General features: G+C 37.9%; 3 protein-coding genes across 7 annotated transcripts; 2 read left to right on the top strand and 1 right to left on the bottom strand.

Annotated features, from left to right (window-relative positions):
* Positions 1-20,490: 20,490 nt before the first annotated feature.
* On the top strand, positions 20,491-148,816 carry MCPH1 (microcephalin 1). Of its 2 annotated transcripts, XM_035543084.1 has the most exons (14): positions 20,491-20,811; positions 22,795-22,886; positions 25,262-25,380; positions 29,626-29,701; positions 30,281-30,401; positions 30,691-30,831; positions 32,682-32,774; positions 34,158-35,174; positions 41,000-41,112; positions 54,039-54,076; positions 56,983-57,145; positions 63,704-63,781; positions 144,402-144,639; positions 148,563-148,816. In XM_035543084.1, the coding sequence occupies exons 1-14, from the start codon at positions 20,562-20,564 to the stop codon at positions 148,616-148,618; spliced, it is 2,595 nt and encodes an 864-aa protein (XP_035398977.1). In that variant the 5' UTR covers positions 20,491-20,561; the 3' UTR covers positions 148,619-148,816. The 2 variants fall into 2 exon arrangements, with proteins under 2 accessions (XP_035398977.1, XP_050565434.1); XM_050709477.1 differs by lacking the exons at positions 144,402-144,639; positions 148,563-148,816 and adding an exon at positions 96,903-97,140 and having other exon boundaries at positions 20,697-20,811.
* ANGPT2 (angiopoietin 2) lies at positions 67,647-111,949 on the bottom strand. Of its 4 annotated transcripts, none has more exons than XM_035543085.2 (9): positions 110,957-111,949; positions 88,381-88,536; positions 86,139-86,260; positions 84,134-84,366; positions 81,767-81,897; positions 74,000-74,101; positions 73,297-73,463; positions 69,686-69,816; positions 67,647-68,239 (listed from the first exon to the last, which is right to left on the bottom strand). In XM_035543085.2, the coding sequence occupies exons 1-9, from the start codon at positions 111,239-111,241 to the stop codon at positions 68,079-68,081; spliced, it is 1,488 nt and encodes a 495-aa protein (XP_035398978.1). In that variant the 5' UTR covers positions 111,242-111,949; the 3' UTR covers positions 67,647-68,078. The 4 variants fall into 4 exon arrangements, with proteins under 4 accessions (XP_035398978.1, XP_035398979.1, XP_035398980.1 ...); XM_035543086.2 differs by having other exon boundaries at positions 81,767-81,894; positions 110,957-111,829; XM_035543087.2 differs by lacking the exon at positions 88,381-88,536 and having other exon boundaries at positions 110,957-111,866.
* A 29,547-nt stretch (positions 148,817-178,363) lies between the features above and the next one.
* AGPAT5 (1-acylglycerol-3-phosphate O-acyltransferase 5) lies at positions 178,364-239,136 on the top strand. The gene is made up of 8 exons (XM_035543089.2): positions 178,364-178,816; positions 196,521-196,590; positions 196,798-196,913; positions 202,716-202,805; positions 211,162-211,252; positions 220,579-220,740; positions 234,745-234,868; positions 236,575-239,136. The coding sequence occupies exons 1-8, from the start codon at positions 178,598-178,600 to the stop codon at positions 236,798-236,800; spliced, it is 1,098 nt and encodes a 365-aa protein (XP_035398982.1). The 5' UTR covers positions 178,364-178,597; the 3' UTR covers positions 236,801-239,136.
* Positions 239,137-273,574: the final 34,438 nt, after the last annotated feature.

The following is a 273,574-nucleotide window of genomic DNA, read 5'->3' on the forward strand; positions in this document are numbered from 1 at the left end:
AATGTGCACAGAATGAAAACAACCCATGCACACAGAAGCCAAAGAAACCCTGTCTGATCTTCCACTCATTTAGAGCCTGTTTTGATAGATGAGGTGGGATTTGAGTGGGTGTTGAAATTTGGTGCATATCCTTTCCTGATGTCTACGCTAAAAGTGCAGTTACTCTAGTTCTCCTGGGCAGGTACAAACACCATTTTCAAAGACTGCAAGGTAATGATATCGTGCCAGGAGACGTGTCACAAATAAACACTGAATTGAAGGCGTATTTGTAGTGCCTCGGTAAATCAAGCACCGATCCAAGTTCTTTTCACACTTCAAAAGTTTAATCCTGAACTGTACGCATTTTCAGAATTTAAAACTTTGGAAGGGATAAATCCCCCATTGACAATCGCCTTATTCAAAACCTCGGACTTCTCCAAGGATAAATACATCTTTGTGTGTGTCAACATGAAGAGTGATAGCACAGTTTACAAATCCCTCGCTAAAACAGAGATTCTGTTCTTACTATGGATTTCCAATGTTTTACGTGTCTTTAAATATTCTGCACCATAGCGTTAATCTCTTTGCGGGCATGTGTGTGCTTATGTAACTGTCGCTGCATCAGGCCCCATATGGTTGCCTTACTGCATGGGAGCATGAATGTGCTATTTTAATTCTCTCTTTACTGCTTTCATCTAAAAAAACATCTTCCCCGTCTGGTCCATGACTAGATACATAATGAGGGTTACTATAACCTGAAGAGAAGTGAAAGCCAGAGGGAAAGTGAGAATGCATCCAGAAGAAAACATGGTGGAGGGTTCTTGCACTTCACTGCTAAGTGTGGAGTGAGTGGTGGCCTCTGTCAAGTGCCTGTTCACAAATGGATGCAGTGAGGGACATGAACAAGAGGAATCAGAAGTTCTTGTGTATCTGCAAAGAAATAATCTCACAGGGATACAGAAATGTGGTGGGATAGCTAACATGACTGAAGTGTTGCAATGGCTTTACATCCATTTTTTTTACAGCCACCCATACTTCTTGGGAAAGCCAGGCTGGAAAAGCAAAGAGGAACAGTGTTGCTCTGTGTAAAGGAGGGGCTCAAATACACAGAGGTTTGCCTGGAAGCAAGCCATGAGCCAGTCAAAATCTTATTGGTAAGGATCAGAGGACAGACCAACATGTGTGACATTGTGGCATGTAACTGCTTAAGTTACCTGATTAAGAGTACAAGGAAGATGCAACCTTCTTTAGACACATCATTTTCACAGGCCCTGGTGCCTTGGGCTTACATGACAACGTTTTGGTAGCAGGGGGGCTGCAGGGGTGGCCTCTCTGAGAAGAAATCAAGACTTTAAGCACAAGAACATTATTTCTCTAGGTTTGTTGTATATAATAACGGGAGAACATTTTCTCCAGAGGGCAGTAACTAGACTTCTACTTTGACGTATTTCACAGAGACCTATATAATCTCTACCAAATACTGAGGAAGCCTATGGAAATGAGCCTCCTGTGCCTGAAGTTAGTCTTTGTCCATACCCCCTGATGTTCTGCTTTATACCATGTCCTTATATAAAAGTAGATCAAATAACTGGATTGTCATAAAAATATAGCAAAGGTACTTGTACAGACAGGGAAGGCTTTTTTGATGAAAATTTCTATTCTGAACTTCAGGAGATGCATGATGATATTAAATTATATCACAAGCATCCCTATGGTTGCGAAGACATAGATAAAAGCAGAGTATGGACTTATTCTGCCTTCATTTCTCTCTCTTTGACCACCTAATCTAATGAGAAAATGAAAAAAAAAAGAAAGTATTTAAATATTAACACTTCCTACCTTTAAAAAAGTAGTCTTTTTTTTTTTTAACCTTTATTTACCAATTAATCATTCCATTTTTGTAGGGAACATTTCGACTCTCATCCTAGGATGCTTATGAAGACAGGTAATGTACATTTAAAATTTGCTTGGGTACAAACACAAGATTGGATTCTTTGTGAGTCAGAAGTGAAAGCAGAAAAAAATAATTTTCTGCTAGACCATAAGACAAGTTAGTCAAATGTCCAATGAAACTTGTTTACACAGCACTGTAATAAATAAAAAGATGTTATATATGTGCATCCTAATCACATCGCCAGTCTAAAACATTTTATATCACCCTGAAGATGCTTTAGACAAGAGTTTAAAGCTAATTTTTTGCTTACCCAGGTGCTTTTTTCTTCTATTTACATACCTTGAATATGCACAAGGTTAACTTTGAAAGAGGTGATGCATTCCCTCTGTGCTTTCCATATTGGGAAAGATATTTTGGATATGTATCTGTTTTATCTTTATTTAAAAGGACTTCACAAATAAATTGTTTCATACTTCTCTTCATGATCAAAAGAGAAAAAGACCTCAGTAAGCCATGATCAAAAGAAATTTAAAAACAATCCTATACTAATTCATTTTAGCAAAAACAAATAAATGCAAGTCAGAGAAGACTGAACAGACAGATGGCAAATAAAAATCATAAATAAATAACAATAAAGTTCTGACTGTGCATAAGGCCTTTCATGCAGTACAAAGATTCTACAGAGACAAAATCAGCTGCAAATAATGTTTTTACTCTTTTTGTGTAAAACAAAACTTTCTGCTTAGGACTGAAAAAATGTTTACTACAGATACCTTGTTTCTACACTTTAGCATGGATATTTTTGCCTCATTGTGCTAGATATGCACAATTTTTACAAAGGAGAACCATTGGAACAACCAGCATGAATGTTGGATGAGAATGTCCTTGGATTTGAAAAGAAAAGGGAAAAAAAAGGAGATGTTGAAATGCCAGTATCCGTAGTGCAACATTTGTTATAAAACCGTTGAAATTAAACTATTGGTAAGTATTTAAGTTCAGCAATTGATTCAGTCTTGAACACTATTTCAAAGGTTGTGCCTTTCTCTTTAGAAAGTATGAAAGTGCAGTAGATTACAAGCCTACAAAGATTTAGGGATACTTTGCTCAGTGAGTAATAGTACTGATTTCCATGGATTTATCAGGGTAGCAAAGTTTATTATGTTCATTATGTGTGCTCTACGGCAATTACAATGCTGTAAATATTCAGTAATTTATCTGTGTGGCAGACCAATAATGAAGTCTATCAACTAGAGGTAACAAACTCACTGTCCAGTATTTACTTGCTATTTTAAATAAACTCTAATATGCCTGAGATGATCACTATCTTCACTATCTTATTACACAGAATTCACTCAACAGCAAACAGGGGATAACTGACTTATATAGGTGATGAATTTAAAAGCTTTGTGAGAAAAATCTCTGTGGGTTCTTTCTAAAATCAATGAGGAAAAGTTCTCCAAGATAAAAACCAGAGCAGCTTAATTAGGGTCCAGCTCTGAACCACCTTTTGCAGGACACTTTCAATTAGCTATAAAGAAAACCTAGGGAAAGATAAGTTTTATGAAGACCCTCCTTTGACAGTATAAAATTGGAGCCCTGGCTGCTGGAATGGTTATTATAGTGCAGAACCTTAAGTTAATTACCATTACATCTGAAAAAGAGGAAAAGAAAAACTAAGATATACCCAAATGGATTAAAATAGAATGGACAATAAACAGTTACACCTTCTAGTCCTAAACTTCAAAATAATGACTTGGGAATAAATTTTATAGGATGTCCAAAGTGATTTACAGATTTATCATTCTCCTCCAGTATTAGTATTACCATTGGACCCTGAGGCCACTGTCAGACTTTTCAACAGTTACTGTTCATACATCTTCAACAGTTTAAAGTCTAGGAAGACAAGTGACATTAGAGAGGAGGACAGAAGCCTAAACTCATATACACATAAGCAACATATATGCTATATTACTTACCTACATCTAGCAATGTCTTGCATTTTATAGATAAGATTGGTGGGATAGCATGTTATTTAGGTTGCTTGACATTTCCTATTACAGTATTCTGCACTTAGCTGCATATAATCTTGAAAAAATGTATTAGCTTCAATTGAAACACTTTTTCATTCTGAGGCCAGACTTTGGGAGTATCTGTGTCAGGCTGATTCTCCTCTCCCTGAGGTTAACTATAGGGTGAGGTAGATTGTAACTCATGTAAAAGGTACTCTGAGGGCTATTTGCCCTGTAAAAATTTGGTAATCAAATACTTTGAATTAAGGCTTCTAAGACTTGCCTTATCTAATTCCATGTAAATACATCTAAAATTATCCAGGCTGGAAAACTTACAGTGTTGCCATTTACACATGTTCTTTAGAAACTTCTGATCTTTGGCTTGGTGTAGATGCTTTCTTTGTTTGGTGAGCCTGCTGAAGCCAATGCAGAGTAATACCTCCTATGCAGATACTAGTTTGGATGGCTGTGAGCCAGGAGGAATCCAGCAGCAAAATCTGTACATAGATTGCGAGTGCTCTGCTCAGTGTTCAGTGAGCACTGAAAAACTGTAGACCTGCAAAACTAAAAAAGACACAAGTTGATCCTAAATGGGTTGGAAAAGACACAGCCTGCCAGAGAGAAAAAAAAAAAAAAAAAAAAAAAAAAAAGAGCCGGGGACCCGGAAGGAAACCTGGCAAAAAGTACAAAGAAATGACCAGAGTGTCCAGGGAGCCAAACTAGCTGGCAAGGTATCAGGGTAAAGAAACTGTAGAAAAGACAGGGTACGGCTGGACAAGAAGTTCAGAGACAGGTATAGATTACGGCAGATGTCTGGAGTGAGAGGAGCTGTTGGAAAATGCCCTGCTGCATCCTGTAACCATGGAAAAGGCAGAGGAGGACTCCTGGACAAAGCCTACTTCATCAGCTGAATAGTCTCCTAGTTATTCAATTAATTTCTTAATAAAGGATTGACAGATAATGCTGTCACGTGGACAGGGAAGAAATAGCTGTTATTTATGTGTTAATTTCAGAACTCATATTATCTCAGATTCTCAACTTGTAAAATATGCTGGAAGAGAACCTCAGTGCCAAGACAGGAGGTCTGTAAGATTCAAATCCCCTTTAGTCTCAAGATCTCTAGTGACAAATGACCAGTATAGCAAGAAAACCCTAATGCGGTACTTTATCACAAATTACTATAAACTGATACAAAACAAGGCAATATAAATTTGAGTTTGATCAATCTATGAACGTGATTATTTGACATGGCATCAGTAAAACTAAGTGACCTTAGCTTAAAAAATTCTGTATTTCTGTCTTCTGCTTTTAGTAAAATTACACAGAGCTACACTTTCCCCTTGGAAAATAACACACTTCTGAGCACATGCAGCAATATAGTAGCAATTTCTCATTTTCCTGTTTTATACTGGGGCTGTATTTATCTTTCAGTATGATAAATAACAAATTCTACAGACCTCTGCAGGTTAAACGATGCCAGAATATAGAAGTGGCAATGCTGTTCCATATTACAAGAAAAATAGATAAAATGTAAGATACTTCAAAGTATTTTCAGAAACTTTAGATTTTGTTATTGATATGTAAATGAGTGATAAAACATGACAATGATAAGGTAGTTTTCAGTGCTATAAAATTTATACAGAGCAAATTATTTTCACATATATGTGAGTGAAAGGAAAAAGGGGCAATACCTCCCAGATCAAACAACATTACCATAAGTTTCTACAAGCCTTGAAATACCTACACTGACACAGCAACTCTGTTCAAAACATTTCAGCTTTCTGACAAAACAGTTGAGAAACACATTCTGAATTGCTCTTTAGCAATTTCTTTCTAACCCTCCAAAAAGACTTTATTATTCTATTATGTAAGAAATAAGTGTTTTGAGCATTACCAAGACAATAACATGAACCTCTGGCCCTGTCTGCTGCCTTTCATCAGTCTCTTTGAATACTCTTGCCTACAGGTTCAACTCGGCTTTTCATGTTGCTGCTAAATACCATACCTAGCAAAATCGAAGAAAGTGAGCGCACACCCCCAGCACCACAAGAAGTGACAAACATATAATCACGTTTCCTATAACATATAATCAGGAGCACGTAGTAAATGATCAGAAAAATCTATTCTCTCATCTTAAAATCGTCTAGCATATTAGGAGTTACTTGCTTTTACAGAATTTTAAATTGAAACCGTGATTGTCAAGCTAATGGTGTACTTTTGAATTTGTTATTCTACTTAGCGATTGTTTAGGCTTTGGGATTCATTCTGATGTTGTCCCCGATGCAGGTTTTTTCCCCAGTTTCTATCTGTCACTGCAACGAGACTTGCTTTTTAATAAAGTCACATAGTTAATTTGCTAAAACCTCTTAGAGTAAATCCTTTTAAACACATTTTCAATGAATTTTTAAAAGGCATGCTACATAATATTATACTTACATATATGTGAGATAATTACCATGCTAAGCACCCAATTTACAATATGTAAAGGCTGTAATGTTTTGCAAAGCAATTGTTCTATCTTTGCTAAATTACAACCTTAATTGTAACTCCGCAAATGTTTCTAGGCATCTGTAACAAACATTATGAACAGGATGGTTCTGATTATGCACTTTTTTTTCCCACAGATTACATCTTCCTTATCTAGTTTACCTGTCTTGCAGCTCTGACAAATTTCAAAGCAGAGGAGCACCATCTAGTTGTTTCTACACCAAAGCTGCTGCCCTTTTCCTTAAAAGTATGTACTGCTTTTGACAGTATTCTTTTCAGAGGTTATTATTAACAATAAGATGGTAAAGAATCACAATGGTATATTAATGTATAGTTAGGCATGAACTCCCTTTGTATTAATATCTATTTCTACGTGAATATAAGAAGATATTCAAGCAAAGAACTCAGCCTATTAGAATTTGCTTGGTTCTGTTGCTTGTGTTACAAGCCAAATTTGGTCTAGATAGAGAATATCTCAGCGTCATACATCTGCAGGAATGACCTCAGGAATTCCCTTGTCCTGTTCTCAGGGGTGTGAGCGTGACCTGCTCGCACATGCTGCCTCTGGCAGATTCCTCAGCAGCAGATGTATAACATACAGCTTGCTAATGTGGGGTGCGTCCCCTCCATGGCTCTTCAGCCTTTCCTAAAGTAAACACCTACCAGTCAGGTGGGTTTATTTTTTTTCCACTTTTAAATTTAACTAGGAAAAACGTACAGTGTTTGGAGCAACACAATCAGGATTTTTACTCCTAATTTTAGCAGCATTCTCCTTATTGAATACAGCATAGGTATTTTATGCAGGTTGCAGAAAAGTGCAGTCAGGATCTTTGTAATCATCTCACCCACAAACCAATACTGCAGACTATCCACTAAAAAAAATTAAGAAGGATAATTTTACCTATGAATTCTATAATTTGTCAGCATGCTTCCATGTGGTATTTGCATTAGTACCAGGAGAAAAGAAGTGCTTGGCAAAAACGTATTACCTAAAGAGACCTATATAACTCTGCCTATAAAAGAATCTGGCAGGAGAACTAAGAAGGTCATTGTATCATTTTTACAGTTTCCCAAGTGAAAATTATCTTCATCCTGAAAAACTTCCTAAGGCTGCATATCAGAAGGCACCTGGAGACCTACACTATATTCTAGACATTAATTTAAGAAATCCAAAAAGACTGTAATACAAAGAAGAAAAATCGTCTTATCACAGGCATATTTCTTTGCCCTTGACTGTTAAAAAAAAAAATAAAATCCAAGTTACAAACTAAACAGGCTGAATCATTGGACTGGGACAAATAAAATCAGCTATGTATTGACCTATTCTCAGAGACAGCAAGTAAACCGAAGGTGGAGAATTATGCACAAACCTATAGACTTAATTAGGGAGTTGCTACGGGACAGCAAGAAAAAGCAGAAAGCCCACTTATGCATGTCTTCTGTATTACAGTAGAGCTTGTAAATAATTATTATTTGACTGAAGAAATAATGAGCTTGAGAAAAAACACTCCAAGCCATTCAAGGTAGAAGCTTGTCTTAACCAGTTACACAACACACTTCATGAAAGTTGATACCCTGAGAAACAGACGGATGCCACAAATGCAATTCTTTGAAGCAGACTTTCGTGACTCCTAGAGAGGTCAGGGTTTAATACAAAATGAGCTGAAACATTCTAATATTGGAAAAGAACATTTAAAGTTAAAATTACCAAAATGTTTTTTCATGAACTGGTGCTAATGGTAGGAATGTTCTTCTCTGGGTTTGTTTCTCTAGGAACTGCTAAACTAGAGACTGTAGGGACTGAAAGGAAAAATCCTTTAAAACAGCAGATGCCATCTCATTTTCTATTAGGAACCTGGGACTCTGCTGACCTTTCGTAATGTGGATCCTGAAAATTATCCTGACCAGTCATATAAAATAGAAAATAGAAATAAACAAACAAACCCAATAACAATAAACACAAATATTAAAGACCAGGTAATTTTATATTTATAAATTTACTCAATACATTTTATAGAACTTTATTAAGACCGTTATACTAGCACCTACTATGCTTCTTAAATCAAAGCCTGGTAACCCTGAACTAGTTAAAGGGAGCCAGAAAAATCAACAGAGGAAATAATTCAATATGGACATCAGTCAGCTACCCCCAGTGGAAGTAGAACAGCGTGTCAGAATATTAAAACAAAGTCACTGGCAAATCTCCAAGACAACAGCTGTACCATACACAGCAAAGTGATATATCATAACAAACAATCTCTGTAGGAACAGAGACTATCTAAATAAAGTCCAAAATGTTTCCAATTCTGTGCTTCTTGGGAAGATCTATGATAGCCAAGGATGCTTTTGATGATCAGCCCCAGATCACTATGTGCTTTCTGCATCCATGCAGCAAGTCCTTCAAACATCTTTCCTAAATCCCAAGGAGTGGGGTGTCCTTGTATGAGTTAACCCTTCCACAGTTCTTTGTCAGATGCAGCAAGGCCTTCCTATTGCTGTGTCAACCTCTGTTTGCCTAAACTACACAAATCCATTGCTCCACCTCACTGTTGCCGACGCTACTGCCTTTCACCAAGTACACTGAACCACAACGTGGTACAGCATTAAAAAAAAAAAAAAAAAAAAAAAAAAAAAAAGGTTATGCCTGAGACTGGGGAAAGCCTAGAAAGAGCAGGAGCCCTGCCAGAGCTGTATCTAGACAGAAGCAAAATCCAGCTCGGTAATATCCCTTTTTATCCCCAGCCTTTATTCACAATTAAAGGTATGAATTGTCCCGCACATCTCCAGTGGGTCGTTAATTCCTCATCTGCTCTGAGCTGAGGAACGAATACCAACCTTGCTGAGAAGTGCAACCTTGGCAAGAGAAGTGCAGATGCCTCAAGCACTCAGAAATATCACCCATACTAAAAAATTTCAAGCCCGCTTTAGGGTCAGCAGGTTTATACTGTGAGACCAGGACTGTAGTTATTTTTGGGAAGGGGAGCTGTCACTCTCCATGAGAGAACAGTAAGAGCCTAGGGTTAAGCTGTGCGTAGGACTCCAATTTTCCACCTGAGCTATGAGTACACCCACCACAAGTGCCTACCTTTTCATTCACATAACACAGACTGCTGCAAGCTGCCATTTATTCTCGGGTCCTCAGAAGCAGCCTGGAAGAGGAATGCTCTAGACCTGACCTCCCTCCTACACCTTCCTCTTCCGATGCCCCGGTGAGCTGCTGGCTGAGAACCAGGGGGTAGGGAGCTGCAGAGGAACCAGCGCTGCTGCAGCTGCTGCGCTTGGTCCAAAATGAAGTTTCCGGGCTTTTTGTTTGTTTGTTTGTTTTTCAAGAGGGAAAAGGCAGGACAATGGCAAGGTCAAAAGAGCAGCACGGGAGACGTTATAACAGAGTGTCAAAGGAAAGTGCATTAAGCACTCTGGCAGTGGGGGATAGACAGCTCTAATCCATTAGGGAGTAGTACTAATTATTATTTTATTTTTTAATGGTCTGTAAAACTATTGGTTCGCTCAGCTTACTGCTACAGTATTTGTTTAAGGAAAGACTCAGTTTAGATAGTTAGCAGCCACTCCAGTGAGCAGAGACTGACCCCTTCCAGGTGGCGGAGAGAAGTGCTGTGCTGGTGGGCACGCGGATGGTGGTGCTGTGCAATATTAGCACAGGAAATTTTACACTATGCATTTCTGCTACTGAGGAAGGTCCTTTCTTCTCTTCTTTGCGTATTTAGAAGAGAACCCATACAGGCATTAAGTAGTGTTTTTGTTTTGTGAGTGCAGTTGGCCAACTTAGTAAGTATATTACAAGGCTGATGATTCCCCCTATAATTTCATGACTTTTTTTTTCCCGTGATGATTTTTTTCTTTTTTTATATATATTTTTTTTAGTGTTTGTGAACAAGCGTGTAGCCAACAGTCATTGCCAAAGACTTGCTTCCTTACTAACAATCTTCCCTGGACCTCAGCCACGTCCCTTCCCTGCTACCCTCTCACTTTTCCAAACCCCTCTTGCTCTCTCTGCTTCCTCTTTCTGTATTGCGAATACTGTTGATGGGAGAGGAAAGCTCTCTCTCCTTAAAGAATATGTACTACTCCATCCTGTTTACTTCACGTTCAGAATGACCTCCTGGTCAAAACAGCAGAGCAGCACCATTTTATCACAATGAATTACAGCCCCTTGAAACAATGAAACTGGAGTTGAAATGTTTCTGCTGAGTGTAACAGGACATAATGGCACCCAGAAAAGAAAAAGCAATGAACAAACATTAACTAATTAATTCTTACAACATTCCTATGCTACAGGGAAGTAGGAATGATTAAATCAGACTGATAAAACAGATGCATCTCCTTACACCTTGAGAATACATTATTGCAGGTTTCTCACATTAAAAAGTAAAAGTGTTTACATTAATTCCCCACCACCACCTTGTTGGTACCTGTTTATATGCAGCAATGAAATCCTTCAGTCATTATCCGTGAATCACTTTGGTTACCCTTAAATTTAGTAAATAAGATTTTTATCTCTGTTGGTCAGATAGCCTACTTTCAGAACAGGACAGCAAGAGCACTCCTATGATGTAAAATAAAACTGTTGCAAAAATTGCTAGCTGTGTTTCTTTCTTTGTTTCTAGGTGACTTGTGAAATTCAATTGGGACTGAAAAGTTATATAAGAATAGTTTTTTAAATTGAAGAAACTGCTTTCCCTGAAGCATTTCAGATTAATGATGCTCCTGATTTTCTCTTTGTCACCAGAAGCATTGATCAGCTTTGATTCATGTAAAGACCATCTTCTGTGTGCTTCTTTCTTGTAATTTGATGGATATAATTTAATTTTCTAAAACTGAATATGCTTGTTTTATTAGCAGAAGGGTTTTTTTCTTGATTTTTGCTTTCCACTCCCCACTCCCACCCCTCTTACCCCCAAATTATGTACATTTCCCATCTTCTACAATCAAATATAACTTTTGCAGCACTACATGTTATATTCTGTCTTCATAATCCAGGCAAACTGATCCTGATGTTACGATCACAGACAGGTCTGGAACAAGGATGTGATTTTCCTTTTTCTCTCTGACACCAGATATGAATAAAGATCTGTTGTTTTGTTTTGTCTGGTTTGTGCTTTTTTTTTTTTTTCTCATACAACATAGGGTTACAGTCTGGAAAAGCATGGATCACCACTAAATAATGCAAAGACCAGAGGCCATGTTTAACACTGCTGTCAAAAATGAAGCTGTAGTTGATAATATGCTGTCTTTGACAGTGAAGCGCACTTAACGAAGTTTCTCATCTGCAACACCTCCTTCTGGCCCCTTCAACTCGCTCTAAATCAGATCATTAAAGTTACGCTCTCAAAAATGAGTCTTGGAGGAGAAGACAGTACCTTTAACCCACATGCAGGCTACAACGTGTCATGAAAATTGAACAGCTTGCTGCCACTAAGAGATAGCATCAAACAATAATGGAATGGAATTAATGTGTATGAATGGAAGGTGTAATTTCTTTGGTCTGTTTCACCCCCAAAGATATTTGGTCATGGATGTACTGCACCACAAAATCATACGCCCAGCTATTCAAGGTCTCTGCATCTGAAACAGGAGGAAGCAAATGTTATCCTTGGTGTTGTCATGACATTCAGAAATGCCCCTGACATTTATCATACCGAGAACTATGATGAGCCTAATTTGTAGTAGAGCTGTCAAACTGCATAAAGCATACATCATCCTAGTAGTATTTTCACTGTGCTTCTAATCAGACATATTGTATCCAAAGTTCTCCCTTTATAGGGGCTTCCTTTATTGTTGACCTCACCAAAAAGACATAGACCTCACTCATCCTGTTGTTTCTCCTTAGCTTTGCTGCTCCTGGATTTTCTCTCTGTAATAACACTTTGTCTTTTCCTCAGCCTCGAGAGACATTCAAATCCTTTTTATAACCCAATATATTGCCAGTAAGAACTCCTTGTTCCAACAGGAAAGCAAAGCAGATGAATTCTACATCTCTGAGTATGTTCCTAGAGCAGGAATCCTTTTACAATCTCATTTGAGGCTTTATATACTACTTTTTATTTGAGCAAGTACGGTGACGTGACTTTTTCATAATAATATACTCACTTGCTTTTTGACTCATGCAATTTTTCTGCTGTCTGCAGGTCCTACATGAGAGCGTGTAATAAACTATGTCTTTGCTTCAACATTCTGCCTTCCTTTAAAATGTCCGTTTAGACCTGATTTTTCCAAACCAATTAACAGTTTTAGGTGCTCAATCCAAACATCTCTAAATATCTTGTTTCAGAGGAAGGTAGACAATATTTTCTAAGACAATCTGTAACTTAGCAAGATAAAAGAACTTAACAAAGGGCATGAACATGCAATGAATTTGTTGTTCCACTGTAACAATGTGTGTACGTACTTTGCCTCTTACAAACAATGCTATCTCACTAGTCACTAAGAAAGGGTAATCATTCATTTGCTTCTAGGTAAGAGGAGTTACTTTTGGGAAGCCATTAGACAAAGCTTTTGTGCTGTAAAGGAAGAGTGGACTTCCATAATGACTTCTCTATAGGCCTGTATCTTCAGAACAAGATGTTCTATACAGTAACCACACCAAAACATAGATGCCCAAAGTTACCATAAAAAGTCAAATCACAGGCCTGTAGCCTACTACTTATGCCCAAACTGTTTTTACTGTGAGCCTTATCCTTAATACCTTCAGCATATGAGTGTTGGGCCTTCCTTTCTCACCTACCAAAACCAAGGTGAACACTTCAACTGGATGAATAGAAATCGGTTTCGAAAATGTTACGTAGCTCTGCTGGGCTACATGAAAGAAAAACTTTTTAACTTTTCCAACTTTACATATGGTAATATAACATAAGTGTGATAAATTAACATGATACAGCAAGAACAAAGTAATCTTGTAGTTCACATGTTTTAGCGTTTAGCTTTGTGTTACACAATATATCAGAACCACATTTTGTGAAAGAATACAGGAACTGAAGTTGCTAGATAGTCAAAATAATCTTACTCCTGGACTTTGTCCAAAATAAACTTTGTTTTAAAACCTTCGATACCTTCTATCTATAAGTCAAATTCCAGTCCTGCTACCAATCTGTGGCTTTCAATATTTTCTAATCTGTGGATTTCTGAAGTTTTTATAGTACATATGCATGTTATTTTATATTTTCTTATCCATGGATTATTGCATAACAAATAATGTTCATATTGCAAAACCCTTAGAAGTGATCTATGTATCTGTAGCTCACAGGGTATAAACACTGACATAATAAATACAATTCACAAAGTGTTCTGCAAGCATACATAATGGCACTGACCATTCCTAACTGGGGAGCACTCTTTTACCTTGTTTCATATGTTTTGAATAGCCTTACAAACTTGCTTACTTTTGTGATAGGTTTTGTTGTATTATGATGATCCAACTATATTCCCTCTGTGCCCCACTGAAAAGGGAATTTGAATTGAACTTCAAAAAGCTGAAAAGCAAATGGGTTAATCTTTAGCACTGTCAAGTCTCCAATCTGCCATTTACCGTCTTCCCTATAATCCATTTCTGAATTTTCTTCCATATTGGATGGGTCATGTTCATTACTGGCTTCACTAGAATTACATAAAGGATTAGTTTGACCCCTGATGTCTAAAAATATATGATGAGCAATGGAAACAATCAAAATGGTAAATGGTTGTTTATCTAACATTTGTCTCTTGTTCTGGAACAGTAAATTTTGCTGTTAGCCTATAATCTGCTTGCATATGTAACAGTATTGAGAGTTATACTTAATTCTGTTGTGTTTCTTCCATCCACTTACTCTGATAATGGATAAAACTAACTAAGCAGAGCTAGAGGTATGTAAAAACATTTTGCAGCTTATTCCTGATACTGTATGACATATTTGAATAGGACGGGGAAACAGAAAAGAAGAGTGAAATATATATATATATAGAGAGAGAGAGAGAGACCAGCTATTTTATTAAGATATAAAGCATAAAAAGGCATTAGGCAATGGGAACTCAAGTTGACTCTATCTATACTGTTTATAAATACTTACTGCACTAAAAACTAAGTGCTCCCTAACATTCTGGAAGACAGCATTCTTAATGATGATCTGTTCTTCTCTAAAAATATTGGGTTGCAAGGGGTGAAGGCTAGAAAAATATTTTCACTGGCCTCATCTACAGCATAAGGTAAAAGATGTCATGGACTGCTGTGAGCATGCAGTTCCACAGCATCTTAAATTGTTCCAAGTCTGATGTTTTTCAGCCCCTTCCTTAAACATGTCACCCCATCCCCTGCTTCACACCGACATTGTTTCTCAGAAGTCATGTGGTGATCTAGTTCAGGGAGGTGATCCTGAAAATTCAAAGGTTAAAGAATAAGTTTGTTTGGAAGGGATTTGGGGAATTTGTCTAGTCAGGAACAATGCTGAACTGAGAACATGTTTGCTTGGGTATTTCTGCACTTGGCTCTTGAAAACTCCCAAGAAATGATATTCCACAACCTCCCAGGGCAACCTGCTGTGTTGCTTGCTGTCCAGCTGTCTCAGCCTTTTCCCCAGAGGACAAGTCACCCTGATGGCCCTTCTCTGAATTTGCTCCAGTTTACCCATGTCTTCCTCCTACAGGAAGACCCAAAACTGGACTGTATTACTGCCAGAGATCCTTCCTACCCAGGTGTAGGACTTTGGATACATGCCTGATGAATTTAATGAGGTCTCCATTGGCCTATTCATGTCGCTCTAGTTGGGGACATTCACAGACATAATGGATTCTTTTCTTACATCATTAAGGCTCTCACATACTTGAAGTTAAGAAACATATGCCTGTATTCTGGGTCAGAGTTTACTTAACCCAGTAATCTCTTTCAGATAGACTCTCAACCTATCTATGGCTTCAGGATTTCCTAAACTAACCATAGTTGTGATACATTTAGTAGCCTTGGTATGTTTTCCTTCCAGTATCCATTTGAATTCTGTGTCCACTTTTGGAACCCACAACACCTGTCTGCCAGGAGTTCTTCATTTCAAGTTCCTCTTCTGTGGAACAAAAAGGCACTTTTCTTGTTTGTTCTGCATTTGCTTTCTGCTAATTTCTTTTTTCTAATTTCTTTCCTGTCCTTTATTTGGAAAAGCAAGTGAACAGCCACTCTCCCCAGCTGCACTCTTCAGGCCACTCATCTTTCTATAGGCCCCTATTATATCTCCCCTCAGTTGACTATTTTCCAGGCCATTTCTAGGCCAATTCAATCATACAGAATCTATTCCATACCTTTGATCATGCTAGTCACTTAACTTAGGAGACAAGATCTGCCGACGGTATGCAGGCAAAGCATAGTTACATGAATAATAGTGCTTCTTGTTTAGCTGTCTATTCCTGAAGAAACAGTAACAGTGTGTTCTTATGTGTACCACTTCAACCATAAGACGCTTCCAAAGCTCTGACTGGCAAGTAAAGCACTTCAGATGCCTTCAAATGAGCTTTGGTCATTCATGTCAGAGAGATATAAGAAGTTTACACTTACCATTGTTCTCTTTCCTCTATGTATTGCTTCAGGAGCTGAGTCAGCAGCAGCCAAGGTGAATCAGCACCTTTCCTGCCTCAATTCACAGCCTGAACTCCAAATTTACCCTACCATTACTTTTCCTGAGACTCATATAAACTGTGGAGCTTGCAGCAGGAGGTGGAAACTTCTTAAATCGCTCTCACATGTATCACCAAGACAGGCCTGAACATACACAAAAGGATAGTGTTTTTAAATGGTATCTTTGGGGCTGCTTTACCAAGTGAGAACAGTGAAATATTCTTGTGAAGTATTTTCGGTACCCTTCCTTAATGCCTTAATGTCTTCCATAGTCCACATCTGCATCTCCTCAAAGAACTGGATGAAAAGTAAGCAGTTTTTGGTCAGTAGTCCAGTTCTTCATTGCTTGGGAATATCATAAACCTTCACCGTAGAATTTTAGTACTGAGGTCAGATAAACTGGCTTTTCTTCCCCTTTACAGCTGCTGTCATAGCCTGAACCACAGGCAATAAAAGCTGTTTGGAGGGCGGATGCATAAGCCTTCTACACCAGCAAGAACAACACGGACACCTGCTTATTAGCATGTTGTCAATTCATGCTCTCAGTTATATGATGGGCTGTTATTTTTCAGCATGGTGCTGTGTTTTTCTTCTGTGATAGGCCTTTAGGGTCATAGTATGTCAAAGACATTGTCTCACTGGGTGAGTTAAAACTTACAAGGGTAGGTCTCTGTGCTATTATCAGCCTTTCACAAACCCAAAATAAATCTAATGCCGTGTCAGCAGATTAGCTGTGGTTCTAAAAGGAGTGATTTCTTAAATTGCAGGGTGGAAAGAGACAATAAAATAAAATAAAATAAAATAAAATAAGACAATAAAATTTGTGTCATTGCCTCAGCTAAAAGAAAAGAAAACAAAACTGCTTTTTCCTTTTCTGAAGGCCTTATACTTAGCACATGTAATTTTCTTGATCATGAATATCAGCATTGAAAATGAACAAAGTCATGTCATTGATGAGAACATTTAACAATTTTGTAAGGCTACATGATCCCTAATATTACACTTCCTTGGGACAATAAATAAATATCCCTCATATTTTTTTCCACCTACTGTCAAACACAAGTAAGGAGCAAGACTATCAGTAAAGGTTTTTGACAATGATAAATACACATCTATTTGATAAGCTTATATAACATTCTTTTTATAATATTGCACACAAAGATCCTTTGACTATTGAAAAAATATATATATTTGCTTCCTTGTTTTATTACTATAAACTAATACTCTACATAATACATACTAAAAGAAACAGTAGAAATATAAGAATTTCTTTTTGTCTGTTTAGACTGAACTACTTTGCAAAACAGAACTTTCACTATTCTGTGGAATAGAAGTACAAAACTAAAACACATCTTTTTAAGCATCAGTCAAACGAGGAAAACAGGAAAACAAAAAAGCCACTGTTGGCACTCTCAGGAGGCATTCTGCTTGTGGAGAAGCAATGAGACTAGAATGCCACTGAGACTACTGAGGCGTGACTCCTATATGTATTTACAACAGTGTCAATACAAACTACTGACAGCATGAGTGTCAGATTACTATTCAGTATGGAAAATGGCAGTGTCACAGTATCATTTCAACAGTATAGCCGCAATTTTGAGCTATATTAGCATCACTTTGGTCTTGTTTCCTGGTCTGTAATTCCACTGTGTGTCATCAAAATTCACTTCTAACCAGCTGGAGCTGGCCACACCTGGGCTCAAAGACATCTTCCTGGCACAAACTGGTCAGGAATGATTTTGCTGACTTTTATAACAAGTAGGAGAAGAGAAACAAAAAGGAATATAGGGGGCAACATATAGCACAGGGAAGGAAAAGACTAAAATTGTCAATGACATAAATTCAGATTCCAGAAAACACACTACCATACTACCTTTTTTTTTCCTAAGAAAATTATTTTCTGGACAAAGGCAAAAAAGATTGAATCTACTTTACTGTTTCATTTGATATAAAATAAGTTACTACCTCACATGAAGAAATGGTGGTGTTCAAGACGTCCTAAGTAAGGAAGGGAGATAGGGGTAAGGTGGATCACACTGGAGGGAGAACTAAAGAAGATTCTAATGGTGATCCTGAATGAGCAGTTAAGATGCAGTCTTAGTTCCAGTTAAGTCTTAGATCCAGTTAAGATCCAATCTTAGTTGCTATTTTCATTATAAGCTTGGAAATAAAGTGTGTGCTAATGAAATTTGCAGATGGTTTGAACAGAGGCCTTATTAAAACCGGAATATAGAAACAATTGGATGAGCTCACATACTGGAATGCAGTGAAATTAGAAACTAATAAACAGGCAGCTGCAATGACAGACCTCATCAGCTAGAAATATTAGTCTATCACAGAATAATTAAGTGGCCCTGAGAAAACAAACATGTGATCCTAGGATAGATCACATAAAGTATATCTAGAAGTTCAGTATTAACATCATGGTACATGGCAACTGAAACACTACAATTTTGTATGCTACTTAAGAGAGTCACATTCAAACTGGAAAAGGTACTGACAAGAACTGTTACAGTTACTGAGAAAATGAGGAGCATACCTTGACTGAAGACTCTATGATGGTTGAAGATGACGATCAGAGATGCTTTCTGGCGCTTTCTCCATGCAGGCAACGTGCGCATTTGCAGCTTCTCCAAGCATTTCTTCCCACATCTGCACCTACAATGGCTAAGAAGCATTTGACAGAAGACATCTCCAAATATGTTCTGATATACAAGCACACAAGTGCTAAATAAACAGATTGACTCACTGGGATTTGCGACTTTTGGGGGAAGTAATGCAGCTCAAATTTTTCAGTTTAACTGGGATTCATAGTTCACACCATGAACTGTTTTGATGCCTAGGAAGCATTTATAAATTCATGGAACACTTATTTCTTTGGAACACGAGCTATTCTTTGTGATTAGGATGTCAAGTGAAATGCAACTTTTACTGGTCCTTCCTTTTCAGACATAATATAACCTGGAAAACTCTTTCTTCACAGTGCAGCATTTTGTAACTTCTATATCATAGTAAGTACTGATTGTACAGAAACCATGTCTTGTAAAGCCTGAAACAACCATGAAGTCAAGACCATTTCAGAGAAAACTCAGTAAATTCATTGGATACTTTCAGTACGGTACTTACTTGCCTCTGTAATAAAAAGGTGGAAATCCGAAGCCCAATGTTCTTTGAGTAGTCCTTTGCTCTGATAACAAGATATAACAACTTCTTGTAGCCATTAAACTTCACTCTCTATGACTGGAGAATCAGAATATACAGCTCTAATTGTACATTTCAGCATATCCCCCTTTAAAGTCTATTTAGAGCTACTATAAAACCCGCTACTACTTTTCAGTTAAAGGCTCAGACACATCCCGTGTTTTTTGTTTGTTTGTTTGTTTTTTTACTGAAGGTCTTCTAGACTTGCATCCTAGATTAAGTATTATGCTTGGATACATGTACAAATTGATGCATTTTTTAATTATGCTGAAATTTCCCTCAGTCTGGATTTTATTATTTATTTTTTTTTAAAGTTTTATTAGAATCGCTGGCTCTAGGATCTTGATGTTTCTGTCAGCTTTGGTTGTGTGGATTGAGTGGATTTATACCACTGACACACCTAGAAACTATTTACCAAAAAACTGTAGTTTTCACAAGTATTTTGAAGCTAGTACCACCATTTTCTTAGTAGTTTTCTTATGTCATAGTTTCAAATCCCACACAAATCCAAAGAGACCGTGTGGATGTATCCTATTTTGAAATAACGTTACTCATACATGCTGTACAGAATTTGATGTGCTTGCTAATTTCCTGAACATCCCAGTTCCATTACATGTTTTTAAACTCCACTGACAGCTCACAGCTATTTACTAATTCTACCCATAATCATTAATTTAGCAATGGTTCTGAATCTAAGGAAGCACTAACATGTGCAGTAACTTTGTTTTGCACCTCTATTGCTTCTTAATTTCTGCTCCATCATTTTTCAGATGAAGAGGATTGCACGTTGAAGGTTTCAGAACAGCATCGGTTTATGTAACACTACAGCAATGCCAGTGCTTCTGAGTTGTGTACACCACGTAATGAAGTTGCACATCACCATTTTATTTTCAAAAAGGTGTGCTCCTTCTTTCTCATTGTATATGTCCTTATGCTCACTAATGTCATTATTATTTTGCACTAGGGAAGACATCAGGCTTTCTGTATCTTAATTCCCTCTGTCATCACATTTGCTACACTCCAGCTTTCTATCACAGAGGCCATTTTCCATAAGGATGGGCTCACTGTCCTCAGTAGCACAGTTGCCCTCATTTTGGACACTTGAACAAACACCGCCTGGTCACTCCTGTTTGTTAATCCCCATTTTGTTGACTTGCTCAGTACTTTTTCCTCTGAACACACCGGGTTCAGAGGGTGCTGATTTTCTGACACACCTCTCTACCGAATAAAACTCTTCTGAGAAGCCTCCTGAAGAGAGCACACCACGAACGTGGCCACAAAAACCTCATGCGCTGCTTTGCCATAGCTTCCTCTTTTTCAAAACCGCTTTACAGAACACTCTGCTGGCTCCCCCAGCACTACATTCAGCCGGAGCTGCTGGGACAGAGCCCTTACTTTACTCATGCACGGCCTTATCTTTAAAGTTTCACCCCCAGAGCCTCCCATCAGGCTCCGAAAGGCGCTGCCCCACAGTACCCGGTCCCCAGGCCGGCCCCCGGCCGCCATTTCCCGGCCGGCACGCAGGCGCGGCGGGACGCTGTGCAGGGCGCAGGCCCGGCGGAGCGGCGCGGAGGCGGGTTTGAACGGTGGCGGCTACCGGAGCCTGCGGGGCTGGTGCTGTGCCCGGCTGCTGATGGAGCCCGTCCTGAAAGGTACTGGCTCAGCCGCCCTGAGGGGAGCCCCCGGGATGGGGAGGGAGGGAGGGAGGGAGGGAGGAGGCGGCGGCCTGCGGCCGGGGGCTGGGGCTGGGGCTGGGGCTGGTAGCCGCCTCGGAGAGGGCAGAGAGCCACCGGCCGCGGCCGTCCCTGCCCGAGCCCTGTGGCCTGTCTCGGTTTCTCCAGCTTCTTTCTAAGTTTCTGCCTCGCTAGGTTGCCCTCCATGACTTTCATTTTGCTGCCACTTTTGAGATCTTGTAGCATGAGTGGCCTTCTCCAAGAACGCAGCTCTTAGAGCTCTTCTAGTTCAAAGCACCTCCAAACACTTCCTGATTTTCCTTGCTTTCTACAGTAGAAAAACTACAAAGTGTTTTGTCTCCTGTTGGAGTATAGTAGCTCAAATTGGCTAATTATTGTACACCATACCTTTGATCCTGCTGCAGGTACACGCTGAAGTAGAGCTCCCCTATAAGGTCCTAGTTTGACCCTCACTGGTAGGCTCCAACCTGTTTTTCTTGCAGAATTGTAGCTGTGAAGGTTATGAAGTATTTGATGCAAGAGGAAGACTTTGTTTTGTGGTGTTTTTTTTTTTGAACATGAGTGCAATGTTTTTCACAACAGAGCAACCAAGCAAAAAAAAGTAACTGGCAAAAAGTTGTCCTGGTACTCAACCAAAGCAAACGTGGGTAAAAACAGTGAATTGGAGTAGACCTGACTTAAGGTCCCATAGATATCTGATATTATATTACTGATCATCATTTTCTTGCTTCTGGTTTCACTAAGGAGGTGTTTTAAGTTTCATAATTCTCTTACACAGTAAAATAAATAAATAAATAAAAATCTAGCAATTACAAACACATTAATCTTTATAAAATACTACAGTTAGAGCATTTTGGTGTTATACTTAAAAAGAAGACATGATACTATATCATAATGATTTGGAAGGGCATCCCTAGTAACCAAAATAGTTAAACAGTGTTTGCTAAGGATGAACTTTTTAAATTTAAATTGATGCTTTCAAATTTATTCATGAGTTCTGAGAACTGTCTGGCCTGCAGTTTGTTTAAAGTTGGTTTTGGTGAACTGGCATTCTTCCAGTTTTCAGGAATTCTCCTGATCCACTATTCCCAAGGGGAAATTGGTATGGCCAATCCAGCTATAGGTCATCCTAAGTCATACTAACGAAGGAATTATTACAAGTTTCATTTGCTTATCCCTCCATGTCATCTGGGATTGTGACTTTTTTTTTTTTTAGACTTTCTCACTCCAGGCTGATTTCATTCCTCGAAGAGATTCTTAATCTGGTTGATAGAGTAAGCCGCTTAAATGTGATATTCCTGACGTTCCATAAAGCAGCTGACATGAAACTTTATTAGCCCCTGTGATAAGTACTTAATTTCAGGGTGATTCAGTAGCAATAAGGTGGAATTTTAAGTCAGTTGGAAATTGTTAAATGATGTTTCTGCTGAGTTTTATGGAGGTTTGCCGAAAGAATAATTCCATGGCTTTTATTTCATTATGTTTGGTCGCCTGTGTTACAGCAACTATTTTTAACATTTTTGGTTACCCTGAAGATTAGCAATGGTTTAATCACATGGGTAACCAGTCATGTAAAGATACTGCTTTGCTTGTTAAGCTGGTAATGTATTTTAAAAAGTGAAAAGTTGTGTAAGAACTGTCAAACTTCTTAGTTTGTTACATTTCAACTAACTTAAAGGACAGCAATACTCTAAACAAAAAACAACAGTTGCTAGCATGCGATGCTCAGTTTATTAAAAGCTATACTTCACAGAACCATAGAATCGTTAGGGTTGGAAAAGACCTCCAAGATCATCTGGTCCAACCATCACCCTACCACCAATGTCACCTACTTGCTACTGAATGCAGTGTGTATTAAAGCAAATTTTTGTTGGAAAGGCAGTTTAACTAGTTTTACCTTCGTGAACTTAAATAGCTGTTGTTTTTCCTCTTCTGATCCAGGTATTTGTGCATTTGTAGAAGTTTGGTCATCTAACAGAACAGAAAATTATTCGAAAGCCTTTGAGAAGCAACTTCTTGACATGGGAGCAAAAGTAAGGAAACTTTTTTTGAAGTAAACAGAATATGAAAACTCTTGCTCAGAAACTAGCTTATTTGTTCTGCTTGTTTATTTCTTTGTGGTAGGAGTTTTTAAAGGGCAGGAAAAAAAAATCACAAATTCAAATAGATGAGCATGCTGTAAAATTCTTATTAGTGGCAGATGGGAAATCCATTTAAAGCCTATCTATTTAACAACCTCTTTGCATGTTAATACTCTAGCAATATATCTCATTAAGTATTATATATACTATACAGGGGACAAACCAAATCTAGGGGTAGAAAACCTAAGTTATTTACAAGTTTTGTTTTCTTTAACTTCTAGGCAGCTGGTCTGTTGTTACCATGTTTTCTAACCTATGTACTGTTACATTTTATTCTTCTACTCACTCTCCTACAAATGTGGTTCGCTTCCAGAAAGTACTAGTAAAAATACATCTAAGATGTGTCAGTGATTTTTCCATATCAAATATACTTGAGCTGTAGGTGCAAAATGTGTTTAACTGCCAGCTGTAAAATTTCAGCTAGACACCGAAGTCAAACTAGCATCTTGCCTTCTTGCACATTATTACTGGTTAATGGAGATTTTTACAACCCACATTATGCTCTAAATAACGCTTGTGTGAACTCCCAGTGCTTTTTAATTGTGCATATGTAGGTGTATCTCACTGTCATTTAGGAAGTTTTGCTAACATCTCCAAAGTCTCTCTCACTGTATGAATTCAGCTGAGGTAGCGTGCCAGAACAATAGAAGAACTGTTTTTATTATAAAAGGAAATAAAACTCACAATAAGTACCTGGAGTAATAAAAATCTCTTGTTCTTTTGGGCTGTGCTGTGAGATCTGTTGAATTTTGTTCTAATGGCTTCAGGTTTTTCTTGTGGAAAATATGATAAGGCTTCAAAATTCTGTAAGTGCTTTGAGTTGATCTTAAAGTAGCTGGGTGTGGTGAAAGGTACAGACGAATGGTACAGATGTGTCTGTTCAGCAGATCACTTTGAAAAGGGGTGGTCCTTCTCCATCATTATTTCGTTCCTGGCCAACACTTCCTTCCCATCTATTGGGCTGAGCACATGATAAGAAACTGGCATGGCTCACTCTGTCAGGAAAGAAATTTCTAATTTTGTTTTCTACTAGAGTGTTGGTTCAGTCACACCAAGTTAAGGTCAGCTTATCAACACAGGACCCCCAGGGTAAGGGATGAGACAAGAGAGGGGACTGCTGCATGTGACAATACCTTGACTGATTCACTGAGAGGGAGGCCTAAGGTGGTGCTGCTCCATAATTTGGAGGCAAAGCCATGTCAAGCATCCCGTCTCCTTAGGCTGTGGGCTGTGAGCGTGATACTAGCATAAGTGACTGTGTTTGTATCTGCAGTCATAACATAATCTGAAAGAGACTCATTGGTCCTGTATACCTAGATACATAAATCTCTTGCTTTTTGTCTTCTGAGGAGCAATAAATCAGCTTGCCATCAAAAATATTTGGAAAAGCTAAATAGTTTTCTTAAAGCCAAAAGTAGATCCAACATGTTTGGAGGCAAATATAGTGGCTCAATTGAGAATGCAACAGAAATCTACACAACTACTTCCATTTGGCTGTGTTGAGGAGGTGCTGCTGTAAGATATGAATTATTAATGTGATGACGTCAGTACAATCACAACTGATCAAATAGTTTTATGTTTAGTTACAATGAAGTGAAATTTTGGTTGTAAAGAATGGATTTCTAGAACTAAAATGGTTATCATTTAGTTATCAGTAAAGGTTGGTAGCTGAAGATTTGTAGCACAGTGAAAATGTCAGTTGTGACCCTAGCTGTACTGACTTAAGTTTTCTGTATTTCTCACTCTTTTTAAAGTGTTCCCATATGATTAATTTTCTTAGCAGCATCAACCTCCCTTCCCCCAGAACTGAAAGTGATCACTGTTGTTGAGAATTAGTGTAAACGATGAGGTTAGCTGTAATCTAAGTCTGTGAGTTCTTTACTAAGTTAAAGATATAATTGGCATTTTTCTGGATAGTAACAGCTAATTTCTGTACTGGGTGTTACATAGGAAATCATGTTGGGCTACTTAAATTAAAATGTAAGATTAGTGATACAGCTAGGGTAGGCACATGAAAATGGTAATCTAGAAAAAGAAGTTAGAAAATAAAAGGCTACTCTAGCCCTCTAGCTTGTCTTGTGTTGGTTTGACTAATCAGACTTGGGCTTTGATTGCTTCAGCCTTCTTTGTAAAGATGGGAAAGATCAAACAACTCCTTAACATAATGTTTTTATGCTATTGTTTTATCCAGAAAAACAGGCTTTCTAGTTTCATTAATCTTTTCTGATTTTCAGACTCAAAAATCTGCTGTCTGTTTGCTTCTGCAGGTTTCAAAAACTTTCAACAAGCATGTGACTCACGTGGTCTTCAAAGAAGGACGTTCGGCTACATGGAGAAAAGCACAGAAGGCTGGTGTAAAAATAGTTTCTGTATTATGGGTGGAGAAGTGAGTACTACTGAGTATAATGAATGTCACCTGTTCCAGAGAATAGATTCTGGTATTATTATTAAAAAACTTAAAGTACACTACCCATTTTTTTTGATGTACTTGAAACAGTGATAAGTCTATGAGTAATTGATTACTTTCCTATGACACTATTTCTATAATAAAAATACCTTTCTTCCACAGAAAGGTACCATGTTATCTATTGAAAAATGAATGTGTTGAAGTAGTTGCATGGTATATTTTTTAACCATGTAGTGTTCTACTCCTTTGCTCTCAGATAGCATACATAGGCAGTGAAGATCAGATATTTACGTTGAATAGAATTCTTCCATTTCCACATGAAAAAGCACACTTCTCCAGGAACAAAAATGAAGGAGGTAATCGTACCAGTTCTGTAATTATTTCCCATTGAGAGAGTATCTCATAGCAAGAAAAAAAAAAAGATTCATATCTGGCTTTTAAGACATTTGGCAGGTTCAGCATGGCACCGCTTGAAGATTCTCAGCTACCACAAGGAAAAAGTTAAACTAAAAACAAACAAAAAAAAAAAATGAAATTTCAGCTTTGCAGCCATCCGTGAGAAAATTTGTTTGTAGTCCATGGCATCTCCTCCGAGTTTAAGTTTTGTGAGGCCTAACTTAGATTTCAGACAAAGTATATAAAAAAAAAAAAAACTACTAGTTTTTAAGAATATGCATGTTATACTTGAACACTCCTTTTGTTTATTTTTGTAAATTACTGTGATGAAAGACCATGTCCTATATCAGTTAGATATCACATGCATAGAGAATTAGCAGTTTGCTAAGTGCCGGGGGGGGGGGCGGGGGGCAACACTGAGCTCTGCAGCCAATTAATTGTAGGCCAGTACAACTGCAAAGCTTGCAATGCAAGTCTGTGAGCCAAAAAAGAAATTCATGCAGTTATGCTGAGGCAGAATTTTCCTGTTTATATATCAGATATAGAAGCTGTAACTTTACAATCCAGCACTAATGAAGAAATCTTGTAAGTTCTCAAAAATGCACTAGGGATGCAAAATGTTATTTATGTGACTGTTTCCTTCTGTGACCTCCAGCTATCTGAGTACACGTAAGAATGATGGTCATTCCAGTGGGATATTTGGTTATATTTTAAATATGCTCCTGAGATAGATATGTGTATAAAAATGAAATCTGAAACTGTAGTCACAGGAACTATTAACTCTTCAAGGACATGCAGGTGTTATAGTAAAAAGAATCCCAGAAAAGTCCAGGTGAGTAGCATCTGCAGTAGCAGCAGCAGCAGAATAAAAGAAGCTCACAGAGGATAGACCAGGATGTGTTACACAGAAATGTGATCTCTGTTACAGCAATTCCACCACAAGAGTCTCCTCAGCAGTACTGGAAGATGTTGGGTCGGTGAAACCTTTAGAAATGTTTCCCTAGTATTATTACCTAAGTGGTTGTCAAAAAATAAATGAAATAGAGCATAAAATTTTATGTAGTGGGATGACATTATTTTATCATAGAATTGTAGAATGGCTTGGGTTGGAAGAGGCCTCCAGATGATCATCTAGTTCCAACCCCGCTGCCATGGGCCATCTGTGTGGTTGAAATCCTCCACCAGAATGAGAGCCTGCAAGCGTGACGCTTCATGTAGCTGAAGCAAGAAGGCCATGGTTATGTTCAGAATATTGCCTGAAACAGCAGCAAGCATGACAAAGTATAAAATAGTTTTATCACAAGATGTAATTGAAGAGACAAGAATTCTTCAGCCTCAAAAAGAAGTGAGAGTGGAGGCGGGATAGACTCCTGTGAAAACAAAGGTTCATAAAGAGAGACTGAGTAGGGAATTAATTTATATTAGCCTTTCCCCAGTGGAAGAATTGGAGAGTATCACATGAATCTGGCTGGAGGTAGATGCAGAGAAGGTAGTAAATGATGAGTTTTAGCAAAGCATAGTTAGGCTGTAACTCCTTGTTGGAGAATCAGTATAGACTGCAAAGATTTACATGGGTTTTACGAAACACTGAAGCAATTAAACACTTAATACTATGTTTATTTTTTGATAAAATTGTCTCAGGCCATCCCTAAACCATAAATCTGTTGAACATAGCAAAGTAAACTGTGAGTGTTTTGCTGTGTTTTCATGTTCTTACATGCTCCTGGGCATCTTGATATTGGAAACAGGATGCTGGAGTATATTCTATTTAATCTGGACCCTACGCTTTGATGTTTGAGCTCTGAAATCAGCAGACAAGGGAACAAGTCATAAACAATTACTCTAGCATTTCCTTACTCTTCAGCTTTGTGCCAAATATTTTCCCACTTAACAGCTAGTGGGCCCCTACTTCCAAAAAGTTCTGCATGTACACAGTGTAATGTTCTCCTGAGCAGTACTTACGCCTTTCATAGGAACTTGCCCAATGATTTGAAAAACTATAGTGTTTGCTTTTCTCCATGGGAAAAAAAAAAAAATATATATATATATATATAAGACTGTCAGGGTCTGTGTGAATGTTGCTTCAATTTATTTTGAGTGCTGTTTCCAGTGATTTGTCTGAGATTTTATTGGAAGCTTCTGCTTTGTAGTATGAGCATCTGTTTGAATCTAAATAGAATGAAGTTCCATAGTTTAACAGGAAGTAATTTTATATAGAAGAAAACTTTAAGATGACAATTGAAATTTCAAAATATTTTAAAATAAACCTGTTTCCTTTTTTTTTTAATTTTCTAAGAATGATTGTTATATCTAGCTTTAAAAATAGCGCATAAAATTGTGGACTTGCTGTAAGATTCATTTAAATGTATTATAAGTTTAATGCAAAATGTGTGATGCTTTTGGGATCACTGAGGTGTTTTTTTAGTGCCACTTCAACTCAAAGGACTTAATAAGCAGTCTTAAAAAAAAATAATAAATCTTTAGATAAAATAGAATTGCTAAAATCTGTGTCCAAAGTAAGAACGCTTAGTCCAAATCTAAACATGATTGTGAAACTCTATTTGTCTGTTCTCAGTAAGGCTACTTAGTCATGTCACAAATAAGATAGACCAAATCACTTAAACTCAGATTTGTCTGCAAAGCTTAAAAAAATTATAAGATCTTTAATGCTCAACCCTTTTTCTGTTTAGCTTCTCTGAATTAACTAAATTAATTATCTGATCTAATTTAAATTTTAATGTATTCTACATCTGTGCTGATCATTATCTAGAATTTAATAATAGCCACTGAAGTCAACCAGGTTGAATATCTAATTGATACTCCAGAGAACTCTGGAGATAGTTATCTGTCAGATAGTTTGACAAATATTTGTAGTAGTTTGGCTCTCTTTTTTTTCTTCTCAAAACAGTGAAGCAATTAGATTGCAATTCAATGAATACAAACTTTAAAGCAGTGTGACACTAGGTGTCGCTAGCATCACAGTTTTGAATGACTGATGGAGGAATTCTAGTAGTCCGCTAAGTCTTCTGTAATCTTTCATGTAACTAGTTGTATTATTTAGTGAAAACATTATTCAAGAATGAAATGTTACAAATTTTGACTAAAATAACTTCATTTAATGCATTGATAACCAAGTTCTTGCCTCAATATTATCCATGATGTACACACATATGACATTCCAAGATTACGTGAGTCCTACCAATCTAAAGTCAGTCTTTGAATACGAAAAGATAGGGGCAATCTAGGGGTAAGTTATCAGATTTTTTTTTAATTATTTAACAAATATAGATCCTTCCACAGTAAGGGTCTGTTTTAAGCATTGTCTACGCAAAGAGAAGGCAAAAAAACAAAACTAATGGGTAAGAAGTAAAAGCCAGGTCCAGATGAAGCCTACCTTCTCACTTGCCAGAATAGGAGCTTTGGATTCTTTTTTCTTGTTTTTCATAACATTCTGTAGATTAGTGTCTTACTAGCTAGTGAAAGAAGAAAACCTACAGTCTGCACAAAAGTCAGTGCCAGATTTCAGGTTCATATGAATCTGGCCAGAAGGACTTAATACAGTGGTTTTTGAATGTGTGGGGGAATAACATATGAGCTGGAATCTTTGACTTTCAGAGCATTGAAGCAGCAATTTAGAGGACATCATTAGGACAATATTATCATGTCTTCTGTTTGTTTTAATGTATAGTTTATTTAGCATTACAGTAGTTATGCTAAGGATATGCAATTGGGAAGGGTCTAATTATTACAGGGCTGATTTATTTTTTTTTTGCAACAAAGATTCTCATTCTTAAAAATTAAAGATTGCATCTGTAATTTATTTTACAGGTGTCGAGAAACTGGAATACGTGTTGATGAATCTTTATTTCCTGCAGTATACAATAATGAAGGATTACTGCTAAAAGTAAGTAAAGTTTGAATTTCCTGACCGTAGGCATTGGAGCTGTTTATTTTCAGAACTTTCTGTAAACTCTGTCCATCTGAATAAGTTTTTAAAGGTAGACTATGGCTGTGATATTTGACATCTTAAGGACAGATAATAAAAATTGAGTTTTTATATTGGTGAATAAAAAATCAAGATTTAAATTAAGATTACATAATGATTGACTTATCCAAACCAAATGACTGCAGTGTGCCCTGTGTTTCATTGAGTTGTGATTAATGCAGAAATCCTGATTTTTGCAAAAATAAAAAAAAAATTAAAAAGATCTGCTGAGCTTTAGCTTTTCTGCAAGCAAAAAAAAATTAATGGATTGGATGGCTTTTAATCTAAAGTATCTGTTTAACCTTTCTGTCTTCATATTACAGTTCATTTCGGAAAATGTTAACTTCTGCAATTGCCCGTGATTCTTAAAGAGGTGATTATAAATAGCATAGTGCTAAACATTGATAATTAATACTGTGATAAAAGTAGGCAAGTAGGAAGTCTAGTTACTTTTGGCCAATTTTTACCACATACTTAAGCTTTTTACGTATCCTCTAGCACAAATGTATGCAGCCAAAAGACTTTGTAGAAAAATCTCCAGAAAATGATAGAAAGCTGCAGAGAAGACTGGACAAGATGGCTAAAGAATTAGCTAAACAAAAGATAGGAATTAATGCAGGTAAGTATTCCTTTGGACTAATCTTCAGATATTTTGAAGTTATTTCTTTAAAGCACTTAAAGGTAGAGTTTTTTAATTTTATTTTTACACTTTTATGTATCTCACCATAACAAATAAAGTTGTTTTACTTTTTATAAAGCTGTTTGCAAGTTTGTGGTATTAAGGTACCTGTAGTGGTTAGGTACGAGGAACTTGATTTTTTTTTTTTATTTTTTTAAGAAAATAGAACTCATTCTGAAGCTGTTGTAGCATGTAAATATTAATGCACAAATGCAATTTCTTTGTGTAGAAACTGATACGCCAGTTTTATTATTTGAAGATGATGGTTCACTTGTGTATAGCCCTGTTAATAAAATAAGAAATCAAAGCAGTGCAGCGGAAAGAAGAATAAAGGAGATTAAGGAAAAAAGAGAAAATCTTTCTCCTACTGGTAAGAAGTTAAATTTTATTTATTCATGAACATGTACAAATAGCTGCCATCTTTATTGCTATATTTCTTCCACGCTTTTCTTGCTTTGTCCCTCAGAATTATTTGCATACCTTACTTTTCTTGAAACATTTCCTTACCTAGACTCAAAATGAAAATGTTTGATTAGAAATATATAAATATTTAAACTAGACATAAGTTGTGATTCAAAATACTTTATGGGGATGTGATCTGACCATTGGAATCAGGCAGCATTAGTCATCATGTGGATAGCATTTCTCAAAACATCAGTCCACAACTCACTTGAAATGAAGACTTGACATTTGAGCTTTGAATTCCACTGACCTGGGTAACATTAAGGGATGCTGATCTAAATGATGCACACAGAAAGGGTGGTGCTTGTTTCTTCCTGCAGTCTGGTGTCAGAACTGTGGCTATGCCTATTTGCCTGTGTTTTGCACCTGTTGCTATGTTATAATTTGACCTGAGTTCCTTTTAAGTGTGATGACTGGACCCGAAAGCTGAGTATAAATTTTCTTCTATGTCATTCGGATTTGAACTGAACCTAGAATCTGTGAGCTCTCAAAGCTCATGTCTTGTGTAGATTGTGTCTCTGACAACAATATCTGAAGGGAGACTGGATGTACTCCCTTCTTCCCATGTTTTGAGTTGGTAGGAATGCTTCCTGGTGTTTAGTTTCCATATTGAACGGGATATACGTAGTCATGGAAGACAATTTTTGCAAAAATGAATTTCTTAATCATAGAATCATAGAATGAATTGGGTTGGCAGGGACCTTAAAGATCATCTAGTTCCTCACCTCACAGAGGTAAGGTTCACCAGTCTGTAGTTTGCTGGGGAACACAAGACTTCTTGGGAATACTGATAATTAAAATAGACTTTCTAAGTTTGTGAATTGATATTATACCTTGGTTGAACTTTACAACAAGATTCTAAATCTTATTTCCTGTTAAATTCTAATATTAATACTATAATTGACAAAGATTGTAATGTTACTACTTCCGGGCAACAGTTTAAAAAGGAGTTCAAAATTGATAAGGTTCTGAAGAATGACATTAATAAAAAAAAAAAAAAAAAACTAACTGAATAAAACGAGTTGACTTCAAAATGCAGATCCTAGTGAATTAAATCTAGACTTCAGTTTTCAAGTCATTTGTTAGAGCTTACCTTACTGTGCAAGTACTAATGACGCCTAACTCATTAGATTTTTGTTAATTAGTATAAAAACTGTTGAAATGTGGAACATCTTTTGTAGGGGGAAAAAAAGTCTGTAGTGACTGACATTTTAAGAAGTCTGTGTCAACTGAACTGTCACTTTATCCCTCTAAACATAATTGTGGAAGGAAAGTATAGAACCAGTGACACATCAATTAAAAAATTAAATATCTTTTATTTTAGTATGGCTTGTATCTGTTTTCCACTTGAAGTTTTAAGGTAAAACTTCCAAAGGTTTTGAAAAGCATTTCTGCTATAACAAAGCATTGCTACTAGTTGCAAAATTTATCAGATTCTTTACTTAAAACATCTCAACTGGCTTAGAAATGTCCGTAATATTTCATGAAAGGTTTGCCATAATTCTTTGGTTTCTGAGTGCTGAGTTTTCTAGAAGAAATTTGATTCAGTTTGTAAAATCTAATAGCTTTTTTGTTAGTATGTAAATTTGAGTCTAAAGATCATTAAGCAGTCTTTAGAATTAATTACATGGTTATAATTAGTTGTCAAAGCAACCACTTATCTCTTAAAATTGAGCTGTTTTGAAATATGAATAGATGCTGTGGAAATGTGTGTGTTTGCACATAGGGCTAACTAATTTATTATTTACAAACTCCTAGCTTCACCAATGTCTCAAACACCTCCACGTAGTTTACCAGGAGACTGCCCGCTGTCCACCTGTTTAACAAATGCAGAAGATGCATCGTTACAAGGTAACTGTCACAACCTTACTTAGATATTACAAAATTTAAACATAGTACATGGGTTGTATATCTTATTTTGAATGGTGAAAGATTTGTACACTGAAAAAGGAACTTTGTATGTTTCCTCTACCATTTATATTTAAAGTTGAATTATTTTAGTTTTGTTTATTGGTGAAATATATAGAAGTAAGAATACAAGGAACTGGAGCATGAGAAGTCACATTGGGTAAACTCTCTGCCCTACTGCTGTGCTGCTGTTGTCATTTCCTCTTCTTTGCACTGTTCCCCCTTAACGTTGTCTTGTTCTGGCATGCTGTCAGTTTACTGATACAGTGATCTTGTATAGAACACAGAGTACATGTTAAACAGTGTGATGTGGAAATAAAAAAGAGAAGTGAATGAGAGAGAGAACTCAGAACTGAAGTGTCCTCCAAATTTTCAATGGAAAAACCTGAATTCAAGAGAGAACCTAACGCATTCTCCGACTTGATTATTCAGGGAGTGAAGACAACAGCAGAAATAAAAAGAGTAAATATAAATCAGCTTTTAAAATGTTTTATGGTTGCAGTTGAATTCAAGTGGTTAAGGTTCTTATGCTCAGAATGCTAGGCTTTAGTTCCTGTGTTTTGGCATTGTAGCAGGACATAAGGAAGAGGTTTATTGTGAAGGCTGTTGAGCTATGTCAGTGGGTATCTTAACAGCATTAATGAATAATGTATGCCGTGAGTAATGTACATCAGATCTCATGTCTTCTGTCAGTCATGTGAGCAAAAAGCTAAGTTGGATTTCAGTAGAAAAGTAATGAGAAGAAAGCTTTTAGAATTCATAATGAGGACCACTTGAGTGCACTGCCTACTCCATTCTACTCCGACAGTAAACTATATCTCACTTTTTTTAAAGTAGTATACTGACATCATACAGAAAATCTATCATTATTGATGTATACATTATGATACCATGATGTATTTCATTTCATCTTAACTCTGGGAAAACTACAAGGTGGTGGGTAATGCTGTGGTAGTAAGAATGACTAAGGTAGTTGAAAACTAAATAATCAATGTAAAATTGTGCTGCTTTTCTTCACGTATTAGAGTGGAGAAAAAAGCTTCTCTGCTTTGTTTCAAGAAAGCAGAACAGGATTTGGGGATGCTTATTACCACTTAAGAAGACATGATAGTTAAAACTAGCATAGCTTCTCGTCAACATAGAATGTGCTTTGTTTCTAAATTGATTTTCTGTTTTTTTTTTTTACTGACTTCACCACCTAATATTCAGATAAGTGGTTAAATCCTAGTTGTCTTCTTTCAGAAATTTCGTATGTATTTTACTAAGAAATTTTGTACTGTTTCTGTTTTGTTAAATGTTTATATTGCTGCTTTTCATATTTTGCAGAAGAACAAATGGAAGTCTGCTTAAACTCAAGTGTTGATGATCTCTGGGGAACTGATAAATCAAAGAGACAGAAAAAAGAGATAGCAGAACCCACCTGTGATACTCAGACTCATATTCATGTTTCCAGAAGTGCATCAGTGAATTCTCCCTCATGTAGCTATGACCAGAAGAGCTTAATCCCAAAACAACCTAACAGAAGAAGCCTAAGTAAAAAAAAGATTTTGCAGCGTACTTTCAATGATAATTTAGAAAAAGATCTAGAAAAGTTTCCAGAGAAAAATCAGAAGGATGAAAATACCATGACTACTTCAGTTGCAAACAAAAATTCTCCTCTCCAAATCAAGGACTTGGGTTCTTTTACTCCTTCCCGAAAAACAGCCAAGTTAAATACTGTTCCTGCTTTGATTCACAGTCTCTCTAATTCACCTGTGAGCAGCGGAGACTTAAATACATGTTCATGTGATAGAAGTTTCCCTGTTGACAGAAGTGATTGTCTTCTGGAACACAAAAAGAGGAAGAAACTACAAACAGTGGTTAGCGTGAAACTGTCCTCTTCTGAACTGCGTGCATCAGGGTCTAAAAATGAGTTCTTGCAAGGAGTTAATACTTACAGCAACGATTGGTGCACTGAAGATGCTTCTTATGAAGACTTCTTTTCCTCATATAATTTGAATAAAAATGAAGTACAGGTACAAGTCCCACAAGAATCACAGAATCCTTCTGATCTTTCTTGCAAAGAGTCTTTAAGAAGCATGGACTCAATTGATATGGGTTCCTGTAAGCCACGTACTGCTTCTGAGAAAAGCAGAAAGAAGTCTATTCAAGCAAACGATCTTTCAGTAAAGAAAACATTCAAACCAGCTGAACATACAGAAAGTGTGTCATTGAATTGCATGTCTGATGGTGAAAAAGCTGAGATTGCAGAAGCTCTAGATTCAGATCTTGTGAATAAACGGCCTCAGCATGCTCATGAAAAATCCTATGGAACTGATATAAATTACTGTACTCGTGCTACTGGTAAGTCTGTACATAGAGCTGGAAAATGAAAAGATACCATACTGCAGTAGAAATTCTTATGCAACTAAGTTGCATTCTCAAGGGATTCCGGGATTCTCACTGTAATTCCGCTGTTCAGAATTACACCAAAAGAAAAAAATGCTGCAGTACTGACTTTTTTACTTAAAAAATAAATGAGTACATAGGAGCCAGAGGAACACACATTTGTATTCCCATATGTTACAAACATAAAGAAGTCACCAAGAGATAAGGAAACTGTGCTCAAAATGTAACAAAAGTATGTGAGCTGTCTTTTTTCATAATGCTTGGTATTCTGTAAACTATGCTGCTATTGAAGACCTGAAGAAAACAAGGCTTTCATGTTTACAGTGTTATGGTACTCATGTAAACTTTTTATAAGTAGCTACTAGTCATAGCATAACCAAAATTATTCTTATTTCACAAGTTAAAATTGCTATTTCAAATTGCAGGTAAAACACAAATTCTGTAATGGAAAAAAATTCTTCCAGTTAGCAATTTCTAACTTTTGCTGTAATGAAGATAGAAGTAGACATTTGAGAGCACAGAGGAACATAGAATATCCTGAGTTGGAAGGGGCCCCTCAAGGTTGTTGAGTCCAACTTCACACAGGGAAACCAAAAGAGGTGCAAAGTAAGCATCTCTTTCAATTAAGGCTTGTTTATATGGAACTCATCTTAGTTTTTAATAATTTAAGAATACTTTTTTATACCTGAGCATTCTCTAGTTTAGCATAAGTTATTTCAATGTAAATGTACACTAGAATATTGAATTTCAGAAACTTGGGAAAATTCTGAAACTACGTTAATAAATTATGTAAAATTTATTATTTAAAGGACTGAACAAAGTCTTGGTTTCAGACTTATGAAGTCATCCACTGGAAACGTTGAAAGGTGACTGTGTACATATCTGTGAGAATTAATTAACTGTGAGCTGCTATTTTGGGTTCCTTACATCGATGTTTTAACACCTGGAGTACCTCACTATATCACATTAAAAAAAAAATATATATGTGGGTGTATGTTATGCAAGTATAAATGTACAACCATAAATGTGCATGTTTTATGCCACGTAGCGATATACTAGAAGATGATCCTTGATTGTTGCATTTCTTAATGTCAAAGAACAATTTGCTTTTTCATTTAAAAAAAAAAAGGGGGGGGGGGAGGAGAAAATGTTTACTACTTTTAAAGTTTGGTATGATAGTTAATTTGAGAGTTAATTGTAAATGACAAATTCTAGTGATCAAATTGTCATCAATGTTCTAATATGTTATACTTTTATTTCTGGACAACTTGTTTAAGCTCCCAGGAGGAGAGGCTAAACAAACAGTATTCAGCAAACAAAAGTTACCAGATGTTTATACTTTTTATCCTTCCTGGTTAGTTAGGAACTTCTGTAAGCTTCACTTAGTCTTTGTAGTGATTTTAATGATTTGTGATTTATCAGTGATGACCATTTTCCTAAGTATGTATTTTTTTAAGCTTTGTGCATCTGTTGTGTAGTCAAGTAGAACCTCAAGTCTGACAGCTCAAATGAGCTCACTTGAAAATGGAAGGGAACGGTAATGAAAAATGAGTCGCGTTTTCCCTATTAATATGAGTTCTGTGGAAGAAAAATTAAAATCATGTTTTAAGCTTTCTTACTGTGACACTGTAATATGGAATCATGCATTTTTATTAAATACAGGTTTAATGTTTTCTAATTTTTGTTTTGCTCAAGTAAGTTATTTGTTGTCCATGTTAATTAGTAAATAAATAGTAAATTGCCCTGTTCTCTGTATGTTTTACATGATTTGAAAACTGGGAAATAGTGTACTATTCTTAAAAGCTAAAGAATTATTTTAAATATATAGTTTAGAGGTTATCTCTATATATTTAAATATCTAACGTTGTTCTTCCCTAGTTTTACACTGCATTTTTAAGTTAGTGGCACTCTTATACAGTGTTTTTAATGACAAGAAGTAAGATTTGATAGGTATTCTCTGTATTGACTACTTGGAATCTTTGAGTTTCAAGTAAAAATGTAATACATAGGCTAACTAGAGGCTAACCTGGCAAATGGTAATGTTTATATTGTAGCAAACTTCAAGCTCATTTGTAGAGTACATTCAAGGCTGTCCATTTGTTCTGCTGAACAGCACTGGCATAACTACTTATTTTCATCTTACTCCAAGTTATAAATCATGTAGAGAACTGTCACAGATAAAAGGTGTGAAATTAATTAAGAGTTATAAGAACATTAAAAGACACCTATTCCAAATCACTTTTTCTTTCTCGTTTGTTTCTAGAGATTAAATAAAAATTTTTATAGTTCTGATTTACAGCAGGCATACATGACAAATTTCAGTGTTCTGTAATCAGTAAGTTCTGGGTTTTGCATGTCAGTACCTAAATGTCTAGGAGTTACAAGATAAGCAACATGCTAGCTTTTCTCTATCATAAATATAAGTTTATGGGCATGCAATAATGCTATCTTTTGGGAAAATTAATGATCTACATTACTAGGAAAGTCGAAGATCTTCCTTGTCATTCATATTGTAAATTGGTTTACTTTGTAATCCATTCCATCTGCTTACTTTTAGTAGGGCTGATGCTGACATTTGAACTATACAGTTTAGAAGAGTAATACTTAGATTTGATGAACTGCTATGACTTAATCTCAAAGCTACCACAATAAATAATAATGGGCAAGGTGTGCAAGATTATGCTTTTTTTTTTTTTTTTCGGTCATCCTATAATCAGTTAGAGGTTGAACTGAGACTTAGATTTTTTTCAATCCCAACAAAAAAAAACTTAAGGTTTAGCTGACTGAATTTTAGATATTGATAGTGAATGTGGGAAGCAATCTTAGTTGGCTAAGAGACATAAACTAAGATCAATTATAGTGTAATGGATGTAGCCCAAGATAAAGATGGGGAATCAGGAATATCATTCCATTATTTGGTGCCAAAATGAACAAATTTAATTTAGATGAATGAGTTTTTACCTGAAGTTCTAGGTCCAGAATGCCAAGTTGGGTGCTTAATACAGCTAAAATACTGTCTGTCTTTAAAAACACACATTTAAAAACTTGCTTAGATTTCATCTGCCTTTCATCTTTTTTCAATTTTGGAAAAAGATCAACTTTAAAAGTAGGAACTAATTTGTAACTAATTATTAATACAAAAAGGGCAAATATTTCAAAATAGAGGACTATTTTGATGTCAAATTTACGAAGTCTGATGACGTTTGTCCTAGAGTATGTAACAAACTAGATAAATTTGTTTCAGTACAATTCTCTCTAAGAATATGGTGGGCACATAAGCTTTCAGAAAACTTAAAGAAATTGCCTTCTGAATAACAAAAACTTGACATTTGCCCACCCTGAAAAAATTAGGGTGACTAACTCTGGATAAGTACAGAATAGATGTGGTATAGCTTAATTGCAGTGACACTTAAAGATATTCTCAAAGTAGAATGCCATAGATAAAATTTATGTTAAATAGGCATGATTTGACTGAATGAAAACTAGCCCATGGTAGCTAATCATTACTTTGATTACTTTGACTCAAAGAAAATGGAAATTCTGAAGAAAATATTCTGGTTCAAAACTTCTCACTGGTGATAAATAATCATGAATGATGAGAAGCTTAAATTGTAATTTAAAGCCAGTCTAATATGTTATAGTGCTTCGGAGGGCTCTCAAGGTTGATTTTGATCCAACTCAATGAACAATGATTTTGGATGAGGATTTGGAGGACCTAATCACAACGTCGTGAGTTTGCTGAGTATTTGGGCTAAATTTAGGGATAACAGTGGATGGAATTGCTTCAAAAACTTCTGTTTCATCAGAAATACCCTAGGAAAAGCTACTAAAGATGAAAACTTGTGACTGAGCATCTGCTTTTGTAAATAGAAGGAACTAGCAGAAAAACAGGCAATAGACAGTGAAGCTTTAGACCTACAGGATGGAAAAGCTGGAGAAATCCTGATAGTCAGGAGAGGGGTAATAGGAATTGGATTGCAAAGAATAATCCTTACTTGTGTAAGGTCCCTGAGTTGGTGATCAGAAGAGAGGATGGACCTTGTCTCCTGTTCCTGCTGTCCTGTAAACACAGAAAACCAGTGAGAGTGAACCCTAATGGGGAAGAGGTCCAAGCGTCCAGGTCTTTGGGCTTTAATCCCAAGCAGGGCAAGAGTTGAAGTGATTGAGCATTCAGTTCAAGAGAATCAGAAGGAGTATTTCATCATTTCACACTGTTTCCTTCCTCCCCCTCCCCCCAAAAAACAACAACACTTCCTATTCACTGAGAGGGTGGTCGCACACTGGAACAGGCTCCCCAGGGAAGTAGTCACTGCACCAAGCCTGTTGGAGTTTAAGAAGCGCTTGGACTGTGCGCTTAGTCACATGGTCTAAAATTTTGGGTAGACCTGTGTGGTGCCAGGAGTTGGACTCGATCCTTATGGGTCCCTTCCAACTCGGGATATTCTATGGTTCTATGTGTTGCCTTAGTGCAATGCCAAACAAAGCCAACTTAGTTAAGTGATTCATTCTCCCTTTGATAAATGCAACTTTGTAAATACTGGGTTTAATGTAATAATTGTACCTGAAAGCCTGGTTTTCTTTTATTACACAAAAATTACTGTAGCGCTGTGTAAACTGGTGTGAAACTTGCAACTTTAGTGTGAAACAGTGATGAAATTTTGACTTAGTTTAAAGGCTGGCATTTTAAAGTAAATCAGCAGTAACAGAAAATGTTTATCGTTTGCTGTGTAGTCTTTTTTTTTTTTTTGTATTCTGTTGTATCAAGAATTAAGAATTTAAGTAGCTGACAGACGGAAAATGTGATTGTGTGTTGTACATGCAGTTAGACTTGTAAGTGTGTATTGCACTTTTCAGTATTCCCCAAAAGTAGTCAGAAGTTTATTTGGGATGAGCTGAATTTAGGCCACTTCAATCACTATTTATTAAACTTTCTTTAACTGATCTAATCCTTACTTTGAAATGAAAAAATAACGAATGTCCTAAAATAGACTCAGTTGAATTAAATTTGGGAAAATGATTTACTTAAATCTTCAGTAGTTAAAACTCCATTGATCAAAAGATGGAAAAAAGTTTTTTCATCTTATGCCAGCAGGTTAATTTCTCAAATGAATCCAGAAGTTTATTATTTAGTATTTATAAAATTAATCCTGGCAGTGTTGAAGAATTAAATATGTTAATTCACAAAATAAGTGATGAAAAATACTGTTTCTTGGTAGACACAGTAGAGCACCTTCTTATGAATGGTGCCTTTTTCTAAATAACTGGTATGCCTACTATATGTGCAGGCAATCCTTACCTGCTAACGGCTTGCTAGATTTGCTTACAAACTGTTGTTTGAAAACATGTTTCAGACCTTCAGGTTATTTCAGATAAACACAATGTGTCCTGAAAGCGCCCATGTTTCAAAAAGAAATGAAAAATGTAGCAAATGGTGCTTCAAACTCTGAAATATTTCTTTGTGTATTCATACACAAATTGCAAATTTTGAAATAAAAAACTATTTAGCTGATTATCCATTTGAGGTTAATATATATTATTCAAAATATTGGAAATTTGGAGTTTTACAATTAGTTTATTCACAAGATGAGAAACTGAAAGATAGAGTCAAATCTTTGAGTGTCATTCGTTCTTCCATAACTGAAACAGACTGGAAAAATAACTGGTGCAAACTATTAATTTAGTTATTTTAATTGTACTTAGCTCTACCTATGTACTATGATAAAATAAGGGTTGACATTTTCATTTCAAGTTTCTAAATTTGTAATACGCTTTGTTTCTAGGTGATGAAACTGAAGTTTCAGAGTGTGATGTTACTGATGGCTCTTGCAAAGCTTTTAATGAACAAAAGAATAAGCACAATGGGGGGGTGAGAAAAACTAGAAGACTCCAAAAGGTCAGTTTAACTGGTCATATTGTTTGTTAAGCTCATTCTTGAAAAATCCAAGTGCCTTTGTACATGCAAATAGAACTTGCATGCTTTATTCACTATCCATTTTAACTTTTCTGACTCTTACTTTCCTTGAAATGTTATGTGGGTGGTGTTCAGATACGATGTCTATAACCCTGGAACTTAACTTTCTGGAAACTTGTGGCAGTCATGCCAAGATGACATTGTATAGGTCAGTAAGCCAGCTTTTATGGCGAGAAGTCTCTGAACTAACCTGAAAAGATGACTATCATTTTCGGATAAGTTACTAAATGGAATAGCTTTTATGTTTTTATATATGTATGTATATGTATGTATAGTGGATCATCCCCAATGGATGTATATGCAGAAGAAAGATTTATGCAATAGTTGCTTCTAGATTCAGGGTAAAGCTAAATTTATGATTTGAACTCAGTTTGCATGGGAACAAATGAAGTGAGACGACTGGGTCAGCACCGGATATTTTTTAGGTCATTTTCCCTTGCAAAAGTTTTGTTCTAATTACATATTTTCCTGTTGATCAGATCTATAAATAGAATCTCTTTTCATCAGTAGTGTAGCAGCAAGTCATACAATTAAAACAAGCACTGAATTGATCCAAGAATGGGAAGTCCTATAGCACTGAAAGATGTCTGATGTAATGATATGAAACAAATTAGATGTTTCGATAGTAGCTATTGGTGGAGTCTCAAAGAGTTTGATCAAAGTTTTTTAATGCCTTTCTTTCTGTAAAAGTTTCAAGCAGATACAATTACCAGACTGTTCAACCTTTTAAACAGCTTCAAAATAGAATATTATTCTCCATGGCTCAGTGATCTGCTCTGGGTTAAAATTACAATTTGACTTCCTGCCTGCATCTTATTGCTTGTAACTTTTCTTAATTATCTCTTCACCTTCTTTTCCTAAACATATACAGACATATTATTTGTATAACTAATAACTGTATTATATAGAATGTATATACCAAATTCACTCTAGATCTATGTCCTAGTAGAAACATTTTAAGACTGCTTACTTTTTAAGCTAAAGCACCTGTCCAGAACAGTTTCATTTCCCGTAACAGGAATCTTACTAAAGCTGCTAAGTATACATTTATACATCCACAGTCAGCGGCTCTTTGTAAGGCGATCTGCAGAAACAGTGTTTGGAGATTTGTCAGATATGTTGGTACTCATTCCTTCTCCTGAGTAATTACACGTTATATAGTAGTGCTAGATTTGATTTTATTGCTCTTAACAAAAGATCCCAACATAACCCTTACACAACAAAGAAAACCAAAAGGCAGTATCATTCCTATTTTTCAAAGCAGGAACCAAACTTTGGCCTTACAGACAGAGGTGGAATATTTAAATATTTCTCCTTGGTGTCTGCTAAACTGTCTCTGATGTAAAGCACACTCTTTGAGATGTTTAATAGTAACAAGAAATGGAGTAGTAGCTGGAGAAAATTCATATTCAATGTTTTGAGATAGCTTCTTGGATGTGAATGGATGTGAATCCATCCATTTCAGCAAGGTGATAATAAAATTTGATTCAAATGTGTGTAACATAGCATGTGCTCTGCGTCATGTTATGAATGTGATTTTGTAATTTTAAATGTATCTCGTTGCAGCTTGTGCAAATTCATATTGAGACAGTGTTCTCTTTTTTTAATTGAAACATAAGAAAGAACCGTACAAAAAGATTTTATGATGTTTAACTAGCCAATTGGCTGTTGCACTGAAAAAAAAATTACATCTTATTTTCTCTTCTTCCAGCAATTGTCTGTTAGTATGTATTAAATGTTTATGAATATATTTGTTTAGGATCTCTTAATAATATTTGAGATCTCTATAAATTTAAGATCTCTTAAATAATATATTTATTTAAGATCTCATACCTGTTATTTGAATGCATACATATGTGCAAACTTTGTAAAGGCAGTGTTGGAGATCCCTAGGAAATTTAAATAGTATATTATTTTGGATTAAATTAGACCAAGTATCTAAGTTTTTGTAAAGAATTAAGTTGCAAAGCTTTTCTGGTACCAGTTGCAATGCTTTCATGAAGCTTTTAAATAAATAAATATATAAACAGGACTTTTTTTTTTTAAATAAGTATAAACACTTTTTTAATGGCTGCAGTTTAATCACTACAATATTTTGCATGTTTGACAAGGTGAAAATGATGTTGTTAGAAAATATGAGTTTGTTTCCTTCACCTGAAGCACAAAGTATATGAGAGGAATAGCACAAATATGTATATTTAATGGGATTTTATTGAATCATAGTATTATGAAGGATTTTCTGATATTTATATAACTCTTAAAGTTTATCTTAAAATACAAGTACCAAAAAAAAAAAAGTAGCTTCCTAGCTATTTTTATTGAATGATAATTGAATTGAATTGTGTGTGTATCCCTGGACCTTTTCTGTCTTAAACAAACAAAAAACACGTAATATTTTACAATATATTAATTCCAGAGTGTATGCAGTTGTACTAAGTTGTTCCAATATAAGGCTTGAGGTCATGCTGCTGGTGTCCTGGGAACCCATTGTGAAGTGTAGTCTGTTAAATTTGTTATTAAGCTGTAAGTGTCTTAATTTGCAAAGCGATGTAAATTGCAGTTGTGTTTTTTTTTCCTAGAAACAGAGTTTGCAATCTAATCTCTTTAAGAGCTCTCTGGATGAGTGCAACTTGTAGACAATGTCCAACCTGAGACTTTTTGCAGTGCTATGCTACAGTTAGCACTACAATTGTAATTGTATGTGAATGCGTTTCAGTAGGCATTTGGAGTTTCCTGTGTGATAGTAAATTAAAAAAAAAATCTGTTGGAAATAGGCAAGGCATAAATGTTGCATTGTTTAGTTTCATGTTTATTTCACTTTGTCATTTGTAGTTTCTTTAATCTACTATAAATCAAAAGCTGTAGATTCTGTATATGTCTGCTATGCTATTGTGTTATGCATTTGTTTTCCTTGAACTCTTATGCAGGTTGAGTTTCTTTTGTTTTTTAGGTGAAGTCAAAATTTATAATGACTTTAAGTACTTTTATGTCACAATTTTAGATTACAACTCATATTTCCTTTTGTATATATACTATTTATATAGATGTCTTTATTGTACTCTTAACGTGGAAGACTTCTAATCATAGTTATTTAAAGGTGTATTATAAACTAACAAAAGCCATGAAGACAGAGCAGTTTATAACGGCAACTGTAGGCATGTTGGGGGAAGATGGGTAAGACTTTCAGGAATCTTTAATGGCATCAGGAACAAGCTGTTTTGATTTAAAAAAAAAAAAAATGGTGTGATGTATACATCAAAGTCTCTAAAGGTAGATCTAAAAAAAAGGGTGGGGTTGGGGGGGCCGTCTATGAGTAGTTCCTATAAAACTTACTAGTTTTGAGATACAGCAGCCCATACCTGAAGGCAGTTCATGCTGAGTTGTTGTGGATAGACACTGTGGATTAATGCCTATGAATGTCAGCAGGTGGCTTCCCTGCTCTAGAAATCTAAGCTAATGATTCTGGATTGCAGTGATAGAATAAAACGTTCACATATTGTGGTGCATTTTTCAATGATTCCGTGTAACTAAATATATGGCTCTTTGGTGCTTTGCATATAGAAGAAAAAGTGAAATACTTGTAAAGCCAAAAATATTCAAACCTTTGTTACAGTGGTGTTAATCTGTTGGTATGAGGGTTAAGTATTCATTTCGTTGCTTAGTGTCAGAAGATGTTTACATTTGTCACAACATTTGTCACATGTCACAAATGTAAACACTTTGCAGTTTAAACATATGGGAGAAAGCAATTCGTTATGCATAACAAATCAACTGCCGATTTTTTTCAAATAAAAAGTTGTTTCTTTTTTTTTTTAGAGGGATATGAGATAGTTATAGTTATCTTTCAAAGGACCTAACAGTGTCGCATCACCAGAAATGCAATTGCAGTAAATTTACACTCCAAAAAAAGACTCAAAATCCCGTCTTTTGAGTGAGTAGAACAAGCTCTTTAACCAAGTGGGGGAAAAAAAAAAAGTATCTTGAGGGATAATTAAAACCATATTTTGTCAGAGATGATAGCATGGACTTAACTGAATTCCCTTAAGTTTTGTTTGTAAACAGATACATCTTGGCTTGCATTTCCGTAGTTCTTGGATTTGGGTGAAGGTAAAGTTGTTAACACAGAACTTAGGAGATTTTTGAGAGAAGGAAAATTTTTACAAGAATTTAGGCTCATGCTGTAGAGAAATTGTGTGAAACAGGCCATCTTTAGATCCTGTTATCAAAATCCTTCTTTTTGGAAATATTTTATTCACGGCAAAACAAATTTAACATCCTGAAAAATCTGCAACTATAAAATGTGAAGCATCTGGCCAGAAATTCAAGAAAGCAGCTTTATGTCTATGTTCAAAATATGCATTTGACTGACTTAAACAGATTGTATATCTTTATGTTTTCCTTACAACTTTGATTTAAGCTGCTTTAAATAGGTACATATTTTAAACACTGATACTAGAAACGTTTCTTCAAGTTGTAATGTAAGTGAATATTAAACCAGCGTGAATTGTACGAGGTGGAAGCATACAAAAGCTCATTTACAGTTATCAGTGAAGAAACTGGATCTACACATTTCTGGTCTGAGGAAAATGCTTGATGTAGTGGGGACAGTGGACGGTTGCCCATTGAAAGTTATTGATTGCTTTGGGCTGTAGAGATGAGAAGAGTGAATATAGCTGCCAGTAATGAGTGCTTGCATGACACCATCAGGAAACTTTGATGATACTGACCAAACAAATGTCTGTTGGTGTGACTTTATGCATATCTGATTTGATCCCAGAATGTTTCATGAAGTAATCCTGAACGCGCCTGACCAACTCTACCTGATGACAAGTGAATAGTTGATTTTTGTTTACCTGTGGTTGTCTAGCTGACTCAACATAAAGATGAAGAAGGTGGGAAACAAGGTTTTGAGCAGACAGCATTATGAGACAACTTTGAAAGTAGTAGAAGGATTTAATGTTATACATCCCTGTAGAAAATTAGCTTCATTGGAGTGTCTGAAAGTTCTTTCCAGGAGATAGCTCAGTAAACGGTACCTTTGTATCTCATGATTTGAGAATGTTTTGTGTGTCTCATTTATATGTTTAATCTCATGAGTACTTCCATCCAACCTTTGCAATGCAGTTCTGGTTCTGTGCTTTGTCTCTCTAGTGAATTTGATCCCCACAGATCTCCCACATCTAGCTGAGGGCTTCCAGAACAGAAGCTGTACTGCAGGCATCTGCTACTGCACATTAGAGTGAGTGCTTTGTGCCATGCCCTGATGGCAACTGCTTCGTATCACCATTTAGGGACGCTACCATTCCTGCCAGGAAAATCTGTAGATTAACCTGGCGGCCTGATCTTATAATTAAGGCCTTGTGCCCTTAGAAATCATTCTCTTTATGACGGGTTTCATGCTAGCTTTTCTGGTCTACCTCGTGAAATCTTACAATCTACTTCTTAATTTGAAAAAAAAAAAAAAAAAAAAAAAGGCATATTTTTAAGTCACTCCCTTTCTGTGGCAAAAGGTTCAAACTCATCTCAACCCAACCCAAGTTAAGAGTGTTTCCTGTTCCCACAGGGACACTTGCAGCTGCTGTTCTCACCCTTGTAGGTTTTGCTGTTTGGAACACTGGAAACATGTACCAAGACAGTGATATAGGTCATGGTTGATTTTGCAATCATGGTGATTAATATCCAAGAGCTGAATTCACCCAACTTCTTATACAAAGTTCTCACTAACTTTCTTTCGTGTCAACAGATTTGTGTATTGGATCCTTTTCAGAACTTTACTCAAGAAATAAGGGGAAAAAACTTCTTTGTGTTTCTTCAATTCAGAAGATTGAGGGGTATGATGATTTTTGGACCAGAGAATATTAATAAAGCCTTACATAAAGTCAGAACATACTCTTAGGCAACTAGGAAATTGTTCTAGGGCCTCCTCTAGAACAAAAGAGGAAAAAAATAAGGGTACTCATTGAGAAGAAAATCCTGGAGTCCCAAGTCGTTTGAAATATGTCTATGGCATTCTTGAATTTGTTGGTGGAAGGGAGGCTTAGGTGCAAGAAACAGAACTCCTTTTCTCACTCAAATCATGAGGGAAACAGCGCATAAACATTGTGTAAGTAATGAGACCGCACACTCTCTGCTTCAGTGCTTGAGACATGCATACCTCACTGCTGAAGATGTGTGTGCTTGGTGTGACTTAACTCTAGTTACTGATAAATCACGGGTCTTTTCTGGTTTTGGAGTATACTGTTACATTTAACACTGAGGTCATAACAGTCATGCCAGAAAACCAAACAACACACTGGACTGCAGCTGATTTGGCAAAGATTGAGCCAAAGATTTCCTCCTTGGTACAGGGAGGAAAAGCAACCAATTAGATTTTTTTTTTTATTTTTTTTTAGTAAACTTAACTCTTGGAAAAATGAATATCCTGAATAAACTTACTGGTATCTGGTATAACTGTATAGGCTGGCAATGCTTTAGTTGATGGAACTGAAAATTATCATAAAACAATCTGAACAAAATACTTCCTAAACTCCCATTTCATCCGCATTTTACATATTGTCAGTATTTTTTTAGTGGATTAACATATACTACCATTCTTTTCTTCATCAAAAGTAAGCTATACATGGATTACTGGTGTCATCTTTGTAGAACTAAGAATGAGCTCACAAAGAAGTCTGCATGGTATAATAATATTTGTATGCAATCAGTTATAAATAGAAAAAATCTTGCACCACATTACTCCTTAATAGATGTACTTTGTGCTAGTAGAATCAGAAATGCTGAAATCAGCGGCCGTTCACTGTAATAATAAATAGTTCCATCCCTACATCCCAACTGCAATGGGACTGGTTTTCTTTGTGCCTTGGTGGCTAGAAGATGGTGGGTAGAAGGTGGCTAACAGATGGCTGATGAGGGCTTACAAATCACACCATGATTTTCACTGAAGCTGTTCTATTGTTGCCCGCTGCCTTTGGAATTTGTTTTTTAATCTCAGTTAGGGCACAGCTGAAGCTTTATGAAGTTCTTTTAGTCAGTCATAATTCAAGTGTCTGAAGAAAGTGTTCACTTCATCAGATCCAGCTATGAAAGCATAACCAGCTTTGATGTCTGAACAGATGAAACAGGTTCACTTTTACACCATGCTTAAATTTTTGTTGAAATTGTTCACAGAAGGGCACAAACTATTTTTGTGAATCTTAAAGGGGTGCCTTTGGGGTGCTTAAAAATTTCAACAGAAGAAAATTAACTGTGCCTGACTTTCTCACAGATCATTTGGAAAAGTGAGTACACATTTGAAATTATTTGCTGTTAATGATCAAATATATTTATGCTTTAGTGTAGTCTTTAAAATATTTCTGCTTGGATGTATGAGTTTTCTCTTTAACACTGTTTTGCCTCATATTTCTCTTTCTTTTGCCTTGTAATTTCTTTGGTTTCCTTCCTTTGCCATAATTTTAATTTTCTGTTAGCTACATTTTAGCTTAGATTGTTTCTCCTCATTTTAGCATCCACTTATTGAACTTCATGTCTGTCCCATTAGCAGTCTCTGCCTCTCCGTGTTTTCTCAAGTTTCATGCTATGTGGTCTAGAGGCAAAACTTTACTAGTAAAGACATTTGAGAACTGGGCTGCTGCTTTTCGTGAGCAATGCCAAGCAGGGAGCCAAACCTTAACTTTTACCTGTTGGAAAAACTTGGGCTTCCCATCAGAATGGGAAGCACTCCTGTTTGTGCTTTCTGGGAACCACTACAGAAAAGCTAATCTTGCTTGTTGGCTTTTTTTCATGTCATGTTGATTAACTATGAAATTTCTGGTTCAGAGATCTTGGCTTCCCACTTTGTTTCAGTCAAAGGAGTGGGACGGAACATCTTTGTTATGCTGCTCTTTTTTTCTCTGCTCTCCTGGAGGTATTCAGAGGATGTGTAGATACAGTGCTTAGGGACATGGTTTAGTGGTAGACTTGGCAGTGCTTGGTTAATGGTTGGACTTGATGATCTTGGAGGGCTTTTCCAACCTAAATGATTCTATGATTCCCTTACCCTTTGACTGTCCTACCAGAAAAAGTCAGCCACCGCCTTTGCTTGTGATCATAGTCAAATGAACCTGCTCCTTGAAATGCAGAATTGTCCCTTGAATTGCTGTGATATCTCTCCCTTGCTGCAGAACTCTGTGTGCCCCAGGGTTTTGTTTGTTTGCTTGCTCGGTTTTCATTTTGTTTTGTTTTAAATATGGGTGTTAGCTGTTATGGATGCATGTAAAAAACTGAAAATGTCTATTAGTTGTAAAGTGGCAGCACTAGTCTGAAAAGTCTCAAGCTATTGACCATCCTTAATCTTGCCATCAGAAGTTCTGGGGGTTCCCATGTCTGTGATTACAGGCTTTGTCATTTTTTTTCTGATATTTGGCATTGAGGGAAACCTGATTCCCAGGCACCTGTCACATCATTTTATTTTTCTGCTTTGTTATAGCCTGCTGTGGTGGTGGTGGTGGTGGGTGGTTTTTTTTTTTTCCATCTTTCCCCATAGTATTATTGATTTGGCTAGGATGGGTGCATTTTTCACATCTCTTTAGGACAAAAGCAGAAGTCTTGGTTTTGGTCAAGAGATTACAGTTGAAACTCAGTTTGCAGCTAAAGGAAACTGGAAAAATATCATTATCAAGGACTGATAAGTGGAGGAAGGCCAGCCAGAAAGTAGATTATAGCTTTGAATAATTGCTGTTTAAAACTACTGAATAGAAATCATTCACTACAATTACCAATTATTCTCAGCTCTGAGCCACAGCTACACGAATAGAATAAATTAATGTAGAACAATATAGAGAGCGTTTCTAAAAGCAGGTTTAAAGTTTTGGATCCTCTCATTACAACATTCCTAGATAAAAACAGAGTGAAATTAACCTAATTCTTGAATATTCCCATGCTACATGTGGCTCTGGTTTTTAGCTCATGTACTAGTAGGACTGAAGAATGTGACACCTGGAATACAGCTGTAAAAAATCAAGAACATGTCTAGGAGTTCTGAACCTATTTCAGAACCATCTGATGGAGCTACAATAGCCAAAGAAAAAAGGGCTTGGAAGAGTACAAACCAGATTGCATAATGCTCTTGTACTCTCTCTTGTACTTTATTTGCATATGAATGTACTTCTTCCCCCTGCCTCCCATTCAAAAAAAAAAAAAAAAAGTCCTTTATTGCTAGCATATTGGCCAAACCACACAAAGAAAGTATTTTGTTGACTCCTGAAGGTGAAAGTCTTTTCTTTCCACCACATCGTAGTATTCTCCTGAGTTTGAGAGTATGCTGAAGCTCCTTTCTTTCAGAACTTGTCAACTTTAAGGCATAAGACAAAGTGGTATTTATTGCTTGATATCCTTTCTTGGAAAAAAAAAAATGAGGTCTGGATCCTTGACCCAGAGACAAAATGAGATCTATTTTACTTAGGCTGGAGTTACTTGTAACAGTCACAAATGTAAAACTAATCCTATCAAGTAAATTCTTACCTTGAATGCACTTTCTTCTTAAGAATTGGCCAGGAAAACATATATTTAATGTCCATTTGCCATTTATGGCAAGCATCTTGTGACATTCTTAAAGAAATGAAATTTGAATTCACTTTTTTGAGAAGCAGGTTGCACAAAACAGGGGTTTTCTCTTTCTGTCCTGCAGCTCCAAGAAGCACCTGCTTAAACTTAAAAGCAAGAAAACTCATTTTGAGGTTGGTTGCCTCTTTTGTGGTGTAAGCCAGTTAACATGCAGGAAGTATCACATTGGGTTATATGTATCAGAATGATTAACAAATACTGCTTTCTTTGAGGTCCATGCTTCATATTTAAGAGGACTTGGAAAAATCTTGTTGGCAGATCCTAAAAAGAAATGCTTGATGCAACTGTATTCCTAAGAAACATATAAAGGAGAGCTGAAGCATGTAACTGTTCTATAGGTTTCTATTTCATAATACAGCCAGCATTCCAGACCTAAAAAATAATTCAGAAAGAAATGTGTTCTGATTTAGAGTACAGATATGCAATTTCTCTAGATTCAGAGACTAATGATAAATAAAAAGGGCCTGTTAACTTAATACCATCTTTTCCAATGTTTTATTAATAATAATCCTGCTTCAAATGTGCATTAGAATTCATAATGATGCTCACCAGATGTCTTTTTGCTAGTCAGAAAAGACAATGCTAACTCAAAAAACATTTTGCAATAAAAGCAAAATGTAAAATAAAACAGACACAAATAACATAGAAGAAAAATTGCATAGCAAGGGAGGGGAAAAAGCAATTAATTTGAAAAATGTACAACTAAAAATTAAAACATAGTTTGGCGAAGTTTTCTGTTTGGTAACTGTATTAAAGAGGACTGCTTGTCTTATTGAAGCAATAAAACAAAATGTTGTCTGCTTAGAAAATGACCTCTAACCTGCAGAAATATGTAGTTCTAGATGAAGATGAAATAATAGTTTGGAAGGAATTAAATTTATTCCAATTTCTACCTTCTGTATACATTTTTTTCTGCATTCTTGAGTCTTTGAATTGCATTGAGGTGCACTGACAAAACATTCAATTCACTATACCAGAATATTCACTATACCATCTTGTTTAATGCATGGTGTAGCATAAAAGCTATGATTCAAAAGCAGACTTTTCAGGGTAGTGCCAGGACAAGCTGCAGGTTTCTCAGTATGTGTGGACACAGTATTCTCACTTCTCTGAGATAAGGTTTTAAGGAACTGTTAACAAGCATCTCTGCCCTGAAGCTGAAAAAGCAGCCGTAGCATATCAAGGTGCTCTTGCCTTGGTTTATAGAAACTCTTTTAACACAACTTTGGCAATATCAGTGATCTGATTAGTAATGTTTCCATGATGTTTCACTTATTAAAAGCTATGAGGACAGGTATTTTTGTGCATGTTCTGAACAAGCACATCAGGATCTCTAAGGAACCTTCTTTTTCTCTAGGGAACCTGCTTTGGCAGGGGCGTTGGACCCGATGATCTCTTGAGGTCCCTTCCAACCCCTACAATTCTGTGATTGTGTGATCTCACTTTGGAGCTGGTACTATACAAGGGCTCCAATAACCTAGTGCAGTTGTTTGGTGTGGATTTAACTCCAGAGCTCTAGCCAAAGAGCTTCATTCAGATGGTAGTGAGGCTTGGCTTAAAATACTGAAGGAGAACATTATGGTCATGCTGAAGCATACCTACACTGAAGCATGCATATTTGACATAGATGAGGTTTTCAGCCCAGAAAGATTGGAGAAGAGTAAAATCTTGTTTTGAAGCCATGTTTTGTGCCTTGTGTTGTATTCCAGAATCCCATAAAGTAAATTCAACAACATGTATTAAGACTCCTGTAAATTGTGGCCCCACCTCTGACTTCAATCATATATCCTAACATGTTCTGTACCATGCCCAATACTGCAGTCTTTCTACCACAAGAACCCTTACTTGTTCATGAAATTTCAGTGTTTAAACTCAGTTCTGGGATTTATATCATTATGATTGAAAGTTTAATACTAATATTGTTACTATAATGCTATATTTCTATATTGTTGCAATACTGTATTATTTTTTGCTCTATCTCTGATTGAGAAATGTAATTGAAGGTCTGAAGCTCTGAATTCTTTAGCAGGGACATTGGGAGCTTACATCTTGTGGTTGTGGTAATATATTAGGGTGGGATTAGAAATGGGAACGATAATTTCTTATGGAGTGGTAGATGTCTAGAGAAATAATATTAAATTCATAGATTGATTTTGAAAATTAGGTAGAGTTGTTTTGAAATTATACGAAAGTCAATCGAACTTTTTCTACAAAATTAAAATGCTTATGTATACATACTTGTGCATGTTTATGTAGTTAAATAGCTTACCTAGTCGCATAATTGCATTCATAGTTACGTAGGTCTTAGCCACGATTTCAAAACCTCCTCTTACAGGATTATGTTGTTGACCATGTTATGTTTTGATGATCATCTTATGTTCAGTTATGCATGTCTCCAATACTGCTAAACTTAATGTTCTGTCCTACCTTTGTGCATGCTAAAGACTTTCATATTTATTACTGACAACTGAAGGATACCTCTTTTTCTTCTGACTTCTTTAATTCTAACTCATAAAATGCTTATTTAAAATGTATGAGGCAAACACTCCTTACACACAAGCTAGGGGAATCTGTTGGGAGGATACTTCTTAAGGTGTCTGTTTTAAGGATTGCTGTAATCTTTGAGTATACCTTGTTATACTATTATTTGGTTAACTTTCATTCATTAGGCTTGATTTGTGAGTATATTAGTATACTAGTAATAGTATAAATAAATAATATAAATTATAATATAAATAAATAAAAATATAGTATATTAGAATTATACTTTAAAATAAATATAATCTTGCTTCTTCAGCATCTCAGACAGTTTCTGCCAGTCTTTTGGAAGAAACCAGAATCATTTTAAGTTACAGGGTTTCTTTGTCAAAGTTCAGCTGCCTTTTCATTTCCAACTGATCAAGAGAAAGAAAAGGCAGAAGACAAATACTAACCTTTTCTTTTTTCTCTGTAGCACGCTAGACTGGAAATCCCTCACTTTTTTTTTTTAATGATTAAAAATTCCATTCTTTTTTTCTGCTACTGGATGCTTTGATACCAGATGTGATGAAGAGGTTTCCCTTTTTTTCTGTCTCCTTAAAGTTTAATGTTTTTAATATATGTGTTGATTAGTACAGCCTCTTCCACACATTGTACTGTAATTATGAACTTTAATCCTTTTAATGGGAAAGTTTCTAATTTAAGTGTTTTTTCCAAAGGAGAAATCTTTTCACATTTTTGATGTTTTCCTGTTTCTTTTATATCTTTAGCCAACAAGAACACTAGTTATGACGAGTATGTCTTCTGAGTAAGTATTAAACATTTTGACTCTTTAGTCAGCATGCAGTTAAACTTAAATGTTGATAATCTTTTCATGCCTATAAAAATGAAATTAATCTTTTGGCCATGTGTTAAAATTTTATTCTGTTATTCTGGCTAGAAACACGTGCATACCTGTGTGTGTCATTGCTATTTACATTGCGTAGGGACATACCTGTGTTTGTGTTCTTATGGTGCAGACTGAATTGTTCCATAGGTGAGCTCAATAGGGTTTCAGAGGAATAAAATCATAATATTAACCAAGTTTTGACTTTTTCTGAAACATAAGAGTTAGTTTTATGTAGTGAAGGATTCAGACTTCCAGCCCAAGACTTAGCCTTTTCCCCATATCCTCTGTTTCTCTAAAAAAATAAATCTTTTATTTTTATTTTTTTTTGAAACATCGGTTTAAAATGTTTTCTTTCATATAAATAGTTGCTGAAGAAATATCAGTTCTAGGCTTTTTAGCCACTTAGTTTCAAAATATTAGAAGCAGCTGCCACTGCATATTTGGGAAGAGTTAATATTTTTCTGGCATGCTCTTATCATTCTCTTAAAACTCTTAAAGCATAAAGACATCCAAGAAAAACACAATTCCATATTTTATACTATATTTGCTTACAGTTTTTAAAATTGTTTTTTGAAACTCAGGATATTTCTACTACCCTCAAATCTGTTTCAGTATTGAAGTAATTATGACAGTTGCATAGCGAGCACTCAGAAACAGCACTTAGTGGCTGTACTTTTAGAAATTCTTTGTAAATAGTTGTCAATAGCAATTAACAAATATACTACTATGTAGGTCAGAAAGGCAAAATGGTAGTAGTATTTTCCTTGTATTTAATGTGAGCGGATGCAAATAACACCAAGACTGTAAACATATTTTGCTAGTCATGCAGTACAGGATCACTGCGAGGGAGGGAAAAATAATAGCTACAGTGCAGATAAGGGTAGTGGAAAACAGACGTTGTGATGTGCCTAAAAGAAGAGAACAGATCCTGGCAGCTGGGGAGAAAAGTTCTTTTGTTGAAAGAGGTCATTAATGTTATTTATTTTATGTTAACATATGTTGAATTTTCTAAAAAAAAAAAAAAAAAAAAATACTATTTCATAAAATAAAAGTATCTGGTGATTAAAAATTGCTGTTCTTCAGAACTTCTTCATTAAGATTGTGCTTTTGGTTGTCTACAGTTGTAGGGATTCATCAACCTGTAAGCAGGTGGAGGGAAGGACATTCTTTCTGAAAAAACTAAAAGCAGAAAATTGTCTTCCAAAGGGCAACCCAGTGGCCAAAATCCCATTCTACTACTCAGTAGCTACAGCTACAAAAGTAACTCCTTTTGAAATTAAATGTCAAGATGCATGAATTCAGTAGTTTCATGGCATTGGGTTTTGTGATGATATTAAATGCTGCTCACAGATTCACAGCCAGTAGCTACCTATTTTTCTCAATCTCAAATTCAGTGAAATTTTGCTGTAAATTTGCATCCAGTTGGTTTTTGTTATTGTTGTAAATTTGTATCTGGAAGCTTTTTTTCAGCTGACCAAAGTATAAACTGGTGAGTTGTCAGTGTAACTTAAAAGATATTATACACATAGTCAAGGCCAGAGTTCACAGTAACCAGTGGCAGTATTTAGGCTGTTAAGTTAGTGGTTCAATTTCTAAGTGTGTCCACATACACTATCAACTTTTGACTTGTATGAAGATAATTTGCTATCCTGTTTGTTTTTACTATTCCTTTATTTGTTTGAAATTTCTTGGGAAAAAAAAATAATAACAGAACAGATTGCTGCCTTCTTTGTGAAGAATGTTTCACAGGTTTTGTTAGAATTCCTCTAAGTAGTATTTGCTTTAGCTGGGATATTTGGGGAGTTACAATTGTTACTCCACTTTCTGTGGAGTGAAATGTAGTGAGAACGAAGCAATCCCAGAGGCCTCAGGAGATGTTCTGACTGCTTGCATTATGTCAGTGATTAATTTCAATGCTTTACCTTAGAAGATCATCGCTGTGATATATATGACTTCATTCAAGGTTGTGCTTACTGTTTTTTGTCTTACGTAGCATGCCATAGACATTTCCGAGAAGGCACTGGAACCAGGCTTTCCTCTGCAGATCTTTGCTGTTCAGTTATAATAATGATCACTAATGAGAACAGGAGAACAGTAAATTGTTCTTATGCAACAGCTTTTCTGTACAGATACCAAGATCTCACTGTTTTCATGATGATGTATTTATGTGCTTCAGTGTAACTATGTAGAGAACTCAACTTAAAATTCCAGTTGTAGGTGGCCATTCTGTATTTTATACGCAGTCCATAAGGTGGTAGTTTTATTTAAGGGTAACTGAATTTTTAATTGAAATATTGACTCAGATGTAAAGGTAGCAAGAGAGAACTTTGACTTCTCTCTAAATTTAAACACAGCATTTTATTCAGATGATGAAAATCAGATACTTCCTAATGACATCCTCTGAAGAGTGCTGTGTCTGTTTAATTTCTTACTAATACTTTTTTGATAGTACTACAGAAGCAACCGAGAACAAAGCTCTGTTGTACTAGGCATTGTACACAAACAGTATGTTAGATAATTCCTAACTCAAAAAGCTTTTATTTAAACAAACAAGATAGATGTGGGGTACAAAAGAGCTTTGATATGCAAGTAGATATGATTGTGTGCTGACAGAAAAAGGTCTGTTTGGACTCTGTGGAAAGGCTAATAAATTTTGGGTTAGCAAATGGGTAGAGGCTGAGAGAGAAAAGGATAAGAAATGATTGGTGAGGAAAGAAGAGAGGTGGAAAAGTAAGAAAACTTGAGTTAATTTGTGTTGTGTATATATGCTTTTATAATCCTACATATCAATTCAACATATCATTTTTTCCTTTTGTTCTTTTTAGGGAGCAAAATACAGTAATTCAGGTGGTGAATAAACTTGGAGACTTCTTGTTCTCAAATGTTGTATGTGAAACAACAAGTCACGTAGTTACGGGGAGTCCTCGTCGTACCTTGAATGTTATGTTGGGAATTGCTCGTGGGTGTTGGATTGTTTCTTATGAATGGGTAAGAAATGTATTTTTTAGTACAAAATAAGTTTAATTTATTTTGTATAGCTGAAATATCAACCATGTTTATGTCCATGCTATATGCGATGCTGAGATACTCGAGCTTACATAAAGAGTTCACTCAATTAGAGTTAACATGTCTGTTTGAAGCTCTGCGTTACACTGAATACTGTCTTTCAGTACTTAATCTAACCAATGTATTCCTGTACTGCACCTCAGTGTATATTTTAGAAATGCTTGAAGACTCTTCGTCTCATGACAAATGCATTATTTTTGGACAGATTAGAGGATAAACAAAGCATTTCTGCTCAATGTTAGCCAAGTTATTTTATTCAGTTTGAATTTTTTGTGTACTTTTTTAATACATTTCTATTTTGTCCTTAAATATGTATTGTGTTCAGAATTGGTTAATAAAAATAAGAGGAAGTTATTAGATATTTTGCTGCATTGTGGGAAAACTGTTAAAAAAAGAAAAAAAAGGAAACCTTGTAGATGAGTAATTTGGACATTTTGTAATTTACAGAAATAATTCCCAGATGTCCAGATCAAATAAACGTTGTATTTCCTCAAAATTTCTTGTGGACCACCACATAAAGTTACCAGACTGTTACCATAAAGAGAAGATAATCATGAATTGCTGTACTGGGTTTAGCTGGGGTGGAATTACGTAATTTTCCTCATAGCAGCCCATGTGGTGTTGTGTTTTAGACTGGTGACCAAGGCAGTATTGGTAACACAACAGTGTTTTGACTGAACAGTGCTTGCACAGCATTAAGGCCTTCTCTGTTTTTTCAGTTATCCCCACCAACATGTAGTTTGGGAGGGGACACAGCCAAGAAAGCTGACCCAGCCTGACCAAACAGATATTCCATGCCATATAATGTCATGCTCAGCTGGGGGGAGGTTTTCCCAAAGTAGACATTGCTCGAAGACTGTCTGGGCATCAACCTGCTCATGCATCACTTGTACTTTTGCGATGCTTGTTTTTGATTTTTTTACTTTTTTTTTTTTTCCTTCACTTACTAAACAGTCTTCATCTTGACTCACGAGGTTTTTTTCTTGCATTTGCCCTTCTGATTCTCTCCCTCATCTTGCTGGGGTCTGGAGACTGAGCAGCAACTGGATGGGGGCTTACATGCCAGTCAGGATCAAACCACCTCAGTTGCTCACTATGATTATAGAGATCAACTGCAAGCCAGTTAATCTGGCATAACAGATGGCAAGTCTTCACCTTTCCTCATGTTTCCAGATCTGTAAAACATTAACGTTGGAATTTATATGGAAGTATAAATTCATCTACAGTAAAGAGTTGTAGAATAACGTATTTATTATTTTTCTTCTTTTTCTTTTTCTAATAAATTCTTTAAAATTTAGTTGTTGGGCTGAAAACAAAATAAACTGTTGCCTTTTTGTTTTCAAGATGTCTGGCACTTACCCATGTTAAAAAAAAAAAAGCTTCTCCTATGTATTATATATATTAAAGAAGCTGTTATGATATCCTTTGAAGTTTTAAGAAGTTGAAGATTTTGATAATTAATTTTCCCTGGAATAAAGGGTATTGTATCTTAGGTCATCCTAATGAGCCAGCAATGTGTCTTTGTGGGGGGAAAAAAAGACAAAAAAGGACCAAAAAGACCATCTTTGGCTGCGTTAAGAACAAACTTGAGCAAAGGGGTGTAACTAGACAATCTGGTTAAAAATATGTCTTATGACATATGAGAATTCTTGTCTTATTTCTAATTATGTTTGCATAGCTTTTCCATCTTTTTACCCAGAGTAGTTGACTGAATACTTTATTCAAAGGAACCATGAGGAATTCTGCAGAAAACAAGTCAGGGGAATTCCATTTAAGCAAAATATTTTTTTCCTTTTTATAATACTAAAACATTTGATCCTTTAAATGCCTTTCTATACTGTAGCTAATCCTACCATAAGTACTCTCATTGGTAAAATACTTCAGATGGGATTCTTAAAATAATCAGTCTGTTTGGAGAAATCATTAGTACTTTTAAAACAAGACATTTTTTTTCAACAGTGGTAATTGTCTTGCAGAAGATCTTCCTTAACATTTAAAGTAACTGATTTTTTTTTTTTGCCATTGCCTTTTGACTTGTAACATGGAGGGGGAATTTAGGCAATTTAGCCTGCTTTTTCTTTTTTTTTTCCCTGAAAAATCTTAAAATGGTCTTTTTAAAGACAGTTGTTGGAGAGCTATCAAATTTACCATTAGCATTTAATCTTTTTAGCACTTCCTTTACGTATATTTCAAGATGAATTATTCAAGTATATATGATGATTCAGTGTGCTAGTGGGAGGCCTTAAATAATGACTAGTCAAACACTGTTTTCAGACACTTAAGAACTTAATGTTTGACATAAATTTTCCTATATGGTGTGGATAAGAGAACAACCTGATTTGCCGAGGAAAACTTGGGACCAATGCTGACCTTATAGCTCTAAAACCTGCAGGACACTTCATGGTGTTCCATGCCATGCAAGTTGCCTGCTACTGAATTAAATAAAAGGTGATAGAAGATTGGATTCCAGACTCTTTTTAATCAAAGTAAAGGGAAACATTTTTTAAGACTATAAGAAGTCCACAGAATAAACCATGCCTTTCCACTTTCTTCTTCCCTCATTTCCTCCTTTCTTGTGTTCTCTGTAATCAGCAAGACTGCGTTCTACTAGCATTGAAATTAAGTATGTGTCAGATGTTATCACTTATTCTTTCCTAACTTTCAGTATTCCTATATCCAGCACAGTTTGATATATGCTGTGCTGCTTTACCATAACTTTTGAAGTTAAATTTTCTTTTGTAACTGTGCATTAGAAAACTTCTAGACAGCTCTTTCTTCTCAATATATACACTTATATTTTTTAAGTATTACAGCTTTTCTTAATTCCTTTCTACTACTGAAGGAACAGTTGAATAAGAACACATTATGGTTTAACAATAAAAAGTAGTTTACTCGAGAATAATATTATAAATCATCACTTGTTTTTGCCCTACATGAATTTGAAGCTTTTTTTTTTTTTTCTGTTGCAATGAAAATAAAGTGGTTGAAAATTGGTCTTTGCTGCAGTCAAAAACAAACTTTTAGCAACTTAAAATGGAGAGTTCTCGCTTTTGTGTCACTGAAAACTGAATATTGTAGTGAGCGGTGACTTAATTATTTACTGCAGGACCTGTTCATGAACCCTGTATCTAATTTACTTTTTATCTAGGAAAGTAGATATGATGCCTTTGTACTCAATTCCAGAGTCATGATAGACAAGCATTAATCCATCTTCTGTTAAGATAAACAAAATTCAATTCTAAACAAAATTCTGTAAATACTACAAGGATTGATAGAGGTTATTACTGTAAAATTGGCCTGAAAAATGAAATAGGATTACTTAATCATAACTAATCTTTTGGGTTTATGTTTTAATCTATTTGTTTTTTGTTTTTTTTTGCCAATTACTCTTGGTACAAACATCATTTTGGTGCTATATGGACATGATGTACATGTTATAGAACATGATACATCTGTCTTGGCTCAAGATTATTTGTGAAGATATTATTTTCATGCAGCACATCTCTAAGAATTGTATTAAAAATTGCAGTTTTCTTGATTCAGTTAAAGTTGATTTATATTGTCATTAAAAGAAATGGCTTGGATTAATAGGTTTATTTTCAATAAATGTATACAGCTCTAAGAATACAGCTAACAGATTTCAATAATGTCATTGTAAATTGTAAACAAGTAATTGTAAAAGTATACAAAAGTATCACCTTAAAATTTATAACTTAAAATCTTAAGTGGCAGTCTTAATTGAATGGTTTAGTAAGTCGCTGTACTTTGCTTGGCTAAACACAGCAATGCATTATGTTTAGAATTATTTTTAAGTTGATTGACTTATTAATGTACTTAACTGATGTTTAGGCTTGGTATGCTATAATAGCTATATAGAAATTATTTTCGCTGTACAGCTGTTGCATTTTCAAATAATTAGTTTTATGTTTTACAAAAGTAAACATAATATCCTTTTGCTTTTGTAATAATGAAGTTCAACACTAAGTATGAAGATATGCCACTTTTCATTATCAACAAAAAATTGCTGTCCACTAACAACAGCCCACAAAAATGAACACCTCTGCTCCTCACACAAGTAAAACACTATTTTCTATATCACACAAAGCACCAGCTTTTGCAGCAGTTTTTATAAGAGATTTCTGGTTCCCCTGAAAGTTGTCAAGCATAAGCTACTTCAGACAACAGACTATAGAATTTGTTTCTGATAATGATAAGATTGCTTTCTAAATTGTTTGCATTTTGCTTCCAGTAGCACAAGAATTTGGGTAAAAGAACTCTTTCTAGAAAGTTAAGAGATGGACTAATTATATGTGGGAAAATAAGATTTACATTAGTAGCTTATTATCAGTCTGTTTAGTTTATAATCTTGTTTCATTTTATGATCTGTAACATGGTAAAGGATAAATATATCATGCTTAATATGTATTATGCCAATTTTTGTCCAAGGGAACATCTCACAATACTGCTTATGAAATTTTATGAATAAAGTAATTTAAATGAAAACTAATAATATATGGATTTATATAACAACTTTATCCAAAATAATGTTTTAACAAACAAACAAAAAAATCAGTTAGCTGTGAATCAAGCATGACGGTAATTTCATGTACCAGTGAAATTCAGATTGTTGTAAGGTGAATAATGGCAACAGTTTAATGGTGCATGGCTACGCTAACAGTAAGAAACAGACATAATATATTTGAAAAGTCTGGAGAACCATATAGGCAAAATGTGATTGCAAGAGGTAAATGATCCTAAACATAGGGATTTACTTTCTAACAAAATCCATGTATCCCATTTTGGGGAGTGTATATATATACCTTTTGTTAACTTAATACTACCTGTTGCTATAGGAGCAGCAGGGTATTGGGTGCATATGTTTTTAAGGTTGAGTGTATGAACTGTGTTGTCTGTCACTGGTGGGTAATGATGCTTTTTTGACTTGTAATTAAGTCTTGCCAAATGATAACTACAGGAAGTACCTTGCAATGTTCAAATATCTGTAAAAGGAGAAAGTTATTGAATTGTGTGATAGTGGACAACTTGGCAAAGAACTTACCAGTCTTTTACATATATGGGAAACTATATGGCTCAGCTCACGCTCATGAAGTCAATGAGGAAAATAAACTCTCTGTTCATCAACATGTCCTTCAGAATTTAAACTATCTAGAAAATAGTAGGAAAATGACTTTATATGACTTACGGGTAGCCTCATGGTAGGAACTTTGGTGCCATAAGGATGATGCATTTACCAGTTGAGAGAGTCTCTGAACCCTCCTTATGAGGATTTAAAATTATAGATAGTCTACTGGCTGCAACTTATAATGATGATTTTTTTTTTCAAGAATGGCGTAGAAAATCAACCTAGAAAAAGTGCTGGATGGAATATTTTTAGAATTTTTTTTGAAAAATACCTTTCAGAAGTTGAAAATATACCTATTTTTGAAGTAGTATATAAAAGACAGAGTAAGATCGTAGTTCAAATACTGTGTTCATTTGCTCATCATAACAATAGAAAATCATTTCTGTGACAGGCGGAGGAAATATTTAAATGTAATCTCAGTTTTCAATGTGTAAAAATGAGGAGTCCCTATGTAGGCAAAGATATCCCTGAACATTTGAAGTACTCTTTGTTTATCCATTTTGTGATGGCCCTGATGGGAAGAGAAGTCTGAAAGTTGTCCAGAGTGTCAGGATCACAAGTCTGCAAGGATCATGTCCGTCCAGGATTTTGGAGCTCAGCTGAACACAAATGATCATGTAGTTTCTAGACAGTCAGTACTCTGCTCTGTTAGCAACCTTTTTTGTGATCTATAATGTACAGTTGGCGGAGGAGGATACCTAACAGAATGAATCAGAGCTTTTCATCTTTGCAGGCTGACATGTATTATATATAATAGTTTCATAATCCCAGCCAGTTGTAGGAGTTGATAATCAGTCCAGTATTGTTCAAAATCTTCATTTATGATCTGGCTGATGGGACAGAGGGCAGCCTCAACAAACTTCCAGATAATACAAAATTGGGAGAAGTGTTTAATACACCCGATGGGCATACCCATTCAGAGGGATCTTGACAGGCTGGAAAAATGAAGTTCAATAATGAACTGAATCAAGAGAACAGAACTGATATAATATGGCAATTGTTGACTTTCTCCCCTTTTGACTGCCTGTTTAAAAATTTTATTCTGGTATCACAATGCAAAAAGCTGACTCTTCTAATATCCTTGTAAGATTTTGAAAATGAATGTGGCCATGCATAGAAATATGACTGGTATTTTAATGGTTTGTTTTATTTGTAAAATTTGTACTTTTCAGATTGCTTGATTTTTTTTTATTTTTTTTTTTAGGGAATCATTTGGTTTGGGTAAATGAAATATCAAACCAAATATTGTAACTGCACTGTTGGTTCTAATTGCACATTCAAATATTTTGCTATTTTAGAAATTATAGAAGTTCTGCTTATGGTTTAATTTATTTTAGGTTCTGTGGTCTTTGGAAGTTGGCCATTGGATCTCAGAGGAACCATATGAACTTTCATCCGACTTCCCTGCAGCTCCTGTAAGTTTGATTGCCCTTTAAACGTGTAAACGCTCTTTTATTTCTCTGAAAAATTATTGGCCCTATACAAAGGTATTGCGAGCAACAATGCTATGAAGAAAAAACATATTTGTTAAAGAATATATTATAAGGAGTTATTTTCTCCTTCATCTACTACTTTTTGAAGTGTGTATAACAACTAACTTCTGAAGCTTATGCAAAACCTTAAACAGAAGGTGCAAAAGATCAATTCACCAATTAACAATGGAATAAACTAACATCTTACCTAAATATAAATGTACTTTAATTTACTTGTGGCATATCTAATTTCTACCCACACATATATATACTGGAAAGGCATGTTACTGCCTAGTGAGAATGTGTCAGGTCACAGTGTCAGTATTTTCAGTCTGAAAATAGCTTTCAGAATGTAAAATTACTGTGGACTTCTAAAACTATTTAGTAGGTAAAGCATTTTTCCCTTCTTTAATGCTCATTACTGAGCTCAAGTACTGAGCTGTAAACTAATGCAAAAGTGTGTTTGTGGTGGCACAGTGTATCTGTGCAGATCTAAATGTCTGCACTCCTTGTGTTGTAACTGATTAAACACTAATTTCATTTTGGATTTAAAATACTCTAGCAGGTTGCTGGTTGATCACTAACAGTTTTGCGAAAAAGGTTTCACAATTTCTCTTACACTGCAGCTAGATAAATATTTATCTGCTACTTGTTTCTCAAAGTTTCTTACAGGTTTTGAGGACAGAACATTTAATGGAGGTTGAACTTTATTTTTACCATAGTTGTATTGACTGTTAAGAAGTCATTTTTAACCTTCCTTCTAAATCCCTGATTTATGTAAATTGACTCGTTCAAGATGAAGACTTTACTCCATGATTTTAAGTTATAAGTTCTCAAAGTGAAGACAAGCTTTTTTTTTTCTGAAATAAGCCTCAAGAAATTAATCATTCATTATAACGTAGTACTTCTTCCCTAAAAGGAGGAAGCAAATTTTTAATATAGCAAATACTTTAATGGCAATGATTCAGGTGAAAAATAAATAAGCATGTTAAATAAGCATGTTCTTTTTTTCTGCATTTGTACCCCCCAAAAAAAAAATCACCACAGTACTTCAGATCAAGCTGCTTTGAGTTTTCTGTTTCTTCTCAGACCACCTTGTCTAATAACCAAGTATGCTATCAGTAACAACTTACATAGCATTCTTTGGAAGTGATTCCTGCTGGTGTTGTTTTTTAGACTCTGTTTACAGTTTTTGTTCCTAATGCAGAACTAGGAGGAGTGGAGAGATGATGAGGAGATAAAATGGAGGGAGGCACGGTTGTGCTGAGAAACTTGTTTGCAGGGTTCTTCTTCAGCAGAGGAACAAAGTCAGTGTTGAAAGTGATATTTCTGTCGCCTTTCCCTTATTGGGTCATACTTGTGTTTTACTGTAGTAGATACATCATATTTAAAGATACAATTTTTGTTTGAGTATGAATGGAGTTTACATTTCCTTTCTTTTCTTGTTATTTCTTCTCTGCTTCGTAACGAGCATTAGAGAAAATGGAAGGGCATTCTACTTTTATGTACTGGTTGTTTTTTGATTACAGGAAGGAATTAAAAGAAGGGAGTTATATTATCACTGTGTTTTAATTATTTGTATCAAACCAAACAAGTGGTTGCAGCCTTCTTTTTCCTGTTGCATTCAGTCTGAAATGCTCTCCTCTCACTTCACTTTGCTGTTTGCAGCTTAATCCATGCAGTCTCATTTAGATAATGGGATCACTTAAAACATATTCATTTTATAATTTTACATTCATGTTGATGAATAACTACTCCACGTTAAAAAAAAATCATTTAACAATTGATCTGTTAAATGTCTATCACAGTAGCATTAATCATCTTCCTGGAATAGTCATCAGAAAGAGCCTTTTGCTTTATAAAAACTTCTTTTTTTTTCCAGCAAATTGAAAGTAGCCATGCAGTATTTAATTATTCTTGTTCTATAGTGTTTTCTTATTAAAACAGTGAAAGTTATTATCAAACAGAAGTTAGCACTATTTTTCTTTGCTAGGTCAAGTATTTGTATTGTACAAGATTCAATCACAATTTTTAAGAAGCTTTTTTCAGATTATTGGACTGGATATACTTATTATCAGAAATATTGGGAGTATTTTATTTATCTGATTAAATGAGATGAAGGAGGAAATACGCTATTTCTATTCAATTTCATGGAATCATAAAATATCAGATACTTATCAGAAAGTACCTGTGAAGGTTTAGTTCAATGCCCTGCTTAAAGCAGATCTAAATAGATCAGGATACTAAGGGACTTTTCAGGTCCACCCTCATGCTAATAAATAAAAATCCAACTATCTAAGTGGAATTTCCCAAATTCCAATTTGTGTTCATTGCTTATTGTTCCACTGCAGCACACCTCCAAGTAGGGTCTGCCTCTGTCTTCTGTGTCAAACTGTTGTAAACAACAGTAAGGTCTCCCTTTCTTCTTGTCTTGTCCAGGCTAAAACAAAAAGACCTTCTCTCCCAAGCTCTCTTTGTACATCGTGTGCTTCAAACCCTTTACTATCTTGGCAGTCTTCTACCAGACTAAAGACATGTAGAAATTCATGAAAGTAATTTTGTGAGGTATTTTTTAATTTGGTATATCTTTACAAGTTTTCTATGAGAAAAAATAAATTACTTAGAGTAATCTTAAATATATTGAAATTGTAGTGTACAACTCTTCAGATGACGACTTAATTTACATTCATTGGGTTTATTTAAAATCAGGTCATGAAGTAATATTTAGAAGTATTTTTTGGCTCTAATACTCTTCAGTGATGCTGACATACTTTCAGTGAAGAATGGTGGTGTTGTAAATGGTAGGGTACTCCAGCAGAGTTTTAATGACTGCTAGTATGAAATGAAGAGTTTACCTCCATCTTTCTCAAAATCATTTACTGTTTTTAAGATACAATGCCTTTTATTATGTAAGCCTTCAGAAATGTTATGTCCGGGCTTTTTGCTTTGTTTTGGTATGAGGTATGTTAGCTAATGGTTTGAGGTCTTGTAGCTAATTCAGTTAGCTGCTGAAATTAAAAATTTATAAAATTATTACTTTAACGCAAAGACTAAGCATGAAAATTAAATTATGTAATTAAAAAAAAAAGTCAAAAATTACCTGGTAGAGTCATTTATTCACATTGTGTCATACATTAAGGGCCTACCTTCTTCATGAAAAATTTTGAGGGAGAAATCCTAACCTTGCTGAAAAACAAGCAAACAAAAAAACCTACAGTATGACCTTTGGTAACTTTCAGATTTTTTTTTCCTTTTTTTCAAATGTAGTAATTTCTTTCTTAAGTCACAGGCATAAATTGAATTTCATCAAATAACATGCATATGTTTTTTAAGATAGGTTATTTTTACAAAATATTTAGATGGACTACAGCGCCATGACTGATTGTCATAGACAACTAGACATCTGGTGTTAATGCTGTTGTCTCAGTTTATAAAATACTGGTCAGTTATTTTACAGGTAAATGACAAGGTAATAAAAAAGTGCAATTTTCATAACAATGTAAAGAAACACTATAATTTGCAGGGATTTTTGTAACTTAAAGGTAGTGACTGTAATAAGTGCAAACTGAAAGCAATGGTGTTTTTTGTACATGGTATTTCTCAAGAATAAATGCAAAGTACTTAAATGCTATTTGTCCTCTGTTAAATAAAGTAATACAGGCTGTTGGGGAAAAAAAACTGAATAAGTGTAAGAAATTGTTTAGGAGATTATGGGGGAATGTAATAACTACAGTATTGAGCTAATTACAGAAGAGTATAATTTCTATGTACATAACGGCAAACAGACACACAGATAAATAGTTCTAGACCTAGTTAAGTGTTTTATATTAGGGTAATGTTTGAAGTTCAGTGATGAGGCAAAATACATATTGCTAAAACTATTTTAGATATTTTTCACAGTTCCAGTTATTTACTAACACATACATAACATAAATGATTGGTAAAAGACAGTCCTTCAGTTGTCTGACAGTTTCTTGGATATTCTTTTTATTCGGTCATTTGGCCAAATAACTGTTATATCATGTTGATGCTTTAGACTTTGTGTCTAGTTGAATAATATGAGCTTTAGCGGATCAAGGCTATTGCAATTCAAGGATTGGAATGAACTGATCCCTTCAGAACATTAGCGCATGTTTTCTGGGCTTGAAAATGAGACAAGTTGCAGATGTGTTTATATGCTTGGCAAATGAAGTCTTTGAAGACTATACAATACATAATTCACATAAGAATGCAAAAGCATTTAAAAATCTGCTGGTCGAATCATCATAGTCGTGGCTTTGAGAGAGTATCCTGAGCCTTTCCAGTAGTACCACTTAATACCGTTGAACTTGTTGTTGTTCTGTCGTAATGGGTAATACATTCCATTGAGGTTAGAAGGACCACATGCATCAAACCACCACCCTGCAAGATCAGAAAACAAAGGAATATGTCAGCAGATGAAAAATATCTGCACAAATAATTTTCAAAATAGTATATATGAAGATTTTAAACTCTTTTTTGTCCCAAAATGAGAAACAAATCTAAAACGAGTTTCTCGTTCCTGTGATTTGGAAGTGTCAATATAAAATATTTGCCTCCAACCCAGTAAGGAAAGGTATTTGGGTATTAACTACATGTTCTGAAAGCTTATGTAATCCTTTGGAGTTTAAAGTTGCATAGGGAAGGCGTTGAAGCTATGTTAATTAATTATCAATATCAAACTATTGTTGACAATCTGAGGGCAAAACTTTATTTAAAGTGTAATGATATTGAGTTGTCTTTGCTTTTCATCTGCTCTTTTGTAAATTCCTGTCCTTTGCAGATTTAAATTCCCTTTTCAGTTGTTTTTAGAGGATTAATTCAGTTATCTGTTTCAGTTCTGTGTGCAGATAAGTTCAAAACAACTGTGTTGATACTTGGTAAGAAGGAGGAAAAAGCAGCCCAAACTTATATTGTAACCTTGTGGTCCTGACCTGTTAGTGGGTCATAAGGAAAAATTATTTTTATTAATAAGATAATATTTTTATACTTTTGTTATGATGGCGATAATATGCATGTTCTGTTTAACAGGGCAGAAATCCAATTATCCTTTTAGATAAGCAGAAACTCTTTTTGTGCTATAGGGAAACAAACCATTTCTTAAGAGATTGCAGGAAGAGAAGTCAAATTTACAAAAGCAGTTGTTTACATTTCAGAATATAGAATTCTAGATTGACAAATTATAGAATGACTTATGTGGTTCAAGGTCAAAACATTACCTAGAACTCCAATAAATAGTGAACAATAATTAAAAAAGTGTACATGCCTCTGATGTGATTTATCTTAAATGCATCTATTGACATTTCATGATCATATTGAAATATGGAATTAAATACTTGTACCGTTCCATAGCATATATGTCATATGGCAGGTTCAGGGGGTTTCTTCTCTTTTGGATAGTTAAGAAATGTGTTTGTGTCTAAAAAAAATCAGGAGCCATTTCACTGACCAATTGAATCTCTAAAATAAATTTTGAAGGGCTTTAGGTGTTTTAATCTCCAGGACTGTTAACTCATTCCTTGGAAGAAGAATCTGGTGTCACTCTTGTTAGTTCTGTAATCACAGACTTTCTTGTACCCCAGCTTGAGGGACTGGTGTGTGTGTGTTTGTTCGTTTGTTTGTTTTCCCAGTTTTAACTTCTCTTGTTTTATATTAACTTTTGTCAAATGGTAAAATATTTCATTTGGAGTTACCACTCTAGCATTTCGGTCAGTTTGGGGTTTCTTCAGTAGTCAAAATTTAGTAAGTCAAAATTATCACTGTTTATCTCATAGACAATTTCTGTGCCAATAAAAATAGGAAGACTGAGAAAGAAAAAAACATTCCTACCTCCTGTTAGCATTTGTGAACATTTGCAAATACATTTGTCATTGTCTGCATCCTTTGTGCTAAAATCATTTCCTGGTTGGCTTATACTGCTTATTTTGCCTGCTGTCCCCGTAAGTCCTTTAAGGTGGATCCTGCAGAAGAGAGGAATGGAAAAACAAATATTTTGTGGAAGTTAATGACAGTTGATCTACACAATAATGATGAAATAATTTGCAGTAAGCATCCTGTTCAAAGAGTTCAGTTCTCTTCTAGCTAATGCACTGTTGTACTGAGCGGAAATGGTCAGCACAATATCCTAATGAACAGTGTCCACGTTAGTAGAGATGGCTGTTTTGTTCATGCCATATTAGAAGAAAATGACAGCAGGTAGATAATAATTTTTTCATATATAATTTCTTAATTAGGCTTTCTTCTGTAAGTAGTTGTGTGCAATTTATTTTTTTTTAAATCAAGTTAAAAAGCTTAACCAAAACTTTTTTTGGTTCCTGTTTCGCTATTACCACAATATGGCAATGTAGCATTACAACTTGGCATCTATGAGAGATAAGAACGTTACTTGGACTCTCAATCACCAACTAGTAACTGATACTAAGGATTTTCTAAATATTTCCTTTTCCATTTTCCAAATTCCTTCTCCTGTTAAGTTTGTTTCACTTCCCTAGCAAGTTAAACTTTCAGTGAGGCTGCTCCTGTTTAGATCTCCTTATGCAGGTACAGACACAGTGAGAAGAGATACTGGAGCACTGACCTGGGGAGGCAGTTACACAGCTATGACTATGTTATGCAATTCAAAGTGCATGTCTTGAACTGGGTGAACTTAAACCCTCTGCTCCCACAGTGACTCTTTGCTGATTGCATTTCTGTATCAGTAGCTTGCCTTTCTCAGAGCTATTCTCTTTGTTTAAGGAGTAGAACTGACTCTGAGAACTAGCTTCTCCCCAGATAGGTCTTGATTTTGCATGTAATTCTCTGCTTATGATAGAAGTTTTCCTCGGTAATTTAATAGTTAGGAAATATAAAATGGGTTATAATAACTTATGTAAAAATATTATGAATGAATGAATTTGTATTTATTCAGATTTCAAAAGATTAGCTCATTACAAATTTCCTCAAAAATCTCAAAGTTAAATATTCTGTTTTTTCTTGAGGCAAGTTTAAAACTTTCTATTGAAACACTGACCCCTGTAAGCCAGTTTCTAACATATTACTAAAGGTTCTGAGAACAGTTTGAGCCTAGACTTGATTTGCAAATATCATTTGAAGTTTAATATAAAGCAGAGTTTCATACGACTGAAGCATGTTTTAAAAGTATGGCTTATAACAGAAGATGATAGTCAGTGGATGTAAATTGAAATGAGATTCTGATCTCATCACTAGATGTCAGGAAATCTTCACTGTGCAGACAAGCAATGGAAGAGGTTGTACAGTCTCCATCTTTGGATGTTATGAAGACCAAAGTGGATAAAGCCCTGAGGCACATAGTCTGACCTCATAGCTTTGAGATCAGGAAGTTGGACTCAGCTAGAGCCCATTCCGATCTCAATTTTTTATATTATTCTATGAAACATCAGTTTTATGAACCAACTGCATTCAGCTGTTTTAATGTTTTTAATATAATGAAAGTTGCTCTTGCTTGAATAATCTCGTTTTTTCATTTTTTATAATTTTAAATATGTTCTTTAAACTGCTGCATTCTATGATGCAGTCCATGTTTGGTTGTATTTTAAAATAAAGTATCTATTTACAGATAACCAACTTAGTTTTCAGTAATTATTTTTTAATCACGTAAATGGACAAGGGGTAATGACCCATATTGCAAAGGTTGTCTTACCAAGTATTTTAATGCATTACTTAAAAAATAAAAATAAAAAAAAATCTCTGCTGTTGATTCTAACTGTTCCCAGATGAAAAAATATTTGCTTTGGAGATGAGACAACTGTATACTACTAAGGCATTAAGATCTAACATTCTGGGAGAGGGAGATGCTGATAGTGTTAGATTGCTTTGCATACAAGACCTGAGTTGAAGTAACAACTTCATTTCTCTTGGGTGTCAGATTGACTTTGTTTACATCAAATAGTTGTTAGTGATCTTGGAGAAATTGACCTAAAATTATGTATTTTTCTCTGTCCAGTCAGGTAAAGCTCAATGAATCTGTAAGGTTCATATAAAGAAATGTTTCCCAGACCATGTAGTAGGAAAACATCTGTGATACTGCAGAGTCTTGAGTTCTTCTCTACACTATCATACAATATCTACTGCATTGACAAAGAGCCTGTCAGAGTATGAACTGCCCATATAATTCAGTTGTGGCTGATACTATGTTAAAATGCTATAATAATATTGAAAGTTTTTTTTCATTTTTTTAAACAAATATGTAAGAAAAAACTGTGAAGCTTTATATTTTACTGATTGATCGAAGCATAAATAATATGTCCATTAAAATTCTTGTTAAAAGTAGATGGTTTGTAGGGGTTGAGATGTTATTTGGTCCTAGCTTTATTTTCATAGGTAGGAACATTATTCTTCAAGAATCCAAGAAAATGGTTAAAGGAATGAGAGGGTAGCATTAGCTCTGTATGCAGTGAACTTCTGGTGAAAGATTGAAATGGAAAATCTCCTTGCAGCATTGTCTATCTGTCATTCACAGTCCAGAAATTAATTTATTCCCTGGAATCATGATGTGATAGTCTCTTGCCATTCATAGTCTTTGATAGACTTTGATAGTCTTAAAGCCATTTGCACTGTTGATCCAGCAAATAGTTCCTTTTTTGTTGTTTTTTTTTGTTGTTTTTTTTGTTTTTTTGTTTATTCAAATAACGAAAGGTGAATGTTGGTTTAAAACTTAGGAATTGTTACAATTGTATTTTGGTAAAGAAACATTTAACTGATAGTCTAAACCATACTGTTTAAAGACAAGGTAACTCATTAACAGATTTTAGGATTTCTTTCTTTAAAATGTCAATTACAGTTACCCAGCTGCAAGATACAAAATTTTGTTGAGAGAAGAAGAAAAGCAAATCTAGAAGTTAAATTTGTCTAAAAGTTCTCTTTGACAAAGTTGCCTGTGATGTGAAAAAAAAATATATAATAATAATCAAAAACCCATTTTCCCCCACATACCTTTCTACTACGGAGCTTTGAGAGTTACCCCATGTGTACATTTGAACATGGCAGATGGCAGTTGTTTTTCTGTGTAAAGAGGACACTTGGATGAATCTACATGCTTAGAGCAGAAGATGGATGTACAATCGCATTTTATGCCCCTCTTTCCTCTGCAACTGCAGACTTGTTCTTATTGACCTGAAAATTGCGCACTGCCATCTGCTGTATTAGTATGTGTATCCTATACTATGCCATACTATCTCTTCATCTTGTACATCTGGTTTGTTACACACAGTGTGCACTAGCAAAATGTACACTGTCTCCTTTGGAAAAAAAGAATTTAAAATGTTTTAGGGAACAGGTGAAAAACAAGACAAGCACTACTTTCTGAGTGAATTGAAAAAAATGTACATAATTTGTAGGAAACGAGATAATGCATCTACACAGTTTAGAATAATTTTTTTCAGGTCATTTTTTTTTTATTCAGACCACATTTTCCTGCTTACCTGTATTTTTGTTCTTCATTTGCTAGATAGAATTGGTCATACAAAGAATATGCTTCATTTCCTTCCCAGTCTTTCAGGAGTATTTTAAGAACGTAACGCTTCTGATTAGTCAGTTGAGAAACAAACTCATTTCCTAGCCAGTACTCTCCAGCAGGATCACCAAATCCCTGTAATTCAAGTTGTATATTTAAATAATTGTGTTTTCTGTGTTGTTTTTTTAATTATTATTTGTGTTTGAAGTCATCACTTGATCAGTTTTAACAGTCTGTTAACTCATAATTTTAGTCTGTGAATGTTCTAGATGTTTAATATTTCAAGAAGTTGATTTCAGCAACGACAACTTTAGGAATCTGAAATAGTGAATCAATAGATTATTTGGAGCAAGTTGCCACTAGCAACACAAATATAAATAACTCAAAAATGTGGACATATCATGGAATAGTTATTAATGAAAAGTGAAGTCACTCTTTAAAAACAAATACCACACTTGCAAGACTGCTTCAGAAAACAATTTATACTACTCTGACATTTTTTTAATGAACATCTAAAGATAAAGGCAACTTATAAAATCTTCATAATTTCTAAGGATGCTATTAGCATTACTTTATTATATCAGATTTCAGATTACAATACTAAGTTATTAGTATTACTAAGTATTAGTAATTAGTATTAGTAATGCTAAGCCTCAGAAAATATTGTTTACCATCTTGTAGTCTTTCCATGTCCGGTGAAAATCCACGCTGCCATCTTCACGTCTTTGCATAATTGTCCAACCTCCTCCATTAGTTTCCATGTCACAGTAGGCCTATCAGAGTAAGTATGTAACAGTCTAAGTGCATACAGTCTTGTGGAAAAAAAAAAAAAACACAGAGCATATACTTTGCATAATTCTCTATAGTGGCAAGTTTTAAAGTGTACAATGTGTATTAACCTAGAAATGTTGATTTTCATAACCTTCATAAAATAATTTGTGTTGTCCACAAATAACTCACTATGCATCGTGTTTATCAGAATACAAACAGCACCTTAAAAACAGCCGATGGCTAGTGTTAAATGGGTCATCAACTTAAGATCTAGACTATTAAATGAAAAAATGAATGTAGCTTCTGACTCTGTACTCTCTTGCATTTACATTTTTTCCTGATGAAATATTTCTCCTGAAAGATGCTTTTACTTCTTCAGCTTTTTTTTTTTGAGAGAGAGAGTCATTCAAATTCCCCATGGTTTGCCAGAGTATACACACTGTTAAATTCAAACAGTGAACAATCTGAAAAATGTTTTTATTTCCACTGTCATTGTTCAATATGTTTGCAGATTATCTGTCCCCCAGACATGAATCTAGGTGTAGAATTGTTAGCTGAAAAGTTAAATCTTGAAGCCATGATGTTATTCAGACTGCAACAAATGATCTATATTCTAGATATTCTAGAACTAAAATGTAACTACTATACTATGAAGTTTCCAAATATTCATAGATCATATCTGACTTTACCAAGTTATTGCTGTACATTTGAAAGGATTGACATGTAGCAGGCAGTTTACTGAACTCTGTATTAAAATACACTATAAATGCATTCCCAGCACAGCATAGTTCAAATTTATAGGTGACTTGTTCAGTTGATCTCTTTCTAAAATAAAATAGGAAATGACTGGTATATACTCACTGAACTATAACAGATAAAAGGTTCAACTGGGAAGATGCTGATAGAAAGAAAATCTTTTGAAAATTTGGAGGTAATTTTTGAGTCATGTTTGAGAAAAATAGGGAATAAATTAACAGGAAGAATTTGTGAATACTTAGGATCTTTTTTTTTTGATTAAAGATTTAAAATTATTACATCTAATTCTGCTTTTCTGAAACTAGCAAAACTTAAAAAGGGATGTGTGAAGTCAATGGAAAAGGACTGGTGTAAAACAGTATAATTGAAAGTCATATTGAAATCAGTATCTGCATATATTGGATGTCAGTACAGATACTCAGAAAAATCTTAAAGTTCTTGTACAAGTATTTCTGTTTGGAGAGTTCATACTTTAATGTTCTAGGTGCTCTTATTTGGAAGTTTGTGTGTGTGTGTGTGTGGTTTTTAGCACTTTTTGTCAGATATTGAAGTTCTGAGACTTCTTCAGAATCATTTCAAGTTTGAAAAGTTTTGAAATCATAGTTTCAGTGTTAAGCTACATTAAATTTTAATCTGTAGGCTAGCTATTTAGCTATATCATTAAATAAGCAAAATTTAATCTTCCCATCTATGGTAGTGGTGCCAAGACTTGACTTCTTAGGCTTGGTTAGAATATTTCATCTTTTAAGATTAATTAAAATAAAATTTAAAAATAAAATTTAAAAATAAAATAAAAAACAAACACAGAATCACAGAATAATAGAATGGCTTGGGTTGGAAGGGACCTCATAGATCATGTAGTTCCACGCCAACTAGACCAGGTTGCTCAGGGCCTCATCCAACCTGGTCTTGAACACCTCCAGGGACGGGGCATCCACAACCTCTCTGGGCAACCTGTACCTCACCGCCATCTGAGTGAAAAATTTCCTCCTAATCTCTAATCTAAATCTCCCCTCTTTTAATTTAAAACCATTCCCCCTTGTCCTGTCATTATCTGACTGAGCAAAGAGTCGCTCTCCAATACGTGAGCATCTAATACATGAGCATCTCATCATTAATTTGAGATTTCTCCTTTATTTAAAATAAATAAATAAATCGCTTGGTGGTATTTATTCTTGCATAACTCATTACTGCTGCTTGTGACAATGTGCCTAATCATGACTGACTGGCGCTGAAGCTGTATGTCTTTCTCATCCCCATTTACAGCAGATGGTCTTTTTGGTGTTAGTAGTTTTTAGTTCTTTGAGCTGGTAGACATGTAGGAAAGGTTTCTGAAAGGAAGGCAAGCCCTTAGAGCTGCTAATATTAAACATATTAGTGTTTCAGTAGGCTACAATACATAGGAAATCTAAAGCAGGTGCTGTATTTTAAGGTTGTGTCTAGACTCTTTGTTCAACATCAGAGAATAGTGAGACATTCAACTGGAAATTTTAGGAAAGACAAAAGAAGGAAGAAAGTGAGTTGAATTAGGGACCGGTTAAAGTATGTCATATGAATAGAATTTAATTGAAAGCAGCAACTTTATTTTGTACTGCTGCATGCAGTTCCTTATACCTCAAAGCCTGGGGTTCCTTTGCTTATTTGTTTTGTTTTTAACTAACATCTTTATTTAATGATTGGTAATGATTTGGTAATAGTATATAAATTGAACTTAGTAGAAATAAAAATTGCCTTGAAAAGGAAAGCGTAACATTCTAAAGTATTATACAAAGAGATTGATCTGTTTTTAAAAAGCTAATTTGTGGTATATTGTGCATATGTGAAAACTGATTGCCACAAAAGGCTATGAAGAGGGTTACTAAGGATGGGCTAAAGCTGATTCAGATACTTTTATTAAGTGTCTCTGTAAGATAAAATGCTGATTAAAAAAAGTGGTCAAATATCATTGGTTGTAGAGAAAGTTGTTGATTTTGAAGATTCATCCCACTGAAAAGACTGTATAATAAGCCAGATTTAGAACAGAACTGGTTCAGCCTTCTGTGAAATGTGTAGTTTTTAACTGCTTATAGAGAGAGGCCAGGTATTAATTTACATGGTCCAGTCTGATATTGCTATTGTAGATGTTAATTGATGTTTTAAATGTTACATACAAATTCCTTGGGGCCTATCATCTAAATTTCAAATGGAATTATTAATAGATAATAGATACTGGCTATAACACAAATATTTTACATGTGAATGGCGAGACAACTGCCTTTATAGACACAATAGTCTCTTTGTGATAAATGCTGTAGTACTGAAAATTTTTTCCCAAAGGGGAAGCAATTTAGTAAGAACTGAAATACCTAATGAGAAATTCAAGAAGAGACATCCATAAAAATCTCCTGTAGATTTTCCAATAATGATTTTATAAATTTTAGGTAAATTTCATAGTATATTTTTTCCACACCAAATAAAATCATGTTAGTCATCTGTAACTGCTTCTAAAAGCTGACAGTTATATGGTGTTCGAAATGGAAATCCTTTCCTTTATTATGTGGAAAGTGTGGCACAGCAAAAGGGCATGTATTGGTTTACATCATCTCCTTTTAGTGTCGTAATAGCTGTTGTAAAAGATGACAAGATTATTGTTGATTGAGATTTCAGTGTATGGTTTCTAACTGTTGTACTTTGTGGTTGTACACTTGCCCCCTTGAACTAGCTAAAATGTTAATACTATTTTTACTTTAAGTAAGCATCACACTGTGAAACTTCTTGCTTTCAGGCTTGACTGGCAATCTGCAACCCTCTCTCACAAGCCCTCACCTATTTAGTTTTGCTCATAAAATCATTCCTTTGCTCTCCGGATCATTTTGCTAGAATAATTTATATTAAAATATTTACTGTGAAACTAGGAACTTCAAATTTACATTCACTCTTGGTTTCTTATTTGGAAAGGTATACAGTAAATGAAGAAATATTACAGCAAAGATTGCATAAAGAAAAATAATTATGTAAGTTGATTTGTTACTTTTTACTAAAAATACTTAAGTTAATTTTATATATTCGGAAGTATTTTTAAGCATGGAGATAGGCTATTCGGTACGTTGAAGATTAAGGGAAAGATTGGCTTAGTTTAAAACAAACACAATAAATTGCTGTGTCAGCCCACAGAGGGAAAAAAATCTTAATGATGTATGTGAAAGATGCAGGGAGAGGAAGTATTTATTTGGACTATAGATTTTTCTTTAAAAAAATAAAAATCTTCAGTCTCCAGTAAAATGATATGCATAGGAGGATTTCTTTCACTCTTGTAACTAAAACACAACTCTTCTGACCTTTCAGCCTAGCTGAGGTTTATGTTCAAAAGGAAGAAATGTAACATTTCATAGAACTAGCAAAAATAGATACCAAGATTAGACAGGCAGCAGGAGTCTTCAAACAGATGCCAAAAAGAATAAAGAGATTAACATCTCAAATTACAACAAATTGGCAGAGAGTATATTTGATTTATCTTGTAAACTACCTCAGTACTTACAGTTCTGGCAGCTGTAGCACCAAGACAGCTAAGGTCAGCTGCTTTTCACCTTCAGTTGAGGATCAGTGCTCAATTTTTGAAAATATTGTAAGGCATGATATATAACCAGAAATAGTCCCCATTCCAAAGATACAAGTGTTTTCAGGCCTACTTTCTGAATGGTAAGACTCTGGCTGGGTTATCAGGATGAATAACCACTACAGTTTTTATACCAAAGTAGCTGTAATTGCTACATCTGTGCAGTTTCCCTTTGCATTACTTCTGGCTGCTGTCTGAACACTTCTGAGTCATGATGCTCTCAAATAGCTTTTGATGCTCAATGATTTTGTGCTCTGCTGTCTCTAGCTCCTAGAGGTATGACTAGGTAAGAATGGCAGCCTTAGTTTCATTGTTCTGGAAAAAAAAAGAAAGCTAAATGCATAGTTTATACTACTATAGTATGCTATTATAATTAAATATACATATATTATATATACTATGCTATTATATAGATTATATATATATATATATATATATATAATTTCACCTAATGCCTATTACCCACTAAAAGGCGAGCAAGATGATGAGACTTTCAAATCTCAGAAAAAGCCCCCTCATCTGTTTTGTATTGGAGAAGCTACACATATGACTTTGTTAATGCTTGGGGTTGGAAACACTTTGCGTATGTGTATTTTAGATCTACTGTTTGTGGGATGGACCCCTTTGGAGTGACTAGCTAGTTGTCTATATGATCACTGGTTAGGAAAAATATGCAAACCCATTTTTGTTGGTAACTTCAAACTTGCCTGTATTACTTTTCTGCAAGAAAGTTTTGGTTAAAACAAAGGTCTTGGCTTGGAAAGTGTGTGAGTTCTGGGATGGAAGCTCTGCCCAGAGGGGGTGGGAATGAGAAACAGCTCAGCCACTGATTTAAGGTTTGGGATACTATGTTGGTAATAGTTACGGTAACGGTTAAGGTTAACATATTGGGGTCGCCCAGGTTCAGACAGTCTGTCTAATTAACAGAAGGAGGTTAACTGGTTCAGGTAACTGCTGTAAACATGAAGCTATTGACTTTTGTGGGTTTGCCTCTGCCATTTTTCCTTGTGTCAGCAGTCTCCTAATGCTTTTCCTCCTTGTTTTTAAAAGGACTTAGCTTTTGTCCTGCTGCAGAACAGGAAAGCTTAAAAGCTCGAAAATATTAATGGAATGAAATAATTGTTCTCCTTTCAGCTCATACTCAATTATTTGGTTTTGTATTGTGATGGGAGACAAATTAGTAGAATGGGATCAGTTACACAGATTACACAGAAGTTGTTTATAAGCTTGTTGAGAGGTCAGAAGGTGTTACAGGAGGAAAAGATGAAAACATAAACAGCAGTGCAGCACTTTTGGCAAATAAAAAAGGTCATTCTGTTTCCTGGTCTGAGTGGCCATAAACAGTTGAAAATGGTGTAACGTGTTGATTATCCCTAAACCTTCACTTCCCTTGACAACACCACTTATGCATTTGTATTTGTATAAAACTCTACATCAGATTAGAGCTTTATAGTCTCTTAATTTTCACTTCAAATAGCAAGGAAAGTTTTCCCTTTCTTTTTAATTGTCTTTTTTGTTCTATACAAAGTGGGCAGAATAATATTAAAATAATTTAATGTTATTAAATTATGCATTTATTTAAATTATTAAGTTTAAACTATTTTTAACCTAGTGAATCACCCTACTGTCAAAATGTTGGGAGCTGGGGTTGGCTAAATGTTTTAGGCCTCTATATTCAAATGTGAAGTTTTTAATATTGTACAGTCTCGGAAATTTGCAATTGCACTTTTGTTTCAGAGATAGAGTATTTTAGGTTTTAGTTTTGTAGAAATGTGAATTGCTGTAAGTTCTCAGATCATATAAATTGCTTAAAAATTTATGGCTTTGCAAGCACATTAAATTCCATAAAATACCTACTTTTTTATAAGGAAATGTCTACAATATAAAATAATAAAATAAAAACATTATGAAACTTAGTGTTTGACTAATACATTAAGCATTTTTTTTATATTCAGATATTCCTTTCCCTCCTCAGCCTACTTTATCTGACAAGTTGGAAACAAACATTCATCATCTGATCCCCAGACTTCAACATGCTTATTGTAGCTTTGGTTCTTTATCCTCACAATCCACCTGGGACTTCTCTGCCTTCTAGGTTTTATTTTCTACTGAATTATACTATCCAAAACTTTATCATTTTATTTGACTCTAGCAGATGGAGCATTCAATCTCTGTCAGGCAACCAGTGTATCATCCAGTCGCTGCCCTTTTTTACTCAGGTGTCTGCTATGGCATTGATTTAACTGATGGTGCATTGATTTAAGTTAAATTGACAATGAAGTTAATTTCAATTAAGCACTGAAAAATGCTTTTTTTTTTTCAAAAATAAATAAGTAAAAGCATCCGAAGAGGATTTTAAACTGATCTATAGTGAAAACACTGCAAAATCTCACCTTTTATTTAAATCATGGCAGTGTTTTCCAGGATAGGTGTCTCTGTTACCCTGTTTCTGTTGTTCTAATCTAATTGTTACACAACTGCCCATAAAACACCATAACAAACAACTGGATCCCATACATGGGTCCAGTACTAGTAGTGTGCTTACATGAGTATACATCCCTGAGTGCTCTTTTTCTGAAGTCTGATTTTACCTCCTTTCGCCACCTGGAGGCGGTTGGGCATGTGAAGGAGCTAAGAACAGTAGTGGAGATTGCTGGCCCTCCTGGCTGCCTCAAGTGCTAGCTTTGGCTTTCCTTTAAGGACAGGTATTGTGGCATTGAGGTTGAGAAAACTGCAAAGGAAGAGCTAGTTCAATGTGGTACCTGATGGAAAACTATATTCTTTTAACATCCAACAATAAACTAGCTGTTATGGTACAGTCAATGGGTGTCATGGCTATAAAATACTCACAACTGGTATACATTAGTGTCTCGGTCATGGGACAGGAATATCTTCCAAGGAAAGGTCCATTTTATTTGAGGACTTTCGTGCATTTTAGGCAGTCAATGTGATCTGTCCCACTGATTGCGTAGGACAATTGTGTTGGAGTTAGAGATTTGATAAAGAAATAAGAAACTATATTGATTTTATCATGCTAACCACGTGGAAACTATGTGGAAAAGAATGAAATTCTGGCATGCTGAAGTGAACAACAGCAATACTTGTTCATTTCAGCTGAGCCAAGATTTCACCTGAACCACTTTTATCTTCCTTTGAGATACTCAGATCTATGTCATGAACTGCCCATTAAAAAACAAACAAACAAAATCTAAGTAATAAAGTTCACTATTACCTTGGCTTTAAAATAGTATATTTACTAGATCAAATAACTTCTTAACACATACTGTGCCCAGGTAGCACTTTAGAGCCATCCTACCTTCTTTTCCTGTGCAGTGTTAGGAACTGTTAAGGTGTAGATTCCACTTGTTGTGAGTCCAGATTTGAAAGCTTCAGCACAGTCTTTGAAGCTGATTTGCTCCTCTTTAGCTATGAAGTTGTTCTTAGCTGCTAAAAATGCAACAGAAATGGAAGGCGTTAAGAGGAGATGAATAAAAGTTACTAAGAAGTGATTACTGATGTAATCAATTTATAGCTTTGCAGTCCCAAAAAATATACCTAGTCCTGAAAGAAATGTCAAATTAAGGTATTAGTTGTGTGTTACTTTAGAAACATTACTCCAATGCAAGCACGACTGCTTGACAGGTTGAAAAGTGATGACACCTATTAATATTAAGAAAACTTAGGATATATCTTTGAGTTTAGCAATGCCTGCTTCCATTGCCTTTAGATTGCATGACAACCTCTACCTGCATTAACTATTACAAACATATCTAACTAGCAACTGATTGTATTAAAATTGACCAGTACTCCAAAATTGTGAAATATAACAGAAGAGTTATTCTGTCTTTTGTAATTCAGCTGACTGGAGTAACTACGAAGTTTTAGCTAGGTTTTTGCCCCATGCTGAGCAGGAACAACTCTGCATGGATCAAGCTGAAGCTTGGCAGTTCAGGCCAACTCACTAAGGAAACATCCCTTCTGGAATTCATTTCTGTAAAAAATACATTTTAATATGCCTAAGCCTTCTTGTTTTACAGAACAATCTAAGGCTCATCTTTTTGCCTCAGTTCTTTATTAACTATGGAGGTTGGAATTTCCTGGCATTTAGCCTGCTGACTGATATTTCATATTTGACCCTTCTGGGGTTGGTTCTGTGTATTTTCCCTTTTAATCTAAGAAACACAGTCAGTTTGTAAAAAGTTTTAGGTGCTATATAAATACATGCATGTATTATTGTTGCTTAATGTTATGTTCTCTTTAGCTCGTTTATTCATTACTTACCTGTTTTCATGTTTTGCCTTAAATACAAAAATAACACATTCAGTGTTTTAATTGCTTTTCCACACTCTATTGTTTGTAAACTGTCTTAGAAGGTTTCCCTGCTAATTTTGTCTTTTTGGCAAACATTCATTATTTTTTCCACTCTGGCTTTAATGGTGTTGTAGCCAACACGACTTTGACTTGTTTACTTATTTGTGCACTAGCATAGCAGATAACATCAGCAGGAACATGTACAGCCTTGCTAATGGTAATTATTTAAGGGGATAGTGCCAGTTACTAACACAAAAAAACTTGAGATTTCACTTTGTTTAGAAAAATCTACAGCATTATATTATTTAGGACACTATCAGAAGTGAGTGCTTCTGAACACCCATTTCCTTTTTTGTGAGCTAACTAGAGTAATGCAGTATAGTCCATCTATATTGTCTTTTATGTTGTAATAGTAACCATTGTGAAATTTTCTTGGTATTTAATTTTAAATCCTTTTTTAGGGGTTCTATATTCTTGTGGATTTCTAGTTCAGATTACAGGCAAACATGATAGATTAAGATAGATTAAGATAGTTAGATAGAACTCTTTTATGTAGCACATCTTTAACTTCTAAATTTGTCAAAATTTGATATCAGACATGAAGTTTAAGATAAAAAAATTTGTTCACGTGTTTAACTTACATTTATCCATAACCTTCAGCTTATGGTCTATGTGCTTTTCTATGGAGCATGTGAACCCACATAAAAGTGGAAGCTTATGCTTTGATGCTGGGCTGCCAAGCATATTAGGGATGAAGCTATTGCCTACAAAAGTTGTTAGGCTGACTGATTTTAAGGATGAATAGGGAAGTTTCAGTGAAAGACTGGAGAACCTGCTGTCCTGGGCTGGTTCTTTCTGTGGTCTGGGGCATACATAGGTGCTAAAATCTGGGCCAGTGTTGATGATTTAGCCTTTAACAGCCACTACATATTGTCCTTTCTTTGATCAGCTCTGCGTAGGTTGAACAATGCGAGGTGGCAGAAGCAATAGTTGTGAGCAGGAATAAAAGCTAGAGTCTTATTTTATGTAGTCTAGCCTAGAGCTGTGGCTAAGGGAGAGTGCGCTGCCAGGTGAATGAATGCCATGCTGGATGAATACTTGGCATCACTGTATTTTGTTGAACTACTGGAGAACTGCGTAGGCAAGCCAATGTAATTCACAGAAGATGAGCAAAATAATGAAAATAAACCACATAAATATTTTTCCCCTAGAAAAATAGGTCAGTAAGCTCAGATGCAGAATTTAAGGAAAAAAATACATTTTTTGAGATGCACAAGTGTGGAAAAAAATGGTTGTTAAGCTTTAGAGGTAGTAATGTGTGCAATTTGGGGAATGTAACTTAAATTATATAAGCATGTATTCTTTTACTTACAGTTTGGTGTCGATATCATAGTAAGCAAGTTATGAACAGTCTCCATCAAATCATGTTGCTGTTTTTGCAGAACAGAGTTGTTTACCGTGGCTGTAACTAACTGCTTTTCTAGTTCTTCTATAATGGAATTCTGTCTGGCTACTAAGACCTGAAGCTGATCTTTTTCATCTTTTATTGACTTCAGCTGAAGTGTGTGCTTGTCTTCCATCTCAAGAACTCTTTTTTCTAGAAAGCTAAATAAAAAAAACTACAATTAGGCTCTTAGGAAACAATTCTGAGTTGATGTAAAGAGTATTAAGCCTGTTGCATATATGCTTTATTTTATTATAGAACGAATTGGTACATAAATAATATCTGATATAGTCTGTATGACAAGCTTTTGAGGTATAGCAATTGGGTCCTGATTTGACATTATGAAAGGAAAGATATAATTTAGTCCTGAAAAGAGGATGGTAGTGCTAGAAGTACAGGGAGAATCAGTATAAAACATATGTAGACCCAAAGTAACCATTACTTATGACTATGCCATTACTTATTACTTATGCCTTGAATATCATTCCCTCAGAAGTTAAGCATATTAGTGAAGGTTTTCATGTTTTTTACCCTATGAAATGAAAAAAAAAAAAATCTTCTAAAGATGAACCTTTGAACTTTTCATGTGTCTTGTGTTATAATAAATATATAATTATATAGAAGTATATTATATTTATATGGGACAGTATATATTATTTATAATATATTCTAGCCTTTAGAAATGGAAATGTGCAAATAGTTCCTTGAAGACGTGTTACCTATCTCCAGTTCTGGAGCTGGTATGAGTAGGTGATTGGCAGGAACGTTATTGCAGTGGTTCTGCTGCATACCATGAGAGGTAATGTTAAAAAATGCATGACCAGGAGGGAGAAGTTAGCCTAAAATCCATTACTGGTATTGAAAAAACTCTTGAACCTTTTAATTACGTTTCAAGGAGATGAAATCGATGTCAGATCATCTTTTATTAGGTGAGAATAATGCATTTGTGTTTACATTTAAAAATAATAATGATTTAAAAAAAAACACTTGGTCGTATGGTTCTCATTGAAACACGTTGTCTCTGAAGGAGAAAACTTACCATTATTTCTGTGTTTGGATTTCACTATAAACTGTTCATTGCCAAAAGTAAAGTACAGAAATGGATAGCAGAAGTAGTTGGCTTTTGGTCTGTATTTCATAAGACTGACTACTTCTGAAGCTTGTATACGAGTAGTAGTTGACTCTTCTCACCACGTTAGAAAAAGATTGTGACCATGACAATAGAATGCATTTCTCTGGTAATAAGATATTAAAGTTTTAGGGCAGCTACAATCTGTTTTTCTCTTCACTTCTTCATCTTCACAGCAGAGGTGTTTGAGGCCAGAAATTAAACTGACTCAGGGAATTGATATGATTGAAAATTAATCTGTTTGTTTTAGGGTAATCTTCAGTACCATCCTTCAGTGCCAAACCCAGTACAAGTAGTCCTGGTATTTAGATCAACTTCTGTTGTCACAGAGTTAGGGTTTTCAGTTCTAAAAAAAAAAATCTTAAACTCTGATACATTTGTCCCTTAGTGAACCAAGCAATTTTTTTTCCCCTACATGGAATATAACCACAAATTTTCTCTTCAAGGAAAATTAAAAATTCTCTTCAAGAACTTTGCATAAAAGTAGAATTTAACCAAAACAAAAAAAAAATATTACTAAAATTAATGATCCTACCATAACAGAAAGTTGATGCTGCTGTAAAGAGTATCTATAAAAATAAGAATTTACTATGGTGGTTATAACTGAGGAATGAGAATCTACAAATTTTATCAGAATTTTGCAATTGCTAAAAATGAAAAAATTGAAAAATGTTAGTAACAATTTCAGTATAAACAGTTTAAATATCCACACTGAAGTTAAAAAAAAAAAAAAAATGCAACTCTAAAGCCATTAGGAGGGCACTTTAGGGAATAATATTTTATCAAATTGATATGCCAACTTACCTGTTTTTTTCTTGTAATTTAGTTATCTCATTGGTCTGATCTGAAATCTGTCTTTCTAATTTATTTGTTGAAAGAGAGTGTTCCAAAAGCTGAAGTTCAAGTCTGGTTGTCTGGTTTAATACCTAAATAAAATTTATAAAAATATTTGCAGATCAAGATACATCTTTTAAACCAATTGTAATATCTTTATACTGTGAAGTCATGCAAATCTCTATGTAAGTCTCTAATTCAAAAGTTTTCTTTGAACACATTTGGGCACAAATGCTCAAAAATTAGAATGAAGTACAATACACAGGGTTGCATGAATTTTGTTGTTCCACTACCATTTATCATTGGGAGTTCTTCAATGTTATGCTATGACTTTAGTTACTATGACTTTAGTTTTGCTGTCATGCCTTGCCCTCTGTTGTAATCTTCTTATTTCATTACTGGCACTATTATGGTTGTTAATCAGAGAATAATTTGAGTTGTTTTCTCAACCTAGTGTAGGAAGAAATCACTTTGCATTTCTCTCACTGGTTGAAATCTTGGCCCAGTCCTCTGAATTCAGTGGTTCCCTTTTAGCAATTTTCCTTAATCCCAAATTACATTTTAAAGTGTTTATTATGTGACAACACTTTTGTTGACTCATTCCTTACATTATAATTTTACCTTTTTTTGTATGTATTCTCTACTATCTAAATTTATTTGCATCTTTAAATGAAGAAATTGGGAAACACAGAACGTGCTTTTTGTTTGGTATTGGATTGTATTACTTTGAGACATGTTTTCTAGAAATATTTATTCATTGTTTTAGAACAGCTTTTTTTAATTCAGTAGAATTTGGCTTTCGTTGGCAGGAAGAATTGATTACTCATGTCCTTCATGTTAAACAGTCATTCAGGACATGATTTCACACTTAACTGTAATTGAAAATTATTGCCAAAAAGTAAGTGTCCTTGAGAGAGCAATTGTTTGGTTAATTTCCTTATGTTGTTAATTAAGACCTTAACCCAGCCACCACTAATTTCAAGCAGAGAAGGAAAGTTGCGGTCATGGTTTTCTTCCTGTAAGCAGAAAATAACTGAATAATTTCCATAAAATCATTACTGTCAATGAATAAATACATTTTCTCAGCATGTTCAAAATACTGGCTCCTTAATAATAAAGTCAGAAAGTTGAATTCAGCAAATTTGTGAACTGTGAACTATCAGTTTATCAAAAAATGCACAAAGGCTTATTTTAAGTTAAAAAATATATCATTGGATGAATTATAAAGATATAAAAATGCCTAGCAAGGATTTTAGGTTGTGTGCACTATTTATAAAATATAAAATGTAATGTGCTACATACTATTTTCACTACTTGTCTGGGAATTATATATCTGAACTTTTCTACCATCTTAGCAAAACTACAAATACACACCATTCTACATTCATTGAACTTGTCCTTAACTTAAGTAGAAGAACATCTTAAAAATCTGCATTTTATTTCACGGGATGCCATATTTTAGCTAATACTTTTCAATTAAAGCAATAATTAAAGATATATCTTTTAATATTTTTGCTTGAAATTATTTAGAGAATAACAATTCTCTAACAGTAGGCAAGTTTACTTCTGTGTGAATGTACATTTCCAGTAGCTACCTACTAACTCTTTTTTTCTTGATTCATCTCTAGTTGGTTTGTTCATCCCTCTGTTAAATAAGAATAATAAAATGCATTGTGGTGGCAATGAACTGTTACTCCACTTACAGCATCTATGAAAAAAGTCTTTAAAAAGACAATTTTTTTTGATAAGAATGTTTAAAAATTCAAAAGAAAATTCAAGCAAAAAAAAATAAAAAGGTTAGCTTAGCAAATGGAACAAAGACTGAGTGGGAAGGAACTCTGTTAGCTAAGATCTGGTGGCAAGAGGTGAATAATGAACAGAGATATACAACAGGGATTGCATAAAAGCATACTCTTACCTAAGTGTGTGCTTGGACATACACTAATATTTTCACGTACATTATCTTTAAACATAGTTCTCTAGACATACTTCAAATCCTTCCATAATGGAAGTCTTTCAAGTGATAACAGTAAGCTTGAGATGGACCTATAAGTTGTCAAATATTACTGTTCTCTTAATCTGGGGTAGAGCTGTTGATGGTATTGGTTAACTTTTAATTGTTGAACTGCAGATTGTAACACTAGACTGTGTTAAGTGTAATTATAGGTATTTGGGAAGCAGAAGCATTTTTAGTTTGAAATACTTTACTTACTTGTGCTTCAACATCTGTTAATTTGCGGGTCTGTTCAGCTGTTTGATTTAGTAAGTTTGTGCCTATTTCAATCATTACTGCAGTCTGGTTCTGCACTGCAGTTTGCTGGATCTCTACCATTTCTTTCTTCATACTGTCTTGGATGTAATTCTCAAGCTACATGGGAAAGGAAAGAGAGAAGAAGATAGTTGCATTCTTTAAATGTTGGAAGGGGGGTGGTAGTACAGTAAGCCTGCCGACTGCCTTGCTAAACAAATTTGCTTTTTTTCCTTGTCTGTTATCCATTTATGTGAAGCTTCCCAACATTAAGCTCTGTCAGAGGAAGGGCAAATATGACAAGGAATGCGTGGCCACCCATTTTCTAAAGGCAAGAACACAGATATGCTGGAGGTAGATAGAAGGCACAGCGGTGAGAATGCTTGCAGACACTGGGAACCTCTTCTGTGTTAGTGCTCCCACCATTGTAACCACCAGAGGAGCTTCACTAGCTTTGGCAGTGATGGGAATTTTTTTAGAAGACAAAAGCTTAGGAGTTTAGTCATCTTCCTGTATCTAGACTCAAATATTTTCAAAAGCATTTTTCATCACATGACTAGGAGTCAGAGAGGAGGTCAGATGTCATTTAACACTGTTATGTGTGTATTTTTATCAGAATTCAACTAAAGACATGAAACAGTAGGAAAACCCATAAATACTTTAAATTCTTATTATTTCAAAATGTAAAAACTCTTTTAAATACTTGATTCCAAAGTCATTTTTTGTGGCTAAACCAATGAGGCTTTTTCGGTAGTTATTTCATAAAAGAATACACTACTTTCAAGGAAACCGAGGAGAAAATTCCATTAGCCTGTCATGAAGTCCTTCTTTCCATGTATCTGGATTATCCAAAACAGTCTGATTTTTCTCAATGCTTCTTTAAAATCATGTTCTGTATAACTCTGTAAATATTTCATTTTACTTGCATTTGCAGATGTTTGAACTCTTTTAAAAATCCAGGCCACGTAATTGTTGTTGTTGATATGGGAGATTTCTAGAATCAAGTTTCTACTTCAAATATCAGTGATGTAATATACCAGCAGAAATATGACTTTCAAATTTTAGTCTCACTGATGCCTGCAAAATTATGTGTATACTCAGTTTTTCAAGTGTACTAATAAATTGTTACTTAAAATGGTTCCAGAAAATGTTAAGCATTGAAGAAAAATAGCCTTGAGGAACCTTAAGTCAAGTTACAGTAATATGAATCTGACCCTTTCTGATCATGTCTTTCTAGTTAGATTATACATTAAAACAGCTCCACTTCTAGGGTAGGGTTCTATGGATTCAATGGTTTTGCCTTAGAATCCAGTGTTTGTTTCTTTCTTAGTGTTGGGAAGTCAGAATCTACATACATATGCCTATACCTGAAGTCAGATCCTTCTTTAATAAAAAATGAACCCTTGGAGGTAAAAAGGAGTCATTTTAACAGATAAATCCTCTAGATTAGGATTTTGGTAGCTGTGGAAAGCAAGAAGTCCCCTTTCAAAATGTAAGAACTGTTAATCTGTAAAAGGGAAATGAAAAAAAAAATCTGACAAGAAAGGCTTTTATTTTTAAAATAAAAAGAACTTAAGTCTGCATTTCCAAATTTCCAGAGTTTAGGCAAGCAGAAGCATTTCAGAAAAATAATTTAAAAATTCCTGTTTGTAGGTCTTATTTTTGCCAAGGCTTTAGCACTTTTGAGGCAGATGCTCAATCTAATACAGTTAAAAGACAAATAGCAAAGCAATCCTTGCATGTGTTATTGTTAACCATAATCTCATTATATGGGTGAACAATCCGTTTGGCTTTCTAGTGTCTTGGTTAGGATTTTGTTGTCTGAGCAACATGTTGCAAAGGGTTCTTTGGGATGGCAGGGGGGCAGGGAAGATTGATTAGGGGTAGAGAGATGGAATTCATTTTCCGCTCCTGTCTCTCTACTCTCCCTAAAATGAGCTAGCTTTCTGGTTTACCTGTATTCATTCTTTATGAAATAAATAATGCATTTGTAGGTCATCACTTGGAGCTATAAAAATACCAGACCTACAAATGAACTTTTCTTTTATATACTAATTATTGATTATTGGGTTATTTCCTTTGTATTCTAATACAGCTTTAAAATTATTTGACTTTACATGCTGTTGTACCAGCAAAAATAAGTTCCTAGACACTCAGAACTTACAGGCTTTGTTCTTCAGGGAATCCACATAAGCAAGATCACTCCAACATTTTGTTAGAGCAAGAGAACCATAATAATTTTTAGCTTCATGCTGACCTACAAAGAGGATACTAATTAATAATAAATAGTTAGCATGTATTCTTTCTTTGGATTAAACATTATTTCTTCTTCATCCAGTGTGACCAAACTTTCAAAACACTATGTGTTTGTTCACTCCATTCAGTCTATGCAGCTGGTGAACTACAATGTGCAACAGAAATTTCAAAATCTGGTATAGACCAAGGAGATATGCAAGATTCTGAAGGCTTTTATATGGATAAAATATTAACATTTTCACCAAAGTTAGATACTGCTCCGTGAAGACTGATGTGTGTCTCCCTAAAGAGGCTAGACACATGGGGATTAAACAGTTTGAGTCCAAATTAACTTTAGAGTTGAAGCTGGAGAACTGGACGTGATCATGGACATCTTGTAAAATAACTTTACTGTAAATGCACTTCTGTCAAAAGAAAATTACGGGAGATCTCCAGAATGCTTTTCATCTCCTTCAATACCACAGTCATGTATTATGACACTTTTATAAAAATCAAGGATATGGCCTCACCTGGCATGTAATGTACATCCACGGTTAGAAGGCATGTTGAAAAAACAAGGCATGTTCACAGAAAAACAAATGATCAATGAGGCATCTTGGGTATCAGAGCTACCATATGAGAAAGCATTGAAAATATGTATATTTTTTTTATTTATTTAGAAAAAGGCCTACAATAGAAATAAAGGAGGCAATGAATAGTTCAGTGAAGAAAGACTGATCAAGATCTTTGATTCTTTCCACTGCATTAAAAATAACAAAATATCTCAGAAAATAACTGTGGATATTAAACCTCATTCTCCAAGGTTTGCTACAGATAGTGGTCAAAATGAGAATCTGAGCAAGGTCATATCTGCAAACAGGATTACAGAATTGCATGACTTCTTTGAAAATGTTATCACTGAGTTATTCCAAAACCTACTACTAGAAAAAGAGTTAATTCTGGGCTTAAAGGTAAGGTAAACACTTTAAGGTAGGCTTAGGCAATTCCCCACAGCTGTAAGGTTGTTCTGATTACAGTACACAAAAACTGTGATTACAGTTTAAGGCATCTGGTGGTTCTGGTTGCCAGATTTTTATACCCCTTATAATTGTGCTTGCAACCTTAGAAAGCAGTTTTGTTTAGATACACAGATCTGCAGTTTCGTAATTTATCTTACTTGAATATCTTCAAGTATAAGCTTAACTCTGAACATCTAAACTTTGTATCATCTGCTCTTTTTTCAAATAATATATCATTCATGTGATGCATTCTAAGTTGTTGAAGTATTCTCTTGACTCCAATTTAAGAGTTTGTCTTCAAATCTATTTTTCAACTGAAAAATGCTAAATAGACAATTTAGGGCATATGGTAATAGTACTTTCTAATATGAAATATGAACATGAAAAGGGATTTATTTTAAAATTTATAGCCGGTTTCATGATCTGGCTCATTTCTCCTAATTTAGAGCAATGTGAAGCATCAAAATGATATGGATCTATTAAGTGGCTTTGTAGCTTTTTGTGTTTTTTCCCCCCTAAAAATCCTACGAAGTATACCTGCATAAACCCCTCTGTTCTTTTCTTTGTATTCAATAATCCTCTTCCACTTCTGTGCATCTTCTTCTTGTACATATCATAAAAATATTTTTTCCTGACCTGAATAAAGATATGCACTCATCTCTCTTAGTTTATAATCCCTTTGTGTCATAAACTGTGAAACTGTAGAAAATAGGAATTCTTAACACGTACATTTTTTTGCTTTTTGTTCATTCTGTATGTGGTTTTTGGTTGTTTGTGTGTTTGCTTGCTTTAGAGGCAGGTGCTTACTTTCATCTTCTAAGATGAATACAAGAGTTACTTTCATCCAAGATGCCTATCCTCTTCCCCTGATCTTAGCGAGTGCAAAACATTTGCATACTCTCAGAAAGTGAGGCCGTTGTGTTCCCTTGAAAGTGGGTACAAGAATATTTTGATACAGGCTCTCGTTAAGGTAGCTATGACTGAATTTCACCAATATTTGTGAATATTGTGATTTGCAGCCATTTGGAAGAGTGCATTTTTTTGTGCTCACTTTGTAGAGTGCTCTTCATCAGCTCCTACCAAGCAATCTCCTTTATTTATAAGCATTGTTGAACACTCAGAATTTCTGAGCAGGGGAGAATAGCCGGGGTCATTTACAAGAAGGGCACAGGAATGAAGTGCTCCAGTTCATGTCCAAGAGTTCAGTAGCTTGGTATTTTGGTTTGTGCAGCATGTCTGTCTTCTCAATATTTTGCTCCAATTCTGAAGATGCAGCAGGGCTTATTTGTCAGATTTCTCCTTTGTCACATGACTACTTTGGGGAGATAAATTTTAATCTCTTGTTAATTCAATGAAAACTTGAATATAAGACTTTGGTCTTAATATATGTTAACCTTCATTACATGATGATTATTTTTGACAAAATAGTTGTCAAAACCTGATAGCTGACTCTTAATGAGGCATCTTCAGAAATTCAAAGAATCTTCTCATAAGAAAAGTGTAGAGGAGAGAGACAGAAATATATCTTAGTGCCTAATTTGAAAGGAGAAATTGTTAGTTAGTTGACATCAGTTTTGGGCCCCTCACTTCAAGAAAGACATCGAGGTGCTGGAGTTTGTCCAGAGGAGGGCTACAAAGCTGTTGAAGGGCCTGGAACTATGAGGAGCAGCTGAAGGAACTGGGGTTGTTTAGTCTGGAGAAGAGGAGGCTCAGGGGAGACCTTATTGCTCTCTACAACTACCTGAAAGGAAGCTGTGGGGAGCCAGGGGTCGGCCTCTTCTCGCAGATAACTAGCGATAGGACTAGAGGGTATGGCCTCAAGTTGTGGCAGGGGAGGTTCAGGTTGGAAATGAGGAGACAATTCTTCTCAGAAAGAGCAGTCAGGCATTGGGACGGGTTGCCCAGGGAGGTGGTGGAGTCACCGTCCCTGGGGGTGTTCAAGGGAAGTTTGGACCTGGTGCTTAGGGACATGGTTTAGTGGGTGACATTGGTGGTAGGGTGATGGTTGGACCAGATGATCTTGGAGGTCTTTTCCAACCTTAATGACTCTGTGATTCTATGATCTCCAGAATGTAGTAATTGTGGAGAATGTAGTATTGTAATGTGGTAAAGGGACAATGGGTGGCGTGTGTGTAAATTTTCCACCTTTGTTGGTGTTGTGATAATGTTATGTTGATTTTGGTGTGAGGAATTCTTTTTTTTGATGTAAATGAAACTTGTGAAGATTGTGTGATGGGCATATATGTGCATAATTCCTAGCATTTCAGTGATTGCTCAGGGGAACTTTTCATGAAAAAATCTAATTTTTGTGTAATTTTTGCTTGAATTATATGAAATGAAAGCACAGAGGGAAAAAGACACGTCTTTCCAAATGTGCTTAAACAGCAAAAACAGGTGGGAAAATTAAAAAAAAAAAAAAAAAAAAAAAAAAAAGAATTTAGGAACATAGTTGTGGTGATGCATTTTTAAAAAGACAAAATTCTCTAAGGATTTCAATTTCAGATTTTCATGCTTCTTCAGTACTTCAAATCAAAGAAAATCATAAAATTTGATTTAAAACTTTAGCAAAGTTGCCAAAAGATGTGTTGGAGCCCATTCCAAAACATTACTTTTATAACCAAGATTGTCGTCCTTTTTTTTTTTTTCTCCTTAAATCAAGCTTTACACTGGCAAGAAAGAAAAGACAACGTGTAGAGTATGTGTTAACAGCAATTTGTTTTCAAACTATTGGCAGAGATGTTATAAATTGTTTATGATGGCAATGGTTTGCCAATTTTTATTTAAATGAAGAGCCTTCCTCACTGCTGTTGTATAGTTTGTGTCCATGTTACAGAATCGTTTTCCAAAGAACCAGCAAATTATTCGTGCATTTTGTAGACACTTTAACTTACCCTTTTTTCATTTAAAGTTGTAAAGGAGGTCTTGCTTTTGCTCTTTCCTGCCAAATGGTTAGTCTATGCTAATTAAACTCTTGTGTTCCTGGTAGAAATTACACAGCTATATGAATACATACTTCCCTTCTTTGCCAAATGCTACCCCGTATAAACAGTAAAAATAATACTGGCTGCTAGTTTCATTTTATAGAATTTGTCAGTTATTAGAGCAAACAGTCTTTCCAAAGAAAGTTTGGTGATTTCTTTTTAATATTTATAAATTGATTCTGTCAACTGTAGCATTCATTTTCAGAAAGAGTGGTAATATTAATCGTGACTTTCTACATAATGCTGTGGCCCGTGGAAGAAGTAGGTAGATGGCTGGAGCAGCATTATCCTTTCCATCCATCCCTAAGATCATTAGAAACTATCAAGATCTTTTTACCTTGAATCAAATATAGATTCCTAGACTAAGCAGTTTACTACTTCCAGGGACTTATCTGTAAGTCTGAGAAAATTCCCAAAGCACATTTTTTAGGCTTTTTTAAAGCCTGTCTACTGAAATGCAAAGATAATCTTTATTTTTATAATAAAGCATCCTTTCTAATACTATACCTGCTGGGAGAAATAGCAAAGAGGTCAAATTTATCTGTAGTCATACCTCTATAGCCCTGTATTTAAATCAGGAAATTTATTGCATGAAAAATGTCATTAGCCTCATAAACTCAGCAACTGCTTTGTGTGATACACGAAGCTCAGCTGCATTTGGTAGAGTTCATTCTATCTAACAGCTGATTGCTGGCCAAATGGAGAGGTCATATGCTTCCATGCTCCAAGCACATGTTCCTGCTCTCTTTCTTGAAGTGTCTCTCACATATGTCACTGGACTTTTGACTAAGCCCAGATGCACTAACCTAAGGGGGGGGGGGGGGGGGGGGGGGGGGAAGAGGGGAAGGAGTGGACCATCAATTACAGCAAGGCATTTTTTAAATGTGCATTGAAGCTACAGTGTTTGACATATATTCAGTTGTCAAAAGCTTGTTAAGTTGCTCTTACATCCCTAGTAAAAATGTCTTGTGCTTTCACAACATACTTTGTGAGTTTAGACCAGAGGAACTTAATTGGCCCTTCCAATACCTGTAGTCATCACGCTGAGATTTTGGACCCTAAGATATTTAGTCTACAGACAAAAGTGAACAAGATGGAAAATGAACTTAAGGCAGCCATTTCTGTTCTAATGACAGGGCAAAATAAGGAAAATGCTGATAAGTCTCCTCAGTTCTTTTTCTGAATACTTGTTCAAAGTATAGAGGATACCTTCCTACTTTTCATACTCTAGATGTCATGAGTTACCTTTAACCCAGCCATACTTTGTCTTAGTTGCCTGCTCATGTTTCAGAGTGGCAGTGTTCTTTGGATTCTGGCCATGTCTGGTTTCTTCATAAGTGATCTGAAGCAGAATTTAGCCCATAGTTTGAAACATTTTTTTCAGGCTCTATGCAACTGTCATTTTTTAGAAGCTCATCCATGTATACTTAAATTTCTGAATCACAGATACATTTCTGTATATAAAGACAAAATGCAAGTCTTTCATCAAATACTTTTCAACAGATTTCACGTTCAATACAAATATTAAATATACAAATTGCTTATTTGTAGTATAGTTGAAGTTTACACACTACAAAAGGTGTACTGGGATAAGATCCTTTGGATAGGATCTTTTTGGATCCTGTTGAATGTGGATAACAGTGAAACGTAAGATAGACTCTCTAGAGAGAAGAAAACAGTATAATTAAATGTGAACACAGCAGCTTCATCGCAGCAGTTCAGAAAGGCAATAAGAAGCTGTTATACATATATATGCCTCACATACCGCTTAATGTGCACACGTGTAACGAATGGAGCTGGGCTGTCCATGTATGTATATATTTATCTTTCCATATCACTGCAATGTATTGGTGTTATGAAGACGATACTCTTAAAATTCCAATTTTGCAGATAGTTTTTTTCTCTTTTAAATAGGTTTTCATACTTGTTCATACTAGGCTACCAAAACTGCTTAAAGTTAGGGAAAAATAAATAAAGGAAGGAAGGAAGGAAGAATAACTACCCCTTCCAAGATTCATTTATCTTGACAGACCTAAGGAAACAAATTTTAAAAGTCATTGCATCAATCCCCATCAACCAGACCTTCAGTTATTTTAAATTAGCTTCTATTAAAATCATATATTTTCCTATGTCTTTTGAAAGTCAGTAATCAGTTTCAGAAGCCTGTAACTTTTAGAAGAAAATAGTACACTGCAGAAGTGATTATGTCTGGAAAAGAGACATTTAAACTGCTTTTTTTTTTTTTCCCTAGGGCAGGAAGTCCCTATGGACTATGTGCTGTTTCTCAAGGGAGGGAAAAAAAGTCTTTTGGGAATGTATATGGGAATGCTTGAGATGTCTCTACGGTATTAGCTTTTTACACGCTTCATCGAGCATGTCTGCCTGTCCAGACCTCCAGCTAAGATTTTTCTCTTATCTCATTTTCCTGTCAGCAAACAAAAGGTGAAAGTAACATCATAAATGAATACTAGCTGAAAGTGAGCTGTGATTTATTAGAAAATATTCAAGTTAAAATTGTGTAATAAAATACTGAAGGTTTAAATACTAACTCTTAGAATAGTAAATAAAGGATTTGAAGTAAATTATATGCAGGAGATGATTCAGTTAATGCCATTTACGGACTAAGTCAAAGCTTACTAACTTATTCTCATGTCTAATTACATCTCAATTAGAGTAAGATGATTTTCTAGCAGAAGAAAAAAATCCCTGCCTTCATTGGGAATAATCTACTTGAATAAAAAATAAATATTTCATTAATATTGCTTGAAACTAAATGCATGAAAAGCCTCTATTGTCTGTACAAGTATTTATAAAGAATTACTTTCATTGTGTGTTCTTGACTAAAAGTATTTTGTTCCTAACACTGGCATCATCATACTTTCTATGTATTTTGAACTAACTACAAAAGTTACAGTCAAAGCTATGACAGAAAAAAAGCAAAACAGGGAAAGGGAAGAGGCTTTGAGATCTGAAACTATCCCAAAGGCAAACTTACAGTTGAGCTCCCATGGTTCCAGCCTCTGAGCTTGTTTTGTATATATGGTATCTCTCTACTGCTCACCTAACTGAAGAGAACGTGTTTTCAGGTGGCTTGTCACTTGGAGGGTGACATAAGTTCTTCGTACTACATGTGATGCATTACACCTTACATGGCACACAGATGTTCATTTTTAAGAGATGTAAATAAAAGGCAAATGAAAAATATTCTTGTGTTTTCAGAAATATTGTTGGTAGAAACTACATGTTCATCTTCACAAATCTTTTAATAGTCTAAGTTTCTGTATGGGCAGGGAAATAATTTTAAGTAAGATTTAACAACTGTATGTTCAGACCTAAAATCAATTATTTGGTGATTAACCATTCTCATTAAGAGTTACAGATATTCGTTAAGGCAGTAGTCTAATATTCCGAATTGCTGCTGTTCAAGATTACAGCGAAGTGGTATTTCTCTTAGAAATCAGGGAAGGAATTCATAAAGTTCCCATTAGTCTAAAAATAAAGAATAAATAAATAAATAGTCTGAGTCATGAATGGCATTTTGCCGAAGTTCAGTAGCACTGAAGCCAGGAAGACAAAAAGCCAGTGATGCTTCTGCCATTCACTGAAATGAATATAAATATTCCTCGTTATGTGTAACAAACCACAAACCTTCAAAAACAGGATTCCTTATTTATGAACAGCTTAAGAAATATTGCCAATCATTAATTTTTTGAAATACTAAGTTATAGCATTGAGCTAGAATTTCACAAATTGAATATTCAAACCTTTTGGAGACAAGCCTACATGCTTTCAGTCGCATTTTGTACTTCCATGCTACCATCAGTGAATCGGGACTTTTTCAGACTGGTATAAAAATGAAATTCTGCCCTAGAAAGCACATTTGAATAAACACAGGTGCTATCCCAGATCTAAAGTAATCCTTTCCCATTTGAGGATTTTCTTCCATTCCACTGAGCTACAGGCAGCTGAAATAAACTTACTGTCAGGTATGCTCTTGGGGGTACTTATGATATTTTTCATGTAAGGCAGTAACTATGTAGCCTTATATACTTTAGATTTTTTTAGTCAATTTTTATCTGGCATAAACTTTTCATGAAATATTTTTAAAATATTTTTTCCCTCAATTTACGATTTCAAGTTTGTTATAAATTCCTCTTTCAATAGGACAGCCTATTTTACAGAACACCTTGTGAAATCTATGATTTGCAACAGCAAATAATAGCTCAATTTTTTGAAGAAACAATGAAGCATATTTCTCTTTTTCAAAGTATGCTATCAGGGAAGTGAAAGAGAGCTAGGCATTCACAGCTCATTCTCAGCATTGCTTTCTAGGGAAGCAGTCATCTTGCATTCCACTTCCAACCAGAAGGAAGAATGATTCGGAGTTCAAGGATCAAACTAGTTAGGAAGCCGTGGAACACAATTAGTCCCTTTTGTAAGCTATAAAACTGGGTGTCTCCTGTTTCCAAGCTGTGTTCACAGAGCATCTTTCAGCATGAAAAATCATTAGTTTGTTGGTTTTTTTTTAAACTTCACAGATAAAGGAAACTGAAAGCATTTTGAGTAGTTCTTAAACTTTGCACCATACTAGTTTCCAAATATAGTTTAAGTCTTTTAGAAGACTTTTTGAAGAAGAAGAAGCCTCAGTGATGATGCTACTAAGAGAGAATTGGTCATCTGACCTGAAGACATGCCAATTTTTGAATGTTCAAGACTCTGAGGCAGCACACAGGTCAGCTGCTGATTTCAGTTTTGGAGGATATAATTTCTCTACTAAGATATCACGAACTGATTTTTCTGTACATTTCCAAAAAGAAAAATTTCCTCTCACATGCTGTAGTTCTTTCTGTAAGCCATGCTGCATCTTTCTCTCCATTGTTTCCAACTCTGATAAGCTAGATAGACAAGGGAAGGTGATGTGTCTGACAAATTTGCCAAATTTCATCACCAGTCTGAAAATACTTTGCTTGGCAGACCAGAGCTGTCAAATAATTTCCCTGAGGTTTCTAAAATACTGGACAGGGGAAGCAGGACCCAAAACCAGAATGGACTTGACTGACTACAGAAAACACTAAGTTCTGCCTTAAGTAAAGGAAACTCAGGTGTTCATCTCTGCTTAGTAGAAAAACTGAACATCTTGGTATGTTCTCATCAAATGGTACTTGTTTATTTCCCATTGTTGTTCTGTTAGCATAGTTAAAAGTCTTTAAATCAAAAGCTTCTGAGGAATTCCATGCTTGAAAGATAAAACAGGAAGCTGTGTTAAGAGTGGACAAGCACAAATATTTGGAAATAAGATCAGCACATATAGGCAGCATACTGCAGAAACAAAATGTAGTGTGTGATACAGATGCTTGAGAAAAAATATTTTAAATTATGTAATCCTATTTTTTTTTATTTATTTATTTTTTGCCTCAATAACTAGGCTTATCTACCCAAAAGCAGGCAGTGTAGTTTATTGGAACAGCACCAAGAAGAAAAGCCTCTCCATCCATTGCTTCCAAAACTTCCTCTTTATCTCTGGTGTCCCACAGAGCAGTCAATTAGTGATGGAAAATCACCTCTTGAGCTGAGTTCCAGTCAGTGCTCCTGAAAGCCTAAAGCCAGACAGCTGCATCTTGGTGCCTTTCTATGAAGACCAGAAACAGGAGCCAGATCCTCTCAAAACAAACAAAGCTATTGGTATTGATTAAAATAGAAGAGGAGGAACTCTCAGCAAAAATGGCTGCGAACCAAAGCTGTGCACTTAGGATGGGTATTTTAGGAGAGGAAGCTGTCTGTCAAGATCTGATGGGATGGTCCACTCAGATGGTCCACTTTTAAATGCACTTTCAAGAGATTCTCTTGGATGCAAGACTCTACTCTGAAGATGAGTAACCAGATCTAGCAATAGAAAATGTGCAAGGCTGTTGACGCTGCATGCCGCCAGCAAGAAATAAATAAATAAATAAATAAAAGAGGTCTGTCTTAATACCCAGGAGATTATGCATGTAGGTTGGGGTCAAAAAGAAAATTCAACAACTAAAGAATCCAAAGCTGAGCCAAAAGAATCCAAAACTGAGAACAAGGGACATAGCAAAAAGGGAATTCAAACTGGACAGCCAGGAAGAAGATGAATAGTCTTAAAGAAGGCACAAAGAGAAGAAGAAAAAAAAAAAAAAGGAACTTAAAATGCATTTGTCAGGGTTGTGAAAGAAAACTAAGACTTCAAAAAGACAATGAGCTGTAAAAGAGGGTTGGAAGACTGATCTTGAAGCTGGCTGAGGGCAGGAGTTGTCTTATGGTCTTCAAGTTTAAACAACACGGTGAAGTTGTAAGGAAACATACTGAGGAAAATGGTGAGTGTGAAGGACTTGACTGGATTAGCCTCTTAGGAAGCATGAAGCATTTTGCCTTTTGAGACAAATGAATTTATAGATACATCAAATGAAACCTCAGTTTCACTAAGTCAGTGGTAACTTTTCTACTTGCCTGGAGTGGAGCTAGGATTTTTTATGCTGTCCTCAGAACCTTTTTAAGATAATGAGATTTACCGTAAGGAAGAAGGAGATCTCATGACATGGATATGTTTTCTCTAGATACAAATCCCTGGAGGTGTTCAAGGCCAGGTTGAGTGGACCTTTGAGCAACAAGGTCTATTGGGAGGTGTCCCTGCCCATGGCAGAGGGGTTGGAACTGGATGATCTTAAAAGTCCCTTCCAGTCCAAGCCATTCTATAATTCTATGAAATCAAACCTGAAAGTGTCAGAATATATATATATACATATATATATATAAAGTTATTACTAAATTATATTTAAACATTCTCTGTAGCTAGTAAACTGCAGTATAACTGTTCTATATTGTCAGAATCCTTTTTTGTATGTGATAAGCCTTCAGCAGGGGTCAGATTGTTTATATTTGTTGCAGTTTATAGCCCTTCTAAGGGTTAGGTTACTAGTCTTGGGCTTACCCTCTTGTTACTTGTACTTTGCTTCATCATGTTCAAGTATTTTTCACAAAACATTCCCAATAAGGCTCCAGTAGCAGTCACATCAGTCTGGGTCTTGTTTGGTTAACTAATTTAAATATATACATATATATAGTATTTACTATTGCTTTATAGGTAATCATTATATGAGACAGAAAGTCTAGCATCAGGATGGAAGTTAGACATTAAGTGAAAAATGCAAGAATAATTAATATGGTCAAAGTTCAGACCTCATCCAAGGAAGTTTCATTTTTTTCAAGTCAATTCCTTAAAACCATAAAAATGTAAGATTTTTTTCTGGTTTTACTCATTCACTTAAGCTGTCTTTTGCCTACTTCATCCACTTCTTTAGAGTTATATTAAGAAAACGAAACTTGCTGTTCCTTTGAACATTTGAATTACCCTGTTTAAAGAAAGGCTTTCTGAAAAGAAAAGCAAAACCATGGAAATTTTTTTCCATTACATCTTTACCAGAAAATTTCTGTTAATATTGAACTGGTTGAATGGATAGGTTATCTGTTAATGCAATATAAAAGAATGTTAAGTATCTCTGCCATAGTTACATATATTTCAGTCTTGATCTGCAGCTTTTGTGATATTGGATTGTTGACTTTTTCACTACTGAGATAGATTGTCAGTTGATGGCCAATGGAAGTGAAAAGAGGCTATTACTTCTTGACTGGTTGGGACATTCTCTTTAAGGAACTGCTTTATATTTCACTTTGAAACTGTGGATTTGAACTAGGATCTTGTAGGTAGTTTACACCTTGCAAATGGACAAGGGGAATGAAAATTGTTTCTGGAAACAAACAAGCAAAAAAAAAAAACAACCAAGTATACACAACATAATGTTGGAGTCAAAGGAAAGGACCTAAAGGAAGTACGTGAAGTATCTTGGTATGATCCATACAAGTTCTTCAGAGGAAAATAAAACTAAAATGTTTTTTTAGGTGGCAGCTATAAAAATTAAAACACTCAGCTTACTCATATGCCTCAGGGTAAGACTATACATCAGGTCACATGATGAAAGTAGTGCCTCCAGTACACTGACATCACGTAACACCTATGGGGATTGGGGAGCTGCTGGTGGGGTAAGGGCTGTCACTATTGCCCAGGAAATGGCCTTTCCACTGAGCTGGGTGTCTCCCCATTCCTATACCCTGACAGAATGGAACAAAAGAGGTTTTTTGTTTCCAGGATTACAGGTGTCAGGTGCAGGTCTGAATCAAAAAGAAAGCAGAGTGATGAAGCTGGTATAGTGTACTAGAGATTTAAGGTTCCTAATATATTCCTAAAGGTACAATTTTTCTTTATCCAAATATGAGAACCTTAGTTTTTCTCCCTATCAAAAAGTCGTATTAGATGGAGTGCTAATTAAACATCAAACATTTGCCTAGTGTGTTTTCATGTATTTTAGACAATTCAAAAAGCATACAAAACATTGTTTCTGAAATAGCTCAAATGATGTCAGTTGTGTAGCTGATTATGCTGTCCCACGACAGAATTCTCTATCATGTTAATTTTGAAAAAGCTGAATTATTCCTGTCATCATGTATGTTTTGAACACCTTTTGAAATGCATGTAGCCATTTTTAGTACCTCGGTAGTTACAACATTAATAGGTACTACAGAGTCTAAAATGGAATGCCTCTTCAAGAATTTCAGTTCCTAACATTGAGACAGTTGTGATCTATCCAGCAAAACCTTTTTTTTTTTCTTTTTTTTTTTTCCCTCCTGGAAACTTAAATAATAAGATATTGTAGCCAGCTGTTGAACAAAATTGTCTGTTAAGTCCTAGGCTGTTTTACCACAAGACATTGATTTTAATCACTGACCAGCATCGATGATAGAAAGTTGATACATTGTTTCCCCAGATGGCAAAAGTACACTATATAGTTTTCTTTTTTTATGCTCTGACATGCTGCTGGAGTCCTGAATACAAATACAAAGCTGAAAAGATTATTTTACCCTACAGTGTTAAAAAGATACTGAACAAAGGTAAGACATTATATGCTGCTGGGGATTAACAGGAATCCCTAGAGACAGATGGACTGCAAAGAAAGTTAATGGCATGTAAGAACTGTGAAGTATTCACTCATTTAGAGAGGAGAATGGTTCTCTCCTTACAGCTTCTGTGAATAATGTTATTCTGTGAGGGACACTATATTTCCATACTTTTACTAATAGAGAGAGGAGTTAATGGAGAGAAGGTTGCGTAATCTGTCAGCTTCTCTTTTTTAGCAGCAAGACCTTGTTGTGACCTCAGTAGGCTCTTGAAAGATTATTAGATAAAGTGATAAAGGTTGGTATGGGCAGTATAAAGACACTAGAAAAGTTCCTGTAGTTCCTCTGTCTCCTTCCAGACTAAGCCATAAACTGCTGGAAGTTGGAATGAGAACAGACAGCCATCTCCTGGTCATGCAAATTGCAGGATACATTTGCTGAGCTTTGTAAATAGCATCTTAATTTTAGAGTTAACCTGTTGCACAGACAGATGAAAACTAATAGGATTTTCACTAATTATTTGGCCTGGAAAATGTAGTAAGCATTAAAAAAAAAACAAAAGGCATTTAAAGAGTAGTAATGTATTTTCCTAGGAAGCTTGAAAACTGACACAGTGAGTGTTTGCAGAACTATTTAGGTGTTAGATTTTTTTATACAAAATATGGATCTGGATTTTGTAACTTGAAGAATTCTTTAACATTTCCTCTGAGCTCAGTTTGCCTGGAATAAACTTAGATTCACCAAACAGTATTTGAGTTGTTCCTAGAGAATAAATATGATTCTTTTTTCCTCTACCCCATTTCCTAGAGATACATCTGTTAAAGGAAATGAAATGATCACAGTATTTCCAGTTGTAAAGTGCTTTTTCAGGTTTTGTGTGTGTGTGAGGTTATTTGGTTTAATTTGTTCCACTGTGGAATGTGCCATATCTCTAAGGCATTTCTGGGTATTAAATTACTGTGCCATACCTCTTTTCTTTTCTTTTCTTTTCTTTTCTTTTCTTTTCTTTTCTTTTCTTTTCTTTTCTTTTCTTTTTTCTTTTCTTTTCTTTTCTTTTTTTCCTTTTTCCAGATGCTTAGCCCTGTGAAATTATCTGATCTTTTCTATTATTTTTTCACCTGTAATTAATATTTGGTTCGTCTGAGAAATTCAAATAATATCATGACAGAAAAAAAAAAAATCTGTGCTTATTTCTGAAGGTTCTTACTCAGTCCCATAGGAACCTTCCTTTTCTTGAAGATTATATACATATTTATAGTCCTCTGACAAATTATTTTCTCAGTGGTTTAGCTCTTATTACCACTGAGAGATTTACTAGGTTGCATTTGGACTGCCAACATATTTTCTCTGTGTGACATCCTTGTTTCATATACTAGTACATGCATGAATTATTTTTTTGTTCAAGAGCCATCTTCCCTCATTTTCCCTAAGTGCTTAAGAAAATCTGCAGTTTGTACTGGTATCCTTAAGATTCCCATCAGTAAGTCTCTTACTGGATGCCAGAACACTTTTTTTTTTTCCAAATTGCAACTTGCATCTTTTGTTCCATTCTGTCAGGATGTGGGAAGGGGGAGATACCAAACTCCAAGGAAAGGCTGTCAGTCCAGATTCAACTCTTGTTCCTAAGCTGTTTTAACAAATGGGATGCATAATGTTTATCTATATATTTTGTACCATATTTGTAGCATATTCCATGCTTCTACTTTCCACTTATTGTCTCTTGATTCTGGGGTTTACAAACTTTAGTGCCAGCATTGCATGTCAGGATGAGGGCTGTGCAGCATGCTAGCTTTTGCAACTTCTTTAGAAATGCTGGTAAGTCTTCAACTTTTCCACTCCTCTTTCTCTTCCAGGCTGAAAAGACTGACTGAACTTACTCTAGGGAGCTACTTATGATGATATCGTTATCATAAACTAATGATGACTATCATTTGAGTCATCTGACAAAACTCTGGGTTTGCTAAGCTCCAGAGAAGGATCAGAGAGTGACACCTTTCTCCTTGTAGACCTTAATCTAAGGTCTGAGAGTATATCGTCTAAATCAGTTAGCAGCACTCTGCATGTCTAGCCCTATAACGGTATTGCTGCAGAGAGTCTTTGCTCCCCATCCTGGCTTTCAGCTGGAGCTGTGTAAAATCCCATGAAACAATAGATGCAAGAGGGGGTTCTTGCATTAAAGTATGTAAGAGGTTGTTAAATAACTAGTGATTTACTGAGTTACTTTGGTTTACTGTCAAAAGTATTGTAAATAGACTAATGAAAAATGTGGTATATTTTCAAAAATGCAAATACTGTAGTATGAAAAGGACAGCCCACTACAGCCATTGAAAACTTTATATTTTGAAGGTTAGAAATAATTATCTGTGTCTGTTAGGCAAAATTCAATGTATTCTAAGGAATACATATGTGATAGTTTGTTTCTTCTGATTAGGAACCAAAAAAAATGGTATTGGTTGTTTTCCTTGGCAGATTGCAGGAGAAGCATGTTATTGAATTAATTCATAATCAACAACAAATAAGGTGCAGTAACAAGATAATTATCTGTAAAAAAAACCACCATTCTGGAATTCAGTCTCTCAGCAAAAGTTTCTAAGACGTTCTAAGGGTTATGCTGTTATGTGTTGCAGTGTATTTATGTTAAGTGGGTATGCAAACACAAAGGACTGGAAACTGTCAACTCAAGCATCTCCAGGCTAATTTCCTATATGTGCACTTGAAGGAACAGAAAAGAAAAGAAAAGAAAAAAAAAAAAGAGCATTTATTGTTAATAATTAATGGAGAAAGTCTCCCAGTTTGCTGTTTGGACCAGTCAAAGATGATAACTTTGTGATCATATAATAATAAACAGAGCATTTGAAAGTACATTTTGAATGCTACTAAGAGACTGGTTCAGTAAAACAGGCATCTACCATATTTTTTTCTGATCACATCTTGGAGATGATGAGCTCTCAAATTCAATTTTATCTTGTAGGTGTGTACAAGAAAATCTCTTGCTCTTCTTTGTTGGTTTTGTACTGTTTCATGCCTGTTCCATCAACTTGGAATTTGTGGAGTGACAGAAATATTATTTACAACAATTTTAAGCACATGCGAAAGTATCGTTTCGAGTCTTTTTACGAGAATTTACCTATTGGAGATATAAAAATAAACTGCAGAGTCAAATCATCTAAGCTAGCTTGGAAACTTTATCCAATAACATGTATTAATCTCAAAGTAAAACGGTATTTTCTTTTTGGTCATGCCAGTACTCTTTTGCTTAGCAAATACATAGTTGATAGACAGAAACAAGCACTTTTCACATTTAAGTGAAAACAGATGCATTACTTAAGAAAGGAATGCAGCCCTTGATTCAGAGTCAGAATCATCTCTTGCGTATTTCAAAATCCAGCGCTGTACAGTATATTTGTCCTTGTCCATTGCATGCAGATGTTTCTGGATGGTGCATGTCAGAATATTTTTTCATATTTGAGATATGAACTTCCGTACCTTAATGTACCACCACTGTATACTGTATCTTGAGTATTATAATAATTATAACCATTTGTTGGTACTTATTCATAAAATATTATGCATATCCACTCCCATACATCTTAAAACATCTGAATTTGTTTCCTCTAGAGAAGAAACATGTTTCAAAATGACAAAAGGTTTTTAGCTTCCAGGATAAGGAAAAACAAATCTCAGTTCAGAGATGCTACACCTCTATCAGCAAAGTGTTCCCCTCCTAGTCTGCTGGCATGGTTCAAGGTGAAGTTCTGGCTTTAGGTTTAATGTTGACTACTGACTTATTTTCTAGTCTTTTGATCTGCCGATAAACTAAAAAATAAATTACCCTATATGCCATACACTATCAACAATTTGTTCATAAATTCGTTTCAATTTTTTCTAATGGGAAAGACAAAACACAACCCATTTCTTTTATACTATTGCTTTGGACAGAGTCCTACCTCCTTGTAGTCTAAAGTAGGATCTAGTTTCTGTACTAAGAAGTAAATTCAAGTCAGCATTCAGTTATTTCAATGGCCAAATATCTGAAAAAAAAATGCAGTTCCTGCAGTAGAATTGCCATGATCCAAATGGTGACATTGCCATTAACTTAGATAGATATTTTTAATTGTGGACCTTATGAGAATCACGTCTTCTAGAAAACCCAGTGTTTTTTTATATAAAGAAATTCTCAAGGATAATACTCAACATGTATAACTACATTTAAAAGCTCCAGTCTCGTATCTTATCTGTACACCAACCTCCCATCCTCTCAAATTAACTGAAAATCTTATTAACGAGAGGCTTGTTCTCCCTGCCTATACACACACTTTAAGAAATATATATCTCACACATCTGCACAAATTGATCCCAAAGTAGGAAATGTCAAAGAAGAAAGTTCATTTCAGGTTTTTTATTGCACAGTTGATCTAGAGTTTTGGCCTTTGCTCTGCAGCATAGCTTACTGGCTTACTGCTAAACACTGGATTAGGTGGAATAGTGGTTTGTTCTAGTATGTCATCTGAACGTTTAAACGTAATCTCCTTTTGAAAGACATTCCAGTTTTATGTATGGTCTGTACGGTGATGGTGTAAGGTGTTAAAACTGTTTGGACAAAAAAAAATGTTTTCATGAAGCAGCAACCAATCGAACTTGCAGCAGTGATAGAACAAAGTCTTCTGCTCTGTATGCAGGACCAGAGCAGAAAAGAACCTGGCCCTGCTTAACAAATTTTCTTCCCATTGTGTTTGTCCATTAACCAGATAAAGCGCACACTTCCCATGCTGTTCCATTCATACAGCCTAGAGTTCATTCAGAAACATAATGTTTCCTTTAGTTGATGGATTAAAGGCAGGATGGGGGGAGGAGTGTAAAAACGTTTTGGGATGTGCAACACTTCAGGAACAACTTTTAAATATTAATTCACACTAAAAAAGTGTCTTTTTCTTTTTTACGCAACTTCAAAATAAAACGGGTACTGCTTCTTAAATAAGCAAAATTATTTTTTTAAAAAAAGCAGGCGGTAAAGCAGGTTTGGTACAATTGCTGAGAAATTAGCATCAGGTTATTTTTAAAAAACAATCTTATATTACACTTTCAGTATAGTACAAAAACTAAGTGAACAATTTTTTCTGGCAAGCCTCGACAAATCTGGTGTTATATTTTGGTAAGTTGAAATATGAACCCAGGAATGTGTATTAGTGATCTTAAGAAATAAAAACCCAGCAAGTAAACTCAATAAGCAACGTTAAAGGTTATTGTTTGCTTTCCATCTTCACTTAGTAGACCAGGTGTCACTAGCAAAGCAAATCTGAGGAAAAGCTACTTTTGTTGGAGCCTCTTTGTGAACAAAACAGATGACATAAAGAGCAGGTGTCAAAATAGTGAAAAAAGCAAACAGAAGTTATTTTACAGGATGTTTAGCTGCGGAACGGCTAGAAAAAAAAATCAGTCTATTCTAAAGCATCTTACTTGGAAATCTTTGCTCAAATAAAATCCTTCTCTGTCTTGTAAAATAGAATCTGCCTTTTGATCCCCCAAAGAATTGGTTGGATATACTTATCCTATTCCTCTTGTAGCTGACTTCCCAGAGGCTGACAGGAAAAAGCATAGTTTTTACTAAATAAGGATACTGGAATTTGCTTACTGCTTTCTGTTTACCTGATGTCACTTATGATACTGTGTTTGCCTACTTAAGTGGCATTTAGCACTGGAGTGTTGTGTGTGATTTTACTATTTATGTTAGGAAATTGCTTACCAGCTGGGGAGATTAGGCTGTTTTACTTTGTGTGTTTTTCATCCTGCACTGCACATCTGTTAATGTTGGTCTTAACATTACAATAGAGAGCAGTGTAAATTAATAAATAGACAGATAAGCCCATATGTGGAGGGAAGTTTTGCCTGTGAGATTGAAAAAAAAAAAAAAAAGACTACTGATCTGACATTTTACCCAACACTTAAAAATGTGGGTGTCTCCATTAAGCATCCTAAGCCCACAAAGACAAATTTAACTGCCCACACTTCAGGCTTCAAGTGTGTGCATTTTGGATTTAAGCCTTAAGGTTCATTTTCAGGTAGATGAAAGCACTATTGTTTCTGCTTTGAAGTGTGGCTTCTGTTTCTCACGCAAATTCGCTAGCAGGTTTCTTTGATTCTATCATGCTAATTGTGTACCTCTGTAAATGATGGGAGAAGTGAACCCTAATGCAAAATGTTTTTGTAATAAAGCAGCCTTAGAATCAAAAAGTGGCTACTCATTGCAGATAATTATGAATTCTCTCCATTTGCAACAAATATTTCATTCTTAAATAAAGAAACCCTTTATGGCATCACTTGAACAATTGTTTCAAGTTCCTGTGTCAACTGCTCAGTTAAGCCCTCAAAATATTTACTGCTTAGAAGATAGGCATCTTGGTACAAGGCACAAATTTAGGATTATGATTTTATGATGCAATTAAACTATACTATTGCACCTTTTCAGGTGCCAGTCAAATAAAGTTTCGTTAAATCAAAATATATTGAATAGTGTAGCATTTAGGATCAAGTGAGTTCCTATAAAGATGTGGAATTGTGATCAGGTTTATTTTCTGGTAGTGTTAAGAATTTATGCAGTATGATTTTTTTCTGATGTTTCAGGTCTAATTATACACATGTTGCCACTTTGGCAATCAACATCATTTTCCTTCAGTTACAATGGAGTGCCATTACAGGAAGCTATGTGGCATCCAAAACACCTTTTCCAGAATATTTTTTTTCCATGAATATTTTATACTTGAGTGGAAGTGTTACAGGATGAGAAGGATATCCGCCAATGAACTTTCTTGAAGTTCTGTCACTTCACCAGGCTAACTTCACTCTAAGCCAGACTTGCAGTCTTCGCTTTGAATTACAACACTTTGTCAGCGTGGCTTACATATGCTAATTTCTCCATGCAAATTTCGAGATCATGTTTCAAATATATATTTTTAAGACCTGCCTCAGATAAAGGCATGTTCTATATTGTTTAAATAGAGATAAAATAGCCCCTGTCAGCTCATTATAAATTACAAGCTGGTTCTTTCATGTCAGAATTTTCAGACGTGCTTGCTGTCTGACTGCCTATGTAATCAGTATGTGTCCAAGCAATTCAAATGCAATGACAAACTTTGAAGCACAAGCTCTGCAGAACAGTGAAGTTATCTGTTCCTTGCTAGTCTATAAAATTGTGATCTCAGACTGTGAAACAACTTGTGGAATAGAAAAGCAATTCAGAAAGCTAGTTTAGATCGTGCGTTTTATGAACTTTAAAAAATAAATAGGTAATGAGATATTATAAACGTAATTTTTAGGATGGAAATATTATCCTACCTTCATTAGCCACTGGGTGTTGTTTTCCATGATGTTTTCAAGTAGTTGCAGTCTTTGAACTGAATCATCATAGTCTAGAGGTGCGTCCCTCTGCACGGCGTTGGAGACGTAAGAGCTGGAAGATCGGCAGTTGTCTGTCTCGGGCAAGAGGAAGGTGTAGCTGCACGACCCGTGCTGAACCTGGTACTGCTTCTTGCCGATAGTCTCCATGCTTTTACTGAAGGAGTTGTATCCCGAAGCCAGGAAAATGCTGCAGCTCCAAGTGAAGTAAACAGTCAGCTGCATTTTAATTCCTTCGGCCAGTCAGCAGATCCGGAGCGCCTTGGTGTGCTGACAGGAGCCCAGATTGAGGTTAACCTGTACAGAAATTCAGTGCTCTGCTGCCATGTGTCGTCTGAACGAGGGCTGGACTTTCTGGCCGTCCCAGTCCCACGCCGTCCTCCCCCCAGTCGTGCCCTCAGCTGTCAGATGCACAAAGGAAGAACAGTCCCACCGTGGCTGCAGGCTCTGCCTTCCTTTCCCCCCAAAAAGCCTCAACGCTTCCTTCTGCTCGGCTTCGTCCTGATTTTACCGCTTGGCAAACGAATCAATCACTCTCCTTTCCTTATATGATAAGTTGATAAGGGAAGGCAGACATGTGGAGAGCTCCGCTCCTCCCTCCCGAGCTGCTATCTGCCCACGGGGGGGTCTCTCGCCCTCGGAATAAAAGGCGAGCGCGCAGCCCAGCGTGGGATGTCGGAGAGCCCTTGGGGAGGAGCGGCTGTTACGGGACCCCTGCGCGTCCCCGCAGCAGCAGCAGCTCTCATTAAGAATTTCCTAGGCTGAGAAATCAGTTCCGATCGCCTCCAACTATGTTTGCGGAGGGAGCTTGTAAACTCTTTGCAGTGGCGATCATTTTTAAAACGCTGTCAAATAGTTAAAAAAAAAAAAAAAAAAAAAAAAAAGTTCCTGTGCTTGTTTGTTCTTCTTAAAGGATTTTTTTTTTGATACACTGAACCAAGATGTAATTTAGCTTGTGGTTTATATGTTGTGTAATTACAGAGAAAGACACTCTCCTAGGCATGCAAAAGCAGGCTTGGGCACATCCTTGCAAAGAGAACAAGAGAGGGGTTTTAATTAAAAGTTTTCAGTCAAATGCAGCCTCTGTACTTTACTGAATCTCTGACCTGAATAATCATTTCTAATCATTTCAAGAACTAAATGTTTTCAAGCCTTTTTTTTTTTAATTTGGCTATATTAAACAGCTAACTCTGAAAGTGATAATATTAACAACAGCTGCAAATCAAAAGTCAGCTGGGACTGAAAAATGAACAACTTTACAGAGCAAGTAGAAGTCAGGCACTCAGGATGTGGCATGGGCGAAGAGCAGTTATTCTGTCAGCTTTTGCTAGCCCCTTTCTGGGCCCTCGGAAGAGGGAAATACCTGGAAAAGGTGAGGGAAAATCTCATAAAGTAAATATTTGGCTGTATGAAAAGGCTGTAAAAAGGAGCTTCTCCTTCCTTCCCACTCCTACTGATCTTGAAAAAGCAGAAAATTACTAACCAATTTACCAAACCCTGGGAAAGAGCTGATTCCACTGAAATTTTAGAGGAATTCACTTTCTCTGTTGCAGAAAATGGCTTCATTGATTCCTGAAGAGAAACTGCCTGAAAGTTCTTCTAGGTTTGGGTTTGGAAGCTGTAAATTTTTCATAATTAAAATAAACAAAGGGAATGCCACACTAGGCCAGCTAACACGGACTAGAGACCAAAATTCCTATTATATGAGGAAAATCCCTGTGTGCCTCATGATCTCTTAGGACAGACTTTCCTATATAACGTGCTATGTTTTATTTAGTGTATGAATGTATGAATTACTTTTTATGTCATGAAAATTGTGTTCAGGGGTTGTCAAAAACTGTTGTAGCAGCTAAAATGCATTTGCTTACATTGCTGGAAGTTGTTGGGATTTCTTTATGTAACATGTTGTTACCTCTGGAAAGGGCAATCTCTAAAATTCAATTCTGGAGAGTCCCAGGAAGGCTTGACTTAGAGTTGGACTGTGACCTGTGCAACCAATTTGCCAGATTTGCTTCCTGTGAGGTGTTCATCTGCCATCCTTCATCCTTCCAGCCAGTGGAAATGGAGGGAGAAGTTTGGAGTCTGACTATATCAGTCAAGAATATTTTCCACAAAATGTAGATATTTGTAGGGTTTGGCATAAAAAGTAGACATTTCCCATCCATTCCACTTCCTGTTGCAACAGCAAAGCAAATTAATGCAACAGGTACCTGCAAAGATTCAAAACCTTTGTGCATAGTCATGTCCACTTTTCAGTACATTGAAATTTTTGAAAGAATGTTTAATTCCATGTGTTTAATGGTCTTTTGCACGTTGAAAACCTTTTGCAGGTTGAGAAACTTGCTCTTATGCAATGGAGACAGATTTATGGATTAGATTTATACAGTAGACTCCTTGAAGCATTTCTAGGTATCTAGCCAGACGTTCAAATTTGTTATTGTCTTTAATTCCAATACTTTTTATTATTTTTTAAGTTAAATGAGAGTTTCCTGTTATGACTTGTTTTTAACTGTCCTTAAATGGGTCCGTTCCCTGCTTTCTTTTCCTCTCACAGCTAGCCCAAGGAATATGGGGCCTGCACAAGAGTAGTGCTGAAAATAGGAATATTCCAGTCCTGAAAGCTGGATGAGGAGAATGAATGAATGAGGAGAACTGGAAGATAATCTGAATTTTTCTGCTTATATTGTCATGGTGTTTTTAATCCCTTAGTGAGATATTAAAGGAAAAAATGAGACTCATCAGTGTAGTCTCTTAGAAGTTTTCTTTTTAATTATTACACCTCTATTCAAGGGACTGTACATATAAGAGACAAGATTTAAGGGATACTGACAAACTGTTACACAGGATTTCCATGAGAAGCTTGATGAGATCAATAGTTTTTGAGTTGCTATCAAGTTTGCCATCCGTGTGTCGCGCTGGTGAGTCACATCACCAGCCTAATCTTGCAGCTCAGTTTTGCTGGGTTTTTAAGGAGAGACTGGCATGTCTCTAAAGGTTTAGTCTGGAGCCTGTTTTCCTTTTGGAAAGGCCAGTACATGACCCTGGGAGGCCCTTGAGCAGTAATGGGGCCAGGAACAAAACTGAACTTGGAGGCTGCCTGCAAAGCTTGCTGTATCTTGGACCTCCACTAGGGAGAACTGTGGTTGTATGAATACTGGAGAGAGAAATCAGTTTACCTTTTACGTTTTTTGTTTTGTCTTGTTTTGAATGAATGAATGAGTGGCCAGTTGCTACGGCAGCTGTCAGCACTTCAGGGAAAAAGTATGGAAAGTGCAGGTATTCCTGTGTGAAATGCCAGCAAATGCCTGGTGGAAGACCCATACCGGCACAGCAGGAATCGCCAGTTGTGCTGTGCTTCTCATCCAGCTCTTTAAGCAACACCCCGAGGTACGCTGTAGTAATGTTTTCCCCAACTTCTCCTTGACACTTCCTGGCTGTAGTGGCAATAGCTGAAATACAACCCCCAACATGCACATATTCGCACACATAACCGAGGGAGGATTTTGCTGTTTCCCCATCTGGGTCTGATGGACTCATACTGCTTTAATGAAGTGCTCTTTCCCACTGCCCAGGCAAGTTAGTAAGTGTTCACCTTGCCAACAAAATAAATATATGTCACTTTAACCCTTCACTACGGGATAGTGCTCTATTTGGTGCATCTTCTCGAGCATTTGTTTGTGATCCTTCACCCTTTCCATCCCTTTGGGAGCAGCTTTCCCAGCTGTGGAGGAGGAAGTGGTCTTCTCTGCCTCCCCAGGGACTCAAAACCAGGCAGAGTTCAGGGGGAAAGAAAGTAGTAACGGCTAAATTTAGAAAACTGGTGTGAAAAGTAAGGCAAGTTAAATACATTTTCATCCTTGAATACTGAGGAGGAGGAAGGAAGATGCTTGAATACAGCCTTTTTACAGAGCCTCAGAGGCATAATAACAAGTCTTCTTGCAGGGCAGGGCTTATTCCAGAAAAGCTGAATGACAGAGAAGATCTGTCTCCTGTCAATTATGAAAAGAAACATCTCATTCTTAGCCATGTCGAAGTAGGAAGGAATGTAAATCATTTGGCATGGAATCTTATATATGCCAGTATGAAATTCAGTAAAAAGTTATAATTCAGACCAGTTGCTTCATCTCAGTATCTTTTTTTAATGTTCATCATTTTCTTCGTCTTTTATTTGTGCTGAAGATATGGAGTGGCATGTTTGCATTCATGATACATTTATTCTGCAAAATGAAATATCGATGTTTAATCTGGGATTTCCTGCTTGCGTTATAGCTGAGTGTATATAGTATTTGACATAAAATAGCAAATAGTGGCTTGGTATATTTAAAGTACAAATTAGAGCTTTCCCTTTTTAGAAAGAAGATACTCACTCTACAGAACTCACCTTATAAGAAGTGATGAAGTGTATATTTTGTCAAAACTAAACATTTAGAACGTTTTGCCAGATGTGTTTTAGGCAATTGCTTTTTCTGGGAAACAGCGAATTCCCTTACTCAGCCAACCCTGCTTTTATTCCATACAGCATATGACTAAGCTGCTTTGAGAGAGATGCCTGAATACCACTAACATTATCTTTCCAATTATCATTTTACTTACAGCTGCACAGCTTCTGTTTGACAGGCAAATGCAGAGATCTTGTGAGACCTCTGATAGAAAAGGAAGTAAAAAATAAAAAATAAAAATGGATGTAATATAAGAAAATGTTGACTTTAGGCTATATCTGCAGACTTTGCCACCTAAAACATCTGAGGTGTTGATTTAGTAGATAAGCAAGTTCTCATTTCAGCAGTTTTCATGTTTTAGCAAGAGAAAAAAATACATAACAAAATATGTGTAAAATAAAAGCACAACAATGAGAACAAGCATTTTTGGTGCTACATTCTTATAGGGATATTTGATCTACATATAAAACTGAAAATGTGTGAGAATGTAGAACTGCAAAATCAAATCTGAGATTAAAAAAAAATCTGAAACTTGGAATAAATTAATAAAATATTTTATATATTCCTGGTATTTACATTCCTTACATTTTAACACTCAATATTAAGTCCCCACCTTTGGTTTCTGGTACTTTAATGTTAGTTTATGGTAGTTCTGTTTGTTGGCTTCAAAATATTTTCTTTCACTGGGAGTATTTTAACATAGTTCTCAGGAACAAATGTCAACAAGGACAAGACTCGTGAACTCGTAACTTAAAAAACAGGGAACAGTATCTTGAACCCTACTAGATTTTCAGCCTGCTAAAAATCTTATCTGCTTTGAGATCTTAAACTCTTTGAACGAGACAAGTGCCGGATTATTATGTTTTCCATTAAGCCAAAACATATTGTTTTTAGCAAGGCCCATAATTCAGTTCTTTAGTACTTTTAAAATTAACAGTAATATCTTACAAATCTTTTCTCCTCTCCCCACCACTTGCCTATTATTCTTTTTTATTGCATCAGACCTTTTTCACTGGTCTCTCATTACTTGTTTAACAAAATTTCAGGATTCCACTCACTTTATCAGCTGCTGATTATTTCTAATCATTCAGAACATCTGTTGTAACATCTTGTGAATTCATAGTCATCTCTCTGTTCGGTCTCTGATGTTCTTCCATGTCTCCTTTGAGTGCCCTTCCTTACAAAGGGAGATCATTTACCCCGTAATTCTCATATTGTACTTTTTCTTTTGAAGGGACAAGAGGTCAGTAATCTAATCCACTGAAAATTTCAGTTATCACTGTCTTGGTGACTCAGTCTGTTTCCATCTGGCCTTGAAACAGGGCCAGATGTTTCAAAATCCAATCTATTATTTCAGTAAATTATATTTTTCCTAGATGCTACACCATTAGTTGAAGTGTGAATTGGCCAAAACTAGGATTTATATCTACCCTTGGAAATGCTTGCTTGCTAGCCCCATATTCTCTTTTGCAGTTGATACTGCCAACACTCTTCAATTTACTGAATCTATAATCTGCAAGTTATCTTTATATCCCTTTGTTACTTTGGTATTTTATTCTCTCCCTTTTTTGATTCTACACTTTCATGAATGTCTATAAAATTCTTATGCTGATCGTCATCATCAACACATTGAATTTTGTAATATGTTCTGTTTGGCTCCTCAATAACATTTGAAATGTGACTTGTTTATGAAGCTTATTATATTAGTTCTGCCCCTTTTAGTAAATAATACTCAACCTTATTTTCATAATACTTGTTCGACAACTGTCAGAGGTTCACTTATCTACTTAATTGCCTCAAATTTGTTTCCATTTTTGAAAGCTATAAGTGCAGCATCTCTTCAACCAAATAAGCCAGCTTCATTGCTTACTTCACAGACACTCACCGGACTAACTTTCTTGGACTGTCTTGATTACACTTGGGATGTCTCTTCTCAGTTAACCTGACATTTAATGTGACCATATTTTCCATTTATAGACTTATTTTGATATTCCACTTTTGTTACATAACATCTGCTCAGGGCTTTTTGAGATCATATTTGAGATCATATTAACATTAAAATAATTCATAGTTTTATACATATGCATACTTAAATCTGCATGTATGTATACACTTAGGATGCTGTAGATGCCACCACACATAAAATATATTTGGTCTTGTTAATTTAGTTTGGAACTTTGTGGTATCTCATCTTAAACAACAACAACATGAATGTATATTTTTTGAAATTTATGTCCTTATGACTTCCACATTCCAGAACTTTCTTAAATGCAAAACGCTTTTTATTTTTTACTATTTCATTAGTTTTATAGTGATTTTCTTTATCATTCCAAATTTTCAAGGGATATCTAAAGTACAGTGTACAAATACCTATATAACTGTAATCTATACAAATAATCTGTGCAGATATCTAAGAAGGTTCTCACAACACATTAATGAAGTTTGTATTCATAGCATAGATGGTAGTTTTTCTTACTGTGAACATTTTTTTAATAATGAATGTTATTTTAATCTTTAAAAGATGAATCACCCACATACTGAAGTAGGAAGTGAGTCCCATGATTATGAAGAATAGTTGCTATACGTCCTTCCTCCTTAATATTTTTATATTGTTTGGCTATAGCGCCCGAAGGCTTTGTTCGTTCTCCTCAGAGTTATGTGATGACAGCAAATTTTAGCTGGTAACAAGTGTAATTACATCTTAAAGTTGAATAGCATGAGTACAAAATTAACATGGAAATTTCAGCTAATGTCAAGGATCTCACAACTGGACTGCTGAATAACTTCGACAGTTGTGCCTTGTCTATCCCCCATACTGGGCAAAGTATAGTACAGCACTTGTTTAAAGAGGTTACCATCAGTTTGAAACTGAATGAAAAAGCTTCTGTGCTAGTGTGTAGAAACTAGTTCTACTAAGTCCTTTAAAACCTGTTTTTAAAAATTGTTTCTGTAGCACATACTCATTTACTCTTCTTTATTGGATTGTATGTGAAAAGATTAACAGAGATATTCATACTCCTTATGCTCATGTACTGTTTACATGCTAATTTGAAAACTTTTTAGTTGTAGTTTTGCATATTTGGACACTTTAAAGCTAGAATCTTTATGCAAGGTTTTGACTTTTGCTGTGTTATGTGAGTGTTGAATTATGTTGATGTGGAAAGGCAGTAGGCTGTGAAAGAATCCAGAAAGCTTTCAGAAAATGAGAAATCTGTCTTACTGACATTTTAAAGAAAAATGTATATGCCATTTGTTTAAAGGAATGTATTTTTAAAATGTCTAAGCAGTTGACGGTAATCTTGCCTTCCAAATAACCTTAGTCCTTGTGATTTAAACCTTTCTTCTGTAAGCAGTCATTCAGGTTAGTGGAAGGTTCCCACCTCTGGTAACAGCGCACTTCATTGATAAAAACAGCATGTCATACTTCCGAAGAGCATGTTCAAGATTCTGAATTCAAAGATAAACTGATGTCAAAGAGAGAATGAAAAGGAAGTGAGAAACTGTATAAGAGGAATAAACAAAGCTTTCACAGAGAGAGAGGACATTTATGGCAACAGTAAGGTACCTAGTTCCTGACATCTGTTTCCCTCAAGAAAAAAAATACAGTACATATGCTAACCTTTTTATGGAGAGTGCAAGAAAAATATTTGCAGCGTATTTTCATATATTCATATTTGTTGAACTGTATTATGGATATGTAATTTGGAGAGGATAGAGCAGCTGCATACTATTTTTGCACTCCATAAAGATAAATCAATTCTTCAATTCTAATAAACATAGTCCAGTAATAGTTCTAAAAACAGTACCAAGCCTCTTGCTGATTCTGCACCAAAAACTGGGGGTTCTTTTCATCATTGGTATCACTGCTGCACAAGCACAGGAAGGTAATATAAGCATGCTCTTTTTTTTTTTTTTTTTTTTTTTGTTTTCCCCTTGTTAGTTAGGCATCAGAACCTGTGATGGAACAGAAGAAAGATTACCTGCACACTGATACCAAGAGTAGGGCTCCTTTGTGGACTACTTATCTCCACATGGTAGGAGTGAATCTCCTACTGCTGGGTAAATATTAACGTAAGTACCCTACTGGCTGAGTAACAGCCTGTTCTTTATCTCTCCAAATAAATCATCGGCCGGAAAGATAATCCTCCATCTCCAGTGGAATGTGCACAGAAGATCAAATCTCTTATGAGTACCCTATCATTTAAATGGTATTTTTTCTTGAAATATAAGCTAAATAGAAAGTCCTTTACTGCCCTTTTACTTTATAGAAATCCGATTTTTTACTGAGTAGTTTCACTATGTAGAGAAAATTCAAATATTTGAAAAAATCTTTATTTGTTCCCACTAGAAATACATGTAAATGAAATTCAGTGGTGGTCACTGGTGATGTCTGTAGTGTCTGAAAATGAGTTCACATTCAGGCTAGCCATAGCCAAACTCTTAACATGTATTTATGAATATTATCAGTTAGTTCAGTCTTCACTTCCTAACTTAAGGATAAACTTGATTATAGAAGATCTGTATCTTCTCACTTGATTCTTAAGTCAATATGTTCAGTCAAATCTGTGATTGAATTCTATTCTAAATAACAAATAAGTCTTCATCTTTACTGTAAAATGACGTATTAGATGTTGTTACTGCTTCAGATGTAGCCTGTGGGATGTTATTAACAGCAATGTCCAGTGGACAGCATTTTTCTTAAACATTAATAACTTCAAATCTGATCCATAAAATTAATAGACAGCTGATGTTCTACTAATTTCTGTCTTCCATTGCTTGTTGACTACTCAAGTATCATTTTTAAGAATAAAAATGTTTGCATTAAATTTAAAATATTTACTTGATGATGACAAGACAATTAGAAGAATCTCTCTTAAATCAGCCAGCAGTTTCCTTTTCTATCAGTGATCATTGTATCCTTGAGTAAGGTGTCAAGGTGGGATTCTTTGATTAAATGTAAACATCAAATCACCCAAGGCTTCGTTGCAGAGCCAGAGATATTTCTTTATTGATCATAAGGAGAATGACTCTTGAGTAACAAGCTCAGGTGAAAGCATCTGAAGTTAGGTGAGATGAATGACATGCAGGTCACATTACAAGAGCTGGCCTCATGCTTATTATAAAAACCTTGTTGTGGACTGCGTAGGAAAGACAAGAGCCTTTTACAAACCACTTTTCTACAAAAGATGATGAGAAATTAGTTTTAAATCGCCTGATTTCTTTTCTATTGCTAAAATTTCCAGTTTGACTTATTGAAGAAGTGATGGTTGTTCCAGTTTTGAGATGTGTCCCATTGTCTCAACTTGTTTTTATTAGTATATTATCACCCTTTTTTTTTTTAATTTTCTTACAATTTTCAGACTATTATATCCCAGCTTTATTGTTTTGACTCTCATCTCTTTCAGCACTTGAACTATGACTTGATTAAAAAGCAGACCATAAAGAAATTGGGTCTAACTGCATTATTCATAATTCTTTCAAGTTTTTCAAGGTTAAGAGCATTATACCTTTGGTAAATGTCAGCTGAAATGTTTAAACAGTGCCTGTTCCAGAACCCGCTTGCAACCCTCCCTAACAGATGGCGAGAAGGGATGGGCTAGCAAAGGACTGAGTTTTCAGGCAGCTGTGCGGTATTCCAGGCAGGACTACTGCACGCAGGGAAATAGTTAGGAGTTATGGCTTATACTTCATTTTAATTTCATACCAAGTACAAAAATATTTTCAGAGGCTAAGATCTATTAGTCTGTAGAAAAGCCTCTCATGAGAAGTGATGGAATCCCCACTGCATGAGTAATTTAATATGGTTTGCCAAAACACTGAAATATGTAAAGGAAAATCCTATACTGGCAGCAGTAAGAATTAGGTGACATAATAAGCTTTTTCATCTTTAATTTCTCTCATTAAACCACATCACTTTGTTGAAAGAAAGAAAAATGTTTATGTTGGACCTCCATGTGAAAAATATCCCTCTTCAGATAAAAATATAATTAATATATTTGAAATAATTCTTCCATTTTCTCACAGTCATGAAATTAAAACCATCAGCCAAAAGTTAATGCCTGCAAACTGATAAGCACAGCTTATTAGCACTATTAGCAGCAGAGGTTTAATATTGGAAATTACTGTGGTTTAAATTTCATTGCAATAGCGGAACAACTGCATTTTATGTTATTAATTCTAGTGATTAAATTTAAGAGAATATAGTTAATCCTATTACTAAAATACTGAGTGGGATTGTGTTTCATGGAGTATTGCTTCCCACAAGTGAACCTGCTTGACTAATAGAAATTTGCAACCAAATTATTCTCAGGTATTAGTTGCTTAATTGCTACTTTTGTTTTCAGGTTTAAGAAAAATACTTATTTAAATGTTTACAATAAATAATGTAAAAAATGTGCTTCACAGAGATTATCAACATAACAATCCATAAAGTTTACATTAAAATCAGACTGCTGATGGTTTTCATTAACTTGAAACAGATTCTTTTCTGCCTTTTAAAACCTCTATTTTCTTCTATGTGAAGCAGGCTCCCTTGTATTCAGATTTTTTACCTCACCAGTTCTGCAGTACAGTGGAGAAAAACTGCACTCACCTACATCTCACCTAACTTTGCTGGTGCACAGTTTTAGCCTGCAGTACACCCAATAAAGAAAAATAGCACATACTTTTAAGACAGAGCTTTCAATAAACTGAGAGCCTGGAGGACAGAGGAAAAGGTGATGCTTTAAGGGCAACCTGTGGGCCTCTCATTTAGAAGGCTTTTCTAGTATCAGGCAGAAGCTTTTTCTGAGGTGTGTGGTGTGCACTGTGGTTAGGAGCTGCTGAAGTAGACAAAACGTGGGTCTGGTCTCCATTACTGTAATTTGCAAATACCCTGTGTCTGCTCAAAGAGGATGGCCCAAGGCTTTTCAAGCTGTTAATGACATGAACAGTAGCCAAGAACTGTCTTTATTTGAAACAGCAGTGTATTTTAAAAGTAAGCTAGAATGTGTGAATCCTCAACCAGTTGCCATTTGCATGAAATTTACACAGTGAGAATTTTTCTTTAAAGAAACAGATTTCTCACCAAACGCTCACTTGACTAGTTAAACAACTGGAAGTCTTTTCAAGAGGTATCACTACTACTTAAGATATTGCTTTTCACAGATGGTCCAAACAAGAACCAGGCTGTAGAGTAAATGACACTTGATTCACTCCCATTGATTTCTCAGTGTTCATGAATTCATTAATTGTTCATTCATTAAACCCCATATCTTTGCTGGCTCTTTCATGTCAGAATGAGGCATTCATTTCCAGAAAATTAGATGGCAGATGGTGTAGTAAGTACTGCCCCTTATTAAAACCGGGGGGTTGAAGTAATTTAAATTAATAGAAGACCAGCAGAAATGAAGATATATAAGATCAGAAATAAAGGAAGAAAAGTGTCTTATCTATTTTTTGTTTGTTTGTTTTGTTTTGTTTTCCCTAGTTATTTTTCTCTCATTAAAAGTAGGAAGTGGCATTGTAAGTCCTTAATACTAAATGTTGAAATTCGGGACAGCTGCAGGCTGTTCAGACTGTTTAACAGCTCTGCATATGAATGTCAAGTACACTGAGGTTGGTACTGTGTCTGCTATGTTATACATGCATGTTTCATCCATGGAAGCACTGCATTATTTTTCCAGTTTACTAGGACTGGTTTCTGGGAAAATAAGTGGAAAGCCATGCCCCATACACTTTTCATGTGAGACACAAGACTTGATGGGGTAATAAAGGACATCTCCTGTTAGTTAACAAAGGACGTCTGCCAAGCCTGCAGAAAGAAAAGATACAGGCCAGAGAACAGAACCAGAGAATAAGTGATTACTGTGATTACTGTGATAAGTGATTACTGTACCCTTTTTCTGTTTTTAATGTTTATATTCCACTCTGGTCTCAGCTGTTCTAGTCAATCTTTAACAATGTCTCTGAGCTGAATGTGGTGTCTAGATCCTGTATCTAGAATAGATGTATTCTCTACTTTCTAGTCTATCAAATGTTTTCTGGTTAAAACTTTAAAACGTTTTTAATTGTCATAAGTGAATGACAGTCAGATTTGCAAAGATAACACACAACATACATCAAAACTTATTAGGCTTCGAGTCTTCCAAAAATCCTGGTATGTGTCCCTTTGCATCTCTAGGTAACAAATGTCTCTCTGATTCATAAACATGGATAAATATATGAGCCTGTTAATACCTTATGTGCATGAATACTTCAGGTTATGTTTGAAAGCTTAACTGTAGCTATTATAACTTTTCTCAACAGTTTTGGGGTAAAAAACAAGTGTTACCTTCTTTTGGGGTGCAAAAACAGTGCAAAAAAACCTTGGCTGTTCTGCTCTGTTAAGTCCTAGATTTTGAACTAATGAGATAAAGTAAAAATGATGGCTTAGATTTAAGGAAAATAATATTTTTTTCCCATGGCTAAAGAAGCATAAAAATGTTACTCTGCAAGGCATCAGTAGAAGACGACAAAATAATAAAAATGGTAATTTTGTTTTAGCACGATTTTGGAAGACAGAATCTTGATCTCTGAGTAGTTCAATTCACAATCCTGAACACGTGAACTCTACAGGAATCCTCACTGAAAGACCTTTCTTTCACATTTTTAAAATTGATGATGTAAAAGCTGATAATATTTTATATATCTGACTTTGCCCTTGAGTGTTTTTCCTTGTATCTATTCATATATCTAAGACATATCAGCCCCTCTTTATTGGCGTGCATGTGTTTATTGTACATAATGAAAAGCAAGTCCTCTCAGTACAGCTACATCCAAATATGACTCAAGACCTTTGAAAACTTCAGTTTCATCTGGAATTGGGTGCCCTGCCTTCAGGAGCACTGAAGGAGGATTGCAGTTACAGTCACTATAGTTGTTCAGCAAGTTTCCTGGTTTACCAGGAAAGCTTAGCTGAATAACACTTGGTAGCTAAAACTCACTGTAGTGGCTTCCAGCGGACATTTTATAATATGCAAGTTAGTGCACATGCACTTTTTCCAAGCGGTTTGACTCACAATCATTAGGAATCCTGAAGACTTTTTACCTCTATTTGTCATATTTTAAGTAATACGTAAGTTACTACATCTGCCATGGTCTCACTTTAAATACTGATTCAAAGATTATTTCATCAGGCTACTTTTTGCGAGTCACACACTGCTTGTCTGTCTCATATTCTCTTGCTGTTAGTCTGTCTGCATTGTATCTGTGCAACTCAGAATAATCCCCATATTCATTTGATTCACTGCTGCAGACAAGAAAAAACTTTCATATATTCAGGATGAGAATGCAAATTACTATTTTTATTTAATAAAGACAGATTGTTGAGCCTGGCACTAATTTTATCCTTTATTACCAATGAAGACATGAGAACTTCAAGTACATCCTGCTTCCATACCAGGGAAATTGGCTCAAAGTGAAAGGAGGAAGACATAGTTTTTTGTGGATTGTGTCCTTTAAATGTTAGTTTACAAAGACATTCTGAGTCAAAAGGCCAATTTTATCCAAGCAATGTTTTTTAAGATGTATGTAGCATATTCAGACAAGACAGCTGGAACAAAACAGTTTCAGAAACCTGTTAGACTTTATATATGCAGCCGATGATTGCTCAGGAACCCACTTTGGGAAAGCTGCACACCTACCTGCGTGGCTTCCCTGGCTAATGGACTTGATTTATGTATGTGAGCACTTGATCATGTCCTGTAACGATTTACATGTGTCACACCAGCTAGTTCTGTTTTAGCTACGTATCTAATCTTCCATGATAAAAATCAGCGTCTGTCATTCCTTTTTGCCACTTTCTTGTCCTTGCTTCCAGCATTATGGATGTGCAGATCTCACTAATAGAATCCTGATGTACTGCTGCACTTTGGTTACAAAAAAACTTTTTATTGGTTATTTTGCTTGTAATGTTAGTATATGCCACCAGTTTTCTCCCTGCGTTTGACTAGTCTGGGCAGCATGGAAATGAAAAATGAGTGAATGCGAAGTTTTTGCTAAATGAAGGCACCAAGTGTTGACAGGATGGCTGATTCCAACCCAGAATTTTCTCTGCATATAAACACAGAATACATTTCATAAACCAAAGCTGCAGTCTTTGTTTGTTTGCTGTTTGGTTTTATTCCAAGTGTCTTGAGAGATGACCCTTAAAAGAAAAGAAATACTAGGATGTGTTTCCATAAACTTGTATGAGAAATAGTGTGATAACAAGTCACCAGAAAAGCGTGCAAAATTTGGAGTGAGGAAGCTGAAATTAATGTAGAGAGATTCAAAAGAACAGACTTGGGCCGAGTGTTCTTTGCAGCCAATATTCATTGCTAGGAAGAAATTAAGGTTTGTATTGTCCTACTGATAGAGTTCTGATAGATTTCTGGCTTGCTGTAATTGTAACACATCCTATTTCTATATTGTTTTCTGAACCTTGCACTTCTAGAAAGTCAGGGTTTGGAGAAGCTGTGTAGAAGTTGTATAATCATTTAAAAACAGAAGTTTTATTTTGGTCTTTTTTCCACAGTAGCAAAAGCCTGGTTAAGGTTATGTGCCTTTGTCTATTTGTTCTCTTCTGGTGATGTTGCACTGTGATTGTGTTTGCCTGTATGATTCATTACAAGCCTGCTGGCAGATGGTCACGTACACTTTGCAATAATGCTTGATACTAATAATAATCAGCTTTCAGCTTTTATTTTTTTTCCTAGGGTAAACTGATGGTAATATATCCTAATTCCTAGGATATGTCTGTTTTCAGCCAGTGCTGTCTAAATACTTTTATCCTTCAGTAAAAACAGTTTCTGTGTTTATGCTCAACATCTATGAGTGAAAGGTAAATTGTTTGTATGGATGGTAGTGACAGAAGACTTAGTATTTCACCTTTCTTATAGGAACAACATGAAAGAGTAATTTTTTCATGACAGTATATGGTAGAAATTTTCTTGGCTCTTGCATATGAATGATTTTTTGTTGGTTAAGCCGTTGGAGCCCCACAGGGGCTATGTAGCTAAAGCTTCAGAAATCCTGCTTTGTCTCACATGATCCCCACACTTGTTATGTAGAAGGAAATTGTTTATGTACGTTTTATTGCATAACAATAAATCAGGCTTATAGGAAATGTTTATCAGTAATGGTCAGAATGCTGTCAGTCCAAAACACATTCCATTTATTCAAATGTTGAAATTATAAAGCACTACTTCTGTGTAGAGCAGTAAAATGTGTATATCAAGCAGCATTGTTTTACAAAAGGAAAAAAATTTGTTGAATTATGTGCTCCTACCATTATAATATGACACAGATAGATTTCATTATTCTTTTAATACCAAGAGTAATGTATTTAACCATAGTTCTAGATGGAAGTGCTGAAGAAGCCACAATATGGTGGAAGTTTGTGGAAACTATTTATAACTGTCTTTATGATCGAAAAGGAAAATTTCTAGTCTAGCAATTTTAGTAGAGACAGCTGCTGTGGTGCTCTTGGTGGTTTTTGTTTATCATAATGGTAGTACACTATATCCAGGCAATAAAATTAGTTGTAAATCTGACTCCCTTAAAACACAATGTCATGTAATGGTTCCATCAAAAATGAATCTTAGTAGTTCAATTAAAGTTTCCTTATTTTTAACAAATTCCTTGTTCCATGCTTTCATTTAGTCATAAGCAACAGGATGTACTGCAACTCTACTTATGTTCTTGCAAAAGCCTATGACGCTGAAGTCCATGGCACAGTCTCTACAGTGTAGGATCATGGCCTACAGACCCAATAAGATATTTTTTCTGAATGTAATTCTCAGTTACAGGGCAAAGAAATTCTTATTCATCTCCAGAGAGCAGTAGAAAGTACATTTTAGCTGATACAGCTTCTATTTTCAGACTCTTTCATAAATGTGTCTAAGGTATGGTGTTAAATGCTGTGCTCTGTCTTCCAGAAATTGAGGTTAAAATAATTCACAGCTAATATGAAAAAAATGCTACATGAACCTGTGCCAACTTCTGTCCTTCTAGTCCTGGTTTCACAGATATAAGAGTTGTAATAAGCACCTTGATTCCTAACTCTCATACCTTTGATCCAACCACATGAAAACAAAAATTGTTTGTTATAAAATTTATTCATAAGATAGTTGCAGAATCAAATTCCATCTTCAACAGATTTATTTTGCATTGTTTGTGTTTTACCGGGCTTGTGTGTGTATGTATGTATATATAGACATACTTCTGTTCTTGTTCTTACTGCTTTGTGATTTATTATGTGTTGATGAGATTCTGTTGTAGACCTTGGAGGCTTTTCCAAAGACAAGAAGTTCTACTGTCATGTTTTTCTTATAATGATTTATGTCTTGTATATTGAAGTTATTTTTCAGAACTATTTAAAAGATTGTCTAAATTCATGATTTTTAAAAACACTGCTATTTAATAGTTGCCTAAATATGGTCCCAGAGGCTGTAATCAAAAACGGGCCTCACTATTAGAAAGGTAGACTTTCGTCATTATTTTTCACTGAACATAAAACAGGACTCCGCATCCTAGTGCATTATACAAATCCAAAACAAAAGATAGTGTCTGCCCCAATGACCTTTTGATCTAAGGAAGAATGTTCCCATCCTTCTTTTTTTTTTGTTGTTGTTCCTGACCAGTCTGAAAGGTCACACTTTATCCATATCCCGTTTTACCAAACTTATTTGTAGTCCTGAAGCATTATCAACTTAATTTCAAGTGGAAGACTCTGGCAATAGTTGACACAAGGGATTTCTACCTGCGGAACTGATTCCAGGCAGATTTTGCTGACCTTCAAAAGGCTTTGCTGCATGGAATGACTATTTTTAAAGCTATTGTAGGGAGAGACTTTTAATGGGAGTATGTTTGCCTGAGGGAGGGGATTTTTATGGGTAGTCTGAAAGGGGCTGAATTTTGTTGGCTGTTTTAAGAGTATCTGTTAATTAGTACCTTTTAAAGTAATAAGTTTTGCAGAATCCAGAGAAAACATGTAAAATTTTTATTTAATGTTAATTTCCTAAAATCAAAGGAAATGCACATTTAAGAATCAATTTAAGAGGTACCTTTTCAGTTAAAACTGAAAAACTTCAGAAGTCTATCAAAAGTTTTGCCTAGCCTCAGACATTGCTCTGTGATTCGAGGTAAGTTTCAAGTTCCTGAAAGAGCTGCAGTTTCAACACAAAGCAAGGTCAAACTCTTTAGGTTTTATTGAGTAGTAGTGTTGAAATTCTGGGTTTAGTCCAACATGAAGGATGTAAACAACCCTGTGTACGTTGATTAAAATGTTTTGAGCAAAACTTTGTCGTTTGAAATTATATGCCTGGGTTGATTGTGGTTTAGAAGAAAAAAAAAAAGGAACAGCACAAACTAAAGTGCTGTTTTTCCCATTCCATTGAGTTTTCAGTATGGCTTAGCACAAGTTTATAGAACAAAATATGTGTTTTCTTGAAGTGGTAACACAGTGTGATTCTGACACATACTCAGTGCTGTGTGGATTGGACCAGTTGCTGCTTACTTATGTAGGAGATGTATCATTTCATTTGACATGTAATTAGACAAAGCAGGAGAAGCATTCTGCCTTTTCTGGGATCATTTGTCAAATTTATGATTTTTTTCAAGATTAACTGGACTATTTCTAGTTTCATGCTGTCTTTGAAGAATGTTGAAGATGTGGTGTTGGCTATTTCCCTTATCAGAAGTCTTCAGCACTTTCTACTGTCTTCAACCATTTACAGGGCCTGCTTTTTCTATGGCATTCCAGATTTGTCTAGCATGCAACCCTAACTAGGTGACTGTGTTTGCCTGACAATTTATCTGTGATTTATAAGCAAAAGAAGCAGTGCTTCATGAAGATACAATGTGCACATGGACACTTTTTAGTAATATCCAAAATGGAATGTGTGTAATTACACAGCTTCTGGTTTAATGCCATTTTCACATTTGAACTTCTGTCTTGGTGAGTCAGCACTTCCAGTTTCAAGGTTAAATAAATTTAGGAAAGAAACCACATATGTTGTAATATTTGGGCCATATTGTACTTAACCAGATAATTATGTTGTGTTTGTAGGTATGCTGTTTAACTTTCCTGTGCAAGTTGTCTTTCTCATGGCATTTGCAAATTGAGTAGAAAGAGACCTTTGGTCTGTTACCTAAATCTTAACAAAAACTGAAAATTAAGGAAAGAGGGCACTGTAAATGATTTTTATAGCTCTGGCTTCATAGATCTTGCTGAGGTAAACACAGGATCATTTCTGTTTGGAAAAAAAAAAAAAAAGATTTTCAAATGGTATTTTGTGATCTAGCAAGTTATGATAATAGGTGAAAATTGCTGTACAGAATGGTATATTTCAAGTTTTCTAGTGTTCTAAAAATGTTTTTGAATCACTTCACATATGTTGTTATGTTTGTATGGCATTAGGGGAATTGATTATTGCCTTTAATAGCTTTGATGAGGCACTATTAGTGAAAACCCTGTTACCTGTTTTTCATCTCAGACAACTGCATGCCATAATTAGGTGTACTTCAAAAGCCAAATTAAACTGAATGAAAGAAGTAACCAGTAAGGATGTTCTCTTGAGCATTCATTCTTACCATGATGAATGATGCTTGTTTTTCTCTTCTCTTTAATTAGAATGTTTCTACATTTGCCAAAGAAAATGTTGGAATGCAGACAAAAACTGAAATTATAGGAACAGGGCTTGATGTAATAGCTTATTTGTAAAGGAAACACAACTTGTTTGGTATTTTATTGAAACAGGAAGTTCAGAACCTCAGTACACAGAAGTACAACAAATTCTCAGGTGCTAGTTGAGTCATCTGTTGTTGGAAGTAGTCTCATAGAAGGCTTCCCCTTGATTTAGTTTTAATCTTCAATTAACAAAGGGAAGGAAATTACATACAGATTTAGTTTTAGATTATGTGCAAAGGTCTGTGGCTTTTTAGCTGTCACCCTGATGTGCATGCTTTGTGAGTATGACATTCGTACAACTGGATTGTGTCTGAGTGAATATATTCAGCGTTTAATGAGCATAAAAATTCTGATGTATTTCATTTATGAAAAAATGTAAAGCTTGCTTAATCAAAATACTCTTGATTTTTCTCCCTCTAATCATCTCCTACTTGATTTCAGCTTTACAGCAAACTGTAGAAGTAATCATCTGTGATAAGGTGATAAATGATAAAACCAGTAGGTTTAAGTTTAGTATTTATTATTTATTTTTTAATTGCCATATTTGTTTGTAATAATAGGTCTGGTATACAGCAGAAAAGAGCATGGTGATACCATGTAGTTTTGTTTAGCTGTGAAATCTTCAAAAAGGCACTTGGGAATTTGCATGTGTATTTTCTCTGTAGAAGGCAGCTTTTTCCCTTCTTCAAAGGTCTGTATCACACTGGCCTTCTTTGATTGAGAATGACTTTATTGAATTCCCTCCAAATCCCATCATCATTGTTCCTCTGTTTAACCCAGAAGTACTCCAGTACTGTAAAGTGAATTCTCCTTTCCTCCACCAGTGGCCTGAGTAATGTAGCTCTCTCCATACTTGTCCATCAGGTAAGGACAAGTGCATTAGCACTTTAATCAGAAATAATGTTTTAATGAAGAAATTCATGGGTAACATTAGGACTATCATGTCAGCTCCTAAATTATAAAGTTAATATAACTTTAAAACAAAAATAGATGCATGGTTCAGTGAGTTTGCAGGACATTTATAAATCTTTGCGTTATGCAGTGCTAGCTAGATTAAATTCTTTTTCTCCATCTTTTTCTCCATCTCCATACACTCCACCTAAGTAGTGTGTATAATTTAGTATAGTGCACATGCATGCAAACAATAGCTTCTACCATCATGGTAGTTTGCATTGTTACAGGACTAAAGCTGTATTCCTGTGATGCCCACCTTATTCCAACTGTTTTTACTGGGAATTCTGGACTGGGATAGAGCCATAGGCAGTAAATATTTATTTACAATATTTTACTTTAAAAAAAATAAAAATAAAGTGTATGTTCTTCTGTGGGGATGGGGAGGAATTCTTGAGTGTTTGTCTTCTATCTAAGCTATCGAGTTGTTTGACTAGAAAATAACTTCAGTAATTTTGTTTGAGTCTTCCTGTGCTTTAGGGTATTTATCCTGCATCTAAGCTCAAAAATCCAGTTGCTCATAGTTTATATACAGTACTTGCTGAGTATTTTTTGGTCTGAATTGTTACAGCTTGCTTGTGCAATGACAACCTCTTGAAAAGGCTTTCTGCTCTTACTGAAGCACTTCAGATAAAATCAGATAGGCTAAAAAGCAGTAGTCTCTCTGTCCAGCCTAATTCTTAGATGAAGAACAGTAAGAATATAGGAAAGGAACTCGGAGGACAGGGTCAGCTCTCTGACCCTACAAACTTTGCTCAGCTACCATAAGAAGTCACTGAAAGTCCACTACCATAATAAGTCTGTCTAGTTCTCTGTTTTTAACCGTGTCATAGCTGGCAATCTCAATTTTAAAACAAAAGCAAATTTCATAGGGAATTTATAAAAACATTTCTAATAATAATAATGATGATTACATTTGCAGTGAACAGAAAGTAGACCTTTCTGTGCAGAGAAAATAAACTGTGTCAGGTACTGCGGCTCTACCCTACTAACTTTCATAACACTGAAATTATTCTGTGTTCTCAACATAGTTCCTTATCCCTCAGCTATAGACAACAATATCACAACTTGCTGACAAAATATAGTCAAAAAGTCCTTTCTTTGGTAATCATACATTTATTGCCATGCTAAAATGTTCAAGAGTTCATTAAAGGAATCTTCAAATAGAACATGTGTCACTTTCTGTAGTGTCCTTCCTTCAGTACCTATGAAGAAAGTGGTGCTCTCAAAAAAGATCTTTTCTTGAGTTCTTTTCATTTGAAAAGCACCTGGTCAGATATTTAAACACTGTTTTCAGCTGTGTGTGCTGGCAGCTCTATTAGTGCTGGAGGGTAAAGTGTCTTTGCTTTCCATACTTCCCATGGGATCTTTTCGTCTAACATGACACAATTAGACAAAGCAGAGATGTTATTACACACAGGTAATTATTGCTGCCATGGAGGAGCAATTATTGCTGCTGATCAGGGAAGCTGTAGACCAGAAGGAATGGTGATCATAGTTCTATCAGGAATTTCTAAAAGCTGCCCAAAGCTGTTATATTATTTGCAACGTGCAGAATTCCATACGTTGCACTGATTTGTTTGATGCCAAGTAATCTTTTGAATGAGTTTATTTTAGTAGTTCTTAGACAACTTTAAAGGTGTTTCTCTGTTAATATTGGTGTAATTTCAACTGAGCTTTTAGTTTGTATTTTAAAAAACAAGCATTCCCTGCTACTTTTCATTGCAGTGCGTGTGTCTCACTCTAAATACAGAGAATTCCATACAACTTCTGAAAGTGATTCTTAGGGCTTCTGCTGTGCTCAGTCATCACCAGACATCTTTTTTAAACAATGTAAGAAAAAAAAAACAACAAAAAAATCAGCTTTTATTAATTCACTGCTTTTTCATTATTAGATGTCCTGTTATGTTGTAATAGATTGGCTGCTGAACAGAAGCATTTTATATTTTTGTTAATGAGGGAATACTTCAGGCTGCCCTACTTAGATGGTACTGTTTTCCTCTGTTGATACTTAAAAAAATAAATAAAAAGAACAAGAAACTTTTTTAAAAACTAATTTGCTGATGCCTATTTTTTTAAAGCCAAGTCTGTCTTATTTGTCTCGCTGAACCATATCAAAAAAAGATTGAGAAAAGTCAATCCTAAGAAATTTGAAGGAAAATGAACTGATCATGTTCAAGCTTTGACATATTTCATAAAGCTGTTGAAAAGCAAGCCATGAAAGCCAGATTTATGAGCTTTTTTAAAGTTATTTGTAGATTCCCAAGACGATTGTGTTCCCATCACTTACTGTAGCCTTTAAAACTCAAATGACGCTTAAAAATATTCATGTTTGGCACACACTGAGTTACTGCTGGGCGTTGCAATGGCATTCAGCTAAAACTGAAGAGTAGAGAGAAGAATGTACTCTGCCTTTGCTTCAGTCATTTCAGTCAGTTGAGGTAGAGCAAAAGGACTCACATAATCTTATTTTAAAGATAAAACAAGGATTTTTTTAATGCTAAGATTACTTTTATTGTGGGTTAATACAACTGTTTGGGGAAAGAGCCTTTTGGGAACAGCTGTGTAACCCTTCACATTTGCCAGGCTTTTCCTTTCAACAAGATCACTGATTTTGTTATTACTGGAATAAAAAACCCTTTTATTTATCAAAGCATTATTCATCTGCACTTTGCCAGGTATAGCAAATCTGTTGACAACACTGGATTTATCATTTACTGTTAAAGGCAAAAGGAAGGATTCTCCATATCCCTAAACCAGCAAAACAAATGTCATGTTTGAAGATATTACTTCACAATATCCTGTCTTGATTAAATAGAAAGTTAACCTGTCCAAAATGATTCAGTATCTGAAAAGTCTAAGGTAGTTAAAGTAAGGTTATCCCTTTCAATGTATTTAATGCAAATACTAGTCTTCCATGTTTGATGTTTTGATTTTATGTAGTATTCAACCAGGGGAATATCAAGTTGATTTCAGTGAATTGCAGCACATTGTTATCTTATGGAATTGCTGTTTCAGTACAGCCTTTCACCAATGAAATATACTTAGTTTGAAATGTATTATTTCATTCTGTGTAAATGCAGATATGTTTACTCCCCTGTGATTAAACATGCTATTTCCTTCATTAATACTTAATTCCTTACTTCTTCACTGAAATTAATGATGTATTAATAGGCTAGGTACCGTCTCATGCAATAGGTACTGGTATGTAAATAATAATAATTAGCCTTATGTGGGTTTGGAGTTCAATAAGCCTAGAGGATACTATATAAAAAAATATGTATAGCTTCTTACTGTTGCCATGTGAGAATGAGCTATGAGATAACAATAAGGGCAAGTCACAACTGTTAGCATAAAAAAAAAAAAAAAAAAGCTAAATTTAGCCGAGCTTATTGTTTATGTGCAGGTAAGAAGTCAGTTTAAAAGAAGCATTCCATACCTATATCACTACCCTATTACATCTGCCCAAAGTGACTTCATTCTCACTTGTGTAAATGTCTATACACCGCTAGCGCAGATGAATGGGAATTGATCTGCAGAGTGGATGTGCAGAGTTCATGCTGAGAACACCTTGCACACATGCTTGGCTCAGGGGTCTGGACGAGATCCAGTCCGGTCCCCTCAACCATGCACATCTTCTGGTTCTGTTCCATCCAAAAGGAGTCCCATCCTGTGCAGTTGATGGCTGCTCCAAAACAGGAACCAGAAGATCAGTAAATAGGAATGACCAAGAGATTAGTTTCAAAAGTATTCTCCCATCTTGAATTAAACCAGGGAGAATGTATCTTTTCCGCTGAAGGTCTTGTGAGAATATATCCAGCAAGAACAGATCTTTGTCAACCATGAAGAAAACCAGGTCCATGCACGTAGTGCGTACCTTTTAAAGCTGCTGATACTTGTCTAATGCAAATCACTGGGAGGCTGAGGGTTTTCTCGTTTGTGTTGGCGCAACTGCATTTGTTCAACTGTCAGCTGTCCCAGTTAAGAGAAAAGACTTTCTGGTTTTAGTTTATTTCCTTTTCAATTTTGAGACATATAAACATATAAACTGAGTCAGATGGAGAGTCCTACCAGTAGTGCCAGATAGAAAATGGTGGATTCAGTAAGGCTCACTGAAGATCTCCTGCACAGATGATCTGTGTATACTCAAATCAGCTCTTCATCATACACAGAATGAGGCCACCACACCAGCACACCTGTCAGTCATTGGCATAAACTTTATAGCTGTCCTATCCATATCCTTCATTTGTTATCTCAGATTTTTCTAAGCTACCGGGCAGGAAAATTTGATTAATCATGACCTAAAGTAGTAGAACTGTAGATTGATTCTGTAAGTGGTAATCCGCTGCCCAGCTTCTTAAAGCCAGCTTTGTTGTTATCAATATTGCAAATTAAAATATGGATTTGATGAAAGAATCTCAAACGGCTTTTAAGTTGTAGCCATTTACACTGCAATTCCTATCACAGTCTACGTGGACTTTGTCCACTTATCTACTTGAATATAAAGGTGTTGTTTCACTTCAATTAGTTATTCATGTCGCTTATCCTGTTCCAAAGAATGTAATTATTGCAGGAAAACCCTTTTTGATAAATTGGTTGCATACTTAAGCTCCCAGTCCTGCACAGATTTTTACAAATTCCTAATTCTGTACAGACAAATAGTCTAATTGAGGTCAATGGCATTACTCATGTGTGTAAAGAAAAGGTTGGAATTAAAATAACCTTAAAAGGAATAAGGAATGATCAGAAATTGGTATGATGGAATTCAGCAAAGACATGTGCAAAGTAGGAGGAGAAATAATCATCTGCAGACATACAAAATGAGATTGACAATGCAATATTGCTGCCAGAAGAGCAAGTGTTTTAGAAGATCCGAAACAGAACATATGTCACCTGTGTCTTACTCTGATGAAAGAAGCAGGCATACTGGGATATGTTAACAGGAATGCTCTAAGATACACATAGATTGCAGCATATGCAGCAGTGGTAAGGCCTGCACCAGAGTATTGTGTCTAGCTTTGCGCACTACACTTCAAGAAAGATGTGGATCAATTGGAGAGCATCCAGAGGAGACTAGCAAAATGATCAGAGGTCTAGAAAATATGACCCATGAGCAAAGACTGAAAGAGCTGTGTTTGTTTAGTCTAGAGAATAGAAGACTGAGGGGAGACACGATAGCAGTCTTCAAGTATTTAAAAGGTTGTTGCAAATAGGAAGAGAATAAATTGTTCTCAGTGTCCGTTGGCACTTGGACAAGAAGTAATGGGCTCAAAATGCAGCAAAGGCAATTTAGGTTATATTATTAGGAAAAGCTTTCTGCCTGTACGAGGAGATAAGCATTGGAATAGATTTTGCATGGAGGTTGAGAATTTCTGTCTTTGAATTTTATTGGGATTCCTGGGGGCTTGTCACTTGTAGTCTATGTAAGCTAGTGGTATGCCAATGATGTGTGGCATAGAGTCGTATGTCGCACACTGGTATACCACTTCAGAGGGATACGCGGCACAGTGCTGCTTTATTTATATTCATGTGAGTAAAAAAACACCCAGTTATAGATGGTAATTATATGCAGAATTTAGACATAAATTTGCAACTGCAGTTTGCAATCTCATTACTGCCTGATGGTCAGCTGAGTTTCAATCTCTTGAAATTAGACAGCAGTTAAGGTGGACAAGTTCTTGAGGCATTCCTGAAACAAGTTGTGAACATTTTCTAATCCAGAAAAACATCCTTCTTTCTTTAGCTAGTCTGTAATTAGAGGATTTTTTAATTTCAAAAAGAATTAGTTTGTGTTGAAACTCAGTGCAAATGTATTGAATTTTGAATGTTTTTGAAGTTGAAGACAGTCACAGTAAAATGACCACATCTTACAGTCTTAACAGAGTGTTTTTAAGTGATGTGTATTGGAAATACAGCTCCTTAATTAGATGTCATACTTAACAGGGAAAAGACTTATTGTTTTGCCGTGATTTGTTTTTTATTAATCTATAGCTGAAAATGTTGATATTACATAGCATTTAAAAATAGTTCTAGCTTTGGAAAACAAGGAAATTAAACTAAAAATAAGTGAATTTGTTATCTTTTTTCCTGCAAAAATTTGCTCTGCCGGAAAAAATGGTTCAAAACATCTTCCAGTATAATTTTGAATGTCCGCCAAACAGTAGATTTATTTGCCAAACGTTTTCATACAGTATTCCCAGTGAGACTCAGTCTTTCAGAGAATAAATTGGTGAAATTAACTTTTCTTATCAGTCTATGGGATTTGAGAGAAGCAAGGTTGTCTGCCAACACATAGTGGAAAGAAACAGTATTAGCTAAATTGTCTGGTTTCTAGCTTTCTTCCCTTCACCCACATCTTGGCCAGGAAACACTTACGTGAAGGACTATGCAGAGGAGGGGAAGAAACTGTGTTTTGAAGAAGTTTCCAGTTAATATGGGTCTTTACAGTATGTCATTTATCTTCTTTTACTTTCCTTTTTCTTTTTCAAGAGCAGACGTAGAAAGTTTCTTTTTTTCTGGAGCAAATTTTCCGCCCTATCTTTTAGAAGTTTCTCCCTCTGCTTCTGGCTCTGGGCTCAGTGCAACTTCTACTGCACAGACGTGTACGGAGCCTGCCTGTGCATCGTCCCAGGCTGCGTGCATGTGCTGGGATGCTGAGGTAGCTTGAATGAGCATTCAAGAAGCGAGTTCTCACTTCTGTCTGGCTGAAGGCTTATGCTTCTCAAATTTGACAGATAGAGAGCTTCTGTTTTAGCCAAAAGATATCACTATCCAGTGGAAAAGTTGTTTCAATCAAGATTGAGAAACATGCATGCACTACTTGGAAATAATTTGTATGAATGCTGCAAAATGAGTTTTGCTCTGAGGATGAAAAGCAGCTCTATCAACGATAAATGCATTTTGTGCTAAACTGTAGAATAAGGTTATTGGTGCTACTGAGACACTAGTGTGATAGTGTGGCTTGATCCAGCTGGGGTCCCGCATCTGTGTGAAGTGCCATTGATTTGAAAAAGACTTTTCAGAGCCAAAGATCTATTTCTGCATGAAATATCTTGCTGAACGTAGTTGTTTCCAGCTCTTAACATGCTCTTTTATACGGGAGAGTACCAATTGATTTATCTAGTACAGCATTTCAGTGTAATTTTTAATTAGAGATTTTAATCAATATTTGAATTTTAAAACTGTCAATGTGATTTAAAAAAAAAAAAAACAGCAAACTGCTAAACTAAATCACAAGGAAATCAAACTAAAATGGTGAGCTCTTAATTGAAGTAGAAAACGTATGCCACACATTCTTCCTACAAAAATAGAGTTTCTGTTTTGGTTAGTTGTTTCCATTCTTCTAATAAACCTGATATTTTGAAAGATGAAAAAGAGCATTTCTTCTTTGTCCTGCAGGAGAGCTACTGCATTGTTAACACAAACTTCCTTGATCCCGGTAGGGTCCTGCAGATTCTGCAAATTCCTCACTGCAGGATAACAGGACTTTCAGAAGTCTGCACGCTGCAATACACCCCTCTTTATCAGAAGCAGGCTGATGCTTCACTTTTGTGTATGTATGTGAGCCCTTGATCTTTAAATGTACATGGGGTTCCACATATGTGTTTTCCTTTTAAATTTTTACAAAATGACGGATTGTCTGAAAATGCATGTAACCATGCAAGTGTAACGTTTCCTAACCATGCTGTAGCTTTGGGTGTGTTCTTCCCAAGGTCTTTGTACAAATTACAAAAACTAGAAACACAAATGTCACTTGGCCCATACATTTATCTATATTGAAATCATATGAATATTAATATAGTAGAGCTTCAGATTTCCCCAGCAACATCAATCAACTATATTAAATGGATATACTATTTTATGTGCCTCTTTTGTTAACGTTGTAGATTATCAAACTATAAAGGCTGGACATTTTGTTATAGCAATTTTATGTTTTATGACATTTAGTAGAGTTCACCATTTAGCAGAATGGTGAACTAATCCAATGGTCAGATTCTTTTCTCCTTTATGGAAATGAGTAATTTCTCAACAACTTCAAATGAAATAATACTTTCTCTTTTGATTATTATAAGCTATAAAACTCACAGTCTTATGTCTGCAATTTTGTCTTCTGCTTGCATTTGATAAAATGTCTTTATTATTTTTTGCTAGTAACGTTAATCAGTATGTAATATATAGCTTTTCATAAATTCAGTAAATATTAAAAAAAAAAAACTTTTTCAAATAGGTATTGCTAAGGTTTCTGATCCTATATATGTTAGATAGTAATAACAAAATAAATTTAAGGATTATTTTAGTGGATTTTTTTATCTCTGTTGAATAGCAGAAATTAAGAATAAAGATTTACCATAATGTTTATTTTTATTGTGTAATACGTGACAATTTTTGAGATATGTATAATTATTACAGATTATTCACATTTGAATTCTAGCCTACAAATAGTTTCTATTAATTGTAATAATTCAGAACCATATACTCCATTTAATTTATGTGAAGTATTATTATTCTAACGGCATTTTAGACTGAAAATTTCTCCATGTGCTATTTTCTGAAAGTACATCGAAAATCATGTGCTGTTCATAGGACATTAGCAGTGTAATTGCTGAAAAATGTCCAAGTACATCCAGAAGGATTAGTTTCCTTGCATTTTCTATTGCTTGAATTCAGGTATCCGTTCAGATATCAGATATACCTTAGGAGAAGTACATATATAATTCACGAAGTAAAAATAATTTATTACTGAAAACAAATTACTCTTTCTTATGTATAACTTAAACTAACATTTGAAGGCAAGTTTATTTTAACTCTTATCCAGTTGAATGTTTTCTTAAAACCTTGAAGTTATGATTCACTTGATGATGAACTGTGTGCCATTCCTTCTTGTTCTTGAGCTTAACTTTTTCACATAGAACTAAAACAAAACAAAGAAAACGGGGGGGAACAGATTGATGTATTATAAAAAATATAAATCAGATTTGACTCCATTACTTCCAGCATTTCACCCAGCAAAAGGAAGCACACAATCACATATTTTTCCCTTCTCTTGCTGTCTTCTGCTCATCTTCTCTTGCTGATGAGATTTGGGTCCTGACTTAACAAATAGATAATACCTTTGTGGAACTTGATGGCTATTTCCTGAGCATCATACAAAGATCAAATCCTTGGACTTTTATGGGGTTTTGTGTTGGTTCCCGCACCCCACCCAGCAAGAGCTATTTTCATAAAGTTCTAGGCAAAGTTACAAAGTTTTGTTTTGTTTTAATACATGCACTTTTGGTTTGTGGGGATTGAAAACCGGTCATAGGAGAGAGGAGAGTCGGTGAAATGTATTTCTTTTTTATAATGAAGATAAGTTGTATTTTTTATTTTACATTCTCCATAAGTTTTATTTCTCTCAAGAGCAGTGTTTCCTTTCAAAATGTAAGTTCAACAAACGTACATTAATGGTACGTTTTTGAGACATGCGTACATATAACAGGTATTGTTATATGCGTACATATGCGTAACATGCGTAACATGCGTACATATAACAGGTATTGTCCATCCAGTTAGTGAAAGAACGAGACTCCTAATACTCAAGATTTTTAAAAAAAAGAGTAAATATGAGATTCTATGAGATTCTCTTCTTCTGTGAGATTGTTTTTCTGATCATTGCTAATACATCTGATCAGAAAGAAAAATTGGTGTCAGTGTATGATAACATAGCAGACAGTGGTGCTGTCTGTTGTAGTACAGACTGACACGTCTGTAACTATAACTACCAACTGATACATACACAATTTGTGGAAGTAATTATTTTGGGGGGCATGAAGTTTTCCCAGGCTTGGTCTCTTCTGAGGAATTATTTATTTTTTTTTCACCGTTTACCCAAAATCAGTATGGTTTCAAAGGGCTGGTAGCGCTCCTGGAGTGCTGTGAACTCTTTGATGTTGCAAAGGCAGCTGAGTCAATTCGGTGTAGGAGCTAGATTGCACTGTTTAATCCCACAGCCCAGCAGTGTGTGGTCGGCTAGCTGCCTCTGCAGCAACTGGCGAGTCCCATATTTTTCAGGTTAGTGGGCCAGAAAGCAAATCTAACCTTCCAAAATGCTCCATGAGCTCTGGACATGAATGCTACTGCTTTTCCCTGGCTGGAGGATGCGTGTGGAGATCCTGCGTGCTTGAGCAAATATAAGCACAGCTGCAGTGGTGGTTCAGGTGAAGGAAAAGTGAATGTGAAGTTCTGTGCTGAAGCTGTCCTTTACTGATATATCAGGGCTGTATTGTATTCCTACTTCACCCTCTTGGCAAATGAGTTGGTAATACACACAGCTGGAATTGTAATGGAAGCTGAAGAAAATAATCTCTATCGCATGTCTGAATTTCACTGTCCTGGGTTCCTTTAACATACACTAAACATGGAGAATAAATCAAGCTGTTTGTGAGCATCAGCTGAGGCAAGTGTTGGGTGCTCAAATTTTGAATTTCTTGATTTGTTGGTTAGCTGTGTATGTATTTGCATTTATTATTAACTTAATCCAGAAGTTCTTCCTATATGAAGACCTATCATAGTTTTCATTGTGATGGAAGGAAGGAAATGCTTTCAGGGAAAATGGTTGAGGAAGCGGGAACACCACTCTTTTCAATCATATTCTCTAAAATATGTGAAATAGCAGGACGGCAACAATTATATTTTGTCTTCTGTCTAAAACAAGTCCTGTTGCATTTTGAAGATAACAGCTTCTCATAACTAATCATTTTTGTCTTTAAAAATGTGGAGTTCCAGGTTGACAAAAACAATGTAACATCTGTCTCCATGACTTAAACCTAATTTGTTTTAGGTAAACAAACATAAAAGTCTCATGCTAACTGTCTTTCCTCCATTCACTGCAGCTGATTCATCCAAATAAACAATTTCAGAGATCTTTTCTTATCACATTGTATCTGTCATAAAGCTTTTCTGAGGTTGATGCGAAGGGACTACTATTTTCACTTGACTATAATTTGTTCTTTAATTCATTGACCATGCTTAACGCAAGCAGTTTTGTAGTTTCATGACCACACATATTTTTAATGATAAAAATAAATGACTGCTGTCCCAGTAATACCAAAATCATGACACTGGTCCATAGACACCGCTTGGAGATTGCAAAGTGTTTTATGTGCCTGAGCTAGTCCCATTTGATGGGACTGATCCACTGATCATGGCCTCAAAGGCTCACAAGGTCCATTGGCCAGTGACACTCCTACCAAATTCTAAATCTGATACCATATGTTAAAACTGTACAGTGCATAGTTTTCGGTATTTCATGATATCAAGATGCCCAGCATCCAGATGTTTCTAGAGGAGCATTCTGCTCAGATGGAGAAAGGTGGTACATACAAAGTCCAAAAACAGATCTGCACGTGTAAAGTATCACGTGCCAACATATGTACAGCAATTGCAATCAGACGTGCTCACTGCATGAATGTTGAACAATTCTCTGCCTGTGGTCATTTGTCTGGCCAAGAGTTAACGCTCTTTCTCTGAACTGAGCTGGGGTCCTCTGAATTCTGCAATGTAACTCTGCTTTGACGCTGTGCTCGACAAAATTATTTAGAAGCTGTTTGGCTTCCATGAGACAAGATTATGTGCCATGTCGTTCATAAATCTAAGTTCACAAAGGAGAAGAAAATACAGGCTATATTTTTGGGTTGTGCTTCAGGTTTTTTTGGCCTGGTTCATCCATAGCAGTCACTGTCTTTATAACTTGCTGAATTCAGAATACAAAGAATCAGTTCAGTTTTATTCTCAAGAGAGCAGCCAAGGAATTAACAAGAACAGAAAGCTGAATTCTGTATTGATGGAGGAGAGCTCAGAATTCAAGTTTGGATTGACTTGTCCAAGAATGGCACACAAGACAGTGGCACAGAAATGACCCAAGCTGTGAAGCACGGGCTTCACGCTTCACTGGTGACCTGCCTAATTGGTCATAAGTGCTAAGGCAATGTACTTTGACTTTCATCTGAGAATCTGCGAAGACTCCATGGAAGTATTTGGCTTTATAAGACCTTGTAAACCAGGTGAAGACTCTTTTGGCTGCACATCTGCGAAGCACATCTACTATTGCATTAACATCTTAAGTGCCTGTGGTTTTACAGTACTTTTGTGCCAGCACTGGAGGAAGGAATCCACTCAACAAGTAATTTCTTCAGCTACTGGTTACACCACTTCACTGACTGCAGTTCAGCTCTTTTATGTAAACCAGATATATACAGTGTCCTTTTTGCTATGTAACGTGCTTATGTTGCTCATCTGTATGAAAAAATCCGAGCATCACATAACATGAAACCTTTACTTTTGTTCTCATCTTACTCCTAGACCATTATATATTTTCTGAATTTTGTCAAGGGATACAGACTCATAAATGTTAAATACATTAATCTGGCAGGTCAATGGCAATCTCGCTTTTAAGAATTTCGGGCTTGATTCTTCATTTATTTTAGTATTAAAACTTTATATTGCTTACCATGGGTTGTACACTTGTTCTGTGCACTGCTTTCATGCACAGTATACATACAGGAAATGGTTTTAATTGCTGAACCACTGTCCCATCTGATATATACAGATAAGAAAATTTCCCCACATAAATCAAGGTTTTTATTGGATAGTATTAGAGGCTACACTATATTCACAGAGGACTTCCTTTTTTGCTTTTGTGCAGACAGAAGTGTTTACATGAAACAGTCAGTTTGCTGTGAGTTCTGTTACATTTATGTCACTTCAGGTATCTCAGAGAAAATGCAGTTGGTACAGGAAGACAGGAGAGGCAAAGAGGTTACAAATTCATTCAAACTGTCAATTAGATTTATTTGTAGAGCCCCCAGATACAAACTGATGAACACTATATATTGTAAAGGCTTTCACAGTTTGTATTTCTGCCAAAATACTCTAATTATTTAGAAAATCCTTTACAATGTCTATGTAATGGCACTGTTATAAGAATGTAGGATTATGGTGAAAGATAACTCTGTCAAGAGCTTTAAGAGGTCTTACAGGTAAGCCACCTGGCCTATGATTTAAGAGTCTCAGCTCTGGTTTTGGAATTATATCAATCAAGTGTATCATATATGGTAATTTTAGTTTCTGTATCAAAACAACTAAAATAATAAAATATAGAAAATTCACTGTATATTTTACCCAAGCGTTTCTGATAGACATGAAGAGTAAAGTTTGTATTCATGTTCTCTCGTTCTTTTTTCCTGAATTAATGAAGAGAATGATTAGTTTTACTCTGAGTGGAAATATACCACAATGTTTATCAATTTCTTTGCTTCCTCACATACAGATCTGCAGACTTCAGCGTCACCTATCAACAGGAAACTACCAGCAGAATCTCTTTTCAAACCAGCCTGTAATGTTTGTATCTCCCACCAGTCAGCCACCCTGCAAAAATCTGATTGAACTTATACAACTGTCAGGAGGAAAAGTATGTAAAGCCTTACGTCAGGCAAAAATCTGCATAGGAAAATACCCAGGAAAGAAGTACCAGGAAATAAAATGTTTATCAGAAAAATGGATATTAGGTAAGACACTATACTTCAACCCATATAAAATATTACGGAATATGTATTCAAAAATGGACTATAAATTGTTTACTAAACTGAGGTTATGAAGAAGGAGATGGAACAGACTGTTACAGTTATGTTTTCAGTACAGTTGTCTCTGTGATGAGGACGTTCTGTTAAAAGCTAAGGCTTCTTTGTGATGATCTGGCTACTCACCTTTTTAATTTTATGAAGAACAAATTTAATCCAAAAATATTTTTTTTTCAAATTTGTCTTTTATATGATTTTCTCATTTAGAACAAACTAGATTATGGGAAAATCCCACAGGATAATTTCTTTTTAAAAAAGGAATGTTTGTCAATTTATTAAGACACAATAAGAAAGATTTTTAACTGGTATAAACTGGCATAGCACTACTGAAATGCAGTAACAGGCACCCTCTGATAATCTGTCCTGAATTATATGTTATACATCTGACAGACAGTTTTCTGCAGTCACTGATTTCCACTTGGAAAAAGTTTATATTTAAAATCTTCTGTTAGTTTCCTAAGAGCTATTAGTCCATTACTTTTCCATTATTCCATCACAGTTCTAAAGGTTATCTCATTGCAGGGATTCAGATGTAAAATTGCAATATCCTCAGCCTCAAAGGAAAGCTTTGATAATCTCCTTCAGGTTCACAGCTTCCAGTCTGACACTCCCATTTTCAGACAAGATAAGGGTATTTTCCAAAAAGAGACCTTTTGCATACTAGAAAAAAAAATTAAATTAAATTTTATGTCAAACTCCTCTAGATAGTACCCCACTCAAACTCTGGCAGTAACTGTACAACACAAATTGATGTTATATGAGACTACATAAGTAAATCCTAATCTCTTGACTGTTAATGCTATCAGATCATAATGACTTAAACCTGAAAGAAAATAACTCAAAAGGAGAAATGTAAAGTGAGCCATAAGAGAAGAATACTTCTCTAAATGCAAGTGTTACTTGATACCTGAAGATAAAATTGTGAAGAGTTGAAAGAGATGCACAAGGAGAAGGCATCGTTTACTGTGCCTTTCTCTAGCTTTGAAGAAGACTTTAAAGACCAAACGTGGCCAAAAATAGTGACTTGGTGAGCATACCAGAGGTTTGCACAAGACTAAAAATATTATATAGTAAATTAAACATAAAAGTTTCACATAATATTTCAGTGGTTAATTTGAGGTGGACAAATGTAATAATCAAGACTGGCATTTTACAGTATATGCAATTTAATACCAATCTCCTAATACCCATCTCCTTCTGTTACATAATAAATAAAAGGAAGACTAAGGAAAAAGCGTGCCCCCTCCGTAAGGAAATGGAAGACCTGGTTACCCAGAAAATGGAGAAGGCTGAAGTACTCAATGACTTTTTTGCCTCAGTCTTCACTAGCAAGTGCTCTAGTTATACCTCCCAAGTTGCAGAAGACAAAGATGAGGACTGGGAGAATGAAGAACTGTAGGAGAAGATCAGGTTCGAGACCATCTAAAGAACCTGAAGGTGCATAAGTCCATGGGACCTGATGAAATGCATCTGTGGGTCCTGAGGGAACTCACAGATGAATTTGCTAAGCCACTATCCATCATATTTGAGAAGCTGTGGCAGTCAGGTGAAGTTCCCACTCTCTGGAAGAGGGGAAAGATAACCCCATTTTTAAAATGGGAAAAAAGGAAGACCTGGGGAACTACAGGCCAGTCAGTCTCACCTCTGTGCCTGGCAAGATCATGGAGCAGATCCCCTTGAAAACTGCTAAGGCACATGGAAAATAAGGATGTGACTGGTGACAAGCAACATGACTTCACTAAGAGCAAATTATGCCTGACAAATCTGGTGGCCTCCTACAACGGGGGTTACAGCATTGGTGGATAGGGGAAGCAACTGACATCATCTGCCTGGACTTGTGCAAAGTATTTGACACTGTTCCCATGATATCCTTGTCTCTAAACTGGAGAGACATGGATTTGATGGATGAACCTCTCGGTGGGTTAGGAATTGGCTGGATGGTCGCACTCAAAGAGTTGCGGTCAACATCTCAATGTCCAGGTGGAGATCGGTAATGAGTAGTGTCCCTCAGGGGTCAGTATTGGAACTGATGCTATTTAACAACTTTGTTGGTCATGTGGACAGTGGGATCAATTGCACCGTCAGCTGATGACACCAAGTTTGCTGATGACACCAAGCTATGTGTCGTGGTCAACACGCTGGAGGGAAGGGATGCCATCCAGAGAGACCTGGACAGGCTTGAGAGGTGGGCCTGTGTGAACCTCATGAAGTTCAACAAGGCCAAGTGCAAGGTCCTGCATCTGGGCCGGGGCAATCCCAAGCACAAGTACAGGCTGGGTGGAGAATTAATTGAGAGCAGCCCTGAGGAGAAGAACCTGGGGGTGTTGCTTGAGAAGGATTTCGACGTGAGCCAGCAACATGCACTTGCAACCCAGAAAGCCAACTGTATCCTGGGCTGCATCAAAAGAAACATGGCTAGCAGGGTGACTGAGGTGATTCTCCCCCTCCACTCTGCTCGCGTGAGAGCCCATTTGGAGTGCTGCATTCAGCTCTGGGGCCCCCAGCACAAGAAGGACATGGATGTATTAGAACAAGTCCTGAGAAGAACCACGAAGATGATCAAGGGGCTGGAGCACCTCTCCTATGAAGACAGGCTGAGGGAGCTGGGGTTGTTCAGCCTGGAGAAGAGAAGGCTCCAGGGAGACCTTATAGCAGCCTTGCAGTACTTAAAGGGGGCCTACAGGAAAGCTGGGGAGGGACTCTTCGTCAGGGAGTGCAGTGATAGGACAAGAAGTAATGGTTTTAAAATGAAAAGGGTAGATTTACATTAGATATTAGGAAGATATTGTTCACTATGAGGTCTGTGAGGCACTGGAACAGGTTGCCCAGACAAAATGTGCATGACCCCTCCCTGGAAGCCAGGTTCAAGGCCAGGTTGGATGGGGCTTTGAGCAAGCTGGTCTGGTGGGAGGTGTCCCTGCCTGTGGCAGGGGGCTTGGAACCAGATGACATTTAAAGTCAATTCCAACTTATACCATTCTTTGGTCCTATGACTCTGTAAGTGTTAATTTTGTCTTGTACATATTCAGCCAAGTACCACTGCATGAAACTCCTTCAAGAGCGCTGTGGCATGTGATCTCTCTTGTGGCACAGCTGACTTCTACTGGTCCCATGGATGTCTGCCTCACCCTAATCCAGCATCTCCTAAACTACATGGAGCTGGATTGACCAAGCTCAGCCCATCAGTGAATCAGTGGAGCTGTGTATCTGGCTGCATAGTCTCACACATTACATAAAGGATCTGAATTCTGTGTGCTTTTACAAATTTCTCAAATTTCTTTTGCGTTCTGTTGGTGCCTTTTCTGTTGCTATGTCTTGCTGATGTGGTATGGTTATGGAAACACCAGCTAACAGATTTGAAATGATGAATCAGCAGAATTTGGAAAAAAGAAGTGTTTCTATATGGTACCTTAATGGGTACAGGTCTTTGAAGCTTAGCCCCTCTCTCAGGAACATTAAAACAGTGGCTGTCTGTCCCTGCAAATTGCCATCATAATCAAATAATTAAGTCAGATCTGAAGTTTGTCTGATCTTTGACACTTCACTGTTGTAATCCAGTTTGTGGTTATCTGCTGTTAGTACAAAATGCCAATTAACTTGCTTAGTGTTGACCTAAAAAAAAAAAAAGAAAAAAGAAAAAAGCATATAGGTATATAATACAGCACTGTTTTTTAAACTTAAATAAATGGTAGGTGTTTCCAACATTATCATCTGACTGTTTGCATTTGTTTTAGGGTCTTTCTCTCTCTGTTTTCTCAGCTCCACTGGACTGCTCTGAAGTACATTGCTGCCTTATAATCTGTTTCTTGTGCACATGATCTTAAATAATCCTGCCTTTTTATTTCTTTTAGATTCAGTCACTCAGCATACAGTATGTCCTATGGAAAACTACATTTTTCAGCTGTGAGCTAACTCAAGAGCTTCCATATGGCTGCAAGGAACCAAGCCTGGTTTGGCTTCAACAACAAACTAAGCTGTGAATAAAATTTCTAAGAGAATGCAAGTTACATATTTATTAAATACGGTGAAATGTTTTCTACATTTTTATTACTTATATAAATGTTTATCTTGTGATTATTTTTTAATAATAAAGTTCTTCCCAAATAAAATCATTGTGCTTCTATTTATTTGTTGAAGACCTTTGGACCTAAAAGTTGAGTGAATTGTTACGTTCTGGGTGGAAGTAGAAAGATGCTTTCTAATCTCAGAGTGAATTTGATCCTGTTTTAGTGCAGTTAAAAGCTGTCCGTGCAGTGTGGGTGACTGTGCCCGAGCTAACTTTGGTGTAGTTAGCAGGAGCTGTGTTACCAGTGCATGGGTTCTGTAGGTTCCTCTATTCTGAGCACCCATGTGGACAGCTGGAGGCCCATGTTGCCATATCTTCTTGATCACTGCTAAATAAGTTTGTTTTGGTAAAAGGATAAGGTGGTTTATCATGCTTAACTCACACATACCAGTGTAAACTTGTAAACTTCTACATTCATTTTTCAAAAGTAATTCTAACTCATTAATTATGTTCAGATGCCTTCAAATGCCTTACATCTAGTCTGAAACCATGAACAGCTACTGATCCTGAGTCAAATGAATTAGGGCAGTACATCATTCATTCATGCACTCAAATCTCTTGAAAATGGAACTTTTCAATAAATTCTTTAGGCATGTTTGAAAAATGTACGCAAATATTTTAAACGTTAAAATCTTCTTCAATCTGTGTTTTTGTTTTTAGCAGGTACAAATATTTGGATATAAATTATGTTGTGAAATATTTGGCTATAAATGCACAACCTCCTTTAAATATTTGCAGGGCCCATCAAAATAATATATTATCATCATAGAGGATAAAGTATTACCCAGTAACTTAACAGCAGCTTATACCTCGCACCTTCCAAACTCTATGCGCCCCTGAGTACTGCCAAACAATGGAAATTCTGTACAAAAAATAGCAATTTCAAACGAATATTATGGAACAATCAAAGTTCAATAACTTATAAACGATGCCATTCTTTTGCATTGTTATTACTTCTTGGTCTTTTTAAGGGATTTGGATGCACAATTTCTTTAAACTTGAGGAGTATTCAAATTTTTTTCCTTCAGAAAAAGTTCAGCAATGTCTGTGTGGCAGGCTTCTTCAGGCACAAATTGCATTTGCATGGTTGCTCTGTAAAATGCGTAACATGCTTCTTCATGGGAAAGCTCCAAATTATTATTATTTTATGGAAAATCAGACTCACATCATTTTCAGAACTAATGAGCAGCTCTAATTTGAAAGGATGAGATCTGGGTGCTAAATAGCTTTGTTATATATATAAAAGAGAAAATATAATTAATTGAAGTATTTTGCTTGCTTAGTTTTCTGACATGCACATTTTTAACAGCATCTTACCTATATGTATCATACAAAAATTGGTAATCAGGTCTCTCTACAAATCTGGCTGTTTAAAATTGAAACTATTTACCTAATTACTGCAGAGCACTGATAACATGGTACCACTCTTCACCCTTATGAGCCCTTTTATTAAGAAAGTAGTTGCCTGGTCTTATAGACCAAAATAGAAATACTTAAATAAGTTGTGACATGTGAACATACAGTTCCCAGTAAATAATAGAATAATTTGTTTGAATTATATTGCTTAACCTTGAATATTACGACCTCCTAGTTTATTTTGTAGTCATTTTCTAAGAGCACTACACATAGAAATCTGTCACTATTAATTTATGCAATGTAACATTCCAAATCCGTTTTCTCATAAATCTTCTTAAGATGAATCTCGACTATTTAAATTGTAAATTCTTGGATCAACTTGTTGGTCTTTATTAGTCACACATGTAACAGACTTGACAGTGAAAAGCCTAATATACTTTTTGTTTTAATTGAAATGTTTCAGGTAAAGCAATCCATCAATTGAGATAATTTTAGCTTAAATTATGTGGTTTGATAGAAATCCCTATGTCTGCTGGCTGCTCTTGAAAAATCTGCTGTACTATGTACAGCAGCAGGTTAATGCAGCCAGCAGGAAATTAAATGCCTAATTTTGGTCTCCCGCTGTTGGTAAGAGGAGTGCTGTACATCCATACTGACTGCTGTTTGGTAAGAGGACATTGCAAATACAGGAGTGATTAGAAGTAAATCCAGAGATTAGCATGTCATACAGGCATCAAAATTAAATACTATTTCATTTTTTATAGTCGGGAGTCTTTCCAAAGCACCATGCTTCACTGAGGTTCTGCCATATACAAACTGCTGCACACTGCTGTCCTAAATGGCATCATGCTCACCTTAGCAGGAAACTTTCTTTTTAAATCTCCCCCCCCCTTTTTTTTTTTTAATGTCAGGCTTTCATGTGGAGGAGAGGTTTTCTTAACCTTAGCTTTTTTATCCTGCATGAGTGGTTTTGCCATTCACTTGTGAAAACGACTTAGCTGCTGTCTCTCCTTCTCAGAGGGCTCCTGTAGCCCAGCTCAGTGATGTCTCCAGCAAAATCACATAATTATAATCAAAGATTTTTCTAAGTTAGCTTAATTTGATTAGGAATCTGTTTAAACCAAAAATAAGTAGAAAAGCCAAAATAAGTACTATTCCTTCCTGAGATTCATGCTGGCTGAGTTCATTCCTAAAAGTAGTTTAACTCCCAGCACAGGTCCTATTTTAACTCATTCCACTTGCACTGGTGATACAGATGATATCACTTAGCTGCACAGACCACCACTACCCCTTCCCTTCTTCACTTTCCATAGATAAAAAGAGTTTTTACCACACTTTCCATAATTTGCTGGACACTCACATTGGCAAGTGCAGAAGTACTTAGAACAAATGCAGGCATGACATTGGATAATGTGTTTCTTAGACCGTGTCAACTAAACAATGGCAACAAAATTGGTGTCTTGTTCAAACAGTATATCCTTAAAAACAAACTAGGATTTAAAACAGTTTCTGTATTGTGACAGTGACTAATAATGTAAAATAGGCAAGGATGTGTTTGAAAGCAAGACTACTGTAAATTTTTAATGTGGGTGAATTATACATCTCTTTTTTTCCCCTTTCTCTTTTTTTTTTTTTTTTGCAATCAGTTTTAGACAGCAACTGTGTTTATGATCTGTATGATCTAGTGAGTAAAAAGGTCTCTAAATATTCACAGTGATCCCAGTATATGAGCCATCTGGTATTGGTTACTAAACTACAGATTGCTAAGCTGCAATCTTTTATGTTTCTGGATATTTTCCTGACTCATCCATGGACAACTCTTTGGAGGTTGTTACTTTTTAAATAAAAATAACCAGTAAAACCTATTGCATCACTTAAAATTCTGTTTATAGCTTCACTATAAGATATCTGCAAGATAATTTAGAATTTAGGCATGACTGTATTATGTGGTAAAGTGTTATCAGCATATTCAGCACTAGGAAGTTGTTAGCGCTCACTTTTTTTTTTTTTTTCGGGAAGCCTATAATCATCTTAGGGACTGTAGAGTTCCTAAAACTGCAAAGGTGTTTGTAATGAGTATTTCTAAGCAGGAGCTGTGGCTGGGTGGAGCTGTTCTTCTATCACTTCTTTGAGAATAAGACGGAGGTATCCCAGAAACAATATCTAGAAAGCTGATTAAACTGATTTTTTTCCTCAAGAGCAACTCACAGCCTTGGAAAAAATAATAATAATAATAATAATAATAATGGAATATTTGTTCAGACCAAAAACTGGAAAGCATGAAAAACTCTGCATCTGTGCCAGCAATCTGACTTCCTTCATGACAGATCTAATAACAGAAACCCAAATGACTGCAGTCTTATTGCATTAAGCAGAGTTTTATTTCTGATCTCCTTTTATTGGTGTTTTTCAGAATTAGCTCTTTGCATGATATGACCGAATGGTGGGCTTGGGAAGAGCATCACCTTCACTTCAGCATCATGCAGCAGCTCACAGGAAGATGGTTTAAAACTGTCAGTAGTAAATAAATAACAGCTGGTGCTTAGGTTATCAGCACAGGGGTCTGCTAAGAGCTTTTGTTCAGACTTGGCAAGGCACAGTTTTTCCCCTGTTGATACAGATGTGAAACAAGCCGCTAAGCATCACGGAGCAGCTCAAACTCCAGCAGAGGGCTGAGGTGCTGATAGGTAGCAGCCAGACACAGCATAGGGCTGCCAGTTTCTTTGGACTGCCTGAGTCAGCATCCCTCAGAGGGGTCTTCAGAGGCCTGTGGTGTATTGCAGGAGATGGAGCCCGCCCAGCCTCCCAGCGGGTCCATACCTTCCTCACCACTGGGGCTCCTGAGGTCGTGAGAACTGAACCTTCACATGACTTCTTCCATTCCTTGTGTTGTTTGAGTCGTAGCTTCTGGTGCCTGGAAAGCACCTGAGCTATCGCCAGAGACAGAATTGCCTGGTGGAGTTAATTTCCCAAGGAGATTTATCAGTGCCCAGAACATCTTTCATGTTCCTCTTGAATGAGGTGGCAAACGTATTGCTACTGCTGGTCCAGACAGGTTTGGGGGTTGTATTTTCCTTCTTCATGGCAGATTTTATGGAACTTTTATGGCTTTTAAGAGATGGAGGAAAACTAGGTCTGTAGGGAGGAGTGTGTAGAGGGAGGTAGTTGCACAATGCTGTCATTGTGACATGATCTTTTAAACACAGGCCAAACAACCCAAGCCGAAACTTGGAAACTCACCAGTGAGGAGATGCTTTCTGCCATACATGGGTGTCTTTTAAGGCTCTGCTTTTTCAAAACTTTGGATAATTAAAGAAATAGACTTTCAAAGTTGTAGAAGAAGATGGCTTTTTATTAAGAATTGTTACAGAGATGGCCCCATATGTAAATTACAATGCAGGATATTTCAACAGAAAAAATCAAAAGAATGCAGCCTGGAGCACAGTGTGAATAAGGAAAAAAAGGACTTGTCAAAATGGGAAAACTTCCTTGGTAAGGTTATCACAGACCTTGCTGCTAGGCAGTGAAGCACTGTCTGCAGAGGAAAACTCAAATCAAAAAGAGGCACTACTTTCGTATTATAGAGTGACTAGATGTCATCTTTTCCCCTTCATATTCTTCTAAAATAACTATTTCTTGTATAGTGCTTACAGATTTCATAGCGTTGTGCCAATCAAGTTCATAAAACATAGTCTGTCTGATTTGACCCTCCCGTCCAAAGCATATTTTTCTCAGCCAGGCACCTTGGTTTTAATGGAGACATCGAGATGTGTCCTTTCTTCCCTTACCTTTCTGCCAGAACTGCCACCCAAGCCCAGAGTTATAGTTTTCACCTTGACTGCTGTTTTCTTTCCTTCAGTCGACACTTGTAGTATCAGGTCCTCTCATCCACCAAACTCCTTTTCCTAAGATTATTTGTGCAGTTTTCTGTTCTTTTCCATCTTTCCCATTTTAGTCTCTACTTGTTCCATTCTTCCAGTTCATCAAAAAAAAACTTGCTGTCTTTTCCAAGCTCCATCACTTTAGTCCCCCACTCCCTACCACCTCTGACATCTAACTACTTCTTGATTCTCGGTTTTGTTTCACTGAAATCTTAAGCATTGAATCTCGTGTGTGTTAATAACTACTTCATACTTCTGTTTTCAGTCTTCCCTTTTACAAGTTACTGTAGAAGTCCACTCCGCAGTTCTTCATCCTCTCCATGTCCTACTTGAGAGTTCTCCACTTCTTTACCACAGGTAGTGGTAAAGCACCTACAAGCACCCAGGCAGGCAGAAAGCTATACCCTGAGCTTCTGATGGGCTAAGAATAGTATATTTGATGTATTTAGTTGGTCTTATACTACCCCAGCCCTCTGGTTCATCCGTCTGCTTTGCGCATTCCCTGATGAAGCTCTCAAGCTCATTGACATGTTTGGGAGTGGACAAGTGCCTGGGACCATCAGACTCTACTTTGCCATGAAAATGGAAGAAGAGTCATAACAGAAGAGATTCCCATTGTATTAAGACACAGACTATGTACTTTGCACAACCCTATGCCTACTTTCAGCAAATAGCAAATATTGTAACGTGTTATCCCAGAAAGGCCGTGTAGACTCAGACCATATGCAATACATAATATGCTTAAACCGTAGATTAATTTTCAGACTTTTTTAGACTTGGGTAGGGCTGTTTTTCCTTTAGATCATTTTTTAGTTGTTGACTTGGTTACAGGTACGGGGAGAGGTAAAGGGAAAAGCACTTTGTGGATTTTCAGCTCAGGAGGGAAGCATGCCAGCTCGCTCATTCAAGAACCAGAAGTCAGTCAGGAGTTCTGCTAAGTAGTCCCTGGGATCCAGAGAGGAGCTTTAAAGCTATGATTAATTGTATATATGCAGTACAGAAAGATGACATGATTTTAAATGTTCTGTGCAACAGATATGGGTAAACCTCTTCCATCAATGTGGCTAAAGAAAGCAACATCCAAAATTCTGCATTGTTACTGTTTATATGTTAAGTTGACCAAACACAGGGTTTTTGAGGGGTAAAGGTTTTAGTTTTAAGAAAGGCACAATTATGAACCTGCTCTGATTACAGCCTAATGTGTCTCTTCAGAGGAAAATCAAGACACTTGGAAACAGTGTTAAAAGCTTGCAGATACTTGACCTCTGTGAAGAGCCTGGCTGGTCACTCTGCCACTTTTAATGTGCACTTAAAGAAATCTGGTGTTCCTCCTCCCCCCGCCGATGACTGAATATTTCTGAATAGCTTGAAATTCACACCCACTTGAAATGCTGACTTGGGAATACACTTTTTTGGACACATGCTTCATCATATTTCAGCTGTACATAAAGATAAGCATTTCAGAAGTTTGGAGGCAGAGCATTTCCTCCTACAGAAGAGAATTTATATTTTCCCTGACATTGCCCAGGCAACACAGGCTTGAATAAAAAATTGACGCTAAAAGCAGAGTTCTCCAGTCTGGGAATCAACACTGTTATTTTATTCCCAGCTACATTCAGTATCCTACTTGACGAAGAGAAGAATGTCCTTTATAAGAGCAGGGATGTTGAACATATTTGGATGACCCATGTAAAAGTGATTAGAGGGCATGAAGATGCAAGTGAAAGAATCTGGATTTAGAGAACGATCCAACTTCAGACTCACTTTTCCCTTACATTGTATAGTCTTCTCTCTCCCCACCCCCACCCCCCCTTTTTTTTTTTCCTTTCTGTTATTAGTAGTGGTATTTTGTCTACTATGTGTGAGCAAGAATTTTGTATGAGAGACTGATACCAATAGTCTCTAACCAGCAGTCTCCTAAGCAGTATCAGAGCCACTGAGCCGCAGAAACAGATCTCTTTTGTCTTCCCATTCAAAAACACTTGCATGCCTAGAGTAGCAGTGGTGAGCCACACATGAACTTAGAAGATAGAAAAATTTCACGGGAGATATGGGCTTGTATCTACCCAGGCTTGCATCTTGGGCTTTCTACCCAAGTCTCCAGTTCTCTAGATACCTTTGTGAAGGTTACTCATACCTGGCATGCAATTTAGAGCTTCTAAGTTAGAAGCCTATGTGAACATGAAGTCAGCAGAAGCTGGAAGATTCCTAATAAAGGTTGTCTGAATATCCAACTGAAGTTCTCCAGGAGATTATATCATTCATTAAGAGAGGTGTGTATATCTGAAAGCTTCCTCTCATGCTTCAGTTAGGTAGATAAAGGTACAAGTAACCCAAAGGTGGATGTTAGAAGACCTCATGGATTTAAAAGGAAACAGACAAATTCAAATCAAAATAATCTGCCTCAAGAAGTACCCGAGCTAAGAACTGTTGGAGGCTGGGCAACTCTGCTAAATGGCCTGGTGAATCCTTCAGTCTTGATGGAACCAATTCCAGGTGCACGATGGCCTTTTTGTATAGTACCAGCCAGGCAGCAGTTATACAAAATATAATGCACCTTGCAAAACTAGTCAGAAGAGATGGGTATGATGATCTGCAATGGCCTGCAATACCCAGAGATACAACAGCCTTCCTCATGATGAACCATCATGTCTGGTCAGGAGAGCAGACAAGATGTATGCTGCATCAATGGCTATGGCACAGTTTGAGGAACCCTATGACACCCAAGTCTGCTATGACTTCCTTTGTGACTGACGCCCTGAGATAGTGTAGGCTGAATCTTATGAATACTGCACTGCCTAACCATCCTCTTGCTAATCCTGGAGGTGGAAATCAGCATCCAAATACTCTTGGCAATCTTACATGTGCGGTCCTATCATGACTGCACCATGTAAGAGGTGCCTTCCCCTTCCTACACTGTTGAGAAACCATATCTTCAGCACAAATCTTTCACTCTTCTTAGACCAGAGACCATGAAGTGGGTATATAACCGCCAGGAAAGCAGTCGGCTCTGCCTGCTCTAACTCTCTTTGCACAGATCCCTCCAGCTGTTCTTTGTGGCATACAGCGACTAGCAAAGCTTGCTTACTTAACAAGGACTCTCAGTACAGTCACAAACCATCTCTACATCTGTAGTCAGAAATGGTCCAAGCTGCTGCAGCTGTCCGAGGGAAAGCTGAAAGCGGCACATCGCTCTCACCGTGCTGAGCTGCCAGCTGTAGAGCAGCGGCGGGCTGGGCACGGCGCAGCCTTGCAACACAGCTAACAAGCATCTGGCTGCGAAATCCCTACAGGGTGCTATTTTGATTTGTTGCTGTTCACTGGAAGTGTGTTCCTTACACCTGAATTTCTGCTGCCACACAATCTATGATTCAGCACTCAAGATCAAGAAATCAGACCTAATGAACCAACATTGGAAAAAACAGTATTCCCATCTACACTGCTTCTTAATTATTTACACATGAATCTTCCTAGTAACGGCTAGGAATTATTCAGTACTTGACTACATTGTGTTTTTTGTTTTTTTTTCCTGGAGCCATTATCTTAGTAGCTATCAAGCTTAATATCTATTGCTTAATACTACTCCTTCTATCTGATATAATACTAGAATTAATGAAAAATGGTGTTCAAACAAAAATGTTTGAGCTTAATCAAGAAACATCTGGAGCCACACTTGATCTCAAGTTGGTAACTTTTTGCTTTTGTATTTTTGGCAGAATTAGTTTCAGTTACTGATATAAGAAAAATTCGTGCTCTTTGTGGATCAGCAAGAAGTGCTCAGCACTTCATAGTTAATATAATTTGCTCATATCAGTGGCCTTATCTTTTCTCCAATTCTAACTTAGCAGCTGGACTCTGTAAAACCAGTGATTTACTAAGATGATTACTACCTTATAGTAAAAAAGCATAAATATTCTTAAACAGCGTTCCAATGCAGAGAAAAAATTGCATATGAATGTACAGTCCCAAGTTATACAAGAAAAGTACGAATACAGGGGTCCCTCAGGAAAACTGGATGGTGTAAATCAAGTGTGGGAAAATGCTGAGAGCTTCAGGTCATGGCTGACATTTAAACTCAACACCTCTGCTTCTGTGTTGCTATTACTGGTAGTCAGTGACGTAAAACTGCTTTGCTTTGGGTTTGATATTGAGATAACTTGTACAATGAGCTACTGAATATAGCTATATTTATAGACTTTATAAACTCTTTATGCAGAATATCAATACGGTACCTAGAAGTAATGTTCCTTTTTAACTCAAGGCAAGTTCTGATATCTGCTTCTTTAGCAATTTACTCCATTCCATTACCATTGATTCAGCTGACTGAATATCTGAAGACCGACAGCTAAATTTTCCAAAACAGCAACTTCCAAAAGAAACAAGAGAGGTAATTTTCCTCTCTTCACTCTTTATTTCTGCTGCACCGGAGAGGCTCAGGGTTGCTTCATCCTTGACCGTTGCCTGTGGTCTTCTTAATAGAGTTAAAACCAATGTTAGAACTGGATCAGCACAGGCTCTGTCAGCCCACTGCTGCTGGAAAACAGTCTGGTAGTCTGGAGAAATAACTCTGAAAATACCCTTTAAAAACACATAGCATTGTCTTAAACAATACTTGAGTAATAATGCATATGGCTACTAATAAGGCTGTAAATGGCTGCATTACTGCCAATAAAAGAAGCCATCTGGTAGGTCTGCCTATTAAAACACAGGTTCATCTGCAGCCTTTTAATTCTCTTGTTTTCTTGCTAAGACAAGATTGTAAGACAATCTAGATACCCAAAGCAAATATGCTTGTCCCAAGGGCTGGAAGGATCAAAGAGAGCATGAGCAAGGTAAAACTCACTTTAATTAAGAGGTTAGCACCTACCTGGTTAGTGGCATCGCCACGCAGTGGCTCTTTGTTGACCCTAAAACCATGGCAAATTGCAAATAATACAAGGCTTAAAGACACACAAAATTCAGCATTAGGCTTTCACCACAGGATATTTTGGCTTAGAAGAAAAATAATAGTAACAATGCTGTAGTTTGTAAAATTGCAGTAATAATGCCATAAGGCATTATTTTTTTCACTATAGTAGTAGAAATGTTTAGTAAAACCCTTTACAATACAACTGTCTGAAAGAGAAAACAATCACAGCAAAACCCACCAAGTATGACTGTCCCACACAGGACAAGTGTCAATCAAACTGATTCACAACTGTGAAGTCCTTCAGCTGGACTTTGGGACACTGCAAGTCATTATGTCATTTCTCTGAGTGAACCGGTCTGAGACACTGAAAACCAAATCCATCCTCAACTTTGAGGGAAGTCTGATTCCTGTGCCCAGATGTAGCAGTTCACAACAACTCTTATTTTAAATAAGGCATCTTAATCCTCTATTCAAAGAACAGAAAGTGTTAAGATACTAAGAGATTCTACTTTCAGTGCTTGAAATAACCTGTTTTTGAGTGATGCTAATGAAAGATTATAGGCAGAGCAAAAAGTTTTGGAAGTTTTGAGAGTTGTTTATTTTTTTAATAATAATAATAATAATTGATGAGGTTTGTTTTCAGGGACTTTTAAAGTAACAGACATGATTTTGAACGCTAATTTTATCAGTGAAGCACAGCAGTGGAAAAGCACGCAACACTGCAACTTCAAATTAGCCATTCTGCAGGTTACAGCAGCCAAAACATAGAATCAGAGAATCAGAGATCCACAGAATCATAGAATGGTTTGGGTTGGAAGATCATCTAGTTTGGGTTTAAAGATCACCTAGTTCCAAGCCCCCTGCCATGGGCAGGGACACCTCCCACCAGACCAGGTTGCCCAAAGCCCCATCCAGCCTGGCCTTGAACACCTCCAGGGACGGGGCATCCACAGCTTCTCTGGGCAACCTGTGCCAGTGCCTCACCACCCTCTGAGTGAAGAATTTCCTCCTAACAACTAACCTAAATCTGCCCTCTTTTAGTTTAAAAACATCCACTTAAATGTTTAGTTACATTAACAGTGTTATTTTCTATGACATTTTTATATGACTAATAGGCTGCCTTTCAATGTCTTTGTCAGGTCACACAGGACATGTCTGTTTAGATGTCAGCTTACATCTGCTGATTATGTTCAGCTGTCAGCAGATCAACAGAGAGATCTTTCTGAAGGATCTGGAATTGTTATGGCAAGTTCCCTTATTCCAGACAATCTGGGATTTGGACAAGAGCACAAGAAGCTTTTGAGAGCATTTATTTTTGACGTGCCGCCAACGTGCCGCAGGGCTCGGGTGCAAGGAGCCAGACTTGTCGCCTTCGTGGCAAAATACCACAGCCAGTGATGGCCGGCTGGTGCCATGGGGAGCTCACCGGGAAGGGCCCATGCACAGCCCTCCACGGATTTAAAGCACCGAGAGATTCTGCACATGCAAAGGGACAAGATGGTGGCTCTAATGTAGTAACAGTACAAAAAAACACATGGCAGTGGGCGATGCTAGCTTGCTGTAAATGGCCACAGCTAACGGGAAGGCCTGACCCCCGTCAGCACCAGGCACAGCGGGCAGGTGCTCAGTGGCAGGCCTCAGCCACAGCGGAGCCCTGCGCAGGAGCCATTTCCTGTTTTCACAGCACAAAGCACACATTTGCCTGGCCCTGCACCATACTAGAGCCTCAAGCTCGTCTCTGGCTGCTCTCTAAACCTTGCCTAGCCCCATCCCGGGCTCGAAATTGCCATTTAATATAACCAGTGGGTAAAAATGCATGTGCAACTTCTTCAATAAGATTTCTGGCTTCACCCTTTTAACCCAAAGAATAACTATAAATAGTTTATAATGTCTGGGATTTCCACAGCCTAAGTGCAGCTATAAATAGTTCTAAACATTTTCCCACTTCATGCTTTTGAAAAGAACATTCTCCACTTCCTTTCTTGGAGAGCCCCTGGGAATAATGCTAGATCACAGCTCAGAAAATATGTATATGAGGAGAGCTGAGCAAAACAGAGCTAACAAAGTCACTAACAGCAGCTCTCCAATTAATTTTGCACAAGGAAAGGGTCAAGCGCCTTTTCTAACGAGCTCATATTCACCACACACCACAGGCCGCTCGAGCCGGCCATTTGTGGTTCGTCTCCTTGCTTAGCCCGTAAAGGGTATTTTGGGGCTTGTTTGTTTTTGCAAGGAATTCGTTGTTCTCCAGCCTCAGAAGCGATGTCAGGGTTTATTTGTATTTACTTGAAGTGCGTGTGTGTTCGGCGCTTGGCATGCTAACCGCCGAAGCAGAACACGTCCTTTCGACTTATTTTTACGCATGACTTCAGCAGCCTCTCGGAGGTGCCTGTCAGATCCAAACCATCGAGCCAAAGTGGCACGGCCGCTGTGCCAGGGCTGTGGATGGGACCCCAGCTCCAAGGGGTCTTTCCCATGGTGGCTGCACCCTCCGCGCCCCTCCGCGCCCCTCCGCGCTCCTGCGCTGCGCGGCGCTGCCCTCTGCTGGCTCCTCTGTCTGCTGCGAGGGGAAAAGATGAAGTTTGACTCCGTGGCACGTCTGTCATCCGTCCCTCGTTCCCTCCACGTTGCCTTTTTTTTTTTTTTTTCTATTAAATCTTGCCTTAGCTCCCTACAGTCCTTTCACTAAAAATGGTCTAAAACCTCCAAAATCTATTCTACCCTTGAGGTGAAGATATTTGGAGTCGATGGTGGAATTTATGGAGGATAACAAGATGCTATGAAGGATGATAAGAAATTATTTGCTCAGGGACAGCAGATCATGCTAATAGACAGATATTTGCAAGATGCAGCTACAGGGAATGGCATACACACACACACACACACACACACACACAGAATTAGGAAGTTTATATCAGCAGATCAGCTCAGGTCAGAGACACAGACCATTTACTTTGAGTGGCCCCGAAAAATGTTCATGTGAAAAAAGAAAATCCCAGATGCCATTATGTCTTTCCAAAATACGGAGCAGCTTACTGAGAGCATTTTATGCCTGTCTTACATGTATACAAAAATCTAGATGAGCAGTAATGAAAGACCAGATTCAAAACAAACATTTTTAAATTGGGCCTAGGAACTGGCAGGGATGTGGAGTTCCTAATATTAGATGGCAATGACTTCTGTAAACAGAGAGCATGAGAAGAGAAAGTCCTAACCCCATAGGACTCCAGCAACTCAGAGAACCTCCATAGTGTGAGGTGTAAAATGTGTGACAACTAAGAGCACAGTGAAATGGTCTACAGCATAGATAAAATCAAGCTGCGATGCCTCTAGAAATCCAAACCCGTTTTCTTTTGATGCTTTAGTTTTAAATGTCTATCTATGCAGTGGCAAAGTTGTATACAAAATGAATGCAAACTGCCTGTGTTACAACCAAACCAAGATGCTGATTCCTTAAAAAGAGCCAATGCTTCCACGAGTATTACTACCACAGCCTTTTCACTGATTCGTTACATGGTGTAGAAACTCTGCACCCACTTAAATGCTCAAACACTTCAAAAATGCCTCTTTTTTCATTGACTCAATTTTAGTTGGTCCAGATAAAAAGTTGCTGAAATAGTGGAAAACTCCGCACAACAGAGAAGATCTGACTGTGCATAGGATCAGAGAGCTCTCAGCACAGTCCCCCCTCAGAACATTTTTGAAGGATTTGGAAGTTGCACATTGTGGAGGGGACTGAATGTTTTTTTCTTGGATGCATTGCAGCCAGAATATGGAAACATATAAATATATATATATGTATGTATTACAGCTGATCCACTGAAAAAGCAATCGGACCACTGAGTGCTCTGCAGTCTGCTTAAAGCACTCTGTTCATCACAGGTTATATCTATATTAAGCTTAACTGTAAGAAAAGAGAAGCAATAGCTTGATGGCTAATGATAAAAGACAAGCCTGATCTCTTGGCCAGGAAGAAAAGGTAGTGGCCAGCTCGTACTCTCATTCAGGGTATTCTGAATCAGCGTTGAGATGCCTATGCCAGGAGAACACTGAAACAGTTCTGCTGTTTTGATGGTAGGAACATAAGCCCCAAATAAAGCTGGAGAAATAACCAAAACTTTGATAAATAACACTTCTCCCTCCTTGGAAAGAGCATTGAGAATGCACCAAGCATTACAGTTACCTGGGATAATCTCAGATATTTGTGTGAATTTAAAAATAAATAATTAGAGTGAGAGAGACAGAATTGGTATAGCTTTTTTCTTCCTGTCACAAAGTACTCCGTAAGCATTCATGTTCCTTAGCCCAGTTTTTTTTGTTTTTTTTTTTTCCTTACAGTCTTGTTTTTCAAGTGGAACTCCTTTACTAGTAAGCATTCATTTAAATAGTCATAGTATGAGCCATGCCCCTGAAACAGCAATTTCATTCATCTCCCTTCCATGCAGGGTTTTACGTTTGCATGTCCCTATCTCTGTGGGGTATAATTCAGTTCACTCTAATGTATTCAACTCAAAATGCTGAGCCCAAAAGCTAAACACACGATTTACAAGTCAAAGTAATACACTGGAAGGGCTTGGTTCAAGGAGAAGCCTTAACACTATTTTAGGTAGGCTCCAAGCTGCAGCTGAATGTGGATGTAAGCTGAGCTAGGAAACAGTTAAATAATCAAGCTGAAATGTTATTTAAATATCATGAATTAAGAGCTCCAGCCTAGCTGCAAAGAATAAAAAAGGGCACAAGCTTGGCAATGTTCCTAAGGCAGTAAAAGCAATGTTTAGAGAGAAAGAAATCTTTGTCTGAATGCAAAAAAGGAAACTCAAATTGGCAAAATGGAGCAAGGAAAATGTATCTGGGTGATAGCAAGCTGACAGAATACAAATTTCACTCAGCACAAGGAGAATCTCCACAAACATTTAAGCATGACTGCTGTCAAAGACCTCATAATATAGTCAAGGTGAAAACCCAGAAAATTCATAGTCTATTTTTAAAACTGCACTTAATTTGTAATTGTTTCTGTCACATCTCACTCTCCACTGTTTCCTACTCTGAAGGAGAAAGGTCACTTAATTCTTCCTTACTCTTCTACATTACAAGAAATGCTGTCTTGAAACTCAAATGCACTTCCATGGGCACCAATGGGGCTTTTGCTGATGATTTCAGTAAAAAAGGGACACGGACACCAGCCTCCCTGGAAAATCTGCAGCAGGTGGAGAGGAACCTAAACCTCTTGTTTCTTCAGAGGAAACCATTAGCCAGAGGAGTGAGACTACATTAAGGTGGTGTAAGTGCTGATCGTTGCCAAAAAGGGTGGTCCCACCTCCTCCTCTCAGGGAGCATAACATTGTATGAGCACACTGAGGTGGGTCACATTGCTCATTTGGTGGAATTATTACCCTTATTACCCTTTTTCTATTTTTTTTTTCCTCTGGAATCAGGTTCAACTTGTAGCTACAAAACATCTCAATCCCACATCAGGGAAGCAGTGCGTGAACACACGGCTGAGGGGAGTGGGCCCACTCCATCCAACTGCATCAGATGAGGCATAATATGAAAATGCCTCATGAGAAAAGTAATCAAAAGCCTCAGCACTAGGCCTTGAGGGACTACAATGAGTTTCTACAGGGTGCATTTGATTAGATAGTTGAGCATCCCTTTTCCTAAACAGCAAACCTGTCATTGAAAACTGGGTGGGAAAAAAAAAATTCAATACAATATAAAAAAAAAATCAATACAAGCAACACAAACTTGTTTCGGAACACATTCTTCCTCCCACCTAGCCCTACAGTGGAAAAGTCTCCACAGAAGACCGTGGAGGAGGGATGCGTGCTGCCGTGGAGCTGCAAAGTCCTTGAAGCCTGGTGGACAGGACCAAGAGCCCTGTCAGTGTGCGTGGTGGCTGCCATGTCGATCTATCCCACCCCACAAACCCCGTGGAAGGGTTTTTCAGTGGGTCTGCTCTGCCTGCCACGTCCTTGCCACCCAAGTCACAGTGTTGCTGGCATAGAATTGCAGAATGTCTGAAGTTGGAAGGGACCTCTGGAGGTCATCTGGTCCAACCCCCCTGCTTGAGCAGGGGAGGCCAAATAATAATTGAGCTACAGCAAATCTAACCACTTCCCACAGCCCCCACTCTGAGCAGGGCACTCACAGCTTCATCCCAACTGGAAGAAAAGGGACATTCCTTCCCCACTGTGAATGCGATCCAAATGTGTCACAGTACTTCTAATGAAACTCTATTTAAAATGATTGCCTTGGTCAAATTGCCTGTAAGGAAAAACCCCAAAATAACCCAATGAACATCTAGTTCAATTCACAATTGTTGTTTGTGACTGATGCCAAACACATCCGAGAAAAGGACATTACTTACATAAATTCCTGCAATCGTATGATCAAGGAGAAATGTCTTCCTGACCTGGTCTTTGGCCAATGATACATTAATAGCCATTGTAATTTTCTTGTAGGTAATGTAACCACAGAGGCTCTCGACACTGAAATAATTAGGACTTTGGAGATTCCCTAAACAAGTTCCCATGAGAGAAGTGTCTGTGGTTAAGTTTTCAGGACTCTGGTAAATTACTCAGGCTGGAATACACTGCCATTATTCTTTGCAGTGACAAAAATAAAGAAATCACCAGGTAATACTGAAAATGGATCCCTCCAGTTGGAAATGTGATATTACATGACCTGCTGATATTTCTGTCTTTCTTTCTGTTGTCAGAGAAAACTGGATGAATGGTGGCTATCTACTGCACTGGTACTGACTGATGAAACATTTTGTAAATTATCTGCTCATACACCTATAACCTTATTACAAGAGAAGGATAGAAATTAAACTGTATTCAGCACTTTCATAGCATTTTTTTTCCTTTTGAATCTAACTTGAGTTTTACAGTACTGGGTTCTGTGAAACTAAGAAGTACACTTGTGCTGCTGCATGGGAAATGTCTTGTTTTTAATGAGTTGCCAACTTAATGACCTGTGGGATTTCAAAGTTCCTTTTTGGTTTTAAAGGAAATGATTAATATATATTCTGTCTTTAATTATGGCGCTATAATTGCGTGAAAGGAATTCCATTCATTCTTTTCTTCATTTAAATGTTTTAATTCATGAATGTTAGACAACATATTCTCCTAAAAGGTCTGTCTCTAAAAGAGACATATATTATTACTCACTTTCAAAACTGAAGAGTGATGAGAATATTAGTGCTCCTCAGTTTTGGGGCAGAATATTTGGATTCTTACTCTAAACGGATGTACATGTTGTTTAAAAGATTGCTTTACTAAAATAAGGTGGATTTATATGGAAGTAAATGGCATGACTTCAAGTATCTATTAACGTAATACTGTCCTTTAATTTTTACAACAGAAAAAAAAAATATAAAACAGGAACTCTCATGTGTATATTTTTGTTGATACTTAATAGGCTAGCACATGTCCTAGGATAAATTTGGATAAGCGGTGGATATAATATATTTCAGAAAGCAAATCTTAATCCTGCTGCCCTGCCTGCAATAGCTAAGGATTTCTAGTTCTGAAAATGATTCTTGACTTCTTTCTCCTCTTTTTGCCCCAAGTAATTGGGAGATTAAACTTCTGATTTTTTTAACAGCTTATATATGCATCATGTACAAATCCCATCCCTGTGACTCAGACATTTTGATCCTTTGGTTATCAGCCAGATATTTTTCAATGATCTGTGAATCCCTGCAAAATTGACTATCCTTTATACCTAAGAAGAGCTTGATTTTTCAAAACCTTGATTTAGAAAAAAACGTTTTAGGGTGCACAAGAAAAAAAAAGAAAAAAAAAAAACAGATGTTAAGCACCTTTCTCCCATCACCTACTTAGATTTCCTGTACCCAGCACCACATCAGCCAGCCGCCTGGTGCTCATCACCAGGGACCTCTAATTTGCTTTCCCAGATTGTCTGGCATGTGGACCAAGACTCACTCCTCGACATGGGTCATGAGGACAGCACAGACCTAACCTGTGAGACTGGAAACTCTTCTTTCACATATGTCCAAAAACTTTGTTTCTTTGGGGTATTGAATAGTCCCTAGTCCTTCAGAAAAAGATGTGAAACTTGTATTTGCTAGTGCAATTCACAGCTTCTCATATGCTCCTCTCCTCTCTCTTTCCTGCCAGGGACTACTGGCTCTTCCAAAGCAGCAACACTGCTGTGAAAGGACCACAGACATGGAAAGGACCACCTGGATCGTCAAATCCCAGTTGTCTGCTAATCTCTCTCAGGACTGTGTCATATAATCCATTTATAAATTTATCAGCCTCCATCTTAAAACTACTTAGACTGTATTGCTCCTCTACACCCACTGGAAATCTCTTATTTCCCAGAGATAAGCTTCTATCGTCTACCAGAAACACCTAGTATTAATCCTTCAGTGCACAGACTTGCATTTTGAGTGATTACATTTAATCCCACTTCCTTTTCTGCAGTTCTCATCCACCCTGTTAACCCTAGGCATTTTGCCTTTACAAAACTGCATCAGGAAGAATATAAGTTTAAGAAGTTTATTTGATAGACAAGAACTGCATTACAGTTCTGTTGATAAATAGAAACTACTCTACTATCCTAAAGGTGACAGTGACCTTGTCTGTCAGTTCAAAAAGGAAAGCCTGCCCACCTTTTCTGTTAAATTAGAGTGCCTGAGTCTTCTGCTAGAAGGGAAGAGGTAAGTTAAATTGCAATAACGCATCACCACAGGATTATAAAGTGTTGAGGTAATTTTCACAAATGTAATTGTGTAGCCAAAAAGAATTCTGTTATATTAACCAACATACTTATAACCTAATATATTAATTCAAGAATCAATATGGTTAAGAGATCCTTAGAAAACAAACAAACAAGAACAGATAAAAACATAAGGCAGATTTTCCATAGCTTTTCCTCAACCATGTTTCTGAAAACTCTACCTGTGGCTTAACTGTCAGCTACGTCAAAATGAACAAGATAAGCAATTTAGAAAATAAAGAAATTATTATTTCATTTCTCTATAAGTAGGCCTGTAGGTTTCATAAAAATTTCATTGTGTCCACATGTGAACCTAGCAAAAGGAACCAGTACAGCCCAGACACTAGTCTGAGGGGCCATTGCCATCACTGAAAGATGTTCCAAACCTCCATCCTCACCCAGCTACTCAGCTTTGTGTCATTAGGAATTAACACTAGCACAGACCTACTTTCTGTGGCAAAGTCATTACAGAAGGCATTTAACAGCATCAGCTTCAAGACCAGTCTTTGAGGAACTCTGCTTTTACACTAGTTCTCTTTTCTCTTTAGCCAGTTCCTCAACTTGCCTGCAGCTCTAACACTAATCTTTAGGTTCACCACCTTAATTAATGATTTTCCATTAGGCACTGCATCAGGTCCTTCACAGAAGCTGACAGCTCTATTGCATTTTATCAGTTACCTTATTAAAGATACCAAGTTTGTCTGACATGAGCTACTGTTGCTAAATACATTTTGCATTTTTATCCTCTTTCAGAACAACTTTACAGAATCACAGAATGGCTGAGGTGTGAAGGGACCTCTGGAGGCATCTGGCCCAACCCCTGCTCAAGCAGGGCCACCTAGAGCAGGGTGCCCAGGCCCATGTCCAGATGTCTTTTGAAGATCTCCAAGGAGGAGACTTCACAGCCTCTCTGGGCAGCCTGTGCCAGTGCTCTGCCACCCACACAGTAGAGATGTGCTTCCTGATGTCTGGACAGAACATTAGCTTGCTTCAGCTTTAACAGCTAATTGCCAATTTAGTGTCTTTAATCATTTTTTCCTTCAAAAATAGATTTTAAAGTCCTGCGAAGTCAGACTGACAGACTATCCAGAACTCTTTTCCTAAATAAAGCACACTGTATTGATGTAATTGAGACCTTGCAAGCTGCAGAATCAATGTTGTCTGTTTTCTTCGTGCACGCAGCACATTCTGCCTGCCCTCAGTAGACCATGAAAGCACTGTTGGTAGAAGAGCAGTAATTAAAAAGTCGATAAATTCCTCCATCAAGCATTTCAAGTAGATTAATAAGAAATGAATAAATTTTATATTACCCAAAGTAGAATTGGATAATTTTACTTACTTGCATTTACTCTGGATTACATTATCAATCATTTTGGCATCGGTGTTGCAGTTCCCTTCAGGGCCCTCGGGAGCAAGACCACAATTTCTGCAGTCTGCAATGTTGATTCCCAGCTATGTTTTTTACTTCTCTTTTCCAACAGATACTTTAAATGATTATGTCTGACAGGAAGAGCTAGGCAGATGTCATTAAGAGTAGGTCTATGACATATTGTGTCCTCATACCATGTACTCAGTGGAATATCATGTTCTCAGTTTCACAATTTAAATATTTATTTATTTATTTATTTATTTTTAGCACACTGTTCCTTTCAGAATGTCTTCTCTGGTGGTATGGCAGAATACCAGAGGTCTTGGGTGTTCACCACAACTGAAGTGGTGTGTCACTTCGATTCTCCCTTTCTGGCTGCTTTATAAATTGTTCTGTTCTGTTTTGTTCTGGTTAGGGGAAGATTTCAAGCTTGGACTTTAAGAAGATATTGACAAAAGGAGGATAGTCAAGAAAAAGCAAGTGATGTGAGAAGAGATTTAGAAAATGTTGACTAGAAATAAAAGACTGAAGAAAGTATATTTGTTTGTTCCAGAATAAGGAAGACTGAAGAGACTTCAGGGAAGAAGTCTGTTAATAACCTTCATAAAAAATGCAAAAGATTAACCAGGTGTGTTTGAGATTTTCTTAATGCAACAGGTCTGCCATAGATAGTTTCTTGAGATCCGTCAGTTTTGCATTTCTATGCTTTTGTCTCAAGACAGAAAGTCATTACCATTGCAACTGACAGACATTTTGGACCTGGAGATTTCCCCATTCGTGCCTTAAAGCATTGAGATGGTTGTTTTCATGCGTATATCTGTATATAAGCTGTTTTATTTTTCTTTTCTTGAGTACTTCCTTGCAATACACAGAGCTAAAGATGGTCTATAGCCAGAGAGCGGGCAACACTCCACCCACTTATATCTCTTCATTCACAAATTATAGGTGAGCATACATAAAATTGGGACAATGTCTGTGTGCATCTTCTATGAAGCTTTTGACTGTTGTAGGTTTCCAAAGGATGGAGATGAACAGCAATTAGTAGATGTATTATTAAAATATTATGTACATTACCCTTTTTCTTTACTGTCAGACAAAGATATCACCCTCACTGTAAAAGGCAAAGGTATTGCCTTCCCTTTACAGGGAATGGGAGTAGGTAGAATGAAAATCAGCCAACTCCTTCCACCTCTACTCTTACACCAGGGTCCCATCAGTAAGCAAATGGTTTGAGAAACGCATCTTGTATTCTTCAAGTGGAACTGTGATAAAAACATTGTGGGTGGCAGTGAAAGGATTAACTGAAACTACTGTGTCAGTTTTCTTTCTGCGTGGTTTATTGCTTCCTAAACAAAGGGCTATACTTCTTGTCTTACTGAGTGCACCATCCTTAAGGTAACAGACAGTCCTGCTCCAAAAAGCTGAACGGAGAAAGGTAAATTTGTTTTGCAGAAGACCGTGATATTTTAGAATATGGTTTCCTTCTGTTTGGAGCAATCCTCTATTTAGAAAAAGAGCGTGAATCTGTGGCTCCAAGGAACTGCACGAGGTGGACTGCCCTGGAGCCTTGAGCCATGGAAGTCCCCACTCAGCAGGCTGCTCCACAGCTGTGGACACTGAGAGCTCCAGCTATCAAGGAAGAGCGAGCCTGGAAGGCCTGAAAGCCACAGCCTGCGGCACTTCCCAGATCTCTGCCAAGGAACCAGGTCAGCAAGCTGTCAGGAAGCTGGGTAGGGTTCTCATTGAAACACTAGATTTTGATGGCTCAGCAAATGCTCAATTAAAAACATGTCAGAATTTTTCCAACCAGCTCTATTCACAGTCTAAACAAATAAGGGGTGTGGGGAGGAAATACTGTCCTTATTTTACACCAGAGGGACTGAGGCACAAAGATATGGAGTAACTTATGCCAGGTGATATAGAAAGTCCACAGACAGGAGGCAAACTTAGATTCCATGCCGTCCCTTAATCGCAAGAGTATCCTTCCTCTAAACTTAATTAATTTGCCATTGCAATGACCATGTGAGATAAGTATTACTTTCATTTTATAAGCAGGAAACCAAAATAACTTGTACAACAGCAAATAGGAAGCCTGTATCTGAGCCAGGACCTGAACCCAACGTTGCTAAAGCTGCTAAGCTTTATCAAGCGTGCCTTTTTCTTTCATGGATAAGTATATTGGATTTACATGGCTTGGTAGCAGGGGGCTGCAGAGCCCAGCAGCTACCCCATGGCAGATCAGAGCCAGCTCCAGCCGGCTCCAAATGGGACCTGCTGCTGGCCAGAGCTGAGCCAGAGAGTGATGCTGGGTGGGCCTCTGGGAGAGCAGATTGAAGGAAGGGAAAAAATGGTGTGCTACAGAAGCTGGGAGATAGGAGTGAGAAAATATGGAGGGAACCACTCCCGCAGCCCCTAAGGTCAGTGCAGAAGGAGGGCAGGAGGTGCTCCAGGCACACAGCACAGTTCCCCTGCGGCTGTGGAGAGGCCCCTGGTGGAGCAGGCTGTCCCCCTGTAGCCCATGGGTCCCACACGGAGCAGATCTCCACACTGCAGCCCGTGGAGGAGCCCCCGGTGGAGCAGGTGGATGTGGCCTGGAGGAGGCTGAGGCCCATGGAGAGCCCCCGCAGGAGCAGGCCCCGGGCCGGAGCTGCAGCCTGCAGAGAGGAGCCCACGCAGGAGCAGGGGGTCTGGGGGGAGCTGCTGCCCGTGGGGGACCCGTGCTGGAGCAGTTTGCTCCTGACGGATGGACCCCATGGTACGGAGCCATGTGGGAGCAGTTCTTGAAGAGCTGCTGCCTGTGGGCAGCCCCCGCAGGCTCAGTTCGGGAAGGACGGCATCCCGTGGGAGGGACCCACGTGGAGCAGGGGCAGGGAGTGACCGTGAGGGAGCAGTGGAGACGAAGCATCAGGGACTGACCGCAGCCCCAATTCCCCATTCCCTGTTCCCCTGCACTGCTCTAGGGAGAGGAAGTGGAAAAGGGTGGACTGGGGAGGGGGGGGGAGTGTTTGTAGTTTCCTTTAGTTCTCACTGTTCTAGTCTCCTAGTGATAGGCAATATATTATATGAATCTCCCTACGGTGAGTCTCTTTTGCCCATGACGATAACTGTTGAGTGATCTTCCTGTCCTTATCTCAACCCTTGAGCCCTTTCCATCGCATTTTCGTGGTTGTGGTGCAGTTCAGCTGCTGAGCAGGGTAAAACCACCACAACAAGGTTCAGAGACAACATATAGTCAGTCTTGGTGGAGGACCTTAGTTACATAACCACGTTAACTATGGTTTAGATTCCTACAGCAAAATTCTTCTGTGCTACAGTCTGTTTACGCTGAAGCTGTATTCCATACAGAAACACAGTTTTATTATGAATAAAGCCCTTGTATGCAGCTGTGGGTAGCACAGAACTAAAATTTCAGCCAGAAGGAGGTAACCAGTGCTTCCCTAAAAACTCATACATGCAGTTCGACTGGCTTTCCTGGCTCTCCTAAGCACTAGCAGCTACCTAGGCACACCACATAAGTTCTTTTCCCAGATCTTTTATGATCCCAGGTTTCTTAGGCTCCTGTATGCAAATACTAACTCTGTCCTTCAGCTGGATTTCTACTCTGAACCCAACCATAACTGCAGGCAACTGTAGCATCACCTGATATTAAAGTCAGATAATCTTTTATTAATAGGCTTTGATTTCAAATACCAGGAGTTTTCTTTGTTGAGTTCTTTTTGCCTCTCTAAAAATTTGGGGTTGAAGTTTCCTAACAGGGTTCTTTTAGGGAATGTAGCTAGGGAAAATATGCTATTCTGCTGGTATTAGTATCCTGGTAAACTTTGTCTTTTTTAACACTTTTGGTCTTTGAACACGAATTTGAAATTTGACTATAAAATGAGATGCATTTGTGCTATGGATATATAACAAGAAGCACTTGTGCTATGGATGTATCTTCTGCTGCTACTGTGAAAATCTGCTCAGATTTGGCTAAATCATGGGACTTTGATACAACTGTGTGAAGTGCATAATAGAGATTCCCAAGTTTCCCCACTGAAACACACAAATCACATTCTCACAGACCACGCCTGAGTCCTTCTCAGCTCCAGGCTGAAGAGATGGTGTAGTTCTGAGACACAGCATGCTGCATCCCCTTACGGTTGTGTCAGAGTACTTTATTTCTGCTATTCTCCCAGTGCTCTCTATGCCCGCACCTGAGCACAGCACAAAGGAAGAGGCCTCCCAAGTTAGGTACAAAGGAAATAAGAGCTTGACCAAATGAGGCAAAAAAAGACATAAGTAGAACAGTTGGTCGAGGATGAAACTGTAACTGAGAATTGTTAAGGAAAGACTGGACTGTGACCAAGTAGGCAGGAAGTAAAAATTAGAATTGCTTGAGCAAGGGGACTTTGACATACAGAAGAAGGGATAACAGGATTAGGAGTTCTCGAGGGAAATTTAGAGCAAAGTAGGATTCACTAGGAAAAAGAGACTGACACTGTGTGAGAAATGAGATTAGGATGCACAGGAGTCATGGGAGTAGAAATAGCTAGGTTTGCCTGGGAAGGAGATTGGAAAACAGCATGTAGAGACAGAGTGGAGCTGAGAACACCAGATGCATTTTGGAAGAGAGACTGAGAGTCTGAAGGGTGAAGGCTGGAAACAGGGTAAGGACTCCTTCTCTACAGAAGGAGAAATTTTGGAGGCTGATTAAAGGTGATGTGGATCCAGACAATGCAAAAGAGTTTGTGTTTTTTAAAGCACTCTTTCCTCTGGGATCTGTAAAGAGTCTTGAGAATCACCATTTTTCTAGGGTCCTCAAAAATGTTTTAGAAACATTAGCAAAGTGTGTTCCCCCTCCTTTACTGGTTTAGTGTAATTAAATGGAATCATATTATACCAGACCTATAGCTGAGAATCTGAAATTATTTTTATGGATAAATCCTATGGGAGTGAAAATAATGTCTCTCACAACATTTCAATATTTAATTTTTGGTTAAAAGAAGAATCACTTGCAAAGTTAAACCTTAAAAATTAGCAAATGCCACAGCTAAAGCTGGCTATGCCTTTAAGATGTAGAATAGTTTTATATGGGGCAAAACCAAATAAAATTCAGTCTGGAAAACAGACAGTCTAGAGGGGATATTATAGAGATGTCGTAAAATCATAAGTGGCACCGTTAAGAGAGTGGAAAGGCATTTTCTGTCTCTTTCAGTACAAGCTCCAAGGTAAATAAAATGCAACTACAAAAAGCCAGGTTCTAAACAAAAGGGAACGATTTTACTGCTTGACAAAGGATGTTGTGGTGGTTATAAGACTATATGGGCAAAGGGAAAATGGACAGGTACATGTAAGGTAAATCTGTTGGCAATTACTGATGTATATATAGAACTCAGATCTGACTCTAGACTGTAAGCTACAAATGGGATGGACTTGGAGAAAGCTTGGAGAGTATAGGAGAGGTTTGACCTGTCCTTACTCCTTCATGTATTTACTGTTCTTATTGACTTGTAGAGGGAAGTACAGCCGGAGCCTCAAGAAGGGATTTTAAGAAAAGCATATTATGAAACACTTTGAGAGAGATCTTTGGGTTGTGGAACTCAAGTGGATAGGGGTGTTTCTGAAATTCAGAATTAGGTCCTGAGAGGCAGTTCTGAGGACACAAAGCTGTCTTCAACCTTTCCTTTTACCTGACGTTACACAACTACGTATTGAGCCTGCTAATTTTAATTAACTTCCTGCTCTAGCTGTTAATTGTTGTGGACTATATTCTGCACTGCTTCGCTCCCTGCATGATATGCACTGCATAGAAAGCCTAGGTATCCACTCAGAGTTGTGGATTCCAGGAATTTAGATGCTTAAATCTTTATCTGGATCAAAGGCCTCCTTTGGCCTTAATACCTGTACCTTATTTCTCAATACATAAATGGAGGTAATACCAATAAATCATCTCACAGGATATTGTTGAAGATAAGACCATCTACAAAGGTTTAAATTCTAAACCTCGAGGCTGTTTGACTTGTATCTAATGTGATCTGGCTTTGCTAAGTCTAACTGATGATTACAGTGAGTGGGTGACAGAATTGTGAAACACCATCATGGGACTAAGTATGAGAAAATTTCTTAACATTCCACGTTGGTATTTAGAGGCACAATCACTGTCATTTTTCACTATAAGAGGGAAGTCTGGTATTTTTCCAGAGTTTGGTGAGTTTGGCCAGTTTAGAGGCAGCAACCACTGGCTGAAGAACCTAACACAAGAATAATTAAGTTCACACCAAATAATTAGGTTCACACCAAACAGACTCAGATCCTCAGGCATGGCAAACAGATGCCTGTTTCCAGCGTTACAGGCTTGTTTATTCTTTCAAATTTCAAGACTGTTCTGAAAAAGAAAATGAAATATCTTAACAAGTTTGGAGTCCTAATTTCATAATGTGGTGAGTTTGCTTCTTTCAGCTGAAAGTAAAATGCCTAGGAATTTAGTCAGTTGACAGATTGGCATTACAGTTAAAGGAAGTGTAATTAGGAACTGTGCCTTCAGAGGATTCAAAATTAAAAATTGTAATGAGGGTCAGAGCATTTTTCTTATTTTGCTCTGTAGTCTAGAATGTGAAAGACCAGTGGTCACATTCCTGTGGTTCAATTCAGAATGATCTAGCGTTAAAAATACTTATGAATCAAGAGAAGCAAGGAAGAAGGCAGTGTCCTAGATCTAATTATTGTGGCATAGCAATTTCTTGAATTGAAAAGTTTGGGTTTCACTCAGTTGCAGACATTTCAACACCGTATTACCACATCATATTGACATAATTATACTAGGAAATTTAAAAAGTCCAAAACCATAGTACAAGGGACTGTATACCTTTCATGTGACTAAAAACTAAATTGGTGACCTCTGTGTTTACCCATTTGATAACATAGACTTGATAACAAGAAGAATCTGTGTTAAAAGAGCCTGTTGAAAATATCAAATGATCAAAAGCAGAAATGAATTGTGTGAACATGTGCATGCCCTTGTGCGTGTGTGCACTTGGTGTGGAATGGTGACAGATTAAGAAGGTGAAAAAGCAGCAAATAGAAGAAAAAAATAAAAATTTGAACATTACTGTAACAAAAATGGAAAAAGAGGGGGCAAGTTTAAAACATGCAGAATGTAAAATACAGCAAAGTAAGATCAAGCGGTCTTATTTACTCATTTGTAATACAGCAGAAAAGACATTCAGAGAAACCAAGGGGCAACCACTCTAATGCTGGTGAAAACATGTCTTTTAGTATATTATGATTTCAATGTGTATCAGTGCTCAATTTTATCACTGGACTAAATCTGACTCAAGATAGGAACAGCCATCCATGTAGAACAGCCATGTATATAACCACATACAAAAGGACCCTGAAATCCTAAGCTGAAAGAATATTATTAAGGTTGCAAAGTCAAGCACTTAGCTATGTCAGGAAACGTCAAGATTAAGACTGCTTGAGTTCAGCTATGGTACCACTTTTCCACTAGACTACTATTGCATTCAGTACATAGAATGTGCATTATGTCTTGATGAGTTTGGTATTTTATTCCCCCCCCCCTTTTTTTTTTCAGCATGTGTCTTCAGTTCTTATTTATTACATGGTAGTCAAACCATCCTCCAGTGGCAGAATTGTTCATTTCTGCAGATTTTTTAATTATTATAGTATCCCAGTTCTTCAGAAGCTTGAGTGAACTTAACCTCTCAAGAGCCTTGTAAGGAAAGATAGGATCTTATCTATATGGAATTGGAGGCCTCAAGTTCATTCCTTGATATAAATACTTTTATTCCTTTCACATTCTCTTCACTGCAACTCATCTCTTCAGGCTGTTCACTGAGACTTGAATGCCATCTCATAAACTCACACTCTGTTTTCAAACCCAGCCAGCTGATTTTCCCCATATTTTCCCAGTCCTTTGCCACTTCACAATCCCAGTTCACTTTTTGTCTTACAAACTGCTAATCTACATTTCCCCCTTCTAACTGCAGTTTCACTAGCCAAACACACCTAGTTGCTCTGAATCCTAGTCTGTCTGCAGTCTCCTTTGAGCAGCAGCATGTCTGGATCCTCTCCAGTCTGCCCTACCATTCCAGTCCCACGAGTGCTCGTTCCTGCATACCTGATTCTGTCCTCCTGGCCTCAGCTTTCCCCTCCCTGTATTGAGTTGGATTACATTCTCCACCCTGTACCGCGGTGAATTACTTTCTCTTCCATGTGGCCATGCTGCAGGCATCACAAAACAGAAGCTTCTTCCTCAATTTTCTGAACAGCCAGAAAAACTGCCTGCCGAAAGAGGCTGTGATGGGGGAAGCGCTTCTCTTCTGGTAGTGCTGGGCCAGGGAAGTGCTTTCAGTTACTCAGTGAGGGCAGAAATGTAAATACTGATCAGGCCAGAGGCCCTGGCAGAAAGTCTCCCCTTTTGGAGGGGAGAAAGAAATAAAGCATCTTGTAAGGGACTTTAAAGCTATGGTGCATGCCAAATATGAGTTCTCCCTGCAGAGCGCAGCACCCCTGAGGCGGTTCAGAGAAAGGCCGCCACAATACTTCAACCTATCATCTTTCCCCCAGTCTTGTTGTGCTGAACTATTCGGATAAAATTTTCAACACACGTTAAAGAGCCGTCAGCGTGAGGTAAACAGCAGCCAAGGACAAAGCTTGTCCCAGTTAAAGTCTGGCAGAGGAAACAGTCTTAACAGAAGGTATTGAGCATCCACTTCTTTTGTAAGGATCCTTACACCCCATAACTAAGTTACTACTTCTGTAACTACCCCTTCGCAAGCTTCAGGATAAAATGTACTTTTTTTTTTTTTTAAAAAAAAAAAAGGAATAAATAATTATGTGTGCTTGAGTGTAATGTGAAACTTCCTCTCTGGCAAAGTTATTACAGAGTTGTTTTCTACGAGACTCCGTGCACTTTCTTTAAGGCAGCTGGTGCAGCTGCTGTTATGGGGTTCACCGGGAGCCAGAGGCCGGGGGCAGTGGGGCCACCCCCGGGGGAGACAGAGCTTCATTTACAGTACGTTGGGCTTAAATGAGTGCTAATTACAACCGATAAGCGTGAGTGCCCCGCCTGGCAGCGCACCGCCCTGTGAGGGAGCAGCCCCACAGGGGTGCCGCGGCCATTTCGGCGCGGGGCTGCGGCCGCCCGCTCCCAACCCGGCCTGGCAGCGGCGGCAACAACGCCGACCCCCGTGCCCGTGCCCGTGCCCGTGCCCGTCCCCGTCCCCTGCGGCCGTGATAAGCGGGGCGGAGCCACCCCACTGCCCGCCCGGCCCGGAAGCCCCCCCGCGGCTGGTGAGGGGCCGCCTTCCTGCCGGCGCCGCTCCTCCTTCTCCTCCTCCTCCTCCTCCTCCTGCGGCCGGGCAACATGGTGGCGGAGGCGGCGCTGGGGGAGCCGTGAGCCGGTGCCCGTTCCCGGGGCACCCAGCTGGAGGCGGCCGCCTGGCGGGCGGGCCCGGCCCGGGGCGAGGGGAGGGGAGGCGAGGAGAGGAGAAGGCGGAGCGGGCGATGCCTGAGCCCGTGCGGGTGTGTCGGTGAGGCCGGGAGCGAGCGGGAAGATGCTGCTGTCGCTGGTGCTGCACACCTACTCCATGCGCTACTTCCTGCCCGCCGCCGTCATGATGGGCACGGCGCCCACCTACGTGCTGGCCTGGGGCGCATGGAGGCTGCTCTCTGCCCTGCTCCCCGCACGCTTCTACCGCGAGGTGGACGACCGCCTCTACACCATCTACCAGAGCATGGTGCTCTTCTTCTTCGAGAACTACACGGGCGTGCAGGTGAGCCGGCTGGGACGGGACCACCGCTGGTGGCGGTGATGGTGGTGGTGGACCTGCTGTAGGGTCCCCCGTGCCCACCCCGCATCCCTGCGAGGGGCCCGGGCGGTCGCTGCCAAGTGAAATCCCAGGGGAGGAAATCTCCTGCTGCTGGCAGCAGGTGCAGGCTTCGGCCTTTCCCCTCCAGCAAAGCCTCCAAGACCGCGAGGAAGACTCCCGCCCGCGTCCTGGCCCAGCGCCGCCTGACGATGCTCTTCGAGTGATGCTTTTCACGGCGTGCCGGTGTTGTGTTCGTTTTGCAGGTCGGAAGGCAGAAGGGACGTTACAGCAGTCATGCTCGGTCAGCATCCGAGTGGCAGCCTCCTTTGCACGCTTGAACCGCGCGGCCTGTTCCGCGCACCTGCGGTACTGCACTGAGAGTTGATAAGGAAATTGTAGCTAACCATAATTGCACTTCATGCGTCTACAGGTTTCTAATAAATAGATTCTTCACCTTTAAATTATTACAGCTTCACAGTTCTCTTACAGTTTGCCCGCTGCCAAGTTTCGGTCCTTAAATTTTGGATCAGCCATGGACAGGGATTACCCAGTACCCCAGAAAGCACAGTCCAAAGTTTCAGGTTAAGAAGACAGAACTGGAGGCCTCTCTTGCACGACCAGGGGATCATTTGGGTGCAAGTAATAATACCTCACTTAACAATTTTCTCATCACGTTACATATTTGAAAGGGCTACACATTTATTTGCAATTTGAAAGGTAAATAAGGAGACTTTTAATTCTGTATTTAAAAGATACTCACCGTGCCTCAACCTGACTTTCAGTGTTGCTGAGTGTATAGAAGTGTATTTGAAGTTAGTGTCAGCTGTATGTGCTTGGGAGTAAAGAATAACAAGTGTTTACATGTTGATTGGCATGTTACAGAGCCGGTACAAATAGGTCCTTCTTGATATTTCCAGCTAAGTTATTCATCCACTGACTTATGAAATGTTTCTTTCAAACTCAGGCTGGGTCTCCCCTAGTTTCTGCTCCCAAGCTGCAGTTGTAGGCCTCACTTAATGGAAACCCACAAAGCCAGCTACACAGAGAGCAGAATTGCACAGTTTGACATCAGGATGAATAGAAAGGATACAAAAGGGAAGTGAGATCTTCTTTTAGCCTTGATTACTTTTTGACTGACTCAACTTGTAACTCATGTAACCTCACCCTTGTATCTTGTCCAAATTAGTTAACTTGTGTTATGATTTACATCTTTTTATTTTTAAATAAAAAAGGGAAGGGGGAGCAGTAGTTCACAGGTTAAGTACTTACTGTTTTATCTGCCTTATTTCTTTGTCTAGCATCTTTTAATGCAGGCATTTTGATGTGTAGTAGCACACTTTGGTAATTAGCTGCTGAAAGCAGCAGTATAGTAGTTTAATTCAACCCCTTCAAAGATTGAGAGCAAGAAAAAATCAAGATATAAATTGTAACAAGAAAATTATTCAGTTTTCCTACAAACATTGCGCACAGAGTAGCAACCACTTTAAACTTTTGATTAAAAAAAAAGTTTTCATAAAAAATGCCTATCATGTAAAGGTACAGGATGGGCAAGGATAACCAAAACAGACAAAAAGGCAACCATTGTCTGTCAACCTTTGGTTTCTTTGGTTACATTGATAGAAATTCTTCCATACAAACAGAAGAGATAGGCCTGTACAGGTGATGAGTTAGAACAACATCTAAATAGAGATGCTTTGTCAGAGTGAGCAGCAGATGATATTAGGAGGAGAGGAGGTGATGCAGGCAAAGCTGAAATAAAGAATCACAGAAACAAAGAAGGTTCACAAAACCAACCTGGCATATGTTATAGGGTAAGTGAAATAGTAACCAATACTCAAAGCTAAATGAAAACATGGAAAGTGTGGTGCGTATGTAGGAAGGTAAGAGGAAGAACCCTTAAGATTTGTGTTTCATTTAAATGGAAGAGATCTCCGATATACTTAGGGAGGAGAAACAGGGTGTCCTTTCAGACCTACCCATGCAAACACTGAACACGTTTAACTTGAAACTCACAGTGGAAAGTTAAGCATGTGCCTGAATGTTTGAGATTGGGATGGTAACTTGAGAGCTCCTGTGAATTGGTTGTTTTAAGGCATGTAATTAAATGCAGAAGCGTAACATCATTATATGCAACCCCCCCCCCAGAATATAAGAATATTAACTTTAGTAGCTCCGTAAAGGCAGTTGTATGGGTTTACGAACGTTAAGACATCATAATAGCCATAGGAGGGAGGAGTTCAGCATCTCTTTGGGGTCCGTTAATTTATTCAGCTGATTTAACGTTATTGCAATAATTTTTGTAACTGGATAAAAGGGAGGCTAAAAATTTGATCCATCAGGATACCAGGACATACTGCCTAGTCTCACTGAAGTCATTAGGGTTACACAGACACGTAAGTGATTTACTGAATCAAAGCCTTAAGTGACTTTCTTAGCACTGCCACAATCTCACCCTATGCAAAAGAAAAATGTCTTTAACGTTGTGTTCTGTTCTGCATTCCTTGGATTATTATGCTTAGAGTGTTTGTGGTTTTTTGATACAATAACACTCCAAGGCTGTTGTGAATAGTTGAGATGTCTGACCTTAAAATAATAATTTTGTTGGAATTCCCATTTTTAGCATCAGTGGAGTGTTAATAGACTAAAAGTTGGTTTGGATTTTGAACATAGATTATTTTTTGACTCAATGAAATAGTGAAATATCTTGATTTTTTAAAATCTATTTTTCAGGAAAATGATGTATCTGTGCATCAATGGCTTTTAGTCCATAGAGTATCTAATCCTGTCTTTCCCTCATGACCATATGTGCAAACATTTTTTCTTATTTTGTACTTGACTTGGGTGTTTCAAGCCAAGTTTATTAAAACAAAAACTCTAGTTTGTGCTAGGAAGACGTTTTATCTTTGTAGCACATACTTCAGTTGTGAAATGTAACCAGATAAGGTGATACTCTGAACTGTGTGTCAGGAAGTCTTGAAACAGTAATAATTCCTTTTCTCTTAAGTATTTGGCTTGAGATCTGAAATAATTACAGAGCAATAATTGCTGTGAACCACTTCTGAGTATTTATATTCTAAAGAATGGCTCATGAAATATCTAAAAGGTTTTTTTTTTCATTTTCTCATACTATAAATACTTTTCCTTTTTAAAGTTTTAGTCAGACCTGTTAATTTTTTCCACCAGAAAGATTTGTTTTGGAAAGCCTAAATAGAACTTGAGCTAAGATGGAATCAGTTTAGGTTTTTCCAACAATATTAGAATTCTGTAAATTAATTACCAAAAATAGTCCTATTGCTAATCATCATGCAAGAGTTGGCTGTAGAAAACTGAAGAACCAGTATTTAGAGTACAAAAAGCAAGCCAGAATTTGCCAATCCTGAAAATTGGGTAAACTGTACAAAAACATTATGACTATAAAGTGAAATCCTGTAGTGTTTTGGAGATTTGTCAGTGCAATTGCAGTTTGGCAAATATCCATGCATTTCATTAAGGGGCTATAAATATATATAAAATTAATCTATACGTGGCATTGTGACAGTACTCTTCAACAACCTCCAGGATTATCAAGTCATAGTAATGAAAATCTGTAACGGTGGTTTGTTGGGAAGTGGAACAGGGAGAAGGGCCCTGTTTTGGCCCTGTGTTGCTTTGGATGGAAATGCAATTACATTGAATCTCACCTGCCCTGCTGTAAGCTGCAGGAGTGCTACAATACTTTTTTCTAGGATGAACATATATGAGATGCTTGAACTCTGTAAAGTGAGTAGGCAGTCTTAGAGAGCAAAGGGTGTTAATTTTACCAGCGATGAGCCAAAGCAGTCACTGACATAGACAGGTGCAGTTCAAGTGCATTGGAGGGCGTGCATTTGCTTGTGCTAATTGTAGATTTGGCCACAGGTTTCCAAATCCTCAAGTAGCATGTGAACAGTGTGGTTGTCTTACAGCTTTTGTCTTTACTGTGCTAGGGAAGTCCAGACTCTTCTATTTCATGCAGCACAGACAATAGACGATTGCATCTTAACACAGAATGTGAAAACCAAAATGACTGCAAATATGCCTATAATTAGGGTGTTTGAAGGGCTGAAAAGACTAGTAATTCAGTATGATGAGTGCTATCATCTCTCTATGACCCTTAGCATCTTATCCCGGTTGCAGTCAGGGTGATGAAATTAATGCCTATTGTGTTTGTGCACATGTTTTGGATCAGCTGGGATCAGAACGTTCTTCAACCTTTTTTGTTGTAATTGTGTTTGATATTTTGTATGGAGTGGCAGTGAAGAAATAATAAAGAAATCATCACTTGGACTGCTTCCTAAAGGATCATTTTCCATCTGAAAGATTTTGACAATTGCATAAAATCCATGGCTGAATTAATGTGCGTAGATTTTGTTCAATGCTTGTGTCAGCTCTCTCACCCTACCCCCACTTCCTTCTGAACACGAATTTTTGGAAGTGGTGCTTTCATTAAAGGCATTATGAAATTCTATTTTTCTTTGTCATCGCAGGGCTCTGGAAGGGCTGAGAGAATCAGATGCAACCTCGGTGTTGTTTTGCATAGCTGTGGTGTCTCTAATAATTACTTTAGAAAATATGTGAGATCCCAGCTACACAACAAAACATGCTTACTGGGCTGATACTGAAGCTTGGGCTGCTGTGTAGTGACAAGGTTGAGCAAATCAGAACTTTTCAGGGACACTGTTACTGAACTCTGGACTATACTATGCTGCAGAGTGGAGCCCAGGCCCCAAGTCTTGGCTTCCTGGGAAGCCTGTGAGGAGAGCTCAGTGTGAGGTTGGGATGTGGATGCTTAGTGTTGTAGCCTTTGGCTTATTTGCTTTGGAAGAGAGAGGTATGAGGTCTGCACTCAGCTTTATTCCCAGGACAGCAGCTTTGCCAGGCTGGGCCATCTGTGCTGCAGGCACTCTCTGCTTTCCTGTTTGAAGCTGTTCCATGGTGCAACAGGTAATGCAGAAGGGCCCAACTGGGGAGAGGGAGGCAGCAGAAGTGTAAGGGCAAAGCTGTAGGAGGCTCACGTCACAGAGGTGCTTTCTGTCCCTAGATACATCAGGGGCTGAACCTCCTCAAGATGAGGACCTGGGCAGATGCCACTACCAGAAAGATAAGAGGAGGTGCTGCTTTTCATCCTTCTCTGGTTGTATTTGCACAGAAGGTGCTGATAGTAGCACTTCATGATCCTAATTTTGTAAATGTGCGCCTGAGGTCTCTGAGCTCTCCACCCAGTGTGGGCAGCCAGCCCGACAGCTTTGAGTGGGAGAGTACTGGGAGGCACTGGAGCTGGGAGGCACAGCTCTGCCGGCAAGGCCAGGTGGGACAGCCTTGGAGGACTGTCATTTTGGCAATCCTGCTACTGGACCTGGCTTATAGCACACTGTGGAAATGGTATCATGGAGCAGCAGCAGCTCTGGTTAGGCGACGTGGCCACTTTGTGAAACTATGTTAGCTGGTGAGTGGTTAAGATAAATCGTGAATTGTTTATGGTAGAAATAAGTCTAATGGTAGAAATAAGTACTGGGGGTTGGAGCAGTGCTGAGATTGAAAAGGTAATTGAGAATGTAGCGAGGTGAATCATTTCTGTGTGGTAAACATTTGAAAGAAGACCTGCTTTTTATAATGAAAATTTTCTGCTGTTATACTAGCTCAATGAAGGCAGTTTACCCTGGCTCATCTCATTAGGGATTTTGGAAAGCAGCTTTCTCCAGGCGTATGTGTCTTTTATAGTATTACGACAAAGTCCTATCTGTTATTGTAGCAGAAATTAAGTGATACCTGCTAAGCCTAAGGGATGCTGCCTTCAGATTGAGACGGATGTCTAATTTTAGACTCTTACGTGCCACTGTGGTGTGAGGCAGCAAAAATAGGTACATTAGGTATGTAAGCTTTGTGTTCTTTCTTTTTTAGATATTGCAGAAGACATATTTGCATATATTTTAAATTTTGTTCTGACTGCATTTGGCTAGTGTTGTGAAGCTAAAAGTCCTTGGTGGCGGTAGTTCTTTTGGGTATCAGCAAGCATTTTTATTTGCTCCAGCTTCTGGCACTGGGGCAATCTGGATAGAATATAGTATGGAGGGACTCCTTGGTCATTGCTGGTCCTGATCTCCTCCTATCCCCCTGATATATGAAAAATAAAATCAATTAGTTACAAATTAGTTCTGTTAGCTCTTTTAGAAAGAACGTATCAGTTACCCAAACCAGAACTACCTCTGTTTGGGTTCCTAATTCAGAAACTTTGTGTGGAGCTTTGCCTGGCATATATTTTCTAATTGGCAAGTCACAAGTGAATCTGAATTTCATATCAGCCTTATCTAATCTTGTCTGCAATTTAAAACTAAAGTATATGTTTTCAGTCTAAAAATAGCTATGTATACCTAAGAAAATCCTATAAACATAAGTATTTGTCAGGTAAGAGGAGCTAAGGAGTCAAAAGACGGTTTGAAAGCACTTACAAAATTCTGCTTTCAATTACTTAGCCAGTGAGTTTTACAATACTGTAGTTTGATATTAAATTTTTCTGGTTTAAGATATTCAAATTAAAATAGATTTATATTATATTCAGTTCTTAATGTAAGTCATCCTAATATTGCCTGAGCTGTTATATTTTGAAATACAGATGGTATTTATCACTTCTTTCTTAACCTGCATGAGTTTTATACGCCACCTTCTTTTTGTGTTTAACTCTGTTTTGGTAGATTCTGGGCCATGGAGTTTTACAGTGTTCTTCCATGCCCTTTCCTTCTTCTTGCATAACACATCCAGATGCTTTATGTAAGGGTGACTGTTAATTGAGAAGTTTTTCTCCTAGTACTATACCATCAGACACTGCTCTTGCTAAGAGAAGATTCTATTCGTAGTTAAACATTTGAGTCCAATTATTTCCAACTATTTACCTCAGGCTTACAGGGTGTCTTTTTTATTCCTCAGTTTTACTTGCCTTAGATAAAGTAGGCTCAGATGTCAAGGATTTTGACATTACAATTATGAGGAAGCATAACTTCTCAGGGGAAAAATGCATTCTTTAATCTTTGTTTTGTCAATTTGAATTTAAGCTCTGAAGAGATTTGGGATGAAAAACAGGGAAATTATTTTCTTCATTTCATTTCTGTCACTTACTACTTGTCATCTTCTCTGTTACAGCTCCTCAGTGTGGGTCTAGGAAATCATGTACTTCATGCTAGTTTGATTTTTTTTTCCTTATTTTTTTAGATATAAAACTAGCTACCTGCGATTTGGTTGAATTTCTGTGTTTGAGCACATATCTAAACATGAAGAAAAACAATATGACTTGTAACTGTATTGCGGTAGTTGCAATAATTTTTCCTCTTGAACTTGCAGAATGACTTGAAGACTTGCTTTGTCCATTTTCTAAAGCTACTTGTCCATTTTCTAAAGCTACTTGGGAATCAGAGGGCATGCGTGTTTCTCTTGTGTAAGCAAACATGGCTCACAGTACCAAGCACGTGCTGTGGTGGCATGCAGAGGTGTTAGAGGGATGGTAACTTTGGTTAGTTTTTGAGGCTCACTCAAGTTTACTGTGTTCAGATCTGGAGCCAGATAAGTTGCAGCAAGTTCAGACACCTCCCCTTGTGTTGTCTTCTGTCTTGTCTTTGCCTTTTCTTGGAAGTCTGTAATGCTTAAATGATAAATATTTATTGAAAATGATATGTGGAAGAGCTTTCTTACTCCACTATCACAAGCAGAGAACATGGAGTTTTTTTCATCTTACTCTTTCACACACATCTTGACTCATTGATAACTCCACACCAGTTCAGCCCGTACTTGATATAAACACTTGTATGAGTTTTACAGATGAAAATTTAATCAACTCTTCCTAGGAGTCCTTCACATTTAGAAGCAAAAATCCTATTATAAAGAGCTCTAGCTAGAGGAATGCTGCAAGTAACATTGCTGCCACAAGGTTTCCTGCTTCTGGCTGATGGGAGATGCGCAAAAGATTACATTTTTAGAACATGCTTAATGTATCAAGGCATCATAATTGCTAGGTTTTTTGTTTGTTTGGGTTGGTTTGTTGTGGTTTTTTTTGGTGGGAGGAGGGGGAGGAGGCGTTATGTACTTCCCACTGCAGAAGAGTAGCAAAATAAATAACAGCTAAATTGATGTGGGTCACTTTTTCTTATTTTCTTAAAAGAATGGAAAATTCTGTGGAAAAAATCTCCAGAGGTGCCACAGGATTATGAGGGAGAGTGTTGCTCTCCTAATGAAACAGGTAGAATACTTCCATGCCCCCCCGGTTTTGCATATTACCAAGATGCCAGATGTTCAGGAAAACTCTTCTGTAGAAATCTCAGCTTATAAATAATCTCCTTTCACTTATGTTTATGTATTTGAAATGTGTGCAGTACTTGTGTTTTTTGTTGTCTTAAAAAAAAATGTAATTATTGGGCATTTATGGTAAGAGTCATGTAGATGCTCTAACTTTGACTTTCCCAAATGGTCATTGACTGTAATTGTGTGTCACTTCATGGTCTGTGTCACAGAATTGCATTGTAATCAAAAGCAGGCCAATTGCAGAAAGATCCAGTAAATGATTTTGGCATTGGAAGTATTGAGAATGTAGATGCCAAAATCTGTCACCAGTGCTGAAACAATTAAGCTATATGGGTGCCTTTTTAATGGTTCTTCAGATAGCTAAGGAGTCCAGGTATGAATGAAATAATTGTGCTTTTAAATTGAAGTTTTAAATTGTGTTTTAAAGTGAAGTGCTTGAACCATATATAACCCTGATCAGAATGCAGAAGCAAAGCTCCTGTATCAACAGAGTACTTTTAAATATGCTGGCAGAACTGGGGACCTCAAAAACAGTTTTGTCTCTTACTTTCTATTGAAAAAAAAAAAAGGAAGAAATGGTGATATTTCTCTATAACTTAATGAGTGAAAGCACAAACTGTACTCATGTGTTCCATCAGTTCAGCTCCTTCTACGTACACATAACCTCACCACTTTGAAAAGCTGATTTAGCAGTGTGTTTTCAGAAGAGAGAATCCGCTGTCCTTAGATGAACCTTCTAAAAGCACTGAGCAGTGTGTTAAGGCACAATGGGATTTAAGATCTGCATCTGTTTTTGGTGCTTTCAGTGGGCTACATCCGGGTAATTCAAAGCTGGCAGACTTGGTTGTGCAGGTCTTGTGAATCCTTTTCTGCAGCACTGAGCTCTCCTAGAAGCCAAGAGCTCCTTTGTCTGGGTTATGGTTGAATCAAGTCTGGCACCATTGCATAAATAAATACAAACTAGCAGAACTTGCTCAATATACTGTTTTGACAACTTACTCCCTCTGAAATTACTCTCTTGTTCAGGTTGGATATCCCAATTATTATGCATGTATCACAGAACTTTGTGCTACCACCATGCCCCTTTTAGAAATGCACTGATAACCAACTGAATTGCCCTCTGAAAGAGGAGTTCCAGAACTATACACATCAATCTCTAAGTGATGTTAGACTGGTGTGAATAAAGGTATTTGTCATGTTGTGTTGTAAATCACTACATGAGGCTTTGAGGAGGACTATAAATAAAGTCAGGTAATGCTTCTGTAGGAGTAAGTCTATGATGTCTCAGAATTCTACATAGCATCTGTGAAAGATCCAAGCAGATAAGAATTGCAAACAAATCTAGTCCAGTTAAACAAAAATGATATTGCCCATCTATTGACAAGTGTTTCCTTCCTCTTACAGGACTGTGTGATTTTTGTATTAAATAAGAGTGGTAGTTGTTATTGCTGTTACTTGATTTTCCGTGGTACAATGATGGCAGTGAAACTACCAAGATTTTTCTTCAGACCAACTGCCTGCAGCAAAAATTACTTAATTCATTGTATAAATAGAAAAATAACTAGAAAAAGTAGGCAACTAATTTTTATAGCCTAAATATTTTAAAGTCTTTTCCATGCTAAAATACAAAAAAAGTAGTCAAATGCACACAGAATAAGACTCTGAAGTTTTATTTTTGCTGATAGATATTATTTTATTAAAAATATTAACGTATGTTTTCATTAGCACACTAGGTAGCTGCATTTCCATTCAGGTTTCATTGATTCTGATTATTTGGGAAGGAGCTTTCCCTTAATTAATGAGTGAATTCTAGTAATCTCTTTAATTCAACAGAGAAACTTTAAAGCCTTTATATTCAGCAGCAGAACTATGCTGCTTCTGTACATGTAGCTGGTGCTGTGCCACTGAATGAAGCGTAACTGCTTATGTTTATAACAGTTCATCAATTTAGACCGTCAGACCAAAACGTAGAATGAAAGCAAAAATGTACAGGCTTCACCCTTAACGTCAGATGGTATGATTCAGTCATACATAATAATGTTCCTAATATAGTCTTATTGCAAAAAGGAAATAAAATGGCAACAACTTCACGTTGTGCTGTGGTTTTGGAGTTCTGGGATTTCTGGTGCGATCAAAAGAATGATTTAAAGAACAATCTATGAATTTCATATAGAAATCTCAATGTGTCCCATAGCTCAGTCTCTTGGCAGTGGTTTTCTTCACAGAACCCCAGTAAAATAAATAGCTGCAGAATACTTGAGTGAGCTATCTGCTCCAATAAAATGGATTGCATTGGGAATTTATGGTTTGGTGCTGAGCCTGAGCAGCTGACTTGATCAGTTATGTTTTGAGTAGGTAGTCTCTTTGACTAAAAGACGTTATGATGTATAATTATAATATGACCATTACCTAAAAATTGTGTGTGATCTAAAGGTATTTTTAGGAAGAAATATATTGAAAGGTAAACATTTTGCAGTGCTAGAGATAAAGCAGCTGACAACTAAATTGTGCAATTTTTCTTCTTTCCCACTCAACCTTTCATCTTCATGCATTCCCTTGAGCTTAGATGTTGCTTATGGAAAATATTAAGGACAGTGCAAAGTTTTGAGTCTGTAAAATGGTGGAATCCTCCTGTTCAGTGTTTGGGGGAAGATTTGTATCTTTATGGTGCAGGCAAGTGAGACCCGTATTTGTTAAATGAGAATAAAAGTGCTTCCCTATCTTCTGTGAAGAAAAGCTAACATTTTGATATGCTTATAGTAGGGCATCTGAATACCTGAGAAATTTGTCAGCACCAAGTACAAGGCCCCCAGTTATGTCCTGCCTTGAGCCTGCTTCTTGTCAAACAGGGTAAATAGATCCTGTGATCTGAGATATTTTGTTTAGAATCACAGAATCATTTTGGTTGGAAAAGACCTCTAAGATCATCTAGCCCGACCTTTATCCTAGCACTGCCAAGTCCACCACTGAACCATGTCACTAAACTCAACATCTACACGAAGATCTCCAGGGATGATGACTCAACCACTTCCCTCGGCAGCCTGTTCCAATACTTCACAACCCTTTCAGTGAAGAGATTTTTCCTACTCTCCAACCTAAACCTCCCCTGGTGCAACTTAAGGCCATTTCCTCTTGTGTTATCACTTTGGTGCTTGGGAAAAGAGACGGATCCCCACCTTGCTACAATCTCCTGTAAGGTAATCGTAGGGTGTGATAAGGTCTCCCTTGAGCGTTCTTTTCTCCAGGCTAAATAACCCCAGCTCCCTCAGCCGCTCCTCGTAAGACTTGTTTCCTAGACCCTTCACCAGTTTTGTTGCCCTTCTCTGGACACGTTCCAGGGACTCTATGTCCATCTTGTAGTGAGGGGCCCAAAACTGAACACAGTACTCGAGGTGCGGCCTCACCAGAGCCAAGTAACTTCCTTAGTCCTGCTGGCCACACTATTTCTGATACAAGCCAGGATGCTGTTGGCCTTCTTGGCCACCTGAGCACACTGTTGGTTCATATTCAACTGGCTATCGACCAATACCCCCAGGTCCCTTTCCACCGGCAGCTTTCCAGCCACTCTGCCCCAAGTCTGTAGCGTTACATTGGGCTGTTGTGCCCCAAGAGCAGGTCCTGACACTTGGCCTTGTTGAGCTTCACAGAGTTTGTCTTGGCCTGTCGGTCTGGCCAATCCAGATCCCTCTGCAGAGCCTTCCTACCCTCGAGCAGACCAATACTCGCACCTAACTTGGTGTCATCTGCAAACTTACTGAGGGTACACTTGATACTTCCATCCAGATCACTGATGAAGATACGGAAGTGGCCCCAGTACTGAGCCCTGGGGGACACCACTAGTGACCGGCCTCCAACTGAATTTAATTCCATACACTGCAACTCTTTGGGCCCGGCCACCCAGACAGTTTTTAATCCAGCAAAGCTTATGCCTGTCCAGGCCTTGAGCAGCCAGCTTCTCCAGGAGAATGCTGTGGGAAACAGTATCAAAATCCTTACTGAAGTATAGGTAGACCACATCCACAGCCATTCCCCCATCCATCGAATGCATCACCTTGTCCTGGAAGGAGACTGGGTTCATCAAGCAGGGCCTGTCTTTGATAAATCCATGCTGACTGGGCCTGATTTCATGGTTGTCCTGTAAGTGCTGCATGATGGCACTCAAGATAATTTGCTCCCTGAGCTTCCCCAGCACCAAAGTCAGACTGACAGGCCTGCAGTTCCCCGAGTACTCCTTCTGTCCCTTCTTGTAGATGGGCATTCCATTTGCTAGCCACCAGTCTAATGGGACCTCCCCTGATAGCCAGGACTGCTGATAAATGATGGAAAGCTCAAAGGACTGCTTGTGTCATCAGGCAGATTTTCAGAAGGACAGAGAACTTCCCACAAGATACCTGTAGCACTAGAATTTAAGTACTGTTGCAGTAGATCTTAACAGAGCAGCAATGCTGCAGAAGTCAGCTTGTCCTGGATTATGCATTGACTTCAGAAGCCATATCTAGTAGTTGCTTTTGGAGGTTTGTTGATGCAAGCTCCACCCTTTTACCACAAAATTATTTCCAGATTTTTTGACAAAAAGATGAGAAATGTATCCTAGGATACCAATTATTCTAATAAACACTCCAGTTGTAGTAGTGCCCAGCTCACACAGAAGCTCTTGTTCCAAAGAGCATGCAGTCCAAGTTACTAAAGGAGTCAGGAAGAAACAGCAAAATGGAGAGAACTGCATGTTTTGAGGGGAGCACAGCTGAATACATGAAGTTTGTACAGTTGTTTTAAACGATTGCTGGATTTCTGGAATGTTCTGTTTCTCTTGTCTTCCTCCAGGAGAGGGAAGGAAAGTTCTGCTATTACCATATTTCTGTTTTAATCCTTTCTTCTGGTTGCTTTTGGCTGTGTGCTGGAAGCTGAGCTTTATGTTTTATATTCCACCTTTTTCTCTGCATTGCGCCCCAGTGCACATCAGTTCTGTTGCTGAAGTAATAGCAAAGAAGGGAGCATTGTCCTGCAACTCACACCTGGTTTCCATGCAGAGGGAAGAGGGGAGGGAGGGCCATGAAGTCTGAGGAGCCAAGAATGAGTGTGCCAATGCAATAGGACATCGAATGAGATGGCCCAAGTTTTTACCACCAATAACCATCTGTGTTGCCATACTTCCAGTGAAGCAGAGGTGTGAGAACTGCTTGCATGATCACCCACATCCAATTACCACGCTGAGGTTATCTCTTTGCCAGGAGTTTGATGTGGTCACCAGTCAACCTGCGTGCAGGTCTTCTGATAGTGTGATTACTTTTCTCTCTTGAGGTAATTTGTCATGGCCTTATTTACTGAGACAATATAGCTAGGATGTGATTAAATGAACTATTTCATTTTCTTTGGTATGTGCAGATTTCCTAATCAAGAAATCAAAATCTAATTCTACCTTGTTGCTGTGCAGCCTTGTCAAATTACAGTGTATTCAGGTGTGGCTGCTGTGCAGGACTGTTTTGCATAGCTATGCAAGCTACTGCACTTGCACAGCCTTGGCTGAATATATTGCACTGGATACAGAAGCTGGTGTCACCAGATCACCCTGGAGTCCCCATTTGCATACCTGGCTCAGCCTAACGTTGAATTAGTAAATTCCCCCTTCAGGAGAACTTGTGGTTACCTCCTGCTTGTGCATCAGAGCTTTGCCCTTGATGCCTCTGAGGCGTGTCTTGTGCCTGCTCAGCATGTGAACAGCTGGGTCCCAGCCCTTCCACAGAAGGGAATTCATTAACATTCTCCTTCCCTTATCTGAGACCAACTGAATTGGTCTAGATGATCTTTCAAGGTCCCTTCCAGTCCCTAACATTCTGTGAATTGGGTTTGATGGCACTGCTACATAAACAGATGTGAAAGACCCGTATCAACAGCAGTGGTATTACCTGCTATTGCGAACTGGGCTGTGAAGCATCCAAAACATGACTAAACCCGCAAATTTTAATGCTCTATACCCAAGTTATGTTTGCAATGGAAGACTATAAATCTGCATGCTATTTTCCCTCAAATCTCTGTTTAATTTGGCTTGCTGTGTTGCTCTTTATTGTGCTTTTCTTTTTTTTTAAGAAAACGAAACAACACCTATTCAAATGAATAGGTTCCTCACTTGCTTCGTTGTGACAGACAGAACATTTTTCCTCTCAGTCTTTCAAACCGATCGGTAGGTAGAATATATACGTATATATGCTGTGACATATCACTCGGGTGCTTGCCTGCACTGTGGTCCCTGGATATCTTCTGCACCAGCAGTCTGAAAAGGAGTTGGTTGCTCTTACACAGTCCTCGGCAGCAGGGAGTTCTGTGGAGTTACAACTACAAGCAACAGTAGGGAGTCAAAGTGTTTCTGGAGACCATTAAGAAAAATATTGTGTCACTTCCTTCCGCAGCTGCAGGAGTGGGTTAGGTGCTCTGGTGCTCTACCACTGCAGCAGTAGGTTAGGTGCTCTGGTTCACCTAAAAGCTTCAGATCGCCAGAAATTGAAGGCAAGGCCTGAATGCTTCCCCTGCTTACCCACCAGCAAACGAATTCCAGAGAGGAAAGAGGCAACATTTCTGCAGGATTCAAGGCTCTAACTCTTAACCCTCTATAAGTATGGTCTGCAAAAGTTTCCAGAAACACAAGGCTAAAACAAAAATGCTTCATTCTCAGAAGGAAAGTTACATGACTATTCACAGAGTAGGGGTGTCCTGTGATAGCTGAAGAAACCTCTAGACAACAAAGGCTCAAAGTTTCCACTGTTCTCTGGTTGTAATAATAACTATATCGTATAATTTCTAGCCCGCAGTTCCTGGCCGTGAATGTTGAATATGTGAATAGCTGCTCGCTGGCTTTTAGTGAACTGTATGAGCCTTTTGTTGAGACTTCTGAACTGAACGATGCTGTGGTTAAAGCTGTGGCCTCCTCTTAGACTGAGCCATTCAAGCAAGCAAAATAGTTGTTTTTTTTTCTTTTTTTTTTTTACTCTTTCCTTCACTTTGAAATAAAATATCCTTTCTTGTGTTTAATGAGAACTAATTATAAATAGGAGCAGATAGATCCTTTCAGTTCTGTACAACTGCATGGCTGTGTGTTCTATCACAATTGAAAAATTTTGGTCTGTTACACATAAACATGTTTTGGCTGGCTGTTACGGTAAGACTGTATGTCGTACGCAGAAATCTACTTACAGTAACAATGAGAGGGTGTTCCTCTGGGATTAAAAAGTGAACCACATCCAATCCTATTGAAATAAAAAGTAATACAGATTAACTGTTACATTTGGCAGACACAATCTTATATGTTTTTTTTAAGGGAATATCTGTTATATTTGTTTTTACTGATGTAATAGTCACAAGTGAGTGCTTTAAATTGTGGTTCTGATCACACTGAGATTTTGACTTTGTACACAAGAGAAAGCAGAAATTTTTAGAAGTTAAAATAATAAATTAAGTATTTCAAACCATGTTTATTTTTTGTGTGGGCTAGCTCTTCCAGTGTCAAGGGCAGATTTTGTTTTCCTCTTGTTCATATTTTCTTACCTTTTATGAAAGCATAGACATCAATCAGGACTTTCTGTTGTAGTGATCTGTTGTATTGGACCTTTTCACTTCCTCTAAAGCAGTCTTTGCCAGGAACTGCACAGTGGAGTCTTAACTGAAATTAAAAAACAGTATTTGTGGACCTAGTGCTTAACATCACTGGCAGTATACACTTCAAAATGAAGCTTTCACTCTGTAAGTGAGAGTAGGAAGATAATTTTTTATTTCAATGAAATCTTTGTACCTGAATTGTAAGAGCAGATCCTTTGATGCTACCTTGTACTAAATAGCATGTGGTAGCAAGACTGTCAGAAGGAAGGTTATAAATTCTCCTTGAACTTTAATGAGAAAATTACTCATACAGCTTTTCAAAATCTTGTTTGAATTTCTTGGAAACTGTTCAGAATATACTTGTCAACTGGCTGGTTACAAATAGTCAGTTAAATGTATTGTACATGCATTTTCTGGAAAAGAATTCAAATAAGTAATATCCTCTTATGTTCTCCCTACTGTATGCTGGATGATCTCTTGTGCACATATTTACTGAATATCTCAAATTGCCAATATATGATATCTTGCCTTGAAAGCAAATCTGATTATCACTGCAGCTGCAAAGAAGCAACAGCATGAATGTAAACATGCAGCTTTTTGTGGGGTGTTTGCCTAGTGTTACCATACAAAAAGTTACTCATTGGTATAACAGGTTAACTGGCACATTTTCCAGAGCTGCTTGTAAATGTGCTGTAAGGATCAATTTGAGACTCAGCACACTAAATGATTTTAATCAAGATCTGAGTGTTAGTTATATCTTCCTGATAAAATATCCAGACAGTCCCGACTGGGGAAGTAGTGATAATAAGTGGGTAAACCTCCCACATAGCGCTTTTGTTTTGGTGAATCCCATCACTGCAAAGAAGAATATGTCTTTAATACAGCTAATTTCTACAAATGAGGAATACAACCCATTAGTATTGGGAGGGTCAGGGGGTAATGCTAGCTGGAAAATGCTGACTGGAAAACTAAGCTAAATTAGATAATGGAAGTGTTTATAATAAACTGCTGTACAGATTCTTCAGTTGAGAATTGAAATGGTTAAATTCAGCTTCTCATTTTATATCTGAAATAAATTTGATTGAATTAATCCATTTTCAAAGCTGTTTGGATTATGATTACTTCTTCTGCATCATGCTCTTAACTGTGCTCTCAGAAGGCTATTTCACTCCTAGGTAGTTACTTTTGAGGGAGGAAAACTGGAAGGTTAAAAAGGGATCTTTAAAGTAATGGAGAAGAACATAATGTAACAAAAGCTGAAGACCAACTTAAAGACATCCCTGCCCCACCGGTCTCATATTTTTGTTCATTCTTTGTGGTTAAAATTGTGGCAAATGGTTGAGATTTTTTTCTTGATCTAATCTAGGAAAACATACAGCTTTAAATTGAACTGATCTAATAACAAGTGCCTGGCTGAAGCATATCCTATATGTTACTGATGTGATTTATGAAGTTAAATGATGGTTTTGTCATGGTTCCTTTTACCTTTAATTGCATTAGAGTAGGGATCTTGTGGTTATAGGTTGGCATCAATGGATCCCATTGTAAGGCTGAGGAGTAAGAACAGAACAGACTTCTTGTGCCCTAATTAATTAGTATTAACTTCCTTGTTGATTGCATGATGTGTTCTGATAAATTAATGGGGTTAATGGTGCTAATTTGCTGGCAGTTTTCTTGGAAAACTGGTAATTACCTCACTGGATCTTGTCACTGACTAATACAGTGAGTATAAACAATAGACTAACACTTCTTTTTTTTTTTTTTTTTTTAGGTAATAATCTATGGGGATTTGCCAAAAAATAAAGAAAATGTAATATATTTATCAAATCATCAGTGTACAGGTTTGTGTGTTTTTTTCTTAACGCTTCTAAAGATCTGCTCATCCTTTTGCTCTGTCCCTTTCTAGCCTTGCTCTAATGAGCTCTTAATTAGAACTTCTAGTTCAGAAAACTTTAACGATATTTCGATATACAAAATGTGCTTTTTGTTTTATCAGTGTCAGTTGAGAACTGGTTTAACTGAACATTTTGGACTTTTTATCTTCGCAGTTGATTGGATTATTGCGGACATGTTGGCAATCAGGCAGAATGCTCTTGGGCATGTCCGGTACGTTTTGAAAGATGGGTTAAAATGGCTTCCATTGTACGGGTGGTATTTTTCACAGGTAAGCCCATTCATTTTTTCCTTGCTCTTTGTGGGTCAAATATATATGATGTACTTGCCTTCTATTTATCATATGTAATGGGAAGATGGAGTTCTGAGCTGATGGTTGTTTGAACATGAAAATAGCTTCTTTCACTCAGTGTAGTTAGATGTGTATTGTAGTTGAGATACCGTTATTAAAAATCAGTTTACTCTTCTAAATTAATGCTTTTTATGGTCAGTGTTTATTACTAGAATTAAAGCTGTACAATCTGTTAGTAGCTGTTTCAGAATATTCTAATACTTCATTCTTTTTACAGTCCAAATGCCCACTTGGCAGTAAGTGAAAACAGACTTTTTTCTATGTTTTTTTTTTTGGTCATGCTTCAAACTGTGTGTAAATTCACATTTTTAGTGTGCGTATTTATTTATTCATTAAAACAATATAAAAGAGGCATTTAGGATAGCATGGAGGAGAGGCAGATCCCAGCCTCCATGAAATTGTTAATGGTTTTGCCTTGGGCTTCAGTAAAGCCAGAACTCTGTAAACCTAAATGAATCTAACCATATTCCTATTATTACTTCTTACTTTCTCCTCTTCCTACGTTATGCTTCTCTTGTTCCTTTTAGTTTGAGAGCTCAACCTGATGTGACTCAAAGTCATACAATTACAGAAGAAACAGTGGGCCATGTTGATTGTACAGACGACATACTGTGTGATCGTGATGTTTAATCTAAAATGGTGGAGAACAATGTAAATGACATTTACCTCTAAACTCTTCTCTGAATTTGTCATCTCTATTCTTTGCTTTTTCTGAAAGCAGGACTGTTTCTATATACAAATGAAACAAAATGTAGTTTAGGTAGGTGCTTAATTGTTAGGATAGAAATGGATTAAGTTTTGGATAACTGCTCCAAAGTGCCTGTTACACAAGATTCTTCCCCTTTGGCTTCCATCTTTGATCTTTACCTGTTCCCTGAACATTAATCTGTTTTCCTCACCCTTCAGAAAAAAAGGGAGAAACCTTAGAAAAATACTCTTGCTAGAATACTTTGAAAAATATTTTGCTAGAATTAGGCAGTTTGAATTGTCAAGAGTCTCAGATATATTGAGAAAAATGCGATACTGAGTGTGATTTCAACTGTATATTAGCGTGTAAAGAAAAATATGAAAAACAGGCAACTTACCTCTTCTTGTTACTGAGGAATGTATTGTCGATGATGCTTGTCTTTTTTATGCCTGGATCCAAAGTAGAACAACACTCCCTTATACAGCAAGAATGGTACAGTGATAATCAACTGCCTGTCCTTGTCATTGTGTGATTGACTAGACCCAATCTGGTCGTGGGCTTATGTGCAAATTGGAAGCTTTACTCTCTTCATCGCTCTTGGCTGCATGTTCCTATGTGTGTCTTAGCACTTGTACTCTCGTATCCATAAGTCAAATCAGATCAATTGATTTTTAGATCAGCAAAAATAGGAAAAAGGGTTGAGCATACAGGCAGTGGTGAGGAGAGGGAAGGAGGTAGGACAGCTGTTCTCTGGTACTAGGCTACAGCTGAATTGGTTGATTCTGAGACTTTGCCTCCAATAAGCTACTGCAAGTTGGATTGGATTTAGAGAGTGATGGTCAAGGCGGAGTACAGATCCACAGACTGCCTCATAGGGGATGCTGAAGACTAGGAAGTGCCTCAAACAGTGGCCTTTCCCAGCAATCAGATGTTCCCTTCTAGCTTTGCTGTAGGTGCCTACACTGAGTTCAGAGTCTTGAATCATGTCACCTAAAATGCCCATCTCTAGAGAGAGTGGACTCTCTCACTTTTACTTTAGAGCACAGGTAATGGTTGAGGTTCCCACTTTCACTGTGTAAGTGGTTAGAGTGTTCCCCTAGGTACCAGCAGATCCAGGTTCAATGCTATTTTCAGCCTGACAATTGAAAATTTCTGTTGTCCTTTGCATGAGTGCCATAGGCAGTGAGTAGGCTGTAAAGCTAGGCTGGAGCATGTGTGGTTGACATCTTTTCTTCAGAAATTGCGGTGTTTAGAAAAGAATATGCAGCAGAGAAAAGCAGAAAACCATATGTGATTTACTTTTATTTGTATAGGGGTTGCTCTCCCAGTTCCCTAAATAAGTACAAAATATCATACCTGGTTGTACCTCAATGAGGGTATCCACTGGGAGAAAATGGACTTCTCTGTTGTCTAATAATAGTCTCTACCAATGACTTTGGTTCTCTTCATTTTTCTTCCACTGAAGAGAAAGAGACCACTCCGTTGCATGGAAATATTTTTGCTGTTTGTACTTGCCTGTAGTCATTACATTTGTGGTGATTTAAGTCGGAGTTAATTAAAATACAGGCAGGATATCTATTCCATCTGCTATCGCTAAGTGTCCAAAATCGTTTTTTTCAAGATTTTGGAAAATTACTATTGCTATGTGGAATATCCGGTGCTCTGTTTTCTGATTGATATATTGACTGTTAACAGAAGGTTCCTGTGGAAATTAATCCGTATGTAGGCTACACTTTTAATCAAAAAAAAAAGAGAACCTGTTCAGCTTCATGTTCCTCAAAATATAAAACTAATACAAGATGTGGGGGCTATATATATCTATATAGATAAATAGTTACAATTATATAAAATTAATTCAGTGACACAGATGAAAGGCAGCTTACTGACAATGGTGATGCATGTGTTTGAATTACGGATACGGGATGCAGCAGGACTGCAGCGCAAGCTAATAGGTATTTTTATTGTTTTTATCACACCAAACAGTGCAAAAACATAAAACACTTCCTGCCCTTCCTGTTGATGTTCTGTCAGTGATGTCACTTACACTCCACTAAAAGTTTCCAGAGCCACGTAGTTACGACATGCTCACGGAATTCATATTCCCTACCTCAGGTAAACATCCTGTTTGGAAATAAACGTGGTCTGGATGTCCAGGAGAGCGAAATTCAGGCACAAAGGAAGTATATTTGTAAACATAATCCATTGTTGACTGAGAGAGGGGCTTTTAAAGTACAGCGGAAAAAAATCAAAAACTTAAAAACAATACTTCCAGAAATGTGTTTTGAAAAGCATTCATATATTTGATCTCTTACTGAAAAGGAAATGCAATACAAATTGGGGAATTTGAGCTGTATACAATTGCATAACTGACATTCTTCTTTGGAGGCAGATATCTAATAGCAAAGAAAAAAGGAAAAGAAACACTTAAATTAACCTGTTATGTTCCGGGTTTTATTTATTGGGTAGATGGATTTCTTTTCATAAAACTGGTTTTATTATTTTTGGGTGGATCTAAAATTTGCTTTGCCCTATCTTACTGTGCCAAAATGCAGCCAGCTCTTATTCATCTTATACCACCTGGTGAGGCTAGGACATAATAGCGATAAATATTTTTGATATCCCAAAGTTTGCTTGACTTTTTAACATAGGAAGTAGGTCTTTTCTGTTATTCAGCATCAGCTCATGTATGCTTGTGGTTGTTACCGAATTTTATCTGATTATTTAGCTAGTGTGGCATCTTGCCTCCTTAGCTTTGTATCCCTGTGCTGCAGGGAAGCTGACATATATGTAGTTGGGTTTTGTGTAGTGAGTGGTGATCTTAAAATATGTAGTTTGTCTGGCCTTGTGTTAAGTGTCTGTATACTCATATTGACATGAGAAGTACAAATGTATTCCTGAGCAAGAAAGAAGTCTGAGGTGGGGACACTGAGATTGTCTTTGGTGTTGGGTGTCCCTGAGCAAACTGTACAACAGTAACTTGATTTCTATATGTTCACCAATTTAAAAAAAAAAAAAAAGGAAAAGGTGGTTCAGTACTTTCCCATTTTACTGCAGCTGGTTAGTAATTTGATAAATAAGGGAAGACTTTGATAAACGAGGGATGGCTGGAATCAAAGCTTGACATAGCTGAGTTCACACAGAACAATGACTTACAAATTATGTGGAAGTCTTGTACAGTAGATGCATTGTTTCTCATACCACACTGAGTTTGCCTGTCCTGGGAGCAGTTGTGGTGTCACTTTGCAGCATAAGACTTCTACGTCCCTTTAATGCTGTCAGATCTTAAAGCAGCCTTACATGTGAAGTGTGTAGATAGCGTGTGACTCTGTTTGCTGCACAGCTGATGGAAAATTTTTCTGTTCATGACATCTATCCAGGGCTGGTAAACTGCTAGCGTGCTGGGGCTGATACGATGCTCAAGCATCTGCTTAAGGCCAGGCTCAATGGACTGGGTGGTTCTGTTCCCTGCATAGTTTTGGTCCCCTGCCAGCCATAACCACACAGTGGAGCATTGCAGCTGCACCTTGGAGGGAAGCACAGATAATAATGCTAAGACAGAATATTTAATATGGAGTTAATGCACCGTTGACTTTCTTTCCTTTTCACTGCAGCTTTTGGAGAACAACTTGAAAGTCACGTCAAATATCACTAGCTGAGTAGTTGCACAGCCATCTCTCCACACCATGGAAAGCAAAGGCTGAAAGAACATTTTGTAGCCTTCTCCTCTGGCTGCCTGCTCCTAACCCTCAAGATGTAGCCCTGTCCATGACACTCAGATAAGATGGTGGCTCCCCACACGCACATGCATCCACCACAACACCCCTGTTTCTGTAATGTACTGTATCTTTTCCTGAGATAAGATATTTGAATGAGGTTCAGCTCCTAGAAGTTTAATCTTATTGTCGCCTTTCTGTTAACAACATGTAAAAGCACAAATAGACACAAAATTACCTGATAAATCCCAAAGCCAACAGTCAGGGTGGGCAAAAAAAGAGTATGACCGAGTCAGCAATTGAGTTAGAGAATCCTTGAAGAAGACATCACTTAAAAATGAAATTCTGTTATTTGGGAGCATTTTCTTTTCTTTTTCTTTTCTTTTCTTTTCTTTTCTTTTCTTTTCTTTTCTTTTCTTTTCTTTTCTTTTCTTTTCTTTTCTTTTCTTTTCTTTTCTTTTCTTTTCTTTTCTTTTTTTCAGAATCCATTGTAGCAGTTTTTCATTTTGGACCATGTTTGTTTACAACCTGTAGTAGCTCAGCTGTAGGTAAAGCAAAGTGATAGAAGAGGGAGGTATGATGAGGCAGATTTTACTGAAGTTTTTGTGATAAATTGTGTGGAACAAGTCATAAAATTAATCTTTTCCAGGAAATGGTCTAACTTCTTTTAATGGTTTTCAGTAAAAAATACTTTTATAAAATCCTTTGCCTTACGTGATTTTTGTCTCAGTATTTAATTTCATTAAATGTTCAGTTCTCTAGTAACGTACATGAAAATGTTTTCAGGGCTTGTGATAGTTACTTTTGTGCCTTTCATGAATTCTGTATGTATAGGTACAATACATGTAACTGCAGTATTTACATTAGTCACTGCTGAAGAGCAGGCACATACGATTGAAAACATTGGCCAGTAACTACTTGTATGTGAGTGACTTCTGCTGTGGGATTTCCCTTGATCTACAAGTTAAGCTCCTTGTCTGTGTTTTCAGGAGTAAATCCCTGGGGTCAGTTTCAATGCCATCTTCCAGTCAATTATTTTAACACCTTTAAACAAGACACTTCAAGTGTCTTACAATACTTTTTGTACATCTGATCCTCATATAAACAGATTTTGTGAACTTATGTACAAATATAAATTTAGTTTCAAGTGCTTTCATCCTGGGAGAAAATGTCTTGTGGGCAATTTGCAGCATGAGTCATAAGGGTGAATGTCACTGTCATCTTGTTTGTTCTTTTATCAACTATTCTACATTAAACTATTTAAATATTTAATCCTTTTCTTTTTTTTTTTTTTTTTTTCCTTTTTTTCATCTCTGTTAGCATGGAGGAGTCTATGTAAAAAGAAGTGCCAAATTCAATGAAAAAGAAATGAGAGAGAAGTTGCGGACCCAGATGAAAGCTGAGACTTCGGTAAGATTATACCTTTCTTTCTGCCCCCCTTTCCTCATTTCATTGACCATTTTAGTGGCAAGGGCTTATTGGAGAAATTAGCCATGCCTCACATCCACAAACTACAAGACAGAAGTCATGGATTTGTTTTCTTTCTGTATTTTTACAGGTGTTTGGTTTTTTTTTTGTGATTAGAATGATCCCTCTAATTAAACTCCTAGAAATTAGACTAGTCCTTTTATGAATGATGCAAATTTCTTGATTCTGTCTGTAGAGGGCAGGGAGGATCTGATTGAAATCTTAGAACCCATAGTAACTACTGCAGTAACTTGCTTCGGCAGCCACTTCCAGCGTCTCCTGTGTTTCAAAAGACAACATTCTGACTATTGTAGCGTTGATTGTCAGACTGGTATTTTTGTATAATACCAGTTGTTTGATCTTCTGAAAGTCACGAAACATTCCTATTAAATCTTCATTAGTCATCCCAATGATCAGTCCACTTTTAGTGGCAGTGACATCTTAGAACTGAGTAACTTTGTCTGCTACGCTTGGAGGAGAAAAAAAATCAAAACCAGAAAAACGGCTCATGATAATTTTCTATTTGAAGACTCATTGTTAGTGCCAAGTGACTTTTCTCATGACTCCCTCTATGGTTTGTGGCTCAGTGGTTAGAATCACTGCGCTTTGCTTCCATTACTTGCTGTGCATTGAAATGTTTTTTGCCTTTTTGGCTAGACTTACAAAAAACAACTCAGCCAGCCATGATATAGAACAGTTGCACTTTCCTTTTATTTAAAATTATGTGATTAAGACTTGCCACTCCAAGTAAGTGGCAAATCTCTTAAAGATGAAGCTTGGGTACTAGGAATATATAGATTGTTTTGACCTTCGTAATACTCTTTTTTTTCTTCTTTTTTTTCTTCTTTCTTTTGTAGATAATATGTTTATGTTTGCACATATCAAACATGTTGAAAAAGTAAACCGGTCTTACGCTTACTGAATACCTCAAATGAGTAAAGCATCCCCACTTAAGATAGTTCAAGACAGAATGAGTTTGAGCACTAAGATTTAGCCTGAACATTGCGAGCTTTTTTGTTTTTAATTAAGTAAAGTGGATCTATTTCCTGTTTTTAGACTATAAGTTACAATGGCCAGAAATACATTACGACAACTTAAGTTTTTGCCCTGAGTTTTTGGCTAGCATGAAATGACATCAGTTCAGTAGAATTCCACTTGTCCTTTTGGGGGGCAGCTCTTCCCAGTACACCAGTAAATAACATACATCTTCTGTAACAGAGCATAAAGGGGATAAGGAGACTTTTTTGGTTGTTGATATTTGCATGACCCTTCTGTAAAGAAGCTTAATGCTCTACTGGAGCATGCACATTTTGTGTTTATAAGTTCCAAATCTTGGTTTCAGTCATATACACAAAATGAAATCTTTATTAGATTATATCACTGTGGCATCGTACTCTATGTTTAATAAATACTTCTGAAGTTGTTGGTGTCTTAAAAATATTTTTGCTAGTAGAAAATAGAAATTTAGTATACAACACAGCTTAACCACTATATATTTTTAGCATAGTAGTAAAGGTGAACGTACTAGTGTTATACATTGTATCTTCATGAAACGCGCTTAAAAAGTGTATAATTTCTTTGGTTTGTATGTTTGACAGGAAGAACAAATATTAAATCAGTATCTCTCAGTGTATCATCTGGGGCTGTGTTAGCCTGGGAATCTCTCCCTGAGGAGCTACTTGGATCTTTTGTGTTCCAGAGGTCATTGGCAGTTGCTTAGCTCATAAGATGCATAGGTATATCTGGACCTGTCCACCTAATGATGTCCACAGGGAGAAGATGGCCATATTCAGTAGTGATCATTTGTGCCAGCATTACCCAGAAGAGTTCTGGAATGTTGAACAGATTGCTTTACATCAAGTTATTTTCTGTGTGCAAGTGGAAAAGATTCTGCTTTCTGTAAAACTTGCAGTGTAATTGAATAAGCAAAGACAAATAGTAGGATGTATGAAATGTGTTTGAAGTCATTCCCCTAAGCAAAGCGCTGGTTCGGTTTGCTTTGGTTAGTCTGGATGAAATCTCCTGGCAGGGTGTTTTCGCACACAGGCCCGTTGATTTCTTGCTAGCCAGATAGGCAGCTTCTGGTTGAGTCTGGTTTTCTGTCTGCCCTCTGCATCCCCTAAAATGCAGGGTTTCGTTGTAATACTAATGTTTTGATTGTGATAAGAGTCTTGATTTGAACTCTGCTTTAAATCACTCCGCTTTATAGAAACATTTGGATTTTTTTTTTTAACGCAATCTTAGGAACACATGCCTGGAAACTCATCTAATTCTGCATCCCTTTTGGAAACCTGTAACTAGTGTACAGTGTTGCTCCAATGCTATAAATTGGCTCGACAGACTAATGCATGATTTTAGCCTAATTGAAAAGTAAAGGGAGGTTGAAGTATAAACCTTTTCTTTAAAGCTGCTTCCACCGTGAGTTCTGCTTTTCATGGTGGATGTCCATGTTTGATTAGTAAATGAAATAACTCCAGAAGGTGTTTTTTTTTTTGTTTTGTTTTGTTTTGTTTTTTTTCCCCTCTGGAATCTTCTTTCTTCTTATTCTTCAGTTGTATGTGGATTGAAAACCTATACCTAACCTGTCTCAGATAAGGCCAAGTAAACTTGGGACCACCTGAGTACATTTAATTTTTGGTGTAATTTGGCTGCCTGGAAGTTCTGTGACATTGGAAACAGGGCACAGAAAGTGGATGTGCTTACCAGGCCGTTGTTGCCATTTTCCTCCTGTTATCTAGGGTAGCAGCACGGAAGAGAATAGCGTGTAACTGCTGTTAAAAAGCATTGTTTTAAATCTCCTTTAGGCAAACCATGTAGGGAGGGACCCTTAGGTTTTACCAAAGCTGTCAAAAGCCTATTTACTGGGAAAATTGTTTTCATCTGCTGGGGTAGAAGTTACAGACCACTGAGCTGTCATTTGAGGGAAGACTAAACTTCCTATAATCCACTTTATCCGAGAATTTAAATGTGGATGCTGTAAATGCTCTTTAACCTGTAATTAATACTGAGAGAAGAACATGATAACCTTTGTCCTTAATGCATTATTCATGGATAAACTTTGCAGTTCTGTCTTGCTGGGACATTCACAAGCAACCATGGTGCTTTTAAAATGAAGACATTTTAATCAGTAAAACAAGTACGCCTTGAACTTGTCAGCACAAGAATGAATTGCTGCAGGCTTCCTGTGAAAACAAGTAATTTACTACTCTGAATTTCTATTAAAATTATACACTGGATGGTGCAGATCAGAGTAGACTTTTCCTCCATTTATTGAGCAGCTGTGACTGTTTGGTTGTTCAATATGTGCGTGGTGGAGGTTTTTTCCTTTAATGTAGTGTTGGAGAAAAGTTTGCCTTTCAGCTGCTAAGGAAAGAATTATATGCCAATAGAGAGAGATGGAAGGGAATCTGTGTTAAGGGTCACTTGGTTATTTACAGTTTCTCTCCACATAGTGTTTAAACAAAAGAATCCAAATGATTAATGTTCAGTCTGTCTGGAGCCATCCCTGTTCCCATTAAGAAACCTAAGATGTGTAGGAAGGCGGAACCACAGTCCGTTGCTCTACTTAGCACAGCAAGCCCTCCAGTTGCTTTACTGCCTCATTTCATTTGGTTCCTTTTCTTTTTGTGTTAATAATGGAAAGTAAATTAGAGGTGGAATGCAAGCAGAAAAATAGGACTGCCTCTTGACCTCTCACATTCACAGCAGGATTGGGTCAGTGATCAGGTATGCCTGATCTCATGTTGGGGCAGGGGACTGCATGGTACAATTTTTCACCTTTCTTAGGATTTCTGCCTGCCTTCACCAGCCTCCGTTTCTGCCTTGCTGCTCACAGGTGTTCCACCTTGCTTCCAAAATACAGCGAGGCAGCAGCAGCAGTTCAGCTATTAGACATGCACAAAATTGACAATAGACTGAAACTCATTTGTTCCTGTATTGTCTTAGTGGAGACCTTCGACTACTAAATTTTTCTATTTCATTCTTTCGTTTTAATTTTCAACTTATCGTGTAATTATACACACAAATGGTTTGTTATTGGGCCTTTCATTGCTAAAACTCACTTGAGACTGTGTGGTTTTGTTCAAAATGGCAGAAAATCTGCCTGATGGTTAACAAATTGCAGTCTCGTGTCTGGTTGTGAAAGCAGAGACTGTCACACACTTCGAAGGACACTTTTGTGTTAATGTTCTAATGTAAGCCATAACAAGGATAAATGCTTTTCTCGGTGTAACAATATATCCAGCAGGCACTTGATACACTCAGTCTGCTTGTTTTATAGAGAAAGTTAACTCTTCTGAACAGCAAACTATTCCATTTGAAATGTAACTTGTGTGCCTGTTTATCATGCCTGAAGAGGAGGATATCTGCAATGTGAGATGGGGATACAGCCCAGGACAGCCAGGTTTTAGCAGGTTACTGTGTGTCTTGTGTTTGTAATTCATTCAGCAACAGAATAAATCTTTGTCCTCAGAAGCAGTGCCAACCGAACAGCAGAAACCCGAATAGGACAGATACGTTAATACAACTGTTATAAGGCTTGATGTTAATGTTATAAGGCTTGTTTTGTCATATGGTTACTACTTTGCAAATCCCTGACAATTTATAAATCCTGTATGTCCTTGCTTGCTTTCATAGAATAGCTAGGGTTGGAAGGGACCTTAAAGACCATCTAGTTCCCATCCCCTTGCCATGGGCAAGGATGCCACCCACTAGACTTTCCTCGCGTTGACTTTTGTATTTTGCTCAAATTATACGAGATATGCTTTCTCACACCACATCTTTCTCAATAATTGATCAGAGTGTTAATGTTTCTCATTCAGTTCACCAAAAGCATATCATTTAGGCAGTGGTCTAAATCGATTCAGATATGAATCCATCTAGTTGTCTGGATGCAATAATGAAAATAAGAAAACTGAGAAAATGCATTGTTTAATATGATTTTGAATATTATAAGTAAAAATATTTCATTATTTTCCCTTTTCACCCTCCTGAGAACAGCACAGCAAAAGCAAGATATCTTTAGTCAGTAATACCACTTCTTGATGCCCCGTGTTCTCCTGTGGAGTGGCTGCTACTCTCTCTGGGGACACCGTCCAAAGCTCTGTCCTTGGTCAGATTTTCCCTTTGGCATCTCTTCTCCCTGTGTGCTTATAGTGTCTGGGATGACTTTGTTCTGTGTTCCAGGGGTTCGCATGTAGCTTCATGCCCCTTACCCCTGCTCCAGCAATACCAGCTCCTTTTCTGATGCTGTTCTTTCTCAAGGTCTTCCTCAGCTGTTTCCTCCCCTTTTTAAGTGCTGCTTCTGTGCCATTGCTATTTCTTTTTGACTAGCAGAACTTGACAGCACTGGAAAAATGAGCAGAGTTGCTATATGCATGAAAACAGTTGTCATATGTTCAATTAATTTGTAGAATAAGGGGCAAGTCCACTGACTTTACACTGAAGATTCCTCAGGTAACCTCTGCCTCTTTTCTGGCCTTCTGGTTCAAACCAAAATCAGTAAAATTCTACTTAGCTGAACCCTAATCCACTCCTTGTAACTTTTGAATTGATCAGAGACAGTGTCTTGACACTTAACTATTATACAGAAACAGGTACAAAAAGTGTAATATAACTCTGAACAGAGGGACCTATTCTGCCAGAGTTAAAATTGGTTTATCAGTGAATCGGGGACTGTGGCAATGCTAAATTTTGTGTGTCATTTTCAACGCAAGCACAGTATTTTGCATTCACTGCAAGAAACTGCAGGTGGTGTTTCTAGGCAATTAAAATGCTCCTACAATTCAGCAGCTCTTAATCCAAGTTCAGGAGAGCTTATTTAGTTACTAAAATCTTAGAGATTTGTAGTTCTTACAATCTCTGGAAACAGTGCTTAAGGATTTAGCTTCTGCTGCCCATGTCAGAAGAAGAGAAAAGCCAGTTGTGCACGTAGCTTTCATAGGCTGGATTGCACTAGCAGAATATCTTTGTCTTGCACAGCACTGTCCATGAGAAGAAGTAGGGCACCTATTTACATTCCTGAATTTTACTCAGGTAAAGTAGTCCTAAGGAGTTGCATATCAGCTGCATATGCTGAATTTAAAGCATAGGCCACTTCTTTGTCTTGTTGATGTGCTTTTTAATTCAGAGATGTTCAGATTCTGATCAATGAACTTGTTCAGCTGCTTCTGTTTTAAACGTTTACAAGAGTAATTAAAATATAATTTCTACCCCTGCTTTGTATTATACATCTAGGACTGGGGTAAGTAGCTTCTACACTCTGTTGTGTAATCAGCTTTCAGTGGCTGAGTCACTGCTTTGAAGGCTGTTAATGCTGCTACATGCCTTTAAGTGCTGATCTCCATACCAAGAAAGGTATTTCTCTCCTGTGTGCTTCACTTTCTTTTCTCTTTCAGTTATTACATGTTATAGCCACTATACTACACTTTGGAGCTGAGCATTCATGCTTCAGCGAGGGAGGAACAATCCTCATCTTGGAGTACCATTTTAAGGATCCAAATTACATGGTTTGAATATAAGCACATTTATGAAAAGAAAAATGCATCTTGATTTGAATATTATGCCCTTTTCAGCTAATGCTGAAAAATTCTACTTTGTCGCTTAAACATTTTCAACATGAAATGTAGACATGGCGATGGGGAAGTGTAAATTGTGACTGGGTCCGAGGATTCCTGTGTTCATCCCTGTAATCATCCCTGTACTCATCCTACTGTCATATTAAGGAAAAAATGCAAGCACCTTACCTCTTAAAACCATTTTCTTTTGTTCTTTTTCCACAAAATCTGTATACATCTTGCCTTTCTGCTAATCCTTAAATTCTTGGACTTCACCTGCCTCTGCAGTCTGCCAGTTTTCCTCCTCTGCAAACATGCTGTTGCAAGTACAGCCTTTCCTCTAGCTCTATTCAGAAAGTCTTGTGGCTCTTCTCTTTATGCCACTCTACTAACACTGGTTTAGCCATTCTTTTTTTTTTCCTCTCACCTGCCAGATTCAAGGTTATGTACTCAATTTTCCCCTTTCTTGATCGCATGCTGGCCTCTCCTGTTGGTTAATTTTCATAGATTTTTCCTTCTCCACATTTTATTGCATCTTTCAACCTTCCTCATTGCAATAATTCTGGAGAGTTCTCTTGCTAGGTCTTGTCTTTCTGCATTCAACCTTTTCTGTAGCTGTTCTGCAATCATCACGTGCAAATACCAGCACATCGATGTTTTGTGGGCCAAAAGCACAACCTGTTTCTCTCTTCTGAGCTTTTATTTTACTTTGCGTCTTTTCATGATGTACACTCCTACTTGTCAGGGTCTTCATGTACTCACTGGTAATCTTTCTTGTACTGTTTTGTAAATCCACTATCTCATTTCTTTCAAATATTTCTCAAGACTCATTTCTGCAAAGATAACAAAGTCTAGGTACAGTAGGCATGATTTTACTACAAACATGTCAGTTTATGTTCAAATCTATGCTAGTTAGCATTTGTGGCAGTAGCTTTTTCTTCTGCAAATGAACCCTCAGTACAGAATTTTCACAAGTAAGTAATGTTGTACATCAACTTTGTATGTAGGAGATAATGCAAGGGGAAAAAAGAAAGAGGGATGGAAACCTTTGTTGTGTTTCGAAAGCAAATGGAAAATTCCTCAAATTAGAATTCCTCTATTTGGGTACCTAATTTTACACTAGACATGCAAAAACTTTGGGAAAGTATAGCTGTTTAATTATTTGGAAACCCGTAAAAGCAGTTATTGCTGAATAGTCAAGCAAACTAATTTACTTGGGAAATTTAACCTTGTAGACACTCATACATAAAGGAATGTGACTTTCAAGATGAAATTTTGCTACACTAAGTTCATAATATATGTAATGTCTCATACAGTGAGATGCATAAAGGCACATATCTGATCTATCATAATTTCAATTAATAATATTTCTAATTAGGAATAAAATTAAATGTAGAACTCAATATAAGGAAAGATATAGATGGAAGATCTGTATTGAACCTTGCTCTTGTTAATGCATGCTATCTCCCTTCCTCAGTCACCTGGAAACCTATGGTGTACATTCAAAGAAAATTATTTTGAAACCCAAACAGTGACTTTTAAGAGCTAAGAAATTTTTAGCTCAGATATTCTGATTTTTCTTTGTATCCTTATAGATAACTATATCTTAACTAGATCACTAATAGATGGTGTGAATTAAATACAATATCTTATCAAGTAATGATAATTTATATACAAAAGGAATTGACTTACATTCATTATAAGATCTTGTTTGTTTTGTTTTGTTTTGCTTTTTCATCCCACAGATGTATTTAGTGATTTTTCCAGAGGGGACTCGTTACAATCCAGAAATACCAAAAGTCATTGCAGATAGTCAATCATTTGCTGAAAAAGAAGGTAAGGAAAAAACTTTTGAAATCATTCTTTTGTTATGGTGTTAACATATGTTTTATAAAGCGCTACATAATATGAAGATGTTTTCACCTTAACTGGACTGTTAAGCCTGCCTGCTTGATACTTAAGGTTTAGATTAGAATAAGTCAGTGTTTTTCCTACCAGAGTAAGATTGTAAAAAGCTTGTATACAGACATTTCATGCATTTTGCATTGTACAGGAGCATTAATTCTTTGGTTTCTACCTATATGTATTCATGGACACTTCTCTTCATACCTTTCAGGGACATAGGAATCACCTACACTGGATCAGGGCACTACTGGTCTATCTAAACTGACATTGTAAATCCAATTGCAGTAGTTACTTGACATAAAGGATATTTTGAATCAGGAATGTTGTGCATTAACAGAAAGTCTTCCTAGCTCTTCCTTTTTAATTACTATTAATACCACCATTTCTTTTGGGGTTTGTTCCTCTTTCACCTTCCAGTCTTACCCCTCCTTGGTTGAACTTTCTCCTGTAGTTGTGTTGATGAATGCTGGCTTCGTCTCCATAACTGCAGGTGGAATTTCATCTTTGGAATGGCTTGCAAAGGCTCCCAAGCTTTTTCATTTTTCTCACATCATATGCACAATACGTAGAAACTTTTAACTCCAACAGTTCAGTCAACATATTTCCTGGTTTTGTTTTTTCCTGTTGACCAAAAGTGAAATAATTCATTCTGAAGTAAACAGAGAGTAACAAATAGGTCTGGTAAATTCATTTCTGTGACGCGCTGAAATGAATTCAGAAGTCTGTGAATCAGCCTGTTGATATCATCAAGCTATTAAGTATTGTTAGTTCTTGTCCAAAAGGATATACGCTTTTCTTCTCCTCCTTGGGAAGAATGGAATTTGTTTGCGTGTATGTGCAAGAGAGCTTAAGTCATAATGTATTTATTCATCGCTTCAGTTTCCTGTCGGAAATGAAAGTCAAATGTTTCATTGAGGTTGGCAGTTCTTTGAGAGTTCAGAGAGGGTGTTTGATATGAGGTGGGTTTTTTTTTCCCTCTCTCCTCCTTTTTCAGGGAAGAGAAAGGGATCTCACTGTCGTTATTATTTTAGTAAACCTCTTAATTATATTTCCACAGTCCAAAAAACAGTAAAAAAATGCTTTGTGCTTTCAGAGCACCTGTTTGTTTCTTCTAGTGCTTTTCTCCAATTATGGCCTGCTTTTGTCTTGTAAGGGTTACTCCTTTTAAAAATGCTCACAACAAGTATTTATTAAACAGGAAACTTCTTCTGTTCCAGTATAGAATCCTCTTGATCTGCTTTTCCTCATTGCTGAATTCTTTCGTTGTTATTGTTCACAAAAATTTGGTCTCTCCTCAACTTTTATATGGAGAGGGTGGGAACTGTCCCTGCAAGTTAATGGGAAGATTGATACTCACTTGAATTAGGGCATCCCTTGCACAAGAGAAGCAGGGATGGCCAGCCTGCCTGACGCTAAAAGCCACATAACAAAATATTCTTACGGGTAAAAAAAAAAAAAAGCCACAAGGCACATACCACGTACGCTGGGGAGCTCCAAGGACCGGAAACTCCAAGCGGCCGCCGGCAGATGACAACTACTCCCCAGAGCCCTGCCATGAGCGGTGCTGGCCCCAGCTTGTGGCTTTTGCTTGGCAGCCCCAGTGCCACCACTGTCCTGGCTGCTGGCTGCAGACTGGGGCTTGGTATGGGAGCTGTGACCGAACACCTTGCCCCACACATCATATTTTGTACAGTTTTGTGAAAGGTAGCAGTGCCCAGTCAGATGAATGAGGATGCGTTGTGATTATAGCTTAAAATTTGTGCTTCAGTCATCGTAGAGAAACAAAAAGTTTGATGATTTTGTCTTGTCTTTGATATACAGCATGGTGCTTCAGTGTTGGCTTTACAGACACGCAGGGGATTTTTTTTTTTTTTTTGGTATTTTATAAATTACATCGTGAAATGTGAGTAGGCTTTTTAGCAATTTTTTCCTACATTTTTGCACATTTTATGTGTTGAGGAAATAGTGCAAGTGTAATATTGAAAAAGTGGTTTAATTCCTAAGAATTAAACTTTCACTTGATGTTATTTTCTCTGACAGATAGGACCAGAGATATTGTACCCAAAGATAACAAAGCTATTCCTAGAGCACAAACTCATGTTTATCATGCTGTCTGAAATCTGAAATACTGTTTTTGACGTCTGTGTATATGTTTTAGTAGTTTTGTAGAGAGGAAGTATGAAAGTATTGCATGGATTTTGTGTTTATTTTTACTCTCCATGGGCTGGATACTCTTCCAGAGAAGTTTCATCAGTTTAAGCAGAATTATTGAGCTGAATTTAATTACCTGATGTTAATGTGACCAGTTGATGAATTGCAACTCATATCTTGGTATTCTTTTTAAGAACATATCAGTCATGGATACAGTCACTGCCTCTTACAGGTGGTCAGAGGACTAGTTCAGTAAAGCAAAAACCAACCAGCCAAACAAACAAACAAAAAAAAAACAAAACAAATGCTTAGGTCGACATCCAAAAGCTTATTTTCATGTTGCTGGTTGCAGCTATTATGTCTTTCATCATTGATATGAATATTTAAATAAATCTTATCTGTCTATGAATAGGATGAAAGGATATCAAACAGCAAAAGAATATAAAGGTGATTGAGGCCCCCCTTGAAAGAGAGGTAACTTTTTAAAAATACTGATTATACTTCATGTTACAGTTTATTCTTGTCTTAAGACTTGGGTTCTACACAAAATATTGACTCCTTGCAAAAGCAAATGGATTTCTTCTTTCTGAAACACCAGCAAATCAAACACACACAGTCTGGGAGTGAAGAAATTGAGACAATGCTATAAAACATGGAGAAACTTCTAGGGAAGGAATAGTAAGCCTATAGTAAGACTATACTTGCTTACTATTTTTAGAAGGAAGTAAAGGTATTGTACAATAAAAAATAAAATCCATGATCTAGTATTGCAGATTTCTCATTAACTACCATGCCAAGTTCTTGTTGAATGTACTGCCAGTTTTGTGATTTTTTTAAAACCAAGGAATGCCAAAACACATCTATAAAGATGATGAAATTAGGGCATTTATGTTGCTGATTTTCACAATGGAGACTGACATGTGCAAACATGCAGTAATTGTTTTCAGTGAGATGTAGAAAGTTGCTTACTGCTGGGGGTACTGATTATGTGGTAATAAATGAAGACTGTTGTCATCTGAGGGTAATGCTAGTACTCTCAGAAACTGAAGATTATTTATTCTAAATGTTTTACAAGTGGTTGAAAATTCTAATCAAATCAGATTTTCACCCAGAATAGAACAGGCAGCATTTTAAACTGAAAATATATTTATTTCATTGTACTGGGGAAGGAAAAATGTGCTCCTTGAATTTTAGAAACAAAAATTACCCCTTAAAACTAAGTTGTTTGGGATTAATGCAGGAGCTGCTCATAAAACAAATTAAATCCTGTGGAGTTGAGAAATTTATTCCAGCATTTAATTTTGTTGTCCAAATTCTAATATTTGCTGGGGTTTCACAGCCGCAGCAAACCACATAAGCAATGTTGCCAGAATCTCTGATGAAAACATCTGTCAGGTTTTCACATTTCTGTCAAGTAAATGAAACCCTGCACTTCCAATCCAATGGAGTCAGTGCCATGGGGGTGGGTTTGAACATGATGATCCTTCTTGTCCTCTCATGATGGGAAATAGGTAACCATGTGAGATGATTCCTTGAGTGATTGCTGCTAGGATGCTCTCTGTTTTCCTGTTTTTCTACATGGTTGGTTACTCAGGTTTCCAATGGGATATCTCCTAAGATTCTCATAATCAAAGGAAATGTTTCTCTCTGTAATGTACTGAATAACTAAAAATGTGAAGGCATGTTTTACCTCTTGTCTCCTGAGCCTTCCAGCTTCCACTACTTAAGCATACAGTTAGTAATTGTGGAGTTTGCTTTAGTTTTTCCACTGTAATTAGTCAGCTAACATGATCAATTGTCATCTTCAAAATCTGTTGGGATCATTCAGTTGGCATATAATGGTGACCCTTGATATAGTAGAGACTATATCGAGAGGCTGGTCAGCTGTTTTAGGCATCTTAAAAGTGTGTTGGTTCTTCCACACTAACCAATGGGCTTGAGTTTTGAAGTCTGGGGAATTTAAATTTGTGGGTGGCACTTTTATTTTTGTAGGGATTTAAGTTTAATCTTGTTGTAATGTTAGAAATGGTATTTATTTATTTATTTCAAACCGTAAATCTTCCAAGGCATATTACTGGTTCTGGACTACAGAACAAAATTTCTACACAACCCATAAAATACATGATTTTTTTTTCCTGTACCAGCTTCTGGTATAAAATTTATTTCATTTATATGCTCCCACAATATGTATGTCTAGATTGCTAATAATTTTATAGGAGTTAGACCTTTGTAATGTTCTAAACAATGACAAATTTCTTAGGTTTTGTAGAATATGAACTTTATCCAAATGTTAAGGAAATGGTATTTTAAGGATTTGAAAATGAATAAGAATAATCCAAAGCCCTCCTACTCCTAGTGTTGCTAACTTCTGAAAAGTCAAAGAGAACATGATAGGAAGCTTGGAGAGTTTAACTTGACTTGCTGTTGCTGAATGTAGACAAAACAATCTTCCCAAGTGAAAGGCATTTATGAAATTTCGTGTTAATGTTTGATTTCTAACAAAGGTCATTTAATCAAGCAAATATTTCAGGTATTCATTTATCGTCTCCCTGGGTTTTATGCATAAAAGTGGCAAATGTAAACATTTTTTAATGCTAAGCTTATCTTGCCTAGTATCATGCTTTCTACTAAGATGTTTGTGCGTGCAGGATATGCTTATCTCAAAATTGCTTTTACAGGTCATGTGAAAAAGAGGTATTTCAACGGAGCTAATCGAAAATGTTTCCCTTTAGATCTTGGCATTGGTTTTAAATTGTATTTTAAAGCAGTCTGAAGTATTTAATATCCAGAATGTTATTTGAAACTTTCTTTAGAAAATATCTTTTGTTAATATTTTTTCCACACGCTTTGATGTAAGCAAGCTTGGCATAAAAGTGAAATGTGGAAAGGAGAGTAACATCTTTTAAAAAGTCATGTGTGGGGGTGGACCTTGAGTAGCATTTGAGAGCCATACCCTTGGATTTCTGTTATGAAAAGTTGCCCTTAGAAAATTAAGTTTAGGAAAGAAAGAAGCTATCTTATATTCTTAAAAACTTCTTTCTGGATACACCCATTATGGAAGAAGGTGTCCTGAAGCGTGGTTTCTCCTGTGTTGTGCTGTGGGATGGTTGTGCACAACTATCCTGGCTGGGGACCTGTGGCCAAGTACGATGTTGTGTACTGGTTGGGTAGCGGATCATGCCTGAGAATACTGGAAACTTGAACCTTGCTACTGTGTACCTAACTTTTCAGTGGGGGGGTGGGAAGATGCTGTGTTTTGGAAGTGTTTTTTTATGTGAGCACATTTCTTCTGCAGCTTTCTTGGCAGAGTTCCTTAAAATCTATTCCATGAGAGAGGGCGTATGGGAAGCTAGAGATACCGGCAGCTTGGGAGAGGAAGCTCCCACACGAAGACTGAGCACTCCACCATATGTAATTTTATACGTCTCTCTGGACCCTGGTTTCAGTAACTAAGCCACTGAGGTCACTCCAGTAGGCTGGTAGGAACATAGTGTTAGGTGAGTGTGTAGGACACCCCAAATAACTGCAAAGCTTTCAGTCTAATACTACCCCTGTGTACACACATGAATGCACAAAAGGAAAAAAGGAAAGAAAGACTGAGATGGTATTAAGCTTAACCCACTGTTTTTCACCCTGCTTTCAGTTTTTGTCTTACCATCAAGTAACATAGTGTCATAGGGGGAAAAAGAGACCTCTCAGATTAATCTGACAATCACTTTTAGAGAGAATATAACTTTTGTTGATTAAATGTGGCAGTGCTCATGCAATACACAGGGTATTTATAATTTAGAGCTGGTTGTTGTTTTTCTTTTTCTTGATTGTTTTCATTTCAAATGAGGTATGTGCACATGTCAGGGATAAAAAGATGACTAATGGCGGAGTCTGAAAATGTAGGTGGCCTGCTTGCACTGACCAGCTCTATGAGCTTTTGGCTTGGATGAAGGAAAAAGCAAGAGGAATCTTCTCCATAGAATTGTACTCAGCTATTACATGTAACTTTACCCTGAGAGGTTAGATAAATGGTGTTTTGTTTTTTTGCTGTCGTTGTTCTTTTCTGTTTGCATGAAGGATTCAGTTCTGGAGATGTTAATGATTTGTCTCCTTATACTTCCCAAATTAAAACCTTACTTTCTTTCGTTCAGAAAGTCTGCAACAAAGCTGAAGTAATTTTGCATCTTGTTGTAGTCTAGTTAATGGTTGCCAGTTGAGGTACCATTGCTCACGCTATTTCTTTGGATTTTCGTATTATTTTAATGATTTCACACTTGCTATAGTTCTCTCGCAAATCTGCATCAAGTTATTACATTTTTGGGTATTTTATGTCTGTTAGTCATTTAAAAATCAGCTAACATAGAAGAGCAAAGCTATAGCATTTTAAGGTAGAGTATTACTTTATTAGACATTTAGTTTGTTTTCTTTGGCATTTAAAATAAAATCTCATGATCTCAAATACTTCGACAGAGTTCTAACTTAGTATTGCACAACATTAAAAACAGTTTAAGCACAGTGTGTTTTGTGAATTGGATGCAGGCCGCTTGCCAAGGTAACTATACTGTAACTACTTGGGCTTAAATTCTGTTATGTTGATTTTAGCAAAGATCATCAAGTAATTGCAAGAATGTGCGCTTAATGCTTTTATAAAACAGATATTTTAAAAGGATGTGTTGAACTCCTGTTGTTGCTGCATGTTTGTCATACACTGGAGCTGTACTAAATAATGGATTATGGACTTTCTTCATTGGTTTTAGATAGATACATACTTTTTTCGAATCTAAACCTTCAAGAATTCCCTTGTAGCACGTAACGTAAGGGGGGCTTGTTTTATAATTGTACTTCACATATTGTCACTGACCATCTTCACCACAAAAACTCTCTATGAATTAATTCAAAAAAACGCAGCACTGGATAGCCTTCGACGTGTGTTTTAATTTGTCTAGAGGATTCAGTTCCCATTAAAGCCTGATTTCTCCTTTCTTTCCCCACAGTACTAGTATGGCTAGGGGGAAGATGAGTTGGGCAGGAAAGGAATGACAGTGTTTTTTGGATAAAATGAATGTGTTGTGGGATTTGGATCAGTAAGAGTTGTGTTAGGTAGAATGACCATTGCTAACACAACACTAGAATATTCAGTGCTTCATTTACTGAGTAAACGTTTGGAAACATAACATAATTAGCTGTTTGATGTGACAGTTCACAAGCTAAAAAAACAGTACAACCATGTTATGCTTCAAAATATTTACACAATCCACACAACATTTTGCATAGGTAGTTATCCCCGTTGCTGGTAAAGCTTAGAATGGTGACTTCAGAAAGAGTGCTAGCAAAAAACCTTTTATCTCTCTGTTTGAACAAAGACTTTCTTAGCAAATACTAAGAAATCAAGATAACGATTTATACTGAAAATTTCAACTATAAGAATCTTAGAGCTGTTTAGAAACCAGCATTATTTTAAAGTGTTCAGTAGATACTTACATAATTTTAGATCAGAGTACACTTTACCCAACAAGAAAGGAAGAGAAGTTCAGTACAAAATCAGGACATACTATATTGCCTCTTGTGTTGATTTTCCAAGTGGCAGTATGTCTAAAGCAATACCACAGTATTTTGGTTTAGAAAAATAGTCCATGTATCAGGAACCAATAGCACCAATGGGTGGATCTTTAAAACATACTGAAGAGTAAAACTATGAATGATAAGGCTAGAAAGCAATAATCGCAATCATATTCTGATACTTCTCTTTGAGAAAAATACACATCTTATAGCAAAATAGTGATTTTTTATTTTTTTTTGTATGATATGCCTTTTTAAGAAGCACTTTCAAATAAATGTGGAATAGCTGTGTTGAGATCACAGAAAGGTTTGGGGTTTTTTGTTTTTGTTTTGAAATTCATTGTATATTAAAACTTTGGAAATTGAATAAAGTTTATACTTTCAAACTCTCTGTGCTTGTGTATTCTAAAGTGCTTTCAGTGGAAGCAATCAGCTGAAGCAAACATTGAAATGAAATACCATTGTGAGGGCCTGCAGATTGCTGTTAAACTTGACAGTTTTATGTCCATGGTCTGGATGGTTAAGATCAGCAGTGGATTTCTGTGACTATGGTTTTGTTAATAGCTGAGTCAGTTTAAAAGCTTGTTGGCAGGGAAACAGAGAAGGTTTCTTCCATGCTATTGACTTTGTGCTGTGTTTTCCCTCTGCCCTGCTTAGTTTTCTGTTAGGATGGTGAGTTGAGTCAGCTGGTGGGAGGGTGGTGCCAGAGCAATACGAGGTTAGCAGCTGGCACAAGCATGCACGAAAGAGTAGTAGTCAAATGGCTGCAAGGATAAAGTGAAATTGGTCAGCATCAAGTCATTGCAATTGGCTAAAGCTGTCTTGAGTCTAACTGCTTTCTGTCATCCTTCCTCAAAGAGAGGACCGTCACTATGTGCCACTAGAAAGAGGAAAGTGAGAGCTGGGAAAAAAAAATCTAAAATAGAAAATAACAAATGTATTGAAATATCTGATAGCGTGGTAGCTTTGGAGAAATGTTGCATCTTGTTTCAGCATGTGTAGTTTAAAACTGTTGTTTTATTACTGTGGGACAGTATTAGGATTCAGTATGTTGATGGAATTGGTTTGTCCATTGGAAGTGAAATGCTGGATGAACATTAGGAATGTTTAAAGATATCTGTGCTTATGCCTCATTTACCAAACCTCTTTCTGAGACAGGCTATCAGGAGGTGATGTTCTGTGTTTGATAATTCTCAGTTAATTTTTTTTTCTCAGTTGGACAAACATAAACGATGAGGAGAAATGCTTTTTCAGCACATATGAGCCATGTTAAAACTATCACTACTTTTAGAGTAGCAGCTGTACTGAGGACTCTTCTGTTGAGCAGCCTGTCTGTCATTAATGTCCTGTAAGATTTGTTTCATCTTCTACATTCATTCAGTAGAACAAATGCAATGTGCACACATGCTCTCTCTCAACTGAGAACTGGAGATTAAAAATAATCCTTTTGTGACTTTGAGTGGGGGTGCCAAGGTTTGTTGGCATGATGTTCCTTTTGTGAGTGTAGCCCAAATTACTTTCAAACACTGTAATATTTTTTTTCCTTTTTTCCCTAGGACTTGCTATATTAAAGCATGTGCTAACACCACGCGTGAAGGCAACTCATGTAGCCATCGACACAATGAAGGACTATCTGGATGCAGTTTATGATGTGACTGTAGCATATGAAGGTACCGTGGACCACAAAGGGCAAAGAAAACTGGCACCATCTATGACAGGTGAGTTGATTTATGTTAGACATGCTGCAGACATGTGCTTGTTGATAAAAAAAAAAAAAAAACACCTCAGGTGCTTTGCAGTGCTCGGAAGATAATCTCCACAGTGCTCCAGCCATCTTACCGCTCCTTGGTAGGGCACTGTTGACTAGTGACTCGGCTTTATAATACCTACCCACAAGATCTACTGCTCCTTCTCTTCCCTACTCCTCATAGAGAATATTTTTATGGTCAAATTCTGTCTGCAGGTAGTCTTTGGAGTTCAAATGATCTTGAATCCATAGGCAGCAGGTGGTGTTCACCTTTGTGTTTCTTCTAGCACTGGCATTTGGCCTGATTGTAAATTCTCTCTTTCTCCCTGCTTTGCTACATGTGTGCAAATGTGATATAATTGCTGAAATGCATATATTTTAAAGGGAACATATGTAGTAATATATTTTATTTGTAATTTTTCAAGTTGCTGAATATGCCCAGCAATTTGATAAACACTCAAAGCATTTTATGCAAGTGAGCTTTACTTGCTGTAGTACTTTAACCACTTACAGCACCTTAAGAGACTGAGGAAAATTAGTTGTACATACCTTCAGTTAACTCACCAAAAAGTTAAGTTCTGGAGTATCTGATAGGGAAAACTGGGACAGAAGGCTTTGGGGTTTGATGGGTTTTTGTGTTTGGTGGTGGGTTGTTGCTGTTTTTTGTTGTCATTGTTTTTTTTAAATAATTCAGTTACCTGCACCATCACTGGAGGGCCAAATAGCATCTTTCATTCCGTTTGTAGTTGATGGATCACTCAACCATATATCTGCACAGCTGTCTGTTGCTAGCTGGCTCACAATGATACTTTCAAATCTTTTGCACTACTGATACCAAGGGGAAAATATGCCACATTAGTTCACCCTTGTGGGCAAGGGCTCAGTGTTGTCTGAGGGGCTTGCAGGTAACTTCATAGCTAACTTCCCACTCTTCAGCTGGTCCAGTTACTGTTGTGGGTCTGGGACTTAATTCCTTCTGCTAAAAATAGTTGCTAGTTTCCATGTCACTTCATTGGCGGATATAACTTCTTGAGGTGGTGTAAAGTTCATATGAACTCCGTCCAGATGCTTGTTCCTTAGATGTTCTGGAATTGTCTGTTTTTACATTTTCACCCTATTTAAAATTCTGAATAGGTGAGAAATATAACTATTAACACCATGTATTAACACTTGTGCTATTCTGTTAGTTCTTAGGATAGTTTTATGGTTAAGTATTGAAAGTGCTTTTTATGATTTAACATGTTTTCTTTTAGACATTTTTTTTATCATAGTTTTGCAAATTTTACGATTTAAAGTTCATGACTTTTTTTTCAAAATACCTTATGACCCTATTACAGACTCCCTAGAAGACTGACAGCCTTACTCTTTTCCTGTCACCCAAGATTTCATTTAAAACAAATAGAATTATTTCCCCTTTTTCCCTGCAGCATATCTTGTTTCGTGACTTGATTATTAGGCAGTTTCAACCACTTTCATGCTGGACTTTTCACTGCCCAATGGTTAATTAAGCTATTAAAATATCATTACTTATTGATAAAATGGCAAATGTTCAAATTCTTTACGAGCCCTCTTCACCTATTGAATTTTTGCATGAAAAATAGAATGAAATTGCATGAAAAATGAATTCAGTTTGCATGGAACATGGTATAATTATGTAAACGGAACTAACAAACTGATTTTCCCTGTTGGCTGCTTCTTGTGTCTGGTGTCAAGTGGTAATTAGATGGTTTTGGGGTGACCACTCCACATCCAGCCTTCTCAGGACTCCACAGCAGGACTGCACATCCCTCATGGGTGTATCAGCCTCGCTGGTAGGGCTGGGATAATTACCGTCTCAGACTTTGGTAACAGTAAAGCTAGTAAAGCAGAATGAAGTGAAGCCAACCAGTTGTTATCCATTACAGAGTAGATAAATGAAATATCCATCCAGAACATTCCAAGTTATTGTGGCAGTCAAATGTATTCCATATAATATAAATTATGTAGATTAAGTACACTTTATAAATTACAGAGCGGAACATAGTTGTCATTCCTTTAGACCCTCCAGACACAAAATAGAGGAAAAAATAATTTATGTTCTCAAAACTCAAGATCACTTCAATATTTGTTCTGCAACAGCCCAACAATTGGTCTGTCTACGAATATACTACAATAACAGGAATTGATTGTTACACATTTAAGATTATTTATCATTTTTGCTCTGTACAGTACTACGACGAGGTGTAAAATGCCTCTCTCGTGTGCAATTCATATGAACATTTCATATATGTGTCAGTGCTGAATGAAAATTTTGTTTTTCGTGCTCATCAGAACAAAATGGTAGTATGATCATGGGGATTTTTAAAAGATAAGGTTGACGTGTCTTTTTCAGCCTAGCAACTCTGATTGAAATTTATTGCATGGAAAACAAACTTCTGATAAACTCAGCTTTACTTGAGGACTCTGTTTTCCATAGTATGACATTTCCCATGTAAATGATGTCTGAATTCCACACAATGTGTTTCTTGACATGCATTTTGCTTTCAGTTCAGTAAATGTCAATTCCTCAGAAGAGCCAGTGCCACTTCTGGAAAAAAAATAAACAAAACAAACAACACCAACAACAAAGCTACATACTTTTCCAGGGATTGGCTCTTGGCTGCTGTCTTCAGTAGTAAACAGAGCAGGTTAAAAGGAACATTTTAGTGCCTGTAAGTTGTACTATCATGCTCTATCACGGAAATAGTGTTAATAAGCTGAACTGAAAAGAAAATCGGAGGAAAAAATAATTGCATTTTAAATTTTGTAATGTGGAACTCTTAGTTTAAATAGCTTGTCTTAGAAAAAAAATATTTTTTTTACTCCAGAAAGCTTCGATATCATAATATTTACTTGTCCAATGGGACCGAAACAAAACGTTATATACTAGCAACTGGGAAGACAACATTCACCATCCTTTCTGCATTAGTGCTTGGAGCAGTGAATGCCAGGAACATTTGATAGCATGCTGCCTTTTAAAACAGGCAAATTGTTATAGTATATTCTTTCAGATGTGTTGAATTTTTTGTCAATATTTATTCATTTCATATTTAGTTGACACTTTCCAACTGGAAATTCTGTTTTAGAAGACATCAGATTTAATTAGTGGTTGTAGACAGGGATGTTGCTTTTTTTTAGTGCTTCACTTTCAATTGTAGCTAATGGTTGCATTTGTGTTTTGTTTTGCTTTTTCCTACCATTTATCTATCATTCATTCCTTTTCTTTCCAACAAGTTTGGATCTTGGTACGTTTCCAGTGGAAGTTTGTCCCACACATGGCAGCCTTTCCGAAGAATAACACTTTCCCACAGATTTCTTCCCTCTCTTAGTGCCGAAGATGGTTTGTCCAGTTCATTAATGACAGACCATGATGGACCACTTAGGGAAGACCACGCTACAAGACTGCATTAATTTGCAATCATTAGAATAAGATCCATATAATCATATGAGCACTTAAGCACTATTAAGATGCAATTTAGGTTTAAATGCTGAAAGTACAATTTAGAAGAAAAAAGGAGGGGGAGAAACACTTGTGCTGGATTTGTTGATAATATTTTACTATACTATCACTAAATAAAATACTATCATTCTTTTTTTGGGGGGAAAAAAGAAAGAACCTGATTTTCCTTCTCCAAATGAATGTGCTGAGTGTTCACATCCAGCTTTGCCTGGTGTTAAGGGGTAGGTCTCACGGGACGTGGGAACTGTTGTCATTCTTGCACCTGAAAGAGTATTATGTACACATTTACATCTTTATTATTCTGCCCGAAGCCTGGAGGTTTTACCATAAGCAGATGGTATTTATCTGGCCTTTGTAGAAGAAAGCATGTGTGAAATAGCAGCATGTGACAATGATAAACATTGAATAAAAATAGCAAGTACATGTAGACTCCGTCTTAAAGAAGTCAGAGGAATTCCTGAGAATTATTGACTCTGCTGTATATCAATTCCAGAACAAACACTTTGAAAGCGCGTGTATGTGTGTGCATTTCTGAAAATCAGTACATCACTTTGATCGGTATAATTTGAGGAGGTCAAACTGGTCTAACTTCCCTGGGGGAAATTACGCTTTTCCAAGTGCCTGTACTTTTGTTAGAACCCAGTTAGACGCTGAAGTACAGAACAATAGCAAAGAAACTGGAGCAATAGAAACCAGTCTTTGTCTGGACTTCGGCCCAAATTTGATCATATCTATTGTCTTTCAATATCCACAGAATGATAACAAGCACGTGGTTATAGAAGTGTTGAAAGAATTGAAAACAAAAATTTTAATGATAAACAATAATAGGAATATAAACCAGTCAAAAGTAAGATTTATAGCAATGAACTGACTAATCTGTTCAGATCTCTGCTAGCTGTCATCTTATTGCACGAAGAAATATTGAAAATTAAATGGTAATTACTTTAGAGCAATTGAAAGGACGTAAATTACAACTGAGGCTGGACATCAGTGTTGGTGAAATTTGTGTCAAGTATTAGATGGCTTTTTAACGTTTATAGTAAATTTCATGTCATGAACTTGTCATACTGCATCTGTTCAAACAAAAACTGTGTTTCATATTTCATAATGTAATTTTTCCATTGAAATATTTGGAGCAATTTTGATAATAACCGGCAACATAGTTCTAGTGATATTCTATCTTACAATCTTGCTTTAAAGGAAAACCCTGGTTTTATTTAGTATTAAGTATTAAAATACGACACATTTTAATACAATGATTTCACCTGGTGCCATAAGGAAAGTAAATGATCAATCAGTTCTAAACTGAATGCATTTTCACTTGTCTTCCATAGGACTAGGACTAGGACTTTAGAACCCTTGTCATTTCCTATTAAAAGTAGTTTGAGTAGCATGAAAGCCTGTCTGTTAATTTTGGGATGATTTATTTGAAGTGACACCTTGAGCACAGATTTGCATTTGTGCATTGATACTCTGCAGATAAGGGCTGTCTTGGTGTCTTGGTAGATGAGAAGTCTTTTACTACTGTAACAGTTACATTGGAGTTCTGTTTGAGAATAATGACATTTCACCAAACAACAGCATCATTTTATGGGAGTACGGGCCTTGCTGCAGGTCTTTATAGGACTCCAAAAACCAGAGGAAAGTCCAACTGAGCATGAGTGCCAGAATGACTAGCACCTCTGTTTATTTACCTACCTCAAAACAAGAATAGAAAGGGATTTGGAGTCTCTGGAGCCATTTCCTGTCTCCAACAACAACCCAACTTAGATGCCTGAGGAGGTTTTTTAAGAATAAGACAAGCATAAACGATACTTTATCTCCCCAAATGACAATCACTTGTGGATGCTGCTTCTGTGTGTTACTAGCAGCCCCTGAATGGGAGTAGTAACCCCTTCAGTGTCCCTGGGAGCCCAAGGAGTTTGTTCATCTGATCATAAACTAGGACCTTGTACGTCTCCATTATTTTCAGGCAGCTCCTGCTGATTGTAGGTATCTGTAGCTTCCCTTTGGGAATGTGTAATCAGAAGACACACAGGCATCTTCTAACTTTCGATCCACAAAGAGGATTTTGAAAGTATTTACACTGCAGATTTATAGAACTGTGCTGCGCCATGGGCTTCATGCACATGTGCAAGGAAGCGTTCAGCTGCCCAGGCAGCATTTATGTACAACAGCTTGAGGAACTCCTGCTCTTTATACAGAAGTGTATTTAAACCCTGAGGATAACAAAAACAACTTTAACTTCTTCACACTGTCAGGTTTGGCCAGAAATATGTTGCTGCTTGGAGAGCCTGTGTTTATTCGTGCTTTTTTGTATGTGCCTCAGAGTCCTTTTTTTCTACAATGTTTGTGGTACTGTTCCCTGTTTATCAAAACAGACTATCTGAAGAAAAGGGAAAAACATCAATACTAACAGTACTGGCATAGTTCCTAACAGATCCTGTTTATTTGCTAGAGATCATTGTTTTGAACTGTTCCAATCCTTGTATCTTTTCTTGCTTGTGTGTGTGTCAAAACTGTTTTTTCCATTTCTGAAACTTCAAAAATGTTCCAAGGAAGATGCAAATATCCATACAGTGAGCCTCATAAATCTCCTTCTTTCCAGTTACCATCTGTGGAACCCTTTAGATGTTATCCACAGACCTAATCTGATCCAGACTCTGTTGCTGGCAGCCTATTGATCAAAACTTTCATACTTTTGTAGGAAACGTCCTGCTAATTTGGCCAACATACAGTATTCACAAATCATTATGGAGCAGCACAAAGGCCAGAGTGCATCTGTTAGAATAACAGATTAAAACCACTCAAAGATTATTTCACTGAACTATGATATGCAAGGACTATGGGTCTTCATCAGACACCATCTTGTGTCAGCAGGATGGAGTACAGTGACACTCTACTGCTCACCAGTGCTAGTACCTGTACAGAAAACTATAGGCACCATTTTCTAATCGTAATTTTTAAAGGTTCTTTAGATCCGATGTCTTTACGAAGGTAGAGAAGTATGGTTATTTACAGTTGAAACTGCAGGATTTGTTGAGATACAGTTCTTACCTGCCATCTTCAAGATCTTTGGTCTATTTTTTCAAGTTTTCTTATCTTTCTCTCTGCTTCCCTTCTCCAAAATGAAAATTCAGCCTTTTCAATGTCTCCTTGTTTTGAATGCTGGTGCTTTTTATCCTTAAATGTTTTAGTTGTCCCTTTCTGCAGTAGCCTTCTCTAATTTCACCACATCCTCCTTGAGATACAGAGACCAAAATTGCAAACAGCATTTAAAAAGTGGATTCAATCTTTTTATGTAGCTGCAAAGTGACACTTTTGCCCTGCTCTCAGTGTCCTTGCTGATGCTGCCCAGTATTTGGGGGAATCTGAGGCATCTGCTACTCAATTGAGAGGATAGTTTCAGAGAATGGTCACTGACCTCCCAAATTGTAACCACCAAGTCCAAGCTAAGCATCATGTAATCAGAGTTTCAATTATTTTCCCCCGTACTTATTTAGGCTGAGGCTCAGCTGCTGCGTTTTTGCCCCATTTGCTCAGTTTGGAGGTCTTTTAGGTGTTCCTCACCACCAACCTGGCATTTGACTGCCCGAAAGAGTTTAAGATCTTCTGAAAAACATCTAAAAAAATGGAGATTTCACTGTTTGCCCCTTCTTCAGCTCATTGGTCATGATGAGGAATAAAACCAATCCTAGCACCAGCCTCTGGAGAACTCCAGTTGCTGGTTTTTCCGTCCTGAAAAGTGATCATTAAGTACCTCCATTTGCTTCCTCTCCTTTAAGCAGCTTTCGGTCTATAAAACATCATTTTCCCTAATCCCATGGCAGCTTAATTTCTCTAATAGCCTTCAGTGTGGAACCCTGACAGAGGCTTTATGAAAATTCAAATATATCATGTCCACTGAATCCCCTTTATCCGCTTGCTCCTTGACACTGTGGTAGAAAGCCAGCAAATTGGTGAGACAGGATTTCCCTTTGCAGAAACCATGCCAAATCTTTTCCAACAGACTGTGATTATCTCTGTGCTTAGTGATCTTATTATAGACTGCTATCTTACCCAGGGATGTAAGACTCTTCAGTTTGTATTTCCCAGCATCATCTCTAAAGCCCTCATTTGCAGAAGGGAAACCCCCCATTTTTCTGGCACAGTGGCTGTTTGCGCTGATAGGTTACACATCTTTGCTTTTAAATTCCACATTTGAGAGCTTTTGGATGAATGCTGTCTGATTTTAGTGTCTTCCTGACATCTAACTTGTTTATTTAGTCTAATAATTTCTGTGTGTTTACTTATTGATCTAGTTCCTTTGAGCAGTGTGGTACAAAGAATGCAGTGGGCATAGGAATCAAACAATTTCAGCAAGAAAGGCAAGTCTAAACAGGTATTTGAGCTTCTCTTACATGGTCTTATACGTTACCCTGAGTGCTGCTCTTCACACCTTTGTCATCCAGCAGTCCCACTAGTGCCTTAGCTGGTTTACTGCTTTTGATGTATTCAAAAAGTACAATTATTAGAGCATCCTTTGGATTTTTAAAGTTCTTTTTCAATTCTCTTAATTTTATATTTGCATTTGACATGAGCTGATTTATGGTTTTCCTTTTCTGGACAAGCTTTCTATTTCTCCAACAGAAGGTAGGAATATAGCAGTAGCATCCTAAATTTTCCCATTCAACCATGCATGTGGGTTTCAGACCACTTTTTTCTTTGTTTGTTTTGCACATGTTTTATGTGGGTTTCTAAGTTTTGCTGGGGTTTGGTATTTCATTTTTTTTTAACAGTCTCTAGGCTGCCTTCCTTTCAACTGTTATTTCTGTTGTGTTTTGCCACTTTTCTTTTTCTGCCTCCTATTTTCCCCCCCAACTATACAGTTCCTTTAATTATGTATGTGTGTTCTACATTTATTTAGACTCTCTACAATGCTGAACTTAATTGTACTGTCTTTGCAGACCACTTTTCACTAATACTGTGCACAACTCAAGCCCACATCAGGAATGGCATCTTTTCTTGGTGGGTTCTGCAAGTAATTGTTACAGGAAAAAAAAATATTTTCTTTTCTCTTTCTCTCTTTTCCCCTCTGCACTTCATCCTGATGGAGCATTGGTACAATTCAATCAAGGCAGCTGGAATCTCACACTCCTGCTGGCAGCCCTGAAATTGCAGCGCTCAGTCTGGCTTAACACTTTCTCAACACTATTATCAAGCTTATCATCCATCACTATTATAGAGCTTATCATCTTTTTAATAAGATGACCTCGACATAATTTAATATATCTAATAAGTATTTTATTGGAGGATACACAGTAATTTAATTTTGCTTGTCTGCTTGTACTGTCTTTATACTATTACTCTTTATATAGTCCTTCACACATACTGCCATGCCCTCGCCTGTGCATCATGCTATGTCATGCCAGTAAATCTGGTAGCTTGTTAACATTGTGTGCTCCTTCAAGGTCACTGGGATACCTGCTTCACAGGAATAGTCTCTTGAGGACAAGAATTCTTGTCCTCCTGTCTTCATGTTTAGGCTTCTTGTGTTGGTGTAAAGACACTTCTGAGTTTTGCTCTCACACTGAATTTTAGTTGCATCCACCTCATCTTATGTCAGCCTAAATGGTTGCTTTTCTTGACCTTTTACTTTTCCCAGCTCCTATCTGAAGTATCTCAGACCTTTTCGATTGTCATTGCCACCACCCTGGCTTAATTAAGATTCAGGGGCATCCTATTTTTCTTGTTTCTAAAGGTCCTCCAGCTCCTAACATGCTTACTCCCTCTGCTGCGATCAGAGGCTCTGATCTCTGCTCACATCTCAGCCTCGCACGCGGGACTGCCGGTACTTCTGGGAGTGCTCTTCTCCACAGCCCAGGCTTGTCTCCCAATTTGAAGCCTGAATTTATCCTGCACAGCATCTCCTCCATGCTTCCCTCCATCAGCAGCACCAGCAGGTGTGGGTGCTGCCAGCTCCTTCCCTGGTCCCCCAGGTTAACCTGGCTGAGCAGACTTCACTCTGCCCTCAGTGTTTGCTTTCCCGTCTAGTGCTGTTTTGTTCCACCACTGCTTTATTTTGTCATAGCAGGCAGGGAAATAGTTTTGTGGCAGCTCAACTTGAGGTGATGGAAAGCATGGAGCTGAGAAACAATGCAGCACTTAAATTTGTGTTTGTTTTGCCAATTGGTTGTTAATTTGGTGTACAAAATAAATGAAAACAGAGAGATGGGATTTCTTTCTTTAAGGGAAAGATAATTTACAAACTGCTTTGGTAGCTTAATGTTTAGGTCCAGACTAGATGCTTTCTTCACTTCTTAAATTTCCAATTCAGAGAAGAATATGTCTTTGCTGTCATGTTTTTTCTTGTAAAACCATATGCAACACAACACACAGTGTTTTGTTACTGAAGGAGGTGCATCGTTATGTGTTTGAAATATTAGTTCCTTAGAGTAAAAATACATGATTCAGATTTCAGTTTCCTGTGATACCACTTTCACCTTATTGCAAACATTACTAAAGTCCATTAAAATAGGAGAGAATTGGGGCCTGTTTAGGTGGACATGACCATGTCGGGCTTCAGTTTGCCCTTTCTTAATTTTGGAGGACTTTGGCAATAATTATGAAGCAATAAAAGAGTCAATGTGGGAGGATGAAATCTGAGCTACTTTAGTGCTGTCATATTTAAAGTGCCTGTAAAAATAGACTTCAATAGTACTTGAAGACTGGAATGTCTGAGTGCAACATCACTGTCAAGACAAATGAATTAGGGTGGTGGAATGAACTGTGATATCATTAAGGGAAAGGTGTTGTAAAGTCATTTATATATTCCTTCTCAGTAGCAGGTATGTTTATGTTTTGGAGCTTCTCTCTTTCCCTCACCTTCCCTGGTAATGCTGATAATTGAAAAAAAAATGAATTAATTGGCTTTTGAAGGTGAAGACTTTCAAACTGACAGAATTTTGTAGAAGTCCCAGCAAGCAAAATGTGGCATGCAAAATATTTGTTGGCAATTAAAAAACTCTGGGAATCTCATTGCTTTTCTGGAGGCTGTTGCATCCCTTTCATTAATCCTAATTCTGCATTGATTCCTTCAGTCCTGGGTTAGTGTGTATTCTGTCCCACAGGAGGAGGGCTGGAAATCCACGGTTTAAGGACAAAAACGCACTTTTTTATTTTGAATTCTTTCCTTCTGCTGTGATTGGTCATTAAAAGCATGATAAACATTCTGCACTTGGATCCATTATATAGCCAGATAATTTCCTAATAAAACTTTCTATCTCCCATATGAAAGTCAGTCCACTTGGCTCCCACACAAGTTGTTGGGGTTCATTTCGGCCAAATCATGGTTGGTTCTTGATTGACTAACACTGTCCCCAGTATGATGTTTGATTATAATGCATGATTTGCACTTGTGTTTTGTCTTTTGAAGGAAAATTCAGTCTTACTTGTTCCTGCTGTTAATTATAACAAATTCTGGCAAGTTCAGGGATCTGAAAAGCCTATCAGATGTTGGCCTTAAGGGCTAGTGTGTGTGAAGTTGGATGTAATTTGCACATAATAAATTGCTTCAATAAGATTTTGTTTCTTAGCTTAATTGCACAAGTCTTTTGGGAGTTAAGCTAATGTGAAATTAAGGGTCATGGGACCACCACAAACCTTTAGAGGCTGTGGTAATAAAATCCAGCTGTTTCTTCAAAAAAACCAACCACTCAATAAATTGTTCTTATCCACTGGTGTTCTTAAGCGATTGCAGTGACATTATGCATCTAAAAAAATGGGATTAGTTGCATTAGACCCTGAAATGAATTGGATAATTAAAGACTAGTCAGGTTCCCTGACTAGCTTGATTGAACGCATTACGACGTCATCTGCAGATGTACTGCATGTCCAGGTTTTGGATAAAATATGCCTCGAATCGATGGGTGAGAATATTGGTCCTCTTTGGGAAGCACCTCTAGCTGCAGATCACACAGTACTGAGTCTCAGTTGAAAGGCTGTGGAGAAAGGCATTGGGATTTACGTAAGTGGGAAGTTAAGAGGAGGTTTTAGGATCTTCGTGTAATTGGACTAAATTTAAACTGACTGAAGAAGACCAGCAAGTAGTAAGAATCAGGTTGTACTGGAATTTGGGAGTAGAAGAAAACAGCAACAAGGCTTAGGATTTTGTGGAAGGGTTTTTGCTTTCCAGGCAGGTTTGTAGAGCTGCTACATTTCAGACTTTTGTGGGGGAAGGTGTTCCTTTTGAAATTTCTATGCTTATTCCATTTTTGTTAACTTGAGCTTATTGCTTATAACGTACTTTGTTGCTATCTTTAACCAAATGTCAATAGTTTTTAAGAAGCATAACATTAGGTTTTAAAATATCACATGGCTATTAACAATCCTATTAGATTTTTGTTTGGTAATTTTCCTTAATAATTTATAACTGAGATTATAAATAACATCAAGAAAGAGCTGTTTGTTCCTGTACAGAACAACCTATTTGCTACAAAGCAAAAGAAACGTACACTATACAATGCACAGAACATTTTAAGTATATTCTAAAGCTAGGTCTGCAGCCACAGCTGAATATGCATAGCATAGATACTTTTTATTGTGCTACAAAAAAGACCGTATCATTTGGCTTCCAGGCATTTGTTTTCTATAATACAGTTTTGCATATTTTTAGAGTGCTTCACATAATAGGTAATACGACTCCAAAGAGGATTTATACATCAGTGAACATTTTAAGCGTTTAAGACATGGATAATATGTCCAACATTTTAAAATATTAATAGTATGCTTTTAGGTGCTCATAGAGTGAATGACCTTCATATGGTGGTTTCGGTAGTATCCTCAGAGAAAATCCCTTCTTGCCATTAAAAGCAAGAGGAAAAAGCTGTTTTCAGATACGTGAACTTTGATTTCATCCTGGTTAGGAAAAACATTGTGCATAAACCTGAGGACAGTAGTCTATACCTACCATCGTTTGGACTTCCAAATACGTCACTTGCCTGACATCTAATAGCTGTAGCTATTAAATGGCTTTGCCAAAAACTTCACGGAAAGTGGTGTATTTTGTGACTGTTGTGTTTGTTGTGCCATAGCTAAGAGGTGGACCTGGTTTTGGTTAGAGCTCTCACCCATTTCTTGACTTGGTGGTGCGTGGGCTGTGTTCTCTCTGTATGCTGAAGTGCAGTTCAGTGAGAGGCTCTCTCTGCCTGAGGACTAGACAGAGCTGCACAGAGCACCTTGCAAATTTCTGCAGCAGAATGCCCTAAGACTTTACTGATCCCGTTATCTCTTCTCCTTCCATCCCCCTTTACAAGGACACAAACACATTTGCATGAACATGCTTTTAAAATTCCTTAAGGCAATTTCTAGTGTATGATAAGGATTGCTTTTACAGCAACATCCTTAAAAATGGAATAATCCTGTAAAGAAGGAAAGCAAATGGGGAGACATCTGCTTTGGCGGACAATAGTAAAGATGTACATGCAGTGACAATTATTTTTCACAGTCATTCTTCCAGATACCCCTCACAGTTATGGGTCAAAGTCCACCGATGTGAAGATCCTAAAACCTCCTCTTAAGGAGGTACATCTGCACTGCTGTCCAAAAAAATGTCAACAACCTAAAGGGACCACCCAGTCTGCGTTACATTTGTTGCCCATCTGTATTGTTGGAATGCACTTCGGGTCCCTTTTCAAAATATGAAGGTTATCCAGATTTCCAAGTACTTCTGTACTCACATCATACATCTTTTTCTATTGGGGTGCTATTGTTAATACAATACCCCTTGCTACTGATAGATGCAAATAATTTTTAATAGGCAAATATTGGTGGGTTTTTCATGGGCAATATTTTTACCTCCTGTTACTCGTAAAATATCCCACAAAGTAATTGGCATAATGCTTGCTTGCTAAATTTTTCTAGGGAGAAATTGAAATGGGGAGAGGAGAATGCAACAGGGCTGTGTTTAGCTTTGTTGATTCTGTATGACAGAAGAAGAATGGAGGTATGCAAACTGGAAAGCAGCATTTTATTCTGAGTCTTTTGTCCTATTGCGTACTTTAATTATAAGTTATTACTTAAACTGAAGCCCACTTCCTCCTGGAGATGGTTTGGGAAATCACTGTTGCTTGGATTTTGTCATCCAGGAGCAAACATAATTTAGGTTTTAAAAAAGACAAGGAAAGAGGATTGCTAACTCTGATCAAAATTGCAGGCTGGATACCTTTCTCACAGAGAAGTTATGGCATCCCACACTGCAGAATGAGTTTTCATGCTGGGCTTTTTAGGACATTTTTCCATGCTGCACCTGATAGCAGGCCCTTTTTAACAGCATGTAGATCAGACAGCTTCTAAGTTGAGTGAAGTATTCAGGATCCAAACATAAAAATGGAAGGCTTTTGAAAACTGAAGTTAAACTTCCAAGACACAGCTGTGAGGTCAGACTTTCAGTTTATTTTAGATTAATAAATGCCATACAGTGTTTCTGTAACTCCGTCCTGTTGTTTTGCTCTCTTTCAGAGTTTCTTTGCAAGGAATGCCCAAGAGTTCACATTTTCATTGATCGAATTGAACTGAAGGACATTCCAGAAGAACAGATGTATATGAGAAGGTGGCTTCATGAACGTTTTGAAATAAAGGACAAGTGAGTAGCAATGTGCAGAACTTTCTGTTTCAAGAAGTTTGCGTTCTCCTTTTCCATTAATAGATACGCCTATGATTTCTGTGTTACCAGCAGTGCAAGCTATAGGGCTCTCGGAAGACAGGTGGTGTTGGTACTCCTGTGCATATTTTGTGTAATCCCTTTGTGATTAAAGCTTTTGCTGAGAAGGTTGGGATTCTGGGGTTTTAGGCCTTCCTTAGACTGAATAGCTGCAAAACCACGTTCTAGGCCAGACTCATCTGAATAGTTTCTATTTATATTCCTGAGTCTGAGTCATGTGCAGCCAGAAGCGTAAGATTCCCGAGGTAGACAAGCAAGCAAAAAGGAGTTTGGTTCTAGCCTAGTCATCAGTGTTAGGGTTATACCTACGAACCTTGGTTAGTCTTGGCCTAGTCTCTTTTGCCAGAATTGGTTATGCATCTTCTGTCAGAATGTATAAGAACTTCTGTAATCCATAGATTCCTACCTTCACCGTGGAGATCAGGTGAAGTACAAGTTTTATCTGTCCAAGCCACCTTTGAGTCATGGCAGAAGTGCCTGGCTCCCTCCAGCACCACCGGATAAGGTCACTAATGAGCACAGCAACAGGACCTAGGGAACGAAAGTGAAGATGTGCCTGAATGTGGGATTTAAGTATTTGTTTGAGAGATGATGGCTTAATTTGCCATGTCTGAAGTCCAGTTTAAGAGAACTGAATATGTTTACTTTCTAAATCCCTGACTGCATGGTATGAGTTAGAAATTTGACAGGTTTTTCAGGTATGTTCTGCTTTAAAATTGTTCTGGCATTCCATGGAAGCAAATAAATGGATGAGTTTGACCTGTGATCTTTGAATCTATGTAAAAGTTAACATGCCTATCTGTGAACATGGCACTATTAGTAAAGTGACTTACAAGTTTAGGATCAGTAGGTAATTTTTCTTTTATTCCCTTTTGAGAGGCGAGAAAGTACAAATTTCATTTCATAGACAAGGAACTGATACGTAAAATAAAAGGCTGTCCAGCATCCCAAAAGTAGTCTTCTAGTGAAGACCAGCAAAACTGAACCATGATCATCTATGTCTCATCATAGACTCCTGTTGACTGGTATACCCTTTCTGGGACCAAAGTAGTCTGTCATGCAAATTTAAAGCTGCTTAAACAAAAATCTAGAATTGTCAAATCCATTTATTACTGTTTATTAAAAATAGAAAAATTGCTATTAAACCTATGTTGTCACATTTTACTCTAGCGTGATTGACTTCCAAAATATTTTAAGTCTTGTGAGCCCTGGTTATTTATTAGCTAATTTCACCAAGATACTTTACCTCCTACTTCAGTTTCTATTGATTAACTGTATGATATTTTATCTTACAATATTGCCTGGTACTCTGGCCTTATTTGCTAAATCCTAAATGTGGAGGATAATTTTCAACCTTTATATCCAATGTTGAAATTATTCCCTAAGGAAAATCTGCTTATATTGCTCACAAGGGTTCAGATTGAGTACTCTGATGCATAATATCACTTTGAATGCATCATATTCTTAGAGCATGCTGATTGATTAACCTTGCTACAGATGAGCTGCTACTTACTGTTAAATTGTTTTTTAAATAACGTGATTAAAAGTAGTTATTGGATGAAATAAAGCTCTTTAAAACTTCTTACTCTAATGCGTAAATTTGACGATCTACTTTTCTCCACTTACAGGTTACTAATAGAGTTTTATGATGCGAAGGATTCTAAAAGAAGAAATAAGTTCCCTGGAAAAAGTGTTCATTCCAAACTAAGCCTCAAGAAAACTTTGCCATCCTTGCTGTTTTTAGGTGGCCTGACTGCTAGTATGCTTCTGACAGAATCTGGAAGGAAACTTTATGTAAAAACATGGATATATGGGACTTTAATTGGCTGCCTGTGGGTTAGCATTAAACCATAAGCAGATGTTAGTCTCCAATCAGTGGGATGTGCTGTCTTTTCTTGCACATTGCACCAAACTTTTTCCTGAATTTATAGTAAAAAAATAAAAAAGTGTAAATAAAGCCTTATTGATTGAACATTGGAAATAATAGAATTTGTGACTTAAGCCTCTGTGTGGTTGGTCTGGGGAAAATAAATCTAGTTTTTCAAATTTGCTACTGATTTTTGCTGGAATAATGGCAGATAAACTGAGTCATATGATAAATTGCTTTCCCCATGAACTAACATCCATCTCTATCTGCAGATTCGATGAAGTATGAGTTGTGCATAAGGGTGTCTTAAGTGGACCTGTGAATGTATTTACAGAGATTAATTTAGGTTATATATTTATTCCTCTGGTATTCATGTTGAATTTTCATTACTCTTTGGTGCATTGCAGCAGCCCAGTCGCATCTATCTCAGCTGTATCACAACTAAAGTCAAAACTTGTTTTTCCTTTGGAATTTTGCTTTTCAGTTTTAGCTAAATACTGTGTTCTTGAAAAAAAGGGACTAGTAAGCTGGCAAATCATGAGATGTTCCCTGAAGCAGAATCAAACGTTCCTGAGAACTACCATTCATGGGGAAGAAGCTCTGTTTATCTAGTGCATGATTTTTGATTATATTGCAGTATTAGCTGATTATTTTACATATGCAAAACATTAAATCTTACTGAGCAGATAGCTTATTTTGCGCCCCCTGTATTTGTGCATAAAAGGAATGTATGCAGTATACTGAAATGTTAAGTTTTTATTTTGCAGCCTAACCAGACTGTAGCCTACCTTGTGTCTGCATTGTCTGTAGCATGTCGGGAGTTTTGGCTGAGCTCACAGAACTGTAGCGTCCATGTGCCATAAGCAGCAGTGAACACTCAGAAGTTTCCTGTTACCTCACAATTTTCTGGAAGCAAACTGTGCCATTTGGGTAAAGCACAGTCTCACTACAGCTTCAGGAGTAGGGGTTATGGTAACGAGGAACCTTCAGGTAGCCCTGCAAAATCTGAAGCATGTGCCTTTTCCTACTAGTCTGATTTAGCCTGATGTTTCGTAATCTGGCTATCGTCTCAGTGTTGTAATATCACACACCACGTTTTCAAGCCATCCTAGGCGATGCAGACTTCGGGTGGATTGAAGTTACGGGGGTTGAAGTATAGGACTTGCACTAGTGTAGTAGCAAAAGAAATGCATATCTTTTCAGTATTTCACCTGCTTGAAAATATACTTTAAAAAGCAAAATCAACAAACCCTTACTACCAGAAAGTCTGTGATTCACATGGCTGATATTTTTGTTGGGGAAATGCCGTTTCCTGATATCAAGGGAATAGTCTATATGTACAGTGATGGGGTAGGAAAGAGGATGTATTTTAGCTTCTTCCATTAAGAAAATCAGACTCCCTGTATGAAAGAAATAGAGAATATTTTTATATCACACTTGCAAGCTTTAAATGTACATCTCTTTTTAGCTTCAGTATGATTTGTCTTGCATTAAAGCCCATCATGAATTAAAATATGTCTCTTAAAATTATAACAGTTTTTCAGATTCCATCATTGCCAATTAATTGGAGATACTGCTTTTTCTGTGGATTTTGTTGTGGTTTTTCTTATTAGAATAGTTCCACCTTAAAATCATTCGGTACAACTTTCAGGTTGCAGTTCTGTGTCCTTCCATAATGGATTTTGTCACTGGAGTTATTTATATCAGTGATTGATTCAGGATATGTTGATGAACTGTTTTAAAAACAATGACTGGGAACAATGTTGAAAAACAGTATTGTTATGAGGCTGTGAAACCAGAAAAAAAAGCCATTTTATGTAACAGCCAAATGTGCTCACATATAGTTCTTCCTATTCTCAGCTGACTGTTTCCAGTGGGTATAACCAGAAGGCAGTGTTTCTGTGTTAGTTTGATTTTGAATCATGGAATGAAATTTTACTCTGACATGATTACATTTCTTTGTAACAGCTAAGAATAACATTTAATTACACATCAAAAGTAAATGCAAACAGCTTAACTCATTTGTAGAAAAAGAAATGCTGTTTTGGAGAGCCTAATTACCACAAACTATTGGACCTCTCTTGCTGTTTAATTACCAGGAATATAGTTGACACAGTGCAACAAACAGGATGTTTATTTTGAATGTTATTCTCTATGTTACTCTTAATTTTTTTTCCTTGCAATTAATTTATAAATTTTTGAAACTGTAATTTGCTGATGTGTTTGGCGTTGGGAGTATCACATGCTATTTCTAAATATGCACTGATATTAACTTGAAATATTTCTTCATTAAAATAAGAAGAGCCAATGCTCATTCAACTTTTCTGTCGTGTCTACTTGTTCATTTTTTTTTTGTTCATTTTTTTTTCTGCATTTGTATGTTTGTAACTTGGGTTAACAGGAACTGTTCACAAAAGAAATGCTGTGTGTGTGGTTGTAGGTCCTTGATGGAAGGGTTCGTATGAGAAGGAGTCAATGAAAAGAAAACAACTTTGTCCTAAAATGTGTTAGAATCAATTTTTGCTTTAGGTTCTAACCCAACTAACATACAGCCAGCTGGACTGGAATAGCTTTTTCACCTGCACCAGTTGTTCCTTATTAATAATAGTTGTTAAGGTGCAGTACCACAGTGCTGAACAGGAATCCAGCAGGCTCTGCTGCAATAGGTCTTGTATAGATAACGCTGGCAGGCAGCATGACCAGGCTGGGCAGAAGCAAGGCATGGGAAGAGGTATTGCAAACAAATACATGAAGTGTATCTCACTAGCAAATGCCATGTAAGTTTTAGTGATGAATTAAACCTGAGGAGCAAAGTACATTCTCAAAAATGTATTATTTTTCCAGCTTTATCAGTGCACCTAATAAAAGGGATTTCACTCCACACAAGTATTTTCTTATGCATCAACTATATGTAAACATTTTATATTCAGCAACACACACCACCATGCACTGGTTCCAGGTTTTTGTGCTTGGGGAACTTTTGTACTTTTGTGAAAGGAATTGGGCTAATAAGGAAGCATTAACTTAAATAATGGAGAACATAAAACGTAAAGTGAGATGGAAAACTAAGGCAGTGATTGATGCTTTGATGAATAAATGAATGAGCAGGACACGTGAGGGGAAGATCAATCGGGAAAGAAGAGGAAGGTCAGTCAAAATCAGGAATTTCTCCAAAGCTCTGTGCTCGGTCTTGGCTTTGTAGCTGCTCTAAACCACTGCAGTCTTTTGCTAACTTCTCTGAAGCATTTTTGTAGTGAAATACTTAGCTTTTCTCTATTCAGTAGAATGTAGCATACCTGTAAAAACTGTTGGCAGCAGCATATTCTTAGTACTTAAAAGTTGGCCTCTGATTATTTTGGCATTTTAGAGTGCATAGACTATATACTCACCTTGAGGAGGAGAAAAGTATCTATTTTAGGATTGGATAATGAAGGGGAACAGGAGGAGGTTTGGGATTTTGGGCTTAGTGTTGCTAAAAATGATGAGAGACTTCTCCCTTCTCCAACCCCCAAATAAAAAACCCTTTTAATGGCACAAATTTCAGGTCAACCATACTCAGAAAGGCAATGGAAAAACAGTTAAGGGGTTCAAGATCTTGTCACCTTCTTTATAAAGTCTTTATAAAGGCTTTTCCTTTGTAAATATGGATAACAGCGGTTAGGTCTAGGTCACTTTTTAGCAAATTGGCTCTGATGACAGGGCTGAGTGAACACAGTGGGGTTTCTCTTGTCCTCTTTCTTTTCATGTCCTTGTCTGTCTCATCAATTTGCAGCTCTGTGGTCCCAGTGAAGCTCTGTAGCATGTTATAGAATTTGCTAAGCATAAGAGAAAAAAATAAAAATATTATTTTAAGTTTGTATAATGGCAAAAGTCATGCAGCTGAAACAAAATATGTAGCAATCCAGAGAAGGAAAAGCAGCAATAACCTGATGCAACAAGATTAGAAACATCAGCTCCGATCAGGCAAAATCACATGTGATTGATTCCAGGGAATATCTGTTTTCCATGTGGGGACAAATTTCCGTGTCTGCATGGCAAATGTTTCTCCTACCAGTCCTCTTTCAGTCCCAGGTCTGTGCCTCCACCCTTGATTGACTGGTCTACTGTTTTCCTAATGAGGAGTCCTTCATCACCAGAGCCTGATTTTTCAGACACTGCTGTGAATCTCAGGTTTCCTCCATTCTCCTCCCTGACCCAAAGTATTTTTGTATTTGTATTCAGCTAGATAAACTGCTAATGGTTCAGTAATTATATACCAGTACAGACGCTTACCTCCTTCAAGCTACATTCTCCTTTTGAGGACTGGCATTGGGTGAGCAAAGCCTCTCTCTGTGCTTGTGATGAGGCTGAGATCTGTTGCTAGTGGACTAGGACAGATTTTGCTGTTGAGGGAGGTTATTTGTAGCTCTGCATTGGATGTGCTGGATGGGTTTCTCCTCCACCTCCACTGGAATGTGCTCTTCCATTGACAGGCAGTCTGCACGGCTGTAAGTAAATACACAGACTAGAAGCTCCCCTTAAAAATGATGTTCCTGACACATACTTGTAATATGAAAACTTTGTTAGTTACGCTTGTACAAATCGTGTTTCACAGCCATTCTGCTTCCCTTTTATCTTGTGTGGGAATTCAGCGTTTGAATGACATTTTGATGCCTCGTGTTTGTCTTCCCTGCATGACTAATTCAAACCAGAATTGCTCTAACCTGTTTGCCTCATTGGGAGACTAGCCCAAAGATAACACAGAGGAGACAGATGCTGAGAGGGAGAAGTTGCTGTTAGCTGGCTGGATTGTGTGGTGGCATCCCAAACTCCTGCTCCGAGGCACCAGGCCGCCCACAAAGCCTGTGTAGTAGAGGGGCCACTCAAGTCCCAGTCCCATCACCACATGCTGAGACAGGAATCACCCAGAGCTGCCAAGACAAAGGGTACAGGAGAGAGGCATGTCCTAAAATCCAGCCCTCTCGCGAAAGTAAGGGTGAGTCAGTCACAGAAAACATTTCTTTGCAAAGTATCCGGGACTGGTGCTCTCTCAATCCTCTCCTGGCCTGAGGGAGACCAGAGCTACAGTGCTTCCCCACCACCCCAAGTCCCTAGCAAGGCCATGGCAGGCCTCTTTAGGTTGCTCTGGCAAAGATCTAAAAAGAAGTCAAGCATTACAAATGCTACCATAACTGTAAATGGTGACTAAGGCACATGGAGCTGTCATTCAGATGCTGCTCTGGGGTGTTTTCGTAACCCAAAAATGAACAGCCCAAGGGGCGAGTTGGAACCAAAGATTTTCCCTAAGCATGGTAGTGGTTGTATCCTCAAGGTTGCGGTTACAAAATGAGGAAAAGGGGAAGGGTTCTTCTCCAATGTGCTGTTCGTGTCTGAACGTGAGCCAGCAGTGTGCCCAGGTGCCCAAGAAGGCCCATGGCATCCTGGCCTGCACTAGAAACAGTGTGGCCAGCAGGACGGGGGAAAGGATTGTCCCCTCATACATGGCACTGGTGAGGCCACACCTCAAGTACTGTGTTCAGTTTGGGGCCCCTCACCGCAAAAAGGACATTGAGTTGCTCAAATGTGTGCAGAGAAGAGCAAGGAAGGTGGTGAAGGGACTAGAAAACAAGAGTTATGCAGAGCGACTGAGGGAAATTGGAGCTGTTTAGTCGGAGAAGAGGAGGCTGAGGGGAGACCTCACTGCTCTCTACAGCTACCTGAAAGAAGGTTGCAGTGAGGAGGGTGTTGGTCTCTTTTCTCAGGTGACAAGTGATAGGGCCCAAGGAAAAGGTCTGAAGTTGCACCAGGGGAGGTTTATATTGGCTATTAGGAAAAATTTCTTCACAGAGAGGGTAGTCAAGCACTGGAACAGGCTGCCCAGGGAGTGGTGGAGTCCCCATCCCTGGAGGTATTTAAAGAGACATGTGGATGTGGCACTAAGGGACATGGTTTAGTGACGGGACACTAAAGGTAGGTCAGGTAGATCAACCTGTAGGTCAGGGTGATGGTTGAACCTGGTGATCTTGAAGGTCTTTTCCAACCTAGATGATTCTGCAATTCTGTCATTTTTGAAGCACCTTTGTTTAGAATGAGCCTGGCACCTCAAGGGCACCAGCAAATGCCACCTTGTCACTGGTACGCCTGCTTTGGTCCCATACTCGCTGCACCAAGCCTCTCCTCCCCACCCCATCTTCTTTAGAGACTCCCATGAAGGCTGAAATTGCCAAAGTGATTTTGCATTTCTGGATGCAGTGAGCCTCTGGCCGTGTGCAGCTGTGCAGCTATTTCATCCAGTTGGGACCACAGGGGAAACTGAGCGAGGGTAAAACTAATTTGCATTTGGCCAAGATGTGGGAGTTAATGATCTCAAAAAGAATCAAGTGCTGTTCAACATCATTAGGCACAAATAAAAGAATATGCAGACTTCCCAAGACTGAAACCTGAAGTACAGGTATTAAATTAAATTACTTTTCATGCTGTATGCTTAATACACCCTGGTTAAATTTTTTCACTTACACTTTAGCAGACATTGACATCTCTTATAACATTGCATTTTTAGTAGAAACTTTATTGGCATTGCCCTTATATTAGTTTGCACTCAAGTCTTTTAAAGTCCCATTTGATGAATAGAATATAAAAATGTACCTCTCCTCCATATAATCTATAATAATTTTTGGCTTCTATAGACTAAGAAATCTTCACTTCTTGTCACATGAGGTATATGAAAAAGTTGTTTTGACATCAAAGTGCTTTAATAAATTCCCCTTGACCACAAAGAGTGGCATTATTGTGGTCATATACTGATAAAAGTTGAAAAGACATTTTTAAAAGATATGGTTTTTTTTTTGTTTTGTTTTTTTGTTCTGTTTTTCTGTTACAAGGAGGGAAGATAATTTAAAATGCAGAATTATTTCTTTCGGAAACCACACAGATGTAGATAGGACACAATTGCAGTCATAGGCCTACCTGTTCTTCTAACAGTAGAGGAATAAACACAGGTGGATGACATAATCTACATTGCTGTTTAACAAGACAGAAAAGTAAAAATTGCTGAAGAAACTGTGTTTCTATTGCCCAGAAAATGACTGGTATTCCAAACAGATGACAAAATAATTTTGCATAACAAGTAGTCCTACCGCCAGTACAGGATGTGTTATTGTTTTCTGTGTTTAAATAGTAATAAGAGATTTTGTATACGTATCCTGATACTGTCAGTTGTATTCCTGTCCTGTGACAGGAATGCAAGAGATGCAAAGAGTCACAATATTTAAAAAACATCCTCTTCTGCACCGCCAGGCTGGAAATTTTAAGTGCCTGTTTTTGCTTGCTTGTCCTCGGCAGCCTCCTGAAAAGCTGTCAGGTGCTTCTGGAGCAGGCGTAGAGCAAGCAGATGTTCTTGGCAGCGCCACGCCTATGAAAGAGGAGGTGCCAGCAGGGACACGTGCTGTTACTGAGAGTGCTGGTCGAGGTGACACAAGCAAAGTGGCCCACCAAGAAAGTGGGAAGTGGATGCTGAAGCCAAATGGTGGGACCACAGCCACAGTGAGCTGACAGCGTGCCCCTCCGAGCAGAGGGGACTTCAGAGCGAGCGGCGGGTGTCAACAGCACAACCATGTTCTTCCACACACACTTATGGTTTCTGTCTCCCTTCTTCCTTGAAAGACTGACTTAAAACTAAGCCTGGTTTGTGGAAGAATTGAGGACCTGAATGTGCTGTAGAAGGCAATAGAAACATACCAAGTGCATCTACAGCAACAGAGAGGTCTCCTGGTAGAGCAAATGTCTTCATGTACTTCATGCTCTGATTGGGAAATGCTCTAGGCTCTGGTCTTCTGTTTGTAACATGATGGCAATGCCCTTCCTTACATTTCGAGGGTGTTCTATGAACAATTTTATTTTTGTTTTGCAAAGTTTTGGAGCATTTTTATCGAATTTACCATGACGGCATCAGGAGGAAATGTATAATTCTGTCATCATAACCAGGTTTGTTTAATGTGCATTCGGTAAGGTATGGTCAGGCCTTCTGAGTGAGAACAGCTCTACTGTTCCTGAGTGAGCTCAGGAAAGCATGCACAGAGAGGCTGAAATGAGATCCCTCGCATCCTTCCCCTGTGCACAGTTTCCCAGTTGCCTTGCCAGACTCTGCTCTTCACCTTCCCTCGGTCTTCTGCTCTGATTTCCCCCAGCCTCCCTGCACTTCTGCCTCTCCCAGTGCTCATTTCGTCTGCTCCAAGTCTGCCTTTCCAAATTATCTCCTCCTCCTGGACTTCTCATCTCCTCTGAGTTCAGTTCAGCTGACGTCTTCATGTAGCCTGGATACAAGCAGGTTAAAAATAGTTTATAAAAAAAGTCACCATGCTTTCAACTCCAAATATCTGGATTTAGACCTGCTCTGGCCTGAAGCAGTGAGGAATTGTAATAGCTAAAGAAGTCCTGGTCCTGTGGCCCCAGCCCTGGAGCGTCTCCCATGCTAACAAACTCACCGGAGAATGAACCCCGCAAGCTCTCGCAGGCTCTGCCGAGCATGTGTGAACGACAGCTGCTTTGGTTTTCTTCCAAAGCCATGAGAGTTGGCCAAATTGGGACAGACTTTTCACCGAGATTACAGAAAGTCCATCTCAGCAGTAAGGTTACTTCTTTGTCCCGTTCCAAGTCCTCCTTCCAACAAAAAGCTCACAACAGCTTTTCAAAGAGGATTGCCAGAACCCTGGGAGGGGGACTTGGGCTCTTGTTTGTTGTAAACCTGGCTATGATTAGGTAAAAGGATTCTTTCAGAAATGTTGAATTGTTTTGGATGAAAGCTTTGAAGGGAAATCAGCCTTCAACACATACCTGGCAAGGAAAGCTTTGATGTAAATATGTTCTGATTGGACAAAGGTATGTGCAGTAAGCCCGGGATGCAAAAGGCAGGATGTGTTGGGCAGCCCTAACCACAGCTGGCATACCAGCCATGTATGTAACCTGCACCTTTCCCTGCCTCAGCCTCAAACTTTTCGGAAATGTGGACACAAGGATCGGTGTGGAATCAGTTGTGGTTTGGGCCAAGTCTGGCTAATTGTTTGGTTTCAGCTGGGTCCCTTCAGTGAGCCCATTTTGTTGCTGTACACAGCTGAGAGTCTCCTGTCTGTGTCTGGCACTTCGGTCACATGAGCCGGATCCAATAACGCACCAACACAGCCTGGCCACATAAATGAGGTTGTAAAGGTTTGTGTAAACCAAAGGACCAAAGCAGAAAGTAGCAAAGCCATGTACAGAACAACTAAGTAAGTGTTTCGCTTCCTCATGTAAGTAAATCGTGTATTTTCTCCACTGGCTATTAATTTTTCCTGAGCACATCTTCGTCTGTCCAGCACCACTGTGTTTCTAAAGCCATGCTCAGAATTGGTCCAGGTGAAGTCAGCAGGGCTACCACCAAGCTGCCTGCCTGGTGCTGATGACTTCTGCCTGAAAATTTGGTCATTTCATTATAAAATGGCTTAGAAACAAGAGACATAAGGAAGGGGGGAAGAATGCACCCCGTAATTAAAAAGAAAAAGGTTTTCTGTCATTAAGCAGACATTTCTGCTGGACCCAGTTGCTTGGTCATGCAGCATGCCTGTACTGCATGTTCAGCAACAGGCACGTAGCTGGCACGTTCAGGCTCGTGGGGCTCCTTTTTGGGGTTTCAGCATCTTCCCCAGCTCCTAAAACAAGCAGTCGCAGCTGGAGTTTGCATCTTTATGCTGTGCGAGTAGGTCGTGAGAGGCGGTGCTGCAAGACCCCAGCGCCCTGCCAAGTCTCACGTCCCTCTGTTCTGGTTCAGAGAGGTCCTCTGACACCACCTGCGATCTGAGCGAGTCCACGGGGTCTGCAGAGGAGCAGAGCCAAGGGGCAGCTCCCTGCGAACAGCAAGGGTCTCGGTAGGCAGGCAGCAAGGACGAGCCGAGAGGCTTGTCCAGCGTTAGGACCGAATTTGTTCGTGACAGCAGCCGCTCAGTCAGCATCTTGGATTAAACCCCAGGGCTTGGGCCCAGCTGACCCCTGCAGTTCTTATTCTGGCAAACCTCCTATGCAGAAGGATTGGAAGAGATATTAACGTTGATAAACCGAGGGGTGAGGGTTGTCAGGAGGTAGTTGTTATCCTGCAGAAAGCAGGCAGGGAGGCTGAGCACACTCGGGGCCATGGTGCTGCACCTCGCCTCTCATGGGGTCTGCAGCAGAGCAACACGCAGACACACGGGGGAATGCACATGTGTCTGAGCATGAGGGCTGCTGGCTGCCCCTGTTTTTCCATGTTTTTCCAAACAGGTTTTCACTGCAGAGAAAAGCTCAGCGCTGGCTCTGCGAGGTTTCTACCGGAGCTTCTCCCCCGGGCTGCGCACAGCGTGGTGGCTGCCCCAGGGTGGTTGCTCCCACAGTGCTGGGGAGCGGGGCTTGGGGGCAGGCTTTGCCTGCTCTCTGCAGCAAATTTGGCTTTCCCACTGCAACATCAAGGTTCGTGTGGAAAACAAGGCCTGGACCCCCAACACCACGCCAGGAGAGCACAAGTCCTACGGGGACAGGGTTAACAGCCTGGGTAAGACTTTGACTATCCAGGCAGGGACTATAACATAAAAAAGGTAAGGGAGTCAGGAGAGAAAATGGGGCTATAATGAAAATGGAGTGTGTTACGAGCGCTGCTGATGCCCGGCATAAATCTGTCGCTGCGGAATGGTTTTGGGAAGGGGAAGAGTGTGCTCACAGGGCCACGGCCCCGAAAGCAGCACAGAGCTAGCGTTTACCACCATCTCGTGGCGAACTGGAAGATACCAGCTCCTCGCCTTTTCCTCCGATGACTCGGAAGGGGAAGGGGCAGTGAGCTGATCCTCATGTTTTAGAGTACCCCCAGCACAGGGGCACCCACGGAGCATCGTTAACAGGAGGGCGCTGGGCAGCTCGTCGCCTGCCCAGCACAGGCTGAGTGCAGTCCGTGCCCAGCCCGGAATGGGCCCGAAAAAGTCTCTCTGACAGAGCTGCACTCACCAGGCTCACAAAACTTTACAAAAAGAGATGAATTCCAGCCTGAAAAAAAAAAAAAAAAAGAACTGGGGCAAGCTCAAAGCACAGATTTGCAGCAGCAGACCAGGTTCTCAGCGAAAGAAAGGATGGAAATAGGTTCAGAAGACAGAATTGGAAGGGAGGGCAGAGGAGGAAGAGGGCTGCCCAAGCAGCAGGGAAGATTTATGATTTCCTACTGAAAATATGCGAAGCACTTTCTGAGCTGTGCTTTAGCTGTGTTCAGAGAGCAGCGACAGTAATACGCCTTAATGCCCTATGCATTATGTAGGAAACTCACTTAATGCACAGCGGAATAATTTCTACACTGGAGCTTCATTCCAGCCCGATCATAAATCACGAAAGGTCTCCAGTGTGTGCTGCAGGGGTTAGCTAGCTGCAGTCTGAAGCAAACGGAGGGAGCTGGGCGAGCACAAGGGCGATGCAAGCCCAGTGGTGCCTTCTGAGTGCTCTCAGGGAGCAAAGTGGGTATCTAAGCCAACGCTCACCCTGTGAGCTGGGTGTTTTACACCTGCTTTACCCACACAGAGTCGTATCTTGGGTTTGATGTACTGACTCTCCTGTGCTCTACACGAGCAAACACCTTTTTTTCCTCCCAGTCTCCTACTTCACAGCAAAACCAAGGAGAGGAAGAGCGAGTCCTGTAGTCTGCCTTTCATCTCCCCTATCAAAAAAACGTGGCTTAGTCCTCCCATTATTTTGAGGGATCACTAGCGTGGGCTGTTCTGCCTCTGGATGCCATGCCAAGCTCCCTGCATTCCTCCTCTCCCTTCTTGGCTGTCCTGACTAGAAAGAAGGTGTCTGATTTTAAATCCGTGGGTGGTGATCAGCAGGCCTGGGAGCTACATCTGAGCAGACAAAGCATTTGGCATCACGCTCGTCTCAGATAATTCGAGACATCCACGATTTTCACAGCTACAGCTGACCTGGACTCCCTTGGAGGAGATAGAGGAGCCCAGACCCTCTTGCTCCTCCTTCCTGGGGGCTGTTAAAAATGATAGCTGAGCTGCCAAAGCGCCTCACCCAAGAAACTGCAACGTGTGTGTGGTTTGGATTCAGTGTCTTGATGTCCTCACAGAGGGTATCCTGCCCTCCTCCCTTTTGGGAATGGGCTTGGGGAGAGATCTGCCCTTTTGAAGGGTCAGTTTTCTCGGCCTCTTTGTTTTCTTGACATCCAGCAGGTGTGGAGCTACTTGTATTGTGCTGACTAGAACAACAGAGGCTGTTATATTTAGCAATGCTCCCATGAAAAAGATTGCTCTTGTTAGGCAATGTCTGATGTACTTCATCTAAATGCCATGTTGTGATCCAGAAATTTCCATTGCCCAAGCAAACAAGAAGCCTGGGAAGCGTAATTATGTGCCTGTGTTTAGAAGGAATAACCTAAACCACGGTGAGGCTAAAGATACCAGAAGCTCTATTCCTATCTTACTTTGGATACTTCTAAAATGCATTTTAGGGCAGTCAGTGGTGTGCTGGTGGGGTAACCAAGACACCCCCCAGGTCTCACCACCACTGCCAGAGCTGAAGGCCCCCAGCTTCTCCACAGCATTTGGGTTCAGCACGTCGTTCCCTTGGGGTTCAGGGCAGATTGCTCCCGTCCAGTCCTCAACAGACTTGCATTAAAGCCTCAAATCACTGGACAGCTGTAAGTTTTATTTCTCCTCTCAGGCAAGATCACTCTCCCTGTGGTGTTAATGATCTCCTGAGCATTCCTGGTGTTTAACTTTCCACGCAGAGCGGTGCGTGACGAGAGCGGAGCTGGATTATATTACATGATATTAGCATTTCTCCAACTGATAAAATGAAATACCTGCAGTGGAGCCAGACTGTCCGAGCATCCTGGTGGGTGCTCAGCAACACAGCGCGCGCAGCTGTGCATATTTCTGTCTGTGCAGCCCACGGTCAAAGAAAACCGAGGACGAGCAAATGGAGGAATTTGTCTTGTCCCACGTTAGAGGACTGGGTGCTACAGAAGTTTTTTTGCAGAGCAACTTGAGGCCTGTACTCTCAATGAGCTGTGGAAGGACAGACAAATGGAAAAAAATGCAATTGCCTCTCAAACACCGGACTGTTGTTACAGCTTTTGTATTAGCTAATATGCTTACTGCACCCTGTAACCTGCTCTGCCTCCACACTGCACCCTTATCGTCGGGATCTTACACATGCTTTTACTGCATACAGAGCACATAACTTACATTGCCAACAGCTCGGTTTATATCTGGTCGTTATTAAAAGCCGGGGGAAACAAATAAAAGACATTATTGGCTCTGAGAAGCTCTCTGCTCTGCAGGCAGTCAGATGAGATGACCTTGAGAGCTCCTCCATCGCTGGTTGCTGCAGCAATCGCTGCTGCTGAGAAAATGAGCCTGAACAAAATGAATTCAGCACACGATTTCGTTACATTTTTCTGCACTTGTTTTTATCTAAAAGCCTCCCACGCTCTCAGCTTTCAACTTTGTTTCTCTGCTGCTCAGTTGTCCTAGAGGTTTCTAGCCCCTTTGCTTTGTGTTGCCTTCCCTCTTTCTGTTTCCTCACCATCCTTGTGGTTTCTGCATCACCGTTCTCCTAGCCAGACACACGGTGTATTCCTGTGTGTGCTCTTTTCTAGTACCCCAAACTTCCTTGCTATATCTCTTGGAGTTACCCTGCACCTCCCCTCTGTACTATTTTGCCTCTCTCCACTTTGGGTTACCTTTTTCCCCATCTGTTTTTGCCTCGTGCTTTAGTATTCTGGTTTATATATTGTTATTTGATATTTGGTCTGGTTCTTTTTTTTTTTTTTGGTTGGTTTGTTGGGTTGATTTTTTTTGTTGTTTTGGTTTTTTTGCATGTAAAAATAACTTCATTTCTTTAATCTTCTCTGTTATGGTCTCACTATCACTTACACTCCATCAACTTCATTGATTTAAGTGGCATGAGAAAAAATAAGAGGATAGTAAAATGTGGAAGAGACCAGGACCCAGACAGTACAAAGTGGCAAAATAAGGAAAGGAAAGGAAAGCCTAAGATAATCATTAGGGCAGATGCAGGTCTTGCATAGGACAAACTCTGCCATGGGTATGGATTTGCTACACCCAGGAGCAGCAGAGGACCTGCAGGCACACCACAAATTCACCTGAGCTTTCCGGAGCCAAGCAGCCGTCAGTTTGCCTGCACGACTTTCCAGCTTCCTTGCTGAAGGGCAGCGTGTTCCTCCTCTAGCCACAGTCCCACAGTAGGCACTAGGAGTGAATTTGGGGCTGCAGATGCCAAGGGACACTCCTGCTGTGCAACCTGCCTCCCTGTTCCCTTGTTCCACAGCAGCCAGACAGCAAGCTCTTCTTTTTCCCATGTCTCTGGGCTGTGAAACCCAGTGAACATCTGTCCCTTTGTTTGGTGAATCTGCTGATGCATTTTTATTATTTTTTTTTTAAGACAGAGAAGTATTTGGACTGGGGAGATGATTTCTATTTATGAAAGCAGCACTCTCAGTCCAGTCCCTGGTGCGAGGCAGTTTGTACAGCACAGCAGCACCTCGCATCAGCTTTGTTTATTCCCTGCCTTGTACTCGGGTCAGCAGGACAGCCTCTTAATTGCCAGAATGTGCAGAAGAAAATGTGAGAGCAAAATTAAAGGGCCAGACCTAATAACAAGGAGTGTTCGGGCCAGGCTGCCAGCTATCTCCGTCACCTTCCCGATGGCTGAACTCGCAGGGCTGGTAATGCTGCGAGCAGCGTGACGGCAAGGAGGGGAAGGCCTCCAAGCAGCAGTTCTTCCTGTGCAGTCATAAAAAGCTGCATCTAATCCATCTTTATTTAGTCACAACGATTTAATATCCACAACACGTTCATCCTATATAATTCCCGTTAGTTATGTTCAGAGCTCTTTATGTCTTCCCTTTCAAAGGCCCCAGGCCACAAGGACGAACGTATCCCCTCACTGTTTCCTCAGTTCCCATATACATAAGACCGTTCTTTTCTGGCTCCAGTTGAAGGACAATTTGACAAGTGCCCAAAGGTTTTCTCCCATGCACTAATTTAAAAATCAAAACAAAAAGCAAAAGAACAACGAAACAACAAAAAAAAAAGGACCGTGCCCTGGATCTCGGACAGCCCCTGGATGCTGGGGAGATGCAGAATCACAGAACCGTCTAGGTTGGAAGAGACCTCCAAGATTACCGAGTCCAACCTCTGACCTAACACTAACAAGTCCTCCACTAAACCGTATCACTAAGCTCTACATCTAAACGTCTTTTAAAGACCTCCAGGGACGGTGACTCAACCACTTCCCTGGGCAGCCCATTCCAATGCCTAACAACCCTTTCAGTAAAGAAGTTCTTCCTAATATCCAACCTAAACCTCCCCTGGCACAACTTGAGCCCATTCCCCCTCGTCCTGTCACCAGGCACGTGGGAGAATACACCAAGGCACAGCTGTTTATAATAGGCCAGGGCACAGCTGTCCCCAGTGGTGACAGGAATTAGTGGGGACCTCCCTGTGCACTTCACACTGCTCCTAACACACAGTCAGAGTTGCTGTAAACGTTGAAATTGCTGAGAAAAAAAAAAAAGAATTTGCTCTGTGCCTGGCTAAAGGGTTTAGGGAAAGTGGCTAAAATGTGGAAGTGTGTTAAGTCATGTCTTTACAAATGGCATGATATTACAAATTTCTCAAAACAGCTGCACTAAAAGTTGTCTTGACAGCATTCCCAGTGAACATAGAGTAATTTTATTTATTTTACCTCAAGCAGATTATAACAGGCATACGAATATACCGTCTCTTAAATGGAATTGTCATCTCTTTCAGTGAAATAAATTACTCCTTTGCACTTTATAATGGATATATTTTTCATAGCAGGAATGTTTAAGACTTGATACCTCTTTCATTTTCCTAATGGACACAGGCAGGAGTATGGCTTCCTCATGCTGCTCTGGGGACTCAATATTGACTTACATTTCGTTGTCCAGAGCTGTCAAGTCTGTAAGTGCTGGCTGAGCTGCGCCTTGCAGTTTTGCCTTAAGCTTTTCACCTGTTTCTGTGCACGTCCTTGCCATTTCCCTTCTCTCCATCAGTTGAAGCTACATCCCATGCCATGGCCAGCAGTCCCCCAGCACCTCACTCCTGCAGCCCAGCAGCCTAAGTCCCTGGAGGCTGCCCATGGCCAAGTGTCTCAAGGAAGGTAATGTTTTCTCTTGTTTGCCTTTTTACAGAGGAAAAATATTACAAGATTTGCGTAGATTTGTGTAGAGGTGGCTCCCTGAGTTGCTTGGTGGGTCCCTCCATGCAGACCAACCCTTGGGAACTGACAGACCCTTGTTCTCCACCCTGCTCCATCGCAGCTCCTGCTGGGAGCCCAGCGATGTCCAGGCTGCAGAAGGCACAAGGCAGAGAAAGCAGGAAACATGGACCAATGGGGAAAAAGCAGGCGTGAAGAGGAGAGAGGTGAGATAAGCCTAATGAAGAAAGATGGGAGGTTGGGATATGAGTTAGGGAGCCCAGAGAAGGAGGTAGGAAGAGTAGGATCCTGAACTGAGAGCAGGTTGTTAATGGGAGAGGGGTGCCTGGGGTTTACATACTAGTGTAATGAGATAGGATCTTATTAAAGGAAAGAGGAGGTTGGAAGTATGTCTTCTTTAGTGCTTGTGTACAGTCCATCCCAGGTATATTTGCAGTCCCTGGTGACAAGCAGTGTTCTCTCCTCACCTTGGTCCTTCCCTGAAGCCTGAGCAGGCCAGAATGAAAAGGTCCCAGCCCAGGACTCTTTTTGTGCTGTCTCGCTTTTCCTCCCTGGGTTCTGTTTTTTTCTAAGCTCACTGCTGTTAGATGTTCCAGCTGCGGTGATTTTTATCACTCTCCTATCAGGCAGGAAGCCCGATGCTCCATCAGCCTTTCAACTGTGGACTGTTTGATCAGGTGCACAGAGGTAGCAGAGAGGATTCAAATAATGCTCCATCCATACAATAGCTATTGTTTCCTCTATCTCCCGACTCCAGAGCTAGAAAAGAAAGATGTTGTTTCCCATCTTTGCTTCTGAAAGCCAGGGTTTTCAAACAGCATTTTGATCTGACTTCCACTGACTGCCACGGCAGTGGGTTCCCAGCTTGCACACAAAGGGCACTCGCCCTCCCTCTCCTACGTACTTCATTACGCTTCAGGGCCTAACTCATTGCTGTTGTCCTTTTCAAGTTGTGAAACTCCACTGCTGCCAGGTTTATAATGCCTCCGTGCAATTTTTGGAAACGAAAAAGTTCCCAATGTTTTTGAAAACTTTGGTAAAGTTTCGTTCCTGCTTCCCAAAGCAATGTGTAAATCATAGAGAAATAGGCTTCTGGTATTAATTTCCTAATCAATCACTTATACCAAGAAAACCATCTCTCAGTCACTTCAACATGACTTAAAGTATGTCTCCAGAAAACCAAAGCACTGACCATGACAGCAATGGACATGAGAGCAATGGACAAGGGGAGAAAGTGGGCAGATAAGCCCAGTGGTCTTGATTTAAAATCTGTGTGGATCTGAGATGTCTGCATTTGATTACTTTAAAGAAATCCATTCCTCTCATCTCCTCTCCCCTTTGCTCAGCCTATGGCAAGGGAGAAAATTCATCCCTGCTGTTAGCCAACTGAAGTCATCCTGATCTCGCTGTTTTTAATACTCACTGCTGTGCTTTTTGTATTTATATGAAGAAATAGCAAAAAGAAAGAAAGAAAAAAAAAGACGGAGAGAAAAATTAGGCAGAGTTACAATAACAAGTGAGATACCAAGCGAAGATTAAAGCAAGACACAAAAAGTTACAGCTCAGCATGAGGTCAAACACACAGAAAAGCAGCATTTTATCTTTAACTCTCCTCTTCCCTCTGTCTATACATGGTCTCATTAGGCAGTTTGTAATGAGCTTGACATCTCTTAAAGGTCTGATACATTTTAAATCTTGAAAATGGAAAATGGAGGAGAGATGAAAGTTTGCTTTTAAATAAGGTGGATATACTTCATGCACAACCCATGAATTCCAACTAACACTGATGTGTTTGTGTAAAATACAGACGCTCCTGGGATCTGAGACCTCAGCTGGGATTCTTCCCCCAATAAGTCAGTGTTCATATCGCTGGACTTCACAGCTGTGTGCCTTTTTTCTTGTTTTATTTTTATTTTTTTCTTTATTGAATTACTGTCAATGATGGCCTGTCCTGTGGCACAACTTGAGCAGGAAATTGTCTTCCTCTCATGATGGGTAGCTGTAGGAAGCACATGAGTAAGGGTCTCCCACTTCCTGGACCTCTGCTTTAATATTGCATTCCCCTCATATAAAATTCCCTTTTTCGCAGTATCATCTCACCCTTTCATGAGTTTCTCAAAGAAAAGCAGATACTTCTCCTCTCTGTGAGAAGCTCAGTGCATGACAGGGCATACCACAAGGAGCAAACTGAAGCTGATGTGGAAGGGACACTCGCTTTCTGCTCCTGCTCTTGGTGAGACGAATGCTAAGCGCTAAAATTTGCCAAGGCTTTGCTTATTCATCCCTGTTTTATATATGTGTGGGTGTGTATTTGTGTATATGTGCTTGTGCTTGCAGTTATGTGTGTTTGTGTATGTGTTTGTGCTTGTAGGTGCACACATGTATATAGGTAATGCTTTAAAATCAATAAGGTTACCATCCCATTGAATCTTCCAAAGTTAGGGGCAGAGAAAGAGTAATTTTCAGAATTGTAACTTCACATTGACACATCTAAATCTTGTCTATGTTCTCTTTTTGTCTGGACCTGAATCTCTATTTCTTAGTATCCAAGGTATTTATTTTACATGGTAACACTGCGTGGAGCTAAAGCCAGGGATAGAAGTGAATTTTTCTCTCATCTCCCTGACACTTTTTTTTTTTAGAGAAGAATAAATTGAACAGGTTAACTGACAATGGAAAATGGCAAAGTTTCAGGGACCCATTATGTTAATGAATAATGGCTAGTAATAAATAGTACATTTTGTCTTCCTCTCTCTAGTATCATCATCATTTACTCTTCCAACTGCAAAGTATTCTCACTACGGTCATGAAGAGCCTTGCCAGCAATAAGGGCATGCTGTATGCACACTTGGGGATACCTGCTGTATGGACTGCAGTACAATACAGAGATGTAAACCTCATGTTTACATGTAAACCTCAGTTTTAGAAGTAACCAGTTACAATAACTCTGTGTCCCACAGTTGCAAAGCTCATGTAATAAGGAAGGTAAAATAGCAAGGTCGTGCTCACTGCTCGGTGTACAGTACCACTGCAATTGCTAGTCAAGGTGTTTGTAGCACAGCCCTGTTCTGCACAAGCACAGAGTAGCAGTCAGGGGCAGGCGTAAAACGAGGAGGCCACAGCTGGAGAGCTGCCACCTACATGCCAAACACTTCTGTTTCCTCCCTGAGGTAAAATTCCTGTGTTGTCTGGTTACAGCTGTGTTTGTGAGCTCAGCTAAGGGCATCAGCCCCGATAAACACATCAAAGCGGATCAAAGACAAAGCTCCAAATATGGATGTTGGTGGCAATACAGAGATAATAAAAGTAGATGTGTACCCAGCTTGTTGGAGAGGAAATACAGTTGTATAAGCACGGCACTTGTCTTTGAACATAAGGTAGCCATCTAATCATTTAATAGAGTTGCTTGGGAGAATGCCACCCTGCTGAGACATTTTGAAGATATTGGATGGCAGGTAGGATTTCTCCATGTGTACCTCAGTAAGTCTCCAAATACAATGAAACCCAATCCTCATTAAAGGTAGGTTACACAGAGCACTGAAGTTTTAGTCTTGTCAAAAAAAAGATGGCTAAAAACTCCCTTTAAATAGAGAGCTGCTGCCCTTCTATCCAGCAGCCCCAGGTGAATAACAATTGTGCCTTCCTAATACCCAGGCCTTTATCTCACATGGCTTCCTTTACCTAGAGATCTTGTGGAGCCTCTTCCTTTACCTGCCCATTTCGCCCACCATCATCAGTGAGCAGGAGCAGGCTGCAGCCAACATCCATCCAGCACAGGATTCCCCTCTACAGTGGCCAGCAACAGATGCACAGGAGCACAACGAGGACCATTGTAGGCTGAACTTTCTCCCAATACATCTTCTTGACCTCCAGCAAACAGCAATTTAGGAACTTCCTGAGGTGAGAATTTCATCCAAATCCCTGAATACCAATAGATATATTTTCCATTAACTCATCTAATCACTTCTTGAATCCACTGGTACTTTTGGCCTCCACAAAATCTTTCACAATGTTATTATATACTCATGGACAAGTTTTGTTTGTTTTTAAACTTGCTGCTCAATCATTTTGTTGAGTGCTCTCTACTCCTTGTATTCCAAGAAACAGTGACTAATCATTCTTTTTTTAGCTTCTCCTCAATATTTGTCACTTCATCGGTCTGCAGAGCACCCGGATCCAGCAACTCCTCACGTCACAGAACCTAGATGATTTAGTCCTTCCTCACAGTGTTCTTCTCTGCATCTTTCCCTGTTCTCCTGCAGCTATTCTGTAGCAGGGTGGGTGGAACTAAACAGAGCATTCGGTAACCCAAGACACAGGGGCACAAAAATCAGGACGATGTGTTCCTGTTGGCCTATTTCTCCAGCCTGCCTAGGTCGCTCTGAATGGCACTCCTGCCCTTGAGTGTACCAGCTGGTTTGCACCACCCCACTTTGGTGTCATCTGTAAATCTGTTGGGAGTGCCTTCCTTTACGTCCTCCAGGTCATTGATGAAGATGTTAAAGAGGAGAGGCCCCAGGACAGACCCCCTGGAGTGCCCCACTTGCCACTGACCTCCAGGTGGAGGAGTACAAACCACCAGCCACTACCTGCTGATTCCAACCATCCAGCCATGATGGAAGATGGAGCTTCTAGAACAGATTAATTTTGAGCACCTGCACACAAACTAAAAAAAACTCACATAGAAGAGGCATGAAAGGAAAAATAAGGCAGTGAATTTCCATAATTTGTCATCCTCTCAACCTTTTGAACTGCTGCCAACTTCAAATCTAGATTGGCATATTTCTTATCTTGCTGTTTTTAACAGGAGATAATTATAGCTCATTGTTCCACAGCTCACTGTGTAAAATGCTGAGCAGTACTTCTGTCCATTCTCCTTGGCTCTAAGGAACTTTAATTACTTTTGATTTTGTGTCCCAGATAACCACTACTTAGCAGCTAAAAGTTCATTAAAAATGAGGCCAAACATAGATGAAAATGCCAACAAAAACATGCCTGAAAAGATAGATGAATAACAAGGCATTGCCAATAGAAACACATTTTCTCACACTACATTTTTAAATGTATCTAACGAACATTTTATAAACTTTAAGTACATTTGATGAAACTGACTTTCTACAAAGTAATTGTACTAAGGATGGAAAATTTAAAAATGTAAATGATACTCTAAAGTAGCAAACAAAGAAGACACATTCTGCAAATATCCATGAGTGTTTCTTCCATGACCTAGAGTTCAAATTTCTCGACTGTTTTGCACACTATGGAAAGAAGCTTAACCTATAAAGAACAATTAAAATGAAGATGGAAAAAGCGTGTTTGGGTTGCACTCCTGCACTTTCCACAATTGGGAAAGCAACAGTTCCCTTCAGTTTTCCTTCTTTGGCTGTGAAGGCAAATGGCTGACGCTTCCAAAATGTTTCCGTGCTATTCCATGACATCAAGTATCTCAATGAAAGGAGGCTCCTTCTCCCATTTTTTTAAGTCAAACTCCAAATGAAAAGTACATCATTAGAGAACATTCTTTTAGAATTCCCTCTTTTTTCTTTCTTTTCTTTTTATTTTTTTATTTGAAGTTTCCCACATAGAAAAGATGCTCATAGCACCTCTTGTCTCAGCTTGAGCTCAGTAGCATACTGAGAAGATCTTCGGCTTTTTTATTCTTGTGGATTGGTGGAAAGAAACCAGTGCCTTTCTTACTAGCAAGAAAACAGAGTGGGTAAACAGGGCACCAGAATCTTAGATTAGGACAGAGATTCATCACTGCCAGACTGGACAAAGATCAAATCATTTCTTACTAGAGAATCTATAAAACAGTGAAGCAAACTTGGATGCACAAGAATGACCCAGTCTTATCAGCCTCAGAGACAGATTGCCAGCCTCTACTTATCACATTTTCACATTCAGATGCAAATTTTTAAGTATTCTTTAGTCCAGAATGAAACCAGAACTCTTAACCAGCTCACAGCAATAAAGTCTAGCTCTCTATATTTAAAACTAACTCCAAAATACTAAACATTTATAGTTAGTGATGGAAGCAGCCTAAGAAGCTGGTAGTCAGGGCTGGCATACAGGCAGCAAGGGAGGAGGGAAGCCCTCACAGGGTAACAACAGCGTGCCTCTGTGTCAGCAGGCACACCTCACAGGCCAGCATGTTTGTGGAGACACACTCTCACTAGAGCCTGAAATAATTTTTGGAGCACAAAGTAGGGCAGTTCTAATAGAGATACGGGCTCAGTATCCACCCCTCCACTAGGGCACTGGCTGGCAGGAAAAGGATACAGATAACCACTGATGTGAATATCTGTTAGGAGGGGAATAAGTTTTATTTGCCAGAGGCAGCAAAAATCCCCATGAAAACTGCCATTCCCCCATTCTTAACAGTTTACAGCATTGTTAGGGATGTCTTCCAATGAGAACCTGATGGTTCCTCAGACATACAAAACGAGCCTCTCTGTTCATGTTATGCTATGGGGTGATAAAAAGAGACAAACATCAAGTTCTTGTTAAAGAATAAAAGAAAACTAGAATGTTTTCATTTATCCATCAGAGGCCTGACATTGTACCAAGGACCACTGACTAAATTCATATTTATTTTACAGGGATGTGTCTTGTTTGGGAATATCTGGATTGGTCATTGTTTATATTGGGAAAATGTTATGTAATAGGAATGGCTAGGCACTGCATGGAGAACTAAGCAGGGCACGATGTAAATCTGTAAGGAAATGGAAAATCACCCATATGTTAATTATTTATTGTGGAGGAGAAGGGATGTTTGAAAGCATGCAACTTCTGCTAGAAGTGCCAGGAGCTGAGCTCATAAGTTCCCTGTACCTTCAAAGCTTTTTCTTTCCTAATGTCATGGAAATCTGAAAATGTTTTTACATTTTCTTCTTTACTGATGCAGAACTTCAGCAACCCAGCCTCAAACTGCTGTGCTTACATGAACCAAAACAGAATAAGAAAAAACTTTCCTGGTGACCACAAAATGCCAAACAGAAGAGAAACAAATCATGCATGTACATATGATATAAAAATGAGGATAGGAATTATATCTGGCTATGTGGTCACCTTGATAATTTCAACAAAGAGCCTTTCCTGTTTGGTTTTCAGGCAATGTAGTGTTTTTCTCTTATTAAATAACTTAAATGATTTGTGGTCCTGTTTGTATGTTATTTCCTCCACGTTAATCTTCACAGGATCAGTGAAATGTTAGCTCAGGGATACTTGTTCTCTGAAGCACAACAGGCTTGGTCAACCTGTTGTGCATAAATATCTGAAAATACATAGACCAATTGACTTAACAAAGGCAGTACAGTATCTAACTTGCCCATTCCTTCCTGTCCCAAGATAGTAAAGATTAGAGACACGAGACACATTTATTATGTTTTCCATATGCTTGAACAGTTGTCATAAAAATGCAGTTCTGTTAAGTCAGTAGATTTAAAACCAAGGATACTTTGACTCCCTGTGCTTGGCCATCACAAACAGGACTTCCAGGGAAGAAAGTGATCATGTTGGCAGCCAAATCCCACTGGGTTTTCTTCCCTCCTGAAGGACAGTCCGGCAGATGTGCAATGTAGGACTGAAATAAAAGGGGTGGCTGTAGATTTGGTAAAGTGAGACAGTCCTGTTACTTGTTCAGGCCCTAAGATATATAGAAATAGCATACATAGCTCCTGTAGTTACACAGCACCTTCCATCCAAAAAAAAAAAAAAAACCCTCAGGCATAGGTGAATGCTTTCACACACTGCTGAGAGCCCGAAGGTCCCCAGATGGAGTCGTGGGGCCATGCTCTGTGCAGATATAGGGAGCAGCACATGCAGCTGGAGCTGCAGGAAGCAGCAGCAGCAGCAGCAGGTGGCTGCTCTTAACTCCATCAGAGCTGGCTGAGAACCAAACATCTACCCTTAATTTATAACAAGGCCTGTGACATCCTGAACAACCACAGTAGATCGGGATGATGGCCAAGCCAGCATTCCCAGTACCATACAGGAACCTGATGCACTTCGTGTATCAATTAAAAAACATTCTTTGGGCTTCAGTGTCCCAAACTGCGCAGCCCCAATCAGTCTCCCAGCCCTACCTGGCCGGGCAAACTGCACCAGCAGTACATTGGATTTGAAGACACCACACAAAACTTGTGTTTTCATCCTCCTTGTGCTTGCTCTTCCCGAGACCTGATCACCAAATTTGATCACTCACAGGCGAAGGGCTGACCTGGGACATCCATCACGTACCTGACAGTTTTAAAAGCTCATGCTGAAGGAAGAACACAAGCCAACATTGATTTGAGTTTCTCTGGAGCAGCTGAAGGGAGACCCTCTGTCAGCCCTCGGTGTCTATTCCAAAGCTGAGGAAAAAAACTGCAGACCATGAATGCAGCTGAAAGAGGCACATCTGTATCTTTGCCTGCACACTACACAGAGCCCCTGTTTTTACCCACTGTTATAGCTAAGATGGCTGAATTACAAGGTCACGTATTTTGCTGAAGGCCATATCATGAGTCATTTGATTAAAACTCTGCCCTTCCTGGCTCTCAGTCCTTTGCTCTACTCATTAGTACACACAATGTAATGAAATGTTGGAATATCCCCAGAAGGGAGTCTTGCTTAGACCACTTCCTCTGTAGTTCACTACCAGAGACCTCAGTTCTTGGCTTGGGCAGCTTTCCAGCTGAACTACATGATGCAAAATAACATTTTAAGTTAAATTTCAAGTGGGATAATGAGCAGCTACAGAACTTCAAACTACAAACATTGTTCTAAATTTAAACAAAACAGCAAGAGGAATTTTAGAGAATATTCAAGAGAGTAAACAGTATAGAGGCTAAGCATATATGTAGTGGACACTATTTGCCTTTCCTGTTACCCATCTTGACAAGCATTCTTTGATGCATTTAGTAGCTTATGACCTCCATTGCCTTTTTTTTTTTTTTTAATTAAACCTTTTACCCAACTCTCTAACGCAGGATAAAATGAATGCTAAAAAGCTGGTAAAATTAACCAGCTCTGTTGACTGCTGAGAAATTATTGATAACATTAGATATTTTATTAAAGTTGCATTAAAACTCTTCTATTTAATAAAAAATTAAGGAAGGCTTCATTTTATAAACTCATAGGGTGTTGGAATGAAAGATGTGATAGTTCCCATGTAACCTCATAAATTCTCTTGTTAGTCAGTCTTGAGTCTATGAGCTCTAATAAAATTCTCATGAGAACACAGTATCCGTCCATAAAAACTCCTGAACCCCCCATGGGAATCAGCTGGTTTAGAAGGGTTCAGAGGTTCAAGCCTGTGGTTTATTTATTAAAATTTTCTCAGTAAATATATCATGGTATAATAGATAACAACCACACTGTTCTGTGCTAGTAACATCCGTCTACTATAAAATATATGAAAAGTGAGCCTCAAAAATAGGAATGGAGAACCTTAAGTTACAAATAAATGTGGGTGCATCAGACCTTTTCTCAAAAAGAGACTGAAATCATAAACAAGAGTGAGACTTTTCTTCCTTAGTTTTCTCCTCAAAACCACAGAAGCAGCCCAAATGTCGCTCTATGTAAAGCTACAAAAGGGGAAATTCAGATGCCCTGATCTTTTAACAGACTGGGCTGAGGTTAGATGCTTATAGTCCCAAAACATGATGATGAATTAGAGATAACATAGATGTAGTATTAGAAGCATGAATCTGATTAGGAACACCATGTCAGTGCTAGAAATCAAAGCATTTTGTATAGTCTGTGGTTCTCAAACAACTTTACCTTTACCTCCCTCCATAAAGCCTCCAAACAAACCCTAAAAATGAGTATTGCAAACTCCTTCCCTGGGAGCCAGAGAAGAGCTGTAGGAATCTGTCAGACAACAGTAATTTCCGTAAGGCAATATAATACTCAAGAACTGCTCAGATACCATCGTAAAGGGTTTGACAGTCAGAGAATCATGGAATCATAGAACAGCGTGGTTGGAAGGGACCTTAAAGACCATCTAATTCCAACCCCCTGCCATGGGCAGGGACACCTCCCACCAGACCAGGTTGCCCAAAGCCCCATGCAGCCTGGCCTTGAACACCTCCAGGGATGGGGCATCCACAGCTTTTGGGCAACCTGTGCCAGTGCCTCACCACCCTCTGAGTGAAGAACTTCCTCTTTATATCTAATCCAAATCTCCCCTCTTTTAGTTTAAAGCCATTACTCCTTGTCCTATCACTACACCCCCTGACAAAGAGTCCCTCCCCAGCTTTCCTGTAGCCCCCTTTAGGTACTGGAGGCCGCTGTAAGGCCTCCCCGGAGCCTTCTCTTCTCCAGGCTGAACAACCCCAACTCCCTCAGCCTGTCTTCACAGGAGAGGTGCTCCAGCCCCTTGATCATCTTTATGGACCTCCTCTGGACACATTCTAATATATCCATGTCCTTTTTGTGCTGGGAGCCACAGAGCTGAACACAGTACTCCAAGTGAGTTCTCATGCAAGCTGAGCAGAGGGGAGAATCACCTCCATTGACCTGCTGGCCACGTTTCTTTTGATGCAGCCCAGGACATGGTTGGCTTTCTGGGCTGCAAGCGCACATTGCTGGCTCATGTTGAGCTTCTCCTCAACCAAGACCCCCAGGTCCTTCTCCTCAGGGCTGCTCTCAATCCATTCTCCACCCAGCCTGTATTTGTGCTTGGGATTGCCCCCACCCAGATGCAGGACCTTGCACTTGGCCTTGTTGTACCTCATGAGGTTCACACAGGCCCACCTGTCAAGCCTGTCCAGGTCCCTCTGGATGGCATCCCTTCCCTTTAGCGTGTCGACCACACCATGCAGCTTGGTGTCATCGGCAAACTTGCTGAGGGTGCACTCAATCCCACTGTGCATGTTGCTGACAAAGATGTTAAACAGTGCTGGTCCCAATACTGACCCCTGAGGAACACCACTCGTTACTGATCTCCACTTGGACATTGAGACGTTGACCGCGACTCTTTGAGTGCAACCATCCAGCCAATTCCTTACCCACCGAGTGGTCCATTTGTCAAATCCATGTCTCCAACTTATGTTGAGAAAATTTGCTTAGGTTGGATTATAAAGTTCTGGTTTCATATTTCAGTGTACTTCAAACCCTGTGGGACTGCATTTTTATTTAAAAAAAAAAAATCTCTGTATCTTTCTGGAAGAAGCCAAACTTCCCCTGTTTGTGTGTGCACACATGAACATATGTAACACAGCCAGTTTCCTCCACACTGGCACACCCAGTAAAAGTTTAAATGGAAATGTGTGTGTGCAAAATTCAACTGTTCAACATATAAAGTAACAATTAAAAATCTCTCTACATTTCTTAACAGAATTAAGAGTTTAACCCTAGAAATTGTGCACACTATTATTTACCCTTAAATAACTCCAGATTTGCACATTCCTGAAATCTGAGGGCACAGTACCTTCGCACATCTGCGCATCTTTTCTCTGGAATACAGCTGGCTTTCACATTTGCCAAATGATTTATACCATGATGATAAGAGAGTAAGGGAATACAACATTCATTGCCTTTTGCAAGGTAGAAACTAGATCTGAAGTCCATTATAGACCACACAAAATTCTAAGGCTTTAGGGAAAGCTTCTCCTTGCATTTTAGCCCCAGCAGTAATAGTGGCCTGTAATTTACATAGCACGTCTTTTGAAAAATCTCCAATTCACAAAGATTTATGGGGGGTCATTTCAGCCAACAGTGAACTGCAGAGATGGGGGGAAGTAAGTCTGTGACATTCAGCTTGGAAATTGGGAGACATTTCTTTTCAGAAAGAGCAGTCAGGCACTGGAACAGGTTGCCCAGGGCAGTGGTGGTGTCACTGTCCCTGGGGGTGTTCAAGGAAAGGTTGGATGTGGTGCTTAGGGACATGGGTTAGTGGGTGATAGTGGTGGTAGGGGGATGGTTGGACCAGGTGATCTTGGAGGGCTTTTCCAACCTTAATGGCTCTGTGATTTTATAAAGGGATAGGACACAAAAGTGAAAGACTAAAGACCAAGAACATTGTATTCCCTTGACAAACGTAGAGGACTATACATTACGCCACTGGATTATCCTTCAGCTTGAAAAAAATGTCAAGAGATCCTAAATACCTACAGATGGTCAGTGCCTCCATTGTCAGTCACCTCTGACAGATGGCCCTTCCCTGGTGCTGATGTGCCAAGAGCAGTGATTAGAGACTGACTCAGAGGCACGAGCGGTGCCATGTTTCACAGCTGTATTTATGGTGTCACTCAGAATTTTCCTTGCATGTCTATCTGCAATTGAAAAATGCAGCCTGAAAACATACTGAAACAATAGCAGCCACATAGCTCGATCCCACACTGTTTAGACCACCACAAATTGCGCTGTGCTGAGAGAAAAGGCTATTCATCAGTTAAATTAAGACCCCAGAACTTATCCTTTCTAGAGCTAACAGTTTTGTGTACACTTAATACATTACATTATCAATGCATCTCTCTTCCATTCCCAAAAGCTGAGGACTCTGTTATAGATCAAATCATTAGTTACGCTATTGGCCAGTATAATCACAAAACCCAGGCCAACTGCTGACAAACCAAATCCATAACTGGCATTGATACTAAATTAATCATGTAACACGTGGCATTTGTTAGCGCTTTACTATGTTGTACACAGTCTGGTTATTTCCTGACTCCAGTTCCAGTTTCAATCTCAGCTCTTCATTTTATGTAAAACGTCCAAAAAATAAAATGATCCAAATGTCTGTATTACCTTGGAAAATGTAAACTGTGGGAGTGTGAAATGTAAATTCTTCACCATCCAGTAAAGCACCAGGCCCAGATGGCTGCTCTACTGAGTTTTTCCAATGATTCAATTTGCTGCTTCTGTCTCATTGATGATCCCTTTACTGAGAATCATAATAGGTGTTCAAATGACATTTAGTAAAGCAACTGTTAATTTTATTTTGGGATTCTGGAGCCTGAATGGAGTCTGGAAATAGGTTTGCTTGTCCACTTATTACCTTCAGCCACATGGGATGAATATCAAAGCCCTTTCTGGTTTGAGCAGCATCACCCATGTGCCTGGAGCCAGCTGCTTGGCTTCGTCCCATGCTGTACCTCCCAAGGATGGCTATGGACTTCACTATGGAGCCAGTAGGGATGCACAGTCCCCCTTTGCAAATGGCCAATGCAATGACAACTGTGAAGATAAAGAGGTGTCCAAAGCATGTGGATTTCACACACCAAACTGTCTGGTCAGCGTTTGCCCAAACCATGTTACAGATGATGACTATCAGCCAGAAGAAACAGTAATCAAGGGATTTACAAAGAGACTTGACATAAAGCTGGAGTTGGGCTGAAAAGAAGTATAAAAGTGTGAAAACTCTTAACAGGAGGGAAAGGGGGGGGGGTTATGTTTTCTTCCAGAGCACTGATAATGAATAAATTCAGATAAAGAACAAGTTCATATTCAGTGATTCACCTCTAAGCACAGGTGAGATCCCATAAGGTAAGGTGAGATCTGCACGCAATATTTGTCTCAAAATAATTATTTTGATGTAAGGCATTATACATCTGGTTATTTCTCCCCTATTTCCCATGTGTTTATACACTGATGTTACATGGCGAGCTTTTGTAATTCTTAAACATGTTGACACTTCGGTCAGCACTCAGTGTTGCCACCTTGTTTTCCCTTTGAGCTATCTGTGAAAAGAATAAACTGGGCTGGACTTGGAGCTCAATTATCACAATCTGACAGAGAAGAAAGTCAGCCCCGTTAAGTTAAGCCCCGTTAAAAAATTGAAAAATCAGAACCTAGCAGTGTGAGTGGTTTTTCCATGTTGCAGGGTTTCAGTAATCATATAACTTTTTTTTTTTTTTTTTTTTACATAATTCAGAAGTTCCTTTTTTCTTCTGTAAGACGACAAATCTTTTCAGTCGTACCCATTTAATTGGCCTGGCCAATTCTCCTTCCTTCCATAGCTGTAATAACATACTCTAGTATTCCCCAAAGCCTGTTTTGCTGTGCATGCCTGGATATGCTAGTCAGTACTAATTTGCTATAACCCTGCTGTCCTGATTTTCCCAGACTGCACCAATGCGAGCACAGACAGTTCAGTCCTAAGTGTGGACTTTGTGCTAGCATCACAGCCCCGAATATAGCACAGCATGGAAACACCAGCAGCGACAGCAAAATCTCTGTGCATCCTTGCAGTATGGATGTTGCCTAATCAGGAAGGCTCCAACAATTACTGAACAATGAATTTTGAACAACTTGGTAACGGAAACAAAATAATAAAATCAATTTCTTGGCTGAGATTATAGCTGGGTATCCCAGCCAACAATAATTGCATTTCACAAAATTACAAACCTCACATGAGGGTTTATAGTGGAAAAATACTGACAAGCCATTGTCTGCAATGTTATATTCACAATGCTGTAATTACAGCTTTACCATAACGAGTGTAACTCTGTGGTCAGAAAGATGGCAGGAATACAATATTTGTCCATGGAATATTTCTTCCTTCATAGATGTTTGGCTTGAAATCTGGAGTTTAAGTCACAGTGTTGTTGGCATAATTTTTCTCCTATATCTATATTTTGGGGCTGTATACAAGAAGCCTTAACTTGGCTTCTCCTTTTAGGTGTACACATAAAAAATTACTTCATTTTTTCCATACTTGAACAATTGCTCATAAATGTAGACATATAAACCCCTTCTATTGTCTGATGTTTATAATCCCCGCTTTGCACCCACAGTGGTGCTCCCTCGGGTATTAGCCCCACAAAGATGAAGACAGCTTTCTTCTCTTTTTTTAAATTAGATTACCGCTTTCATTAGGCAAGATCCCCGAGGTCGCCCTGAGCTGTGCTTCTCCAGGCCTGGCTTGGCAGGAGACGTATCCCAGCCCACGCTGCCTGATGAGAAGCACCATGAGATACCAGCCTTACGCCCACCAGGGACTCCTTCACCACATGGCTGTGGAAGGCTTCTGGCTCATTTGCACTGGAGGAGCAGCTAAAAAATCCTCAGCAGAGACCAAAGATCTGGCTCCACACTCAATCAAGCATGAAATATAGTACTGCCTAATAGACCCTGGTGTAGCTAAGTGTGGGATGAGCTTTGGGAGGAGGAAGAAAACGCTTGAACTGTTAAAAATATTACTTCTGATAGGCCTAGCAAACGGGTTGGAAATTGTTCCTGGAGGCTGCTGAGCAGTGGGTGGTCCTCCTTCCTGGATGTCCCAGCTCTAATGATCTCTGAAGAGGAAACAAGGTCAGAATCTCACTGGGAAAGCAGAGGAACAAGAACATTGCTTTAAGGGCCCAAGGCTGCTCACCACTTTTTCTCAGTAGTACTTGTGTAAGCAATACTCCCAATGTTAATGTGATTAGCTAAAGGCAGAAGAAGTACTCATAAATATAAAGGTTGGGATTCATGCCTAGCAATGTGTCTAATCTGGCACTCTCTCTCCTTCAGCTGCACTAGATCTTTTCCAGTAGAGGACTCTCAAATAATATATCCAAAATGCACTGATATCCTAGGGGAAAATTCTATGACAGCTTAAGAAATCTTTCCTGGGATAACTTCATCAAGTTCAGTGCAGACAGAGCAGGAGGATCCCAGGAGAGAAAGACAACACCAGGAGGGCTACAGTTTAGTTCAAGGGGCCCTTTCTAAGTGCTAATAGTACGTGGGTTGTCCTAAAGCTACTTTTTTCCTCAACAGGGTACAAGGCAGTGGTAGTGGTCTAAACATCAGGTTTCACTGAGGTAAGAGAACCCTGAGATGTTACCTTTGAAAACAAAATGAAATACTAAGTCTCCTACCAACATCACATTTTTGCTCATAAGCCTCTGAACATGATATCAGGGCCCTGTAAGAAACATGAGGGATGCCCTGGTGGGTCAGACTGACGTCCAGCTATCACCAGTATCTTTCCTCCAGTTACAGGAGATGCTATTTAAAAAGACCATGCAAGCCTGCCTACTTCATGCATATCCCTCGTTCTCCTCCAGCATCCACAATCACTGCATTAGTGATGCTAGAGAGCACATCCCTACGCATTCCTTTGAATATCTCTTTATGAACCTGTAGTCCATTTAATTCAGCTTCTTTTTCAGTCTGCTGACCTATCTGCTCCCCAAAACCTCTGCTAGCAGTAAATTCCACAAGTTAACAATCTGCCACATAAAATTTATTTCCTTTTGCCTTTTCTAAACCAACCTGCTATTGGTTTCAAGAAGTGTCCCTAATTGTAGTAGCGCAGAACTTGGAGCATAACAGTCTGCATTCACTGTACCCACTGCCTTGATTTTGTAAATCCTGATCATATCCGCTCTCTCCAAATTGAAATCCTTAACAGTCCATCCGCCTTTCACTCCCCTCTTCCATGCATGAGCAAGGATCCCAGGGACCATCAGCTCTCCACGACTGCAATGACAGAGCAGAAATGTCAACAGTAAGCGATGCCCTTTTCCAGTTTTCTGATGATTTATCATCCTTGCTTGGCATAGAATTCACTGGGTGCCAGAGCTGGTTCAAGGGAGGGACCGAGAATGTGGAAGCCAGTGACTGAAATAACTTTAGTTATTGCAAAATCACAGTTCGAGCCACTGTCTGTGCACCCCTTCAAAGCCAGAATCTCGCAGAGCTCTTCCCTCTGGGAGAGAGGTTGCATTTTCCTTTCCGTTTTGGTGTGAGAATGCTCTGAAGGATGTCTATGATTTGGGTACACCTCTTCATAAGATCACAAGGTTGTGAACAGTGGACTTGAGCAAAGGTAGAGCTAAAACAGTGGCCATCAACTGGTATCTAGGAAAGAGTAAGGACAGGGAATGCAGATAAAAATTTTCATCCTAAAACTTTCCTACCTTCGGGCTATTTTGCAGCTCAAAGAAGCTGCCTTGAGGCATATACAGTTTTAAATATGCCTTGGCGCTCCTGCTAGAATTTGGGAAGGGCAAGGGATCCTGTGCCTGTGGGCTCAGGCAAGCTGTTGTCTGGCAAACTTGTGCTCAGTGTGTGAAGCTGAAAACAGCCCCTCCTGTACCAAGCATACAGCAGTGAGAGGCATCAGAGACCTGATTTCTACCACAGGACCACAAATATTGCAGGAGGGGTCTGAGAGCACACACACGCACACAATATTTCCCTTCTCCCTCCCGAGAAACTTTCATCTTCATGAGTTGCTTTCAGTCAGCTAAAAACAACACACAATGACAAACAAGCCGTTTCAAATGAGTCTGAAATCCCGTGGGGTTTCACTCTGACTTCCTGAACAACTCTTCAATCCACATATCTATTAAGAAAGATGGGAAGTGTGGGATATCTCAGAAGCACAGCACAGCTAGTGGTCCTAATCTGGATTTATTTAAATCCAGGATTCCCAAGGCACTGAAGGAAAAAATCCCCATTTCTTCAGGAGACACATTCTATCGGCTTTTGAGAACTTGGTCAGGAAAAGCAAACCACTGCGCTGATGAGAACCCAAGGCAGCTTGATCACTCACTCTTAACCCCTGCTACAGCTCTTTGACCATGCCTGGTGGGCAGAAACCATTTTTTTTACACATGCTCCATCAAATCCCTGCGTATCGCAATCACATTCTTCCATTTTGTCCTCCTTAAACCCTCCGGTACTAAATGTAGCTACACACAAATTACACCAGAGCCCTCTCCATAAAATCCTGTTGGATATTGTCAGCCTGCAAGGTCCACGTGGACATGTACCTTTATTGCACAAAATAAGGGACTGGAAAGGAGAATCGGAAATGAAGAGGCCCTTTTGGCAGCAGAGAGCCTTTAAATTAGAGCACCATCTCCACTTGATCCCACTGTCTATGTCATTGATAAAGATATTAAACAGTACCGGTCCCAGAGCACACCCCTGAGGGACACCACTCATCACCAGCCTCTACCTGGACATGGAGCCATTGACCACCACTCTCTGGGTATGGCCTTCAAGCCAATTCCTTATCCACTGAATGGTCGACCCTTCAAATACATATCTATCCAATTTGGAGACCAGCATGTCATGTGGGTCTATGTTAAAGGCCTTATAGAAGTGCAGGTAGATGACATTGTTTGGTCTTCCCTTGTCAACTGATGCAGTCACTCCATCACAGAAGGCCACCAGATTGGTCAGGCATGATTTGCCCTTGGTGAAGCCATGCTGGCTGTCTCAGATCACCTTCTTGTCTCATATGTGCCTTGACATTGCTTCCAGGAGGATCTTTTCCATGACCTTCCCAGGCACGGACATGAGGCTTACCAGTCGTTAGTTCCCCGATCCTCTTTTCTACCCTTTCTAAAAATGGGAGTGATGTTCCCCTTTTTCCAGTCACCAGGACTTTTCAAATATGATGAAGAGAGGCTTGGCAACTACATCAGCCAGCTAGCGTTAAACCTCACTTACAGCTACAAACAGTCTTCAGTGTTAATACAGGAAGACCAGCAAAAGCTATAAGCAGCTTATAGCAGGAGATGGGTCTTGTGTGTGATTCTTTCTGCCAGTTCCCTAAAAACAGGTAGCCGAGCAAAAATGTTCAAGGAGAAGATGAGCTGTTACATTAAAGCCCCTTAAAGTCTTCTCATTTTATACAAAACACTTGTAAATCAAGTCAGAAGTGCAGCCTTTCTCTGGAGAGAGTATATACATTTGGACGTGAATGCAGATGGGCCTAAAAAAGGTATCACATTATCAATACAGATGGAACCTGCTGGGCACTGGGCTGTAAAATATTGAGAAGCTTCCTCTCAATATTTTTAACCCTTTCTCTCTTCAGGTCTCATTTTCATGAAGATGAAAAGCATATCCCTGAAATTAAAGCGATTTACTTGCAAAATATGAAAGCTGTTTTTCCAAACCAGAGAGATGCTAGAAGCTGTTCAGTGAAACAGTTATGTTTATAATGGACAAAAACACGTATTCTCCCCTAAATTCATCCTTGTAGTTGGCTCAGCTGTTGTAAATGGAACTCTCCAAAAACAAAGCAAACAAATCATAACATAAAACAAAATAACCAAAACAAGCTAAAATAAAACAGCTGGAAGTAGACACCCAACAGGGAAAATTTCAGCTCAAACTGGCAGTTAGGAACAACTGAAAATGAGAATAGAAAGTGCTGAGCAACATTAACACTAGCTTTGCTGCAAGCTCTGTTATACCTCACTGTTAGGACTGCGGGGTATGATTTGCCACGCTACCAACAAACTAATTGAATGAATTCTCCTCCCACTAAAAACCTCCCCCAGGAGAGGCAATGGTTTCACAACAGACAGTAGTTTAAGAAACAGCTTAGGGAAAACAATACCAAATACTTTTCATAATTGAAAGTGTAGGAGAACATAATAAGCAGAGTGTAATTGTGAGAATTCAAATTTAGCCCAGACTTCAGGGCTATCCAGTCTTCAGTGAGGAGTATCATTGAATCAGTAACCACAACTGGTCATTATCCTGTAGGTGCCAAAAGACACTGCATTTGTTCCTCTTTGGAGCCACCTCAGACAGAACTATATGATTTTACTCAGTTTAATCCACTGTTTATTTTGCTGTGCTTTTCAAGAGCCACAAGTCTCAGAATACAACATAAAGAAATCCAAGCTATCTGGACTTCAGCTTCACAAATCCACTTTTGGTTTGCATTTTGGAGCCGTCCTGCCCTCAAGTGTCCTATGCTTGTTTTCCAAAGTCGCTCTGTACCTTTCCTCTTCCTTCCCACAGACACTTGTGAGATAAGGAGAATGGTTCTGTTTTCCACTGGGCAGACAGACTTGGACAGCTCACATGGAGAGGGTTTGTGTCACAACAATTAAACGCTAACAGAAAAAACAAATGGAACGTTAGTAGTGGAAATTAAGTATGTTAACCCTAATGAGAATACTGATTCACTTTCCAGTGAACTCTTTGGAGCGGAAAACTCCCACACCTTTAAGCAAAGACATCTAAAGGAAAAACAAGATTTTGGCAGGGATTTTGAAATGACCCCTAAAGAAGGCAGGTATCCAACTCCGATTACACAGCATTGTGCATCTCTCCCTGTGGCCATGCTTACGTTCGACCTGCTCGGAGGAACAATGGAAGCGTGGGGAATGTCATAGACAGGCACCTCTGAGCTACCGCTGAAGGACACGTCCCACACCGGTCGAGAACAGCTCGTTTGAGAGAAAGCTAAAAGAATATTGAGTGGGTTGAGAAAAAAACATACAAAAATAGCCCGTAGTGGAATGGCTCCAACAAACAAGGCTAGCAGATGAGGAGGGAATCCGCTAGAATAACCACGTCAAACGGCTTCATAAATGAGCTACATGTGTAGCATCTGAGTCTCGGGGTTTGGGTCTGTCGGTTTCCCTGGACAAACAAACAACCTCAGCATCCTGCCTCCGTGTCTGCCCGCGCGGCTCCATGCAGACAGCCCTCCAGTCCTGAGGATGCAGGCCACGGACCGGGGCTGGTTTGGGCAATTAACACAGGGAGGAAAAGCCCTGTGTGAAGGGTTGCGGGCAGAGCAGGGACCAGCCTCGGTGCTGGGCCGCAGGGTGGCTCTGAGAGGGGTTCAGACTTAAAAT

The sequence above is a fragment of the Cygnus atratus genome, chromosome 3 (genome assembly GCF_013377495.2).
Source record: "Cygnus atratus isolate AKBS03 ecotype Queensland, Australia chromosome 3, CAtr_DNAZoo_HiC_assembly, whole genome shotgun sequence".
In the NCBI taxonomy this organism is placed as follows: domain Eukaryota; kingdom Metazoa; phylum Chordata; class Aves; order Anseriformes; family Anatidae; genus Cygnus; species Cygnus atratus.

Coding starts and splice junctions, on each gene's coding strand:
- AGPAT5 (XM_035543089.2), top strand. CDS start 178,598: ATGCTGCTGTCGCTGGTGCTGCACACCTACTCCATGCGCTACTTCCTG. Junction 202,806..211,161: donor AGATGAAAGCTGAGACTTCG/GTAAGATTATAC, acceptor TTCATCCCACAG/ATGTATTTAGTGATTTTTCC. Junction 220,741..234,744: donor ACTGGCACCATCTATGACAG/GTGAGTTGATTT, acceptor GCTCTCTTTCAG/AGTTTCTTTGCAAGGAATGC.
- MCPH1 (XM_035543084.1), top strand. CDS start 20,562: ATGCACGGCCTTATCTTTAAAGTTTCACCCCCAGAGCCTCCCATCAGG. Junction 20,812..22,794: donor GATGGAGCCCGTCCTGAAAG/GTACTGGCTCAG, acceptor CTTCTGATCCAG/GTATTTGTGCATTTGTAGAA. Junction 30,832..32,681: donor AGAAAATCTTTCTCCTACTG/GTAAGAAGTTAA, acceptor ACAAACTCCTAG/CTTCACCAATGTCTCAAACA.
- ANGPT2 (XM_035543085.2), bottom strand. CDS start 111,241: ATGCAGCTGACTGTTTACTTCACTTGGAGCTGCAGCATTTTCCTGGCT. Junction 73,464..73,999: donor CATGGAAAGACTACAAGATG/GTAAACAATATT, acceptor CTTGAATTACAG/GGATTTGGTGATCCTGCTGG. Junction 68,240..69,685: donor TTCACAAATGCTAACAGGAG/GTAGGAATGTTT, acceptor CTGATCTTGCAG/GGTGGTGGTTTGATGCATGT.